The sequence below is a fragment of the Siphateles boraxobius genome, unplaced genomic scaffold, assembly GCF_051911475.1.
Source record: "Siphateles boraxobius isolate OS27281-9 unplaced genomic scaffold, OSU_SipBor_1 18, whole genome shotgun sequence".
Classification (NCBI taxonomy): domain Eukaryota; kingdom Metazoa; phylum Chordata; class Actinopteri; order Cypriniformes; family Leuciscidae; genus Siphateles; species Siphateles boraxobius.
Genome location: NW_027508788.1, coordinates 9202955 through 9489679, shown reverse-complemented (window position 1 = coordinate 9489679; position 286725 = coordinate 9202955). Strand labels below are relative to the sequence as shown.

Genomic DNA, 286725 nt, shown 5'->3' with positions numbered 1-286725 from the left:
TGAAAGAATTGAGATTCATGGCATAAAGTCCTGAAACATGCAGACTGCCAAGGATTAATCAAAAAAAGCCCAGAGTTTCTTACACTTTCTACATTTTAATCTTTTCAGATATAACTGAACCTAAAGGTTATAAAGTCTGCTTTCTATTTCAGTCTTGGATTTTTTACTAAATTCGTGCAACACACTACACATTCCCACTTCCGATATGCTTTGATAGGAATTTAGGATGCATGACAAGCAAATTCAAGAACAAAATAGTATTGAGTAAAGTACATGTACACTACATAAAATCCAAGGGCTTTCCATCAAAGGACAAGATCATTCTGATTCTCTCTAGGTTGTGCAATATTAAACCACAAATCAAATGGCAGTCACATTATTACAGCTCTTTGCTGCCCCATTGTGGCCATTATGTAACAATTCAATTTAATATTCCAAACTAGTAGGCATTTTATGGAGCCCAGATATATATTTTCGGTAGACCTTTAAATTGCTTGACTCTGGCTTTAAATTATGAAGCACAATAAAGATATAGAATTTATAAAACTGCCCAGTAGCACTCTTGTTGCCTACCTTTGATACCTTCGCCTGTAGATGATAGTAATTCCACTTTAGATTTTAGCTGTTTACTGCAGTCACTAAATCTGCGAAATATGCTCATGTAGCCTACAGTGGGTTTAAATAATAATTTAAATCTTCAAATTTGTTTCTTCAAAGTAATGTCTTTCTCCATATATAGCGCAGTAACGATGTTGCCACATGCAATCTGTTACTTTTATCGGCGTTTGTCAGGATGGACCACCAATCACATTCGTTTGTTTCTGTTATTTCAGGCGATTTTCTAGTGTATGTCATCATGTATCGGTCCCTGTAATATGTTGACTAAAATATGAATGTACAAATAATAACATGGCCAATGTCTTCAGCACCCTTTCGCCCTCTAGAGGAATATAAAGGCTTGTCTCAAAGTAAATAGTGACATTCGGAACCACACGCGTGCGCGCGCTCCGCACTGCAGTCTTTACAGCAGCCTTTACACGCTGGGACAAGCCTAACATGGTATAGGCTAAATTAATTAAACAGAACCTCATTGCAAGGACAGTCATAACAGGATTTGGAGAGTGCCGTTTTAAGGTAAGGTAAAATAATTGTACACTTGGTAGAAGCCTAAACTGTAAGGTATGTCTCTTGTAGTTGTCAAATGTTTTCACTCTCTTCATAAGTGGTTGTCAACAACAGGCTGTATATATTTAACCACCAACTATATAAACATAATGAGTGGAAGGATTTCTTCCCCTGATTTTCATTTCCAGTTCAGTTTTTACATTACATCTGCTTCTAAATAATTACATTTTGGGGGGTAGATATGATAATAAATAAATAAATATATAAATAATAAATATGTGGCTGCTACGATTGATTAAAGCAATAAACTTTGGATTTAGACTGTTGTAAAATTAGGAATAGTGAATTTGATGTGATGTAGTAGCAGTAATCCATATATATATATATAATTTTTTTTTGAGTGACAGTTCTGTCCTGGATGGAGCAAATTTGTGCCACGGGAATCGCTGCTCGTTTGAGGAGTGAATGGGATCGAAATGAGGGATTTGGTCAGAACCATATGGCCCTGAAGTTTTTGGGCCAAGATTTTGAATACTTGCGTGACCGCTGCCTTCAGAGTGGATGTCTATTTGAGGATGAAACATTCCCGGCCCAGCAGTCTTCTTTAGGATTCAAAGAGCTGGGCCCTGGCTCTGCCAAAACCAAAGCTGTTCGTTGGATGAGGCCGACGGTGAGAATATTAGAACAAACTGGAAGTCTGTAGTATGGGCCAGTATTTCAACTATAGCAAGATCAAAAACCTAATATAGACATTAGCATACATAAATTATGCAAAGTCTTTGCTCACATACTGGGTTTAATATTCTAAAGCACTTTTTACTTGCAAAATACAGTAAAAAGATAACACTGGTTGATCAGCTAACCAACTATTTATCTTTCAATAAGCAGAGATGTTCCAGTCATTTGTATGCCCTGTCTGACCCATAGGTCTTCTCTATGTACCCCAGGATTTCTGCACACATCCACACTTTATCGTAGATGGGGCCACTCGCACAGATATCTGCCAAGGAGCTCTAGGTAAAACAAACATCTACTAAAACAGAATAAAATCAATGAAGCACTCAAAAACATGGCATGGTTGCTTTCCTGCCAGTTAACTCACAAGAAAGTGCATGTTTTTGCCAGTGATAATGTTGCTGCTGCAGCAATGAAGCATGTTTCCCATCTGTTTCTCTACACTTGTTTTTTTTTTTTTTTCAATATATTGATTGTAGGAGATTGTTGGCTGCTGGCAGCCATTGCGTGCCTCACCCTCAACGAACCCTTGCTGCATCGGGTCGTGCCTCATGGCCAGAGCTTCCATCAACAATATGCTGGAATCTTTCACTTCCAGGTACTGAGCAGTGTACATTCAGATTTTACGTTTTTGGTTTTTTTTAATATATTTTTTATTTTGTAGTTCTAATTCTACTTTTATAAATGTCTAATTTTTATATATATATATATATATATATATATATATATATATAATTACAATTATATATGACCAGCCAAATTGCTCTTTTAATTACGATTAAAATTGAATTATAATTTACAATTACCTATAAAAGAGAGACATCATTTAGAGGTAATCTATACACTTAGTCACACAAGAAAATGAATATTTTACAAATTATTTAAGTAAATACATTTAGAACCCGTTAATCTTTTGACACATTTCCCGAGCCGTGGTTTTTGTAAAAAATCCCAAGCATTTCCTTCCTTCCAATGCAGCGTGTAAACTGATCTGTTCCCCTTCCATTTGATTCTCCATAGCTCAGCAGATCTACTTTAAGCCACAGTCCCTAAACCTCAGCTCACCCTGTCTGCTGCAGTCACTATATATACAAGCCTCACCCAGAAAATGAAATGGCCAGATCTCTCACTCCCCTCTGCCAAATTCCCCTTCTGTTGTCCAGCCAGGAGCCGTTTAGGCTCAGTCACTCAGTGAATGCTTGTAATGTTGAGCATTAGTGCTGCAGAGAGACTTGGAGTACAGCCAGCAGCACATACTGTACTGATATTTACATAGACAGAAAAATGAACAAAGATGTTATTTATCTTTTTTTTTTTTAAACAAATTTTTAATAATATACACTACCAGATTCTTCTGCTCACCAAGGCTGCATTTATTTGATAAAAAAATACAGTAAAACACTAATACTGTGAAATATTACTACAATTTTATAATTATTTTAAAATGTAATTTATTCTGTGATGGCAAAGCTGAATTTTCAGCATCATTACTCCAGTCCTCAGTATCACATGATCCTGCTGAAATCATTCTAAGGATTTCAGGATTCTTTGATGAATGGAAAGTTTAAAAGAACAGCATAAAAGAAATAGAAATCTTTTGTAAAATTATAAATGTCTTTACTTTCACTTTTGATCAATGTAATGTGTCCTTGCTGAATAAAAGTGTTGATTTCTTACACAAAAAATCATACTGAGCTTAAAAATGTTAATTGTGTGTGTGTGTGTGTGTGTGTGTGTGTGTGTGTGTGTGTGTGTGTGTGTGTGTGTGTGTGTGTGTGTGTGTGTGTGTGTGTGTGTGTGTGTGTGTGTGTGTGTGTGTGTGTGTGTGTGTGTGTGTGTAAAGGAGTGTTCCACAGGTGCATGTGCAATAATTGTTCATGGATCAATGAACAAACATGAATAACTTAGCTTAAACCCTTTCCAATAATGATCTGCAAAACTTATTTGGATTTTACAAAATCAAATTTAAAAAACAGTATCCTAAAAAGGTGACTTTTATATTTATATATATGACAGGCCTGATAGCGAGGATAGTGATAGTGATAGTGATCTGGGACATTTGACACATTGTGTGAATGCCAAAAATATAATACACCCATCCCCCCATTGTTTGCACTGGCTAATGCTGCATTCATGTCATGTCAGTATTATCATAATTACGTGTTCCTGACTAGTAAAAAACATTCACGTCTTCGTCCAATTCGTATTTACAAGTTGAAAAGTTGCAAAATCACTAATTGTCATCAATGTCAGACATGGATGCATTTAGGCATTGTGAACATTTCCACAGAAACAGATCTAAGAGGATGTCAAAGCTTCAGAGTTGACTTTGATTCCTTTTTGGCATTCTTTTAATTATAATAATTGTGACATGATGCGAGTGCAGCATTAAACCCAATGTGTTTTCTACTGGGTTTTCTAGTTTTGGCAGTTTGGGGACTGGGTGGAAGTGGTGATTGACGACCGGCTGCCTGTCAGAGATGGGAAGCTACTTTTCGTCCACTCAGCCGAGGGAGCAGAGTTCTGGAGCGCCCTGGTGGAGAAGGCTTATGCAAAGTAAGGCCTCAGTCATACGCTTTCACAGGTAGACTTGTTTGGTTGTGTAATGCGTTTGTTGTTATGAATGTGACAGGTTGAACGGCTGCTACGAGGCTCTTTCCGGAGGCTCCACGTCTGAGGGGTTTGAGGACTTCACCGGTGGAGTGACAGAGATGTATGAGCTGAAAAAAGCTCCACCTAACCTCTTCAGCATCATCAGAAGAGCTGTGGAGAGAGGATCCCTGATGGGCTGCTCGATAGATGTTAGTGCTCAGGAACACGATAACCATTAGCCAATCAGTCTGTAATATCTGGAGAAGTCCGTGTCTTGAACATAGGTGAATTCAGGTTGGGAAACTTTTTCCCAGTCATCTCTATGGCACAACGTGTCCCAATCAACCTGAATTAAAATACATAAAAGACATAAAATATTAGTCCCTCTCGAGCTTTTTATAGCCCTTCAAATAAATATAATTCATTCATATAATATAGTATAATATAAAACTTTTTAATGACTGTCATCGGAGAGAAATGCTTTTGATGGTGTAATTCCAGCATCTACCAGCAGAGGCCATGCTAACCTAACTTTAGATTCTCATATTTAGATTGTTGGGTCAATATCACCATAGAGTGCCTTTCAACCCTCACAATACTCACACATTTTGATTTTAATTTACCATTCGCTTTATGTCCTGTCATAATAGTAGACACTCAAATACTATAATAAATATATTATCTGAGCTCCCAGAATTTTTTTTTTTAATTATGGCCCATTTTTAGAGCATAAACCATAGAAATATCCACCCTGTCGTGAACATATAAATTACTGTTAAATATGTTTTCATTGCATTATTAAGATACAAATGATACTTTCTGAAAGGTATGATGCCCCTTTCCTAAACAGGGTTATTTGTTTGCTTTAAAATTATAAATACATAAAAGATTTTATGTAAATCATGTGTTTTGAAAGAAACTCATACAATTCGCACATGTATTTTTTCTTATTTGGAGAAATATTTGATTATTTGGATGCAGTTTTTTGTTTGCATGTTATTGCCCCCTCAACTAGCACAATGGATTATAAAGGTATGATCAAATTATTATTTTAAATATTATTTAAAAATACCAAGGTGACAGGGTGGACGAGCCCACGACAGGGTGGACAGGCACACGATGGAGTGGACACATAAAGCAGAACACAAAAAGCATGACAAAATATGACAATGAAACATTTATTCAACTTAAAAAAATAAATATATAATTACATTCTCAATCACATTGATATAACTGAGAATTTAGAATGGCCTCTCTGGTTGAGATGAAAAAGGCAGGGAGTTCAAAAACCTGCCCGTCTTTTCAGCAAAACGTAAACATAATATAAGGAAAATTATAATAACAAAACATTACAAGGCAAGTACATTAAATGTAACAATTAGTTTTTTTATTTGTGGCAAAGAAATATTGTAGTAAATAAGTTCTGTCAATTTGTAACATTTACAACAGGTGGATCAACTTGCCCCAAACTGGTATTGCCGGGCACTTTCTGCCGCAATTTCTGCCTGTACTCAGAACCATGTCCTGAGAACAGCAATGATTTTATGTTTTTTTATATAACAAAATATTATAAATATTAAATTGCAATATTAACTACAAATGAATGCTATGTCCACCCTGTCATGTGTATGTCCACCCCATCGAGTCTAAGTGACCGACAGGGTGGACATTTTGAGCTTCAATTAGCATATTAGCTTACAACAAACTGTGACTAGGTAAATAGCTAGTCTGGTTGTTGAAGAGAATTTGGTATATTAAAACGTACATATTTGGAAATTATTGTATATGAATCACTTCCAGTATATTTTATGCCGACAGGGTGGACATGTTAAGCTTTGGCAAAACAAGTAAACTCATATGAAGAAAATTTGTTAGTTGTACAATCAGCAGCTACTCGCCTCAGCAGTTGAAGAATTTCCCACCACTATAGAGATACAAAAATCTGTTGTCCTGATGTTACTAATGGGAATGGCCTATTCTTAAAGGGGCAGATTCCACAATACGACAGGGTGGACAACCATTTAAGGGAATTGGACAAACTCTTCTTTTTTATTAAATAAAAATATTATTTTTATTATAAACTGATCAATACACTCTATTTGAGTAATATCTTATTAAACAAAATATTAATAGGAAAAAATAAATAAAAAAATATGATGAGCAGTGCCTGGGACATAGCAAAATAACATACATCCTCTTATACAAAGCTATAGAAAATCTTGAAAATGTATCTAAAGAGCCAAATAATGCTACTGCTATGAATAAAACAACTTAGCCGTATATAACACACCCTTTCATAGTCATTTGTATGTTAAGTTATAATGGAAAATTAGTTATTTATGTTCAGGACACCAAAACGCACCCTACAGTGATATTGACCCTGTTATTAAAAATTTCAATTTTATTTTATTTTCACTTTCAGATTACAAGTTTCTTTGACATGGAGGCTATCACCTTTAAAAAGCTAGTGAAAGGTCACGCCTACTCCATTACTGGAGTGGAGGAGGTGAGTGTTGGATTTTGATTGACAAGAAACTCAACCAATCACAGACAACTCATCATTGGCAGATGTAAATCTGTTGGCCTTGGCCAGGTGGAGTACAGAAGAAACCCCACAAAGCTGTTGCGCATCAGAAACCCTTGGGGAGAAGTGGAGTGGATGGGGCCATGGAGTGATGAGTGAGAAGAATGATGTGAAGAGGGAAAAGTAGTCCTAAAATAATAATGAATAATGTCAGAAAGCTTTGCTGAATACTATCACCATCTGTCAATTCAGGTCAAAGGAATGGCGTGAAATCGACCCATCTGTAAGGTCCCGTCTGCACAACTGCCAAGAGGATGGAGAATTCTGGTACATGTTTCTTAAAGTATTTTTTTAATCAATGGAATCTGTTCCTCACTTGCATATTACTTTTTAAATAGTTAAACAGGAATAATTAATTGCTCAATATTTATGGCACCATTACAGCAATTTTACTGTCAAATACAACTTAAACTCAACAAGGACATCATAGTGTCATGATGGTCCCCTTGTGTCATTCCAAACCTTGACTTTCTCTCTTCTGTGAAACACAATAGAAGATATTTTGAAGAATGTTTAAACGTTTTGTCCATATAATGAAAGTCAATGGGGACTAAAACAACATTGACCCCACTGACTTTCATTGTTTGGACGAAAAAAGCACACAAACATTTTTTTCAATGTCTTCTGAATTATCATTTTAAGCTTTAATTATTGTTCACTGCCACACACACAGGATGTCGTTCAGTGACTTCATGCGAGAGTTCAGCAGACTAGAGATCTGTAACTTGACAGCGGATGCGCTACAGAGCAGCGAGGTGAAGAAGTGGAACACATCCCTGTATCCTGGTGAATGGAGAAGAGGAAGCACTGCTGGAGGCTGCAGGAATTATCCAGGCATGTTTCTACGAAAGGAAAGGATGCTTGTGAGCTGACATGAGTGACAGTGCTCTAACATTAAAGTCTATTTCTCTCTACACAGCAACATTTTGGATCAATCCCCAGTTTAAAATAGTCTTGAAGGAACCAGATATTCAAAATCAAGATGAATGCACTTTCCTAGTGGCCCTGATGCAGAAGAATCGCAGAAAGCTACGTCGGGAGGGCAAAGACATGGAGACGATTGGATTTGCTATTTATGAGGTAGAAAACTCATTTGATATGGGCATAAGTAGCTAAATAGATTTGATTAATTGCTGAAGAATCAATCAGCTTTAAGATGCTTTTTGTGTATCAGGAATACTCTTGTGTCGTTAAATATATTTCCATGTTATAGAGGAGACTGGGGCAAGTTGTCACACGTGCTTTACCTCTATAGTACTAACTATAAGGCTTTAATTTATGTTTTGTAGAGAAAGTCAACCTTAAAAAAAAATAAACCCATGCCTGAGAAATATTTACTGGCATAAAAAGTGTGACAACTAGCCCCACTGTTCCCTATATTACATTACTGGACGTAACAATTATTATAGGTTGCTAAAAAAGTGATTCCAATTATAAAGAAAAACTGAAAGCTGCATTCTTAATTATAATTGTTTCTAAACTTTATTTGTGCATCTTACAGGTCCCTAAAGAGGTACGAGATCAGCATTGTTTAACATAGGTAAACCATTTGTTATCAGTGCCTAAACTGCAGATTGATTAGTTTAGATAGCGTAACGCTGAGAGATCCTGCACATGGTCCGGTAGCTGATGATATGTGTGTAGTGATATGAATCTCCTGCCCTTGTCAGTATCTGGGCAGGATGGGTGTGCATCTGAAGCGGGATTTTTTCCTCACCCACACGTCCAGCGCCCGCTCCGAGCTCTACATCAACCTTCGAGAGGTGAGCTCGCGCTTCTGCCTGCCAGCAGGAGAATATATCATCGTCCCCTCCACCTTTGAGCCCCAGAAAGAAGGAGACTTTGTGCTGAGGGTCTTTTCAGAAAAGGCTGCTGACTCCCAGTGAGTGACCATTTGAGAAAAAAAAATTTCATGTAATATTTTTTTTTCCAAAAGAAGCAATAATATACCGTATATTCAGTTTCAGAATGGTTATAAAATAACAGAATTTGTTTAATATAATATTTTTAATAGAGCAGTAATAAATATTTGAAATGGTTAGAAATACTTATAATTAAACATCAATGGTGCCTTCGCACACATGCAAGTCTCACATGCTGTTTGCACTGATGCACCTCACACCATGACAGATGCTGATGAAAGTATGGACTGTCCCTTACTTCTTTGGGCCTGAGAACTCAATGTCCGTTTTCCCCAAAACAAGCTGAAATGTGGACTCATCTGACCACAGCACACATTTCCACTGTCTTTTGGACCATCTAAGATGAGCTCGGGCCCAGAGAACTCAGTGGCATCTCTGCAATGAATTGATGTATAGCTTTGTCCTTGCGTAATAGAGATTCGAGTCGCATTTCTTATTGCAGACTTACTCTTTACTTGACCGCTTTAAGCGACAACAGCTTTTTAAAGTTGTCCTGTGATTATATTTAACACAGTAACATGATGGTTTCTCATGCAATTCCATCTGAGGGCTTGAAGGTCACACACATTTAATAGAAATTTCCTGCCTTGCATTTCACAGAAGTTTCCCTGAATCTTTTCACAATATAATTGTTTGACAATTTTGTCATGAAATTTGGCACAAAGTGGCGAGCCTTGACCCATCTTTCTTGTGGATGGTTCTGAGATCATATAAAATGTAGTTCTTTCACTATAGGGAGCTAGATGATGAAATTTCAGCAGATGTACCGGAGGAGGTGAGTTTCCCTGTGAAATGTTTTTAACAATACTGCACATAGATGAATACTGGGAAGTTTCGCTGCTAATGAATGTGTTGTTTCTATAACAGCCTGCACTCCAGGAGAGTGACATTGACGCAGGCTTTAAGGCACTTTTTGCAAAGTTGGCAGGGCCGGTAAGACAGCAGGAGGTGATGTTAATGGGTTCCTGTTATGCCCAATAGCTTCATTGACTTGCTCAATTTGTTCTACAGGAAATGGAGATCAATGTGTCCAAACTCCAGATGATTCTGAACAGGGTGGTTGGCAAACGTGAGTGTGCTAATGGACACGTAATGCATATTTCAGTTTTCACAATTAGTTCTGTGCTAATTGACAACATGTCACATATGCTGTGAAGAAAGCCAAGGTCATATTTAACCTAGTCTATTCCCTGAAAGGATGCAACTGAAGTATAAAATGACCTTATTTCTGGTTCTTCTTACAGATAAAGATATAAAAACTGACGGATTTGGAAAAGAGGCCTGTCGAGCCATGATAAATCTTATGGATGTATCCTTTAAAGACTCCATATTTATGAATATTAGCATTTGCGGACCACGCATGTGAAGGCATGTGAATAGTGTGCATTAAAGTCTCGGAACAAACCTTGACCTGCTATAAAGACAACTGGTGTTGGAAAGCTGGGACTGACAGACTTCCATGTGCTCTGGGAGAAGATCAAACGATATCTTGTCAGTGGTTACATTTTATGTTTACTTTATGGTGTATGTCTGTATGAAGTATTATACATTAACATTCAAAAGTTTAGGGTTGGAAAATGTAAAATAATAATAATAATAATACTTTTATTAAAAGCCCCCTGTGGTGAAAATCAAGTTGTTAATGTTGTCTATGTGGTGTTGTCTTTAAGACAAACCATGTGCAAATTCATAAATCAACACCATTGATGAGTATTTTCACCTTAAAACAGCAGTGAACAAAAAAAAAATAGTCTCAAACTACGAATTCTTACGTCACAAACTACTTTGTAACCAATCCAGTCAACGTGTGGGCCGGCTTTTGCATTTCATTAACTGCTGCAAAGCAATGGAGTCTCAGTCTGTTGATAATAAAAATCAAAATGATGTATATTACATGTTATGAGGAACTATAGGCCTGCAGTATGAAAAATCGAAATGATGTATATTACTGTTATTGTTATATGAACTATAAAAAAATGTTTTTTAAAATCTTACCGTCCCCAAACTTTTGAATGGTAGTGTAGATCTTAACAGTACCTTTTCTTTTCTTCAATAAATCCTTAGGCTGTGTTTAGGAAGTTTGACTTGGATAAGTCTGGCACAATGAGCTCTTATGAAATGCGTCTGGCATTAGAATCAGCAGGTATCTGCCACATGCAACACTTTTTAAAGTGTGTTTTTTTTTTAAGTCTATAATTACTGTGGTAAATTATGTTTATGATGACTTTTTGGATTTTATGCTTCAATAAGGCTTCAAGTTAACCAACAACCTGTTCCAGCTGATAATCCTGCGCTATGCAAAGGCAGACCTCAATGTGGACTTCGACAACTTTGTGGCCTGTCTGATACGCCTGGAGACTATGTTCAGTAAGTGTGCCAAGTAGAAAACTCAATTTTTTAAAGATCATTTTCACAGTGCAATTACTGTAACCCATCAAAATTCAGTAGGACTAGATGTATAGAGAGTTCCCATTTATTCCAACAGAAACTTTTAAAACAATGGACACTGATGAAGATGGTTTGGTATCCTTCAGCTTCTCCCAGGTTGGTCTAACCTGGTTATTAGTAATGAGAACTTACATGAGAACAAATGAGAAAAGCAAATGTCCCTCTGTGGCTCAGTAATATATGTTTGCAACATTTCTCTCCCTCTTGTTTTTTCCCTGTCTTCTTATAGTGGATCACCCTCACTATGTTTGCTTAGATGGATGTTCCTTGTCCTCTCTGCTTCCTCAGTCCCAGATCTTCTTTACTGCATGGCTCATGCCTCATGCCTCAGTTGCTTTTATGAAGCGGGTGCCTGACCAGCAGTATATGGCAAAATGCACGATTTAGGAAAGGAAAGCAAGTATTGAGATGCAATAGCTAATAGTACAATATACTCAGAAAAAGCAGTGAACCTGATTTTCTGTTTACACTACTGTTCAAAGGTTTGAGGCCAACAAGGATAAATTAAATGGATCAAAAGTGACAGTAAAGAAATCTATTTCAGATAAATGCTGTTCTTCTGAACTATGGCTCATCAAAGAATCCTGAAAAACAATGTTTCCATAAAAATATTAGGCAGCATGTTTTCAACATTATAATAATAAATGTTTGAGTAATGGTGCTGAAAATTCAGCTTTGCCATCACAGGGATTGATTACATGTTGTAATATATTACAATAGAAAACAGTTAATTTAAATTGTAATAATATTTTACAATATAACTGTTTTTATTGTATTTTTGGTCAAATAATTGAAGCCTTGGTGAGCAGAAGAGACTTCTTTCAAAAACAACTTACCAACCCCACACTTTTGAATGGGAGTGTACAATAAAGTTAACAGGCATGCAAGAAATATTTAGGCAAAACTTAAAAGTATCTGAGCCAAAGAGAACGTTTGTACTTTAATATGCCAATGACTAGTCTGAGTAAAAAGTTTAGACTATAACTGTGAAATAGAGTGCAGCAGTTGGGTTTCAAGAAGTAAAAACTCCATTCGTTTTCTCCATAGGGAAATTGATTTATAACTTATAAAACTTTAAACAGCTTTAAGGCCTGTTCACACCAACAACGCTAACTATAAAGATAACTATATTAGCGTCCACACACCAGCAGATGATATCGTTCTGTTTTTTAGAAGCACGTGTTCGTCTGTCACTTTAAATGCTCGAGCTCATTACAGCAGGATGGATTCTGACTGGCTGTCAATGTTTTTATCGTTCATCAGCTGGATAAAATCGTTGTCAAACTGATTCCAACTATATCGTTTCTCTGTGCTGATATCGTTAGCTGTGGTGTGAACTCTGCTGTTCTTTAATCTTGAGAACGATTTTTATAACTATATCTTTATTGTTATTTTTATAGTTACCATCCTCGGTGTGAACGGGCCGTTAGCCTGCATTATACTTAGTTTTAAAATAATATTGTTTAACATCAGAATTTGTGATGAAAAACTACATTACCCATTATGCAGTACAGAACATTCCACCAGTGTCAAAACACCAAAAGATCAAATTAGTTCTGCCCAATCCCATGAAGCACTGCCAATTATGTCATCGAGTCGGTCTCCCTCCGCTCTCAAACTGTTGAAATATTTGTATATGTTCATATTTTGCATTACACTTAAAACATGTTGCTTATATATAAAATCAACATTTTTTAATTGAGCAGTCACATTTCTCCATTTTTAATTATGCTGTTTGCAATTTTTCATGGGATTGTAGGTCTTCCCATCACTGAAACTGGAAAGTGCAGTCTTCTACGTTTTTATTTTAGTTCGATTTTCAAATACCTTTTTGAAAAAGATTCAAATCAAAGTTTGTAATGTTATGATCCACCTTGTAGCTGGTTTTCTTGATTCATGGCTTAACACTTTAATGAAAACTTTTGTAAAAATCCCTATGGGAGAAATGAAAGGAAAACATAATTCTGAAAAAGTGGATGACACTGTTACCCTGTATAGAGGGAGAGAATGAATTGTCCTTTCGCTAAGCCCCACTCCATTAGGTTACTGATGCTCACTCAGACCATTTATTTGAAAAAGGGGAATAATTTTGTCTGTATCCTTTTTTGGTGCTGTGCCACTATTTATATTACCTGTAAACCCGGTTGGAATTCCATAGACATACAGAATAGATGAGCAAAAGCTTGTCTCATATGGTGATCAGCAACCTTTACTAAGCCAGGACTGGTCAGTAACGGGACTTAGCGAAGGGTCAGTCGTCAACAGCTCTAGCTGCCCTTTACATGAGATTCTCTCCTGTGACCTTTCACCCTTGTGCCTCTTCATGTGTGTGCTTTAAAAGTAGTATGCAATAGTTGTGTCCCAGATGAAAGACTGTGCACTTATACTCTATTTACTTATGCACTATGTACCCGACCATGTATTGTATGAATTTCATTTGGTTATTTTGTCATTCAACATTGAATTCTGATGCTCCTCTGATACGACAGTGGAGTGCAAGAAGTGTCAAACATTCTACACTTCGTTTTTTCGGTTACTTAAGTGCATCATCTGGGTATTTAAAGTGCTATCACACTATTTATACTACAAAACATCATAGAATAGTGCATAAGTATGTGAATTGGGACGCACTGAATCTTTTACTTACTGCCTTGAATGGTTTTGCAAGATTACCCCCATAAACTATAACACTGATTATGTAATGCTTCATTATATTACAACAAAAGTCAATAAAGCCTCATAATTGAGTTTGTGTGTGATCATTACATCAGGAATAATAAATTTGAATTTACATACAAATATACATGACTACCACAAATAAACATCAGAACAACTCTTACATCCAAACTATGGAGCACTTGGCCTCATGGCTGTCAATCAAACGCTCCAGTCACTAATCCATTAAAAGGTATTGCCTGTGAGGACACGCCTCCCTTAATCCTGATCTAAACTACAGGAAGCACCGGCTCTACGGCCAGCACAAGCTTCTCTTTACTCCTGTGACGTTTCAGGCCGCTCCCTGGAGAAGCCTTGCTGCTAACTGCTGCTGCTAGGAGCACAGCAAGAGATGAAGACGCCTGTGAAGCTCAGCTAGACGACACGACTCGCTCTCAGTTCAGTGCAAGTGCTTCACTCACAGGCATGTTGATGTGGGCGGTGAGGAGAGGAGCACTCTTTCCTTCTCTCAGCACAAACACCTGAAATCAGAAACGTAACAACAAACATCGGCTTATTTTCATGCATACAGTAATCAACATTTATGTTGTACATCATGGGACTGTAAGGGGCATCATGCTCCTATTTTTTTTAGGTGGCACCAGTGATAGAATGATTATTATTATTCCGTTTCAAGCAAATGTAGACATGAATAGATTAATTATGCCACAGCATTTTAGATAAACACAGTTTTACCTGCATTTTATACACACACTGCCATTCAAAAGTTTGGGATTGATAAGATTTTTTTATGTCTTTGAAAGTAGTCTCTATTAAAACCAAGGCTGCATTTATTTGATCAAAAATAAAGTAATATTGTGTGTGTGTGTGTGTATATATTATTACAATTTAAAATAACCATTTCTATTTAAATATATTAAATGTAATTTGTTCCTGTTAAAAAAACATTTCTTCAGAAATCCTTCTAATATGCTGATTTGGTGCAAAAAAATCATTTCGTATTATTATCAAAAAATTTGCATATTGTAATAAAGTTCATTATTTTCCATAATGTAATGATAAAAATTAAACTCATATATTTAAGATTCATTGCACACCAACTGAAATATTTCAGGTCTTTTATCGTTTTAAAACTGATGATTTTGGCATACAGCTCATGATAACCCAAAATTCCTATCTCAAAAAAATAGCATATCATGAAAAGGGTCTCTAAACGAGCTATTAACCTAATCATCTGAATCAACTAATTAACTCTAAACATCTGCAAAAGATTCCTGAGGCTTTTAAAAACTCCCTGCCTGTTTCATTACTCAAAACCGCAATCATGGGTAAGACTGCCGACCTGACTGCTGTCCAGAAGGCCATCATTGACACCCTCAAGCAAGAGGGTAAGACAGAGAAAGAAATTTCTGAACAACTAGGCTGTTCCCAGAGTGCTGTATCAAGGCACCTCAGTGGGAAGTCTGTGGGAAGGAAAAAGTGTGGCAAAAAACGCTGCACAATGAGAAGAGATGACCGGACCCTGAGGAAGATTGTGGAGAAGGACCGATTCCAGACCTTGGGGGACCTGCGGAAGCAGTGGACTGAGTCTGGAGTAGAAACATCCAGAGCCACCGTGCACAGGCGTGTGCAGGAAATGGGCTACAGGTGCCGCATTCCCCTGGTCAAGCCACTTTTGAACCAGAAACAGCGGCAGAAGCGCCTGACCTGGGCTACAGAGAAGCAGCACTGGACTGTTGCTCAGTGGTCCAAAGTACTTTTTTCGGATGAAAGCAAATTTTCCATGTCATTCAGAAATCAAGGTGCCAGAGTCTGGAGGAAGACTGGGGAGAAGGAAATGCCAAAATGCCTGAAGTCTAGTGTCAAGTACCCACAGTCAGTGATGGTCTGGGGTGCCATGTCAGCTGCTGGTGTTGGTCCAATGTGGTCTGGGGTGCCATGTCAGCTGCTGGTGTTGGTCCACTGTGTTTTATCAAGGGCAGGGTCAATGCAGCTAGCTATCAGGAGATTTTGGAGCACTTCATGCTTCCATCTGCTGAAAAGCTTTATGGAGATGAAGATTTCATTTTTCAGTGCCAAAACCACTGGTAAAGGGTTTACTGACCATGGTATTACTGGGCTCAATTGGCCTGCCAACTCTCCTGACCTGAACCCCATTGAGAATCTGTGGGATATTGTGAAGAGAAAGTTGAGAGACGCAAGACCCAACACTCTGGATGAGCTTAAGGCCGCTATCGAAGCATCCTGGGCCTCCATAACACCTCAGCAGTGCCACAGGCTGATTGCCTCCATGCCACGCCGCATTGAAGCAGTCATTTCTGCAAAAGGATTCCCGACCAAGTATTGAGTGCATAACTGAACATAATTATTGGAAGGTTGACTTTTTTTGTATTAAAAACACTTCTTTTATTGGTCGGATGAAATATGCTAATTTTTTGAGATAGGAATTTTGGGTTTTCATGAGCTGTATGCCAAAATAATCAGTATTAAAACAATAAAAGACCTGAAATATTTCAGTTGGTGTGCAATGAATCTAAAATATATGAAAGTTTAATTTTTATCATTACATTATGGAAAATAATGAGCTATCACAATATGCTAATTTTTTTAGAAGGACCTGTATTGTGCAATTTGCATATTTTTCTAGCCATTCAGAATATAAATGTTCTAACTGGGTTCAAGTCTTACTTTGATGATGTCAGAGATGCCTTTGTCACTCAAGCACTCCACAAAAGTGTCAATGGGGTAATTGAGTCCTGGAACCAGTAGGGGAATCTACAGACACACAACAATTCACTGTGAACATTAACAACTACACATAAAAAGTCAGCACTTATCAGGTAAGAATAGCGATCATGATACCGCTCAGCTGAGGTCACCTTGAAGAAGGCTGTCCTCATGCTGTACAAACTTTCATCATACAGAAAACTGATGGCCAGGTTCATGATCGGACGAGACGCTGCAGTGTTCTGGATGTTCAGAGTGAGCTTGAAGGATGGGCCCAGCCCTTGAACCTTGCAGGAAGAGAAAGCAGAAGTGGAGATCAGTATCAGTGATCCGGTTTCATCTTGTTCATGCCCTCAGTATTGCACAACTCACCACTGCGTTCATCTTGAGTGGCTCGGTCAGGCTCGCAGACATGGGCGCGAGGCTGGACTCCAGGGCTTTGACATAAGCTCGTGCTGCAGCTAGACGCAGCCTGCTTAGGTCCATCTGAAAAGCTCGGTGCATGGCTGCATAGAAAAAGCAACAAGAGGCTAATCAGGAAGAACAGAAAACCACACCATCACTTTTGGTTATTAAAATGACTAAATTATCTCAGTAGTTCTATTACTGTGTGAATGCTGCTTCACAGATGGTCCAATTGTAGCAATTCAGCAAACGGAAACAATCGGCTGACACGCGCAAAAAAAGGAAGTTTTGGTTTCAGTCGAAATGGTTTTGGAGAGCCATTGACCTGAACATTCACGTTTAATAACCTCTTCTTCAGTGGTATTTTTTCACTGTCTCAGCATCTATTTTGTTCGCACAACATGGATCAAATACAAAAGATAAACATGTCAGATGTGTGAGTGGACACTTTTTACCATGGCCAAAAATCATGCTACAATAGGCAATTTTTTGATATTGATAATAATAAGAAATGTTTCTTGAGTAGCAAATCAGCGTATTATAATGATTTCTGAAGGATCATGTGACACTGAAGACTGGAGTAATGATGCTGAAAATTCAGTTGTCATCACAAGAATATTACATTTTAAAATATATTACAATAAAAAAGTGAAGTGCAGCCTTGTTGAGCATAAGCATTTAAACATCTTAATTATTTTTGACCAGTATGTAATATACAATATGTACAATTTGTTCAAATTGGTTTAATTTATCATTTGAGAACACAACACCCTGAAGAGCAAACAAAGTTCAGTTACTCAGTGAAACTTGATTATCAAAACTAGACTTCCGGATTAAGTTTTCAGCTAGGAGAAAACTTTAGCATAGTCAGCATTTTTGATAATTTTCATAAAATTTTCAAGGCCAGCAGAATTTCTATTTGTATGAATAGCTAAACATGCAATAAATCAAAAGAACAGGGCCTCTACTTTAAGAAAGAAAAAAAATGTATTTTAGCTACATGTAATCTTTTATTATCAACACTTGAATGTGGCTTAAAAAAGAAACATTCTGAACAAAAAGTTGAAATAATTGATATATATATATATATTTTTTATTTTTATATATTTTTAAATCAAAGATTACGTCAGGATCGAATTCAGAACGATGATCAACTCAAATATAGATCACTTCCATCAACACTCCCAAAGCGTGCACAGTCCTATAGCTCGTCCTGGGTCGACATTTCATTCTGTAACGTTAGGCAGTTTTGATTTATATGTGGTTTAATGTTTGATGGTGACGTTATTCTACATGTGAATAAGCAATGCTTTTATCACGTGTTTCTGCTTTTTCGCCTGTGTTTTGATCCGGAGATTCCTTTTTAAAAAATGTGTAAAAGCGCCCCTTACCGTATAACAGTGAAAACATGGATTGCCAGAAATTTCAGTCAATGGTGGGAAAAGAGTTGATTTCGGTTTTGGTGTTTCTGTAAAAAATTCATTACGGCTCATCACTAACCAACTGCATTTTCACGTTCTCTCAAAGTCTGGTCCACATAGAGCTTGGTCTTCTTGGGCACGTTCAGGCGGATGCTCTGGGCTATTGGGGGTCCAGGGGCCGAGTCTCTGTCATCAAACACAGCCGTCCTCTTGAGGATCTTCACTATCAAACCTCCTCCTGGATCACAGACAGTTAAAAACATTTGAAATGCATTGTATCCAATCTTACAGTTTATCTACCATGTAACATCCGTTATTACCTTTGGTGGTCATTATCAGAGTGCCGTCTTCCCGTCCATAGCGCCCGAAACAAATACTTGTCACTACGTCCTGTAAGACAAAAATTAAAGTCTCTGATAATGATAACGAAAACAGGTACACTTCACACTTCAATATGATGCCATTGAGTTTTGAATTCATGACAGTTCTTACTGGTGTTTTGATGGTGCTGATCAGATTTTTGTCCCTGTACATGTGTACTTCACAGTTGGCCAGACCCACCAGTACAGCCTGGAATCCTCGTGTGGGGAGGTCCATCAGTGCCATGGTGGTAACAGGGGCTGGCAAATAAGCCGTCCACAGCTTTTTCCCCTACAAGAGAATTCATTACAAAGTTATCATTATAATTAAAGGAATTATTGTTATTGTGACAGACATGGATACATTTATCATACCTTTTGAGTGTAACCATGCAGCGTCTCATCGGTACATCCAACAACTACATTCTTTCCCATCCTCACCAGCCCTACTGGGTGAGAGGACAGCTCAATGCAGTACTTGGGCTTTGGGGAATCCCTTAAAGCAAAAAGAAAATGGCAGTGATTTATTGGCTTTTTTAACGTTATCAAAGGTTTATGCGAGCTTGCTTCCGACACGGAATAAAAAGGTAAAGGTAAATGACAAGTGTGACCTTTTTTCCTCGCAATTCCGAGAAAAAAAAAGGACGAATTGCGAGATACAAACTCACAGTTTTGACTTTTTTTCTCTTTTTATATCTTGCAATTCTTTCTTTTTTATTCCTCATGTGTATTTGGGGGTTGGGGGTCACACTTGTGAAATGTAAACTCTGAGAAAATAAGTCACTCAAAATTGTGAGATATAAACTCGGAATTCCGAGAAATAAATTCAAAATCGCGAGATATAAGCTCACAACTGCAAGGAAAAAGTCAGAATTGTAAAGTATAAAGTCAGAATTGCATAAAAATTTCAAGTCACAGTAACCTTTTTTGTTATTCCATGGTGGAAACAATCTTTCATACAAGTTACACTAAATGGACGGTCACACTACACTTTTCGTTTCACTGACTTCCATTCATATGTATGTGAATGCTGGATTCTGGAAACGCAAGCTCATGCGAAGAAGTTTCGCATTTCAATGCGTTCCAAAGTTCAGGTTTGGCGAGCTCTGACCAGTGAATCATGATCTTGGGGGACAGTGCTTCAAAAAGCCTCAAAGCCCTTATACATCTTTTTTCCTCTAATCACTGCTTTAGACCACACGTCTAACTGACCAAGTCACATGATTTCAGGAATGAGTCTTTGATCTGTCAAAATACATATGATACTTTAATGAAAACACATTTACAATGCATTTACATGTATTTAACCAGCAGACATCCTAATCATGTCCAGTTTTGAGTGCTTAGAGATTCATTTTGTAAAGCAATTGGTTCAACTGATTACAAGTTCTCAGTTCTCAAAATCCTCAGTTCTCATCTTGGACCGCAAAAAAGTTTAAATTCCCTCAATTACCTGCGTAGTATGTAGATATTGCCGTTGCGACAGGCCACAGTGATACGGAATTCCACATCAAACTGACCCGTCACGTCCATTAGGGTGGCTGTACTAGGCAGTGACATCTGAAAACACACAGGCAAACTCATAGTAAAGAGTTCATTCTTTTTAGGAAATCAGTTTATTTAGAACTACATGTAAAGTCATTTTAAACTAGTCACTGATATTCTTTTCTGAAGATACATTAAAAACCAGAAGCTAATTGCTGAATATACTTATGAAACAAATATGAATGTGCTGACCTTATAGAGAATGGTAAAGGCTTCTGGATCTAATATGTAAACATCACCGTTCTCTGTGCCAATCACTAGGCAGCTAACTGCATCCTCATCTGCCATGTTCTTCTTCAACGTCCCTATACAGGTAATGACAGTCTGAGACAAACAAAGAGACAAAAGCCATGTTAGTGCAATTGTTTTTGGCCATCTATGTGTGAGTGACTGTGTATATGTATTCCGATATTGGCACCTGTCTACGTATAGGCTGTTCTTTGTAAAGATGAACAAAACTCTCCATTTCCTGTGGCTCAAGCATGAGGAACCTGAATAAATCACACAAGAAAGGCAATTAATTAATGGATAAAAATAAATTAAGGATCTCAGTCCTTTATGTTGTTTCTGTATGCTGGTTGTACCATATGACTTTGACAAAGGTTTATATATTATATTAAATTTATAATTGTATTTGTATAAAGATTTAATATTTAATAATATTTTAACAAAACATTAACTTATTAAGGTTATTATTATTATAGTTTATATATATATATATATATATATATATATATATATATATATATATATATATATATATATATATATATATATATACACACACACACACACACACACACACACACACACACACACTATAATATAATTAATATACTACAATAATAACCTTAATAAGGTTATAATATTAACAGATATAATATTGGAACAGTTTTTACCGTAGCGATCTGACAGAGAGTGGAATTTCAGCTTTGTCCCTATTCAAGAGAAAACAATACAATTATCTACAGAACTCTAACTGTAAAATACACATGTATTGTATCAGGCTGTACTCTAAAAGCCATTACAACTGCAGTGTATTGGGTCTAAAACACTGAATATATACAGTAACTCACCTTAATCCTTCTAACATCTCTTTAAGGGTCATTGGATCAATCATGTCCTAAGAGTCAAAACACATCCAGTAATCATTACAGTAACTCACCTTAATCCTTCTAACATCTTTTTAAGTGTCATTGGATCAATCATGTCCTAAGAGTCAAAACATCCAGTAATTATTACAGTAAACATATGGCAGCCTCACACACGACATGATGTAGGGGTGTAACCCCTTTGTCCAGGCCAAATTCCCTCCAATGGCTCTTATCAATCATGGCCTCCTAATAATCCCCATCCACTTAATTGGCTTTATCACTCTCTCTCTCCTCTCCACCTATAGCTGGTGTGTATTGAGCGCACTAGTGCTGTTGACTGTGGCTGCCGTCGCATCATCCAAGTGGATGCTGCACACTGGTGGTGGTTGAGGAGAGACCCCATCATTTGATTGTAAAGCACTTTGGGTGTACAGTAGTACATAGTAAAGCACTATATAAATGCCTCATTCATTCACTCAATGCATAGAGCTGAATGTGTGATATGAACAGCTCACCTCCCTGGCCTGACTCCAGACGTCCTGCTCCAGAGGGTTCACCTCCAGACTAGGCAGCGTGAACTTGAAGTAGGGCCTCAGGTTCTTGTAGACGTATATGAAGGGACCAGAGGCCACAGCGATGGCCGGTGTTCGTGGCTCATGCAGGTCCATGAGGAAGGAGACCAGTCCAGTGGGCAAGTCCAGCAGGGTGCTCTCACTCAACAGACCAGTGCCACGGTACACCTTTAGCTTCATGTGACACACTCCCGTGCCAAGATCACCCACCACCAGCTGGTACACAGACAGCTCAAATCACTCTTTATTGCCAGTCTACTTCTCAATGATGGATTATTGCCATTGCATAAAGAGGTAACTTCTTATATTCTGAGAAAAAAACTTTACACTAGAGCCTACTTTTAAAATGACTTCTATTGATATAATATAATTTTGTTAAAATAATATACTTACTGAAAGTCATGTTTTCGTAATCGTAATGTTATTTACAATTAAATGAAAAATGCATTACAGTTTAAATGCAGTACATATTTATAAGTAATTTCATAATTATGTCTATTGCATATATATATATATATATATATATATATATATATATATATATTAAAGGGACAGTTCATCCAAACATTTTAATTAACCCATAATTTACTCATCCTCAAGTCATCCTAGGTGTATATGACTTTCTTCTTTCAGACAAACACAATCAGAGTTATATTAAAAAATATATCCTGGCTTTTCCAAGCATTATAATTGAGAGCGAATGATACCTTCGATTTTGCAGTCCAAAAAAACGTATCCATCCCTTGTAAAAGTAATTGATACGGCTCCAGCGAGTTAATAAAGGCTTTCTGAAGTGAGAAATAATTATAACTTTATAAACTATAATCACTGGCTTCCAGTAATGGCCGTACGCGTGTCGAGTTCCGGCAGAAGAGTGACCTCTGACCCGACTCATGACGTAGCGCAAGCTTAAGTGAGAATAGACGCCTCTCTTGGTTCAAACATAAAGGGCTGGGCAACATACTCAAGCTCCTCCAACATTTCACTTTAAAAATTCTCATTTAAGACTCCTAATTCGTGACTGGTGTTTTGCTCTATCCTCTGCTCTTCCACGTTCATCAATACGTCACTCGTCTGGTCAGATGTAACTCGACTCACGTACGGCTGTTACCGAAAGCCAGTGATTATAGTTTATAAAGTTATAAATTTGGATATTTTTCTTACAAAAACCCATCGCTTCGCTTCAGAAGAGCTTTATTAAAACGCTGAAGCCGTATGGATTACTTTTATAATGGATGCATGCGCTTCAAAATCTAAGGTCTAAGAGGTCCAAGGCCTAAAATCTAAGAGCCAGGATTTTTTTTTTAAATAACTGATTGTATTTGTCTGAAATAAGAAAGTCATATACACCTAGGATGGCTTGAGGGGGGAGTAATTTATGGGATCATTTAAATTTTTTGGTGAACCATAAGCGCACATCGTTCTCAAGGGACACAATGCCATAAACACATATTCTCACCTTATTCTCACCATCTCCATGCAAATCTGAAAGAGCTGTGGAAAAATAACAAGAAGAATGAGCTGGTGAGATTGGTAGTTGCAGGCTAAGCTGCTAAACTTGCAGATATGCAAGTTATTGTGAAAGTTTATGTGAATCAAGGGACTTACCAATGAAAGAGGAAAAGGTGTATAGATTGGCTACTGGGTCATAGTGGGCATCAAGCCATTTGGAGCTGGCCACTGAACTACAAGAGCACATTGAAAACTTACTACTTCCAACAGGCGAGCATCTTATTATAAAACCGTCGGTAATGTTACATCTGAATGTATTTCTATCCACTGGATTTGAAAACACTTTGAAAACACTATTTGAGCAAATCAGAGGTTTTAGCTGGCGAAAGAGGTGAAAACATAAGCTCAGCTCTACTGCTATTCTAAAGGATTGGCCATCATTTATTATATTTTAAGGAAATCCTAAACTATTCGAATATGCTATATCAACATGCTAATGCCAATCGAATTTTAACGCGCTATTTTATAGAGAAGGGATCATAAATACGCATATAACTACTCACGTGTCTTTCAGCTCCTGGGAAACAGAGGACATGACAGTTTTGCTATTCTCAAATGCTTTTTATTAACCTAGGCAGTGAACTCAAACTGCTTCGATTGTCTGCTGTAATCCTCAGATCGGCTTTGCTCGTTCCTATAGCAACCACTTCAGCGGAAGAGCTTAAAGTCGCTACATTAAAATGCTTCCTCCGGGAAATGTTCGTTGTAATAATTAGTTCCGAATAAAAAACAACAACATTATATTAGCACATTTACATTATAAACTTTTATAAATATTTAAAAATGTCTACATGTTTAAAAACTTTTTTTGTGATTTAAAAAAATATATTATCTCGCAATGAACATTAAATTATTATATTGCATCCAAAACAATGAAGTCATGTAAAATAAAGTTTCAGGCTTTATTTTGTCTGGAGGGCACGTTTACGTGATTACGATGTTCTAAAAACGTAAAAGATTTTCCTTTGCGTTTTTTGTTTGTTTTGGGTTTTTTTTTTGCGTACAGGCGACAACATTGTCAAAACTATCCCACTTGGATCCGCAAAAACAATTAAAAACACTGTATTATCACGGCGTTATTTTTTAGTCAAAAGTTATGAGCGTGTAAGACATGCTCACGAGCACATTATGTTATTTCACACGCGCAAAAATGAACCTTCAGCTGGGATGATAAAAGTACTCGCGCACAAATTCAACAACCGAGAGGTGTACAGGTAACTGCGAGCGAGCGCCCGGTGGTTAACGTTAACTCCGCTTGTACAGCGGGCTTTTTGCTCCCTCGAGTCTACATGACTTTTGACAATTTGGGGGCGGAACGCCAAACAAATTTCATATTAAATTGCTACATTGTCAAACACACAGCCCCCATCATATATCAATATCACTTACGCCTCCATCTTCAGGTGTCGTCGCCATTCCGTCCACTGTGCAGTGTTAACTGAACGACTGAACTCTTGCTTCCTGTAATGAGAGCTGTCAATCAAGGTACAAGGATGTCTCTGTGGTTGTGATTACGATGAAAGTGACCAATCATAAGAGGGTCAGTGCCCTCCTTGGTTTCCGCCCCCAAATTGTCAAAAGTCATGTAGACTCGAGGGAACAGAAGTTCAAGGCATGGGAGGATATTCTTTCAGGAAAAAATTATACAACATTTTCTTTTACATACCTCAAACCATCATGTGCAAGTTTTCGTCGGACTGTCCGTAACGACACACCGATACATCGTTTCTTCTGCTGGTACATCAAACGACTGGTGTTGTTCAAGAATGCTTGGAAGTACAATAGCGAGACGGCTGCTACAGTCCGAGGGACTCAGTCGTTGAATGACACTCTGAGCCTCATCAAACATAACCCAAATCCTTCCATTTATTGTACAACCACAATTATCCGCTGCGTTTGCAACGTCTTCCCTCAACTGTGAAACTCTTCTCTATATATAAAATGATAATCGAGAGGATAATTTCTTCTGCAGAAATCAGCTAAAGACAACAAATCATCCGCAATCCCTCTGAAAACACATTCAGATTCACCTGCCATTTTTGCGTGCTCGCCTCGAACCCGCTTCAAACTCCCGCTAATGACGTATGGTCTCTCTAACTGTCCAATGACAGTGCGTGTTACATCTACAAGTAGGAGACAGGCGGAAGGTGATTGGTTGCTCCCACGTGTGTACTGTCCAATGGCATTTTTTAACTCGATTGACAAACCGACAAAGAAAAGCATTTGGCAAAAAGATAGAGAAATGGTTTGCCAAATGATTTAAAAAAAAAAAAGCGATTTAACATGTGCCTTTAAAATGATTTATTAAAGTACTTTTTATTGTTTTATTAATCTACGTTTAAAAACATGAATTAAATAAACAATTTTAAATGTCTATTTATTTATACATTTAAAATGTTTTTGTTTATTTATTGTTTTATGGTTTTATTGCAATACATTTAAAAACACGAATTAAATAAACAACTCTAAAAATGTCTATTAATTTGTCCATTTAAAATTGATTTATTTATAAACATTTTTATGTTTGAATTATTAAATTGATATATTGAATCTTCAATTTATTTTTGAGTGGCACTCCTGGTCCTCCATATGATTCATTCAATTCAATGTTAATTAACCACACTTGTTACTTGCACTGTATTATAATTTAAAACTCAAAATGACAAAAACAACATAGGTTAAATCAATATGTTATTGCTTTTTATTATTAGCCTACACAATGCTTTTATTGTGTCATATTTCTTACAAATTGCCACAAAGTTCAAAGTAGGAAAGAACAATAGAAATGTTTATTTAACTGAGAGGCATTCACAACATATCTGAACTACTGTTAAAAATAATGTTCACAAGAATGTAAGAGGGGTTCCCAGTGTGCCATTTCCTAGGTAGACTTCAAGGAATGAGCGTACTTCTGCACTGAACAAACTTGTATGGTAATCTCTGGATTGTGCATCAGACGAGGCGCTTGGGTTGCGCGCGCACAGATCCTTCACTCCCCAGCTTATGATACCAACCTGTCCAAGATTATTCAGATATTAAAACAAACATCTCTTAAAATAGACATGAATAGCTATTAAGTCTTCAGAATAGTATGCAGGTGATTTGAAATAGTTCAGTATTCTGTAAAAAGGAATCAACAAACATGAAAAATGATTCAAAATCTCACCTGGACCATTCGATTACCAGGAACCACAAAAGTGGCCCCTCCAGAGTCACCTGTTGATGACATGCACAACATTAAGAGCCTATATCTTTTAGCAGATTCAATTTACTAAGGATACGGAGTTGTTATATGAAATTTTGATGATTCTAGCAACACCAAAAATGGTAGATTAGAGCCAAATAGTATGCACTCTTGCAAAAATCAAACGTACCTTTGCAGGCAATATCATCTCTAGTAGGTTCAATACCACCGCTGCACAGAAAATTATCTGTAACGATATCTTCAGCATTTCTCGCAGTAATTCCCTCAGCTTTTTTGGCATCTTCAACACAAGCATCCCGCTGAAAAAAAAGGACAAATTAATTGAATTGTTGAGGTAAGCATGCATTTAATTTAACTATTGCTAAGTCCATTCCCTTTTGGGATCCACCAAAAAAACAATCAAGCCCTGTATAAACTTAATGAAACCACAATTGAATACAAATATAAGGAGAACAATCAAAGGATAACCCGGTTTTCAGCATAAACACATCATTACCCATTTCCCCTGCTTGATTTTGATAAACTTCTTCTCAATCCTTTTCTTCCTGTCAGTCATGAAAGCAGCATTCACAGTGTCTGCACTCATTATCACTTCCTCTGTAAAAGCAGTTCAAATGTAAATAAAACATATGTTGTATTTTAGCAATGTTACAAGATATAGGCTACACATATTTTCCACTTCCACAATGTGTTTAAACTATAAATTGTGGAAGTGCAATGAGACTGTTATATATTTACTATATTTATACACACACATGCTGGGTTATTTTTAACCCAAATGCGGTACAGCCAGTTGGGTCATTTTCTTTTATTTTTTACCCAGCGTTGGTTTGCCAAATAACTCAGAAATGGTTGTTTTTTAACCCAGCATATTTTTAGACTAGAGTATCCACAAAACTAATATGCATCTAGCGTTTCTGACACATCTGTTGAAACTCACGATGTTTTCTGCACGTTCCTTCTCTATCTGAAAGTCTCAGAGCTCCACTGGTTTCCTTGGTGCATGGGATGCAGATTGGCCTGCACAGACATGCACAATATGTCATTCATTCATTACACTATTTTAACACTTTTTAGTAGCGTAAAATGAAGCATGAGCTGCATTCCTCACCGAAGATTGAGATCCATAATTACTGGTTTCTCCAATTGAATAAGAGCAACGTCAAATTCATAATATTCGGGTATTCCCATGTCCTTTTTTGCTTTGAGGTTATAGCGAGGATGAGGTATGTACTGCTTCACTTTTATTCCTATAAGAATAAAGGAAACACCACTGATGAGATTTACACTATTTTACATATTCTAAATGATATGGTTGAAGACCAAACATTACCTCGGATATTTGAACCAATATCAACAGTTATCCTATCATGTGTGTCACCAAAATTGAAGCAGTGAGCCGCTGTCAAGATAAAGGTTGAGGTGACTAGTGACCCCATGCATTTAGAGATTTTTCCATTGCTGCGCTGCAAAATCATCAGAGAATGGATGTTTTAATTCCAAAAAAACTTAGTTCATAGAACTAGTGTGGTGATGCTAAGCTATTTATTTAAATGGCTTTTTGAATAAGAAATAAGACTACGAGATAGGGATACCCACAGTCACACTGATCTTTGCCAACCAGGGGTATTGACCGCGTTCATGGGAGCCATCATCGTAATCTCTGTAAAGTCCACATAATGCTACACTGGTGCCCTCATCTGTTAAAGGAGAGGCAAGGAGGACAGGAGAAACTTATATATTAGATAATTATATATTCATTTATAAATATTGATATCAACATATATATTAATTATACATATTGACTGTGCTTTGAAATGTATACGGAGGACAATAATTATTTTAAATTTATATTTCTACTATGTTCCTAAATGGAAAAGACACATAATGAAGTACCAATCATGTTGTCAAATGTCTCCTTCAAATTTTCCAAGTTCTTAAGCTTGAAGAAAAACTTCTCATTTCCCCGATCAGTCTTCAAATCATTAATGTCCTCAGCATGAACTTCATCTCCCATCCCAAACACATACAGATCTGTACGACACACGAAAAAAACAAAAAACAAATAATAAACAATAGAACTGAGTTATTAAACATAAGTGAGATGTATTTGAAGAGCGACTTTTTTGTTAATGTTCTATAGTTTAATCTCAAATATCATTCATGTTCTTCCTCACCAAGTTTGTCCTCTCGTGAAGGATTACTTTGTATCACAAGATTCTTGATCTGGTCCACCGGTATTTTTGGGCTACCACCCATGTTGGCCTGACCTAAAGAAAAAATAAATATAGAGCTTTTGTTAATTAACTTTTTTAATGATTTGTGATAATTTAATTGTTTTTTACATTAAGAACTAAAGACACTTTAACAGTTTCAGTGGTAACCACCAAGTATAAATATTGTCATCAATACCATCAGTGAACATTATGATGATATGCTGGGTCTGCATGAAGTCTTCTTTATTGTTCACCTGTTCTATTTTCATACTCTCTAAAATGTTCTTATAGGCCTGGGCAATATTAGTTCCTGTTCGATCACCTTTACCTGTTATTCACAAAAACATCAGGATATTAAAACATACGTCCTTAAAGACTCTCAGACTGTCCAACAAAAACAAATGCATTTTAACTTTTGCTATACTGAAACAAAACACTTACTATCATATTTATAATCCTCCAGTCTCTTAAGGATTTGTTCCAGGTTATTTCCTTGCCCGCTCTTGAAGTCCCTCATTGAGACTATCCGGTTAACGTCTGTGGCAAAAATCAGGATCTCATAGTTTGGGGAGACCTCGTAATAACTGATCTGTCAGTAATTAATAGGATAGGATAGCATAGTATCAAATCTTTATTATTTTCATGCGTAGTTACATTAAAAATATAACACATTACATTAATGTGTGCACTAATGGTGCACAAGTATACTAATGGGACATAAATAGCCAGAAATATCAGAGAAGGAAATCAGTCAGTTGAAATGGTTTATCAACACACTGTTTATTTCATATACCTTTTCTATGAGTGTTTTGATGACCTCTTTTGCCTTTTCGAACTCATCTTCCACTATGCTGTCAGATACATCCAGGGCAATGTAGATATCAAGTTTTCCACCCCCCTGCACTTGTATTTTCTTCCCGTACTGATCTGACACAGGAAACAGGTTTCATTCAAAAAAGTTGTGGTGACAAAAAAAGTAAATGTTGTCTTGCAGGGTAGGAAGGCAGCGTGAGTTGCACAAGACTACCTGTTTCTTCATGTTGTTTAGATAGCTCTAGATTTGACTTTAGAGAACTGCTGAAACCCTCTGAGGCTTCCTCTGGGGTGTCGTATGTGAAACCAGCTGTATTTACACAACAACAACATTAGCAAAGCTGAACTTTCAGTAAAATTAGTGCAATGTACTTTGAACAGGAAGGAGGACATACCGTAACATTCTGGCTCTGTTCCAGACCACTGGCCATCGTCCTGACAGACTCGCTCTTTGGAACCAACCAGAGTCAATGTACTGTCACAGCGGTACGTGACTTTGTCGTCAATGTTAAAACTGTTGCCATATTTTGTAGAGCCAGCGGGAATGCCGGGATCAGGACAGTGATCAGCTGTTTGAAAAGAGGAACAGATAATGAAAGATATTAAGGACCAATGTTTATTGAATCTGTAGGGCATTCATGAACCAGGAAACTGTTGAATTTACTGCTTTTTTATTGCATTATACAGCACAGAGAGACTTCTCACTCACAGTTTCTTCCACAGACTGCTGTGCTTCCACTCCACTTCCCATTCAACTGGCAAACACGAGTCCCTGAGCCACGGAATATGTAGCCTGAGTGACATGAGTAGTGGATTGTGTCGTTCACGTAATACCTTGGCGAATATGGATACACCTCTCCATTTTCAAAACCACTAAGATTAGGACATGTGACTCCTGAGACAAAAGGAATGATTTTGTGAGTAGGCTTGAAATGAAAAATGTGGCTATGTTTTCAGTTATGAATAAAAGGTAAGATCATGTTTGTCTCATAATGTGTTGCTTACTATTGCACTTTGGGGGTTTCTTTTCTGGCATCGGGTTCCATCTTCCCTTGTTACAGCGACGGATTGTAACGGTTGGGTAATAGCCTTCTGAACAGCTGTATCTTACAAGGCTCCCATCACTTGAGAGAGAAAAACTGCCTCCTTTAATACTGAGATTTTTATCAGAGCACAGATCAGAGGATCGAGCACCTATGGGGAATATCAGATGGGAAACAAAGGGTTTTAGGTAAGAAATCACTGTAAAGAACACTAAACACTAGTCTGACCCTTCACTAAGGCTGTATAGTTTAGAATTCTGGGTCCCAAACCTTCTTTTGAAGTAAAATTACCGTAATATTATTTTACGCTTTATCAAATTAAAGTTGTGCTTTTTAAGCTCAAATCATAAAATATTATGCTTTTGAGAGTTCAAGAAATCTATGTGTCTAAATGTTACAATCAATTATTTATAGACTCATTTTGGACTATTGCTTTGGACTATAGACTACAGACTATTAAATGTAAAATTAAGAATCAATTAGCTGTTTAATTCATCTCTTGATGTGTTTATAGGAAACATTCCCTCAAATCAGCATTTCAGTTAAACAGCAAAACATAACTTTTAAATAGAGAAAAAACCCTTGTGGTTCTGATGGTTAAAGCCAAGGCGAGATGACCTACCGGTTATGAGAGGACACAGTATTGCAAGCATGAACAAATTTAGCCATGGTTCACGGTCCATGATGTTCTCGTCAGGTTCACAAAGCAAGTAAAACCAAAACCGAGGAAGGACACATATTTATAGAGTGAAGAGGAAGTGACTGTGGACATAAACTAATTTGTCAAACACTTTGTCAAAGTCAAATTTACTTTAGAATTATAAAGAAAAGAAAACTGTGGGAAAGTTACCAAAAATTATCCTGAAAAAATATTTATTTTTCCTTATAAAAACTACAGAAGCAAAGTGTGGCTAATGGGTGTTGGCTGAAAACTTAGTTCAACTCAACATAAGTGTTGCTTGTTGCATAAGTTTTTGATCTGGTCCACCGGTATTTTTGGGCTACCACCCATGTTGGCCTGACCTAAAGACAAAATAAATATAGAGCTTTTGTTAATTAACTTTTTTAATGATTTGTGATAATTTAATTGTTTTTTACATTAAGAACTAAAGACACTTTAACAGTTTCAGTGGTAACCACCAAGTATAAATATTGTCATCAATACCATCAGTGAACATTATGACGATATGCTGGGTCTGCATGAAGTCTTCTTTATTGTTCACCTGTTCTATTTTCATACTCTCTAAAATGTTCTTATAGGCCTGGGCAATATTAGTTCCTGTTCGATCACCTTTACCTGTTATTCACAAAAACATCAGGATATTAAAACATACGTCCTTAAAGACTCTCAGACTGTCCAACGCTGAACAAATGCATTTTAACTTTTGCTATACTGAAACAAAACACTTACTATCATATTTATAATCCTCCAGTCTCTTAAGGATTTGTTCCAGGTTATTTCCTTGCCCGCTCTTGAAGTCCCTCATTGAGACTATCCGGTTAACGTCTGTGGCAAAAATCAGGATCTCATAGTTTGGGGAGACCTCGTAATAACTGATCTGTCAGTAATTAACATAGGATCAAATCTTTATTATGTTCATGCGTAGTTACATTAAAAATATAACACATTTCTATTTATTCAATTATCAACAATCATTATGTAATTTCTGTTAGAAATAGAAAAAAATTCCACTCCAGAAGCCAAAAACCAATAATTGTGAAATTTGCCTATTTTTGTGATATCAGCTTAAAGTTTTGAACCAAAATTGGTTAGACATATGGCTTTCGTTTTGTAGCAATTTTACAGTTAAATTTATTTAGTAAAATATATGTTTTGTATAAAATAAAAAATGTTTAGTACAGTACATTTCTTTTACAGTAAATTTAAACTTCTATAACTTTTTTACACTTTCATTCTGCTGATTGTCTTTTAAAAGATACCAACCTAATGTCACGATTAGCCACGCACTCCCTGGGTGATCACGGACTACATTTCCCTTCATGCACCTCACTGGACTGATTACACCATACACCTGCACTGCGCTGATTACACACACACACCTGCATCTCATTCACACACACCCACACACACATATAAACCACTTCCACGCAACACACCGGTGTGAAGTCTTGACTTTCCTGGCTGTCATTACTGAGCATTTCTTCCTGTGTATTTATTATTACCTTGACCTTGGACTGTGTATCCCGTTTCTGCCCGCCTGACTTGGATTGCTCACTGGACCTTGCTTCTCGCTGCCTACCCTGACCATTGCCTGTTATCTGGTTTGTCTCTGCCTTGTCTCCGTTGCCATGTTTGCCTTTGTTAATTCCTGCCCGTTTGTAAAAGCTGTGAATGGATCCCCTTGAGTCTGCTGATTCATTACACCTAAGGTCTGTATTCCAAAGCATTCATGAATTACAACTATTTATGTCTGGATAGTGCATTTTCATGTCTATGCTCAAAAAGGGCACATGGATGACATCGGTTGGAATTAAAGGAATGGGGAAAATGTAGAACAATGAAAGGGAAAAAAAGAAATGGGGTTTTGGATTAGATTTTAAATTGGACTTATTCAATTAGTGAACCAACATTGCATGTGTCAAGGCTTTTTTTTGCTTTTGGTTTGCAGGAAGGGAGAGTAGAAGCACTGTCTATTTACAGCAGTCACTTTTATTAACCAAAAAATACAATGGAGACCAGGAGAGAGCAGGAAATGCAGAAGAGAAAGGAACAAAAAAACAACTGAAAAATGAGGGCTATTTATACTCAGGCTAATTAGGGAGGAAACAAGAGCTAACAAAGGGAAGAGAAGATACAAACTGGTACTTTACACGACAACGCTGTAGCTACTAAAAACAAGTTATTCCTTTGTGTTTTTCACGTACAGATGATTGTCAAAATGATACCTGTTCACACGAATCTGTGAAAACACTATTTTTGTTTTTTTTGTAGTTTACATCGAGATGATAATGTTAATATTTCTGAGGTAGATAGTTATTCTTGTCTTCATGGTAATATTTACAATATAGAACTTTTAAATCCACACTATGTTTAAAAATGTCTCTGAAGTAAAGGGTCCTTACAGAAAACGTTTGATACTGTTAACCATAAACTATTGACAAAATTACAACATTACGGATTAAGGGGTCAGACATATAAATGGCTTGAAAGCTACTTAAGTAATAGAAGACAATATGTTCAATTTAAAAACCATAACTCTGACTGTAAAACTTATGCGGAATTCCCCAGGGTTCTGTAATTGGCCCTAAACTTTTTATATTATTTATTGATATATTTGAGACTTCAAAAGATATGAGTTTTTTTGTTGTTTGCTGATGAGACAACTGTGTTTAAGTCCGGTACAGGTTTAAATGAATTAATGGCCATTATTGAAAGGGAAATGACAGAATTAAGAAGTGGTTTGATTGTAACAAATTGTTTTTAAATTGGGGTAAGACTAATTATATGGTTTTTGGAAATGAGGTAAAAAAAACAATGTACAATTAGATGAGGATGTAAATATTGAATGTGTTCCAGAAATCACATTTTGGGGGTGTATCCTAGACCGCAAACTTAGCTGGAAGGCTCATATAGAGCATATCAAAGGTGAAATTAGTAAAAAATATTGGTATTCTTTATAACGTTAAATACACACTGGATGAAGTTTCATTACAGCTTCTATACTTGACCTTAATTGTTCTACACTCAAAAAAATTACTCTTTAAACTAACTTAATTCAATTATGGACAGTGGTTCCACACAAGCAAATTTATTTTGTATTAATGTTAATGAATTTTTTTTAATCTATGTAAGCTCCTTGTGTTTTGACAACTCAACTGAGTCCAAACAAATCAATGGAATTGCTTCCCTGTAACTTAAATCGGTTAGGTTTAGTGAACATGCTTTAGTTTATTTAAAACTACACAGAAAAATAAATGTGCGATCTATATGATTTCTCAAATGAATTACTTGACTACAGCTAGCTAATAATAGCACTTATTAACATACTAAGAGCTAAGATGTATATGCTCTTTCAGCAACAATAGCAAACCTATTTGAATAAAGTCCACATCCTAACCAAATGCTCTACTCTTCTCTACAATGGTAACCCACTGTAGTTTAAATGGTTCTAATAATTGCAATGTAATTGAACATTAAACACAATTACACACAATAAAGTCTTCCCCTTTCCTCATTTTCTAAAACACACATAAAATAACACTTCATTTCAACATTTATTTTGTCTTAATTCAGCTATATGCAAAGCATGCTGGGAACTAACAAGCACCGCCCAGTTTCAGTTAATGCAACACAAATCATTCATGTAATCCAACACAAACGGATTAAGTAAACTTTAATTTAACATTTAAGCAGATTGAACACAATCAAATTAAGTTTTTGTTTATCGCGAAATTAAAACCTTTAAATTAGTTTAACGATTGATAATTAAGTAAAGTGGAAAATTATACAGGTTAAGTTAATTAAACGCAATACAATGGTGTTTTGGTGGTAAAAGAAATATATGTGTGTTACTTTAACAAAACATAATATTTGGGTAAAAAGAACAGTGCCACAAAACCATTTTTTTAACATGCTGTACCGGAGTGTGGGGTAATGCATGCACCAGTTATACAGATATCGCTTTCTTCTGAAGTAAGAACAGCCTAAGAATTGTGACTAACCAAGGTTTACGAGACCACACAAAGTGTTTATAAAACTGCAGACTTTGTGCAATTCAATAAATGTATAAAAATAGGCCTACTTGAAAAATACGAAGGAAGTGAAGCATAACCAATGTTTGATTAAATTGGAAACTGCCAATTATTTAGATGAAGTAGTACTGTACCTCGACATAAGGAAAAACAAAAAGAAAGGAAAAAACGACGAGCCATCTGTTCTATGTTAGCTCAGATTATTGAAAAAGGGGCATTAAATTATTGAAAAAAGGGGCATTAAATTATAAGACTATTTCTTATGCTCCTATTCAGTATTGAATGTTATTAGTTTTTTGTTGTTAATGTGATTTATTATTGTCTGTAATAACATCATGACTGAATAAAGAATTTGAACTATTGTGTTTCCTTCCACATTCGTTTATTTGAGCAAAACCAGGATCTCCACTGTTACTATAGTTGTATCACATAAGTCAACATTTTATAAGAGAAAATAACTGGATTTGACTATTTTAAAACAAATAATTTTTAAAAGCAAAATATTAACATTCAATGTGCTGTTAGTATTGTCTCTTTGGTATACTGATATAGGCCTACAATTTTTTTTTTTGTGTGTAATTGTTGCATTATGAAATTTTGCACCACCAAAATTACTATGACGAAACCCTGAAAAAACCCTTACGCTTTGTTGCAATCAAACAGTTTCCTGACAATTTTAGCACTAACCAAGAATTTGACAATTTCTGTGAAAGTCTAAATTTGTGACATTTTGGTGACGTTTATGAGTACAAAGAAAAGGGAACAGGTCTTTTTTTATTCTTATTATACAAACCTCCATTTTATGGTTATTTTTTTCCTGCATATACTGTTTTGTCCAATTTAATTGTGCATGATTTTAATGTTTATAATTTTTCAATAGAATACACAAATTTCACAATCATATTCCAGTCTAATTGACACTGCTAATCTGGTGTCTGTGAGGAGACTGTCAAATTCATACTTTATACTTGTACCAAATATCTATCCTATTCATTTACAAAATAAGCATGTGTATGCTGTTATTATAGGGTGATATCAGCTAAATTGGTAAATCGTTTGGGACAATAATACAATACCATATATACCTTTTCCATGTGATTTATGATTAATAATGACTGTTTTTGTGTTGAAATTATGTAATAAATATAATTATTTAGGCCCTACATTTCTTGAAACATCAGCTGTGCCAACTTTTTTTGCATGAGCAGTTTCAGGTAAAATGGGGCAGTCAAACTGCAGTGGAAAACAGTAATTTATCCTCAATTTTAAAACACAATTGCTTTTCCAGCCACATAACATTTGAACTACATTAAACAAACATTCATATGTGCCATCAAAAAAAAAAACATTTTGGGTGCAAACCCACATATTCAAATGTGCAATTAAAAAAGTCAATTTTGGAACAGCATAGATCAGTGAACGTGTGTGTGTGTGTGAGAGAGAACGAACAGATGATGGCCCATTTTACCTCAGTGCTTGCTAACACAGAAACCGAAAATTCTCAGGACGGCAGCATTTGTCCAAATTTTAATCTTGACCGTTCTAATTCATCAGAAACGGGGATTAAAACAGGGCTTTACGTGTAAAATACCGAACTTGTCCTTTAAGGTAAACTGGGCCGTCAAGAAAAACATCACTTTTTCAAAAAATATGTTCATATACCAAACTAACAACATTTCTGATTGATGCCACACTGGTTGTAATTACATTTGCAGTGCAAAATTTCTGCACCATTGGTATCATAAAACAAAATTGCAAAAAAAATGACACTCCTCTGCTTGCCATTGGTTGGCCATACAGATAGCCTTGCACAAACATAGACATAAAATTAATAGAATAACACATGAAAGACTTGATGATAAACTGGATTCGTTTTTATTTGACTTATAGAAATTTAATATATCAATGAAAATGTATCAGTGTTTAAACAAATTGGACTCACACAGTTTCAGTGAGCTAAAACATTCAGAAGAACGTTAGAGGGTTGCCTATTGTGTCATTTCCTAGGTGTTCTTTAAGGAATGATAGAATATCCGCACTGAAAAGATTTGTATGGTAATCTCTGGTGTGTGCTTGGGAAACGGGGTTCGGGTTTTTTGTGCAGATGTCCTTCACTCCCCAGCTTACGACACCAACCTATCAAAATTTTACAGATATTAAAAAAGGCTCATATTTCTCAGCTTCTCTCAAATTAATATTTAGATTCACCATAAACAAATTCCAAATGGAAGAAAACATCCCTATGGCTTTATATATATGCGTGTATGTGTGTGAGAGTTTACTCTCTGCTCTTCAAAACTTGCCGTCTCTTCTTTGGACCCTGCAGCTAATGAAATAACATAACGGTTCTACCATTTAAACGTATTTCTTACTTATACATAACTAACTTAAACTTCATATGAAATAATCCATGATGAAATGTGTGCAATATCTGAACAAAACAAAGCAATTTGAATTATTCTGTTCATACATCAACTCTGTTCATACCGTCCAATCACAAGGACTCACCACCCACTGACCATAAATGGTAACATTACTTCCTTTGAAGGACTTGTGGAAGGGCCCTTCATGAAGGTGTTCACTTTCGTTTGGCAAGCGCCTATTTAATGACCATTTTATACGAGAATTCACAGCCACATCACCGAAACTGTTTTCAACAGGAAATGGAAATCTCACCTGAATCAGTCGAGCTTTTTTATTTATGTAAGTGGCCCCACCAGATTCACCTATTACAAAATGACATGCAGACACAAGGAACTATATAAGAATTATATCAATTAATTTCAGATCTCTGATTAAAATGTTTTCAACCAACATTATGACATAAGTGGTAGATTAGAGCCAAATATAAGCTGGCTCACAATGGCAAAAATCAAACATACCTTTGCAGGAAACATCATCTGTTTGTGGTTCATTACCACCACTGCACAGAAAATTGTCTGTAACCACATCTCTTGCGTTTGTCACGTTGATTCCTTCTGCTTTTTTTGCATCTTCAACACAAGCATCTCGCTAAAGAATAAGTACACCAAGAAGTGTTCTTTGATTTTTGTGGATGAAATGTTTATATACATATTTCAAATAATATGTTTTCTGTAGCATATGCATATAATTAATGTTAAATGGCTAAATGAAATTCAAGTGCTAGCAAATGATTGTGCTGTATACATGAACGCTGTATGTGACATTTAGGCCCCATAAAATCAAAGTTAAAGTTTTGTTGCTTTCTTATACTCATAATGCACTGGAGAATTTTTTTAAAGAGGAACTTTTTAAATTACACATCAGATTAGAAATAAAAAAATAAAATAATTACATATTTCCCACGCTTGATCTTGATGTTTCTTATTTTTTTTGGTACATGAGTTTTGAGTTCCATTTTGGACGTAAAAGAAGCTTCCACAAGTTCGTTGCTCATTAGTAATTCCTCTGTAACACAAGCAAAATGTATGACATTTTATGTTTGGTTTGTTTCATTGTATAAGCAGCGGCACATGTTTAATATATCTACATTTAATTAATCTTTCACACTTTTTGATAGGATTCTAATATGCATGCAGCATGTGTGACAGATGTCTTATCTGGTACCCTACCATGTCTTCTGCACGTCCCTTCACTGTCTGAAAGTTTCAGGGCTCCATTGGTTTCTTTGGTGCAGGGGATGCAGATAGGTCTGTACAGAGATACACGTGATGTTATTTAATTAATTCAGCCTTTTTTTATTATTCTTAATAAAGTTACATCAAGTTACATACTCCTCACCGTAGATTAGCACTCATCGTAACAGCTTTTTTCAGCTGTATAAGAGCTACATCAAATTCATAATATTCCTTTATTTTCAAATGCTGTTTTGCTGTGATGTTATATTTAGGATGACATATGTATTTTTCCACTTTTACATCTGCAAAAGGACAAGTAAACTTCATTGATAAGATTTATGCTGTAACACTTTTTTCTTCATTAATCATCTGACAATACGGGTGTATCAGTCCAGGACATAACATTACCTTCTTTCAGGTCTTTTTCCAGAAGAACTTGTATCTTATCAGGTGTGTCTCCGTGTTTGAAGCAATGAGCTGCTGTCAAGATGTATCTTGAGGTCACTAATGATCCCATACAGTTTGAACCTTGTGGAGGACGCTACATGAAGAGCAGAGAAGATAGATGTTGTCATGCTTCATCTCTATTGCCATAGAACTTGCATGTCTATTTTGCCTCTTCTTGTGTGTGTGTGTTTTTTTTTGTTTTTTTTTTTTAAATGAGCAAAGTATTATACACATGAATCTATCTATCAAAAAGGTTATGCTTACAACAACATTAATCTGTGCCAACCAGGGAAATGCACTCCGTTTAGTATGGTCATAGTTTTGATGAAGCCCACACAATCCTACACTGGTGCTCTCATCTGTGCAAGGAAGCAGGTACATAGGAACAATCATTCATTACATGATAAGAACTAGAGGTTCCTTAAGTCAATGCTTAAAGCATTAGTTCTCTAGTCTGTCAACATTCATTAAGATCCATGTAGTTCAAAACCTGTATGACTAAGTAGAAATTTTGAAGAAAATCCCATTGTCCATTCCACATATTCAAACTAATGCATTACAAATACACGAGAATTAATTACATTTTCCGTCGCTGATGTCGAACCTGCTATGACACATCTAAAGGCACCATGTTTGAATTGAACAGAAGCAGGAAGGAAATTTATATCTATAAATCTCTAAATATAATATCTAAAAATGTATATCTATATTAAATATAAATTATATACAGTACCAATCATGCTGTCAAACGTTTCCTGCACCTTGTCCAAGTCTGGAAGCATAAAGAAATATTGTTCTTGGTCCCTCAGTGACACCAAGCCATTCACGTCGTCTTTATTTACATCCTCTCCAACTCCAAATACATAAAGATCTGGAAAGAGAGGACACATTCGTATCAATAAGAAATCAATAATAAAGTCTTATAAATCAATATGTGCAGTTTTTGCTCTCCCTGATGATAATGCTTGTAAATGAAAGACAAATTTGAAAAATACTAGTCCTAAATATTTTATTTCATAATAATGATTAAAAAAATTCATTGCTTACCAAGTTTTTTCTCTCGCTTTAGATCATTTTTGGTGATGAGATGTTTGATCTTGTTCACTTTAGGTATAGGATTCCCCCCCATGTTTGCTTGACCTATGAAGGAGGAGATCAATTTTGATAAATTACTGTGAATATTTGCTTCAAAGTTGATCTCTAATTTATGGCAAAATGCCTGTCGGGTTTTCAAGTTTTATGGGGACTTTCCATAGACATAATGATTTTTATACTGTAACTGTATATTACATCCCTTAACCATAACCCTAAACAACCCTAACAGAAAACTTTATGCATTTTTACATTTTCAAAAAACACAATTTAGTGTGATTTATAGGTTGTTTTTTTCCTCATGGGGACCAAAAAAATGCATTATGCACATACATACATGTGTGTTGACATAGTTCGATTAGTAAATGCAAATTATGAATGGAATAGATGTAAATACCATCAGTGAACACAATGATGATGTGTTGGGTCTCAAGGAAGGTCGTTTTATTTATGAGCTCCTCCATTATCATGCTCTCATAAATGTCTGAATAGAGTTTGGCGATATTGGTACCTGTGCGTTCACCTTTATCTGTCACAAAAACACCAAAAACAAATATTACAATCGGCAAGTTAATGAGAAACTTTTTTATAAAAAGTTTCTCACTAACTAAATAATTCTAAAAGCAAGTGATAACATTAAATCTAAAAATGTAAAGATTTAAAAATAAAAATGAATCTAAATTAGAACATGAATTGGGATTTTGTTTAAAAAGGTTATATGATTTGTTTAATTTTTACTCTACATTGGACAGCAATGAACAAATATCCTTAAGTTAGTCTAGACTGTAATATATATATATATATATATATATATATATATATATATATATATATATATATATATTTACACACACACATACACACAAGTCTACCAAAATTTTCCAGACACCTTGCTATCCTCACTTACATAAATGAACTCTAACAAATTTCTGTACCCCTAAATGTACTATTTTGGCATGGCACATTTTTCTGTAATTATCATCTCTAAATCTGACTGTATCAATGTATACAATAAGACTCATGTAGGCCTATGTAATGTATGTATGACAATAAGAGCCGTACTTACCTTCATATTTAAAATTGTCCAGATCCTCAAAAACCTTTGTTAGCTTATCTGCATCTTTAATACTTTTAAAGTTCCTCATAGAGATTATCCGGTGAACGTCTGTAGCAAACATCAGGATCTCATAGTTTGGGGAGACCTGGTAATAACTAATCTTTTGGGAAATAGCAATAAGATTTCAGAGTTGGAAGCAACATCTGTCGGTTATCCAATCAAAATGCTGTATTTAAATGTGGTTATGTTAGCATTAATGATAGCATTAACAAATAGCAAGATGTTGATGATAGCATTAAAGGATTAGTTCACTTTTTAAAAAAACTTTTGCTGATAATTTACTCACCCCCATGTCATCCAAGATGTCCATGTCTTTCTTTCTTCAGTCGAAAAGAAATTAAGGTTTTTGATGAAAACATTCCGGGCTTTTTCTCCATATAATGGACTTAATGGGGTACCAAACGGTCCAAGGTCCAAATGACAGTTTCAGTGCAGCTTCAAATGGCTTTAAATGATACCAGACGATGCATAAGAGTCTTATCTTGCGAAACGATCGGTCATTTCAAAAATAAATAAAAAAGTTCAAGTTTTATAAGCACAAATGCTCGCCTTGCTCTGTTCTGTGATGTAGGTTCGCGACTCTCCTGTTCGAACTCGTTCATCAAAATGAACAAATCTTTTTTCGAGTCATTTCGTTCATTCAACCAAAGAAATGACTCGAAAAAAGATTTTCGTCTGTTGTCATTTAAAGCCATTTGAAGCTGCACTGAAACTGTCATTTGGACCTTGGACCGTTTGGTACCCCATGAAGTCCATTATATGGAGAAAAATCCTAGAATGTTTTCATCAAAAACCTTAATTTCTTTTCGACTGAAGAAAGAAATACATGGACATCTTGGATGACATGGGGCTGAGTAAATTATAAGCAAAAGTTTTTTTAAAAAGTGAACTAATCCTTTAACACATAAAGAACTCAAGTCCACATGAAACGACATATGCATTTTGCTTCCATAATGTGAAACAGGATTTTCATTAAGATCATATTCTGTGTTCGACTTGATTTCATCCTGCGGTAATTGCTTGAATTGTGAACCGGTGTTGTGCCGAATTTCGACCCCCTGCCAAATTATTACCCCCCTCGTTGAAGTCAGTACCTGATTGCCTAATCCTAACCCCACCCCTAATCCTAACCCCTCCCCCACAAGTAATCCTAAACCTACCAATGCTAGGGGGATTTGGCGGGGGTCAAAATTCGGCACAACACCGGGACCAGAGCGCAATGCAAGTATACTGTGGATTGTGGGGGACTAACACCCCTCTCGAGAGTGTAGCCTTTCAAATATACTCCATTTAATAGTGTTTAATATTTGCGCCGTCTATGGGGGAACGCTGAAACAAACTATTTTGGGGTGGCGACTGAAAATTAGAAGGATTTGAGCTACGATCTTACGAGGTTGAGCAGACGGGGGTGGAAAGTGCGAGCTGGCTGGGACTGAATCTGCGGTGCGGCTCTGGCTTGCTGAGGGCCTGCTGTGGCGGCCTGACGCTGCATGGAGGAAGGCCTGTTCCTACACGGGAAGAGGGCAGCATTGCCTGAGACGTGAGCTTGGTGCTCGACCAGGCTTATTGTCCATTTCGGAGCCAAATATAGAAAACTACAAGTATAGGTCTCTGCAGGAGGTCTCTAGGTGTTACTAGATCAGTGGGCAAGGCCATAAAGAGAGGGGTATTTTCGACCGCGTTACCTGATTTGCCCACGTGACAGTGTGGGTCGGCTTTAGGGGTGGGGTCGGGTGTAGGGCATAATTTACATTGCATGATTTATATACACACACCAGTTTGAAAACTCCCCCAAATTTAGAAACACCCACTTTTGTTTCGCAGAGACCCCATACTCGAAAATGTCAAGGAACATAGGTGTGTGTTTGCTATAGGTCTCCTCTCATGCTGATTTGCGTTCCGAAGATTAACCAAAGTGTTACGGGTTGGACCGACATGAGTGTGAGCAATCAACAACATAATTTTCATTTTTGGGTGAACTAACCCTTTAAGGCTCATATTGGAGGCTTACGACAAGGATGTGAGGTTAAAAGTTCACTATTGACAGCAGCACAATCGTAATGCTTCCTTTTCAAATATCGGTATTTTTACTGATGAATTTTTACATAATACATGCAGAACCTTTAACATCAAAATTAACAGCAATTAAATGACTGCTTTTAGAAAGATTTAAGAATGCTTCGTTATCTACATCAGTAGCCTAAAATATAAGTCTTACAATTTTATTACATCATCGGGGACATACCTTGTCTATAAGCAGTTTAATGGTATTTTTTGCCTTGTCAAAATCTTCCTTTTCAATGCTGTCAGATGCATCCACAGCAATGTAGATATCAAGTTTTCCACCCTGATCCAAAGTTATTTTCTTCCCCTGCTGATCTGAAGACAGAAGGAACAAGGCACGTTATGGATTCACATTCATTTCTTTTTCTGAGCACGGCAATTATTAATGACGATGAAAAAACGTGTGCATTTGTGTAAAAATATGATTAAGGCTTTAAACCACACAAATGTACCTTCTCCTTCATACTGTTGAGAAACTGCTAGATTGGACTTTAGAGCACTGCTAAATGCTTCTGACGCTTCCTCTGGGGTGTCGTATGTGAAATGTCCTGCACAATATTTACACAACAACATTATAGGTGCATTATCCAGAAAAGCCACATTTCAAAAGCAAAATCTCTTATTTTTGAGAACACAAGTCCATACAAGTTACATCATTTCGGAACTGCGATTTAGCGATCAGAAGACTCACCGTAGCATTGCGGCTCTGTCCCCGACCACTGGCCACCATCCTGACAGACTCGCTCTTTGGAACCAATCAAGGTCAATTTACTGTCACAGCTGTACGTGACTTTGTCGTCAATGTTAAACATGTGGCCTGTTCGACTGCTACCAGGGGGAACTCCGGGATCAGGACAGTGATCAGCTGTGATTAAGTAACAAAGAGAAAAATTGAAGTGAAGATCTTTGGACCTCCATTTGATCTAGGCAGATTCATGGAGAGGAATTTCTGATGAAATTTGATATGATTGTGATGAAATTTCTGCTGAAACTGTGTTGTACTCACATGACATCAGATAAAAATGCAACAGAATGCAATACATATCACACATCAGTGCAAAATGTTTTTAAGCTAAACTCAAGGACTCTGATATATGGAGAGATATTATACCAGGAACTAAATTATCATTTTTATATCCGATAGTTCATGGAAACTGCTGAAAATAATGGCAATCACTCACAGTCACGTCCACAGATTGGTGTGGTTCCATTCCACTTCCCATTTGGCTTGCAAACACGGACCGCCGAGCCACGGAACTTGTAATCAGAATGACATGAGTAGGTGGTTGTGTCATTCACATAGTACCTGTCTTTATATGGGGTCACCTCTCCATTCTCCAAAACACGAGGATTGGGACATGTGACCTCTAGAATAAAAGCACAAATAAACACATACTGTAGAAGAGATGTTTTAAACAGCGTCTGATTTAAAATAAATAAATAAATAATACATAACTCTGCTTCAAAATAGTCCAGCATTTATTCATGATATAATGACTCAAAATCACGGTGACCAAATGGGTGAATGTGATTTCACCATGTACAACATGTTCCTTGATTGACATGTTTTGTGATCCTGCACAACATTCCTGTCCAAAAATGTAGTCTTAATATTAACCCTAACGTATCCCTCCAATCTGATTGGTTGATTGGAATGTTGTTCGAGGATCAACAAAGCTGTTGATCTGATCAAGGCACATGTTTTACTTGGTGAAATCACGTTCAACCATGAATGTCTTGTTTCTTACTTTTGCACTCTGGGGTTTTTCTGGAACTAGTCCAAAGCCCATTTTTACAAAGACGTGACTGAACCGATGGGTAATATCCATCCGGACAGATGTATCTTAGAGTACTCCCATCTGAATAGTTATTTGAAAGAACAAAGCTCCCTCCAACAATGTTTAGCTTCTCCTCAGGACATGATCCGTGTATTTTGGATATGGAGGATGGAGCACCTAGAAACAATCAGATCATTGGAGGAGGTCACAAGGAAAATAACTTTTGTTGTGGTTTCATTTCCAGAGAAAATGCATATATATATCCAAGACAAAATACAAATTTAGATGAGAATTATTTGTGAGCTGTCTATCATAAAGTCTTTAAAAGTACCTTAATTTTTTATATAATTCCTTTCATGCTAAAAGACGTTTTGCCTCTAAATTTCAGAATGTATTTATCTTGATTAAGCAAAAAGACTTACCTGCAATAAGAGGAAATATCATTGCAAGCATTAACCAATTCAACCGCTGCTCACACTCCATGCTGTTTATTCCAGTTCTTCAGCTGATATAAAAAAACTGAAGTAAATGGACCAGGGGACATCTTTTTATAGTGGGGTCAGCAATAGGATTCTATTTACATTCAGTAGTCAATGTTTAACCTTAAGTCAAAGAAAGCAAATCAATTTCCCGGCACACAGAACAAAATAATAACCGTCATCAATGCATCATTATATATTAAAAATCACAAAAAACAAAACAATTATGTTCATCTCCAACTATCATGGATTCTATTTGCAATTTTTCATCAAATATACAGATGTAGAAAAAAGCACATTTGTTTGGGGAATACTGCATATTTTTAGAGTTAAACACCACAATCATTTGTATTTCTTGGGACCAGAGAGCAGCTCAAACTCAAGGGGTCATTTGAGAACACTACTTTTTTAAACGGCTTGCCTCATACATTAACACCAGCTTAATGCATGAATATTAATTAGATAAATTCATAGCATATTATCAAAGAACTAAAGGTATGACGGGACATTGTTTGGTAGAGATGGAGGGAAAATACTTTAGTTCTGTTGTCAGGCCTATATGACAAACTTGTGCAAAACACTTTCATTTTGAGACAGAACACGATTTTTATTCTAAACTAATAATTAAATCATTTTGTAGAAACTATGGGCAATAGATTAATCTTTGGAACGAAATACATTTGTTATTGACTTTGCTGGTAATAATAAACGTGGCCTATTTTCTGGCTCTTGATTTCAAGAGAACAAGAAAGACTAACAAAGGAGAAAGAAAGGAATGTCATGATGAATCTGTGTTTCTGTAGAATTTTGATATGGTTTTACTTTTTTTACTTTTCTGTTTCCTTGTTTGCATTTGTTACCATAGTTGTTTGTGGTTTGATTGGGTTTTGACGATTTGTTTTAGTTTGTATATTATAGTCCTAATTTTCAGTTCTTTGTCTGATCTTGTTGATTGTTCCGTTTCTAGATTTCTTGAAAAAGTGTAATTTTGAGGGGATTTTTTTTAAAATAAAATTTGACTGATTGATTGCATATCCATATCTAAGCTCTTTTAATTCCATGTTTGTATTCTAACACTGAAGATGTAAAAAATTAGTAGGCCAAGCCTTATGGGACAGAGAAATAAAGCCTCTTAAAGCTACAAAGGTACAATGACTGTCAATTTTTGTCTGATGAAGGTAACTGTATTCTAAATACCCACAATTTAAAGAATGGTTGTTCCTGGCATCTAAAGTTGGACCGCTCATACTATCTTTGTCAGGTGGGTGGGGAGGTGTTGCTGGTGGGATGGACCCCTACTTATAAGCTATTGCTTCTTGAGAGTCCATTTTTCACAATAGAATACAATTGTTTTTCCTGACCAGTTGTTGGGCAGGTTACTTTAACTATGGTGTACTATAGTAGTAGCTGTAGCTGGAATTGTAATGTGTTTTGTACTGCATAATTTATACTGTTTTGTAAATGTACTGAGTAACTGAGTAACTACTTTCAATTGCTTTACACCCTTGGCAAGATATGGACTGAAATGACATCGAACCGGGGTGCAGCCAAAGATTTCTTTTTTCCATTTTCTCGAGTCTCGGGTTGACGCTGGCTATTAGTTCCTGCAGATTTTGTCTGACATGCTGCATCTTATTTGTTTGTAACTTGAGTTACTTAAAGTGTGATGTCAGTTATATTACCATATTTAGTGTGGGTAATGTGTTATAGTTCTTGGTTGCTGAATAAGTCATATATTTTGTAACTTGTTACTTCTGTAATATGCTACCCCCAGCAACTGCTTCTGATTTAGCAACAAATGCAATGAGCGGTATTGTAAAAATAAAAAATAAATAAAAAAAGCTTTGAAGCTTTTCTCATTGTTTGAAGCATCAGGAGTTTTGAAAACAGTGCCGTCTTGTGGCAGGCTAATTTAGGCTAGTAGGCATACACCCCAAGTGCGCAAAGCCTGATAACATTAAATGTGTTCAGTTTTCTGAGAATATAACTCACATATTGAAGCGTTGCAATTAATTCAATGTAATAATAATAATAACACTACCATGTATGAATTAACGAATATTGAATAATAATGTCTTTTCGAAATCCATATTTCACAGCACTTTTCAAATTTACATAGCCTTAAGCTTTTTCCAATATAAAAATGATCAATATGTAGGCTATTTACAGTAGTATAAACACCATTGTGGACAGGGGCGGAGCCAGACAATAGAAACATTTGGGGCTTAGATTTTTTCCCCATTTACGTCAGCTAAATGCCCTATTTTTCAGGCTGTTTGAGATTAGAATGCCTAAAATCTATACACTATCTGGGAAAAGTATGATAGTTAGGCCTACTCAGTAAAAAAAAAAAAAAAAAAAAAAAAAAAAAAAAATTCACCCCGTAGAGCCTACAACCTATTTTGTATTTAATTTTTCTCCAGCTGTAGTGAATCCAAAACACCAAAAATGTTAAGGATGACTCATTTCCCCCCCTGCCAACTTAAAAGAGGCAACCATTATCTGACTATTTTTAAGTTAGCCTACATAGGTAAAACACAGTATTATCTAGTGGCGTGTAAAACCTATAACAGCCCTTTAGACTGCAGGGCCAAAACGCTAGCCTGGTTCTACCAGACTCTCGTACATTTCATTTGTACAGAGAGTCTGGCACCGCTCCATTAACAAGCGTTAACTTTCTTTTAGGCGGGTATTCTATTGAAGTCTAAAACTATTACTAAAAGTCACTCTATCTGCCATAACCAATCGCTGACGTTTGGTCGTGACATATGTCTTTTCCCGAACCCCGTGGGAGGATGGCCATAAACACAAAACTAAGCAAAGATTGTTCTTGCTCCGGCTTTAACTTCTTGATATTCGCAGCGTTGCCACAACGGACCGAATGGCTTCGCTCGCATCTTTCTTATTTTGAACTACAACTCAAAATAACGCACGAGTCGACATCAACGTCATCGTTCTCAGCCACTCCCTCTGTTCGCTGATTGGCCCGGTAAAAAGTTGATCGGAAAAACCAAAAGGCTTGTTCGACTTGAACCGGCGCTGCGCAGACCGATCGGTTGATGACATCAAAGTACCGCGAGAGCGATTCAAAAGCATAAGGAGCCGTCTGCTCTCTAATCGCTCTCGCGGTACTTTGATGCCATCAACCGATCGGTCTGTGCAGCGCCGGTTCAAGTCGAACAAGCCTAAAGTCTACAGCGCAATCCCAGACGTAGTACTGAAGGAAAATGAAATTGAGCGGAAGTGCGTAGGAGGGCGGAGCCAGGCTACCAAAACGACACCATAACTCGCTGATAATAATTTAAGTCTTGTGTGCAATAACAGTTCCAAAGACCTGTGTCTTATTATTAAATATGAATACTTTTTGTTCAGAATTGCTGCATTAAATATAGATGATATTGTGTAAAATGTTACAGTAAAATAATGATGTGTTGTCCAAAAAGCTTACATATAAAATTGTGGACAGTGATATTCATTTAATTAGCAATACTCTGCTGCTACCATTTATTCATTATTACTGTTCACCATAACAATTCCTTTAATTATGTAAATACTAATACGTTTATTACATTATTACAGGCGCCTCAAAAAAATGTAATATTGTGGAAAAGGTCATTGTGCTGCACCGCCAGAAAAAAAAAAAACAGATTAAATTCTCAGGAAAGTAAGTACATTTGAAGCACTTGTCCGTGGTTCGTCTGACGCTGCTTCTGAATCTCTCTCCGGCCGGTGAGGTTTACTGTTAGTGTTCAGTATAAAAAAACTTTATAATGTATGAAGGTAAAATGATGACATAAAGAATCGCATGCACAGGGTAAGATTTGTGAAAGAGTAGGCTAAATAAGATTGCAAGCGTAAAATAAATTTGCATGCGCAAGAGAAGATTTGTAAAGGTGTAAATCGCCCTTCAAGTGTAAGAAAAGAATATTTGCAGCATATAACTTATTCGTAAGTGTAATTCATGTATTTTGAAGCTGCAGCTTCATGCAAACGCAGAATAAATAGGATCTGTATTCTTCAGACTTCGCTTACACTTTTGGCACGGTTTTAGGCACAAATGCGGCCAAAAGCACTGCAAGCCTGTGAACAGCAATTTACAAGCGAAAACAACAGAGGCAGGAACTGCAAAACAGATGAATTGCGTAAAATCAAACCTTGTGTAAAAATAATAAACTGTTACAAATGTCTAAATGACTTCTTGTGTGCATGGAGTTAAAAAGTTCCCGAAATAACCCGATTTGTACAGTTGCGTCTTTCTTTTTCCTGCGCTTACAGTTTTGGCACACGATTCTCTAACTGAGTTTTGCAAGCGCGAAGAGGAGGGCGGTTCCACCTTCTTCATGTAGCCAATCAGATGAGCTTCTCGCTGACACTCGATTTACTCTGATCTGATTGGTTCAATAAACACGCCAGTCACCAGAACACATCTTTATCTTCATTTGGCTCAGAAAGGTTCTCATTGCCAAAATGGTAGGCTACTTTTAATGCACACATACATGTTGAATAAATAAACGAACAAATAAATAAATAAATAAATAAATATGATTTCTTAATAAGCTGTGCACCAGGCTGACTGACACTCATTGAATTTTGAGCTGGTTTTAATATTATTGGATTGAAATTTTATACATTATATAATCTGTTACACCACTGAGCTGATGTTAAACTTTACAATCAAAACATTTAATGCCCATTCTTTATGTAATAATACCATTCTGATGCAGTGTTTTTCACATCATGTCTCTGTTCATGGTATTTAACATTCAATTATATATTTTGAAATATTGTCTTGCACTGTCAATATTGATTCTGATTACTTTCATGTGACTGATCAAACTATTATATGTAGTTAGTATGACTAACAAAATGCTTTCTCTGTGTCCAGATTTGACTGTAATGAAAAACTGATACTAAATCACGATGAACTCAACTTTGACAAAAAGTAACTAATTATTTTTGAATAAAAACCCCGAACCAGGGAATACACAGCATAGATGTTTTTATATAGGGCTATACAGCCATCTAGTGATAACACGGTGGAATTGCAGGTGATAAATGGTGCATAATTTAGAGATGATCTTAAAATACATGTTAAAGGGGAAAAAATATTATTATAACTAATTTTAGTAAAATAATAATACTATTTCTGGAATCCCCATGATCAGTAGACAGGTGAAATTATGCATGCAGTAGGGCAGATACTAGGCCTACATTCAGCAGCATCAAGATTACAAACTAATATGACCTGATGAGGAAGAGGATGATGATGAGCAGGATACATGCACTGGATACACAGAAATTTTCTTTCTTAACACACCAGCTCGAAATTCAGTTTTGCCTCATATAGTCAGCCTAATGGTGCACAGCCTATTTAGAAATCATGATTTATTTATTTATTTGTTTATTTATTTATTATTAGTATCAGTTTTTCATTACAGTCAAATCTGGACACAGAGAAAGCATTTTGTTAGTCATACTAGCTACATGTAATAGTTTGATCAGTCACACGAAAGTAATCAGAATCAATATTGACAGTGCAAGACAATATTTCAAAATATATAATTGAATGTTAAATACCATGAACAGAGACATGATGTGAAAAACACTGCATCAGAATGGTATTATTACATAAAGAATGGGCATTAAATGTTTTGATTGTAAAGTTTAACATCAGCTCAGTGGTGTAACAGATTATATAATGTATAAAATTTCAATCCAATAATATTAAACCAGCTCGAAATTCAATATGAATGTCAGTCAGCCTGGTGCACAGCTTATTAAGAAATCATATTTATTTATTTATTTATTTGTTCGTTTATTTATTCAACATGTATGTGTGCATTAAAAGTAGCCTACCATTTTGGCAATGAGAACCTTTCTGAGCCAAATGAATATAAAGATGTGTTCTGGTGACTGGCGTGTTTATTGAACCAATCAGATCAGAGTAAATCGAGTGTCAGCGAGAAGCTCATCTGATTGGCTACATGTAGAAGGTGGACCCGCCCTCCTCTTCGCGCTTGCAAAACTCAGTTAGTGAGAGAATCGTGTGCCAAAACTGTAAGCGCAGGAAAAAGAAAGAGCAACTGTACAAATCGGGTTATTTCGGGAACTTTTTTACTCCATGCACACAAGAAGTCATTTAGACATTTGCAACAGTTTATTTTTTACACAAAGTTTGATTTTACGCAATTCATCTGTTTTGCAGTTCCTGCCTCTGTTGTTTTCGCTTGTAAATTGCTGTTCACAGGCTTGCAGTGCTTTTGGCCGCATTTGTGCGCAAAAACCGTGCCAAAAGTGTAAGCGAAGTCTGAAGAATACAGATCCTATTTATTTTGCGTTAACATGAAACTGCAGCTTCAAAATACATGAATTACACTTACGAATAACAGTTAAATGCTGCAAATATTTTTTTCTTACACTTGAAGGGCGATTTACACCTTTACAAATCTTCTCTTGCGCATGCAAATTTATTTTAACTTGCAATCTTATTTACTCTTTCACAAATCTTACCCTGTGCATGCGATTCTTTATGTCATCATTTTACCTTCATAATAATGTCCATAATAACTTCAGCCGGTTAGCCAGTAAGCTCGCTACGACGCCGGTGAAACATACAACAGCGGCCAGCCCCTGATGACAACGGCGAAGAAGAAGATTTACATTCTTCTTCGTTAGTTTTTATTGGCAGTTGGCAAACAAGCTGAGTGATGCGCGATGCATTACCGTCCGCCACCACGCACGGTAATAGAGCTTTTGTTTCATTTTTTTTGCCGCTCCAGTCAGAAATACTGAGAGGAAAGAAACAAAGTTGAAGTTATTTTAAAAAACCTAAAAGATTCGGGGCTTTTGACAAAACATTTTGGGCTTAAGCCAAATTAGCCCCCCCCCCTGCTCCGCCCCTGGGCGTTATCAAATGATAGCCTATCGGTCTGAGGACAGAAAAAGGCGGTATTTATTTAAAATAATAAATGTTATAACTTACCCCCGCTTGTTTTGAGGAGAGACGACGTGTGTCTAACGACTCTGTGAGTATTTATTTTAATATAGGCCTATTGAATATTCTGTTTTTAAAATAATTTAAATGAAAGCATCGAATTTTAGAATAATATATTCTATTTCAGTGCAGTCACTGAAACAATATTTATTTATACCAGCAGTATGATTGTACGGATGTAGAAGGGAGCAGGTATTGTTTGGGCATAGCATAAGTTGTATACTGTATGCTTTCAGATTTTGAGTGATGGCTGATTCACGTTTAGGATACTATGTTGGATACTTTTAGTATCTTTGACAAAATTGAAAAGATTTGTGATTATCGTAAGTTAATATCGTGACGAGGAAGTGAAATTATGCTGTAGGCTAACTTTTAGTGTATATTTTATTTGACATAAATTATTTTATTTATAAAACTCAATAAGTCAATAAATTAAACAAGAACTAGACATTAATACTGATCAACGTTACGATAGTTTAAGTAGTTCGTCGTTGAAGCTGAACTTGACACGGTTTTCCAAGTTGACAAAGAAAGAAAACGTGGGAAAAGTCTGATGATGACATCATTCGGGAAAGACGTTTCCCGCGTTTCTTTCTTGTGTTTCAGGTGGTGAAGTTCGAGTTTCGTAATAATTTAAACAAGTTCACTGGTGGGCCTCAGCCACAGGATGACTTTAAACTATTTAATTATATAAAAAAATTAATGAATCAAAGAACACGCTGAGACTTAAACATCAAGATGTAAACTGAAATCAATTTCTTTCCCTCTCAGTAATTTTAATTGAATTAGAATTCTAGATTATTCTAGAATCACAAAACAAACCATGGTTAATTAAATGTATTTTATCAACATTAACAGTTTCTGTTAATAAAAAATTTGAAAACAAGCAGTGCTTGCAAAATGAGAGCAGAAATACCTGAGGAAATAGCCCCTGGTATCTACTTCACCCACAACTCCTGTAGATGTCAATACAGTAACATAAAATCAGTGCTATATGGTTGTGTATTGATGTCACTAACTTGATCATGATCTAACAACAAAAATATAACTTTTTCTTTTTTTCTTTTCTTTTTTCTCTCAGAACATTTCAAAATGAGGATTTGTAAGGGGACTTCAGATAAGCAGTGAGTGGAGTTCTGATGCCGATGTCAGCTGATTTAGGGAACAGAAAATCAGTTGGCATCATGGCCATGCTGAATTATTCAGAAAAAAATAATAAGATGTTAAAGGGATAGTTCACCCAAAAATGAAAATTCTGTCAGTATTTACTCACCCTCATGTTGTTCCAACCCCGTAAGACCTTCGTTCATCTTCGGAACACAAATTAAGATATTTTTGATGAAATCTGAGAGCTGGATCACTCCTCCATACTCCTCCATAGGCATCTTGAGGGATTGAACTTGCCGGCCTCGAAAACTTATCAAAGACATCGTTAAAATAGTCCAAGTGACTACAGTGGCTCAATCTTAAGTTTATCAAGCGACGAGAATACTTTTTGTGCGCAAAAAAAAAAAAAATAACGACTTTATTTCAACTATTCATTTCCTTCTCTCTGACTCTCTCGAGTCAGGTTACTAGTTTAACAGCATAAGCTTCTGTTGTTGAACGTCACACGCATCACACACATGACCAGCGTCGGCCAATAGTGAGCCTACGTGTGCCGTAGCTCTACGCAATTACACTAGTTTAACTGACTAGAGGCCCAAAGAGAAGGAAATGAATAATTGAAATAATTAAGTCGTTATTTATGTTTGTTTTTGCGCACAAAAAGTATTCTCGTCGTTTGATAAACTTAAGATTGAGCCACTGTAGTCACTTGGACTATTTTAACAATGTCTTTAATAACTTTTCGAGGCCGGCAAGTTTCAATCCCTCAAGAAGCCTATGGAGGAGTGATCCAGCTCTCAGATTTCATCAAAAATATCTTAATTCGTGTTCTGAAGATGAACGAAGGTCTTACGGGGTTGGAACAACATGAGGGTGAGTAAATACTGACAGAATTTTCATTTTGGGGTGAACTATCCCTTTAACTTTCATCCATTTTGTTTAGTTTATGACATAATGTTAGCATAAATGTCTCTCTAATCTTGACAGTGGCCTTGTGGCTGTTATCTTTTTCTTGTTGGGAATGGGAACTCTGCTTCCATGGAACTTCTTCATAACTGCAATGAATGTAAGACAGACATACTTTTACTGATTAATACTTTAGGTTATCTTTAAATGTCATGTACTCATACTCCATTCTCTTCTGTTTGCAGTATTTCACTGACCGTTTGAGAAATGGTACAGTTTCTTCACAGTCAGACCCGTATATGTTTGATAACATGAGTGTGCTGTTAGCCCAGCTTCCCTTGCTGCTATTCACACTTCTCAACTCCTTTCTATACCAGCAGTGAGTACTTGGTTCAGTCAAGCAAAGTTCATTTTGTTTACTTTTGCAAGTCATAGTGTTGTATAGGTACAGAGGTATATATGGGTCATATTATAATCATGAGTTATTTTGTTCTCGTTTGCTTATGTAGCATTGCGGAGAAGATGCGGATTGCGGGTAGCATGGTCTTCATATTACTTCTTTTCATTCTCACGGCCATTTTAGTAAAAGTTAAGATGGACCAGGACCACTTCTTTTCCATTACCATGGCAACAATCTGGTTTATTAACAGTATGTTTCTTATGCCTTACATCTACAGTATTTTCACATTTCCCTTTTTACTTCATATTGAATAGAATATTAGAATATATCCACTCCACTTCTACTTCAACACCTTTCAGTGAGTGAATCAGTTAGGCAAATCTAACTCCTCTCGTTGTTATTGCACTTTTTTCTCTCTCAGTGTTTGGGGCCATTCTGCAAGGTAGTCTGTTTGGTCTGGTCAGTAAACTACCCCCGAGATTCAGCTCCCTGTTTATGAGTGGACAGGCGGTGGCAGGAATCTTCTCGGGTCTTGCCATGCTGTTATCAAATATCTGTAAGTACCTGCATACTCCTTACAAATTGAATGATAAAAATCATATTCTTCTAAATAAGAGGATAATGTACATCCAGCTGGTTGTTATTGAAAAATAAACCCAGACAGGGCGATCAGGTCTTGTCTCACCCTGAAAGTGTTGATTTTGTGATGACAACAGTGTGTGTGTGTGTGTCCATGGTTTGCAGTGTGTGTGTTCACTAATCCTAATGTGTGTGGATTAAAGGGATAGTTCACCCAAAAATGAAAATTCTGTCAGTATTTACTCACCCTCATGTTGTTCCAACCCCGTAAGACCTTCGTTCATCTTCAGAACACGAATTAAGATATTTTTGATTAGAGACGCACCGATTACAATTTTCTAGGCCGATTCCGATTTCCGATTTTTCATGAGTTTGGCCTGCCGATACCGATTTTAGCCAATTCCGATTTCATTTTTTCTAACCACTTTACAGCAAACACAAATATTTATTTTCTATCTTTACTTTAATATAACATTTTACATAGAAGATTTTTTGAACAAATTAAATAAAATAGAACTATATAAATTATTACTCCTGGTGTGGGAAATTCACACATATCTAGTGCAGTGTTATGGTATGGAAGAACCATTTTCTTTTCCATATATTTAACTAAAAAAAAAGTGATATATTTATTACTTATTTAGGAAACTAAACTTCTGTATGAAAACAGGTAATGGAAATAAAATAATATATAAAAATAAAATAAATATAGCCTTGCAGTATAAAGATGTTTCTCAAAACATTCACACACACAGGCCTATTGCAATCACTTGTAGCCTACATCAATGGCAAGTTTTATTTTGCAAACAGTTGTTCTCTCGTCTGCCACATGTCCAGCCAGGATAAACAATCACTTTAACTGAGCGTGAGCAGCGCAGCAAAAATAGACTCTGCGCCGAAACCCCGCTTCACTGCTGCTCACGCGACGCTCCTGCTCGACGCTCACGCGCTGCTCCTGCTCCCGGTGTGAATGCACTCATTGATTAACATGCACGCCGGGAGGGGGGGGGGGGGCGGGAGGGGGGGGGGGGGGGGGGGGGGGAGACCGCACTTGCTCACACTTGCGGTGTGAAACGGCCGTAATTCACAAGGTTTCCTATATGTGTGCATGTGTGATGCTGATGTTTCCCGATGTAAATCATGCGGCGCCCGAGTGCATTTGACCGGCAAAAAAATCGGAATATGTCAGACTGACCGGCCGGTCATGGCCGATCACGTAAAAAATCGTCCGATTCCGATCAATCGGTGCATTTCTATTTTTGATGAAATCTGAGAGCTGGATCACTACTCCAAAGGCTTCTAAGGGACATGCATCACACACATGACCAGCGTCGGCCAATAGTGAGCCTACCTGTGACCTACAACACAGAAGCACTACGCTATTACACTGCGTGAACTCACTCGAGGCCAACAGAGAAGGAAATAAATAGTTGAAATAAAGTCGTTATTTTTGTTTGTTTTTTTGCGCACAAAAAGTATTCTCGCCGCTTGATAAACTCAAGATTGAGCCACTGTTGTCACTTGGCCTATTTTAATGGTGTATTTAATAACTTTTCGGGGCCGGCAAGTTGCAATCCCTTAGAAGCCTTTGGAGGAGTGATCCATATTAAATCCTCTTCATGCCTCCTTTAGTTAAAACTGACTCTGAGAGTTCTGCCCTTGGATATTTCATTACCCCCTGTGCCGCCACTCTACTTACTCTGTGCTGCTATCTCATACTTCCGCATCTGGTAGGTGCCTTAGGCCATCATCATTTCTTTTTACTTGTCACTTAACCGTTGAGGGTCAACAACACAGATAAAAGCATTTACTGCTCATTAAAAAATTGCTCTAAAATATGAAAATAGTACATTAACGATATTCTGATTATTTGTTATTTTAAATAAATGAAATTCCTTGTCATATTTCAGAGATTTGCCCAACTTTATTTGGAAAATGTGTCCCCTAAAACTGCAGAAGAGCCACCAGCAGATAGATCTGGTATGTCATATTGCATATTTTTCCAGTGTTTGGACAAAATACAGCAAAGACAATCACTGTTGGTTCTTCTAAATCCAGAATTTTTGTTGCTACAGAGATGGATAAAATGAAATTAGATGATGCTGACAATGGATTTAATATCATTGGTGAAACTGAAGCATGTAAAAAGCTGAATGAGCTCAAACAAGAACCCGGGGAGAAGTTAACTGTGCCACAGGTCTTCAAAAAGGTATACACGTATTTTGTTATTATAAGCACCATCCTCGTTTCAAACCTCAGGAAAAATGTAGTACATTTATTTTAAGAAAATAGTAAATATCTGGATTTATTTTATGAACTTAATTTTTGTAGATATGGGTCATGGCATTTTGTGTGACATGCGTGTTTGCCGTCACACTGTCCGTTTTCCCAGCAATTACAGTAAATACAAAATCTTCTGGCTTATTTGAAGGTGAGTCTACAAAAGATTATAATTATCCATTATGCTTTTCAAAGCACTTTAATTTATATAATTTTTAATCTTACAGAGAACATCTTTATACCTTTGTGTTCATTCATTGTCTTCAATGTGATGGACTGGATAGGCAGAAGTCTCACCTCTCGTCTTCAGTGGGTGAGTCTCATCAGATCCTGTATCAACACAATACAGTGCTATGATAATGATTACCAATGGAAATTATTTTTTATCTAACATCAAATTTTTCTTTTCCCAAATTTCCCAGCCTCCGATGAAGAGTAATTTATTCCCTCTTTTCGTGGTGTTACGGGTAGTTTTCATTCCTGCCCTCATGCTCTGCAACGTTCAGCCTCGCTTCTATCTTCCAGTCTTTTTCAATCATGACATGGCTTATATTATCTCCATGTCTTTGTTTGCCATCACAAGTGGATATTTTGCCTGCCTCTCCATGAGCTATGCTCCACAGTAAGTACTCTTAAAGATAACACAAAAATCTTTTTTCAAGATTCAAAATCAACTGGGTTAAGTAAATCGTACATTTATTCTGTAATGTCACTATTCCTGGTATTCTCAGCCCATTGACCCACATAACATACTGACAAACCCATTGCCCCACATAACATATCTCAGATCACCCACAAACTCTTCTGTTTATTGTTTATCTAGGCTGGTGAGGCCTAAAGATGCAGAGACAGCAGGGGCTCTGATGACCTTCTTCCTGGCTTTGGGACTCTCTCTGGGTGCCGCTCTCTCCTTTGGCCTTAAAAAAATGATTTAGGGAAAATCTCATAAGTTGACACTGGTATCTCATTACTCACAAACATAATCATGTTTCGAGTGAGAACTGTCTTGAGGCCTTTGTATATTTATTTTTCCTCGCTCTATTCAGGTATACTCTGGACTGTGTAGATCTATTTGAAGATCTCATGAAGGAAAGGAGAAACAAATTTAGATACCATAGATGTTCTAAACTTTTATCTTAATCTTATGGGGTATTTATGTTCTTTCCTTTCTCTTTTACATTTCCATGGGATGTTTTTTTAAGGGAAATATTTCACTTTTAACATGTTTTATGAATTGTATTTTTATTATTATATATATTTTTTTTTTTATAATTTCATTTAAATCTTTAAAGTTGTATCTTGGTGCAGCTATTTACCTTATATATTTTGTACACTTTTTTATTTGTTTGTGTGTGTTTTTTAAAAATAAAATATTAAAATATAAACGCTTCATGGGATTAGTCTCTTTGACCTCTCAGTAACAGCTGAAGCCCTGCATAGAAATAATTTAAAAAAAGATTAGATTTGCTGGTGCCTTATGTGGAATTTTGTGGGCTTTGCATGAATTGTCAGTTATTACATACGGAGCAACATTACTATTATATTCTATGCATAATGGAAAACTACTAACATTAGCACTCAAGACCAATGAAATACACTAAGCATATATTATTGATGTTTTCATTTAGTTCAGATACATACATATATATATATATAGTGCTGTCAAATTGATTAATTGTATCTAACGTAAGTATATATGTGCATATATATATAGAGATTTATTAAATTTATATATCCGTGTCTGTAAATAAATATACAGATATATACACACATATAAATAAAAACTTTTGTCAGATTAATCGATTTGATAGCAATTAATATATATATATATATATATATTAAACAACAAAATACACAGAATTAGATATTCTTTAGGATCTTTTATTTTTCTTCCTCCAAAATGTAAGCCATTTGAATGAAGGGAGAGCAGATGTCTCTTATTAACTGTCAATGTGAAGAATGATGTTCTGACAGGTTTTTGTACTCTTCAATCCCTACTGGCGTGTGAAAACTTTTCACCGCATATTGGACAGACAACTAACAAGGATCAAACAGCAATTGATGGTGTTCCTGATGGTGGATATCAACTGGTGACGCACAGGACCAAATCATTGCGACAAGGCCATCCATTACATCTGACATTGTTCTTGGAGTTAGATGTTTAAGGGTTTCATGAATTTAGGGGAAGGGTATACTATAGGTGGTGGATGTGACCAAGGGCTCTACAAGTCACTCTCTCCATACAGGGCACTGGAGAAGGAGATATAATCAAGGGAGCCTGGGGGAGCATCGCCGCCCATATACTTGGTCATGCGGCTGATACAGTATTCGGCTTGTTCTGGGGGCAGCTCCCTTCTCAGCTCCTCCACTGTAATGTATGCCTGCAGAATGTAGTAAAAAATGGATGCTTAGACAACAGGAGCGATAATTAGCAGCAATTAGCAGAAGCACACCAGTTCTTTTGGTGGTTCTTAGTTTGGAATTACCTTGTCAGAAGCTAGTATCTTGAAGGAGGCCACAACTTGTTCAGCAGTGTCAGTCTCTGCTGTCTCCCTGGTCATGAAGTCAATAAAGGCCTGGAAGGTGACAACTCCTGTGTTGTTAGGGTCCACCAGAGTCATAATGCGTGCAAATTCAACTTCACCCTAAAAAAAATGGGGGGGGGGGGGGGGGTTTATATGAGAAATAATTCCTTAAAAGTGTGTGTGTTAGTCATATTTTGACCAAAAATGCCCTCACCAGATCATAACCCATAGAAATCAGGCAGGCACGGAAGTCATCAGGATCCATCATGCCATTCCTCTTCTGCAAATACAAAAAATTGAGGTGCTCATTCTACAATTTGGACAGTGTTGCACAACTTTGTGTATTCTAAGAAGAAACCAAAAGACTCCATGTATTGCAAACCCGGTCAAAGTGGTTGAATGAGGCCCTGAACTCATTCAGCTGCTCCTGGCTGATGCCCTTGGCGTCACGGGTCAGGATCTGGTTCTCAATCTCATTAATTGTGCGGGCAATAGTGGTGAGGAGCTGCTCCCATCCCACGCGGACATGCTGAAATGTACATAATATGGAACATGTCTTGTAGGTAAGGTGAGATTAAAGGAACTTGATGGAAATGGACGTCTATCTTAAACACCTTAGCTAATGACACTTGAAACTTCAAAGAGGAAATACATTTCAGAATGAATAGAAAATAGCTGGTCGTCAGTACCTCCATAGTGTAGTTGGTGTGCTTATTGTCAAAGATCAGTCCCTCCTGGCTGAGCTGGTGGTCTCCCTCCAGTTTGTCAATATTGGATTTGTAATTAATGATGTTCTGTTCATATGTTTTCAGATTGCTCATCTGTTCCTCAAGGGAACCGGAAATGTCAATTGACACATGGCTGATCTCCTGTTGAGCATGAGGAACATTATTTCAGATTTTTCTGGAATTTTTTAATTTTAATTATGTAATATGTAACTACTTTAAATGCGAGTAAGGTGTATGGTGCAACACCTCCATCTTGGTCTGAATCCAGGGTCCAATGATATTGGCCTGACCAGCAAACTGGCGCCTCAGCCTCTCATTGGACTGTTGCCTGGCCACTTCCTCTTGCAACACCTGGTCACGCATTGGGACTAATTGCTTCACCTGTTGTTCAGAAGGAAGCAATATTTCTCAGTGGGAAAGCTGAAAAGGAGCTTAAAGGACTCCAAATATTGAACCATTTTTATTGCTGATTATTCTGAAATTGTAAAATATAGATTGCAAAGTACTCACAGCTTCCCATTTGTTGCTAATATCCTGTTGAGAGAGGACAGTGTAGGGATTCTCACCCACTATCTTGATCCCGTACGTCTGAGCTATCTTCAGGATCTCATTATGAATCCCCATGATGGCCAAGCGCTCCTTATCAGCTTCTGGTAGGGTGGCCTTGAATTGGTCATGGGCTGTGATCAAACTCTGAGTTATATAAAAGCAGGAAAGAACAAAATGATGTTAAGACATTGTGCTTAAATAGTCAATGAAAAGAAGGTGGAAAAAGGGGATCATTAGAGAAGTTAAGTGAGTTTTAAGGGAACTACAAAAATGTCCTAGGCCCAAGACCTATTGAGAAGATACTGAGGCTCAGTTACACAATGTTATTTAGGAAGATAAGCATTCCTTCAAGTATTTAGCATTTTTCTTTCACCTGAATCTCCTCAATACTGTGCACAATGAACATGTCCTGCAGATCTTCCATAGCTCCATCCATCCAGTTGTTGAAGGGCGCAGCCCTCTTGGAAAACTCCAGATACAACTGGTCAATTGTTTCCCAAAGTTTTTCCACACGCTATGGCAAAGCAAAGAGAAAGATTACAGCAAGCCCACACACTTTATGCACTGTAAATATCACATTTTATTCATACTCTTTATTGCCTAAACATCCAAACAAATCTTAATGTTTCTGGAAGTAGAATTTAGATTGGTGTTTACCCCATTCTCAATTCAAGAAATAGACAATTGGGGAACAGTTTTATCATATACATGTACCTCCAGTGATTCTCTCCTTTTCTGGGTCAGGGTGCCCAGGTTGTCCCACTGGTCACAGATGCCCTGGCATCGTGCATTGATGGTGGCAGCATCATAAAAGTCCAGTTCACTAAAGAACAGCGTATTTTATCCTTAAAGTACTATCCTTATTTCAAGAGGCCTGAGGTGGATCTATCTTACTTGAGCTCCTGTGCAATGGCAGCGATCTGTTCCACTCTGTCCTGGTGAGCAGCCAGGTCGCTCTCAAAGGCCTCGTGTTTCCTCATCAGAGCACGGATCTCCATCAGAGAGGCTGACTCGTAGTCCTTCTGAGACAGCAGCTCCACCTTTCCTGTGTAGAGTATTACATAACGAAATGAGAAGGAATATGTCAGTTGTCAAAGTAGAGTTTAAATGGCTGACTAAAAGTTGTGCTTAATACCTGTAGTCCATGATTCATGCAAGGTAGACTTCTGCTTAAACTTTTCAGCCAGGTGGTCCAGTCTCTCTAGACGACGGATTTCTGTGAGCAGCCACTCCTCATAACCTTTCTCTACCTGCTCCAGACCCTTCCAGGCATTGGCAATGTCCTGCAGAAGGGGACAACAGGTTGAATATACTTTCAACTCTGTAGGGTACTTGAAAGCCAAGTTCATTTACCCCCATATACATGTGTTAAGAAAAATGGAGTAACACATACTGAAACCATTTTGCCCTCAGAGGGCATGAAAGCAGGCCTGTTGCTGAGCCTCAGCTTGGTCTGCAGGGTGTTGAAGTTTATCTCCAGCTGACACTTCTCCTGAACTTTGGGTGGCTTATGCACACGACGATAATCCCTGAAATCCTCCAGCTTCTGTTGCATGGCATGCATGGTCTGCTCGGCCACACGGTTTTCCAACCAGGGGATGGTCCTTTGGATCCACACAAGAAGCTGAGGAAAAAAATTTAAGTGTATGTTTAAGTGGGTTGAAGAAGAATCCTTGGGGAGAACCAAGACTCAGCAAGACTAGCCGGCACATGTTTTTAGAAATTAACAAAACATTGTACATTTAATAGAGAATTTGAGTGTTCTCACCTCACTAGCCAGTTTCTCGTATTCTTCCATCAGCTTCTCGTTTTCCTGATTCACAGCCAATACTTTGCAAATCCTGTTAGCTGCTGTCTCAGCCTGGAGGACAGTGTGACTGATTACAAAGGGAAAATAAGGTGGGCAATTACATTCTAAAAGGAGCGACTCTCCTTCCTATACAGATGTTCATCTCCAGAAGAACTCCCATACCTGCTCTGCACCAGCAAACGCATGGTAGAAACATGACACATAGGTCATGATGGCCTTCTCATCAGGTTTCGGAGTGTTCACAATATCTGATATGGAGACAAACAAACTATTTGGGAAACCATTTTATTTTTACATTTTGAAAAATGAAATCACATGATTCTCCAAGAGGTCGTACCATCTGCATCAAGCATTTTAGGGATGTCAAGGTATTTCTCTGCTACCTCAAAAGCAGTGTTGAGGTTGCCAATGGGGTCATCCTGCAATGGCAGGCAAAGCCAAGAAGAAACTCAATGAAGAATTAATAGATAAACAAAATAAACTTTTTCCACACTCCTCAAATGAACTTTGCAAGAAAAGACAGTTAATCATTAACCATCATGGCAACATTTTCATACTCATTTTACATCATAACCACCATTTTTAGATGTGACGCATGCCATTTTGTAATCCATTTCGGATTTTTTTTTAGATAAATTTAGTTCTTTACAAAAACGTACGGTGTCAGATGGTAATACCATGGCACTTTGATATCTACCATGATTTATAGTTATACCATGACTACCATATTCACGTACAATGCTGCACCAAAATACTTAAAAGAATTTCATGGAATAAAAAAGACAAACCAAATTAGAAATTTTTCTCCACTCTAAATAAGTTATATTTAGATACATTTAAATAATTATTTTAGAGTAAAATTCAGCTACTTTTTTAAAAAGCAATTAACACTGCATTCACAGCCCAAGAGACAACGTTAGTTACAAACAGGTCAAAGATGACAGATATAGAGTGAGTGAAAAGGTGAGTTTGAAACAGCAGATGAATGGACATATAGCTAATGAACAAAGAAGAAGACAGAGATGCATGATGAGAATGACTGAAAGGGGGTGATGGCACCTTGCGCAGTTTGGCGTAATCGATGAGGTCAGGTCTGTGTCTGTGGATGAGGGCACAGAGAGCGAGGCCATCCTTCCAACTGAGACACAGACCACAAGCAAAGGAGGAAAACATGGAGAAAGAACAAGAAAAGAGTCATGGGAATGATTAACAAAATTATAAGTGTTGTGCAGAGGTGCTCCGTGAGAGTTTAGAAGCATGATGGTAATGAGAAGATGAGTTTTAACAGAGATAATGCACACATGTGCGCACTAACAAGAGCTGTAATCGGTTAAACGGTGTATGAGATAGTGAAAATAAGCCAACATGCTGTTCTCTTCAATGGTCAACAGGAGTAAAGCAGAAATCACCTGATGTGGAAGTTCTGCACGTTAACATTCCTGTAGGGGGCAGTCTTTCTCTGACACCACAGCAGCAAGCCCTCCTTAGCAGAAGTCTCTGTGAGGAGCAGGTCAGTAGATCATTTTCACTTACTACACAAAATAAGGATGTTAAACCCTTGACCTTACCCTTCAACATTTTATTTTAAAGATATACTCGGTTGACCTTTCGTTTATATGAGTAAATTCAAGCAATTTGCTCCTAAAATGGAATTCACCTCTGGATTCACAAACGCTTCGTAAACCTCAGATTTGACAGTTAAACGTGTATGTTAATGAAATCCAGTCATTTCAGGATAATCTCCTTCCATGAATTACAACTAGTCTCTTCTGGACTCCTCTCTCAGATTTGACTCCAGTATATTGCAGAAATATAAAAGAGACTTATTTGCCAACATGCCTACAAAAATTACTGTGGCAAGTAGGGCAGGGTAGAGAGCCATGGTGTGGCCGGTGGTGCACGTGTTAATGAGGGTCATCTGCACACCACACCATTCTTGAGATGCGCAGATCTGTCACGTGTCTGTCCTGTCTTGTATAGCACTTGGGTGTCTTTGTTATGTTGGGCCATGTGCTCTCGTTATTGTTTGATCCCTCCCCCTTGTTACCTGATTAGTGTTTGAGTTCTTCCACCTGTTCCCTCTTGATTTGTTCCCTTTTTAAGCCTCCTCTTGTTTGCAGTCTTTGTCGGATCGTTGTCATATGTTTTCCCAGTTTCCGTGTGATGGTCTTCCTGTTCAGAGTCAGTGTTTGTTCTTCAAGTTCAGTTTTGTTTAATGTCTCATTTATTGTGTTTTCCCCCTTGTGGGTTTTTGCTTTGTGTTTTGTTTTCTTTTGTTAATAAATCATCCGTTGCTGCACTTGAGTCCTCCTCTCCACTTTTTGTAACTGTAACGTGACAAGATCATGTTTTCCTTCCTCTATTCCATGCATTTATGTGTAGTTGTGTGCAGGTGTAAATTTACTAATACTAAGCCAAATACTAATCACTTCTAAAACGGCACTGGTAACTATAAATACGTACTTTTGTGTAAAGCTTCATCTATGCCACTTGGTGTCAATAAAAGTTCAAAGTGACTTTCAAACCAACCAGTGTGACAAACAAAATGAGTGGGCCTTTAAATAAACAAGAGCGCAGAGGTGCTAATGTGTCAGATGTTTGGAGTCTCTCACCCTCCACTGAAATGTCCTGGATTGCAAAGCGTAGGATGATGGTCCAGATCATCCCAAGGGTCATTTTCACATTGCCATCCACAATCTCTGCAAGTCAGAACAGACAGAAAAAAACTGTTTCACTTGACAGAAGAGTAAAGTTATGGAAATGGCCAAGAATAGAGGGGCTTAAGGTGACGATATTAGAGAATCTGAAGGAGATCAAGTTTTTATCCTTACCTTCAGCACCGATGGAAACCAGCTTGACTCCCTTGCTGCTGATATAGTCCAGGGCCTTGTTTACGTTGGCGATCTTGTGAAAACGCATTTTGCCTTTGTCTGGTTTAGGGAGTCTCTCACCTGATACCACACACACGAATCAATTCATCAGAACATGTATATTCCTTTGCTTCATGCAAGGGTATTAATAGGGGAAGTGCAAAGTAACAATATATTTACATTAGCTACGTTTGGGAATATGAAAAATTTATATGCATTTACAAAGGTCAGAAAAAAATCCAATAGGAAAATAATATAAAAATAGGAGGAAATCCACACATAACTGCAAAAATTTTTGTTGTAGGGTCTACTCTAGAAAGTCTTTAGAATTCAAGCTTATACTATATTTATCGATATTTTTGTATTTATAATAGCATTTAATTAATATACTTAATATTTTTATTTAATGTGTTTATGACACTTAACCTTGCAAATGACATGTGCAACACTGTTCACTGTAATTTCCCACCGTCCCCGTCAATGATCCAGAAGGGGATCAAAGTTAATTTACCCAGAGGTGCTACAGTATACTTATTTAATGTCCAGATTGTTTCACGGGTGCATGAACAGAACACTGATATGGGACACTGAGCACGTATAATCAACAGATCAAGTGAGACGCTTACCTGAGATAACCTCCAGCAGCAACATGAGTTTGAGTCCATTCCTGAAGTCTTCCTCAATGTTCTCGATCTGTGTCCCTGCCTTACGCAGGTGAGAGTTGCACCAGGCAGTGAAGGTCTGAGGGGATAAAAATACAATATAGGTCATATAGAAATTCAGCATGACATCCTTTTTCTTGAAATAATTTGAAACAACAAAAAATATAGAAAATGGCTGTAAAACGCATAAGAGCAGACCTAGGCTTACAATAGAATATCAAAACAAAATAAAATGCTACTATGAAGCCATTTGTCCCCACATTTAAAATATCTGTGGTGGCATTTTTTGTTTTGGTGGCATTTTTGCCTTGAGCAAAGGCTAATTTCTGACTCTGACCTACACATAGAGTTGGATCTATAAGCAGCGTTGACTGTATATGCCTCACTGGGATCCCCAGTGTAAGAGAGAAGGGGAAAGAGAGTGAATAAGGTGACTGAAGAATGCCAAGGACCAACGTAATTTGATGTAAGGCTGGAAGTGGAGACTCTTTTGCAGCAGGTGGCCACCCTTCAAATCACCCCTCCTCTGCCAAAGATCACCAAAATTAGCCTGTGCCCCGTGGGAGGGGGAGGTGAAGAGGAGGAAGAGGAAAGGGGAGTGAAGGAAGCTATATCGGGGAGCCATGAGACACCAGCAGACAGCTGAAAGCACAGCATTCCTGGAACAGACGCTCAAAACACTACAGCGAAAGAAAATGCTTGGTGTTCCACAGTGCTGGGCCTATTTATTTTATATAACATACTCATAAAACATTCAATTATTATCAAAAGCATTAAACTTTGCTGAGTGTTGTTTTAAATTGAAGTTGAAAAGACTGGATGATATAACATGGATTTGGAGAAATGAAAAGGGGCAATAATTTTAGTGGCCACCCAAGTATGTGCACCAGGAATATTAAACATTTTTCTTGGACGTCCTTGAACTCACAACATTGCGAATTAGAGAATAAATATTTAGTCAAGCAACAGGTTGGTCGTACAGAAATAACTTGGCATGTCAGTAATGGTTTCATTGCGTTTTCACAGGCTTATATCTTTAGCAGTGATGATTTATCCACTCTAAGTCAAACATTTTCAAACTCTGCATGTACTCCTTTTGACACTATTTTTCATATATAAAGCAGTCAGCTTTGATTAATAGCTTTTAAATAGCTTCAGATCTGAGTATTAATAAAAGAGACATCTGAACTAAGAAACTGAGACTAGATGGTGCAAACTAACTAAAATAGCCTGAAAAAATATAAAGCACAGACTGAAACTGATTTTTTCCCCTGAATCTTCTTGTTCTGAGGTTCTTGTTCTAATTTCTGATACTGTACTATGATGACCACAGCAAATACAGTCTCTATCACTGAGCCGTAATTTTAGCCTTGCGATCCAATGGCACTCCAGTTACATCATCATTTCAACCATGCATGCATCTGTGCAAAAGCTTTGCATTTAGGAGTCAGCTGACTGCAGCCTCGCTGCTATCATGACAGGGCATTGTTTAAAGTTAAGACAGCACAATTCACCCATCGACACATGCACAAACAGATATTTAGAATATATTCTACGTTATTGTATATTTTTATAAATTAAAGGACCACATCATATTCGGATTCTTTATCCGTGTATTATTTTAACATTTAATGTTTTAATAAACAAAACATTTGTATATTTGGCGATATTGATCCAGTCACAGGTAAGTATATACCCTTAAAAAAGGTGGATTATTGCAAATATTAGTTACAATTTATTTTAAGGTGTCCATGTTACAGTGTAATGATATACATTTAAGAACTGAGTAATAATAATTAACTACATGCATTTACTTCAGGATTAGGGTGTGCTTTAGGGTTAGTCGCATGCAATTATGCATAACTTACAGTAACTATATAATAATAATGATAGTAACGACATGTGTAACAAGGAAACTAAAAAAATTAACATTTAATATCCAAATATTTTACCCAATAAAGACCTTTACACCTAAGCCTTATAGTCTTGTTTTTATTAGGGGAAACAGCTGATAACAGGTTTCAATCTACAGATGATTTTTACTCATATTTTTAATTAGATTTTATTTATACATTTTCTTTATTCACTTTAATTTTAGTTTAATAATTTTGTGTGTGTGTGGGGGGGGGGGGGGGGTTATTAGTAGTTTTAGTTCATTTTAATTTATTTAGTTTTAGTTATTTTTGTACTTCATGTTAAACTAAACAAAAAGAGATACACATTTTTGCCTGGTCAACTAGCTGAAATAACTAGCTTTTTTAAAAATAGTTTTAGTTAGATAATACCCAGCTGTAAAGGTATAACGCCACTGCAAGCGACACTAACAAAAATACCTATATGTTTCCTTACGTTTTGACCAGGATGTCACATCATAATTACTGACAGAAACATTAGAGGGAATAAATGTGGTTGTGAGAAATTGTAGGGTAGACACATTCAGGTGAAAGGGCTGAACGTATAGGATTCTGGGTAACATGATATTTACAGTTTGAAGGCCTGGCATTTAAAGCTATAACCTAGCTATGGCATTGCATTTGACTTTTGTGTGAACTGCAAAAGCAGAATAAGCTATATAAATTCATTGTAGCACCTTTCGTTAACTTTAAGGTGGAATAAAACCTACAGAAGACACCTAAAGTGAAAATCATAACTCGAGTGGGAAGGGGATTGACAAACAGAAACTTGTGACTTGCGACCAATTATTATTATTGTCCTATTATATGTTCCACCCTCTTTTATTGTTCTCATTTAAACGGCCATGAAAGTCAAATCCAGCCTGAAATAAATTTACCTGTCTGACCTGGTCTCCAGTAAACTACCCCTTTCCCACCCCCATGCGAAATTTCATTAGGTAGTTTATAGAAGCTCCCCTACAAGGACACCTCTTCTGGAATAGCAACTGCCATTCGATCGTACTCATGAGTTTCTTCACCCCACCCCCACACCATTTCCCACCTCTACCGTATGCCTGAAGAATGTGCACACCTATCTGAAACCTTCAGGTTCTGTCGCATTAGGGTTCATCAATGCAATGGGGGGAAAAAATAAAACATTTCCTCTGACTTGTTTGATTTGCAGATCTCATAAAAAGATGGACAAAATACGCATTTAATTTTATGAAATATGCATACCTGTGCATTAGTACTAAAAGAGTAAAAAGTGCTTTCAGTGCAATACTTTGAAACCATAGAAGTGTCCATATAATGTCCATTAAACCCTCATGTTGGAGAACTCAGTGACATTTTTCATGTAGCTGATGCAGGTAACTGGATGAGGCCTGGACTACATGCACCATGGCTCAAACTGATGACTTTTCAGGCAAGGAGAGTAGAAAGGTTCTGGGACATAACATAGAAATTTATTTAAGAAAATAAAATAAATAAACAACAATATTCAGCACGTCTCAGAATCTCTTGGCCTCCCATGTAGGATTGGACACATTAAAATTATGCAACAGATGAGTTCTTTTCATCTAATAAACTAGTCCTAACAGGTGACAAAGGGACCAAGAAAAACATAAGGATGCTTAGGGCTAAAAATAAATTCACTGAAGCAGGAAGACTTACAGAAATAACAAACCAAAGTAAAAGGAATCCTGTGATATCAGCATCGAGTCAAGCTTTGTAAAGAGAATTGTGCAGCGTGATAGTTCTGCATTGACAGAATTGCTCACATTTAAGTGCAAAAAAAATTTGTGTTCAAGCTTTATATAGATCCCCTTCAGCTTCCACAACGTGATCGCTAGGCTAGGCTACCAGGAGTGCAAATAAAAATACATCAACAGTATGACAAAAACAGAGAATGCTACTCCAAAAACCAAAACCATTATCACCCTATACAGTGAACATACAAAATTACACATTTTCATTGGGAAATTTCATTCTATAAGTATTTGGAATAGCAAGCAAACACACACACACACACACAAAGTAAGCATATCTTTTGAAATGGTTCACTTTGGGTTTTTACCTGAATTATTTTTTAAGCATTAAAGGCGGTATAATGTGTGTGTGTGTGTGTGTGTGTGTGTGTGTGTGTGTGTGTGTGTGTGTGTGTGTGTGTGTGTGTGTTTTTTTGAGCTGGGAGAACTTTTATGTCTCAATTTCATCTGATGCAAACATAATTGATAATAGTAGCTAGTTTTAATTGGCTGGCTTAAACTACATTACACAATAGGGTTGCAAAACTCTGCATGAAAAACAAACTATACAATTTAATTTGACTTCCTGAGGTTGATGATCATTTGTTTAAAGGTTAATAAGAATCACCAGGATATGTTCATGGAAAGTGCCAGTTTCTTAGACCAAGTTGACATACCAATCTGAAACTCACAAAACTATAAATGTGAGTTTCAGTTTGCTAGTGAGTGCACTCAGCAAGTAAGAAAGGTGTATGCTTCCAACGAGATGTAAATAAATCTGCAGTGTAGTCATTTAAATCCTTGCTTATTAATAAACACAAATCAACATGTAGCCTATACTGCAGGTCATATATTTACAATCAACAGACGATATTAACAAACTGGAACCCTTGGATTAATGGGTTAAGGGAACAGAACGGGGCCAGTATTTTTAGTTGTAGAATCTATTTGCAGCTCTGTGCTGCCACTTCCTCCATTTTGAACACCGACTCTCCTCTCTAACGGTTGCCTCATCAGTTCAGCTGTTACTGTCACTTTGGTGTTGTCGTCTAATACAATGTAACTGCAGAACAGTGCTCTAAAATGCAATTAGTCTACTTAATTTCTGCTCAAAGCAATTAACAGGCAAATAAAAGATTCTCAATTCTTGTGAAGTAAAACGATTTCACATACAAATATCATACATGTGATTTGATTTATTGATTTTTGTTATATATTTGAGTAACTAGTGACAGTACATAAATGAAAAATTTCTGGTTTCATTTAAATAAATTGAAGTCAAACAAAAATATCCAATCATTCGAGTTGCTTAAGTCAACGAGGTTACAGCTGATTGGTCCGTGTTACAAAGCGGTATACGCCGTGCAGATAAGACGATACCAGTTCAGTGCAGACACAGGCGAGTGGAATGCAAAGAGATTTCATTAAATCTTTTGACCTTACAAAATATCTTTCAGTCCATAAGGTAGGCCTGCTAAAACACGTATGAATCTTTTATATAGTATATTATCTTATTCTGGTTGTAGCCTACACCAATTCACTTTACGTAAACCTTTCTAAAAAAAATCAAAAAGTGAGTTTTGACCTTCCTCTGCTGTTTCTCCCAGGCCGGGTCCAGTAACAGGTCTCGATCCCAGTCGTTTTCTTGGGTCATGTATTCCTCAGTCGTAGTCATCATGTAAGAACTATATTGCACTTGCGTTTCAATCGCTGTCATTTTGCCGTCTTTCCTGGGGTGCTTAGTATCCCCTCAACCTACACAACCTAATTATTTACCTCTTAATTCAACATACACGCCCTGTGCCGTACAATCGGAGTCCCGTGAGGGTTTGGAGAAAAGACAGACCCTGCTCCCACCGGCCGATGAGCTGACAGCTGCTGCCCAAACTCTACAAGTAACGGCGCCCAATATGAGTGACTGACTGCTGCAGTATTTGGTCACAACTTCATTTCATAAAAGGTGATGGGCGGGATTTAAGAACGGTACAGAATGAAAAGAGTTAACTTCGATTATTGAGTTAAGTAAACAAAAGCACGTTCCTAAACTAAAATCATACGACATACAGATTCAAGCAAATTTGGTTTATTGCTTGTAAGGTCTCACGCACAAGCAAAAGTTACTGTGCCGTTTAGATGGCTATGCATTTAGATTTGACAAAATCTCAATACATAAATTGAATGAAAATAAACAAAACAAAAAATAAACGAATGAATAAAACAAGACCATAAATATGCTTTAAGCATCGTTTATTGAACTTTACAAGAAGAAAATACAAAGATAAATGGCACTAAAGCCAGTTTGCAAATAAAAAACGTTAGGATTCAGATTCAGACATTAAGACAATTACATAGACCACAATGAAAGTTGCCCATTCAGACCTAGAAAAAAGGATCAATGATACTTGAACTTCCCTGAATCACTGAATATTTCAGTTCTGGATTATCTACAATCATAGTTTATCCACAAATAATGCTCCACTGCCCAGCTTTTCAAAGCACCTTTAATTCAATCAGAGGTGAAGCTTTAAGTCAGAGGGTTGTGAAAGACACTAAATCAATGTATCATATCAATATATATCAGCTGTAAAGTGTTCTAAAATTTGAACGAAAGATTTGAGGTTAAAGCCTTTTTGATAATTAAAGGAATGCACAAACTGTGATTTTGAAAAACTGTTGATTTCAGATAGGAAAGAGTTTTGTATGAAGTGACAGACTGAATAGGCTTACCTTAAACAAGGGCTTTCAAATACCCACAAAATACATTTCTGACAAATTTGCAGCAGATGGTCCCCATGTTAAAGGGATAGTTCACCCAAAAACGAAATTTCTGTCGTTAATTACTCACCCTCATGTCGTTCCAAACCCGTAAAACCTTTGTTCATCTTCAGAACACAAATTAAGATATTTTTGATGAAATCCGAGCGGTTTCTGAACCAGCCACATGCAGCAACGTCATTGAAACCTTTAAGGCCCAGAAAGGTAGTAAAGACATCGTTAAAATAGTCCACATGACTACAGTGTTTCAACCTTAATATTATGCAGCGACGAGAACTTTGTGCGCAAAAAACAAACAAAAATAATGACTTTATTCAACAATTACTTCACTTCCGTGTCAGTCTCCTACGTAGTTAATAGTGCAGCGCTTTGTTCTACGTCAGAACGCTGGCTCATTATTGGCCGAAGCTGTTCACGTAAGCACCACAACGCATGCATGTGATGCTGACGCACGAGCTGGCAAATAATGAGCCGGCGTTCTTACATAGAACCCAGAAGTACTGCACTGAACAATGTTGAAGAGAAGAAATTGTTGAATAAAGTCATTATTTTTGTTTGTTTTTTAGGTTGAAGCACTGTAGTCAAAAGGACCATTTTAACTGTCTTTGAAACTTTCAAGGCCCATAAAGGTTGTAATGACGTTGCTGCCTATGGCTGGTTCAGAAGCCTCTCGGATTTCATCAAAAATATCTTAATTTGTGTTCTGAAGATAAATTAAGGGTCTTAAGGATTTGGAACAAAATGAGGGCGAGTAATTATTGACAGAAATTTCATTTTTGGGTTAACTAAACCTTAAAGAGTTAATTTTGCTTATTCAAATCTGTATGTGGAAAACATTCAAAATCATGCACAGTTTTTACCCTGAGACAACTGAAAAAATTTGTTGTTTTCTTTTATGAGCAATTTGCAGAAGATATCTGAATCAATAACCCTTCTCTTAGAGTTAAAAATAAAATCAGTGTGTTGCAGTGGGATCTTGTGAGGCTGAAATGGTGGTAGTAGACAAACTTGAGGTGGATGTGAGCTGGACGCATTGGTTACTCACCTACGAGATCATTTCCCTACTTTTGGACAGCTCTGCACCCTTCTTAAGTATTCAAATACAGTTGGAGCGCCTCATCTCGCCAACTGGAAGTGCTTCAAAAAGACTACATGCCAGAGAACAAGCCAAGGCAAATGTCAGCCATTCTTCCCTCTAACTGCTTGAGAAAACACTTGGAAATTTATTTCCAGCTCGACTTGAAAGCATACTCACAGAAAACAAACCTCAAAGGCACTAAAACCTTTTATCATGAGAATTGGAGATATTCTACCAATTGAGTTTCAGACAAAATACCAAACCATGAGCATTTTGGGGAAGCTAAAGGAGCTGATCCTACTGCTCCAGGTTTAAAGAAAAAACAACAATTCCCCCACAATAGGCACTGATCCAACCACATAGCAGAAAATATGTGCCATCCCCATTGTGTTGACTGTACTGTCAGTATAAACTGATGTGGGTCTGTTCTGAGCCTCTCTAGTAGGCGTGTTAGAATCATGGGGAAGTGTATAATCGAGATGCAGGCGTGGTTGGGGGCAAATGGCTTTACCTTAGTGGGGAGCACGTCCGAGGCATTGTGGGGTGCTAATTCTCTTCCCCCGTCATGCTCAACTTGGCGTCCTGAGGCCTGGGAGCCATTTTAGCTGTAGTTAGCGAAAAGGGAAAATGTGGCTGGAACAGCAGTAATAACAACAAGAGACATACACTATTTATAATAATACAAAACAAACAATTTACTGTGTAGAATTATTTGTGTGGAGTCCTGGTGTGCTGCAAAAAGCTACACCACCACCACCTTTCCATCTCCATTCTATCATACATCAAATTGAGAACATTAACACTACAGTGTTTTGTTTTTTTTTTGCCTGTGAAGTGTAATCAAAGAGATGAATGTAGAGTGGTGAGATTATGGGTTATGTGTGCTAAGTGAGATTTGTGTGTGTACCCCACCATATTTCTTTGGAATGAAAGACTGAAGACTGCCTGAGGGGCATTCTAGGAAAAGAGGACATACATAACAGAATTAAACAAACCATTACTTTTATCATAGCTTCCAATTTCAATCATTCACTTTTATTGTGTCTGAAGGGAAGCTACTCAACTGTCAATTCTCAATCTGTATCACGGAACCAAGAATTTTAGCAAAAAATCTATTGCAGATAGTATGAGTTCTTGGGTAGATTCCCTTCATACTTTACAAAAGTTTGACACTTCTAGCTAGTTACATGGACTTTAACCTGGATGAATTATTCACACACTTTCAGTTTATAATGTTATAACATGTATGTTTAATTGAATTGCCTAAAATGCTCAAACTGGGACAGCACATTTTTTTTTCCTTAAGAACAAAAATACAATTGTATGAAGCACTTCACTGTTTTTTCACTCTTATAACCAATTGCCTTAACTATATGTCAGGCCTGAACAAGTTTATCACCCCCCCCCCCCCCTAAATAACTAAGTGTTTCCACCCCAAAACCCCTGAAATAACTTCAAATGATTCGAATAATAAAGAGACTATAATAAATGTGAACAAAAATGGTCAGAGAAACATAATAGAAATTGCATGGGGCTATTTTCAAAGGAAACAAGAACGTAAAAACCTCATTCTCTTTTAAAGACATTTGAGGGGTTACCACCCGTACTAGTAAGTCAATACTCCCAAGTATTCTGTCCATGTAAGAGAACGATGCAAGGCCAGAGATGGCAGTCGTTTGCTCTTTAAATCCTGCAAAACATGCATAATTGCTACTGGCAGGCTATAGAACCAGCTGTTTGCTATTTAGCAACAACGACATCTCGTAACTCATTCAGAGTCAATATAGGTATCCAAATGGAAAACATTTAGAACATTGAATATGCCTATTGAGCAACAAATTAAAGGTGTCCCTTTGCAGTTAATCTGTTCTTACCTCTCTTTCGCGACAGGCAATTTTAATATCAGTTTTATTGTAGTCGAACTGGGCAGGCGTAACCATCTGCACTAGAGAGGCAGTGGTTAGAGCATTTAAGTACAGATTTGTGGATTAGTTTGGTACGGATTTACCTAAATATATCCATATGCACCACCCTTACTCAAATAGGACTATACAACATAAGTATGATGTGCATGTGATTGTGGTGCTCATGTAAGCTAAGGGATCAGCCAAACTGTTAACATTGTGTTCTCACTCACACACACACACAGGTCCTCTTTATATTCTATCGAAACTATGCTGTCTTCCTAGTCGGTGTGAAATTTAACATCAGTCTAAGCCAAATACAATATACTGAAAACAATTTGGATTAAGATATTTGACCGAGACTTGCTCCTCCTTTGCTGAACCATGAATTTAATAAAACTGTACCTTAGATGACGTACTTGGTTTTACAAAAGTCTGTATACAAAAAAAAAATTTTTTTTACAAGGCACAGTCATTTGACTTCAGAGAATGTTAGACCCGACACAACGGTCAAAGGGTATTTTATCTATAAAATTGACAGCTAATGTAATTCTGAGCACTTCGAAAAAATAAGGGGGGGGGGGGGGGCTGGGGGGGCGAGAGGAGCTCAGAATCAAAATGACCTTGTAAACTTCTACATTCTGTACATAATGACATTTGACATTATGCAGGGGATAGATAACTGCGAAACTAAAATAATTCAATTTATCCCTTTCCTCCAGTTTACTTTGTCATGTAGGACCAAAACTGACGCACGCACACATTTTCACAGCCATACACGTGTGCACACACTCATGTAATGGGGGCTATCGATATGGGGACTCAGATGTGTGTTGGTGAGAGTAATCAGGATGGCGTAGGAGGGGCTCCTTGTGTGCTGAAGTTGGCTCATACACTCTCGGTGAAGCTGTGGTGCCAGGTGCGGCCATCTGTTGCAGATCCATTGGGCCTGGAGGCACCATTGGCATCGGAGGAGGTGGCGGCGGAGGCGGCGGATAGCTGTACTGGTACTGCTGGTACTGTTGGTACTGCTGGTATTGTTGGTACTGCTGGAACTGCTGGTACTGCTGGTAGTACTCTGCATAGCACCTGGTATGGAAAAATAAAAAATAAATATTGTATATAATATATATATATATATATAAATAAAATATATTATGCATCATTATGTAGCAAAACATTTAGAATGCCTTTACCTTGCAATTGGGTCTCCATTTTTAACTGCAGGTAATTCTGGACCACCAGGTGGTGTTGGGAGCAGAGCCCGTCGTTTGGGTCGTGTCTGGGAGAACGGCTGGGGAACGGGGTCAGGCAGTAACGGGGTCGAACGCCGTATTGGACTTCGGTCTCGGTCTGATTTGGTCACAGCCTGCTGTTCGGCCAAAACTTGCTGTCCCTGCTCAAAGAATCGTGCCCGAGCGGCTTCAAACATGGCTTGGGGGTCAGGCTCTGTGCCTCCCATGGTCCCATAAGCTGGACTGGCACTGTACAGAGAGGAATTTGCTCCGTAGGCAGGGTTAATTGCGGTAGCGCCCGGAGGAGCTTCTCCTTCAGTGGGGTAGCCATTCCTAGTCTGGCTTGTCGTTGAGCTGAGCACCTGGTCTGCGACAGCACTGTAGACTTGACTTGCCAGGGCCCCGTACACCGCGGCACTGACAGGTTTGCCATCAACCCTGGAAGTGGTCAAGTCTTTCAGAGCTGCAAACGTCGGGTCAGTGCTCGCAGTGTTGTAGAAAGAGTTGTGGACACTCTGCTGCACCTGAAGAGGAAGCCCAGCAGCGGCGGCAGCAGCTGCGGCTAAGACAGCAGCCTGACTCTGGTGGTGCTCCATGGGAGGCCTGTTGATTGGACATTCTCCTGCAAAGTGGCCATGCGCACCACAGCTGGCACAAGGGACCTTGTTTGTGGTCTGCTGTACCTTTGAGAGCTCCACTGCGAGCGGACGTCCCATAAATGAGGTCCCGTGAAGACCCTCAATGGCTTGATCTGCATCCTCTTTGCGCTCCATGTGCACAAAGGCGTAGCCTGTTAAAGAGGAGAGCTTTGCTGCAAGAGAATAAGTTGTAATGTCATATAATGCCAATATTTATGCACTGATACAAAGCAGGTGTATTATAAACACACTTACTCTTTACTTTGTCACAATCAAGAACTTTGCCGTAAGCTGAGAAGAGCTCATACAGGTCTTCAACTGAACAAGAAGCACACAGGTTCCCCACAAATACTTTGGTGGAATTGAGGGGCCTCCCTTTGGATTCCTCAACTACAAGGCTCCGGCCACGGTACTCTCGACCATTCAGATCACGGATGGCACGGTCAGCAGCCCCTTCTCCCTGCAGATGGACAAAGGCAAACTGCCTCAGTACAGTTAAGTGCACCACTTCTCCATAAGGGGCAAAAAGTGCTATTAGGTCATCTTGTGTGGTTTCCAAATCCAGATTCCCAACAAAGAGCTTCACTGCGTTGCTGTCGTCCATTTCACCCCAGAATACCTAGAAATAGGGAACAAGCCTTATTTCTTACTTTTTGGCGGCAAGAACCAATTCATACTAAAACTAAACGGCTCTGAAATTTGAGGAGGGCTTATCAAATGTAAATATAACCGGTTCAGCTGGGGAAAAAACAGAGCACTGAGACACCTAAAATCAAATTACGCACGTTTTTCCACTCCACTGGTCTACTTTACCATTGTTTTTTTGTAAATGTGGTAAGTGTTTGGCCTTTGTGCTTAAAATTGTTTACTTTAAATTATTTGACTAAGTTCAAAAAGTTTTAACATTAAAAACCGCGTCTCTAGTCGTGGTTTATTTTTCCACTGACCTGGGTTTCGCATTTTTAAACGCAAAAACGCGTTTTGTGTGAAAAGACCCATATAATAGTTCGTCTCGCCACTCGTATGGGGTGATAGACGCAAGAGAAAAAGGCAAAATGCAAAATTCTCCGACCATTACGGTTATAAAATATAAAACATTAGCTCGCCAGATGCGGGGACGCGCTGCTAATCTGAGCTGCGCAGTAACTTAGCTTCTAGAAAGCGCTGAGCTCACCGAGTTTAGCTAATGACAACTGGCGGTGATTTACACACAGAGTGTTAGCCAGCTGACTTTAAACAGCTTCCTCGAAACATTCGCATCTGCCAGACCCATAAGACGCGCCATTTGTGTTCATATAAGCCTTAAAGGAATTTTAAAAATCGCATAAATAGCACGCGCGTAGTTTGCTAGCCACGAGCTAGCTTGTTAGCAGCCATAAACAAGGAAATACAAAAATGAACGCTCATCATACTCACTGTTAACACAATTCAGGGGAAGCGGGAACAAATACGACCAAAAGCTAATGAATAGAGTCGAAGCGCTAAGTTATCAACACGACAAAAATGTTTTGTCGACCCTTTCTCTTACCGAACGCGGTGAACAGACTTCATATCCGTTTCCCGACTGTTTGACGGTGTGACAGTCGTCCTGTCCGTGCAAGTGCAAATAATAGGTGGAAGGATCCGGAATTTGTCATTATAAAGTAGGCTATACTTAAATAGGGAACGTTCACAATTTCATAGGGAAGAACGTTGTTTTCCAAGTATTAGAAATAACGTGCATGGAATGCACAAAGAGAAACAGAATGGCAGTCAGATCCATAAATATATAAAGTCCCCATAAAACATGGAAACCCAACGTGTGTGTTTGTGTTTTCTTTTTGTTTTGGTATATCTGTTCATCAAACTGTTATACCCTATATATTTCAATATGCAATTGATTATTTTAATGCTTATTTATTATAATCTGACTAGCAATATTAAAAGACGAACTAGTCCAGGTTTCAGCTGAAAAGTCATTATGACGACGCTGTATTAATTTCAAAGAGGAAATGTGGAAGCTGACATCTACTATGTATTTTATTATTGTTATCAATTTTAAAGAGGGAATGTGGAAGACATAGGTATATGATTATTGTTATTATTAATTTCAAATTGGGAATGTGGACTTGGGGCAATAAATTATATGATTATATTTCTCTCTCTTTGTGTTCGTATTATAGGGCGTCACAGCAACACATGCGCATGCCCAGGTATGAAACACGACTTGTCATGTACGAGAACGCGCTCGCCTGGAAAACATGTGTACGAGTCGAGAAGACGAAATAGACAGTGTGAATCACAGTTTCACACAGACTCCTGTTGGTATCTTTTTAAACGTGTGAATTGTGGAATAACAAGCAAAACCCACCTAATTATATATTCCCGGACTTTCCACATTTCCAAAAGTAATTCAGAGCATTTCATGGATCTGACGGAAAAGTCACGAAGTTGTGTAGTTTGTTCTTTTTGAATAGCAGCGACTGATGAACAGAGGTAAGTGGCTCTTCTCTATCTCTTTTAAATATGGTCGTTATGACTAAAGTGTTTTAGTGACAGGTTATATTTACAGTACAGTAAAAACAACCCTTTTCTTAGAGAGAACTTATATTGAGGAAGTTCGCGCTTAGTCACAAAAGTGTAAGATGTTGATTATTATTTTTAAATAATGAAGATTGTACTGTGTTTAATAAAGACTTTTCACTGATATTGACAAAGATTCGCGTTGTCAAGATTTATATATTGCATTCTCCTATTATACACGTATCAGTGTTTGTTCTTTTTTTAATAGCTACCAATCTCTATATAAACACACACACACACACACACACACACACACACACACACACACACACACACACACACACACACACACACACACACACACACACACACATGTATATGCCTGTGTAACCCTGTGTGTGTGTATGTTCGTATATATATATATATATATATATATATATATATATATGCACATATATACATATATACCGGTATGTCAAATTATATTGTTTCAGTATGTTTCTTTTATAACATATATTTGACTTATACGTGTTTACGTATACGTATTTATGAATCCCATTACTCTGGCTATACTGTATACAGTACATTTTTAAATAAAAAGACATATCCTCTGTCATTCCCTTTAGTGCTGTATCCAGTTAAAGCTCCTGAAAATATCTTTTTCAGGCAACAATTAAAAAACCTCAGCCTGCATTACAGAACAGAGATAATAGCAGCTCTTTCCCAGTGCATACTTAAAGGCTTCCTTCTCACCAGTCTGGACTTGCTCTGCTCATGCCCAGACACCAATAAATGAGGCAGCAATCATTTCAGAGCTCAGGCAGACAGGACTACAGTTTTCCCGCCCTTATTTATCCATTAAAACTGAATTCACCATTGGAATGGTTAAGGACATAGAAGAATGTTGAAGGAGAGATGTTGGCATAAGGTGTTTGGCATACTCTCTTATTATTTGTTCATCTTTTTTTTTTTTTTTTAAAAAACTAGTTTTTCCAAATCAAAAGTAGTGTGGCCTAACCAGGAATACACGGTGTTGTCATGCGACAACATAACAATAAAAAAGGACAATATTAAGACATAATTGGACAGATAAATGACATTTTGAAACGTGGAGAAAAAGATGAGGTACGTTAAGCAGTCTTATTACGAATCCGGTCCTAAAAGCACGAAGATGTTAGCTCGTCGATTAAAGAAACAACAGGCATTAAATACAGTCTATAAAATTCAGGATCCTACGACAAAACAGTTAGTATATGAGCCAGAAAAGATTGAAATTATTTTTGAGAATTATTGCAAGTCATTATATTCCCAACCCCCAGCTGCAAATATAGGTAGAATGAAAACGTTTTTAAACACCCTAGATCTACCCTCGATTGGTTCAACACAGAACAAATTTTTCACTGCACTAATCACAATGGAAGAAGAAGAGAGACATGTACAAGATGTTTAGGGAAGAATTGGAACCAATCTTACTAAGAACATTTAATCAGACCCTCAAAGAAGTGAGACTCCCTCCATCATGGAGAGAGGCGGTCATAACAATAATCCCGAAAGAAGGTAAAGATTAAGAATACTGCGATTCGTATAGACCAATCTCTATTTTGAATGTGGACTATAACTAAACTATTCACCTCGATTATTTGTAAAAGGTTTGAAACTTTTCTACCTGATCTAATTGATGAAGATCAAACTGGTTTTATTAAGAACCGGCAAACACACGATAACATTAGGAGAACATTACATGTTATAGAGAATATTAAAAAGAACCATGAATGTGCTGTTATTCTGAGTCTTGATGCAGAAAAGGCATTTGATAGTGTCAATTGGGCCTTTATGTACCAAGTGCTTGAAAGATTTGGATTTAACGAAATTCAGTACAGTGTATTAGAACAATTTATTCAGAACCAATAGCCAGAATCAAAGTTAATGGTCATTTGAAAGCCACTTTCAATCTAAGTAGGGGTACAAAACAGGGCTGTTGTTTGAGCCCCACTCTTTTTGCCCTTTATACTGAGCCTTTGGCTCAAGCAGTAATGCAAAGTGAGGAATTGGGTGGGATAAGAATTGGAGATGACCACCATGTAATTGGGTTGTTTGCTGATGATGTTATTATTTATCTCAAGGAGCCTGAAACTGCTCTCCCAGTACTTATGGACCTACTGGAAGATTATGGGAAACTATCTGGATATAAATTAAATGTCTCAAAAACTCAGGTTCTATCATTTAATAATTCCCCATCACATCTAATTAGACAAAAATAAAACCTAAAATGGGATGCAAAGCACATCAAGTACCTGGGGGTAATTCTAACAAAAGAATATTCAGAACTCTATTGTAATAATTATAATAAGGACATCCAAAGAGACATTGAGAGATGGTCGACTCTACCTATGGAATTCAGCTCGCGAATAGAGGTCGTGAAAATGAATGTTGTCCCGAGATTGCTGTATCTTTTCCAAGCTCTATCAGTAACGATCCCTAAGTTTCAGTTCAGGGCTTGGGACAGGATGATTTCAAGATTTATCTGGGAGGGGAAAAAACATCGAATAAGATAATGTTACAGCTAGCAAAAGACAAAAGTGGACTAGCCCTACCAAATTTACTGGAATATTTTTACGCTGCACAAATTAGACCATGCGTATGCCTGTGTAACCCTAGCTATATATCGAAATGGAAAGATATAGAACTCGCAAACCAGAGTTTACCTATACAGTTCCTTTTAGGTGATAAAGAAAAAATGTTGGAATCAAAAAAGAATCTAGATCAAATATCAGTTATTACGCTTGATATTTGTTTTAAACTAGTTGAGCAGTATAACCTAAAAAATCAGATAAAATTGTTAAGATGGGTGGCATTTGATCCTAATTTTAAACCAGGGCTCCTTGATGCAGGATTCAGGAGATGGTAAAGGTCTGACTGCTTTGTGCACCTTTGTTACACATGGAAATTTTTAAAGTTTTGCTGAATTGAAAGAAAATTATGATTTTGGAAAAAATTATTTCTATCGGTATTTACAAATACGGGACAATTTTTAAAGGGAGTTTAAAAAATTGGGTAGTACGGAACCGAATACGTTGGTAGATTTGATAGCTAATTCCTATACAAAGAATAATCCCAGAACAATAAAAATAATAAAAAACACATCTAGCTATATTAAGCAGAAATGGGAAAGAGAATTAGGGGAAGAAATTCCAAATGAAGAATGGTATCTTGCTTGCAAAACACAACATACCTATTCACAGAGATGGAAAGAGTTCGCATGATAAATTTAGTGCGTTATTTCATTACCCCCAAAAATAAAAGTAAACAATTATGCTGGAGGATATGTGGGATACTGATGTTGATCATCTTCATGTATTCTGGAGTTGCCCAAAAATATTACCTTTCTGGGACATGGTTTTGAAGTAAATCCGAAAGATTTTAGGTTATAAAATACCAAGAAATTTCAACACATTGTATCTGGGAAACACCACACACTTAGTGTTGAGAGGAGATGTGTATCTTGTTAATATATTAAGTGTAGCATGTAAGAAGAGTATTATGAGGCATTGGTATAAGCCGGACATCCCCTAACTAGAAGTTAGGAAAAATTGAAATTGAATTGCTAAGAAATTGTTAAAGAAATATATAATATGGAAGAATTGACTTTTATTTTGATACTTTTTTGAGACTTTTTTCTAAAATACTGGAAGAAATGGATTGAGTATTGTAATGTAAACAGTCAATGATTAAATGTAAAACTATACTTGCTCCAGAACAGAATTTCTTAATGTTGAATCCTTGAAAAAACATCAATAAAAATACAGTAAAAAAATCAGGACAATATTAATTTGTTTATTAAACATCCCATATTTAGATTTTTTTATTAATTAAAAAAAATAAAACGTTTTATACGTTTTGTTTAGGTCAATGGACTAACCCAAAGAAAATGTTTTTTGACTCATGACTTAAAAACTTGATAATTTGCTAAATCTATGTTTTGCAAATATCAACTTTTTGAGTCATGAATTAAAAATCTTTATTTTCTTTTTTAAGTAATAATTAAAGCTGTAGTCCATAGTTTTTCCTCTTTGTCGCCATCTCTGTTCGAAATCTGCAATTGCAGTTATTCGCGGAATTATCAACTTTACGTGGGTTGTGCCTCGACACAGCGCGGATGAATCCAATGTTTTGAGGAGAATGTGTGGATACAGTAATTGTGTATCAAATTACACTCTTATTGCCCCATAAGCAGACTTGTTAAAATATTATTATTATAAAGTATTATTAGAGGCATATCCCAGTTGGCCTTTTGTCCTACTAAATTAATCTACAACATTCTGGGGGAATTTTTAATATATCACTCTTTTAATATAGTTTTTACCCATATGTTCTTTATCTTCCATGTAACATCAAAATTATAATAATACTTATAATATAATGTATACCTATACATTCATGCATTTTGGCAGACTTTTATCAAAAAGCCACTTACATTCACTTGCATTCAAAGCGTTTAGACTACATTTTATCAGTTCTTCTCAGTTGAGCCTAGTTTATAGAATTAAGTTTTAGAAAAGGTATCTGGCCTTTCCTAAATTTTAACAGTGGAGGCGTGTGTGTCCGTGGGTAGGAATGCCCAGTGGAATATGTAAGCCTCTGTTGCCATAGCAGCCATTGGCTCTTGCCAAAAAGTATTGGCCCACACAGAGTCAACCTGCTACCCAACCTCACTCAACTAGTGACAAGTTACTTTACGAGTCAGCATTAGATACTAAAGAGTGTTCATTATATAAGATGTATCAGTGAAAAAAGAAAGTTTTCAAATAATGCATCCACTCCTGTATTTTTTTATTTGTATTTTTTAAATAGAACTGATTCCCGTCATGATAAACATGACCTTTTCCCGCCTTTATTACACTAATACTTATCGAAAATGTGATTCTCAGTTCCTCTTCACCTTGCATCACATTAGGTATAAATGATGCTTCTGTTGTTTCGTCTTTAGGAACAATGCAAGTGTTTTTTGAATGGTCTGTGTGAATGCAGAACAAAAACGGTAGAGATGTGGTATTAGTCAGACTGTGACACACCGTTCTCACATGGCCGGGAGAAAAACAGAGTCAGCGAGGGAGTTTCCCATAGCCATTGAAAAGCAACGTTCGGAAGGAATAAGTAGGCACATGATTGTGTGACAATAGCCATTCTAGGAAAAACAGTGGCAAAATGTATGAGAAACACACATGAGAAAAAACTAAGATGTGTACATGAATAATTTACTGTAAGACAGGTCTAAGTCACTGACTTACAGACATCCTCCAAAACTGGTCAGAACTTCCTTTTTTTGCCAATTGCCAATGAGAACATTCACAAAGAGGAGAAACAATGATTCATTGTCAAAGGAGTTGAGATCTCGCTGTCGTTCAGAAGATGCAGGGTGACCCCGTGTACGACTATCCTGACTCTCGGCCCGTGGGGGACAGACGGGCTTGTCCACAGAGAGGATCCCTGAGGATCATCAGTGTACTGGACCGGCTCTTGCTGACACACCCTGTGTGGCTCCAGCTCTCCGGGAACTCGGCTACAGCTCTACACATCCTGCGGCGTGAGCCCCCTGGGGTGAGCAAGCACATTCCAAACAACACCTGCTGTGAAAAGAGACATTTAGCCTACAATCAAACTTTAACAACATTCTTGGAAACTTTTGTTACCTTGCAGACGTTCCTGGTGCGCAAGTCCAGTACATCACAGAAGAAAATGCTGTGCGTCCGGCTGGCCGATGACAGCACGCCGTCCTTCATTAAACAGGTTGTCATTCAAGAAGAGGACTCAGGTGAGTTTGTTAATAAATTACTCTTGTCATTTTGAATACATTTTAAGCAAGTAAGCAGCGAGTTGGCCATACTATTCTGTTTATTTTATGTCAACATTAGTTATCGACTTTTGGTGACTAAACCATTTTTCCTTTTTATTAACAGCCTTCTCTTTGGAAAGCTCAGCTATCAGTTTCCCAGATCTGTGCAGACTCGTTGCCTTCTACTGTGTCAGTCGGTATGGATTAGTATTTACTATATTCTATCTACAACAACAGTAAGGCACTCCCTAAATATGGTATTTTTATTCCATTACTGTGGATCTGTATTTTAGGGATGTGCTTCCTTTCACTCTGGAGCTGCCTGAAGCAATAGCCAAGGCTTCCTCACACAAACAGTTGGAGTCAATCTCTCATATGGGTGTGGGTAGGTACAACTTTGATTATCTGTTGAAATGAATTGAAGGTTTAAAAGGCGCTTTCTGTCGGGCATTTTATGATGCTCATACAACAATACCAGAATTATAGGTAGAGCATAGGTTCTTATAGATTTTATTTTTGTATTGTACAAAAAAAAAAGTGGTGGCAAAAGTTTTGGGTCAGTTTTAATTAAATTAATACTTTTATTCAGCGAAGATGAAGACGAGTAAAAAGTATGATATTTGTCTTTCAAATGTAGTGAAGTTAAAGTAAAACTTTTCCAGAAAAAATAATACTCAAAAAGTGTACTTAAGAACAGTACTCAAGTAAATGTACTTTGTTATTGTCCACCTCTGCTCAAACGATTTTAGAGTTCATAGGTCAGCTAATCTGCATGATAAAAAATGTTCATCATAATCTCGATGCCTTTCTGTATTCCACAGAGTTCTGGAGTTCCCAGTTAAATGTCCGAGGTCCTCGTAATGAACCTCCTGCCGCTGACAAACTCTTGCCCCCAACTCAATGCCCAGAAGACTGCTCAACGCCCATCAACCCAAACCCCACCCCATTCCAGGAGCTTTGCCCAATCCAAACACGGAGTCCCTGTGAGCTGAATTACGGGGGAGGCAAAGGTTTATGTTTCGTCAACCCCCTCTTCCTACAAGACTACCCTGGTCGCAACGCCATTCGAAGACGTCATCATTTCAAAACCAGCATAAAGGTTCGAGTCTCTACTGAAAATTCCAGCCCCCTGTCACCACCTGTCACCCCACCACCTCCACCACCGTTACTGGCCAAAGCCAAATGCAAAGCAAGATTAAAAGCTTTAAAACAGATGACCCCACCTGTTGCAGTTCAGGCTGGTGAGGAAGCTATCAAGAAGACTGAGCAGGAAGCCACAGAGTATATGCAACCTTGTGTAGTGTCTCAGAAGAAGACCATGGTCACCCCTACTCTTTCACCCACTGCTGAAGAAGACGACTATCAGATGCCCAAGGCTCTTCAGAAGGTAGAGACATTTCAGCACTGATTTTACGGGATATTTTAGTTTAGTTCGTGTTTTCTTGACTGTCTATTTGCGCTTTTAGGCCCAGATGAAAATCCTGGAGCAGAAAGGACAGGAAGAAGAGGAGGAAGAGCTTGTTCTGGAACAGCGCCACGCTCCGTCCCTTAGTGAGCTGGACAGCAGCAGTTCGCTTAGCAGCCTCGACGAGACTGAGGAGAGTCCCGAGCGTCCTCCCCTCATGCGAGGAACTAGCAACCCAGTTATGTCACCTCCCAGGAAGTCCATGTCCGCCCTACGCAAGATGAGTGCCGCCTTCATATCCTTTTTCGCCCCAGAGAAGCGAGTGGCGCGGATGGTGGAGGACCTGTCTCGGGATCGCCGCATGGCGTTTGGCGCTCTGGTTCAGGACTTCCTGAGGCAGCAGAGAGAGGCACTGAAGCCCAAGTGCTTGAACTCTCCTGTACAGCTACTGCAGGATTTGCGTCTCTTCATGAGTCAGGCCAAAGCGTTTCTTCTGGAGTGTGGAGAGCTTGAACCTCCAATAGAAACTCTTCTGACTGAGAACGAGAAAGGTATTTAAATCCGTTTGATGTAATGTAATAATGTTGTCAGTATCATTTAAACGAGTTAAATGGTGAAATACCACTTTATTTTCCTGTGTGCAGACCAAGCGCTGGAGAAAGCCATGTTCCGCTGTGTGCTGAAGCCTCTGAAGCCTCAGATTGATGCGGCTCTTCGGACCCTGCACAAACAAGATGGTTCCTTCCAGAGAATGACGGACAACTTGCAAAGAGCCAAAGGAGCCTCACCGCAGAAGCTCTTTGGGGTTCAGGTGGGCGTTCCTGACGCCCAGGGCATTGAGAAAATTAAGCACAAGTTGACTCTAATGCAGCGGGCTTACTCACCCATTGACAAAGTGCTGCTACTCCTGCAGATCTGCAAACTCATTTACAAAGCCATGAAAAGCAAAGCAGGTAATGAAGTTCTTAAATAGCATTGCTTTTTTTTATACATGTAGATGTATTTGTGCAGATACACGACCATTCAAAAGTTTGGGGTCAGTAAGATATTTTTTAAAGTCCCCCTTTAGTCAATTTTATCCCTTAAAACGTATCTTTGATCACCAAAATTACATATTTAAACTTATTTTCCTTTAAAATAGCTTGAATGTAACTACACTGTTGCCTCATTCAGTATACGCGGTTCTATGAATATGCAAATTAGCCCCGCCTCCACTCACACCAGCTCAAGAGATCCACTCACTGACGATCATATGTTGATGTGATTGGTTATATGGTAGTTTGTGATGTCGGAAACACCAGGGATTTTAAGCCACGGTCTTTGGTTCACTGGTACAATGGTGTTGACTTATGAATTTGCACATGGCTTGTTTTAAAGCATATTAAAAACACCACACATAGGCATATAAACAACATTTAAAAGCTGGATTTCCACCACAGGGGGACTTCAAATGTTTTTGAAAGAAGTCTCTAATGCTCACCAGGGCTGCATTTATTTGATCAAAAATACAATAAAAACAGTAATATTTGTGAAATATTGTTAACATTTAAAAGAGTTTTCTATTTTACTATATTTTAAAATGTAGTTTATTCCTGTGATGGCAAAGCTGAATTTTCAGCATCATTACTCCAGTCTTCAGTGTCACATGATCATTCAGAAATCATTCTAAAATGCTGATTTGCTGCTCAAGAAACATTTCTTATTATCATCAATGTTGAAAACAGTTGTGCTGCCAAGTTTTTTTGTGGAACCCATGCTAAATTTGTTCAGGATTCTCCAATAGAATGGGATTTATTTGGAATAGAAATCTTTTGCAAGATTATAAATGTCTTTACTGTCACTATTGATAAATGGAGTCCTTGCTATCTGTATTTCTAAAAAAAAACAGGTCAGGAATTTGGAGCAGATGACTTCCTGCCCGCTCTATCCTATGTGATGGTCCTGTGCAATATGCCAGAGATCTCTTTGGAGGTGGAGTATATGATGGAGCTTTTGGAAAGCTCTTGGCTTACAGGAGAAGGTATGGATAAATGCTTTGGAATCTTTAGCTAATTACTATTATTTATTTTCATTATTATTAATAATTATTATTATTGTCTTGAAGGGGGTTACTATCTGACAAGTCTCTATGCCAGTCTGAGTCTGATTCAGAGTCAGCCAGATGATGTGCCACCCAACGGCCTCACAACCCAGGCCAGAGAGTCTCTGAAAGAATGGAGTCGGCGTCGGAGCAACGAAACCACAAATCAGAAAGACAACAAATTGCCCCAGGTCAGATATACTGGTTGAATAAAGCAAAGTACGTCATCACTTGCTGAATCGTGCAAGAAATAAAAGTTTATATTAAAAGTAGCAACAAAAAACAAGAGCTCTATGTGTTGTTTTTATGCCACAGAGATTTATAAAGGTGCTGTTTCAAGATGATGACCGTAGCATAGTGAAAACTCTAATGTGGAAGACTGCGCTCGACGGTGAGGCTATGGCTAATCTCTGTGCTTTGAAGTTTGGGGTGGACCGGCCGGAGGATTACAGCCTGTACTGGAGGAAAGACGGGGAGATAACACCTCTCCCGTCCAACGCCCAGGTTCAAGACCTGCAGAGCATGGGCGCGAGTGGGGTTCCCCTTATTTACCAGGTGACCAATCAGGCTGAAAGTTCCCAGAAGCTGAACAGAGGCAGCGCAGTCGATCTCACAGAGGAGACTTCATAATATAGGGCTTTTTTTTAATGCTACAAGTAGGTCATTGCAAATTTATTGGTTATTTATTGGCATCTATGGTTCCATGAAGAACCTTCAACACAAACTGAACCTTTTCATTGCACAAAATATTTTTTATAGTAAAAAGGTTCTTTAAATTATTAAAATATTCTTCACACTAAGAAAAAAAATAATTATTTGAAGTACAGTTGACTAAAAGGTTCTGTGGGAATTGATCTTCTATGGTATTGCAGCCAAATCCCTCTTTTGAAACTTACATTTTTAAGAGTGCAAGATGTAAAATCAGCCTATTTTTGTATCCATTACTGGTAATTATAGATAGTCTTCAGTTGGTCTTCAGTTGGTGTTCTGTGAGATGTCATTGGGCTAAATTATAAGGCATTTCCTCTTGTTATATTATTTAGAATTTTCTTATAGGTTGGTTATTAATGACTTGATTGATTGTCCCGACTTTCAGTTTTCAATTCCCTTTTTGTCTTTTCTAATGTAAAAACTGTGTGGGTAATTAACCAGTTATGGAAATTTCTCATTTATGAGATGGTCAGTATTGAGTTACTGGATATTATCTTATTGTTCACCTTGTATCATGATAATATTTATATGAAATGCATTGTACAAATGTTTTGGTATTTTGAAAGTAAACAACAATACAATATCTTCGGAAATAATTAGTTTTATTTGGTAGGGACTGTTGATTTTCACAGTCCACACTGAACACTTTGAGGAACCGAACAGCCTGTTAACCAATGAACAACTTATATTCTTAAGAATGAATCCAACCATTTCTCCTAGATATCAGTGAATCAGAAAATTAACTCTACACTAGATATGATCTGTAGTTAGCGCAGAGTATGTTTCCATTTTAATGTAAGTGGAGAAAGTGTGTTGTGATTACATAAGTCCATCCTCACACAGCAAGTTCACTCTTGTCAGTGCTTTCACATGCCTATGTGGGAAGCGTGGGCTGTGGTTGGATTCGAAGCAGGAACAGAAATTTCTAATTAAAACTCTTATCAGAATTGGCTTTGTTTAGAAGTGAATAGACAAAAAAGAAAGAAAAATAGTGGGAAGGTAAAGAACTTGGGGTTATGTTCCTGTGTTTAAGTGCGGTTCTTCCTTCCTCCTACATGTGAATGGTTTTAGAATCATTACCAGTCCCTTCCTTGTGCACTCTGCAGCCTTTTTTGTTCATTTCCGAAAGTTGCTGTGACTCAGTGTGGTCCAATACTCGTTTGAGAGGACTTCCACAGCACTGTGTCCTCTCAGCACCAGCAGGTGGAATCCGTGCGGGTCATTTCCAGCAGCTGGGCCTCTACCTCTTCAGCATCGTCTGGGAAGCGTTCAACGAAGGACTGGATGAGCCCTTCAGCGCTGCCTTCATACTCAACCAGCTTCACAGCGTCATCTACAACACAAACAGCAGCACATAATTCCATTTGTGTATATGTGTATCTGTGTTTCTGTCACTGATCATACAACAATGGTAATTTAGCTGAAGGGAGGATTCTAAACACAAACCTTTGAAGAAGGTGTTAGCCTGGACAAACATCTTACGAGCTTCCTTACGGAGCAAAACCGTCTCTCTGAGGCGCAGGAAATCGTGGGTGCCGTCAGCAGTTACAGCAGAGTAGCCTTCATACAGGGCCCTTCCTCCCTCCACATCGGCTGTCGCCTTGTGCACCTTTACAAAAAAAGCAAATCATTATGGAAGCTTGTTTCTGTTCCATCAAGCCGCAGTCACACTAGACTTTGAGCACGCGAAAATTCTACGGACACGGCAACGGTCGTGAAATGACGTCACATTCTGCAGCGTCTGTTTTGATAAAAACGTAAATTCAACATATAACAAATGATAATGAATCCAGAAGGTAAAAATGTTCAATCTTCTCCACTTTACTGCAAAAAATGTGTACTTTTAATTCCCGCCGTCTTCTCGTGATATGAATTCGAAGGACAGAGTTCACCAAACTTGAACTTTGCAACGCACCGAAATGCCAAACTTTTTCACATGAGCTTTTACATGAGTCTCCAGCATTCATATGCGTATGAATGGAAGTCAATGGAAGTCAATGTGAACATCCCTTCAGTTCAGAGTAAAAAAAAATAAAAAATTCAAAAACTAATTTTAACAATTTTGAGAAAAATAAAAAGTCACAGTGAAATACTTCACATTAAAAAAATAAATTATCAATAAAGCTTTACATTTTATTTCAGCTAGTTGTATTTCTCATTTTTGTTTAGTTTCACTTGAAGTACTTAAATTACTAAACCTGAAATAAATTAATAAAACCATATAGGCATATTAAAAAAACAACCATTCGCATGCCTTATATTCATGTATATAAACAGTCGTTTAAGCTTATGATAGGAAAAATATCAAACTGCAATGGAAAACGCGACAATTGGAGCGAAGAGACAGTCATTCTTACCTTTATAGTTCGAAAAGTTCACTCAGAAAAAACTTGATATTACAGTCAGCAATGTGTAATATGAGGATGCGCAATACTAGGGCCTTTATGTAAACGTCTCACGTGCCGCGTTTGACAAGTCAGTAACACTGACACCGCAAATATGCAAATAAGGACTTTAACCCAGGGTTTAGGAATGTGCCATGTGAAACAGCAGTTTATAAATACCCAGGATTAATTGTTAACCCCAGGTAAACACACAAGTGTGAAACATGAATAAAGATAACCCAGGATCCCATTTACCTGGGGTTTAGAATGACCCAGGGTTAACTATTTCAAACGTGAAAAGCCCTAAAGATAGTAAGTATATATATAGGGATGGGTATCGTTAAGGTTTTAACGGTATTACTACTCTTACCGATACTGCTTATTGATCCGGTACTTTAACGGTATTCTTATCGGTTCTTTTTTTTTTTTAAGAATTAAGGACATAATTAACATTGCTTTATATTTTGAAATGTAAAATATCTATTTGTTATGCAGCAGTGTGCAGGCTTTTTTGTTTTGTATGCATAAGATAGGATACGATAAGCAAAAACGAGTACAAACACAATTTCAAAAAAAGAATACAATTAAACAAAGATACAAATTATATACCGGTACACAGTGCTTTAATTTCAGGTCTACTAACATTACTTTTCAAGTAAGTGTTTCTGTCTGAAAAGCAATCTAATTAATTTAGTAATCAAATGTAAAATAATGCTAGTCTATCATAGATAGATTAATACTTATTAAAGCTAATGTTATTCATTCAAGAGCTGTGAGTGATTTACTCTGCCTTTTGTTGTTTGATTCGCATTAATGGCTCAATCGTCAGCAGGTTTATTAGACTGCTGCCCCTTTAAGACTGAGTGCAGATCTAATAGGTGACTGATGCACTATCATTTTCTCCCAACTATTTATGTCCATTTAAGACATAAACTGTGTTTAAGTGAATCTCAGAGCTGGTCATTTTTATATTTTATGTATATTTGATAGTTTAGACCCTAGATGTCTGAGCACACGAAGCCCGAAATTAAGTATACTTTTCTTGTCTCGTTGCAGTCTGTTTCAGAGCACGCGCGCCTTGTGAACAGCGTCTCTTGCGCAGATCTGTGTGCTTTTAATAGCTCTTTTTATGATCAAACACGTCCACAATTTAGCAACAGTAGAGCCTGCATTTTACAACAATCACCGATCGTGCTGATTCTGACGGTACGTTTGGTTTTCAGGAAGAAATTACAGCGTTATTTAGATTTTATTTCTAAATAACTCACTAAAATGCAATGTCATGTGGTCATACTACTGTTGGAAACGTTTTCTATTGCATAATGTATTCTTTTTCACATACTAATTTTAATAACAGGTGGGCTAGTGTACGCAGTGCAGTATAATTTATGGTAGCAGAACGCTAGTTCCGTTTGAACAGTAAACTGGTTGTACCTGCAGTTTACAGAGGAACCTCTGGATGGCGCTCCTGCCCACTGTGTTGATCTTGCTGCGGTCGAGTGTTATGACAGCGTCTGGTCGTCCATCTGTCCCCGTGCACTCCTTCAGACCAACCAGTCCCTCTCCAGCCTCCAGCAGAACCCGCAAAATCACAAACCGGGCCTGCATGTGTGCCTATGAGAGCGAGGACAATGTCAAGACGAGAAGATAATCAAGCAAAAGAGTAATGATTTCTGGATAGGCACACATCTAAATCTAACCTGTCTCCAGCTCTTGCTCTCTTGCGTGTAGAACTCCAGGCCTAGCAGGCCAGCACGCACCATGGTCAGCCAGTTCACGTACACCACCTCTTCTGCATCCTCCCCTTCATGCCCGAAAATACTGCCACACAAATTGCTCAGTATTCATGTCTGAGTGAATCCACACAGAAATGACTGAAGGATTCAGTGACTCACCTGAGCACCTGTTTGTTGAGACACAGGTAGAGTCCTACACACTCAGCCCGACACTCCTCATAGGATGAGGCGATGGTGGAGAACTTGCTGTCCCATGTCTCGCTGCCCTTGTACCAGCTCGAGATCTGAAAGCCGAAAAGGTCCATTTTATGACTGTGATTGGCCGTGCAGGGTTCATAAAGAGGGTAAAGCACAGTTGAATCCAGTAATGAACAGGATGACAAGGTAACCAACTCACCAGTTCCCCTGTTTCTGGATTACGTACAGCAGTTTCATCAAAGTTGAATTTTCCCTTATCATCCTGTTTCAATACAAACACATAAGATGAAGAAACTGAAACATTTGCATTTATGAAATGTGTTCTGGGTTTAAAACAACTATGTTCTATTGAGAGTTTAAGCTCCAAGCAGACGCTCTGCTAAAAAGACAATTTATACAACTTCATAGCTAAACAGAAGAATTAGAGCAAGTGGTTCTATGAAGAAAAAAAAGAAGGGGAAAAAAGTATGTACCGTATGGAGAACTATATATGCCACTCAAATATATATATATACACACCAGCGTTTAAAAGTTTGGGATCAATAAAATTTTTAAATGATGTGAAAGATGTCTATTTATTAATATTGTGAAATTTTACAATTTAAAATAAGTTTTCTATTTGAATATATTTTAAAATGTACTTTATTCCTGTTATGGCAAAGCTAAAATAAAGTGATCCTTCAAAAATCGAAGGTTGAAAACAGTTTAAGTGCTGCTTAATATTTTTTTGGAAACAGTGATATTTTTTTTTTTCAGGATTCTTTGATTAATAGAAAGTTCAAAAGAACCACATTTATTGGTAAAACTTTACAATAAGGTTCTATTAGTTAAGGTTATTTATTGCATTAATATTACCTGACAATGAGCAATACAGTAGTTACAGTACTTCATCTTTGTTAACATTAGTTAATAAAAAAAAATACAACTGTTCTTTGTTAGTTCATGTTAGGGTAGTTTATTAACTTATGTTAACAGATAAAACTTTGATTTTAGTCTTAGTTAAAAATTTGGCCGTAAAATTTTTAGATTAACATTAATTAAGATTAACAAATGCTTTAGAACTATTTTTCATTGTTAGTTCATGTAACTGTTGAAGTTAGCTAATTATATATATGTATGTATGTATGTGTATATATATCCCACAAGTCACAGCAACATGTAGATTTGCTTGTGTTTCTCTACCTGAACAAAGAGCTTCCCACTGCCATGACCCAGCAGCTCATGAAGGCCAACCTGCACCTCAAAAGAAGGCCCTTTCCATTTTATGTACAGGTCCTACAGGCATAAAGCCACAGAGGAAGAAAAATGACCACTCTGAACCTCTACTGCAACATGTTTGATTCGTTAGACTATGGCCTGGTTTCACAGAAAGGGCAGTGACATATTTTAAGATATGTCAGTGCAAATAGCTTTCAGTTAAAACAGCTCAAACATGCATTTTAGTCTGGGACTAGGTTTAAGCCTTGTCTGTGAAACCGGGGGTATGGGTGCCCAATCCTTATCCTGGAGATCTACCTACCCGCAGAGTTCAGACCTAACCCTGATCAAACACACGTGTCTGTAATTATCAAGTGCTCCTGAGGATTTTAATTAGCTGTTTCAGTTGTGTTTGATCAGGGTTGGAGCTGACCTTTGCAGGAAGGTAGATCTCCAGGAACAGGATTGGGCACCCCTGCATTACAACCTTACAGACAGCCGTCATCAGCCTTACCTTGTCATTCTCCTCAAGAAAGGTGAGCTTGTCTTTCTGCGTGGCATACGCAACAGCCAGCACATTCCCAAGGGAAACGTTCTTGAAACCTTCTGTCTGTCTGATGTCGTCATCTACAGACAGATAAATGGTTAAAACTTCTCATAATACATGTATCAATCAAATTTGACTGCATATGGAAAAATCCATGTCAGTTCAGAGGACTCACAGTTTGGAATGTTGATTCCTGCAGGGATGCCGCTGCCGGCGAAGGTGAGTACATCCAGAGAGGTGAAGTCTGGCTTGAGGAAGCTGTCCTTCTCAAAGGCTGGAGGCCAAGGCAGCTCCGGAAGCAAGACCTCGGCCGAGCTCACCAACTGAGCAAAGCGAGCACTCATGGCCTTGTTCACCACGGCAACAAAACCTGTTGGGCAAGATGGTAAGTGCGAACGAGAGACATTTTTACGTGTGTTTTTTAATAAATTAATGGATCTGGACAAGACATGACCAAAAATATTTGATCTTACCTTCAAATTCACCTCTTGAGCCAAATGGATCTCTGTAGCTCTCAATAAAGCCAATGTAACTGATAAAAAATAAATTAAATAAAAAGGTTTGTAATAGAAATTCCAAATGGGAAAGAACAATAAGTCTAGCTCAACATGAAATCAAACATTTAAGCCTATATCAATAGCCCGTGGTCTATTTCACAGAGTTGGTTTCTGTGGCAATCCAGGTAAGTTTGAGTTAACTTTGCACAAACTCTGTTTTTGGGGGGTTCAAAATGATGTATTAGTTTTTAGCTGTGTTCCTCACCATGTTAACTAATGCTACAAGGCTAAAATGCTCAAAGCATGTATTATTCTGAGTAAGAGATCCCAAACCAAAACTGAACCAATCAGCTGTGAGCAAAGGCATTAATATAATGCAGTAAACTCACTCCTCCTATATCTCTTGCTCCAAATGAAAGCACTACACAGTAAAATAATTTTAAGAGACAAAAATCACGAGGATTTCATCTGAGCCAATGAGCAATCCTAGCACATGGCCCTTTCCCAATCCTGTCCCCCCCACAGGTCTGTTAAAAATGAGTCAGACACCTCTCCACAATAGGTCCTTTGTCTTTGATCCAAAAGCGGGACCCTTCTTTATGGGCTTCCACTGAACCATAGGTGAAACTGCGGATATACTCCTCCAGCATCTTCTTCTGGTTCTCATTGGCTGCATGAGCCTGAGACAAAAAACACAAAACAACAACAACAGCTTTACTCATGCTTCAAATGGTCATGCTGTTCATTTCACATCCAAAAGTATCATTGATTCAGTGTTTTTCTCAGGTTGAATGTTGCCATACCTTGGCTTTTTCCAAGTTCTGACACACTTTCTCCATAAGAAAGGAATAATCGCCCCTCTTAACAGAGAATACAGCATCCTCAAATTCATATCTACCACAAAAAGTTTCACCACCCTTCTCAGCATCACAGCAGTCTGCAGATGGGAGGGAAAAAAAAGAGAAAATAGTGGAGAACAGGAAAAAACTCAAATGCAATGAAAATTAATATACAACAACACAGCATATAAACTGGATTTAAATTGGTCTGTATACTCACCCGCCTTCTCAGCAGATGCCAAACGCACCTCATAGCACCGCTTCCCATCTATTTCAGTCTTGAACAGACGAGTGTTGTAGGCACTCAGTTTCTACAAGGACAGAGTACTCCTAACGTAAGCGAATATTTAGGTAACCTAGTTCATTCATGCTGTCAGTGAGGATATAACAAGATCAAGTTACATCTGGTTCAGTTGGTTAAATTAGCTATCAGGAGCAATCAATGAACAATACTTTTACTTTTTTTCTATGAATTTAGATTAGTTCATTTATGAACTCAAGATAATTGTTAATTCATGTTTTTCATTACACATTAACAGATGTTAATTTATACAACCTGAAATGGTAAACATATTAATATTTGTAGAAATTTACCTGAATTACTAAATGCTGTTGAAGTATAGTTCATTGTTAGCTCACGTAACCCAATGCATTAAACAATGTTGATGAAATTAACCTTATTGTAAATATAATATTGTAATGCCAGTGTGCGTGTTCCCTGGTTTCAAAATTAAGGACTTCAAAAACGTATCAAATGTTTTCAATGATAACAAAAGCCGGAATTTAAGAAAAATATGTACAAATATTTATAAATCGTTACAAATATGGAACATAATTTCTGTTAATAAGTTAAGAAACATTTAATATTATATACGTGTCTGTGGCGAGAAGGACGATTAAAGGCCGGTTGCGTGATTGCTGATGAGCACCATCTGCACGGCGCACCGGCCTCGTATCTCTCACGGAGGAGCAGAAGCATAAAAGGAGGAGCGACGACAGCGAAGAGAGGCCAGGCCTGGATTTATGTTGTGTTGGTTATGTTTTATTATGTGATAGCAGACGTCCGTGAGGGGCTGCTGTCTTTTACTTTCATTTTGTATTTGTTTTATTTAATTATTAAATTCTTTAAATGTTTTCCGGTTCCCGCCTCCTCCTTCCCATAACATCTGAACTGCGTTACAGTGAAATACACTATATTAATTCATATTACTCCGAGGAACAATACAGCTGTTAGGAATGTGCGATGCTTCCGGTGTCACTTTTTTCCAGTAATTTTAACTGTACAAAAACAGTCTGTTATGCGGCTTGATGTTGGAAAGTGGTGTTTGTTGTCATAATTTAATCTATTATGGTAATTATAAACAGTAGTTTGTACCTCAAATTGTTTTAACATTTCATCAGTCTTCTAGTTATCTACCTATAACAGCTAATGAATAGGAAGTTTCACATATTCACAGAAAATATCTTCCACATTTCAAAACAAAGTTGATACCTTGGAGTCAAGAAATTTCTGGGCAAACTCTGCATCTTCTAAGCAGCAGTTCCCTGAGAAGTAAGTTGTGATCCCCTAGAAGAGAATAGTAATGAATAGTAAAACATCAATCTGAGACTAAGCTGTAAAAAAAAGACGTTTTTCCTCTTTTACCTTGTCTCCCAGACCGAGCTGTTTCAGCTTGTCTTCTAGGGAGTAGAGAGGCTCAGAGCAGCAGCCCCACAGCGCCTCTATTTCCCCGGGGCTCTCCTCAAACACCAGGCTCTCCCACACAAGAGCCTTGAACTTCTCCTGCATATAAAAAAGGCATGGTTATCAAATACTAAAACTGATAGGATGTTGCATACAAAGTATGACAGATTACACATGGGACATATTAAGTAGGGTGTTTCACCTTTGGTAGGTTGGGGATGAATTTGGTGTCCCCAAAGGACTTGTAGTTCCCCATGTTTGCATAAATCCCAGCAGCATATACGAGGAAAGCCTAGAATGAGATAGAACTTTGTTACGACAATGAACACAGAGAAGATGTTAACTTTGGTGTTCGTAACAGGTCATTTCACCTGATATTCCTCTGCGCTCAGTCCAGCTGCAGTCGCCACTGCCTTCAGCTGCAGTGGCGTCTGTGCTCGGAACAATTTTTGCAGCAGTGCGTAGATGTTGGCAGACTCAGGAGACGTCTGGATCAGCACGGCCAGGCCACCGTACCAGGACGCTCGAGAGAGGTAGTGTGCATACAATTGCTCTTTGGGAGACAGCAGCCTGAAAGCCTCCCGGCAATCAAGAGCAGAGATCCCGATGTCATTTGGGAGGTAATACTGAGAGTCCACCATTTCAAACTTTAGGCAGCTTGTTCCCTCTCCACTGAAAATTCACAAAAGCATGAAGGAGTCACTAATTAAATTCCTACTATGCAAAAGAACAAAATTACCTGGTTATTATTGGGGATTCATCATAGCTTCACATCCTGAACTTGCTCCGTCTCTCTCACACACACAGCTAATATCAGCCATTGGGCTGCCAACTTTTGAGTTTAGCTTAAGACCCTTTCACACAATCAGGTTAATATATGGTGCAATGACTTGTAGCCTACTGTTTGTATTAGTGCCTGACACAAATTTCACGATTTCAATTCATAAGCTTGCGATTTGATTCCGATCTTGATTCATTTGGCTAAATATCAGTTAACGTTACAGTAGCTAGGCCTACATACATGTTCATTTTTCTCAAGGGGAAAAAAATCTAAAAATCTCTTAGCTACTGATGTAAACATACAGAGAGCCCAGTCAGCTGGTATTATTATAACAGGATAAAATTAGCAACTCAAATTAATATAATGCGTTTTTTATAATTATGTTATAATATGTTTTAATGATACGAGTAAAAATATAATAAATATGCAATATAGTGCATATATTTAGCAAAATTATCCTCTCTATAGTTAATTTTTCTAGCTAAATAACGTGCTATGATCATTAAATGGCTTTCCTGAGGTAACGTTAACGTAAATGTAACGTTACGTGTGACATTGTTCTCCAGCTGTTTTATTGACCCCTTTCCACGGTTGAAACACTGATTGATCGATTACCTGAGACGTGATACATTTCGGTAAGTTGTACTGTATCTTTCAACATTTCTTCTAATGTTCATTCGTGTTTATTTACTATTAAGTTAACTAGAAGTAAAGAGGAAAATATGATCAGTTCACGTGCCGCCCGCTTGAACTGAGGCGATACAGCGATCTGTCACGTCACATTTAAGAGCGCCAAAACGGATTTATTATTTTAATTTCGTAATAAATTTGACATAATTTGAAAGCTGAGACTTTGTTTCATATCAAAAGTAACCTGGTCTGTCTCGTCTCTCGGTGAGAGGATGAGACTTGCCTTGACAGTCCTGAGTAACGTCGGTAGATACTTTTGGATAACTTATGTAACGTTAAATCTGTAGACATACACAGCCGAAAGATTGGCTTTACGGTTGAAAGGTGAATCAGGATTGACATGCTGAGTTTCTCTTTCACTTCTGGGACTTTACTGATCAGCTAGTACCGTTAGCACACTTGATAGTGCAGGAAATTAGACAATGAAATCCCGCAAATCTGTGCCATACAAAACAATATGAAATAATTTTCTCTACAAGTTTCCTATGATCTACAATAGCGAACATACACTTTCTCTTTAAACAATACCCCATTTATTAATAACAGCATGTAACACAAGTTCTACCTGAATTCTGCGTTCACTCCTGTCAAAATGAGCACCAGCGAGTGTCCGTCCGAATCTACTTCCGCTACTCATTCAATGAAATGATCCGCCCCTCAGCCAATCAGACGACGGGTAAGATAAGTGACTGGCGTGAGATCCAATAGGAACAGCAGGTGAAAAAGAGGTCTCGAGTGATTGAAAATGAAGGCAACTGTAGAAGGGGATTATTTTTTATGTTTATCGTAATGTAATAATATATTATTATAGAAATGTATTTATTTATTTATTTGTTTGTTTGTTTGATTGTTTAAAATATTTCGCGTAACAGTGGATTCAGTCTTATCTATTTATTAATTTTTAAACTGATGTGTTTATCACTTAAGTGCTCAAGAGGAATTCATTTCCCAGCACTCTAAAATAAACTTTCTGTCAACAGGAAATTGTCCATCTGCATTGTCTAAACAGCATCTTGACCGCCCGGGATCATTTATTTGTGTATTGTGCTGTGGTTTCCTTTCTTGACAGTCGCTGCCAGGTGAGAATAATTATACTTTTAGGTATAAAATAATGCAGGTGGATGAAATATTCCAGCCCAAATAGAGTTAATAAAATAGTAATACATAGTATAATAAAATAGATAAAACTAGTGAAATATATCAATCAATCAATCAATCAATCAATTCATACTTAAAACCTGTAAAATTACTAATGAAGTTAATTTATGAGTCATATTTTTTTTTTCAAATCTGAAATATTTCTGTTCCCCTTACTATTCTCATAGAATGTTATCATAAAAATGAAGCATAATTCCCAAACATTAAAATCAGCCCAGTGTTTATTCCGGCCATGGGAGATTTGCGCACTTCTAAGGGTGGCTATGGAGCTCATTGAGGAATCTAGACATCAACAGGATCCCAGTGGTGCCAGATGAGAAGATAGTAACCTCTTGTTTTGAACGGGTCAAGCACCTGCTGATGAACCGTCATCAGCTACAATACACAATTCAATAGCCACTTCAAAACACTCAGCTTTTCTCTTTTGTCAGGTTTTAATAGAGGTGTAATGCCAAATGCTCAAATGTTAATAAAATTTAATATATAATAATAGAAATAATAATTTCTGTTAATTGTGATAATGTAGATGTCCTTTAACATTATAAGTAGATTAAAAATACTTTTTTAGGTAGTGTTGTTAGTAAAAAACACAATAAAAGTAGTTGGTTAGCAGAACTGACATGCATATGTGCTTATTTAATAAGTAGCAGAATGCATTATCTCAGTGAACAAAGCTGTGGTTTAGAGCAAGCCAATCACAGAGAGCAAATGTCAATAAATCACATAGATCTAACAGGTTACTGGGGCGGCACAGCGCTTGTTGCCTGTATGTTCATTCTACTAACTAGACGGGAAGGAGAACAGAGCAAATCAGGCACTATTTTGCACAATTTATAGTTTAACTTGGTATTTGTTTACAGATGCCTGTGATTCCATCTTGGTTCTAATATTTGCTTTGACCAGAACATGCTTCAAGTTAGATGCATACATCTGCATTTCAGAGATAAAGTAATGTGCATGGAAAAGTATCAAAGGACCAACATGAAAATGAAGAGTTCATCTGCAGTGATATCAACAATGAAATGTATCCTTACAGATATGTTTGGGCAACAGACAATGGACTACTATTACAAGCCCAAACTCAAACATGGTTTTCAGCGATCCATGTGGAGAGTGTTTAACTTGAAGGTAATGTTTCAAGCATTTGAACAACTTTGTTAGTTTTCGGATTTGATTTGAGTGTTAAAATTACTCAGTGGCCCTTTTGCATGATTGGAGATTTTACTAGTTGTACAATGTGTCGTATTTATTAATACCATATGTTTTAAAGAATGTTAATAGATTATTTTAAGTGTTTTCTTTTTATTTTAATGTTAAAATATCTACTAAGACCCCTAAATGTGTGTTTGTGCTTTGTTTGTATAACTGGATTATGTAACCGTGAGTGCCACCACATCTTGACACTGTCTGTATTTATATTATAGTGTCAATTATGTCTTTATCTTAGCTAACTGCCAGCAAACAGGAAATAAGGATTTTTCTTATATATTGCTTATAATTAATGTATGCAATCCTTTTTAAACTGGTAGTAGTTTTCCTAGAATAATGAGTGGCCGTTATTCCAAAACCAAATCTACAAGATCTGAGTTCTCAGAAAAGTAAAAAACCATCTTGTTTTGACAGATATAAACCTATTGGTGATTAATGGCCAACTGTCACATGGAACATGAAGGGAGGGTCTTCTACAGAGAAAATGGGTATAAACACAAGTATGTCCAGAGATTACAAACAGTGAGTATGACCACATGCCACCTGGTAACATGGCTGACATGAGCACATTATCACTCGAGTCATCTTAAGTTATTAAAATGACCTCAAAGCATTTGGAAACGGTTAGGAATCCACTTAGAGAAGAATACCATGGAAAAGCTAGAAGAAAGCAAATGTTCATTGAGCCGAAGAAAAGAGGGTGAGTACAAAAACTAATCTTAATCCATGATAGTCACATGCAAATACAAAAGATTTTGTATACAACAAATATTGATTATAAACACTGTGGATTTAGAGTCTGCTGTATTCAAGCTGCATTTACAAATATTTGTATGTGTTTTTTTGTTTTGTTTTGTTTTGTAATAGTGCCAATGCATTCATTAGAACTAACCTTAGGAATTGGGACAAGACGTACACACTAAAAATATTTCTGTTTTATTTTTAACTGATTTATCTCCAAAAAAATAAAAATGCTTTAAATGGGAAGGAAACAAACATTTTAAATAAACTAAATGTAGTCATAGACTTTCTGGTAACATGCAAATGATTTTCAATTTCCATCAGTTATCGTGCATCTTTTTCAAATAAATGAAATATTCAGATAATACCCAAACAACAAATCAGCCAGGCACTATGCAAACGTTTTGTTTGCAAAGAAGTTTGAAAAGTTTAACAGATGAATTTGGACAATTATTTGCATGCCACTTGATAGTCAATATACTTAAAAGTGCCCTTTTCCTTAAATTTTAAGAATGTTTTCATTCTTCTTATTAAAATAAATTAAATGAAAATGAAAATAAATTTAAAAAAGACATTTTTATCCAAAATGACTTAGGAGCAAAAGCAGTCGTTACAGAGCCAACACTATTCGTAGTATACAATGTCAGTCTTGTTAGAAAGCTAGATTGCAGGAAACAAGCTTTAGCAGAGAAAAGATGCAGATAAGGAAATAATTGTATAAATAAATAATAAAGAAATCAATTTTATAAATTCACAGTGAGTTTCATATTACACCAGCAAATATCAGCAATTGTTTACCAATTATTTTTACCTTTATTTATTTACATTTTCAGCCACAAAAAAAAAGCGCATGTAAAAGCATGTGCACACGGGGACGCATTATCAGAAGGCATTGCATTGTATCAGAAGCTGCAGGCTACTACGCTTAGCAGTGATAAGACCAAGTGACGCAGTCATGACGTCTCTTTTTCTATCAGTAACGGTGTTGCCCTCTGTCTTCAGTGAAAATGATGATTCTAGTGTATGTTCCCTTTTCTGAATGATGCTAGTTGAGAATCGGGTCAACAGCAGCATGCTCATACAACTAAAACAATATAATCTAAAATGTTTGCATGTTTATGTTAAAAAGCTTCATCATATCTATTGTGGTTGTTCAAATTCACCATAACTTTAAATACAGGGTCTGCACAGAATTGAGAAAAACATGTTCTCGCTTGGCGGCACGGAGCAGAAGGAAGAAGGAGAGTCAGCTGTTCGAGGAGTTAACTGCTCTTCTGCCTCTAGACCCGAATATGGACGGACAGCGGGACAAAGCTTCAGTCATACGTCTCACAATCGCTTACCTTCACCTGAGGGGTCTTCTGAACACACCAGACAACTGTACACAGTCCTCTCCTCCTTCACCAGGTAGAAAGAAAAGGGCTTGAAAGTAGAACACGGGTTGAAAGAAAGCAAGTTTTCTAAAGGCCATTGTGATTGTAGGAGTATCGGCTAAATCTCATGAGAGGGAGTTGCTAGATTCTGCCCTCGGAGGGTTTGTGGTTTTGTTGTCTTTGAAAGGCAAGGTCATCTTCACCACTCAGGGCGTAACTACACACACTGGAATTAACCAGGTGATGACACTAAAACTAAATGAATTGCATGAACTTGGAATGACTTTACTGGCATCTTTATTAAATCCCAAACGTTTCTTTTGTGTCTTTCAGATGGATTGGATCGGAAGGAGTTTGTTTGAGTTCTTGCATCCGTCTGATCAAATGGAGGTCAATGACATCCTCACGAGACTGCTGGGTGAGCACTTCTTGCTGGAAAGACCAGTTTTGACCATAAATTTCCATGCTGGTCTAGGCTGGTTTATCGCAGTGCCGTTGATTTGATGCTAATATTTCAGGAAACCAAGGAAAGCAGGAATGTGAAGTGCTCCTCAGAATAAAAAGTGTGATGAATCAGAAGCTGACTCCTTGGAAAGTAAGAAAGGCTTCCTTCCATTGTTTGCAAAAGTAAAAAGACCACATTGTTTTCACATATTGCCGGCAGCTATCACCCTGTATAGCCCAAGGCTTATGTCCCACTCAGGCAAAGCTGGGTTGAGCCTGGTCGGTTCCTGGATGGGAGACCTCCTGGAAAAAACTTGGTTGCTGCTGGAAAAGGTGTTAGTGAGGCCAGCAGGGGTGCTCAATTCTAACGCCTCAGAATAGGGATGGGGACATAATACTGTCAACAAAAAAAAAAGCACCATGCTTTGGATGAGACGTTAAACCGAGGTCCTGACTCTCTGGTCATTCAAAATCTCAGAATGTCCTTTGAAGAAGAGAAGGGGTTTAACCCCGGCATCTTGGACAAATTTGCCCATTGGCCTATATCCATCATCATGGCCTCCTAATCATTCCTATTTAGTCTGATTGGCTTCATTACTCTGTCTCCTCTCCACCAATAAGCTGGTGTGTTGTGGGCGTTCTGGCGCAATATGGCTGCCGTGACCGTGGCATCATCCAGGTGGATGAGGAGATTCCCCCCTTCCATATGTAAAGTGCTTTGAGTAGAAAAGCGCTATATAAATGTAATGAATTAAATGTAATGAATCTTTGCTTTTGTCTGAAGATTATTCACTGTACTGGAAAGAAAAAGACGTTGGCTACACTTGGATCCAGTTGCCTAGTTCTTCAGTGCAGGGTTCTGCCCATGCAGGAGATCACTGAACTGGATGCAGCGCTGAATACAAGTACGTTTATTAGCGTACACAGCCCAGACATGAAGTTCACCTACTGCCACTCAAGGTACAACCTTCTGCATGCAGCTTTCAAGTGCAAAAAGCTAACTGCTTTGATCCTCTTTAGGCCGTCTTTATATTTGAAGCTCTTTTTTGGCTCAGGGTTGTGAAGTTGACTGGCTTTCGAGACACGGAGTTGTTGGGTCAATCCGTGTACCAGTGCTATCATCCATATGACTGCCAGCAAATCCGCAAGGCACACATTTGCTGTGAGAGAGATATCTTGTCATCTGTTTTCAGCTTTGTATGCTTAATTCAATTTGTTTTATTATTAAATGTGTTAAATAATGCAAAATTAAAAATGCCATATTTTATGTGTTAAAGTAAGCTGTCCTTAAAGGGATCGTTCACACAAAATTGAAAATTCACTCAACCTCATCTTGTTCTAAACCTATTTCACCCTGTTATTTCAGAGATATTTTATTTATTTGTTTGTTTATTATATTTTATTTTTTCAGAACCACTTGAAACCCAACACCTCAGGCCATAGGCAGCGAAACATGGATGGCCATTTTATTTTATTTTATATTTTAAACTCTTTTCTATTAGAGAAAGAACTTCATGCATTTTTCAAATGACATGAGAATGTGTAAATGATGACAAAAGTTTTCTTTTTTCTCTCTGTCTTTAATAATGTTCAAATATCTGTCCGTAACAGTGCTCTCCACGGGTCAGGTGTCGACTGGGAAATATCGGCTGCTGCACAGGCACGGTGGATATGTTTGGGCAGAGACAGACGCGTCAGTGGTGTGCAACAGCTGTACTGGTGTGCCAGAGTGTGTCGTCTGCATCAATTACATTCTTAGGTGAGAAAATTGCCAGTAGCAATGTTAAGGACATTGATTAGTTAAATTCCCAGGAAATACACATACTGGCCCTCATTTATCATTCTTGCGTAGAAACGGGCGTATATGTTGGCGTAAGATTATGCTTACACTCCTCTCACCGCCTGATTTATGAAGCTGTGCGTACCTTTGAAATCCAGGTGTACGCAATACCTGCCCTTGATAAATGCCGCGGCTGAAAACGATCGTCATTAGAATAACACGCCCCTATATATTCAAGTATCCGCTTCCCCCACACCCTCATTTTACGCCATGGACACACGGAAGACGGCAAAGAGGAGACACTTCTCTGGAGATCGAGACAATCACCATCATGAAAAATTATTATTAAATCAAACAACAATATTGTTGATGATAAATTCAAAGTTAATTGTATTTTTTTTTTTCAAAACGCTATAAATCCATCCATTTTTTGTCTAAAAAAACAACAACAAGAGAACATGCAACATATAATCAGGGACTCATACTATAAATTAATATGAATTAAATAAGTGCAACTGCATGAAATAAATAAAAGCCAAACTAAATAAATAGTAAAATAAATTAAATAGTAAAAATAAAATAAATATTTCCAATGTCACGTTCCAATGTTGTCCACCACATAAAACAAATAATTTAAAAATAACACACAGATACAGTCCTTGAATACAACAATGTTAAAAATACATTCAAATCATTTAGTAACACATTTAGTCTTATAGTAATTCGTGCCGAACTTAGAAAAAAGTAATGATAACAATATTCAGGCCTACTATTAGGCTACGTGTTGTAGCCATTAACTAAGTGCATTTAGTTTCATATTTGTTAAAAAATAATAATGTTATTTTTTCCCCATCTATGCTGATTATGAAAAGTGAACATAGACTAAGATAGGATGCGCAATATATCGGGAGACATGCTCAGACATGATTTTGGCCACTTAATTAAGTTTTGTTTTGTAGAAAGCCTTTCTTTAAAGTGAATTTCGTTTTGTATAAATTGTATCTTAATTTTTATATTTTTTTCATCAACCAATTGCCTGGATTTAATAAATAAGAAGCAAATAGCAGACAATATAATCATGAGTCATGACATGGAGGCGCGGGCGCGGTCCCTTGCATTGCACGTGAACTGGAGTGCTTCTCATCACAAATTAACCGAAACTCAGTATATGCCTCACAGACATGAGAAATATATCTATAAAGAAAGCTTGAAATGTCTTTAAACGAAACAATTATAAACGAAAAGAAATAGGCTACTCTCTCTATAGGTGCGTTCACTACGGAGATGGTGATCATCAATTTCATCTTTGCAGACACAACACTAGTTTATTAATAGAAATAAAATACAAATTTATTTTTAAAAAAGGCGTTTATCGCGTTTTGGAAAAGAGCTCCTCATATCTTTTAGTTTGTCAGTGCGTTTTGTGGTGTTAGGAATTGTTTTTCTGCGCATTTCCGCACTAACTCAAAACGTGCGTACATGTACACCACCTCCTGACCTGGCGTAGGATTTGAGCGTGCCGTACGCCAACGTCAATATTGATAAATATCAAAGTCACAGTGGTTTTGGGTGTACGCCAGGTGTACGCTGGAAATTTGGTGTACGCACTTTTGATAAATGAGGGCCACTGAAACTATACCTTAAATGTATTGCAAGTTACTGTGGGGACGTTTATACAACAACTATGTATAATGTTTATTGCGTACTATCCCCGTTGTCAAAACTATCCCCGTTCACATGGCTCTGTGAAAATGATTAAAAACACTGTGTTATGCATGCCAGGCCTGTAGCTGGCGCACGTAATATTTATGTGCATGATGTCACCTTTTTCACAAATACGTTTTTTTGTAGTTTACACGGAGACAATAAAGGTATCGTTTCAAAAACCTGCGCTTGCACCATTGTCGCGTATGAACGGCCAAAACGCATAAACGTTTTCCATTTTTAGTTGAAAACAGCTAGAAGACACTTTTATCCCAAGGGGCCGTTTACACGACACAGTTTTCAACTTAAAACCGAAGACTTTTTATACGTTTTGGCTGTTCATCTACAAGACAATGGTGTTTTGCAGGCCTGAAAATGAAAACTCGAAAATGAATAATGCAGCAATTTTTGTCGTTTTTGAGGATCCTTGTAAAGGGGGATAGTTTTGACAACGGTGTCCTCTGTACGTTAAAAACACAAAGGAAAAAGTTTTTATTAAATTGTTGCCGTGTAAATGTGCCCTAAATGTGTAAAAGGCTGAAGTTATGTTGTTTTATTTTTGAAAAAATGTATTTGTTCGCTTCATACTATTGTAGTGGAGTGGAGCAGCCCGATTTAGAATTTTTACTGGAGCAGACAGAACAAGTTCTGAAGCCAAAGGATTCACTTTACCCAGAATCCCATCCTGCGCCTTTTACACAGTCTGCAACACAGCAGGAAGGCCTTAGAACCTATTCATCTGAGCACAGTATTCCTACAATACTCCTAAAGCAAAGAGGTAAAATTAACAGATATTAAAATATCACAGGATATGATCTTATTGAATATAGTTTTAATGATGATGAATTGTCTTTTTGCTCAGAGAGTGACCTGCAGGAAGTTCAGGGCTGCAGAGAGATCACACATAATACAGAAGAGTGCTGCAATTTCAATTGCGTGAGTACCCGTAATGTTCAGTGTCATCAGATGTTCATACCATAGTATTTTGATATATACACAATGGTACTGAATTATTACTGTACTCGTAGACCAAACATATTTATACTACTGTTCCAAAGATTGGTGTTGGTAAGATTTTTTTTAATGTTGCATAAAGGCTGAATTTATTTGATCAAAAATACATTAAATTTTATTGTGAAATATTATTACAATTTAATATATATATTTATTTTAATGTATTTTAAAATATAATGTGTTCGTGTGATGGCAAAGCTGGATTTTCAGCATCATTAGTCCAGTCTTCAGTGTCACGTGATCCTTCAGAAATCATTCTAATAATCATTCTAATATTTTTGTGGAAACCGTGATTTTTTTTTTTCAGGATTCTTTGATGAATACAAAGTTTAAAACAATGCCATTTATTTTAAGTATAACCTTTTTGTAACATTAAAATTTTTTACTGTCACTTTTTATCAGAGGTGGGCAAAGTACACAACTTCCTTATTTGAGTGAAAGTACAGATACTGGTCAAATATTACTCCGTTACAAGTAAAAGTTGTAAAGACCGATTTTTACTTAAGTAAAAGGACAGAAGTACTCGTACCAGTACTTAAGTACCAGAAGTAAAAAGTAAATGTCAATGCATTGTTTTATTATTGTTGCATGTAATACAGTACCGTATGCCTATGAATCTATGCCTGCCTACCTACCCTCATATCAAAATCAAATTTATTTCTAGAACACAGTTCCAGTAGTGGGATTGAATGTGAGATTGAATAAGTGCACTCAATAATGTCCACAATGGTTCCGGACACTGTCCCCTCAAATAGTGCCCTATTTAAAGTTTTAAATGGTGCACATTGGCTTTTAGTATGAATGTTAGCCTTACTGTTATCTATAAGCTAGTGTGCTCCAAAACAAATGACCAAACCCAACGTTGAAAATGAAAATCGGGTTGATGTCAGAATCCAACGTCGTTAGGGTTCTGACGTCAAACCGACTTTTATTTCCAACCAAAATCCAACGTCTTTCTGATGATGGATGTTGACGTCACTCTGATGTAAGACTGGAAGAACTGGAAGATAGACCAGCTCTCTGAGAGAACAAAGCAAATTAACATTTGAATTTCTCTCTTGTGCACCATTCGAGACGCAAGACTCTAGGGGTGTAACAATATATCGTGTTACAATATATCGCAATACAAAAATGCAACAATATGTATCGCGGATAGTGACAATATGTATTGTAGATAGTTCCCCCACAAAAAATCACGTTTTCAAAGTTTTACTGTCAGTACTACATTAAAGTACTATAAATAATGTTGAATATAATGTATAATAATGCAATGGGGGAATATTTGTGGGTCCTGAAAAAGTAAAAAGTGGCCTATACATTATTTTAAATATATCTAGTCAGTAAAAGAGTGAAAGAATATTAGTCTAAAATAATTCATTTTTTTCAGCTTCAGAATCATGAGTATTTTTATTCTGGTGTCTCTATAATTGTCCTGTGCTTTGGGTTTCCAGCACCAAGTCCAAGCCTATTCATTTACACCCCAATGTAACATCAAATTTAGGAACAGTTAATTTTTTGTTAACCTTTTATCATATGTCTTGGAGTATCGCAATAATTTTGTATCGTGAGTTCAGTATCGTGATATGTATCGAATCGTGACATGAGGGTATCGTTACACTCCTACAAGACTCACCTAAGCAATCCTAATCTACATCTTTTCCCTTGACCCCCCATTCTCCCCCCACTCCTTCTCCCTCATGCTGAGATCACCTGTAATTCACCCAATAATCTATATAGTTTAACGTGAATAATTATCATACAGTATCACACATGTTTGATATCATTTGAAATGTCTCAGTGCGACTGGTACAAAGGTCTCATTCTCAAAGAAGTAAACCAGAAGGTAATAAGGTATTTAAAGGTGCAGTGTGTGACTTTTAGCGACATCTAGCGGTTCGGTTGCGAGTTTACACTGAGGGCTCAGCCCACCTCTCACCCCTCCCTTTCGAAGAAGCTACGGTGGCTAAAACGGGACAAACATCGTCGTCTGAGACGGCAGACAATAGCCAGAGTAAACCAAGTTTCTGTACCACAGTCCATTATAAACCACATCATGGATAAAGTTTACAAAGCCATAGTCAGGTGAGGATCAAGGGTCTTAATACGTAATATAATAATAGTAATTAGTTGATTGTCTCACGAACGTAACCAGCACATTTCTCCCCACATAGCAAACCCATAATATAGCGAGGGAGAAGAACCACATGAAACTATGCAACTATATATTTTTTCTAACAGGGTAGTAAAAGTTTAGCTGGCTAATATGAGCTGTTACTGTGGCTGAGCTGGTTAAAGCGTTAAGCCTTGTTTATATTGGACGCGTCCGCATGAGCCCAAAGGTGCGCGCGGCAAAAATGACGTGATTGTAACAGCACGCACGCCTCCGCATCCCCTAGACACCATTTACTACACACAATAGGCTTTTTTTCTCTGATTTTGGAAACTCGATCAACTTAAAATGCTTCCAAGATCGACGGGTTGGTGATTCCTGTAACTGTTTTACCGTCAATGACAAGAGTACTAATCAGCTGTCTCACGAACGTAACCAGCACATTTATCCCCACATAGCAGAGCCATAACACAGCGAGGAAGAAGAATTAAGTTACATGAAACAATCCAACTACATATTTTACACCACTCACAAGGGAAAAGCCACTACTCACGGTGTTTATGGCTAGCTTCTAGCTTTCTGCGGCTTCCCTTTCAAGGTAGTGACGAAACGCGCTCCATAACGCTGTTTGTTCGCTGTCGGCTACGGTAGAAACATGACGTCACAATATGTCGGCCTTCATAGAAGGGGATTCCCGCGCCTATGTAGACATAAATGCCTCATTCTAAGGTAATAAAAACATTAAGGTTTATTAAGTAAGTTCTTTATACACCACTGAACACATAGTTATGGATGTCATATTGCATTTCTGTTAATAGATACTCAACATTTTTACACATTGCACCTTTAAGAGTTTAGAAATAATTCACATACATAGGAGTGTGTCTTCAAGGCATATGGCCTCATGTTCTCAGAAGGTGTTAACTTGATCAAATTCCCATTGTTAGCAAATGGTTTCCTCATGTAAATCAACTTCTGCCCCCAGTAAGTCTGGGACTGTGATTAATGTGAATTCCCACTGTGAACTCATGTTTACATATGAAATGAGGTCAGTCCATATAATGAAATGCAACTAGAGCTCAGGGGGTTTTCTCGAACCAGATTAGCCAAATTGCATAATCAGTTCAAAGATAATAGATACAAACATCAAATGCTCTAGAATAAAGAGAGAAGATGCAATGCCTTGAGATTATAAAAACGACATGATGCGAAGTGTTTTGGTGCACTTTGCATCATGTCGTTTTTTAATATGTCAAGGTCTCTTCTTCTCTCTTGACAATAGTGGTGGTAACCAGAGGGCACTCCACCCCGGACTATTGTCATTCCCTAATGAAACTACATTTCCCATAACTCTCTGTCTGGACTCATCATTCCTGATTGCATCCACTTGTGTCTCATTACCATGTTTAACTCACCCTATAATAGCCTGGTTTTAACATTCATTCCCTGCGAAGTAACATTGCACCTGAGCGTTTCCACTGTTTTCCATGCTTCCGTTATCTGCCTGCGTCCTGGTTTTCCCATTCCTGTCTCACCCTCTGGATTTGTTAGTCATTGTTTGGACTGATTGATTACCCTGTGCGTTTGACCACTTCCTGTTATACAGTTTATGATCTTGGATTTTCCATTTTAAAAACTGAATTTGGATTCTCAACTTTCGTGTCTCGGAGCAGTTCGTTTCACTGTCAACCTCTGCTTTTGATCAATTAAATGCATCTATGCTGAACAACATTTCTAAATTCTTAAAAAACAACAAAAATACTGACCACACATTTTTAAACGGTAATGTACATATTGTGAAAACTTTCCTATTTGTTGTGCTTTACTTTAGGATCTGTGTGAGTTAGACTTGGACAGTCTGGCTCCATACATACCCATGCACGGAGAGGACTTCCTGCTAACTCCCATTTTAGACGGGACGGTGGACAGCGAACTAAATGTGTGTGGACCATCATTCAACAGTCCACATCAAAAACTGGACCCTCTGTTGCAGAATTCAGAGGGAACAGTCTTTCTAACTACGAAGCGCCTGACACATACCCAACAAAGTGTCAGTCATTATTTTCTAACAAACAAGTAGGTCTAATAAGAAAGGTCATCTTCTCGTGTACAATAATGCTCTTTATGCATTTTGGAATCTACTAATAAAATGTATATTTCCTTTGTCATAGGATCACGGATACTAACCTGATAACAGCCAAGCAGTTGAATGAAAGCTTAGATCTTGTGAACAGAATTTCAAAGGTACCGTCACTGTGCTCATGTGCATGCAAATCCCCTTTATATTAGTTAGTTCCAGTCCTTCAATTTGATTGGTGGATTCATTCAGCACAGAAGAGATGCTCAGCCATTGATTATGCTTAGACTTAATTTGGAACTATTTTCATAAATTGACTAGTAAAAATATTTAATAAGTCTAAAATTTAAACTAAAAATCACTCAATTAATACAAATTGAATGAACAATCAATTGTTCATTCAACTGTTTTATAAAAGTATGAGATCATATTTAATATTCCATATTGCATTTGATTTTTGGAATTGAATATTTTGAGTTTAAACAACCCTGAAAATACATTCAAAAGAAGTAATTGGATGAATTTTTTCATTCAGGTTTATAATTGTAGACAGCATAATTATCAACTATTCTCGACTGAAAACAAGACATATTGTTGGAGAGAAGATGCACTGAAAGTTTCACAACAACCCAACAGAACATACTGGAACATTGGTAAGATGGCTTCCAGACTTCAATAAAACAATAGTTTCTCAATTTATATTACACATTTAGCATTTTCCGCATTTCCACTAGATGGATCAATACCGAGGCCATGTCGCAGAGGCCTGAATCCACTTGGATCAAAGTTCAGATCGCTTCTGGAGAATCCAGTGTGTCAATCACAGAACAGAAAACACTATGCTGAAGTAAAAACAGACCCAGCAACTTTGACTCTACCTATTTTGAGCGGGTGGGAGTGTGAGGTCAATGCTCCTCTTGACCCCACATCATATTTGCTCCAAGGGACAGAAATTATAGCTTTTCTGGACCAAGTGGCTTCAAGAGTACCTTGGTGCTGATAAAAAGCAAAATATAAGGCTTATGATGACAACATTTGCCAGTAATAAACACCAACAAGCATTGCCTTAGTGCACATTACTAAAACCTGAGTAATGGGAGTAACGTTTTGGAGCAAAGCTTGGAGTTGGCCAAAAGTTATGTCCAGCCTAAGAACATTTACATTTTAATGTTATTTAATAAGTGTAACCGATTTTGTAAGTATATTGCATAGTTGTGCTTGAAGCCAATGTTTTATTTATGATTACGCAATGAAACATGCCAAATTGTATGGACATCATTTAGAACACATGCAAAAAAGTACTATTAATATTAAATATTAATGACTGATTATGTTGTATATTCAATGTAAGCTTTTTGTTTTTCTGTGCACTTTTTTTTGCATAGTAAAATAAAACCTGTAGCTGTAACTTTTTTTTCCAAATAATTTTGTCAGATAAATACCTCAACCAAGTTTAGTGTTTTGTTCTTCCCTCATATTTAAAAACAAAATATTTTCTTTATATTTTGATGGTTTATTCAAACTTGTAGGGTCGTTAAAAACATATCACTTTTGGCCTCTTCTGTAATTATGGTCTTGCCTTTTCTACCATTGCTGTGTTGCATTTCAACATATTCTAGAAACCTTTATGAATAAATAAGAACTTATTGTTTGTGCTTTCACAAAACGAGTGAAACATCGAGTGAAGAGATCCACCTATGGGAAGGGGATCTGCACCTGACCTCTGCAAAGCATCCAATTGCACCAAGTCTGGCTAGACAAACAGAAGCGCGCAGCCAATGCCTGGTAAGGCCCCGCCCCCTTACCTTAGGGCATATAATGCCTGCAAGCGCTTTTGTTCTCCAGTAAATATATTCGCTTCTCGTGTGGCAAGCAGGGCAAAGCTGGTGGGTCTCTCCGCTCGATGTTTCAGAGAAACAGGGTTACGACAGAAACCTATTGTTCCATTTCATCATCGCGTGTTCGAGATCCAGCTATGGGAGAGACATGGACAGCTCCCCGATTGCCCAGTACACTCACAGTGAGGTTCTGAGGACGGTTGCCCCAGGGAGGCGGTGCCTGACATGTCCCATAATCATTAATCTGCAATCCTGACGCACACACATAACGCAGGGAAGGGCCAAGATGGCCCCACACTTAAAACAGAATGTGCTACCGAGATTCTGGTGACATCCAGCCAGTAGTAACACACAAAGGAATGAGGAGAAGCCCAGCTGGCAGCAGAGCAGATGTCTTGCAGTGACACTCCCCTAAACAAAGCCCAAGACACGGCTAAGCCCCTCGTGGAATGAGCTCTGATGTCCCCTGGGGGCTGCACTCCCTGTGATTCATATGCCAAAGCTATAGCATCCACAAGCCAATGTGAAAGGCGTTGCTTAGATATGGGACTCCCTCTGTGAGGGGACGCCCATGAAATAAAGGCCATATATGTCTGTAAGGCACGGACAGGGCAGAGAGCATTCAGCTTCTGATCCTCCGTAGAAGAAAAAGGTGGAGGGTGAAAAGCGGACAGCTCTAACACCTCCGATGTGAACGCATGGAAGCATTTAGGCATGAAAGCTGGATTAGGCTTACGGGAAACCTCATCTCCAGTAAGGGAGAATTTAGTGCACGAGGAATGAACCAAGAGTGCATGTAGCTCACTGACACGTTTAGCTGAAGCCAAGGCCAAGAGCAAAGCCGTCTTGAAAGACAGCAGTTTTAGGGAAATACTTCCCAGAGGCTCAAAAGGATATTGAGACAGAGCCTCCAGCACCATGGAGAGGTCCCATTCAGGAACAGTTCTCCTGATGACTGAAAAAGAGCGACGGGCACCCTTTATAAATCTGCGGATTAGAGAGTGCTGCCCAACTGTTGTGCCCTCAAAGCCCACATGACAGGCAGAAATCGCAGTCAAGTAGACCTTAATTGTGTTAAAAGACCTCCCTATTTCCATGAGATTTTGAAGGAAAAACAAAATATCAGGAACAGAGCACTGATATGATGTGAGACCACGGGGTGACCAACCCTTCCATGAAAGACCCTCTGGGGCAGCAGGAGGGCTAGGCAAACGCGCAGGGGGCACCCGGGCGTGAGGCCCCCTTCCTGGTTAGGCATAACTTGAAGGCCTCATCGTTGCTTGCATCAATGCAGGAGCACCCGAAATGCCCCTTTTCTCGCTGTCAGCTTGACCCGACAGGTTAAGCCAGAGTGCATAGTCTGTTTTCCCACAACAGAAAATGCCATATGAAAATGACAAAAGATGTCATCTTCGGGGAATGCAGGATTGGGCTGGTCAGGACAGTTGAGGGACGTTGCGCCCCGGGAAGCCCCCAGTATCATATCGTCATCACCGTGTCGCCCATCCGAGTCAGAAAGGCCAAGCTCGACGCAGTGTGTTGTGGCAACTCTCAGACAGCGGCGCAGGAGTTTCTTCGGCTGCATAAGGCAATGGCTGCAATACACAGAGTTCTCCAAAGCCTCTTCTTGCATGCTTGAGGCCCAAGCAGAACGGGTGAAGGTATTTCGCGGTGATCAGCGCACCACACGCGGCTGGGCAGGCAAGTGATAGGTTGTCTCCGAGAGAAGCGGAAGATTTGGAAAGCGACATAACGCGGAATAACGGAGAGAAATCCGTGGATGGCCGCCGTGGAAAAGGGGAGCGTGGGCGGCTCAGGATGCAAACACTGCTAAACTGTCTGAATAAAAAGACCGTCACGTCCGGCGGTGGCTGATCTAGCGATATGTCCTACTGAAGACACTCAAGTGAGTGGTGTAAAATCCAACCGAACTGTGTACGTGCAGTGATCGCAAGAAGCAAATGTCAACTGGAGAACAGCAGCGCTTGCAGGCGTTATATGCCCTCAGGTAAGGGGGTGGCCTGGCATTGGCTGCACGCTTCTGTCTGTCTAGCCAGACTTTGTGCAACTGGATGCTTCTGCAGAGGTCAGGTACGGATGCCCTTCCCATAGGTGGATCTCGAACACGAGTGGATGAAAGAGAACACGCTAATGAACAGCTTAGACTAGGTGGAAATATTTGTATTATTGCCCAAGAGGCTTCATTTTTGTCATTTTTATCAGGTAAGGGAATTAATGTGTGTAGACCTTGGTCTAAAACTCAATAGTATTAGCGTAATTTATGTAAACTCATAGGTCATACTGATCCACATCAATAGTTGGCAATGCAGCATTTAACACCACTGTAGTATCAGTTATTAAAATACACAAAGAACAGCAATAGCTAAGAACTACTGGCACTACACTTATGTTATAATACATCTTTTTATCCCACTTTATATTGTGTCCTTATATTTAAATTAATAATTTAATGCAATGCACTTATTGGTAAATGCATGTTTTTTCATTGTAATTACATTTTTTAAAAACCTGCATATAATTACTTATGTAATTACATCTATAATTAGATTGTTGAGCCTTCCCTTACACCAAACTGGTCCTTAACCTTACCCGATTCACACATTATTAGCAGCTAAAGTGTTTTGAAATACAACATGGACTCAATAAGTAGATTGTACTTATTTTTACAAACTCTACAAAACAAACAAAATGCTTGTAATACATGAATAATATTAGATCAGTTTAAATCGCAACAGTTTTTAATGAAGAAAGAATAATAAAGCAGTCTACAGGAAATTGTCTGCATCACGAAATTAATCGAGGGATTTTTACACGACAATGTCTGTATATACATGCGACTATTCATTTAAGAGACTGTTAAAACGAGTACATTTTCTTTGAGAAATCTTCTGTGAAAGGCCTGTTCTAAGGTTCCAGAATCTAGATTTACTTTGTTATGGTGTTCCTGTGAAAAGAGGAAGATAAAACCAATTAACAACCAGAACATAGATAGAATGGAACAGAAATGGTGAATGAATACGTACGCATTCATGCTCTTCCCACTGCCACTCAGCACAATGTAAGGAGTTTTCTGGGACTTCTGCTTTTCCTGCAGAAGAGCGACGGTTCCCAGAGGAGTATCACTGCTGCTCATCTTCTTCAGCAGCTGCAGAAACAATGGGGAAAAACCCTTAATAGTATGACAAGACAGATGGTGGTACATACACACCAAAAAAGACCCACATGAATTAAAGCCACCATGAAATCAAAATTGACAATTCCTGTTTTTTTTTCCCTCACATGAGATTGCAGCAATAGTAAACGACAACGATCTAAGGACAAGTCCTGCCCTCCATTTTTTTTGTTCATGAAAAAAAAACATTAATATCACAATAGGAAAGAAAAAACTAATTGCAACTTCCATTTCATGCGGAGTTTAATGGTGCTGCATGTTCTAATATGCCTGGCGATGTGAAGAAAACATACCGCCTCTTCCTCAAGCTTTTTCATTCTCCGTTCAGTCTTCATCTTGCCAGAACCCTTCCCGTGGAAGCGATGGGACAGCTGTCTGAAAGCCTGGAGGACGACACATGAAGCTGAGCTCTCGTAGCAGTGATATCTAATAATGTGATGGGTGAAGAACCACACATGCACAAACCTCTTTAGGTGTCAGCTTGCGACCAGATTCATCAACATACTCAATCTTGACATCAGGCTTGTAGTGATCCTTTTCCTTAAAATCCTGAGTGAAGCCTCTGTATTCCTCCCTCCTGCTGTACTTGTCATCAATATTCCTGCAGTAGAATGAAAAGGAAATAGGCTTGGCTTTTTTTCTGTCTTTTTTTTAAAAATAAGAATCACTGGGGAAAGTATTTCTAAATCTACTCACATCTTGTCTTCGATGCAGTAATTATCGTTTGCCAGAACTGGTTTTGGGTTTTTGACACGAGCCACCTTCAGCATCTGTGTGTCCAACAGCCCTGAAAGGGTTAAATAAATATACATTTTTAATAAATCAGACATTATTAACCATTCTATCTAGTTCAAAATCAGATTTGGTTCATCTCTCACCTTTGTTTTTGCACAGAAGCAGAGCAGCAGAGAGACCAGAGTTTACAATAGGCTCTTCATCCAGAATAGTTGTGGATGCCGTTGAGAACTATAACAGAAAAGATGATGTTAAAGAAAAGGTTTCACGTTCCAACAGAATTGCAGTCAAGGAGGCGAGCGGAAGACTCACATCTGCCGTGACTTTCTCCTCGTCCAGATTGACAGTGCTCCAGCCCACGTTGTCATCCATATCAGAGTCTGATTGTTCACCACCTTCTTTCTCAACATCCTTTTCAAAGTCCTGTTGCCCAAACAAATCAAAATGATCAAGACCTGTAGGTGAAGAAACACATCACAAGAGGGAAGGGTTGGGATGGTTTGTACCATAATATCCTCTTGGTCCTCTCGGTTGCCTGACAGCCCGTAGGTTGGGATGTCTCCAAGAGTACGACAAAATTCAGAGGTGGCATTGAAGACAATGTTGTTCCTTTTGTCTGGGTCATTGTCGTCATCTTCTGCCGTCTCCATTTGCTTCATGTGCTCAGCCACCTGAAAACACCACGTACAGAAGAAACTTTTGAATAAACGTTTTATTGTTAATTATTAAAAATACATATTTAAAAACAAAAGTAGTGTTTAGTTACATTTCACTTTTGCAGTTTCACTGACTTGATTAATAGTATTATATAAAGTAAAGGGGGGGGGGGTTCAACAGGGAATTGCATGAAAAAAGCAATTCCTTTTTTAAAGTAAGTTTACTTTTAAAAAGAGGGATAAACAGTCAAAGATTTCAGAATGGGTGAAATTCTGTAAAATTGTTGCGGCTAAATGGTAGTGAATAAAGGGCCAGATTTACTAACAGCTTGCTAGCGCAAACCCTCTTTTGGCGTTAAAAACTACAGTCAGGATTTACTAAAGACGTGCAGGGAAAAATTAGCACTGAAAGGCGTGGGCGTTTATTTTTCTGGCTGACCCTATTGCATATGCATTTGTAGAAGTTTCCCTTTCAGATTCAAAATTTATGGAAGGAGAGTAGAGCTGGACGATATGGCCAAATTATATATTACGATATATTTCTTAATTTCAGTCGATATGATATAATTCCGATATCGATATGAACAATATAAAAGCCTCAGAAAAACTGCCAAAAACGCCCACAACAGATGTCTGTACATACAAATTTCTGAAAAATGGATTTGCCAAGTCTATGAAACCTGCTGGAGTCTTTTGGTACTGCACCATAACAAACTACATGAACCAATGAAATAACCCATCATAACAATAACATTCTCTTCTCAATACCTGCTACAAGACTATGAAAGCATATGGGTAGCAATATTCAATTTGAAATGTAATATGCAAAATGACAATGCAATATGTAAAATGGCAATGCATTTCTGTTTTTAAATTTCAATTTGCCATTCCATTTTTGCAACGTTTGGTGCAAAATTAAAATTCAATTATATAATTTACTTTTGCCATTTAATACACTAGTTTTAATATGCCAATTGAATACATATTTTAACGTTTTAAAGTAGAAAAATTAAAATGTATTACAGATATGATTAGATATGTTTAACATGTTCAAGCAAAAACTATAACAAAATGATAATTTAAATGTTATTTTTCTTAATTGCATTTACACTCACAGTTAAGACACTTGCGATTGCATTTTCATTAAATGTCCCGCAATGAATGTAGCAAAATTCAATGCATTTCGAGCCGATCATGCCCCCTCCTGCCCTCTCAATCACTGCGTGAAGTTTCGGTATCTTAGATATTACAATCAAATAGGGATGGGAATTGATAAGATTTTATCAATATCAATGCCACTAACGATTCTGCTTATCGATCCGATTCTTTAACGATTCTCTTATCGATTCCTGATAGCACTGTGTGGGAAAAAGTAGTCTTTTTCGGGGGGGGAAACAAGTCGTTTTAATGCTTACACTTGACTAAGCAAACTGTACTTTTTATGTAATTTCTGTAATAAATGGAACCTTATTGTAAAGTGTTACCGATTAGTTATACACCGATTAAACGTCCCGTGAGTTCAGTGTTGGAAAGATCAGTTGTTTTAACCATTCATTAAAACGAATCGGTTCAAATGAGTCATTAGTTCGCGAATTGGACGTGTCATTATCGGACGTGTGCGCGTTGTGTGATTATCCCGCCAGTTGGGACATCCCACAAGATGTGTGTCATCACAGAAAACATTTCATCAATGGATCGTTTTTTTTTCGTTTATTTGAAGTGTGATTATGTCAGCTGAATGTGCGGAAGACTTTTCAGAGAAGATAAGGCAACGTATTTTAGTACAATTCACACCCAGCGGCAATTCAGGAAAAACAAATCTCCGAATGCTCCACATAAAACTTTAGTCTCCCTACCTTACCATCGTGTCGTTTATTTTGATTAATATGTGCGAAGGAGAGAGGAAGACAGCGCTTAGTTTTGAGACTGTGAAGCCTACTTTCGCCTTGCTCCGAAGAGAGAGAGTGCGTGCGCGCGACCGGGGCTCTCTCTCTCTCTCTCTCTCTCTGCTCGATCAGTTTAACATGCGCCCTGTCACAAGCGCAGCGGTTCATCTACATTACCAGAGAGAGACAATTTTACTCACTGATCAAATAAGACTTTGCAGGACAAAGATTATCTTTGGACGCGGTGCTATGGTGCTTGATAAAGGACAAAAGGGACAGTTGTGAGTTCACGGTCTGTACATACTATGGCTGACTCAGAGCAGGAGCATCGATAAGAGGACTCGTTAACGTCGAGGGCATACAATATCGATGGATCGTAAAATTTAGAACCGGTTCTCGAGTGGAACCGGTTTTCGATTCCCATCCCTACAATCAAATGTATTGGTCATTGGTCACTCAGCATCCCCACATGCTCCAAATTCACGCAAAAAGTCTCGTTTGTTTGTGGTTCCTTTGTGCCGGTTAAAGTTGTGTTTGTGCTGCTTCTATCGGGTCGGGTGGGAACAGGTTTGATGTGTTCCCTCTGCTAGTCGGCAGTCACTCTCCGGCACATTTTAAAGCACACTGAAACACCACTGAATTTATACCACTGAATTAGTCTTTCCTCTCTTATCAACTATTTCGTCTGCTTTCTCCTCACTTGTGGAAGCTCGTTCAGTCACATTTGTATTGCGGGCAGGGGCGCTCATTCTGTAGCTGAAACTTGCCGCGTTGGAGATCAGCCTACTGTGCTGAGCACTGGCTGCGTGTCTGTGGTGTACATCATCACGAAAGTAGCCAATTGTGTTCTGCTCTTTCTGACGGCTGCACGCCTAACGTCAGTTATATTGAAATATCAAAAATGTGTTTAAAAATCATATCACCGTTATCAACAAAAAAAAAATATCGCAATATATATTGATATTGAATTATTGTCCAGCCCAAGAGGAGAGTATTTAAATGAATGATGCAAGGCGATTTACTAAGGTGCGTGCTAGTCAATTTACTGGTATTTGTGCCATTATTAAATGCCCAAAAAAGCATGTCTTAAACCAGATGCTAATTTGTGCAGCTCTTGATTGATTGTGTTGGTCATTATGGAAATGATCCAGCTGCGTCTGTGTTCTTTCATTTGAGTGCCGTCATTAGATCACACGTAGAACTTTCCACTCCCATCTGTGCTTTTATGGGTTTGCACTCTCACGCTAATTTGCTCTGTTTAGTAAATCTGGCCCCAAGTGTGTGTCTCGTGCAGGTCAGCTGTGAGAATCTGCCACTGATTCAACAATATCTGTTAGACAGGAGGTTTCACTGCATTTTAACTCAACCACTGCCATAAAAAACATGGGCTTGGGGTTGTAAAAACGGACTCATTTGAATAATTACAAAAAATGTGGATTTTTCTCTGCATTGCAGACGAATTGCTTCAGAACTGAATAGTGCTGACCCTCTCTCCTGAGTCTTTGAGCATCTGTTTTTGCCTGAGTTTCCTCTGTTTCTCAAGTTGTTTCTGGAGCTCCTGCTCGGCTTCATCCTCTTCAAATGCTGTAGGCTCTGGAGAGACAAAGTCCTCTGGGAAAGACAAGGAGAAAGAGTGAGTGCAGAGAATACCGGTGAAATTCATTTGAATTTCAAAGGGAAACCCCACAGACAGAAAAAGAGTCATTCAAAAGTTCTGTTACCTTCATCACTAATTTCCATGTCGGCCATTCTAATGTCATCCGACTGTTGGAGGACATCCCTGGGCTTGCTGCTGGTTTCCAAAGCAACATATCCAGGCTCCGCCCCCTCCTCCTCATCTTGCCTTCTACCTCGACCTCGAGACCTGAGTGCCAGAATCAGTTTTGGGTTGAAATAACAGTGGTTTCGCTGTAGTATTCAACAGCAAGCAAGTGAAGGCTTTACCTGGAGCCAAAATCTGTGCTTCGAGTGTCGTCAATCAATAGGTCACCAGCCCTCTCCTTCTTTCTGATTTTCTTGACTTTCCGTTTGGTCTTCTTAAAGCCAACCTGAAGTGACACAACGCAGAACAGTCAGTCAAGAATGACATCAAACTTAAAACAGAGTGCCCTTAAACGCATTTCTCACCATTTCCTGTGGCGTGTAGTATTCAGTGGCGAGGCTGAGAGAGGGCATGTCCAGAGACTGGGCCTGATTGTGCAGGTTTTCTCTGATGGCCTGCAGCTCTCGCTCTCTCTCACCCCCGACGAAACCTCCAGAACTCAGCCTGAAACTCTTCTTCTTCTCTCCCTCGATCTCCTCATCGTACTTGGACAGCACGGACTTTGGCTTGAGCTGGAAAGAATTAAAGATGACATAAGAATATTACGTTTCAGAAAGACAGAAGCGCACAGTGCTATCAGCCAATAACAGTGGTATTTTAATAGTGGAGTTTTTTTGCTCATTGCCTCAACTTTTACATTATAAAGTCAAGTGCTAATGTGTTACCAGTAGACATGTGCCGGTATTCGGTAATGCGATAAATCGCGGTAATGAATATGCACGATATTGTTATCGCGGGGACTTTGAAATACCGTAAAAAATAATAGATCCGAATTTAGATTTTTAGATCGCGCATCAGCTTATTTTCCATCAACCGCTTAAAAAAACAATGCGTATATGCTGCGCAAAACACATGTGCACTTTGATGTAAACAATCCCCACATCACATGTATAAGCACTGTGAATGCAGTGTGCACTCTAGTCTAATGTAAACAATCCTCACATGGAAAAGAAGCACGGCGGAAGGAGGAACGCTGCCGACTATTTATCCCCCGCATGGCTGCCAACTCTCACGCATTCAGCAGCTTGAGACTCACGCAATTGACACTTTCACACGGTCTCGCGCCACACATCCATTTTCTCACGCAGAGAAAAATCGCGGAGCAAAGAGGACACTGACACCGACAGACTAGACAGAGCAGGTTACTTTTGATATGAAAAAAATATCAGCTCTCAGGTTTTATAACGAAATTCAGACAATAAATACTGTTTTGGTGCTTGTAAATGACGTGACAGATCGCGCGCCTCAGTTCAAGTAAACAGATCATCTGTTACTTTTTATTAAAGATACAGTACAACCCGACGAAAGGTATACGTACTTTCGATCAATCAGTGTTTTTCAACCACGGAAAGAGGTCAATAACACTGCAGGAGAACAATTATGTCACAGAACGTTACATTTACCTCAGGAAAGCCATTTAATGTTAGTTGACTATAAGAAAATAGCTATAGAGAGGAGTATTTTGCTAAATATGTGCACTATATTACATATTTTAATATATGTTTACTTGTCATTATATAATTGTTATTATAATGAAAATTACGGCATATTACATTTTTATATTTATATTATTATTATATTTATATTGTATGCATTATATTTAATTTCTCTCTGTATGTTTACAGCATTATGTGAGATATATTTTTTCTTGCGAAAAAATTAAATGCAGGCTATCTACTGTAGCCTACCTAATATTTATCCAAATGAGTCAATATTGAATCAAGATTGAAATTAAATCCAAGAATTTAATTGAAATCATGAAAATTGTGTTAAGCAATAATACAAACAGTAGCCTCAGTAACTGTACCATGTAAACATTATAACATGTTGTCACTAAAAAATAAAATTAATGTTTTGACAATCACAATTACACATTGTGATGCAAGTTTTTTTTAGATACCCCCAATCCGTCTGTTTCTCTTGTGCAATTAAAATATCGTGATAATACCGTATACCGTGATAAAAGCTCAATCAATTAATCGCAGCATGAAAATTTGATACCGGCACATGCCTAGTTACCAGGTCAGATTCTTTAAGGGTGTCACACAAATCACACTTTGTTTCATTGCCTGGTCCGGAACAGAGTTCAATTGCTCAATTTTATTTTTTTGAACCTTTGTTTTTGTTTCCAAAGCATCAGCATATAATGGCACTTGTGTCTATCTGTCGCAAATGTATTGCAAAAATTGTTTTAGAATGATTGCATTTGTTTCAGCAGGTCACCGTATTTTCACATGAAGCGTACCCGACCACCCTTTTTATGTGACCTCTGGTTAGGGATGAGTCGCGATCTTCGAATAGTCGAACTGCGTTCGAAATTCGATCATGAAATTGGTTTTTCGAATATCGTTATATTTTCGCGCAAGTCCAATGTGTCATAATTGACGGCGCGCCAACTGTCACAGATCGCGCAGCAGGGTATTTTCCTGTCGGGGACACAAGGTGTCACTAACATGAATGAAACCCCCTACTGCGCGATCTAGGATACCAGTGTTTTATAGTGTAAACAAACAACAGAAGAAGAGCACCGTGACCGTTAACTCTGCGCCCAACAGAGGTGGGTAGTAACCTTTACTGTCTATGGTAGTAACCGTCTACAAAGTAGGCTAAATCGGTTCGCCAATCAGTTTGAATGGTCTGTTCAGTTTCCTGCACACACTGAATCCACTGATGCCCTTTCAATTCACACTCGGAGTCGTAACAGGAAGATTTAAGAACATCAAGAGCGTTGGATGAAGTGGCCGTGGGCCTACAGTTTAGTCTAGTGAAAGCAAATCTGCAAATGAATCATATTTTTGCCAGCGATGAAGATCTAGTTGAACATCTTCGTATGATGTCTGTGAATGAATGATTCCACAGGACGATACATTCGAGTTCATTTCATTCAGGTGATACATTTTACAGCCAAACAGATTATTACGCGACGATAGCACTACTACAAGTATGATGACATTATCGGGTTTTTTAACATATTAATTTATAGGCTACATTAAATAAGCTACCATTGTCCACAGTTTATGAAATGAACACCCGCCATCCCGCGGTAATGTGTGTGTATTACGCAGTGGCATCACACGAATAGTTTTGATTGAAACTAATTTGTTTAAAAAGTAGGCTATTGCAGTAACAAGGCAGGTTCGCATAAAATCATTATGACATTATTTTTTTATCTAACGAGTATCTTGTTTGGCGATGCAAAAACGGACTGTCGTGCTTATTGTTTTTTTCTTCTATGTTAACTATGTTAAAAAAAACGACGAAAACATGTTACTTGTTCAATTAATAAACAGTTTGTTTGATGACAAATCGCTAAAGATGAAATTGGCCTCTCTTTCTGTCATTGTGAGTTCACATCCCTACCTCTGGTACGGATCACAGGTGCGCAATCGAGTTCGTAAAACAGCGCTCACATCATCTGAACAACCGAACTCTGACGTCAATTGAACCCATGTGCGCACAAAAAGTTCTAGTCAGAAACCACCCTTAATATTTTAATGCATCTAGCGAATTTGAAATGTCAAAGTTAACAGGTGATCTTACAACGAGCATGTCATCCACACTCTCCTCTTCTTCATAAGGTTTATAATCTGGCTTCTTTTTCTTCAGCTCCACATTTTTCTCTGCTCTCTCTTTGTCCACCAGACCCACATTCACCAGCACGTCCTCCTTCTCCTCCAGAACACCTGTGAAAATCACCCACACAGAGAAACCGTGAGTGTGCGTGTAGGTGCTGTCAGTGATTTAGCAGATGCTTATTCATCTACAGCAGCAATTCCCAAACTGTGGTCCGCGGACCACTAGTGGTCCGTGGAAAGGCAAAATAAAATATAAAATTATTTTTTTACCTTCATTTTACCATGAAATTCCCATAAAAAAAAAAAAGTAAGAATAATATGTAAGCCTATATTGATATAAAATTTTAATTGAATTGTCAAGTTATTGTGTGAATACTAAAATAGGCTAGTGGCGCTCGACCGTGACGTTCAAGTTCAGTGCCGTTAGAACCACAACATGGATCGGTGGATAGCAACAGGTTCTTCATCAGGGCTCTCAAGTGTCACACATTGAGCGTGACAGTCACTCATTTCGGTCTTTTGTCACGCACTCTCGCCACACATTGTATTTCTCACGCAGAAAAACTATTTATAATATATTTAATATGCCGCCGCGCCCCAAATTTCTCTGGCCGTGCCGCTCTAACTATGGAACCGTCAGGAATCAAGCACGTCTCCCCTGGTGTTGTTAGTCAAGCTACACAATAACCTATCAGAAAATAGCACGATTGTATCTGGGTAAGATTTAACGCAACAACCAATGAAAAAAATAATTAAAATTGTCATGAAACAACCCCATCTACCCCCCCCCCCCCATCCTGATTATGCCCTCGAGTGCTTGAGTAAATAAATAAATAAAATATGTTTTAACAATCCTGTTGTACTGATGTGATGACCAGTTATAGTGTTAGTGCTAGTAAGCCTATTTAGAGGTGCAGATTGATTCAGGTAGGACTGTGTGTAGACATATTTTATTATGTGTATTATGAGGTGGTCCGCGAAAATTCTTGATTACAAATAGTGGTCCACACACACAAAAAGTTTGAGAACCCCTGATCTACAGCAACAGAACTTTTACCCACCCTCACCATCATCATGTTGGCTTACCTTTGTCTTGTAGAGTTAAGACAACCGTTTCTCCCTCTCTGAAAGAGTCCATCTTGTGTTGAACCTTGAGCCCTTTGAGATGGCGTGAGCCGTAGGAGTCCTGGTTAGTAAAACAGCTCAACTGAATTAATACATAAATGGATATGCAATACTAATATATATATATATATATATATATATATATATATATATAAATAAAAGAAACCTTTTCATCAACAACAGTTACATGATCAAAGCTAGTTCCTTTCACTGCTGATTAAGGTCCCAGGTGACTTAAAATTATTTAAAATAAGTTTAATAAGTTAAATAAATATTAAAATAAACAGTTAAAGATATTTCTCATTTTAATTCACGCCCTCAACAAACATCACATTTATTTAGGAGACCAGGATTCCCACTATCTTGGAAAACTTGTATTTGAGGATTTCTAAACATGGAAAAGCCATGTACATTAATGAAATCTTCATGTAAAAAAATGAGTATGATAATTTTCTAATTATGCCAATCTTTGAAATATTTTATTGGGTAGAAACTACTATCTGTGAGTAAAAATTAAATATAATAAGCAACTCATTGGAGCTTCTGGAATGATCTAAAATTACATTTATTTTATATAATATTTATATATTATCATATGACTTTAATAACCAGCAAGTCTGAAAATCAGTAGATTTTTCATTACATCAGAAGTAACAAATATTTTAGGGGGCCTTTAAAATGTCTTGGGGCACTTGGAGTTGAGAACAGCTGGATAAAAGCCTGACTGGGGAACAGCAAGAAAGTGTCAATAAGCTCACACACCCTCTTTTCCTGCGCAAACTCCTGCTCGACCAGATTGCTCACACCGAACTCTTCATCCATCTCCTCGAGGAGTTTGGCCTGTTAAGAGAGGGATTACACAGAAGACAAAATAAAAACACAGATAAAGGAAAAGAGAGACAAAGCTAGCCATCTAGTTGTCTCCACAACGGTCTGTTCTCACCCTCTTCTCCGCCAACTCCTTCTCCTTGGCTAGTTTGCGACTCCTCTCTACCCAGGCTGCCGTGTCGTCCAGCCACGGTTCCTCATCGCCAAGCGCCTTCACTTTCCTGAAAATAAAACAAACGGACGGATATTAGTACAATTTAGCATTTGATTTAGTTTGAATATAGAATTTCAATATTGAATGTTTTATTATCCATTGCAGGTGGCAACAATATCCTACCCCAGTTTCTTATTGAGCAGACGCTTCTCTTTGAGAGCAGCCAGTTTCTCTCTAATCTCAGCCTGCTGTTTGATATGGACAGGATTAATGGTCTCAGCCACGAGGGGCTCCTCCTTGGTTCCAGTCTCTGAGGAACAGTCAAACAATCGTAGATTTAGAAGAAATGCTGCAAATAAGATTGCATTCAAAGCAATGCGTATAATAAAGGCTCTTTTGCCCAAGGCTGCATTCATTTGCAGAAACCCCCCCCAGCAGAAACAGTAATATTATTACAACTTAAAATAACTTTTTTCTATCCTAATATTTTAAAATATAATTTATCCCTGTGATTATAAAGCAGAGTTGTCAGCATCTTTACTCCAGTCTTCAGGGTCACATGATCCTTCAAGAATAATTCTGATTTGCAGCTCAGGAAACATTCGCCAAAGGAGTTTCGACAAAACTCGTTATAATCAATGGCGCTGTCTGCACAGCACAATGAATCTCTTCTTTACATCACGCTTGAATGGTAGTTATGATAAAAGCATTTGTGAGAGTATAGAAATCAAGTTGCATTGACAAGATCAACGGCTACAATGCTCATGACTGCAATCTGTCATGCGACGAGAGTAGATCTAAATATAAAGCTATAATCAATGCCCAATTAGTTAATCTCAACAGCTATAATAGTAAAAACATAGTAAAAAATGTCAAGAGATTTCCACATGTAAAACTTATTTAATATGCAAAGATGTTAGCTAATCATAGCAGTGGGCGTTTACACTGAAGTCTTACATCAGGCACGTCCCTTCAAACAGCATTCAAATCAGGGTAGAAAATGGCCTTTTATTTCTAAATTAGGAAAAATTATGTAAATCATACTAAGATTATAAGTACAACTCAGGAAATATTAAGGAAGAAACGCAGTTCATGACCCCTTTAATGAATCATTGCTAAATAAGTTTCTTTTTGTTTTGTTTTTAAATAGAATCTTACTGCCCCCAAAATGTAAAAAGTAGTGTAGAAAACAGCACTTTGATGTAACATGACCATCAAATTCTTACCTTTCTTGTTTTCATTGAGATCAAGCGGTTTTAAACCTAGTTTGGCCCTCAGTTTACTGCAAAACAAAAGAGTAATAGCATTTTGTAATATATACATTACATATATATCATGCATATATTTAAATTATTTATACCTTCCCCTCCCATAATTACAAATGGAAGTATGCTACAAAACATACTTGGTCTCTTCAATGCTGAGCGAAGCATCACCACCAGCAGATTTGGGACCTGGTTCTGCAACACAAGATGTTGACATACATGAATACAGTACAATGTCAAGGCCTTAACGATTATTGCATACCATAAATGTAGGAGGACAAAGAAATGTATGGGCTACCATGGTGAATTTTATTAAGAAATGAGGATAAGATGAAGGTTGCCCGGTTTCCCAGACTGAAATGCATGTTTGAGCTGTTTTTACTGAAAGCAACTTGCACCGACATATCTTTAAATATGCCAGTGCCATTGTTTTGTCTGAAGAAGCACACCAGTAATGTTTTTTTTTCCTGAGGCACGTTTATAACTCTACTTAAATGTCCTAATTGAACAGGCCTTACTCTGGCTTAATCTAAGCCCGGTCTGTGAAACCGGACCTATAAACTATAAGGCTCAAACATGCCGTCTACATTTTGATGACAGTGTAGCAGAACACCAAGTCAACACAGTTTTACTGTAGTAATTGTGGTAGTTTGTCAGAAACTACGGGCTGGAGAGGATGACTGACCGCTCTTGTCCTCGAAAGCAGGATCAAGCTTCTCTTTCTTGACTCGTGGCTCTGCATTGCTCTTCTCTGCTTTACCGCTTCTGTCTCTCTCTGTTCCCCGGCTGCTCCTCTCCCTGGATCGGGATCTCTTTCTCTTCTCTCGCTCTCGGTCCTTCTCCTTGTCTCGATCCTTGTGACGGTGTTTCTTGTGCTCACGGTGCCGATCCTCAGGATCCCGGTCTTTCTCCTTTTCTTTGTGTTTCTTTGATGAACCCATTTCGGTTCTGTTTACGGACTAAATGTGCTATATGCGTCTCTATAATGAACCTCTAGTCGATTCTAATACGCCAAAGAGGTAACTATTTACCTAATATCAACAGTACAAAGACATCGTAGTATCAGGTCCAGATTCTATTATCGGGTTTTAACGCATTATTTCGCATTTACTTTTATTGAAAAATGTAAACACCAAACAAACACGACTATCACTAACGCAATCGTATGATGAACGCTGTGCTGCTCTGACAACTTCCGGGTTAAATGGACTAAGAGGGTGTCACAGCGCCACCTACTAGTGTGGAAGCTTTTGGTTTGTACAACGCAGTCTTTTATAGTAGCCTATTCCACACAGTTTCTTCAGTAAAAAAACATTTTATGCAGTCTATGGCAGAAACTCATTTAAATGGTATGAGAATAATATTATGAGAAAGTATAGTAGGCCTAATACGTTTTTTGAAACATGTAAATCTAATAATTGGCAAAATTCTAAATTAATAATGGGCTTTTAAACCGTTCAATAAAGTCAAATAGGCTAGGCTATTTGTAAAATACTATGCCTATTATACTATAAAATGCTTTCAATTTATTAATGGTAGATGAGCTTGAAGAGAAAGATTTTTTAGTTCAGCACTTTTCACAATAAATATTCTACAAAAGCATGTTTACAGAAAATAGTACCTCACACCCCTATTGAGCAAGTTCAGGTGAGAAGAAACTCCACACAAAAATACAAATTATTTTTGAAAGAAAAGAGAGATAAACACAGAAATATATGATTTGTATGCAAAGAATTCTAATAAATTCTAAACTTTCTATCCATCTATCTGTCTGTTTGTCTGTCTATCTTTCACTGCTGTCAAGTTTGTCCTTCTCAAAAAATTAGCATATTGTGATAAAGTTCATTATTTTCCATAATGTAATGATAAAAATTAAACTTTCATATATTTTAGATTCATTGCACACCAACTGAAATATTTCTGGTCTTTTATTGTTTTAATACTGATGATTTTGGCATACAGCTCATGAAAACCCAAAATTCCTATCTCAAAAATTAGCATATTTTCATCCGACCAATAAAATAAGTGTTTTTAATACAAAAAAAGTCAACCTTCAAATAATTATGTTCAGTTATGCAATCAATACTTGGTCGGGAATCCTTTTGCAGAAATGACTGCTTCAATGCGGCGTGGCATGGAGGCAATCAGCCTGTGGCACTGCTGAGGTGTTATGGAGGCCCAGGATGCTTCGATAGCGGCCTTAAGCTCATCCAGAGTGTTGGGTCTTGCGTCTCTCAACTTTCTGTTCACAATATCCCACAGATTCTCTATGGGGTTCAGGTCAGGAGAGTTGGCAGCCCAATTGAGCACAGTAATACCATGGTCAGTAAACCACTTACCAGTGGTTTTGGCACTGTGAGCAGGTGCCAGGTCGTAAAATGAATCTAAAATATATGAAAGTTAAATTTTATCATTACATTATGGAAAATAATGAACTTTATCACAATATGCTAATTTTTTGAGAAGGACCTATGTGTGTATACATGTGTGAATTCTAAATTATATGTGTGTCTGGCTATCTCTGTCAAATCAATTAATTGTGATTAATCAATTCTAAAATAAAAGTTTGTTTATATAATACAGCCTATGTGTGTTATACATATAATCTCACACACACTCACACACACACGCGCACACACACACACACACACAGAATTTCTTAGGTGAAAAAAACAGTTTAACTAATAGAGGTTATCATCTTTTACTTCAATCTCTGTCTTTACTTGAGTAAGAATATACAAGCTTCTTTTGGCATTATTACTAACAAACATTTGGAGGATGAAGGTGACTTTCTGATCAAACAAAAATGAAGAGAGCCAATTCCACTATTAATAATAAACATACATTGACAGTGAACCATTCGAGGCAAATGAATACACAGATTATAACAATAAGTGAAACAAACATAATGAAATTCTGAGATCAAAAAATGCTCTTACCATTCAATTGAATGAATCGGATCAATGCACAAACATTTAAAGTATACTTTATTGTTAAAGTAAGCCTAAATTCTATGACCAATCGAACAAATCATTGTTCATTATTGTCATTCATTATTTCCCATTATTGTGTTTTGTTGATGTAATTCAGTATGCCTCCAACAACACCAGGCTATAATTGGGCCCACAAGGCCTAAACCAGATGACAATGTCTGTAGGGTGTTCAGGCATCCAGATTATTTTGCCTCTCCAAAACAGAGTCCAGATACTCCATTTCCACATTGAGAATTCTTACAAAACAAAGGAAAATTACATTTATTATGTAAAACTTAAACAGAGCAAAAAATATAGATTCCGAGTGTAAAAATATAGTCAAAAAATTTTCTAAAAAAAAATCTCTGAAACATTTCAAATAAAATAGTAAAGCTTTCGTTTTGTTTTTAACAAAGCAGTTCCATAGCTTTTTAATTAAATACAAAGCAGATTTATGTTCATAACAGTTTTTGATTTGCTCCATTATGAGATCCTAATTGGATCACAAACCTCTAATCTTAAAAATAACAAAATAACAAAAGACTCCTTAATTGTCCACTATACTCATTCTTCCCATAAAACAGGAGCCATTCCACAAGAACCCTCTCTTGTTTAGTCAACCATTGTGACTTCCAATGCCATTTTTAGCTTGTCTGCTGTCATGTCATCCTAATTTGATCTTCTCATAATGACCACTGCACACACAGCCCAACATCAGAGAAAAACAAGGGCCTTTTTATGCAAATTAACACACCCAATTGGCATGAAAATACCTTGTGGTGAAAACAAAAATAACTTTGAAGTCTGGGTCCATGCTGCATCATTTACCTTCATTTGAATTTATGAACAAGCTGCCCTGCTTTACACTAACACTCCTGAGGAGGAACCAGCAGCTCTTTCCACAGAGTTAACATTTCTTTTGGGGTGCGTTTATGCACTAGGAGAACATTATGATATGCACAAGGCTTTTCACGCAGATCAGCTGGAAGGTCGAAGGTGAGGAAACCCGAATGATGAATGGGGGATACGCCGAGCCTGTGAAGGCACATTCCTAAGTAAACATCATCAATGGGAAACAAGCTGACCCGACGTGAGACCTCTTGCAGACGCATGGCCAAAGCACCAGTGTAAACCACCCCTCCACCTCCTGCATACGCAGGATACGTTCCCTTATAGAAGCTTTCGGGTATGTAATATTTAGTTTGAGGCTGCCGATTGGGCCAGGCATTGGCAATAACATCCCCTACAATGAAATCGTCCCATCCTTTTGTTTTATTTTGAAGTGTTTTTTGAACTCCAACAGGGTCTAAGTAGTCAAGCAGAGCCTTAGTCCTAACGAACACATCATCATCTCCCTTGAAAATGAAGTGGACATGAGGACAGTGTTGTGAAAACCAATCCCAGAAGAGGACATCCTTCAGGGTGAGGTTGAAGAAAGTGTCTTTGAAATCCCACTGCAGGATGTCCTTATGGGTGCTGCTTTCCAACTTCAATAAGGCACTCAGGTCCGGATGAGGCCCTGTCTCTGTGTCCTGCCTCCCAAGCAAGAAGACAGTGCGTATGAACCAGCCTCTTCCTCCGCCGTCGCCTTGGATCCGGCCGCTCCTTCCCCATGTCTCTCGGATGGCCTGTCTGTTCTCAAAATTTCCAACTTGTGACTTAATCGCCATCAGAAGGAACAGCGTTTCAGAGTCCTGCCCGAAAAACAGGTTGGGTTGGTCCACGAGGATAGCGTAACGCCTACAGTTCATGGACAGGACAAAATCCTTCATTTGTTCAGGAAGGGTGTTAAAATCGGGCAGGTGAGACGCCCAAGTCTTGCGTTGTTCACAAGTACCAGCTTTTCCAATCTCTTGGGGTTGTATTGCATCAAAGCTTGGACCTTTGTACCTTGTGCTGTTAACTCTCAATATGGGGTTGTTTTCTCTGTCCCAAATGTGCTGGAGGCGGTTCCACAGTGCCCCGTCCTCAAGTCTGAGATTCCAGAAAGGCCGAACTGGATGGGATGCAAGAGCTCCCGAGTTTGCAGAGGCTCCGGTGGCAATAAAATGGAGGGGCAGCTGTGGTAGAGGAGGGGAGTAGGAGACGGCTACAAATATGGACACCATGATGTAGATCAACAGGTGACTTACCATCACACAAGGCAAGAGACACAGACATAGGATCTTTCCTTTACGCCTGGAGCGTGCCATTGACTGGAAGAGAATGGAAAACATTGAGAAGTAGTGTAAATGGATATTTAATACACCCCATCAAATTTCAGTGAATTACAGATGAGAAATCTCAGACAGGCCAAGCTGTTTTTATTAGAGGAAAATACTAGGGCTTCTGCCACTAGGAGGAAGTCTCTGAAGAAATACGTCTCCATGGTTTTTCCTCTTGAGACTCGTTATGTGCGCCTGACCAGGCAACATCCATAGCATCCTACCGCCCATGATATTTACATCATGTACTTTAAGACCACAACATTTACTCTACATCTGGAAAAGCCTTGCTTACAGCACTATTTAATTTATCTTCCCTTGGGCAACTGAAGCACACTAATCTGCGGATGGCAAAAAATATCCAGTTTTCAGTTCTTTTCTTTTACCAGGAAATTATTTCTACAGAGAAAACTATGTCCCACAACATTTTGGGATTTTATAATATTTCAGACATACTTGGTACAGCTGTAATCAGAAAATGCATGATAAATTTACTCAATACATTAGTAATAATACATAACACAATAATTAAATAAAAAACAAACTTTTAAGAATATGTTCACCTTTTTAGCTGCAATTACATATTCAACTGTGAGATAACTGAAAGATAATTTATCATCTTACAAAAATCCTCTGTAATACTATTGATAAGTCATTCACAATACCTTCAGATTAGAGGTTCAGTTGCTCTGATGGTTGTAGCAAACGTCTGTCAGTTATCTAGAATTTTCTCCCCATGCAGTTCCCATTCTTTCTTGACAAGTCATCAGAGGTCCCCGGTGTCTTTCCATGCTGGTTGTGTCGTCAGGAATGCATAAATATTAAATTGGCCTTTTCTTGTGCAAACATTATATCCTTGTTCTGTTGGTGGGGTGTTAAAATAAACCATAGAGCAGGATTGCCTCTTAATGTCTTCACAGGTGCAGATACTAAATGAGAACATTTGCATGCCACAGGTGATTTGTGGTGACAGATAAGCCACACCCACCAATGTTACATGTAAAGCCTTTTTGCATAATCCCTGCTTTATACCCAGGCCTTCTGATTTGTAAAACGCCTGGATTGAGATATTACATGTCAGTTTCAGCAGAAATGTTGAGCTTACAGTGTGTTTTTGCTTGCTCAGTGATGCTTCCTATATGCTAAACCTAAAAAAGGTGTTGCTGGGCATGGGCAACATGTTTGATGACTCCAGAGAGATTTAGAGAAACGTGCCTTGAATCACAAAGTCTGAATTCTTCCTTATCGGAGGTATACAAAGTTATCATTATGTAATAATGATTAAGTCATTTTTCCAAGCAAAGCAAAGAATATAGAATTTAGAAACATCACATGAGAGATAGCTTTTGGCCTGAATATCAGCATGACTGTTATTCAGCTGCAGGTTATCACATAATTCAAAACAACACCACGATTGGAATTTGGATTTTATAGAACTGTTCAATAAACAGGAAGACAATGCAGAGTGACACAATATTGCTTGCTATTTACTTGTCTGTTTTTACTCCTCCAACAAAAATAGTTTCAAACAAAGCAGAATAAACAATTTTGGATCCCCGTACAACACACATTAGTATTGTTTGTTTCTGAATCAATCAGTGATTTAAACGATTCCCTTAAGTGAACGATTCACTGACTCACTCAAAGAATTCAAAGTAGCATACTCTATCTGTGCCAATGATATGGGAGAAATATTGAGAGTAGTAATAAGCTATTCCGAATTCAGTCACAGTCACTTTAGTTTCTCAAAGAATCAATGTTTTTGAACAAATCATTGAGAAAGATTCACTGAAAAGTCTCCACCACTGATTAACAGACTATCAGTCTGTCTTTTGGATTGTATGGCCAGCAAGCACTTGGCAAGTTTACCTTGCTTTAGATTCTAGCAACACCGTTGCATTCCAATGTGTCGGGCACACAATTCATTACCAAGCGCAACTATGTGCACTGGTCAAGGACTCACAAATGCTTTCTTACTTGTGTTAAGTATGTGTCTGGCTTATATATGCACTCTTGGAATAACCCTCAGCTAATCAAATTGAACTGGAGCTAGCTGTTGAACAGTTATCATTGTCTAATTATTATATAGAACTTGCAGTAAAATCAAATGCAATTATTTTATTACTCTACATTCATGTCCTCAAGACCAGGCTACACAATTGAGTCATCAAGTTTCACCAATATTACATGGGGATTTTGGGGACACGGATCAGCAGCGTTGCCTTGAGCATTCTTATGTTGGCCTCTCACATGTGCACACGATTCCACACACACTCTAAAAGCCTTTGCCCCAGTTTCTTTCCTCATCCCTCTCAGGCACATTACCATTTCAGCTTTGTTCTATCATCTTGACGTTAACACTGAAGTGGCCTGCAAGTAGGCACAGACAGGAGGGATTCCTATAGGAGTAGATTAGATTGCGACAAGGACGCCGCCAAAAAGCCAAAGCAAACCGAGTCCAAAGAGCTCTCTCCCGGACAGAGCAGCACCTAGGTTTCACTTTGATATGATAGGTGTCCTGTATTAGACCATGCTGACTATTGATCTAAGCCCTTGGGGTGCCAATTCACAGCGCAGTCGCACAACACAGCAGCTAACAATTATGTAACTGGTGGGCTACACTGCTGATTTGTCAATGGTAATCTGACAGCTCATTGACTATACTGTAAGAACCAATAATTTCCAAACCAACATCCCTGGTTCTGAATGAACTGGTCATGGTTAGGGTGGGCTTATGGGAGTGTTTGACTAATGCAACAAGATACCATATTTGTTTCGTGTCACAAGCAATATAAAAAAAGAAACACTGCAGCATTGCCAATTTGTTGTAAAAAAATTTATTTCAACAAATCATTTTAGCTTTGCAAGAACATCATATCGATGAATAATTCTATAACAAGCCGATCTTTTTTTTTTTTTTAGAGGTACGTTATTCTCATAGTCATTACCGGCAAGGATCAGCCTAACACTTTTAATCGTTTTTGCTTCACAACAGTATCACAGTCTCTCACAGTAAAGTTTTAAACAGGAAAAAGGATGAAGCCCCATCATTTGTCAGTGATAAAAACTGAAGTACACACAAGTATATGGTCAAACCAACACAGGCTGCCATGTCCGTCTTCTCTCTGAAGCAGCGCGGGCACTCAATTCTCACAGGGGAGAACGGCTGAGTCAGTAGGAAGGGGAGAGAAGACTGGAAGGTCAGTTTGGAGCAACATGCATTCAAAGTACATCAAAGTACAACCCTTGAGGGATCTCTATAAACCTCTATCCAAAGAGTCATAAAATTGCCATGATCAAACAAAAATGAACATGTGAAAATATAACATCTTCAATGAGCAATTTAGCAGTTTAGTTTAGGTAAGAAAATCTGCAGGTAAAGTTAAAGTAACAGAGTATGACAACATCATATCGCCGGGGAACAAGGTAAGACACTGATAACTGAGCAGTTCAAACATGTTTTATCCTAGAGGGCACTTCTTTTTGTCAATATTAAAGACGCCAACCTTCAATTCAATATTTGGCACAAAAATTAGATAATAATAATAACAATAGTAATAATAATAATTTAAAAAAAGAACAAGCATTACATACATGAATAAAGTCACAGAAATAATCAATTCACAAATTTACAACATGTCCAAACTAATTTCACATAAAACTTTACATTTAGTTCATTTCTATGTGCAAACCATATATTGTATATAAGATTATTCAACACAGGAAACACTGGTCATATGTAGTATCCAGTTTCAACGCTTTGCACACATTTTATAAACAAATTCAGCTTTCGTACACTGAGATTCTCAAGATGTGGACAGCCAACAGCAATTCACCCAATCTATGATGTCCAGTGCTATTCATTCAGTATTGCCAGGTGATTCTGGTATTTGTTTCTACAGTGAAAGGTATGATTGAGTGAACAAAGAGGTAAAATTTCCACTAATGTCTGGAAGAGCAAATCTAGGTTAAAGAAGGCATACAGCAGTGGCTCATGGCATTGACAAATGCAAGCTAACAGCGAAGCTTGAGTTGTGCCAATGGACATTTAACAGGCCTGAGGTTGGGATTCTTGATAGAAATGGTAGGAAAGTTGAACTCACATTACTCTCGTGTCTCAACATGTCTAGCACACAGCAAACATACACAGATTCACTTCTTGTGTCCACACATACATACACTTTTACGCAAACAGATATAACACAGAGCAAAACAAATCCAAAACATTTACAATACTTCCAAGTGCTTAATTTTCTTTCCATTGATAGGTGCTACATTGACTCGGAAGACGGTTATTTTACCAAAAGGCATCCCTGGCGTTACTTTATCACTTATAATACACTTTATACATTTACTCATGTGAGGATGGGGTGGGGGGATCTGGCAGTTTTTTTGAAATGGTAAATTAAATGTAACAAGAAATAATGAAAGAGGATGGTACCTGATGCCAGATACCAAATGGTCTGTTTAGCAATGAAAATAGTCACTAGATAATTTCGCCAGGGCATGTACTGTAAACTGTGTGTTAAATTTCTGTGTTGAATTCCTCCATGTCATTTCAATTCAATATGCTGTGTCATATGGTCAATTCAAACCAAATTCAAACTCAGGAACTAAAGGGATACCGATTCTTAAATTAAATTTTTTTGCCTAATCCTGCCTCTTAGATTACAATTAGTCTGATTTATCAGCACTCTGTCAACTCACTGACACCTATTTATTAGGTGTTGCTTACCTAATCGTTTCCTCTGGGCATAATCAAGCTACAGTGTCAGACAAAAACACTGTCAGCAGAAACAGACAGAATAAAACAGTCAGCGTGTCACGGTATGACAAATACAAGCAGCAGCTGACCCTTAAATAACAAAGCAATGGCACCGAACTGCTCGTTCATAACAGCTATCTTAAGCCGGGTTCAGACTATATGATTTTGGGCATGATTTGGCCTGCTGAGTCAAATTTTGTGAATCCTAAAATATTCCTCTCATCAGAACCTCATCATGCAATTACTTTGACAACAAACAATCAACACTTGCTCCACACACATCTTCGTTTCTTCCGGTTTTCTTTAAAAAAAAGCCATGATTAATACTAACACTAGAGATTGTTTGCTAGTCACCATTTCTATCATGTAAATGCAGCTCATGTCACTGAACGTGTCACGGATTGATGATGTAAAACTCTGGAGGAGTCTTTTTGTGTACATCCGTTTTAACACGTCTTGACTGCCGTACAGTTTAACATTAATTACAGCTGAGATCCTACTGTGTGACATGGCTTTACAGCTGGAATTATATTCGTACAGTCTAACAAGCAACAGTCAGAAAGGACTATTATAAATCGTACAGTGTGCACCCGGCTTTAGATGGATCAGACAGATTTTGGGGCCATTTCTGTGGTCGTGTACCTATAGAAGACACCTATACATGTCTTTACTGAAGGTACTATAGGGGGTTTTGAACTGGAGCATATTTGAACTGAAATGCAAAATAGTATCCTTTGTCAAGCACTGCTGGGCAGAGTAAATTAATGGAGACACAGCAGTGGTGTGTGAAGGCCCAATGGCTCAGTGAGGCAGATAAGAGCTCAGAGATGGCAGACAAACTCCTCGCTTGTCAAGACTGATGAGAATAGGCTTCAGGGACCAAGGCTGAGAACTTGACAGCATGCAGGAAGAAGAATGTGTTTCACAGTGAACTGAGTGAACCAAGTCTTTTTCACAGAATGTATTCCAATAACAATGCATAGTCTCTAAGAGAACATAGAGAAAGAAAAACGAAGGTAGGAAAATTAAGGAAAAATTCAAATGGAGGAAAGGGCTCTTGTTTCCTTTGTGGTACGTAATACAAAACCAGATTGTTTGCCTACAGTCCTGAGAACACTAAAATCTGATCATGGTCAAATTAGGCAGGGTGTTTAAAAATAGTGCCGGCTAAGGATAAGGGTGTTCATTTTTCTTATGCCTTGAACTGAATACCAAATGACAGAAAGCACAGTTTTAGCTACATCTGCACACTATCGTCGTGGTACTTTGCTGATTATGCATAAACTAAAAAATATCTACTTGTCACCTTGATGTGCAATTCTGAAATGCAAATTCAAACCATACTGAAGAGAGAGAACTATTATGATGACTTGGCCCAATCCAGTCACAGTAATTTTGCACAGCAATCAACAGTGTAGATATCCCTTATTAAAAATGTAAAATAGGTTTTGCGTTCGATTCAACATGATCTTTCTCCTCATAATTTCAAAACACCATTTGCAGCAAAAACAACAACAAAAAAACACAGCAATAAGACATAGAAAGCACAAAAATCAAATTAAATGTGATTTTTGGGTTTTATCTGCTATTATAGTGGCTGGTTCATGTCCCATGAAAAATGTCCATTAGTGAAACAATGTCAGAGCGAAAAATAAATTAAATCAGTTCCACTTCCACATCAACATCAGTCTCTATTGCACACCTCCCACACAAAGACACTAAGATGAAGGATTCAAGAAGTAAAATCAAGTAACAAAAATAGCAGTATTGAAAAAATATCAAAGGCAAAATGTCACTGGAGAAATTTATAAATAGTTGGCATACAGCTAACGCAAAAGTAACCCAAAAAAGCACTTTCAAATGAGCTCCTAAATCAAAAATAATCTGTCTAGAAAAGTTCTGTGCACAGTGGGAAAGGAGTTTGAAGTTTGCTACAGCTCTTGGGTCATGAATGTGACGCACATCACAGTTCTGAGAGTCTCAACACATTGAATATTTGTCAGTGCTTGACTGCCATAGAGTACTTTGATTGCATTTATTTCCCCCCAATTAATCTTATATAACTTTTGTATTTAACCAAACTTGATAATAGTAATACAATAATAACTTAAGTGAATTTAGTTATTTTGAATTAAAACTTGGCACATCATTAACAGAGTATAAGGGTGGTTAGGTCAAATATCCATTTGCCAAATAATATAAGTGCTATTTATATTTAAAAGAGCGGAGGTACTTCAATTAAAACAGACCAAATACTCTTTTTCTCTATTTCTTTTAAACTGCTTTCATCTTCTGGTTATTTATATCATCTCAACTATTTGCTTTTGTTAAACAGCTTTAATCAAACCCTCATTTTCTATCCAGTCATTTCTCTCCATTAATTCCATCTTCTATTTATCTCCTTCTCTCCTCTTGTTTTCTTTTTTCTTTCTTGGTCCACCCTATTAAACTTGTGTTTCCAGGCCACTCAGTTTGGGGGTGAGGATGCGAGGTGTTACCCCAGAGTTGAGGTCTCTCTCAAACTCTAGCAGCTGGCCCATGAAGTTGAGGTTGGGGGATACTATTGGTCTACGACCCCGCACATATTTATAGGCATCAGTCATGGTCATGAGGGTGTGCTTCATCAGGTAAGCAATGACAATAGTCGCAGAGCGGGACACGCCTGCTTGGCAGTGCACAAGAACGCCCCGCCCACACTGGTGCGCTTCCTCTGAAGAAAAAAAAAAAAAAAAGATGTGACACACATCAAAAACAACACAAACCAAAAATATTGAGGACTCTTCCTGCACTACACAGATTGGTCCAAAAAAATGCTCTCCTGCCAGAATGCCAGAATGTCCTGTCCCCGTAATACCACCTGCCATTCTTCACTAAAGGCTATAAGGCTATTTAAAAAGAAAGGGACAATTCGAGCCAGACCTCCTGCTTCAATAAGAAAGTCTTCACAGGACAGAAAACTGCATTTGACAAGCCATTTCACGGGGTCTGTAAATGTTTAAACTATAAAAGAGTTGACAAGTTATCTTACCGATAAACTCAAAAACCTCTTCAAAGTACTGTCGCAGGTTCTGCTTGCTGTTGTCAGTGGCAGGGAGCCTTTTGTAACGCACCAAGCCTGTGTCCAGGTGGTAGAGGGGAAGATGGGTTGTGACATTGACCACGAAACCAATTTTGAGACGAAGCAGTAGATTCAAATCCTCTGCATCTCTCTCGTTACCCAGGAAAAGGAAAGGGAGGATGGGGCTGATCACAGCCTTCTCCACATCTGGAGTCATCACACTCTCCTCAGACAGTGACGCTGGGAGGGAGGAGGAAAGAGGGAGGGAAAGGTGCACTGGCAAAAACAAAACAAATCAATACTGTTGCTTACATTTGTTTTCTTATATTGTTAAATAATTTACTCTATGTGATCCTCTTAGAGAGGTGTGCTGGTATGCTGGAAAAGGATTTTAATGTTTTTAGATTATTTTCAGTCATTTAAATATGGCACGGAGTATAATGTCATCAAGCCCGTATGTAAGAAGAAATCCATCCTCCTTATCTTTCCTGTTTGAAGTCTCATCCCCCCCCCCCCCATAGAATGGCTATTATTCTCTAGTTCTTTCAACTTAATTTTTGACTTTCAATAAGACATACAATAGACGATAAAACCTTATGAAATCTATGAAAAAGATTTAAATTTAGAAAGGGTTTAATCAAAATAACATTTTGATTGAACTTGTGTTACATTACAAAAGCATCATGGGTTATGTCACTCTGGCGATCTTTTGAAGCTAAACTAACGAGGATTATGCACCCCACAGATTAACTGAACTATCATTTTAATTTGAATACTATCAGTGCACAAAGTCGTACAGCCTAATGGAAGATGAGAAAATGAAATCAAGGTCAGCACATTCAAGTGGGATTATCAATGTGAAGAGATTGTGGTCATCTCTCTGAGTGGTCAATCATCAAAAACACATTATAAAGATGTCACTCAACCTGCTGTGTACTTGCAGATTAGCATCTTTACCTCGTCCATTTCCCTCATCTTGTTCTCTGTTGAGTGAGTTGAGGACCAAGTGGAGCGACTGTGCAGAAGGTAAGGTGTGTCCCCCTTCCCTCTCTCTCTGTTTGGGTTTGGGCTTAATAAGTGTGCTAGGAGCAGAGGGTGGGGGAGAGAAGGATGGAGGGGAATTTGGAGAAGGAGATCGTAGGGATGGGGATTGTGGAAGCACTTCGTCATCAAACCCATTGCCATCCTCCATGCAAGCATCTGCTCCTTTGTTCCATAGCCTCTTGAGGGAATCTCTGCCCTGGTCCCCACTATTCCCTGTTCCAATAAAGTCCAAAACCGCCATCTTGCCTTGCTGGAGCCTACGTCGCCCTGCCTGATCTGTCAACTGGGAGCGAGTGAACTCCATAAGGTTCCGGCAGTCAAGGATTACAGGATTTCCGCCATTGCCACTATTTTGGTTTTGGCCCATGCAAGTCCTTCCTGGTCCCATGCTAATCCCTGCATTATGGTGGATAGGTTGGGTTTTAGAGCGAGTCATCTTCTTTGCTAACTCCTCGGGCCAGATTGTGCGTACACTGTAATCGTCATCATCAGGCTGGTATTCCTCCATGGTATGTGCTCCAATATTACGGCCCATGTTGGGAGGATTCCCTCTGTGTGGGTTAAAGGTCACTACAATAGGGTCACTACTGCAGTAGCTGCATGTGGAGCTGCCAGTTTGGCTTGCTTTGGGATTGCACCCACTGACACAACTCTGGAGTGCTCGAAGAGGTGCAGATGAGGACAGAGGAGTACAGGGTAAGCAACCACCAACCAGCTTCTTACGGAAAGCAGCAGGGCTCTCAAAACCTCCAGCTTCCCCAGAACAGGATGCACAACCTAAAGGTCTGAGCAGCCCTGTTCGACAGTCAGAGACAGTGCTGTTTGAAGAGGAGGTGTTGGTGGTGGAACCAGTTGACAGACACCCTCCTAAAGTCTTCAATCCCATGGTTTCGCCACCTCCGTTGGCAGCACTTGTTCCTTGGGCGTGGGAAAACGAAGAGGAGGAGCTTGTACTACGACCGTAGTAGCCAGCAGAGTTACCTCTCCCTCTTCTACAACGAACCAACCTCCAACAGCCACAAGGGTGGGAAAAGTCAATAGTACATGTGTGGTCTGGACTGGGGAAGCCTCCTCGGGAGGAAGTAGGAGAGAGAGGCAAAGCGTGAAGAATTTGGGGACGATGCTCTCTAGTGCGTGAGGGACGGGGTTGACTAATGTGCTGGTAGGAGGAAGGGGCTCGGGAAGGGAGTGAGGGAGGAACAGCAGGGTAGTGAGGGCTTAGGATGGCAGCATGGGGTAATGGGGCTGAACTGTGTTGACGGGATAGGTTGTGGGCTTGGGGCAGTTGGTGGCCGGGTCCCAGTTTGGAGTTTTCTTTGTTTCCTAAAGATGATATGTCCCTCTCACTATGCAATGAGTAGCTGGCAGTTGCAGAACAAGACTTTGATGACAAATCTCTCTCTCTGGTTGGCTTGGATTTTGACTGCTGTCTTTGGGCAGGTACGAATTCCAAGATCCCTCCAGGAGAGACTGTAAGTTGGTTTGGATGATGGATACTGTGCTGAGTCCTGTTCTGACTCTGATGATGGTTCTGGTGTTTCTCCACTGACTCGGAAGACTTTCCTTTGCATTTCCTTTCACCTTGCCCTGAATCCAAGTGCAGGGACACCCGTTTAGTCCTGTTCCCCTTGATGTTTCCACTTCGGGTAAGACTACTGCTGCGGCCTTTGTCTATGTAAGATCCTCCTCTTCCACCTTGGTCTAAAGACACTTTAATGTCAATGGTATGAGTGTGCTTGTGAGGTCTGGGACCTAAAGTTACAATCCCATTGCTGTGACAATGGCTAGCATTGTGCCCGCTGCCCTCAAAGGGATCACCTCGTTCTCCTTTATCTCTCTGAACATGGGATGATTGCCTGCGATTGCATTCCAGAGACAAGTAGTTGGAACTTGGATAGGAACGGGATGGTTGGAGTTGGGGTTGTGGTAAGTGGGGTGGGGGCTCGTTGTGATTAGCTGGGCGGTGGGAGGAAGACTGTGATGTGGCTGGTGGGGAGGCCACGCGCAATGCCAAACTTTTGGGGCGCTGAATAACCACTATACGCTCGTCAAGAGGGAGCGGAGGCATCTGGGGCTGAGCAAAGCTGCGTGGTTAGAAAGCAGAGAGAAAAAAGGCAAATTAATCAGTGCTCATTTACTTACTTGTGTAATTAGAAATGAATAATAAATTAGAAATGTGCACATATACGACATACATTATGTGAGTACTGTGCATACAGTTAATATTAGTCACAGCACACAGAATTACATCAACAATTGTGATGAGGTAAGCACAGAAGACAGTCTTCTGTTAGTCATTCACAACCTTCCTTATAATTAAACACTGTGAAACAATAAAGAACAGCACACAGGGTACATCACAGACTTGTCAGTAAGACAAATCCTAATGTAACAGAAAAATCTTTCTGACCCATTACCTTTGTTAAAATAAATGTAAGGGGTATACATCTATCAAAAGGCATAGAATAATCATTACAAGCACATAAGCAAACCATGTAAAGATTTGTATAAATTGGGTAGCTTTGTAATGATGTCACATCAGGGAATTATTGACAAAATTTGATTCTTGGATTCTTGGAGAATTCTTGGTTATCATTGTCTTGCAACATATCGACTTTGTCTACTTGACTGTTAAAGAGAGGTCATTTTTTTGCTAGAGATTATTAAGGCATTTAAAGAGTTTATCTTGGAAGACATCCTTTATAGTAAAACATGTAATGGAATGTAAATGGAATAATGTTATAATTTGTAATGGAATGTTAATGGAAAAATGTTAGAATTTGTCTAATAAAAGAGATATAATCTGATGGCTGCACTAATCACCCATCCACAGAGCAGAGTAGATCAGCTCATTATTCTAAATAATGACAGTTTGAAACATTAGTATTAGACATTATAGAATGTCAATGGAAAGACAATGAAAAGGTAAAAGGAATAGATAAGCTATTAATGAACATTTAGTCATCATTTACTCACCCTCCAAACCCATAAACCTTTCTCTCTTCAGTGGTGCACAAAATAAGAAAATGTGTTTTGCTCAAGAAATTGCAATAAATGAAGACTGAATAATGACTTAATTTTTTGTTTGACTTGGAATATAGTGTACAAGTTATATTAAAGATTTAGTTCACCCAAAAGTGAAAATTCTTTCATCATTTACCCTTATGACGATCTAAACCCATAAGACTTTCATTCATCTTCGGAACACAAATTAAGCTATTTTTAATGAAATCTGAGAGATTTCTGTCCCTCCATTGACAGCTATGCAACTACCACTTTATGCTTCAAAAAGTCCATAAAGAGATCATAAAACTAATCCATATGATTTATATTGCTTTATATGATGAACAGATTTAAATTAAGTTTTTATTCACATAAACATTCATCAACACACGCATCAGTTAGAGTAAACGGAAACTGAAGCATGTTTGCTTGACATGTGAGAACCAATGAGGTTCATTTGTGTTCTCTTGTGTTACGCAACAAGTTAGAGTTTCCACAAGAACCGATGAGGTTTGTTCTCACACATCAAGTATGTTCAGTTGAGCTTCTGTTTATGTTCGATGATCAATGTTTATATGTGAATAAATGCCTAAATTCCTTTTGTTTATCATATAAACCAATCGAGTCTCTCCATAAAATTCGGACTAAACCTCTCAATTCATATAGATTAGTTTTACGATGTCTTTCTGAACATTTTGAAGTGTCAAGCATCAGAAAGCTCTCAGATTTAATCAAAAATGTCTTTATTTATGTTTTGAAGATGAACGAAAGTCTTGTTTGGAATGACATGAGGGTGATTATGATGACAGAATTTTAATTTTTGGGAGAACTAACCCTTTAACAATTTTTATAATGGTTCTGCATTCTTTATGACGAAGAAAAGCTTCAGTATTTCTACATAGTAATTGCACGAAAAAGAACATGGAAAATAGGCTTCATGTTTGTGTTCCATGGAAAAAAAGAAAGTAATATGGGTTTGGAACAACAAGAGAATGAGCAAATAATAACAGAATTTTCATTTTTATTCCTTAAAGAATAAAGTACCAAAGGATGAAAACAGAGGAGAGAACGAAAAAAAGTGTGTGTGCGTATGTTTAAAAGAGAATATAAAGCAGTACAGAGAGGACAGTTACAGGATGAGACATGGCTGGATTGACCTCATGTAGGAGGGAAGCATGCACAACAGCACTTCAGACATATACCCCAACACAACAGCTACACACACACACACACACACACACACACACACACACACACACACACACACACACACACACACACACACACACACACACACACACACACACACACACACACACACACACACACAGAGTGACCCGAGGACAGAGCCAGCACACCATGCTCTTATTTCCACATGCATACATTCACGCACAGAGCTTGGTGATGGTATCCTCATCCTCTTTGCTTTTTTCAGTCTTGCCTTTTGTAGCCTGTGGTGGTGAAGGGGGGTGGGTGGTTACATTGACCCAGATTTGTCATATTGCAAGTCAACATCACTCCAATCACTTTAACTCACTACTAAACACCTTATCACCAATATTTCACACACAAACCACGTGTAATGTTTTTTTTTTTGCAATGGATCACGTACAGCAGCACACGCTTGGGCATCAGCATATGCTTCAGAGATGTACAGTATTAGCATAGCATCGAGGAGCTCAGGTACTGACTGACCACCAACACAGCTACAAACAATGATCAGATTTCACTGATATCACCACAAAGAACAGTGTGTGGTTCGTATAAATACAGTAATGTTGGGGCAAAATGATAACTGAACCATGAAAACAAAACATGTAGGCTACAGCTGACATACAGCAAGAAAGAAAAAATAAAGCTCATCATGGCCAATGGCCATTGCTGATTTTGTCCCCACCACATTATAAAATTGTGTTTGACAGGGAATAATACTGATATAGAGAAATAGGAAGTTTCAGTTTTATGATATATAATGACAAACAGCTTACTGAATTTGTTATTTTTATTTTATTTTATTTTATTAAGGCGATTTAAATCTAAGAGCCCCTAATACTCAAAGCAGGAATGTTACCACTCGATCAACAAGTTATATTTAAATATTCATCTGCTGTTCATATATCCAGTGACCTACACCTGTCACCTCTTGTGACAAGTGTCAGTGAAGGAGTTACTTATGTTAATATATTACATTTTTCACTTTAATTGGTCAAATAGAATAATCACTCACCAATGTGTAGCTTACTGAGAATTTTGAAGTTTTGTCAAATATACGATTTTATTGTCAAACCTGTGATATTTAAAATGATCTGTGCATAACCTAGGCTAATTATGATTCATGAGCTAAGTCTTCGTCATTTCGTGACCCCATAACCAGCCTTTTCAAACAAAGTAAAGGCCACATAACCAACACAAGCATTTCAATCATTTTATGCTACTCATACCATAGGCCTATTCACGTCATTAATGTACTGTATTTAGCATCTACATTTACACGCAGGCGTACATTAACATGAATAATTTCCAGGCATGTTTTACATTCAAGTCAACAGTCTGCGACAGATGCATGGGCTTGCTCTTTGCCTAATGAAATGAGTGCATTGTTTTAAGCAATTATAAAAATTGTGGGAAAAGGTTAACAGGATAAGAATGTGAAATCCAGTGGAATGATTTCGCGCATCGTCAAACGTCATTACGTTCACTGCTCCTGGATTTCAAGTTACTCTCACTGGAAAGCGAGATCAGTCACAGTAATCAGGAGCCTTTGTTTCTAACGTTTCTACAACTGACCAAGCATAATTGCGATTAATGCGACGTCTGAACAAACGCTTACATAGATGATTCACAAAAAGAAGAAGGATTACCAACACAATGATATATAGGCCTAAACTAGTCAATGAAAGAGAAAACAAGAGCGTCCGCTACATATTTGCAACTGTATTGAGTATTGACTGTCACTTGTTAGGCCATGCTGATGCAGGCACGCAAATCGGATGCGCTTTTACTGTAGCCCGGTGTCTCTTCGCCATTTAAGCTCAGTTTCACCACCATTTCAATATGAGTGCTAAGAGAAATTATGCTAATTATATTTCAAATGTAAGCTATTTGCATTAGCTACAATTTGAGCGTTTTGCGTAGTTTTTTTTGTTGCGTTTCTTTATGCTCCAAAACATTAACTATTTTTATTATAATGAATGTTTAAAATAAACAATAGATGCAATACATATCGCACTTACTCACTAGGCGACATTTTGTTGAAAATTAAATATTAAGTAGCGATTTAAAGCTATCATGAAACAGAGATACGTGAAGGCCTCACAAATAAAACGAGGAGGAGAAATTACTTACGTTATAATCTGTACATCCGCTGTATCGTCATTATTTGTGATAAATTAGATCCTTGTGTTTCTCCGCGTGACAATACCGCTTCAGTGCCGCGAGGCATTTACATAGCTGCGGTTATCTATGGACTGCCTTAATGTACGGGTTAAACTTTAAAAATCCAGTGATGTCCATCAGTATATGACATTCAGGCAGCTTATCCTTATACTGTTCAACACGTTTGACTTCATCAGTGTGGACAATTAACACAATAACAATGTGTACGCCAGCGCAATGCAATGTGCGCTTCTGTGTGCATGAGACAGCGCGCTATGTGGGGGGCGGGGTTTCTGTGTAGATGACATCATCCTAGACCAATGACAAACAAATTGTGACGAATTGCTGCCCAAATAACGTAGCTGCAGCAAAACATTTTTTTAAAACAAGATTGACAGGCTTTTTAAAATAAGTTTGAAATTTCAAAATGGCAAAAAGCAAGCTGATCATTCTGGGCCCTGGGCCCACAGAGCGAGCATAAAATGTCATAATAATTTATGACAGAAACAGAATAATTTATGACAGAAACTCTGATGCAGAGGTGGACAGTAACAAAGTACATTTACTTGAGTGGGCTACTGTACTTAACTAAACTTTTTATCTGTAAAAAGTATCTGTACTTGAGTAGCCTATTATTTTTTCTGGAACCTTTTACTTTAACTTCACTACATTTGAAAGGCAAATATCATACTTTTTACTCCACTACATTTCTGTCAAGGTCATTGAGTAGAACGTTGTAAGTAAGGCCAGTCAGGGGATGATTTTGGTAGCAGAGGTTTCATTTTGGTTGGAAATAAAAGTCGGGTTGACGTCAGAACTCGACTGATGTTCATTTCTGACGTCAACCCGATTTTCATTTTCAACCACAATACAACATCTTTCCAACGTAAGAAATTGACGTCAATCTGATGTTGGATTCTGACATCAACCTGATTTTCATTTTCAACGTTGGGTTTGGTCTTCTAAATGAGAATTTTGTCATTGTTTTGGAGCACACTAGCTTATATATAACAGTATATTAAAAGCTAAAAAACTTTTCACAGAGACTTTAAATAAGGTAATATTTGAGAGAAAAGCCATTTGGGTGTCTGATTCCATTATGAACGTTATTGAGTGCACTTACTCAATCTCACATTCAATCCCACTACTGGAACTGTGTTCTAGAAATAGATTTGATATTGATATGAGGGTATGGGGCGATTTTGGACACAACTAATATCTGATTAACGTGAATATTTTTACTACTCTTCTCGACTATGTCATCCTTTTTTTTTACCTTGTAGGATGTTACAATGGGGTCCCTGATGTGAGGCATAGAGCTAAGCAACAAAATAATAAGATTCGTGGCAAAAAAATATGTATGTAATGTAATGTATAACTTGTCTTGAATTTTATCGCTAACCGTCTGACAAACAGTAAAAAAATATTGAATACAATCAGACTTCAGAACAGCTTTAATCTGCAGACAATGCTTAAGACTGCTAAATAGCATACTGAAGTCACCTTTAGTAAACACTTTACACTGATGAATGATCAAATAACATTTTCATAGACTGTTTACCTGGCTTGCACATAGGATGCATTGTATTGTACATTCAACTTTTTTATTTTATTTCATTGACTTCCTCTGGAGCTTTAAGAAACAATAGTTGCCCGCATTTACTATGCATTTTGTTTGCAATTGTTGTGCATTTGACTTTAATTGAAAGGATTGGGAAAATAATTGTTAGAAAAGTTAATAGATTCACCTGCTACTTATTTCCTAAAGTGATATGGGTTATGAAAAGTCTTTTTCATAAATCACAAAGTTTTAAGCAAAATTCGTCTTCCTGTCGAAATTAAAGAAACTATGACTTAATGACAGGACTTTTTCACTGTTTTAGTGAGATTTGTTTAGGGCGTTTCAATGCTCTTTTTCCTGATACACAATTCCCAATTCCCTCCCCATATGTCAAATGAGAATGATCTGCAACTTGGCAATAATCCCAAAAAGCCTTGTGTTTCCTTTTTTATTAGATCCCTTTAAAGGTACACTGTAAAACCTGATGAGTTAGTTCAACTCAAACCGTTTGAGGAAACCGATTGCCTTAAATCATTTAAGTTTATTAACTCAAAAAATTTAAGCATAAAAAATATTTGCTTTGTGTCCAAGTAACTCAATAACTTATTGTTAAGATTACTTGGGTAAATAAAGTTAATAGTACTAATTCCATTCAGTTAATATAACTTAAATCTATGAAGTACACTGTTAACCTGAATAAGTTGGTAGAACTCAAAACACTTTTATTAGTATAAACTTAGTTAGCTTTAAAGAGCTAATCTGCTACTGTAATAAATGCTAACATATTAACAATAGTAGGTTATTCAGAAGCACTTGTTGTATGAGTGCAACAATATAAAGGGATTATTTCCTCTCAAATCAAGCTGCATGCACCACTTGTCACCATGATGGTAACTATCCTAAAGCCAACATTAACAGAAATTCTTCTAAATTAGCATAACAAAACATTAATCACTACTAAATCTCACACTTAACATTAATCTTACACAAAAAACCCATTATATTACACTTAATTTTAGCATTTACTCTCCCTTTCGAGTACCATCGGCAAAGCATGCTGGGAAATAGATATCCCAGCGGTTTCAGTTAAACTCAAGTTCATCTAAATTAAAATAAATAATTTCATAAAACTCAAAACAATGAAACAGTTCAGTTTACTTAAAATACATCAGTTCTGTGAACTTGAAAGAAAAAGAAAGTGCTAAATACTCATAAAAATTCATTTGACTGAACTAATTCGTTTAATTTAAGTTTGTCCTACTCAAACCAATTAATTATTTTGAGCGTTAGGGTTTACAGTGAACTTTAGAGAGGCTAGCAATAGCAAGCTAGCTTTGAAAGCATAAGATCCAACCCTCCCTTCAGACTGTCTCCAAAACCACTCCTCCTCCAAAACAAATGAGTCTGCAAAGTGTTAAATTACCTGTCTCAAAGCACATAACATTACAACAATAATGAACGTAACGTAGAGTTTTGACTTGTACCCCCTGCGAATTCATTTTGGTGTTAATAGTGTTGCCAAAGAAACGCATAATTCAGAGTCTGATGACGTGAACAAGAGTAGAACATGGGCTGCATTTATATAGCGCTTTCACAGACCCAATGGCCACCAAAGTGCTTTGCATATTTGCCTCACATTCACCCATTCACCGACAGCGGTGTCAGCCATGCAAGGCACCATCCAGCTCGTCGGGAGCAGCAGGGTCTTGCTCATGAACACCTCGACACTTGGTCAGGTGGAAACGGGGATCGAACGACCAACCTTTCGGTTTGTAGACAACCTACATGAATCACTGAACCACTGCCACCCCTAGAACGTCAAAGGATGCCATCTCTTAAAGGGATAGTTCACCCAAAAATGAAAATTCTGTCAGTATTTACTCACCCTCATGTTGTTCCAACCCCGTAAAACCTTCGTTCATCTTCAGAACACGACTTAAAGGTTGTATCAGTGATTTCAGGCCCAAAAATAAATGTCTAACCTTTCCTAATGATCCGCTAGCTGCCCGCCCCATAAGCATGCCGTCAAAAAACCTCGTCTCTGTAGGCAGCCTAGGCTCTGCGATCTGCACACAAAAACAAATGGGACAACCACCACTCAAAACCAAAATAGGGGCGGGTGTTGTGAGGTTTTGCGCTCGTGCACGGCTGGACGCGAAATCGGAGCAACACCCGCCCCTGTCAGTGATTGGTTGGAACACTGTTTATTTTGGTTTTGAGTGGTGGTTGTACCCATTTGTTTTTGTGTGCAGATCGCAGAGCCTAGGCTGCCTACAGAGACGCGGTTTTTGGACGGCATGCTTATGGGGCGGGCAGCTAGCGGATCGTTAGGAAAGATTAGACATTTATTTTTGGGCCAGAAATCACTGATACAACCTTTAAGAAATTTTTGATGAAATCTGAGAGCTGGATCACTCCTCCATACTCCTCCATAGGCTTCTTGAGGGATTGAACTTGCCGGCCCCGAAAAGTTATTACAGACATCGTTAAAATAGTCCAAGTGACTACAGTGGCTCAATCTTAAGTTTATCAAACGACGAGAATACTTTTTGTGCGCAAAAAAACAAAAATAACGACTTTATTTCAACTATTGATTTCCTTCTCTGTGGGCTTCGAGTCAGTTCACTAGTGTAAAAGCGTAGAGCTTCTGTTGTTGTACGTCACACGCATCACAAACATGACCAGCGTCGGCCAATAGTGAGCCTTCGTGTGACGTAGCTCTACGCTATCACACTAAGTTAACTGACTAGAGGCCAACAGAGAAGGAAATGAATAGTTGAAATAAAGTCGTTATTTTTGTTTGTTTTTGCGCACAAAAAGTATTCTCGTCGCTTGATAAACTTAAGATTGAGCCACTGTAGTCACTTGGACTATTTTAACGATGTCTTTAATAACTTTTAGAGGCCGGCAAGTTCCATCCTTTTGAAGCCTATGGTGGAGTATGGAGGAGTGATCCAGCTCTCAGATTACATCAAAAATATCTTAATTCGTGTTCTGAAGATGAACAAAGGTCTTACGGGGTTGGAACAACATGAGGGTGAGTAAATACTGACAGAATTTTCATTTTTGGGTGAACTATCCCTTTAAAAGCAGCATAAGCTGGTTGTTTTGGTTTAGGAGGAACTGTAAAAGTTGGCTGTTGTTTGTTTGCGGCGCTCTGTGACAGTCTGTCTACAGCTCTGCATAGCTTCATGGAACGCACTGATGATGTGTGATGTCTGGGTATGGAAATACATGTTGACATCCTATCATTGTATTTGGACCAAATGTAATAACTGGATGAACATTTTTTGGTCCTGAGACTTCCACATAAAATAATGTATATAAATATATATATATTTAGACCACTTATATTATTGATTGCTATCAGGATGTGAAGAGAGTTGCAACCAGTATAATAAAAAGTGTTTCTGAAAAACAATACCTTTAAAGTCACCACAAAATCAAAATCATCAATTCTTTATCCTTATGGAATATTGCAGTGTTTATTACAAACGATTTATTAGTGCACATCATTAATTTTTAAAGTACATGTGTCCTCGTAAACTTTAATCAAAATATCTTCCCCTCCCTCTTGCAGTAAAATCTCTTCTCTGTTTACTGATGCTAGGGTCGGGCAACCTGTCACTCACATTAGATAAAAGCAATAGCAAACCACAACAATCCAAATAATGATGGACAAAATCAAGTCTTGTCCTACATTTTTTCTAGTTCGAGAAGGTGTTTCAATGAGATATACGTCACAATAGTGAAGAAAAGACTATTGCAATTTTCACTTCATGCCGACTTTAAAGGTGCACTGTATAGAAATGTATACTGGCAGTTATATACTGTTGGTGCAAAATTACAAATGCAAACACTGGATGACACAGTAGAAATAGAAATAATCTATCCACAGGTGCATATGTCCATTTATTCATTGATCTAACATGGCAGCCACTACTAAGGAACCCATCCTATAAAACAGCTTATGGGCACTTATCTGGAGTCTTCATTTTATGTGAGCGCATCTGTAACAAGGTATAATGTTCAGGGAAGAAGGAGGCGGGAACCGGCGAACGTTCAACATAACTTTAATCATAAAATAAACAAACAACAAAATGAAAATAAAGCGGCAGCCCTTCACGGACAACTGACAATTTTAGGCCTGGTCCTCTCTCATCCTTCACTGTAGCCACTCCTACTTTCATCCTTCCGCTGCTTCTCCGTCAGACTCGAGACCGGTGTGGTGCACAGGTGACTCATTAGCACTCGCACCACAAGCCTCGCTCCGTTCACAAGGCTCTCGACTATCATTTCTAACAATGTTGGTTTTTCATGTTTTACGGGGACATTGATAGAAATAATGACGTTTATGCTGTACAAACTGTATATTCTATCACCTAACCCTACCCCTACCCCTACCCCTAAACGCAACCCTTACAGAAAATTCTGTATGTTTACATTTAAAAGATACATCACTTTTTTGATTCATAAGCTGTTTTTCCTCATCGGAACCAAAACTAATATTTTGACCCCATTATGTAGGGTTTAACAGGACCACACACACACACACACACACACACACACACACACACACACACACACACACACACACACACACACACACACACACACTTCAGAGTTTGTTCTGATTCTTTCATTAACCTAACAAAAAACAACTGACATATATGTCCTAAAACGTTGCTATAATAAAAAACGTTTTTTTTTTTTTTTTTTTTGCTTGTCGAATATACATATTATACTTTAATTTGAAAACTATGGATGAATGAAAGACTTTTATTATAAAGCTCGGTGTGAGTGAGGCAAAGGAAGTCGACCCACAGACTGGTTTCACATTTCTCTTGAACGCAAACAACACTGGCGTCCGGGCGCTGCTGCGGTACCAGTCGTGACCGCCCGACTGCTCAGCTTTTCACGGCTCACAGATGTAATTCGTCGCGTACCACGGACTGGAACCGACCAATTCACACCCATTCACAACCGGGCCACGGTTAGGACATATTCTGCACAATCATACTGTCAAAATATCAGCGACTTTTTCGAAGTCACTCGGCCAGCTAACGCGCGTTAGCAGGTTAGATGTGATTTTCAGAGGCGCAGAGAGCCAGTATAGGAGCAGCTCCGCGATGTTTTTGTGCTTGGATCGTTAGTTTGTCACATTGAGACGATATCAATTGTTTGATTTGGTTTTGAAATGGACGTGTTGACACCTGTATGACGGATCATTGCTCGGAGTAACGCTGATCTGAGCGCTGCTGAGTTGGCTAACTTAACTGGAAGAAGCAGCTCAATAACTTGCCCTACTAAAGTTGTTGTGTGTTCTAAGTGGGACTTCCATGTCTTTCCTCGGGCTTGTGAAGAGGAAAACAGGACTTAAGTTTTGACATTACAGATGCACAACAATATACAGCCGAACATTTATAGTTAGGGATACATTAAGGACCCTTTTGCCACCCGGCCTAATAAACTTGTGAGTCCTCGGACTCGATTTTGCACATTTGTGCTGGGAACAATATTGTTGTATTTCATTAGCTGACGGGTTCAAATTAATCTGACTATGTTTCAATGCTGTAATTCCCACGAAATCTCACTAGTTTAATTTCAGAAAATCACACAGGAAGTTGACATTCAATGCGGACACTCGCCGATAGGGTTTGTCGAAAGTTTTAAGTGAAATTCGTCTTCCTGTCGAAATTGACTATGACTTAATGACAGGACTTTTTTACTAATCTGTGCTGATTTGGGGGTCTCACACCGAGCTCAGGATCTCTTTACAAGTTGGACTTTGGACACTTCTCATCGTGCTGTGCCGATGCCACATTTGATTGAATTGTGAGAGCTGTGAACACGTTCAGTTTCAGAAAATACTGTCAAATTCAACCTCAGAATATGTCGACGAGGACACCACTGTTACCCATGATTGACCACTCCACTGGCCAGGTGAGTCCCATCTGTTTTCAAAAACATGGAAGACTATCGACCCATACACTGGTTAAGTTTTGTTCGTTTAAACATTACTTGCTTTGTATAACAAGCTTTGGTTTTCTTTCATTACTATATTGTCATGTCAGATTTTGGCCTGGTTAGCTAGAATAAAACACAGGAGCTTATGATTATCTAGTTTAACTATCAGCACTGGGAAAAACCTCTTTAGCGGCTTATTTTTGACTGGAAAACGACGTATTAAGAAAATGTTTTTTTTTATTATTATTGTTGTACAGACAGGAAACGCTCTTGACCAATAGTTTATATCTTTACCACAAATAGAAGAGACTTGTTTTAAAATGTCATGAGTTCAGTCTAGATATTATTTTGATATGTTGTTATGAATTTTTCTGTTAGTGTTTGAGAAGATATAGGCTAAATCACCAGTTTACTTTTCTTACTCGCATTGCAAGTTCAGTGGTTGGGAATTCAGTGTAAATTCCGTGTAGCCTATGTGTATTTGCCTTGTTCTGCTTTGTACTTGAAGTTAAATTTATTTGTATAGCTCTTTGCTGAATACACATCGTTTCAATGCAGATTTTTAAAGAAAATTTTGATAATATACAGTAGTATACATTTTGCAACAATATAAACAATCAAACAGTTGAGATTTGCTATATAGGCTAGTTTATTTTGCTTTACACAGGTCACTGAAGTTTGCCAAGTAAGACTTGTTCCTGGATTAACATATTTAGTTGATCCTGCAACATAAAATGTAGTCCCACCCCTAAATTTAACCCTACCCATAAAATCAGAGGGAAATGATGTAGAAGCACCTAACATTTGGTTTAAGCGTACTCTTGACATAAACTGTAAACTTATCCATCAAATCTGATTGGTTGATTGGAATGTTTTTCCATGATCAACACCCTTTACTCAAAGTACTCTATGTATGTGGATGAAGTTGGATGTACGCATGTATCTAACTTTATATAGAGAGCTGTGCACTGTGCAGTAATGTATTTGACATTTTGTGATGATATAAACAATCAAACAGGTGAGATTTGCTATAAAGTATATTTTGCATATGTGGATGACAATAACAGTTGGATATACTTATAGTAGTTGTAGGTTGGAGTTATAACTACTTTATAAAGACATTTTTGGGTGAAGTTGGGTCAGTAGTTTTTAAAATGATGTGTTTGTTGGCGGAGGATTTGGTGCGCAACATCCTGCAACAACACTGACAAATATCTAATCTTAAAATGTGTGGTCAGTACCCCCTCTCCCTCTACACAGATTAGCCTACGCGTGAGCACGAATGTTAAAGAAAGTAAAAAGTGAGCGTGCATTTAAAAGCGATTTAAATACACCGCATATTGATAGCTGCTCCCTGATGCGTGCAAATTATAGGCCTATATACACAAAGTAAGGTCGTAAATTTAAAAGCGAAAGTTAAAAGCTAGCATGAATTCAGAAGAGAACCCCCCTGTGTTATTGGTAATATTGGTGTTGTCACAAGTTTATACTAAATATATATTAGTGGTGTATTTTAAACTGAGCTCACAGATCTTGAAACCTGAAATGGTTTGAATGGTCTTAAACCCATGGAAGGAACACTAATAGCTTGTTTCTGAGGGCAGTTTTAACCAAAAAGACTGATCCTCTTTCAGTGACTCACTGGCAGAATTGTACCAACTGTAAGCAGCTTGCAGTTGAAATCTCATGGGACTGAGTTGAAGTCAGTTTGAGTGTAAGGTTTGTTTATAGTGGAGATGAAATGTTTGCCGAAATGTGTGTCTTGCTAATTCATACCCAATCGTCCTGTGATTTGCAGTCTGAAAAGGTTGGTCAGCACTTTTCCCTCAAGAACCTTTCTTGTGGTTTGGGGGAATCAAGTATAATCTGTTTGGCCTGCATGTAGTGTAATGATTTTAATCATCTCAGGCTGCTCTCCGTGTAAATTTTTTTTTTAGGTCAGATAAAGACTTATTTTATTTACTCCTGAAGCAATGCTAGGAGTTGTGGCTCTGTTTATCTGGGCAAGATTTGTGACCCGCAGCCCTGTCATCTGGACTGGCATTTCCAGTTGGGCATGGTTTGGGGAGTGTCACTGGAGATGTGTTTTTATTTTGTATGTTTAGTTAATTTGATTGCACAATGTGTTTTTTCAAGCCTTACTTGACCAGATACTTGTGAGTCTAGAAGGTTATGGGAGAAAATAACAATTTTGTGTAATATTTCCTACAAAACAATCATGATTTTGAATTGTCATCCTTCACAGGCCTCAACACTAAGGATTTTTTCTACTGGCCCAGTCCGGCCAGAGGTTAAATTTTTTACTTGCCCTGCCAAAATGTTTATGGACTCCAACAGAAAAAAGTAATTAATAAATAATCGAGGCTTGAAATTCGGCATGGGTTATGGGTATTACGCATATTTTGAATCATTCCCGCTGGCCTTGCTCTTATGATGCGGGAAACTCCCTCAAACATTCATTCCCTTTATCATGTGGGTTGTATTAATGAATCCACACAGATTATAAGATCAAATCAGTCATTTTAAAACTTTCTGCAAGACGCAATTTCACAAACCGCTTAAGTGATTTAGCGGTGCTGCGTCTTCTCTCTTTCTCAAAATGGGTTGCACAAGGCAAGCGTCAAGTGCGCTGCACGCCGCAAAACCAGACTCTCGTTTCGGAGTCAAGACAGTTGGCTGAATTCTCACTTGCACAATTGGGCCAATGTTGCATCATCATTGATGTTTATCGTTTGCACGTCTTTTTAAATCTTACCAATTTAAACATTCAAGCGATTTTTGATTTTAAACTTCAGTACTCCCTTGCTCTCTGAGCGATGATTTTCTCTGTGCACAATACATAAAGCCGCAACCTCGTAAACACAGTCGGTTATGTCTTAAACATAAACTGTTGAGAAATGCATGTAATGAAAACGGTATAATGGATCTGTGCAATAGCTCTTAAAGTGAAAGCAGCCTAATGTGTTTGTCATTAATTCTGATAAAACAATTAAAGATTGCTTAGATTAATTGTTAGAATCAGGATTAATAATAGTATTTAATTTATACAGGACTAAAAGACTATCCAGTGTTATTTTTACATTTAATTACTTTATTCAGTTTCTGTAGTATTTCTGAATACTAGTGTTAGACCTACGAAAAAAACGTTTCTCTTTATTTCTCTCAATTTAATTTGTACATTTATACTACTGTATTTATTTACGTTTTTCAATTTAATTCAAAGATTGAAATCAAGCTTCATTGGGTTGTGTAAACACTTGAGCAACAAAATTACCCCATTGTAAAAACACAAGTGAGCAAACATTTAGGTGAGGTAAATTAAAAAAATTTCTGGAAATGCACCCCCCCCCATAAGAATCTCCTAAGGGGAGAATCCCCCCCCAATTCAGGCCTGCCTTGTTAGTGTTTTAGATCCAACTACTAGTTTAACTAAACTATGCCTTTTATGTAGGGGTTAAGTACAGAAATAGAAATCAAATGTAAAATATCACTGCATAGTCTTTATTAGCCCTTATTACATTTATTCGCGCGATGTGAGACATCTTACGCATAATGTGAGACATGACGTTCTGAGTGCCGCCTCTCTCAGCCCGCGAATACTCTTTCACATCTCCCTGAGCTTGAACGGACATATACACACAAAATTGTCAAAATGCCAGTCTCGTGGTGTACCGAACTGAGAGACCTCAGGTACTTTTGCGTCTGCTTGCGCTCGAATATATAAGTTGGCAAGGCTTAAAAATTCGCAATTTATCAACTTCCGTGAAGATGCAGCACTGGCTGAACACCGATCTAACACCGATCGGGCAAGTGACAGTTCCATTAACTGGCCCCAGTCTCTTTCACGGTGGCACCGAGTGGCATCGGGGAGTCCTTATTGTCGAGCCCTGCTTCAGTAGTTTTAGTCTCAGTAGTCTGCTTTGCCACTGAAAAACAAAAACAAATTCTCATTTGAGTTTAAGTTAAAATGTTTTTCAGTCATGTGCTGTAGCAGATCACCTGTAGTTTGAGCTTGACTCGGGCATCTCAGTCTCTCTAAGTCTGAAGCGATGTAGCATTTCACCAATGGGGGATGTTCAGCTGCCGTCTATTTGTGTACTGGCTGCTACCTCCCTCCTCTTGAAATAGTCATGTTGTGATAAAAATACTGATAAATGACAAGCTGGCTCAAACCCCTCCTTAATTTCCCCCTCCCCCTTGTGCCAGTCTACCCTGCTGTTTTCCCCAGCGTCTTAGACAGTTGCCCTCATTCGGAGCCTCTGCTTCTCCTTGACCTTCTAATGCATGGAGCGCCAATTATGAACATGGTTGTGAGCTGTCGCTCAGTAAAATGTCTTCTTTTGGGTCTGCGTTGTGTCTTCGGGGTTGTTTTCATATCCTAGTCAGATATTAGTCATTCACGCGGACTTGAGTGTCTTCCTTCAAGCCTTTGTAATTAAAAACCGGCAATTCAATAGGATGTGTGCGCCATGTGTAGCTGCTCTTTAACCAATGGGACCTTCCTGACACTACCGTGACAAAGTTGCCTCCCAGACAACTTGTTTGGTTCTGTTTACATATAGGGGAGAGTGGGGTAAGATGTGCCACTTTTTACTGATGTTGTCTTCTAGGGAAGAGAAGGAGAAATTTCAGGATGTTTGCTATCATCTGAAATTAGATTAACACGTCTGTAGTGTAGGGCAACTCTAAGATGTGTTGTACATGGGTTAATTAAATAATTTTTCAATATGTTAGCAATTTACGTTTAATAAAATTGAGCACGAATGAGGAAGAAAAAACAAAACAAAAATATGCTAGGTCCCGCCCTAGGACATACTGTCGTGAAATACTAGCCTATTAGTTGAGCTATTGGCAATGCTAACCCCAAAGCTTAACACATTACCCCACTTTTAACATGTGATAAATAAATATATTTTTTACATTCATAGCTTTATTATTTCTTATATAATTTTTTTATTGTAAACAGTAAATGCATATAAATGGTGAATTGCTGTATAAAAAAAATATAGATTTTGCTTTTCAACTGCCATGTAGAATGTATGTGATTACCTCTTTATTTACAAGTAACACAAACACTTTTCCTTGTGTGTGTGTGTGAGATGTCAACTGCAGGGCTCTATTAGAAGAGAGGCCGAAGGCTGAGGTGAGCATACAATGAAAAGAACATTTTGAGCAAGAGATCTCCATAGCAACATGAAACTTCAGAGTTACGCCATGAAGGTGAATGCAGTTGAATCTTAGCAACACTACTGTGACACCTCAGTCATTTTCTGAAATAATGTTTTTTAGTTGGTTTTTATGCGTTACATACTGTGCCAATAAAACAAACCCCTTCTGAACGTTTGTCAGCTCTGACGTCTGTGTTAGGCCCTCGGTAACTAGGCAATAAACGTCAGTGGTGACAAACGCTGAAACTAATCTTGCTTAGAACACCCTCAGATTGTTCATTGAGGAATCGGAGAACTCCAACCGGTTTGACTGATGATATAATGAGGAGTCTTAAGTCTTGATGAACTATAAGTCTAGTAGTGGAATGGCTCAAATGAAGGGTTGTGTATTGTAGATGTGGAGCTGGATCATCTGGTTGGTTTTCCCACTGGTGCTAGGTTAAAGACAATAAAGGTGTTGGGCAAAACTGGTTTTTCTAGGAGACAGGTAGAGCTAGTTAATTTGTAGCAGAGTGGAAACACATAGTTTGTATGCTGCCTTCTTTCTTTGGTTATAAAGATGATTTTAATTGATAAGCGTCTGTCCATTTCTTAGGGTTTGATTTGTCTTTGAATGAGCAGGATTCCTGGCCTATTCTGTGGCAGAAATAATGAGTGTTTTATAGACATTTATTAATGGGTGTGGCACTGAACTGAACTGATTTTGGCAGATGTTGTTATGAAATCACGGCAGAACTCTGTTTTTGTTTTGTTATAACTTTTACCATTTACTTTCTTCCAGAGACCCAATAAAAAGGGACGGACCATGCACATAGACCGTGTGTCATGGATGCAGGTTGTTTCAGCTCAGTTGAGACAACAAATTGAAATCGATTTGAGGCTGTAAATGTGTGTTCGAGTCCAAGATTTTATCTTGTACAAATTATTGGGAGAGTCGTGCATTGATCTTTGACACAAAACAATTACTAGACTCATGGCTGACTCACAAAAAATGTCCTGTATTACATTGTGATCATGTTTGGAGAGTCTTGAAAGTTTGTGTCCAGAAGAGATTTGTAAAACCTCATCACACATGACAGAAATATATTACCCTGATCTCATAACATGCTAAATTTAATCTTGATGTAAGAAGTTTACTGTAATGTGAAAATTAGTCATAAACGGTTTAAAAATAATTAGCAGTAGTTTGAGTAAAATTAGTAAGTCAATCATGTCAATTAGATAAAAATAAGACAAAATTAAAGTGACCGGTTGCCTAGTTTTAACTATAGTTTTATTGGACATTTTTTCCAGTTATAAAAGGTATACTTTTATACACTGCTAAAAAAATAGAGAGTAAAATAAGAACATTTCTAATGATCTTAGAGGCCTATTCTCTGATTAATTTTTTAAAATAAATTTTATTTAATGTATGCTCTTCAATTATTCTAAATTCCAATATTTAAATAAAGTCCTGTAAGTTGGTATGATAAACATTTTATACTGATTAGAATTCTACTTTAATTTCCTTAGGTTTAGTTTTTGTCTAATTTTTTTTCTCATTTTATTATTATTTGTCTGTAGAGTAAAGCTTAAGTCATAATTTGTTGCCAACCTAATTCTCCAGTGGTATTTACCGTAATGATTAATATAATTAATTCAATGTTCTGATTATAGTTTTGTTGAATGCTAATCCCTGAAATAATTGAGTCTAACATCCACTTTTTTTTACAGTAAGCTCTTTAATCTCTTCAATTCCTTTAAAATGTAGTCCCTCTTCTACATAAGTAAGGCTGCAATGACATCATTCATCTAGCGTTCTTGTATATTTGACTCATTGCTAGTGGATCAGATTAACTGGAGAAACCTTCAGAAGGGCTCAGTCTGCAGTTTGTCTTCCTCCAATCCGTTCCATTGTCTTGTTTCCCAGCTGTCCGGGCATGTCAGCTTTCGTTTCCAGAGGGCTTCTTGAAGCCTTGTCTTGCTCCACCAGCCACTCCTCCTGACAAACCCAGACACGTCGCTTCCTGTGTATGACCTGGAACCCAAATCATTTTGGCTTTTTCTTCTCTCCTCTCTCTCTCACTCTCCTCTATTACTGTACTTCCGGGAATTAGCTTGACTTCCTGTTATGCCGCAGTGTGTGAGGAAGCTGCTTTTCCCAGCTCGGTCCCCCAGAGTGATCAGCATGTGGATCTTATTTTAGGCAGAGACCTCCTGGCCCCTGATGTCCTCCTCAGGGTTATTCGTCTACTGCTATCAACGCTGGTTTTTTTGTTTTGAAACCAGCCTGGAGTATCTGTCCTCGGTTCTGTCATGAGCCCTTAGATTAAACTCTTTGCAGAAGGTATTTTTATGGACCCAGAAGCTAAAAACTAGAGGTACATTGTTCTGATGACTGAATTAAATTAGTATAGACACTGAAATTAAATTACAGGTGGTTAATATTAACTAGAACAGGTGGGTTATAGTAGTGCTGGGCGGTTTGACCAAAAATTGATATCACGTTTTTTTTTTTCAAAATTATGCCGGTTTCCGGTTTATGCCGTTTTTTTTTTTTCATAAATAGTCAGGTGTTCAATGCATTTTCTACTGGTTGAGAGAGGTATTACTGCAGTAAATTGACTTAGGATGGTCTATTTTACTGTCATTAGTGAATATTGTAGAATAATTCTACTACACTAGTAATACAGGTTTGCATGGCCCCAGAAAATTATGCTGTTGTTTACAAATAAGAGCCATTCATGATTCTAATGAAGTGAGGAATCAGAATGCAAAGACAATTGCAGTCAAAATACAGAACTTTTATTTTAAACAACACAATTAGAACAACTTGGAATACTTTTGCTAGTTCAAGTACAAGTCCAGGAACATTAGGTGCATTCAAGTAAATATAAAAAGAAAACTTAAACTTGTCTTGCATTGCTTTTGAGGTCTATAAAAAAAAATAGTAAAAAAAAATTATGCAACTTGCATTAGTTATCCTTCAAAAGTATTGCTTCGAAACCAGAACAAACAAAATAAATATAAAGTGCAACTTGGCACACAGGATTATCCTGTATAATGGATGTTCGTGTTGCCGCCTTTGGCGAGAATTTTAGCCCGACAGCACTTACATAAAATGGTTGTTTGGTCGACGTCGGATTTTTGGAAACCAAAAAACCTCCAAACAACAGACCCGGTTCCTCTTTTTGGCACAAGTTGTTCTTCTGTGTCATGTTGTACTAATTCTTCAGCATCCATCGTCCATGTAAAGTAACGGAGCACTGCTGTTTGTTTACCCTCACTCGTCGCTGCTTAGAAGTGCAACATTGTGATGGGTCCGTCGGAAACAGTGTCGCGCAGCGTAACGTTTGTTCCGAACGTTGTCTAATTAAATACACCAGTATGGCGGTTTATTCAAAATCAATATCGTGACGAAATATAAACCGGTTTTCGGTTTGAACCGGTTTACCGCCCAGCACTAGTTTATAGTATAAATTCTTGTGCCATTTGTTTTTGTTATGTGCATGTATGTAAGACCTTTACAATCTCGTGTCAGTGTGCGTACAAGCTCGGACAGCATGTTATGTGACCCAGAAAGAGTTATAGCCAAGTGTTTGCATGTCCTGTCATTCTGTGAGGATTTTTTCATAGATGTATGCACTGTTTTATGTTGTATTTGGACATTCATCTAGATTATTTGCCGAAAGTTGTGGCATTTTTTAAAATATTTTATATATGTTTCAAGGCATGAACAAATTCGAAAACATTACAGAGACACATTTTATGACTTTGGCCGTTCGCATAGGACATGTTCTTTGCACTATTATTTGGTCAATATTTGTTGCTTTTTTCCAGCATCTCGAATTTTTTAGTACGTTATTTGAAGTAAAAAGTGGTTAATCTCTGAAAATATCTCTTGAGACCCTTCATTTTATTTCACTTTGTTGGGCTCTTTCTATCTGTTTTTGAATCCTTTGTGTTGCATGTGTGTTGACTTTGTTGTTAGGTCTAGGCTTTTTTCTCTTAGGTGTTATATTTATTGTGGTGTGCAGAAAGATTTCTGTTTGACTTCTGTTGGTTTTCCCTTGCTGCATCTGTGTTGAAGCGATATAGATTTGGTTAGGTGATGTATGTGTAAATCAGTGTCTGAGCAGCAATGCTGCTGTACTGAAAGTCATAGCTCTGTGTTTGTGTGTGCATTGAGTGTTAATCTCACTGCAGACCCTTACAGTACATCAGCTCATTGTGACGTTCACTCGCTGCAGTATCAGTACACTTCCCTTTTGTCAGGAAGAGGAGGCAAACTTGTTTGTGTGAAGGTGATTGTCTATAACTGGGTGAATCGCACAAAAAAAATTTCTGGGTCATATTTCACACTGAAATGAAGAAAAATCTTACAAAATAATCTTACAATATATAGAATAGCCTAGATATTTTTGTATGCACACATATTTACACACACACACACACACACACACACACACACACACACACACACACACACACACACACACACACACACACACACACTTTGACTTCTGCACTCAAAATTATTCAACCTCCTGAATATAATCCCTCACAACAGCACAAATCTGCAAAACCGGTGATGTCTCAAGCACACCTGATACAACTGATCAAGGGCTTCATTAGTTGCACCAGGTTTGCTTGAGCTAGAACACATGAAATACCTGAACAGGCCAGGTTTGTTGAGTTTCATGTTTGACTGAATGTTACAAACAAGTCAAAAGATTGGTCTGAGAAGTTGACGATTCCACATTACTTAATTTTCTTGATTAAGCATGCAGTTTATTTACTTAATAATTTTAAGGCAACTGATCACTATTTACAGTGTAGCAAAGGCACTTTTCCTAGAGACACCGTTGGAAGCATAATTCGCAGGTTCAAAGTTTAACCCTTTCGCACGTACGATCACACCGGTGTGATCATTCTTGGCTGGTCCCTGGAGCGTACGATCACACCGGTATGATTAGAACGGTCAGTCCATCACGTGATCAACTGTTAAATTCAAACGTGCTTTTGCGCGTTGACTGGCGCTGAGCCAGAGTCGGACGCACTTAGTGCTGTCATATATCACAACTATTGAGTGTTTTCAACCACATAATGTCTGAAACCTAAAATAAACACTTAAATACACATAAGTACAAGCAAAACAATGATTTTGAGTTTGTAAAATACACACTGACGTCTTTGGAAGCGGCAATAATAATCCTTTCCATTATAATAAGACGACACTTTCATTCATATCAGATACACATTGTGTAACTAGCTTTACATTTTACCCTATTCTTCTCCCAGTTCACCGGCCACTTACTTTCATGTATTTCATGAGAAGTAGAGGAATTGACGTGTTGTAAATCCAACAGATTCGATTCTCTGAACTGTGAAACAAACTAACATGGCGCCGCCCATTGCGCATACAGCTCAAATAACGCGATCGTTATAACGGTGTTTAAACAACAAAACACATCCACTTGCACATATTTGACAATCGGAATATCATTGTTTCATGCTATAGCTAATACATTTGTGTATATTTTTAATAAAAAAGGAAAAAATACATAAAAGCAGATTCAGCGCTCTGTTGTGGTTGCGCTGTGTCACGTGACAAGCAATGACGCGTCACCATGGAAACATTAAAGTGACAAGTTCTAAATAACGGTCGCCTTGAAAAACTCACGCTGGGGGGTCAGTTAGAATATTTTAAACTTACTTGTGAAAGGGTTAAGGAACATTGGTTACACTACCTGGATGGAGCAGAAAAAGGAAGCTATCAACGGTTGCAACCAGTTTCTGAGGCAGGTTCAGAAAAACCCTTGAGTGACTGCAAAAGACGACTTGGGTGGCCACAGGCACTGAGGGTTCAGCTTGCATAATAAGGTGCGTACTAAACGCATGTCAGATCTCCAAAACGTACACCACTACTGACCCAAAAGCACAAGAAAAGTTGGCTCCAATTTGCTCAAAGTCATATAATTGAGCCACAGAAGTTTTTGGATACTGTTCAGTGGAGCGATGAAACAAAACTGGAACTTTTCAGACATATGAATTAGCGGTATGTCTGGAGGAAGAAGAATGAAGCTTATTGTGAAAATAACACTTGTCGACTGTGAAGCATGCGGGTGGCTCGGTGATGCTCTGGGGCTGCTTTGCATCCTCTGGCACTGGAAACCTGCAGTGTGTGGAAGGCAGGATGGTTTCATTGAAGTATCAAGAAATGAAAACCAAAAATGAAAATTCTGTCAGTATTTACTCAACCTCATGTTGTTCCAACCCCGTAAGACTTTCGTTCATCTTCAGAACACAATTGAAGATATTTTGATGAAATTTGAGAGCTCGCTCACACCTTCATAGACTTTAATTTAATTTTGCCGGCCCAGAAATGTTATTAAAAACATCTTTAAAATAGTCCAAGTGACTACAGTGGCTCAACCTTAAGTTTATCAAGCGACGAGAATTCTTTTTGTGCGCAAAAAACCCCCAAAAATAACAACTTTATTAAACTATTCATTTTCTTCTGTTTTGGCCTCTGACGTGAGTTGACGAGAGCACCACGACGCATGCCCGAGAACTGAGAAGGTGACTCAAAGACTATCTTTGTTGTTTTTTCTGCCTGTGTAGCGTTCTACTATTTACACCATATAATGGAGTTTTTTTGTCTGTGTTATGAGCATTGTGTATTCCTTATAACCCCTGAGTGACTCGCCACCAGTGATGGGTGTGTTTAGCAGAAGTGAATTCTTCTGGCTCTACGAGGGTGTTATCGGGAAGATGCGTCAAAACTAAATCACAGACCTCATCCGGTGCTTTTTTATGTGACTTGAAATTAAGTTTCTTTAGATGTTTGCCATCCATAGACAAAGGGCACCCTTAGCACACTGACGTACGGACACAAGCCAGACTTCAGGGACAGACTAATATAAACGTGGTGGCAGTAACTGTGTTTTGAAATTGTGCGATGATAGACAATAGAGTATCTGTTTGAATTGATGTACTCACCTCATTGGTCAACAGCCTGTCCTCAAAATCCAGCTCTAATGTGAGCTCATACACAGGGACAGGCCACAATTGATGCTCTGTTCACCAATCAACGCAGAAAGAACCAAAAGTACCTCACACCAGTCAAGAGAAATTCCCATGGTCCAAAACTATTCTCTCACTCACTCATCAGTTTCCTCTTCTTTTTTTCCCCTTGACTGCTGTCTGTCCTGTGTGACCTCTCTCTCTTTTGTTATCTCTGCTGGTCATGCACTGAAATGAAAATGCCTGAAACTGAAAATACTGGTCTGAAAACCAAACTGAAATGTATTCATTTTAAATTAGCCTTTGTTTGGAATAACGGAAGTTCTTTAATTTTAATTGAATTTATTTTGTTGGAGCCTAGATGTTATTGTAGTCAGTAGTCAACAATAAGAAACGGTCCGATTGCCCGAGGCCAGTGTGAAAGACGCTTGAGACAAGTCTTGTCAAATAAATCAGTTCAAGCGCATGAACACACAAACGAATACTCATTTCTGTATATGGCTGGGTGATAAAACGATAATGATAATTATTGCAATATTGACTATTTTTCACACACCGAAAGCGGTCACACAGATGGCCTAAGATGGCGTCTAAGATATTACAATAAATAATTTTTTTTAAACATAATATATTAGAAAACTGTTATTTTAAATTGTAATAATATTTGACAGTATTACTGAATTTTCTTTCTCTGTTTTAGAGTATTTTTTCTGTATCAAACAAATACAGCTTTGGTGAGCATAAGAGACTTCTTTCAAAAGCATTAATAAATCTTACTGACCCCAAACTTTTGAGCAGTAGTATAGATCATTGCTCAGAATGGTCTGTGATATTTGTACAGAAATGTATATCAGATGTTTCTCTTGTATGAGAGAGAGAATTCATCTTATGTGCTACATAAGATAGACTTGTATGCTTTGTGCAGTCATTGGATTATGTTAATAACCAAAAGATTGAACAAAGTAGGTTAAGTTTGCCATTTGTACTTTAAAACAGCTTGAAAATGCAAAAATAAACTGAATATGCAGTCACATTTAAATATTGACTGCAATCTGCTTCTTTAGGCTTTTAGACATTGTGGTTGTCTGAAGAGGTGTTTAAACAACTGTTGGACACGACCTCTCTCCCAACTATATATCATCCATCAACAGCTGCTGTCTACTTGACTAAACCTGAACAATTTAATCAGCTTTTTTTAAGATTAGAAGCTGTTATTGAATGTCAAAGGGTTTTCGGTTCTCATTTTTGGCCAAATTTTTCTGCACGTTTTCTCTCAGGCAAAAACCAAAAAGGATTTCTGATGAAATTGTGGTGCATCCCTAATCTCTGCTCTCTTTCACAGTCTCTTCCTTTTTCTACTTCACTCTTCATCTCTGCCTCTCTCTGCATGTCTGCTTGGTGCGAGAATCAGATGGTGACTGGCGACAGTCCTATCGAATCAGAATCGCTTGAGCTCCGATAAGGATATTAAATAAAGCAGTGCTCTGTAAACCTCCCATCTGTGCGTTTAAGTTCAACTTTCATAACCGTTCCCAGGTGAAGAACTGTGGTCTGGAATAGTAAAAAAAAAAAAAAACCCCGGCCTAAACAATTTTCTTCCTCTCTCTCCCTTTGCAGTCTTACTCCGACTCAAAGCCCGGAGGGCGCTGCATCATGCCCCTCTCCACAACAGACGAGCAGCCCCACATCGGCTGCTACAGGCTCCTGAAAACCATCGGCAAAGGCAACTTCGCCAAGGTCAAACTGGCCAAGCATGTCCTCACTGGCAGAGAGGTGAGGATTAAGTTTGAGTTTAACCCCCATAGAAAAATATGACAAGGCAAAAGCCGTTGGCTGTTTAATTGGTATGTTATTTTTTAGATGAGTGGAATGTCTTTGAATCATTTGTCTGATCTCCAAAATGCAGATGATGATTGATGATAAACATGCAACTCATTTGTTAGCTCAAATCTGACACCTAAGTAACAGCCGCAGCCTGTTGTAGAATGTAGAAATGGCAATATTTCCTAATAACATTAAATTGTATTATTGTTGGTATCGGTTATTGCACACAGGTTATCGGGTTTAATTTGCAAACACTGTAAAATATTTGAATTTAAAACACTTAATTACACAACTTGGAAAAAGTGAAGAAATCCTATAAAATACGTTTTCTGACATTTATTTTGATAAAGTCTGCATGTAATAGAAAATCACCCTTTTTTCTAAGTGCATATTATTGATCTTATTGTGATTCCATCCGTACATGTTTTAAAAAAAAGACATTTTTTATTGAAATATCATGACTCAACAGTCTTCTCTTTGGTTACCTATGCCAGACTTCTCCAATAGTTGTCTTCTTAAACTCTGCTTACAATCAACTGCAAGCTCACATTTACATCTGTCGCCATCCAATCAACTACCAGCAAATTGACCCCCGCCCCCGCTACTTGAAAAAGTCCCTGCCCAATGTTTTTTTTTTCAACAATTAAAGTGCAAGCTGCAAATTACCATTACACACAACACAATGAGGTTTTGTAAGCTCATTGTAAATTACACAAATACTTACATATCCTCTGACAGCTATAATTTAATGCACAGCAATTCGCTTATACAGTATATGTGTGAACACACTGTTGCATCTTTTATAACTTTTGAGACTTATTTTGCTGTATTTTCATAAGCCGTTTGATCAGTTAAAGGGCCGAAAAGACCGGTTTCAAGCACATTGCGGATGAATCACGTTTGTGTCGAAGAATCAGGATCTATTGAAGAGAACTTATGCGAAGCAGAAACTCTTACAAAGGAATAACAAACACTTGTTTTTGATCCATTAATGCATCTCTAACTTACTGTAAGCGATTCACTGGTTTGAAGCGCCTGTCAGAGGAAATCAATGTGTGCTGTCATGGATAATTAGGATAAGGACACGCAGTCTCATGAATAATTATGAGACACCGAGTCATCATCAATATACTACAGTACACGAAAGACATATTTAAACCTGGAAGTTGAAAATAGCACAAAAAGGTTTAAAACTAACTAGTTTTCTCCTACAGTCAACACTGACGGATGGTAACATTTACTTATATGATGTTAAACACATAACTGTTCAAATCTCAGAAAATTTGGTTTAGGGTTTTATGTCCCTTTAAATGTCTCTGAATCCTCCACTAGCTGTTCTTTGGTGCATGATACAGGACCCTTTACATCCGGCTTGTTTTTGGATCCCCTTGCCTGCTAATATGGGACTGCATGGTGTCTGAGACACCGATAACGCACTTGATAGAGAAGAGGGGGACAAAGATAAAAACTGGGTTTGCGTGTGTGCACTCGCCGCAGGAGCGGCGTGCTGTAATCTCAATGTGCCGTGAATTGTTTCCTGATGATGTGAGATTGTGATCTGTATAAATGCAGACCAAAGCTGATGTGTGCCTTCCTCCTCAAGGCTTTTCCTTGTGCTTGTCCTAACTGAACTCTTTACCCTCTCGATCAGGTGGCGGTGAAAATCATAGACAAGACTCAGCTCAATTCCTCCAGTCTTCAAAAGGTGAGTGTGACCCTTCCTCAAGGTTAATGAGGTCAGAATTTAATTTCAGAAGTTTACTGGAAAACTTGTTTTGTTTTTTAACACTCCCACCCCTGTTAAGTTGTCTCTTTTCCTGTTGCCTTGTGACTTTCAAAGCGCAAAGCCTTGTCTCTGTAGGGCCCAAGCAGATAATTATAGGAAATTAGGCTCAAATACTTCCTGAAGTAAAGGGTTGGTTGGTTTTGGAGAGGGGGAGGGGGGGGGGGGGGATTAGTTCGGTGGTGAGGGGTTCTTAACCACATCTTACTCATGTGCTCAAGCTTGAAATATTTATGCTCTGTGAAGGACACACACATCATCTGTTTGCAGCACATTGACATCTTCTGTCTCCTTTTTCAGCTATTTCGGGAAGTGAGGATCATGAAGGTCTTGAATCACCCAAATATCGGTGAGCTTAACTGACAGACAAATCGCCCTTAAGTCTCTCAGCTTGAGTCTCCAGTTTTCCGGTTTTGGCAGTACCCACTGTTTTTTTTTCTCCCTTTTTTGGATCATTAATCCTTGTCGAAATGTCAGTGTTTTTCTGTGCAACTGGATTTGGTGAGCGTAAAACCTCTTGGGAATAACCCAAATCAAAACGATTTTTACTCTTCATTCAGAATGCTGAATATTGAATATATAATAAAGCAAAACAAATTGTCTATTCGAGTTGAACCTTTCTTAAATTCCTTTTTTCCCTCTTCTGTCCTCATGTAGTGAAGTTATTTGAAGTGATTGAGACTGAGAAGACACTCTACCTGGTGATGGAATATGCCAGCGGAGGTCAGAGCTCTCCCGAACCCATTTTAACCTCTTTTTTTTTACATCCTGTAAACATCCTGTTACATCCTGTACTGTTTTTTTTCTCTCGTACGCACTTTGAATTTTCAACTGTTATGTAAATGCCTCTAGTTACTGTAGACAGGATTTGGCTCTCAGTCTATAGTTCTGATCACTGTCCCCATTAAATACCCAAATTTACCAGGGAACTATATCTTCATTCTTCAAATTTCAGAGCCAGACCCGGATTAAAAAGCGCTGCTGTTCATCGCAGTTCAGTGATTTAGGCAGTGTGACTTGAAGTGTAAAAATTAATGCATCTATGCGTGAGATTCTTTAAAAGCCTTCTGTAATGGATCTAAATCAAATCTAACTGGGATGTTAACAACATTTAATTAATTTGCACTTTCTATGGCACAGTTTAAGTATAAAATATATACAGGTCCTTCTCAAAAAATTAGCATATTGTGATAAAGTTAATTATTTTCCATAATGTAATGATAAAAATTAAAGTTTCATATATTTTAGATTCATGGCACACCAACTGAAATATTTCAGGTCTTTAATTGTTTTAATACTGATGATTTTGGCATACAGCTCATGAAAACCCAAAATTCCTATCTCAAAAAATTAGCATATCATGAAAAGATTCTCTAAACGAGCTATTAACCTAATAATCTGAATCAACTAATTAACTCTAAACACCTGCAAAAGATTCCTGAGGCTTTTAAAAACTCCCAGCCTGTTTCATTACTCAACACCGCAATCATGAGTAAGACTGCTGACCTGACTGCTGTCCAGAAGGCCATCATTGACACCCTCAAGCAAGAGGGTAAGACACAGAAAGAAATTTCTGAACAAATAGGCTGTTCCCAGAGTGCTGTATCAAGGCACCTCAGTGGAAAGTCTGTGGGAAGGAAAAGTGTGGCAAAAAACGCTGCACAATGAGAAGAGGTGACCGGACCCTGAGGAAGATTGTGGAGAAGGACCGATTCCAGACCTTGGGGGACCTGCGGAAGCAGTGGACTGAGTCTGGAGTAGAAACATCCAGAGCCACCGTGCACAGGCGTGTGCAGGAAATGGGCTACAGGTGCCGCATTCCCCAGGTCAAGCCCGTTTTGAACCAGAAACAGCGGCAGAAGCGCCTGACCTGGGCTACAGAGAAGCAGCACTGGACTGTTGCTCAGTGGTCCAAAGTACTTTTTTCGGATGAGAGCAAATTTTGCATGTCATTCGGAAATCAAGGTGCCAGAGTCTGGAGGAAGACTGGGGAGAAGGAAATGCCAAAATGCCTGAAGTCCAGTGTCAAGTACCCACAGTCAGTGATGGTCTGGGGTGCCATGTCAGCTGCTGGTGTTGGTCCACTGTGTTTTATCAAGGGCAGGGTCAATGCAGCTAGCTATCAGGAGATTTTGGAGCACTTCATGCTTCCATCTGATTTCATTTTTCAGCACGACCTGGCACCTGCTCACAGTGCCAAAACCACTGGTAAGTAGTTTACTGACCATGGTATTACTGTGCTCAATTGGCCTGCCAACTCTCCTGACCTGAACCCTTATAGAGAATCTGTGGGATATTGTGAAGAGAAAGTTGAGAGACGCAAGACCCAACACTCTGGATGAGCTTAAGGCCGTTATCGAAGCATCCTGGGCCTCCATAACACCTCAGCAGTGCCACAGGCTGATTGCCTCCATGCCACGCCGCATTGAAGCAGTCATTTCTGCAAAAGGATTCCCGACCAAGTATTGTGTGCATAACTGAACATAATTATTGGAAGGTTGACTTTTTTTATTTATTAAAAGCACTTATTTTATTGGTCAGATGAAATATGCTAATTTTTGAGATAGGAATTTTGGGTTTTCATGAGCTGTATGCCAAAATCATCAGTATTAAAACATTAAAAGACCTGAAATATTTCAGTTGGTGTGCAATGAATCTAAAATATATGAAAGTTTAATTTTTATCATTACATTATGGAAAATAATTAACTTTATCACAATATGCTAATTTTTTTAAAAGGACCTGTATATATATATATATATTTTACAAACATTAAGATCACCAGATGACAGCTGCAAAAACATCCCACTGCAGACACATCATTCCTTAGGAAACACTGGCACCCACATATTCAACTTTTTACGTCATGCAAACAAATTTTAGATCCCAACACGTACATGTCATGAATTATCAATATTGAATTAATGACTGGTTTAATTTAATCAGCCACCTATTTGTTTCCCAAGGTATCAAATTTATAGTAAAGTACCAGCGGCTTTAAATGCACCAAAGCCAGACCCTAGCTTAGCTTCCCAATTTGTGAATGTTTCTTTTCTAAACGTGACTTGTTCCTCTTCTTGGTTTGCAGGTGAGGTGTTTGATTACCTCGTAGCCCACGGCAGAATGAAAGAGAAAGAGGCCCGAGCCAAATTTAGACAGGTGAGAGGCTGTGCATGTATTTTTTTATTTTATTCACTCAATTGTGCATATTTAATATATAGCTGTTGCATGAATACAAAGTACCATAGGAGCTGTAAACACATCAGTGGTGTTTGGGTTTATCTGAATTTAAAGAATCTTTTTCAATTTTTTTAATTTAACACCGTTCACTTGATGTTATGGTTGGTCCGATCACGAGTAGACAGTCTTCAGTATTGTTGTTTAAAATCATCAAACAAATGGTTTTAGCTGTCGGTTTGTGACAGCTATTGTATTTGATTTAAGTTCCGTTTTTTATGTGTGTGCGGGCAGATTGTGTCAGCAGTGCAGTACTGTCACCAGAAGTGCATTGTCCACAGAGACCTCAAGGTACACAAGATACATTTTCACACTCTATTTTATGTCTTTACCTCTGCCTTTGTGAGTTTTGTCTTCTTTACTGATGCAAGTTGGTTTCATCTCTAAATACATAATCGTTAAAGATCCTCCCTTGCTTACAGGCAGAAAACCTGCTCCTGGATGCAGACATGAATATAAAAATTGCAGATTTTGGCTTTAGTAACGAGTTCACACTGGGCAACAAGCTGGATACTTTTTGTGGCAGCCCTCCATATGCTGCACCCGAGCTCTTTCAGGGGAAGAAGTACGACGGGCCGGAGGTGGATGTCTGGAGTCTTGGGGTCATACTGTATACACTGGTCAGTGGTTCTTTGCCGTTCGATGGACAGAACCTAAAGGTGAGCACAGAGAAATGGGAGTAAAGGGCAACAACTTTGCATTATATTCTGAATATTTGTGTTCTGGTGTTCTTAGGAGCTGCGAGAACGCGTTTTGAGGGGCAAGTACAGGATTCCCTTCTATATGTCGACCGACTGTGAGAACTTACTGAAGAAATTCCTCATACTCAACCCAACCAAGAGAGGGAGCCTTGAGGTTTGTACAGGCGTAAATACTTATGCAATCTTGTGTCTTAACTTTTAACTATTTGTGTAGAGTCTGGTCTGCATTGCAGCTTATTCTGAGCAAAAATATTTTTTTGTGTTTCTTAGGGATTGATTTTTTTATTAAAATAGATTTTGTATAGGTTTTATTGTTTTACCCTTGCCCGAGGGGGGCAAAGTATGACCCGCTGAACACTTTCATCTGGCTCGTGAGGGAGTCACGCAAAAAAATATTACATTTGAGTAACTGTTTGGGTTCAGAATTACTAATTTGATAGCCTGGATGCCAGCCGAACTTAGCCCCGCCCACAACATTTGAGGATGGGAAGTTCGGTCTGGACTTGATCCGTTGTGAAGCAAGTATGCGCGAACCAAAGCTGTTCGGACCAATCAAATTGTCAGGGCAGGCTTTATAAGATGATGGACAGATGATCAACCGTAACGTAATTATCCACGTCACCAAAGAGCGTTTGGGTTGAATTCGTTTACAACAAACAATGACTCCCGCTGGATAATTCAGATTTGTAGATTCAGCCATCTGTTAGCTTCTGTTATAGAAGATGTAGACAGCGCATTCATTTTAAAAGAGGAACAGGGAACTGCGATCAAGGCATTTGTCGATACAATTGAGTGCAGAGGCATTTTTCTTTCCTGATTCGGTTGAAACACGCCCCATAATCACAGCCGAATGGAGCAGTATCAGACTCGCATTCTGACTAGAATCTGAGTATGATGACGTCAGGCTACTAATTTGATGCAATACAAGCGAACGCCACAGTATAGCATGCAGTACACTTAGGCGGGCCTACTACTACTGTAGAATTATTAGAAAGAACTCTGTAACTCTGACGTTAACCCTTTCACGTGTAAGTTTCAAATATTCTAACTGACCCCCGAGTGGGTTTTTCAAGTCAACCGTTATTTTAGAAGGTTCCCCCTTAATGTTTCCATGGCGACACTTCACGCTTGTCACGTGATACACCGCAGCCACAATAACACTGTATGATAGATGTATCGCTTTTATATTGTTTTTTTTATATTGTTAACCTTTTATGAATATTCTTGATCTATAACGTGAGATGGGTGCCGCCATGTTTGTTTGCACTGCAGTTCAGAGAGTCCTGTCTGTCGGATTTACAATACGAAAATTCATCAGTTTCTCCCAAAAAACATGTAAGAAAGTGCCTGGTGAACTAGGAGAAGAATAGAGTAAACTTTGTTACTTACACTGTTTATCTGATATGAATAAAACACGCCGACAAATTATATTTGAATATATTGCTCTTGCTGCTTTCATAGACATCAGTGTGTATTTTACAAAGTCCAAATGTATTGTTTTACTAGTGCTTGTGTGTATTTAAATGTCTGAAACCTAAATTAAACATTTGTTTTTGAAAACTATGCAAATACTTGTGATATAGGCCTATGACAAGCGCTGAGCGCGTCCGTCTCTGGCTCAGCGACAGCCACTGCGCGAACGCACAGTTGAATCTGCATTTTAAATTCCATATTTGGGACCGTACTCTCAGGGGTACAGAAATAAAAATCCCGTATATGGGACCATACCGCTTAATTTAGTGAAAATGAATGTGGCGATAAAAAGAAAAGGGTTTTCAGCGAAGAAAGGACAGCAAAATACTTCCTCCACAGTATCGGGACAGAAGGCGTTATGTCTAATATACCGAGATATTATTGCGTTTTATTTGGATGGACATGTGCATGAACAAACCTTTTCAGTCACGAACTACAACAAATCCCACCGTAGATCAAATATAACAAATAGCCACTTGTCAGCTATCCTGAAGATCTCTACATCAGAGATCACTCCCGACTTTGACACCCTTGCAAGGAGAGGGGACCAGGCTCATTGCTCACATTAACACTTTAATAACCATGTCTTGGAAAGACAGACAAATACTAAGGTTCACCCTCAGTTTTATTCAGACAGTTTTATGATGGTTGATATGTAAATAGTAATAGCAGTGCACATGAGATTATATCTGTTGTAAATTTGACTCAATAATAGAAATGAAATAAGAATTGTTGTTAAATGTAAAACATATTTCTGTCAGATAATGTGTTTTCCATCCATACCTCCAGTGTAAATAAAAGTTATTTTATCATGGATTTAGTATGCGGCCCTTCAATTGGTTAGCAAAACTTGATGTGGCCCTCTGGTCTAGAAAGTTTGCCCACCTCTGCCCTAGACTTTCAATCTTAAAATATGAAAATCTATAAAAAATTAATTACTTTGTTTAAAACTAATAAACAAAATGTAAAATAATAAACCATTACCAAATGAGACATGACAAAGAAAAGTTCTTGAACAGAATATTTTAATATCATGCACAATTTCCAATCAGATTGTAACTTTGTCCATATGTGAAAACTTTGTGAAAATAATTAAATCTAAAAAATAAAAAATGACACATTGTATATACATAAAATACTGTTTATGAACGAGCCTTTTAAATCTAGTATGTAAGATTAAATACCTATGAACCTCTGAAACTGTGGTAAATCCAGTTGCTCTTGTGCAGCTACCTGGTAAACACAATGGACTGATTTAAACCTTAATTCCTGGAAATTACATAAAAGCCAGCCGATCAGTTCTGGTGTTTTTAGCCAGCTTTTGCTATTTTTGTGTGCAATATGCATCAGACTGTTCATGAAGGGTCTGTGGGCGTATATTCTGAGACTTAGACTCTGCAACTGTTTGCAGATTGATATGTTTTTGATTGAGTAATTTAGCGTTTCAGCACTGTGATGAGATTTTGAAGTGCTACCCTCAGTTGACTATCTGTGCATCCCCTTCATAAATGCCAACTCTTTTTGCATTACGTTACTCCCCACCTAATATGATGTCTTCACTTTTGTACCCTTTCTTTCTGCTTGCACTCAGCAGCAGATCATGAAGGACCGATGGATGAACGTGGGCCATGAGGATGAAGAGATGAAGCCCTACATCGAACCCCAACCTGACTACAAGGACCCTAAGAGGACAGGTCAGCACTCCATCAGTCCAGCGGGTTGGAAGAGAGGTGGGGCAGACGTGGCCCGGGGCTTTGGTGGTGGGTGGGATTTGAGACCAAGATGGGTTATGATTGGGTAATAAATCTTGGTGATGGGACTGGATCTAAATTCCTTACAGCAGCTCATCTGAGCATCTTTATTTGTGAGTTAAAGCAACGATTGATGATTTTCCTGCTTTCTAACGCTTTCAAATTTCCTGTTTTCTCGTCTATTTATGGTTTGTGTTTGAAAATGGTTTGCATGATTATTGTTTATTTTGATAGTATATATTTTTTTTAAACAATACATTTAGTTGTTTTACTTATATTTATAATATACTTATAAAATTTGGTATTAAAAAAATCTTGCATCATTTGTACTCCAGACATAAATGATACCCTAAATTTTAATGCATTTCTAAGCAGTCATAGTTTTTTGACTAGTGGATTGCATTTTTGAAGGAATCTCAGCCATGTATAGTGACCAGAATATTGGGACATGGTTGATGGGCTCTTATGGCTTTATCCAGTAATAAATCACCCACCCAAATTTCCAACTTCGAATGCACATCGTGATAAGAAGTTATGCTTGAGGAAAAATATATATTATAAAACTAATTCAGCATGTTGTGAAACTTGTAAGGTGTTTTTTCCTACTTATTTAACCCTTTGGTCTGTTTCCTTAGATATTATGCTACGAATGGGATACACTTTAGAGGAGATACAAGACTCCCTTATCAACCAAAAATACAATGATGTCATGGCAACTTACTTATTACTGGACTATAGGAATTCAGAGGTATTTTACTCTAAATATCTTATGTATATCTGTGTTTTGCATGTAATTTGTAGGGTGGTAATTGTTTAAAATATTTGTTTGTTTTTTGTCTGTTTTGTTCTGTTCTTTTGTGTTTGTTTTGTATTTGTTTTGTCTCTGATTGGTTCTTTTTTTCTTAGTTCAGTTATGTTTGTTTTGTCTATTTTATGTACTAAAACTGCTATATTAAGCCAATGATGCAGAGAATTTCTGTAATTAAAATAGGCACCTTACGATTCATATTAGAGCATGCAGATTTTTGATATATTGTGAATCACGATTCTTCTGTTTAATTCCAATTCTGAATAGACTAAAGAAACTAAACAAAACAGCCTAAAAATGCAGCTCTTCATATATATGATTTTATTTTAGAGGCTTCGTTAAACATGAGATAAACCATGGAACAGACATGTGAACTAAATTGTATTGTTCCTGTTTTTTAATGGCAATTGTTATTAACCTTTATATTCTAACTATGCAGATTTGAAGCGATGAGCACATAAATGTTAAATGCTTGTTGTCTTGATACCCTTTTTTATCTCTCCCTCCTAGCTGGATGAACTATCAATAAAGCACCGCCTAAGCACTGACCTCACAAACAACGCCCATTCACCCTCTCAGAAGGGACAACGCAGCACCTCCAATCAGAAGTCCCGTAGATCCACAGACCAAAGTAAGCATCATTCCGCTGGTCATTAGCCACAATAAACACTGGCTCACTTGGTTTGTAGATCTCAAAGCATTTTCTCTTTCTACCACAGGCTCCTCTGTTTCCACCAAGCGACCTCAGGGCGACAGTAAGCACATCGCCAGCTCAAGCAGCTCCAGTAAAGTCCCTCCCAGCCCGCTGATCTCCGGAGACCATAAGAAAACTCCTACCCCTTCCACTGTGAGTACAGAGCCCCGTGAGGAGCTGATGACTGATAGGCAACCGGGTTGTGAGCTCACGTCACTGATTTCTCTGTCTGTTCTCCTTTTGCCGTATAGAACAGCATCCTATCCTCAGGCACCAGCCGCAGCAGGAACTCTCCAATCACTGAGAGGGCCACTCTGGGTGTACAGAACGGCAAGGACAGGTACTGCCACATTCCTCTATATGCACAGTCTTCCTTTCCAGTCACAGATCACATGGAAGAGCCTATCAAACTCATTTCTGCAAAGTGGACTGGTGTTAAAAGTAGTGTATGCGCATATGTGTATATTTAGACTTGGAAAGCTTCTCTGCTCTCGACTCATTCTGTCAGGCTGTTGCCCTGCTGCCAGCATGGGAAACATAATCCTGTTATGCACACACATACATTCACACATTGACAATTGCACACATTTGAGCGCAGCACGAAGCTGAAATCTGTTCAGCTAGATTTGCGACGCCTTCGGGAACTTAGAATTAGTCCAAAGATTAAAAGAGTAATGATTAGAAAAGCTTGACAGCTTGGTTTCCTTTTTAATACAATAAGTTGAAAATAACCTGGAATGTTATTTTAATGTTTATCGGTGGCATGCTAGTCATTAGCACAGGCAATAATTTTGACTCGTCATTCAAGGAAACTCTTACACTTATACACTTAAAATGAATCAATGCATACAATATCTCAATAATAAGTGTATAACCATAACTCTTATGTTAATAGCTTTGTGGCCACTATTATTTTTTCGTTGTTAAAGGAACACTCCACCGTTTTTTGAAACAGGGCTTATTCACCATCTCCCCTACATTAAGATAGGTGGGCAAAAGCATTTTTTGTCTCCGTGCAGGCATTTTCTTAGTTTGGCAGCGCCGACGCTAGCTTAGCTTAGCATAATGAATGGAATCCTACGTTGTCAGGTAGCATGTAGTGAGTAAAAGTGATAAAAAACAAACAAAAAAACGAATTACTTCTTGTGGCCTGCGTATTCACAACGAGTACAAATAGCAATTCAGATTAAGACTAGGCGATTTCCTAGGCAGATATTGACTTGGGACTATATTAGGGTGAATCACAGGCGAAGCACTGCTACTTGGGTGCAGAGATATCACGCAACACCTGAAATCCCCCAACTTCTGTCAACATACCGGCTTGAATATTAGCTGGCTATTTTTCCGACAGTAGACATAGTGAATGGCGATGGACATGGGGGATTTTGTGCGAGACGAAGAGGGTGACTTCTCAGACAGTAAAGATCCAGAACCATATCTACAAACCAGAGTTTTCAGAAGAGGTGCTGCGTGATTTGGGAATAGAATACAAGGAGGAGGAGGTTGCGATCGCTCAACAGACAGAGGTCGTGAGGATGAGAGACAATTTTTTCACCGGTAACGATAACAGCAGATTTTTTTTTCAGTCATGCTGTTCATGCTAAACAGGTTAAACTCAACATGAGGTTATAAAATATGAGGCATTTTAAACCATACTCTAAATTATGTACAGCTTCTCAGCATCTATCTTACAACTGAATAAAGACACAGATTCATGTAAGGAAGAGTAATAAAAGACAACTTACATGTGCACTTTTTTCTGCCTGTACTTTGAAAATGGATGGGACGGCCGTATCCTTCAGACGTAGTACCTTCTTTCTGGTCCTATATAACGTTAGCATTTTTCCAACATAGTCCTCCGGTGCAAAATGGCCTTCGCAAACACGATACTGGCTAATTTTGTAGTGAGCTGTTGAAGTACAGATATCCAGCTAGCCATCGATTTCTCAGTTCCACATTCGGTGGAATTCTGTAAAACATTACATTCGTGTATGTCCTTTGCTCGTTCTCACAACCTTTTGCTATGCAGGTAATTACCATGTTTGCTGTAACTTCTCAAACTAAACATAATCCAAAAGCGAAGATACTCGGTGCAGGTCAGTTCAAGCCGGTATGTTGACAGAAGTTGGGGGATTTCAGGTGTTGCGTGATATGACTGCGCCCAAGTAGCAGTGCTTCGCCTGTGATTCACCCTAATATAGTCCCAAGTCAATTCTGCCTAGGAAATCGCCTAGTCTTAATCTGAATTGCTATTTGTACTTGTTGTGAATACGCAGGCCACAAGAAGTAATTAGGTTTTTTTTTCGTTTTTTTTCTATCACTTTTACTCATGACATACTACCTGAAAACGTAGGATTCCATTCATTATGCTAAGCTAAGTTAGCGTCGGCGCTGCCAAACTAAGAAAATGCCTGCACTGAGACACAAATGCTTTTGCCCATCTATCTTAATGTAGGGGAGACGGTGAATAAGCCCTATTTCAAAAAAGTGTTCCTTTTAAGTATCTTGTGCTCACTAAGACTTTTATTAATCAAAAATACACTAAAACATTGTTAATAATTTCTTAGTAGTTTAAAATGAACTACTTTCTGCAATTTATTCCAGTTATGGCAAAGCTGAATTTTCAGCATCATTACTCCAGTCTTTAATGTTAAGCGATCCTTCAGAAATCATTCTAATATGCTGATTTGTTTCACAAGAAACATTTATTATCAAAATTTCAAACAGTTGTGCTGCTTAATATTTTTGTAGAAAACCTTGATACATTTTTCTTAAGATTTCGTTGAATAGAAAATTCAGAAGAACAGCATTTATTTGAAATGGAGTTTTTTTTATAACTGATGCTTGATCAATTTATAAATAAATTATTGATAATAATAGTACTTTACTACTATTTAAAAAAAAAAAAAAAAAATTATAAATCTTACTGACGCCAAGCTTAAACTGTAGTATGTTAGCATAAGACTCTGGTGTCTTAGAATCTCTTACAGACCCTGCTTGTCTAAAGTTGCATCCTTATATCATTCAATCCATAATATAACCAACTAACTGGTCTGTTAACTTTCTCTCAGTAAACACAAGTTTTGCTCCTCCCACCGGAATTATGTTTATAACTAGATTTCCATCCACCTAGAAAAATTATTTGGATAACTGTACAGTTCAAGCAGACAATGTAAGTGCTTTTTACAAAAATATAAGCTGCACATAAGCTTCTCTTAAACCCTCTGGGCAGCATGCCAACTATTGTAATTCCATTAGTTAATTTTTACACACTCAGGGACAAGTGAGAATTGTTGTCTGTGGTAATCAAAAGAGTGCCACAGATGCTGTCGATAAAGCCTGTGTTGTAAACCACCACTCTCTAATGGTTCCTATAAAGGTTCCCATAAACATCTACTGTGGTGAATTCCATCAGTCAGAGCACTCAGATTAGAGATGTATTTTACCAAATTGATAAGACTTTTTCAGACTTTTTTAATAGCATTTTATTATGTTCATATCCATCAGATTAGCAGATTGAAAAAAGAAAACCACTTATTACTCTGAATTTATTGACTACATGCTTTGAATTTATTGACCGCTTGTGTACAGAACTACTATTGAATTATGTTAAAGTCATGGTTCCCACAGTAATGTAAAACCCAGAAATACTGAAAAATTTTAAAATTGATGTTTACATTCCAATAATGGAGTAGAGTAGAGAAAAAAATCATTAAATTTATTGAAAATTCTTAGAAATGTCTATAGTGAATTTTTTATTTATTTATTTATGCTCTGCTCTGAAATATTACATTGCCTAGATTGAGTAGGAACCCTGTAAAATGTAACTTTAAATAAAGTAGTGTGTTCAATTGCTTTTTTCACCTTGTATTGGTACGTCGACCACTGAATTTCATTGCAAATACTGAGACACACTGGGGTACTACCACTGATAGGTATGTAGTCAATCTCATCCCTTAATCTGGAATTAGAGATTTTTGCCTGACCCAAATAATCAGGTTACCGAGAGAAGAGATGTGGGAAACCGAAAACAGCAGCCTTGTTATATGGATGTTTAATTTAGCTTGAGGTGACAAGCGGCAGCACAGTCAGAATGCTGACGCGGAAAGACTTTTATGTGTGCGCAAGGTCAGTTGCAGAGAAGCGAGTAAAAATACGTAAATTGCGTTTATGTGAGTAGCTTTTGAAAACACATCATGCCCATGAGGCTTGTACTGTTAGACACTTCTGATCATCATCACTGCATTTCATTTCAAATTCTCACTCGATGAACCGAGACAGAGCGAGCTTTCCAGTGATAATGCAAGTTTGATCCAACTTTGACTAGGTTTGATCTGTATAGATCTAAAAATAGACTAAAACAGAGCCCAAACCTGCATTATCGCAACGCAGTGTTTTATTTTTATCTCCTGGTGTGTGTGCTTTGGTCTAATTCCATCACTTTCTCAACCCTCATCCCATCTTTGCTGAATCTGCTTTATAACCTCACCCAAACCTCCCTCCACTCTGTACGTGGGGATGTTCGTACGTGGGGGCTGTTATTCATCTTTCCCCCAGCCTGAACACTCCAGGGTCCCGCGCCTCCACCGCCTCAGCGGCCGCGGTGCTCGCTGCCTCATCCCGCACCCGCCACCACAAGTCCTTGTCCACCTCCGCCCACCCCAGCCCCCCAGACCTCCATGCACATCGCCCCAGGCAAGTGGCAGCCAAAAACTATTCCGAAGGGGGATTCGACTTCAAGAACTAGTGACGAGTAAAGTCATGTGAATTATTGTTAATTTTTTTTTTTGAGTTTTGGAATACATGAGATCCACAGACTGAATTCGTCAAGCAAAGAAATGGGAAGGCCCTGAAATTTTTTTTTTTTTTTAACACGGTCTACTTTTCTCTCACTCGTCCACAATAATACAACCGTCTCACTCGCCATCCCACTTTCCCCTCCATGTAAACACACGTTGTCTACGTCACATATCTGCCAGCTCATTCCTTTCTAACCCATAATTCACATGCATGCTTTAACTAGATGTCTGTCTTTTCATGCAAGATCCTCCTTCACTTATGCATGTATTGTCGCATTGCTTGGTGTCATACTGTAGTCTTTTAGGTCTACTGCCCCAGCCTTCTCCACCCCTTCTTTTCTGCAGACAAACTAGACAGTGCACTAATATCCTCTAAAACCGGTCTCACTGCATGTTCCATTTTGGAACTGTCACAGACCGTTGCATGCATGCTAAAAGAGTTTTGTCTTCCTGCGTAAAGAGTTTTTTGTTGTTGTTTGGGTCTTGTTATTTGTTGGTATTAGCTGCATGATAACTATTAAGGGCGATGTGTGATTTTTTTTCTGTGCTAAAATACTTGTTCCCAGTTTAATGTGGATGGACTAAGTTGAGCATTTGTAGATTTTCTTCAAATTTTAAATACCGTTGTACTCTAAAGACATGGGATTTATTGATATAAAAATTCTGTTCAATACCGATAAGAACTGTTGTTGAACTACCTTTGGAAATGGAAATCTTTTAAAACATAAATGTCTTTAGTCACTTTTGATAAATTTGAATGCAAGTTTTCATTCATTAAAAAAATATATTATTGACCCCAAACTTTGATCTGTAGTGTTTTAAGATGCTACAAGTACATTTTTTTAATCAAAACATTGTAAATGTACATTATTAAAAAAAAAAAATCCTTTTGAAATTTTCTGAAGATTAAAATTTAACTGTTATTAAATTCAAATTGTTTAAGTTTAACTTTAAGGGAGCATTGGATTACTATGTAATCTAAATGTAAAAATAGATCAATTGAGCTGCACAGTCAAATATCTTGTATTGGCTGATATTGTGTATAATATTGACAATATAGGTGGAATTATACTTGGATTTCTCACGCATGTGCATGCTTGGATTTTATTCCATCACATTTTAAAACCAATCTCAAATTAAATGTTGGTTCATTTTCACAAGGATAATTTGTTTGTCATCAGTGCATTAGCAGAAAGAGCTACAGTTGTTAGCATAATGAAATGGCCCGTTTGTTCTTTTAGTGCCTGATTATTGAAGCTGCTTTTTGACAATAAGTGGCTTAAACTTACTGTTAACCTTAACGTGTTTTAATGGATGCTAAAATGGAGTTGAATAAAGTATTAACCGATTCTCTTTTCACCTTTGCAAACTTCTTTGTAAAAAAACAGTACAGCCAACCAGAGAGCACCAGTTGTGTCCCCCTCAGCTCAGAACATTTCCTCAATGGCTGACCGTACCAACTTCCCCAGAGGGGTGACTAGCAGAAGCACTTTCCACGCTGGCCAGCAAAGAGCCACACGAGACCAGCAAGCCTCAGCGTACAATGACCCCTCTGCCTCCCCCTCCCTTTCCCATGGCAACAGCCAGGTGCGCCGTCCCGGGACTGGTATCTTCAGCAAGTTTACTTCCAAATTTGTACGCAGGTGAGTTTATGATCGGTCCACATGACGACACTGTTACTTGCAATTGCGAAATATTGAGTTCAGCAATACACTTGCACACGTTCTCATTACTCTCACCAGTGCTCCCCTCTTTCAGGACGAAATGGTTTGGACTGGCACTATTTTTTTTATCACTATGATCATGAATTCTGAAACAAAGGGCTGCTGGAGCAGAGATCGTTTTAAGTGTGAGAGATGCTAACTGATGGATAACTAACATTAAATCCAGGGTTCCCACAATCAGGGAATACCTAGAAATATCAGGGAACTATTTCCATGCCTGGAAAAGTCATGGAGTTTCACTACATCTTATTCTGTTTTTGTAGTTGTAATGAGCATAGTTTGTATGCTAATTTAATTGCCTAAACAATTTATATATATATATATATATATATATATATATATAAATACTTTTTAATCTTTATCTGGTAATCAGAAATTATTTGGAAAGTCCTCGAAATACATTGGCCAAAATGTGTGGGAACCCTGCAAACCTGACCCTGATCTAACATCCATCATTCATGCAATGCATTTACAATTCACAATTTCTTCAGCGATCCTAAATGCCCCTGTTGCAACTTAATAAATTGTAATTCCCATTCTTTAATCTGACTTTAAACACCGATGCCCTTTTTATTGCCACTCAGCTAACACTAAAGCTCAGAAGAACCTTTTTAATTGGCTGATAGATGAAAAGTTTTTAAAAAGTTATTTATGAAACCAAACAGGAAGTTTTCAATTGAGAGCTTTTTCAATGGTTCATGCACATGTAAGAAACACTTTATTTTCCCTTTTTTCTCTTAATTTTTTTTTGTAGAAATCTCTCATTCAGATTTCCCAGAAGGTAGGCAATAACGCTACCCTTACATTTTCTTAAGACAATGTCTTTTTCCTGTGCTCTATATTCCTTCTGTGATGTCTTGTCAACATTTTTTATTGTTCCTTATGCATATCTTTTTATATAATTTTTTTACTAATGCTCTGCGTTTTGCCTGACTCACTCCTCCGCCAGCCCTCTTTTCTTCCTCGTCTTACCTCGATGAATAACACATCCCTCTTTTATTTGCATTACATCCCGTTCCTCTCTCATATGAACTCATGGAGTCTGGTCATGTACATTGTTCCGCAGATCTTGTGAATGATCCTGTGCCCTCGTCTGTACTGTCATCATGCAACATGGCTACACTCCTACAATGCAGTTAAATGACAGTGTGATACACTATCCAAGTTTGCCAGGTGTTTGTAGATTTTCAAATTAGACAATTGGACAAGGACTAAAGCCTTAACTTATTTGATTTTGATGCTCAGTTAATTTAATGGTTCTTACACATCTACTTAAAATGCTCAAATGTACATCTATATCTACATCTACAGTGCGTAGGTAAAAAATTGTATGCTTGCCAATGCTGTCTAAATTTAATGTGATGAAAGAGAAAGACTGGGCGCTGCTATAAATGGACAAAACACATCTTTCTATTGCAATGTCCAAAACAAACAAACAAACAGTGTGACAATTGATGTCTGATTCATGAACAGATGACTCATGAACTTATTCATTTGAATTAATCTGTCAAAGACTGGTGCATTAAAATCGACTCGGCTGTTCTTGACTTAGTGAAAAGCAAGTTGTTTTGTTATGTCCAACTCAAAATGAAAAGAGAACTGTTATTTAAATAGGTTGCTTAAACGCTAGCTAGCTCACCCTCATGTCGTTCCAAACCCATAACGACTGAAGTTCATCTTCAAACACAAATTAAAGATATTTTTAATGAAACTTGAAAGATTTCAATTGAGCTATTTAGCGATTGAGCAATTTCATATCCGTGTTACCCTCGATTTCCGGTTTTACTTCCTTAGAAACCATGGAAACACCAAAGATGCTTTAATATATTGTGTTTTACTAGACTGGTGAGCACCTGTTTGGATAACTATGTCAAGTGGCTAACATAGCGTAATCAGAAAAAGCTTTATTTGTAGTAACAGTAATACACCATTTTCTCTGCCATGCAATACTTTTTAAAAATTAACTGCATGCCATTTAGCAACACAAGTCATCCAGCTTTTATTAATATTATATTTTAATATCGATCTGGCTTACTACAGTGTCTCATACCAGCCACCAAGCTAATGCAGAGAGTACTTTCAACACATTCAAATATATTTTTGTCTGATTGTTTTGACCACGTAAAACAGCGCTGCGTTACCCCACAATTTTAATTCGTCAAATAAAGTGACCTGTATGAATAGTAATTCAGCACTTGCAGCTGTTTTAGTAGAATGAAATAAAATGTGCATTTTAGTGATTTAAATGTAACAAAGTTCAAGTTCAGGGAAGAAGGTGAAAATTAAACAGAACTTTAATCGTAAAATAAACACCGCAAAAGGAGCAAGAGTGGCATATTAGCATGATAAAAAAACGGCAAAGTAAAATGTCCCAGGCTCTCGGCCCTGCCCCGCTTCATAGCGTTAATAAAACTTTAATACATTAGTCCTCCTATGAACATGATTTCTGCCTGAGTTATGTCGGTGAAGATGACAACTCCCAAGATCCCACACTCATTCACGATGTCATCAAGCTACGGCTTTGTTATCTTTTTGAAAAAGCGACCTCTAGCGGAGAAACTTACGTACTGTGTCTTTAATAATACTTTTATTATTGTATTATTAAAGTGTTGTTGTTAAAGGTATAATGCAATATTACAGTGCTTAGGTAAGTGGACCAAGAATTGTTAAATTCCTTTTTCTTATCCATTTTGTACACCCCTCAGACAGATATTTAAACAGAAATATTTGAAGTACTAGGCACCAAATTCGTTTTGATTTATATTCTGTTGATGGGAACTAAACACTCACCCAATGCTTGACATTTGATTTTGAATAGGTTGGGTAAGTTCATGGTTTGCAGAGAGCCTGGCAGGGTAAATAGAGGACGACAGTCGTGTTTTCATGGTGAGGGTTGTATAGGGTGACTCCTGCTTCTCTCCTCTTACGGTCTACTGCTTATTCTTATATGGCTGCACTAAAACAGACGTGCTGCTTTTGTCCCTTCGTTCTCGTGCTGCGCTGTTTTGGAGGTGGCTGGTCTCCCCGTCCGACTTTATCTATCAACACACACCTCCCTGAAGTCATTTGTTCAGCTGTACGAAACGCACATGAGTAGACAAAATTATTGGGCTATGATTTACATAAAATGTCAGCCCCAGATACTAATTTTTACAGTTCATCTTTGACAGACTCTGAATCTCTGAATCTTGCAGTTGGGTTTTAATAAACATTTTTCATTTTCCTTTGGGGTTTTCTTTTAAATTATGCTCTTACATAAGCAGACTTCAGAATGCACACAAAGGAAATACGAACTTGCACTTTAACAGTTTTTGTAACATCAGATATTCTCTCCATTTTGAATATGGATATGTATATCCTTATGTTGGTCTACTTGCTCTTGTCTGCTCATTTGTGCACTTTTATGCTGATACAGTATTGCTTATGCGAGTGTGTGTTGATCCTAAGGTTCAGAGTTTAAAAGGAAAATTTTGTGCAGAAGTTGGTGAAGGGACTGTAAAAATATGCTTTATGGCTTTTGCAAAAAAAAGTTGTCATTTTACGGATTGAAACAGGATATTGATGATAAGTTATTGATAATGAAATCTACATAAACAGGACTAATACTTAGCTAGCACCAATAAGAACTTGAATTGAGGGACTAAACTTGTTGGTTTTCTTTGAGGAGTCCGTATGAGGGAGAGGGTCGAGATGAGGCCAGCAGGTGAGGACAACAACTAATACAAATTTTAAAGTGTACTGCTCAAATCACTGAATCATTACTTAATGAGACTTTAAAAAAAAAAGAATGATTCACATTCCGTGGAGTCATTTAAAGATTAAAATGTTTTTGTTTTTTTTTGTTTTTTTTAAATAATTGGATGACTTTCAACTTGACACAATCAAATGTACACCACTGTTCAAAGGTTTAGAGTCGGTACGATTTTTTTCAATGCTTTTGATGCAATTCTAATTCTAAATAGATCTAAATCTAATTCTCACCAAGGCTGCATTTATTTAATCAAAAACAGTTAACCTGTAATATTATGAAATGTTTTAACAATTTAAAACAGTAAAATACTTTCTATTTTATTATGTTTTAAAACGTAATTTATTCAGATGGCAAAACTGAATTTAGAGCAGCCATTACTCTAGTCTTAAGTGTCACGTGATTATTCAGAAATCATTCGCTGATTATTCAGAAATCATTCAATATGCGGATTTGCTGCTCAAGAAACATTTCTTATTCTCAATGTTGAAAGTTTTAATAGTTTTGTGGAAACCGTGATTTTGTTTTTAAGGATTCTTTGGTGAATAGAAAATATTTCTACTTAAAATAAACTGTTCTATTGAACTTTCTAACATAATAAATGTCTTTGTCAGCTTTGAAAAATTTAATTTATCCTTGCTAGATAAAAGTATAAAAATCTTACTGACACCAAACTTTTTTTTTAATATACAAACAAGAATTCAAGAATTTGAAAATAGGTCAACGCTTCTACCCATGTAGTGTTTTATTATATCTACACAAGTTTTTTCTTTTTACTCCCTCAAGCACCTTACAGATGTCCGATTAGTTAGTGGATGACTTTATTTTGACTGCATTGTAGTCTTCCACCATGGGATGTTGGTGTTTTGTGTTGATTTGTAAAAACATTTCATCATGTTGTTTTAAAAATGTTAATGTGTTGAAACAGAAGATCTATTATGTAGATGTTACAGCTTGAATCAACCAAGCTTTTTCTGTCTGTTATCATTTGCATTTCCTTGTCTTTCTCGTGTTCACCTTCATTTTCCTGTTTGTGCCTCTCTCAACATCGTTCTCAACAAAGACCCATGTTGAGCCCAGCAGACAAGATGGAGAAAGGTACCCAGGGACTGCCCGGCAACGAAAACAGGGACTCCTTTTCTTCCTCTTCTCCAGCGTCCAGCACACCCTCATCCACCCAGGCCTCCAAGGACACCAAGCCACGATCCCTTCGCTTCACCTGGAGCATGAAGACCACCTCCTCCATGGAGCCCAATGAAATGATGAAGGAGATCCGGAAAGTTCTGGACTCAAACAGCTGCGAGTACGAGTTGCGCGAGCGCTTCATGCTCCTCTGCGTTTCGGGCAACCCTGCACACGACGACTTCGTCCAGTGGGAGATGGAGGTGTGCAAGCTACCTCGCCTCTCTCTCAACGGGGTACGCTTCAAGAGGATCTCCGGATCATCCATCGCCTTCAAGAACATCGCTTCGAAGATTGCCAATGAGCTAAAACTGTGAGGAAGTCGATCGTTTTTGTGTGAAAAGATCTTGAGGAACGGCTGGAGCCCATATTTTAGGTATGAGGAGACACTGTGAGGAAAATCATTGGAGTTGTGAGCTCTACGGCAGCAATGAAGAGTCTCGAGGCTGTAAAGGTGTAAGAAGTTCATGGGGGACATTTGTGCATATAGACATTTTTCAAGGGGTTTATTTTATGGGGGAGGTGTTCTGTCTTGGTTTGGGTTTTCTGTTCCTTTCTCACCCTCCTCAAATACTTTGTTGTCATCTTTATTTTTGGCAATTTCGTTCAAATGTTGTGGTTTTTCTTGGACCTCACAATTGTCGTCAGCTCAGAAAGAGTTAAGAGAGGGCGAGAAGAGGTTGCCGTTAATAAACTGGAATTATTTGCCAGTGAATCTTTTTTTTTCTTCTTCTTCTACAAATGCAAACCAGCTACTGTCATGGAAAGCTGTAGCTAACTCCCCCCAATACCCTGGTCCTTATTCCTTGTTCATCCCCAAACACAAACAATGGTAAACTTAACCACATTACTTGATCTTACTTCCAATTCCAGGTTAGCTGTGATGAGCAGAGATGGAGAGATTGGTTGTTTTATGCTCTGAATGTACAACAAAACAATCGAGACCCAAATGGCTAGGCACATTCAGTAGAGCCATAATTTGAATTTTCATATTCACTCATGCTCTGATTGGTTCTGATCTAGCCAATAGTGTGGTTGCTAATCTGTAATTTCTGCCCCATTTCTACATCACAGTACAGTGTCTTATTTGAGCTGAAATGGAAGTGTTGACTTGAACCCTCGGTGCACTGGAGGTGAATCACCTCTTAGCGCACTATGCCCAGACAATTAGCTTTTTGTTGTTTGTTTTGTTTTTTTCCTCTATTGCAGGGGTTATATATCTGAAACTAATTAAGGGCCAATTAAGTAATTATTGGTGGATTGTAGTGTAATTAAGACTTGCTGGTTGGATCCAATCTGCTGCACTGGAATAAGTCTGTGTTTCGTTACCTTTCTCTGGAGAAGATAATTATTAATATTATTATATGAATAAACCAGACATTGGATGATTTGTGTTCAACTGTTTATGAACAATATTTTTATTTTAGTGTATTGTTTGTATTTTATTTTTGTTTCACCTTCAAACAACATTTGAAATATGCTTTTGTTCTTTAATTGATTTAAAGAGCGTGCAATACAAATAAAACTATTTACTTTCTAAAACATTCCACCTGAGAGCACTTGGAAACTAACTAGTCTCTAATTTAAGTGGCACTTTTTTTGTAGGGTAACACTTTCATTAATATTTAACATTATACTGTTGCTTAACAGATAATTAGTTAGTTTACTTTTAGTATCAGATGTTATTTATCTGATTATCTTTACATTTTAAATTAACTATGTTAATTACAGATGCTAAAACATAATAGCCTTAACGGTTATTCTTTGTTTATGATACTGTTCCAAATATCACCTTTTGCCCATTTCATTTGTTGAAAAACGTTTCTTCACAAAAAAGACTATTCTTAACCCAGCAGCAGATTTAATCCATATTTGTAAATTGTTTAGTCTCTCTTATTAATGGAATGCTGATCCTATCTGATATGCAGTAATCTTTATAGATGATTGAATGAACGGATATATAAAATGTGAAAATGACAGTGCTCTAAGGGGATAGAAAAGTAGCAACGTTTTATGATAAATCTGTAAAAAATGAGGTCTTGATTACCAAAGTTATGGGCGATGTTAAAATAATTGGGATTTTGTTTGTAAACTGATTTGAGCAATCCGAGGAGGGAAAGAACGTGACACCGGATGCAGTACATGACATGTGATCGTGATGTCCGTTCCGTGAAACGAATCGTTATTCCGAGTCGGATAAGAAAACGTACGATCCGTTCACGGATCTCACTGAATCGGCCCGAGCGTTTTTCGATTAAAGGGGCGAAAGGTAAGTTACTCAACTCCAGTGGCCGAATAGCAGAAATTTGACAAATAAAATGTAGCCTACTGAGACTAATATCAAATGTTTACGGCTTAAGTAAACATCATTGGGTCAACCAATCAATGACATGAAGTGCATATTGTTGTGTCAAAGTGCATTATTTTTATTTAAAATAATGTGATAAATTCATGACATATCACTTTATTCTAAAATGCCTATTTAGTTTGAATTAATTTTTAGAACATTTAAATAATACATATTTTATATTTTGTTATCTTAAAACCCCCAAACGTCAGGTGATGGAACTGTCTGAACAAATGAACAGACTACTAAACTACTACTAAAAATGGTGTCTTAATATATATTTTAAACTAATTATTATAGCATCATTTTAAGTTTGAAACCTTTCATAAAAAACATTTGATAAAGATCAGTAGCGCTATGATCGTTGTAAAACGTCTGTCCATCAGATTAGTATAGGCCTATTCTTGAATGTAAGGGTGGCACAACTGCAAACATGGTTCTTTTATTATTAATTGACAAGGTAATAACAGTAAACGTGTGATCCTGAGTGGAAAGTTTTGTAGATCTCTGTCAAATACTGGTAAAACTGCTCGTGTCAAGTATGGGTGTTGGTACACTTCCCATGTCATGTGGTGGGCCTACAACTACAGTATAGCTATACCACCTGACATAAAAAGTCAAAAAATAAATGTAACTACTTTGAAACGTTAACTGAAACTTGTTTAAACACATTGTTCATGACTCAAAAATATGCATTACATCAGTTTTGAAAATATGTAAAAAAATAATAATAATTTGTTAAGCTTTATTTGTCGTTTCAACGTTGTACAGCACGTAATGGATCACGCAGATATGTCAGGGAGTATGTAATGTCATATTACGTAAAATAGTAATTGAATCATTTTGAGAGAGTTTTTTTAAATGAACTGTTCGAAAGAACCGGTTCGCTGAGATGAGTCGGACTTCCTTTCACTAACTGGGGTCAATCGGTAGGAGGCGCTAACTCTAGACGCCTCACCGCGGATCTGACCCTCCCCCAACCTCAAACGAGGCACTGACTCCGTCATCACACATTATCAGTGAGCTAGCTCATGTCTTCGGTATAGTTGTGCGTTGAAGGTGAGTTTTAAAGATTACACTTCTTAATAGAGACTTAAAATGGGTTTCCTTGATAATTTCACTCGTCGAGTGTGTAAGAAGTAAGACAAGATCGTTTAAATGACCATAATTCAGAAAATGTATTCACTCCGTTGTCCGATATGCTCTCCTATCCTGAGCGTCATCCTCATGTGAACCGAGAATATCGTAATTTAATCGCACTGATTTATTTTACAATGTGAGATTATTTTGTCTGCGGTTTATTTTACAATGTGAGATTATTTTGTCTGCGGTTGTTACTGGGTAGTAATGACTATTATAGTCTTGCCTCGACGGACGTTTGCAGTTAACGTTACTTCCTTAGTCTGGTGCTATAACTTACTAGCGTTAGCACGATAGCTTGATTGAGATAGAGTGGATCCGTTTGACTAAATAAGAGGTTGAAGATGCAATGTTTTCATCGGCCATTCAGTCAAATTCACGTTGACCACATAATCAAGATAAAAGTAGAGCGTGAACCGTGTTTGAAATCGACTAATTTTATACGTTAAAGCCTGAAAGTGAAACCGTTTTGCCCATATTACGCACGCTCTAAAATACTTGGTTCTGATTGGTCAGTCGTGTTAAGCTATTCAGCGGTAAAATAATTTTGTAGCGTGGCACCTAAACTATAATTTAGCACAGAGCTATGTAGTAATTATGCAAATGTTTATATGATTTAACTTCATGTTCTTTCACTACTTAATTTACTCAGTAGCTGTGTGATTATAAGCGTGATAATATACAGGCAACCAGTCATCGCAAATTGCATTGTGCTGATGTTCTTTGTAGTTTTTACTCTACATGGAAAAACAATTCATTTACTCTCAAATTAACATTACTTATCTATGCATTTAACATCCATGTAATAAATGGGATGACTAAGGAAGAATTAGAATCGTTATTGTAAAAAAATCCATTGTTATAATTATTCATATATATAAACCTTAACAGAATTGGTAGGTATATAATAGCTCGATTTGTATTCCTATGATTCTAGTGTGTGAGGCCATTAATTGTTAATAAATACCAATGGAAAAATGCTTGCTGGGAGCAGGGACGTAGTGGTCTCGTTGTGGTCTCGCACACGTCAGAGACGTGCATTTCTAATTTTTGCTTGAACTAAAGTTATTGTTACTGTAGTTTTTTTTTGTGCCTGTTTGTGACTTTGTTTTTTGTCTTAATAGGAACTTCATTGTTTGAGACCTTGTACGTGCAAATCAACCAAAGACTGATTCCAAAACACACTGCTGTTCTTCCTGTCCAAAATGGTGAAGATATTTGTTGGCAATGTAGCTTCAGCGACCACCGAAGACGAGCTCCGTGCTTTGTTCGAGAAGTATGGCCCTGTCTCTGACTGTGATATTCTGAAAAACTATGGCTTCGTGCACATGGATGAGGAAGAGGCGGCGCAAAAGGCCGTCTCTGCTTTGCACAAGCACGAGGTCAATGGCTCTCGCATCACCGTCGAGTATGCCACCACCAAGGTACGCAATGCCACCAAGATCTACGTGGGCAATGTTCCCGAAGGCGTCACCGCCGGCAAAATCAAGGAGCTCTTCCAGCCGTTTGGCAAGGTTGTGGAGTGCGATATCGTGAAGAATTACGCATTCGTTCACATGCAGAGGGAAAGCGAGGCTCTGGAGGCCATTTCAGAGCTTAACCATTCCAAATTGGAGGGCCAAAAGATCTTTGTGTCCCTCTCACGCAGTAACCCATCCAGAAATGGCCGAGAGGAGGACTATTATCCTCATCCCCCCCCGCATCACTATCCACCTCACCCACACCATCATCCTCACTTTCTCCCCCCACGCCCGCCGCCCCGTGACTACTATCCGCCTCGTGGCCGACTTCCACCACCTCCTCTCCCACCGCCGCCGCCCCGCGCCTACTACGAGCGCGATGTGTATGAGAGGGGCCCTCGCCACGACCCGTACGCTGCCCCATCCCCGCGTTTTTACGAACGGGATCCATATGAACGGCGCCTTCCGCCCCCTCAGCGACCAGTCACACCACCTCTCGCCGGGCGCTACTACCGTGAGCGCAGCCCTCTCGGCGGTCGCCGCTCTCTCCTGCCTCCGCCTCCCCCTCCACCCTCTTCTGCCGGCTTCGCCCGCGGTTTTGCCCGCAATGGCGCTAGCTCAGCACCCCCTCCCCCTTCCGCCGCTCCTTCCTCCCACTATCATCGCTATTCTCTTGGCTCAGGCTTTGATAAGGATGATTATTTGGAGGACAAGTACAGCAATGGCTTCAGCCGTAGCTACTAAGCATTGAAGTTTGTCCGTCCCTTTTTTATTATCGAGGAGCCAAGTAATCTAAGAGGGGCGTAACTTCAGGGAGTTAAGGGTGAATTTTTGTAATATTCTGTGATCGTTGTAGCTATTTTAGATAACGGGTTAATCAGCTAATACTGTACTCATTTAACTAATAGATTTACATCCGCCTGATGAAGGAACGGCAAATAGGAAGTTAAATACACCTGTTTCAGAGTTTTATAGCATGTTATGTTGTACTATATTTGCCAGCCATATCGGTTTGAGTATTTTCTTAAAATTTTTTTTTTGGCATATCACATTTTTAGTTCATTTTACTCTGGCATGCACTAAATACAAAATATTGCTTGAATATATATATATATATTTTTGCATTGATATTTCAACATGCATAGCCTACCCAACAGGAAATTGGTCGTATTAAATGTTTACCCGTTGTTTTTTTCTGTTTAGTATTTAGGAATATTCAAGTGTTGTCATTGTCTTTGCATGTGTCGGGGAAGTTAATTTGGAGATATTTTAAATTTTCATCATCGGTCTTCGTAACTAAATTATATTAATTCTGTTTTTTTTTTTTTTGTGGAATTTCTTCTCTGGACTACCTTTATGTTGGCAAATTAACTTGCTATGTTGCTAAGTAGAAGCGATGCTGAATGTAAGTGAGACCAGTGGGAAGGAACAGAGAGGAAATGGGTAAAGAGGTGGTTGTGGGCGGAGCTGTATGCTAACTGACTGATCAACCAATCACATCCTACCGGCTAACCGAGCACATCGCATCCACCAGCCGCTCAACTTTCGGATCCGCCACCGCATCCTAGGAACATCGGTCAAAGGAAACGAACGACCGACCAGCCGCCGACCGCCTAATAAATTAAAAACAACGCTGAATCAATTCTACACTGTATTTCGAGATCACGTTGTATTAGACAAATAGCTGATTTGCCGACTCCGCAGACTCAGAGAAAGTTTTTAAAGATTAGAGACTTATTTTGGCATCACATTATAATGGACGTGCTTGTGATTGAAAATATTACTGAATTCTCAACATTGTTTCCTGTCCTACTTGTACTACTGCTGTTTGCCTGTTGTTAGCGTACACTTCTGTTTAAAATGTACGTTTGTAAAAAGCCTGTTTTCTCGACTGTTTATCCGAAACCGCTCTCTTTATACTGTCCACTCGAGCAGGTTCGAAACTTATGCTTTTTTTGATTTAACCCTATGAATACATTCATGTTCTACCAGTCGCTGTCATCTTGCCGCCTGAATAAAATTTCGACTGACTTAGACGCAACGCTTTTCATGTCACTCGTTTTTAATTGAGTCTCTTTAATTTCTACCTCATGTCTCACTCGGTCACGTTATCATTCGTATAATACAAATGTCCTGTGAGTTGATCTCTAATGGGTGAAATAAAGTGCCTAATAGATTCGTATTAAAACTGCACTTTCCGCTTGAACCCTTCATACAAAAGGCCAAAGGCATTAATTTAAACCTCAGTAAATTCTAGTCTTTTGTTCAAAAATGACCCCTGTGGTTCACTACTCTGTTTTGAATAACTTGAAGCTTTGTGTGGTTCATCAGGATGGGTGAGTTAAAAGATAAGGTAAGTAGTATTTCAAGCTGGATTGTTTGGACTTTTGTTCTCCTTGTCATGTTGCACGTTATTGAATGTATTCATGTGCTAGCAGAGCCTGTTTGACTTTTTTTTTTTTTTTCATTGATTATATTATTATAAACAGTCATTGTCTGTCCATGAAACACTTTGTTCTGATAGTCGGTGCAGGTGATGTCCGTCAAGTGGCTTTAAAGTGTTTATATATATATATATATATATATATATATATATATATATATATATATATTCAGCTCTATCCAGAGGAGGAACAGTTTTACATGCTTCTATGGTTATTTTAAAACAAAATGCATTGCACCATACATGCCTCATGTGAAGTTGAAATACTCCAGTCAGCAGCTTAAAACCTATTAAACAAGTGTCTCTAATGGGAATGATAAACAAAACCTCCATTATTAGTTTACTCATCTTTTACCGTTAGATTTAGTGCAAATAAGCAACTTTCAAGTCCTCAGTTTTATTAGTTGCCTGTTATTCAGCATGATGACCAAAATGAGGTTATATGAACTAATGAACAGATTCCAAAAAAGAAAACAATTCAAGATTTTAAGGTAATAAAACGGTTAAATATAATTTAAAGCAAAAGAAAACTCAATATGAACACATCTATGAAGACATTAGGGTAATAATTTGTGTGCAAGTTTGTGATTTAATATTGGAATAATTGGGTACTGAACTTGATCATTTGTAAAAGATTTTGACTGATTTTGAATATTTAAATGAGTTATGTAGAATAAAGAAAATGCTTATTTTTATTTAAATTGAAATATGGTTTTACTGTCTAGATTTTTATAAAAAAAAGAATTTTCCAACAAAAACAACAATCTTTGGCCCCTTTACTTTCCTATACAGTTTTTAAAAAAAATAATGATTTGACTGCCATTCATCAGTAGGTCTGCATAAATTCCAAACTTCTAAATTACTTAGACCTGAAATTATGCAGTGCTTTAGAGTTTAACTGCTAGTGCTTTGCGAGACTATAACCACCTGTTTATAACAAGGGTAGTAGTCAAAATAATCTGCAACTGAACACCTGTATTAACCATTAATCAGAGTGTTGTTGTGCAGGGTTGTAATATATGATGGCTATAAGGTTAAAAAAAGTAACATTTTTCCTGGAAATGTATAGCGCACATTGTACTGTTTCCGGAAAACGACCCATATAAAACCTAACAAGGTTATTTAATTCTGATGATGATGATCATGCAGACAATAGAGAGTGAATCATTGGGTTTGAGTAGGATATCCTGTGACAGCAGATCATATGTGCACTTGTGAGAGTTTATGACTAGTGGGTCTGGTCTGTTTGTATAACACAAAAGAGCACTAGTTAAGAAGTAACTTGAGTTCAGAACTATGTAAAGTCTATAAACGAAATTCTGAGAAGAACGCAAAGCTATCCAAAAGGAAATGCTGATTTATCCCTTCATTGTTTGTCAATTTCACTTTCAGTTTCGCTGTGAGACGGCTTTCACAATCTTTGTAGTGTAAATTTGAGTGCAATAAATACAGTGTGTAGTAGCTTTTATGCAGATAACTGATTAAATGTTTAGTATTTTTTATTTAATGCTTTTTGGGAATATCTGTTGGTGAATAAAGGCTGCATGGTGGTTATTTAATCATTTTCTTGTGTCGTGTTTGCCTCATTGCACAGCTTCTTTCTGCAGTTCTGCAATCATCTCTGACCCCAGTTTCTACAAAAGAATAACTAACCATTCAAATTACCAAAAAATGCCCGAAAATGAACCCTGCACAGTAAACCCCATTCAGGAAACTGCTCCAGTGAATGTATGATGTCACGTGGTGTAGGAGCACGCGGATCCTTTGGCGATTTGGCGCGCTTTCTGTTTGAATTTGAACAGCGTTCTGACATTCAGACAGACATCTGCTTTACGTGCGTGAGTATAAACTTCGAAAACTTAAAACACAAAAATACATATGTACACCAATATACAAAACTAATTGGTCGCATTTCTAAGATTCTGATTATATTACTTTTACATATGATCCGTTGTAAATTTTGTATTACTAGTAAGCAACTAATGGGGCTGCTGCAGTAGGTCTTTATGGTAGGCTAATATCTTCGTTAGTTGCAATCTTAGCATAATGTTAAGATTATTTGGTTGGTTATTTATCTTCATGACTATAAGCAACATAGTCAGTCTCTAAAGGTTAGCAAATTTCAACGCTCACGTAAACTCAAAACTCTTAAGCAAGCCGAAGATCTTGGGAATAAATCTAACGTTACCTCAGAATGTTGGCATGACATGAAAAATCACCCATCTATTTTTCTAAATGTATGTTAGAGTTCATCCTTGCATTTTTTTGGCCTTGTAATTTCCATTTATCTATCTATCTTTCTTTGAAACAAGACTGAAGTTTGTTTCCACCACAGAATAAAAAATTAAAGTACTTCTTATCTCACAATAACTGACTTTTCCCCCTCACAGTTGCAAGGTAAATAAATTGTGAGTTAAAATTGTGAGATGTAAAGTCAGAATTACTTTTATAAACTTGAAATTGCGAGTTTATATGAATTCTGACTTTCTCGCTATTGTGAGTTTATATCTCGCAAATCTGTTTTTTCTTCTTCACAGAAATGCATGATATAAACTCACAATTCTGTCTGTTTTCCTCAGAATTGAACTTTATAAATCGCAATTACAACTTTATATATCACAATTCTGAGAAAAGTCAGAATCGCGAGATATAAAGTTGCAATTGCGATATATAAAGTTCAATTCTGAAGAAAAAAGACAGAATTGTGGGTTTATATCATGCATTTCTGAGGAGAAAAAAACAGAATTGCTTTATTTTATATTCAGTGACAGAAACAAGTTTCCATAATCTCTGGTGACATAGGCCTACAGTGCTGGTCAGAATTATTTGCTCCCTTGGTAAATATGATCAAAGATCGCTGTAAAAAAATAAATCTAGCCTACATTGTTAATTCTTTTGATATTTTATTAAAAAATTCCTTTCATTGAAGTAAAATAATTGAAAGTGGGGAGGAAATCACATTAAGAAATACATGTTTTTCTCCAAAACACGTTGGGAACAATCATTTGCCCCCTTTTATTAAAAGTACTATTTACAACCTCCTTTTTCCAAGATAACAGCTCTGAGTCTTCTCCTATAATGCCTGATGAGTTTGGAGAACACCTGACAAGAGATCAGAGACCATTCCTCCAGAAAATCTCCAGATCCTTTAGATTCCCAGATCCATGTTGGCGCCGTTTCTCTTCAGTTCAGCCCACTCATTTTCTATAGGGTTCAGGTCTGGGACTAGGATGGCCATTGCAGATGCTTGGTTTTGTGCTCAGTGACACATTTTTGTTTTGGATAACTGTCCTGTTGGAATATTCATATCAAAGTTTATAAGATTTGTAGCATTTTTCAAGATTTTTTTTGATCTATTGGTATTTTATTGAATCCATGTATGCCAGAAAATTAGGCCCACAGCGTTAAAGATACAGCAGAGTACTTCATTTTACACAGATTCTGTATGGAGGAATGGTCTCTGATCTCTTGTCAGGTGTTCTCCAAACTCATCAGGCATTAAAGGAGAAGACCGAGAGCTGTTATCTTGGAAAAAGGAGGTTGCGAAAAGTATTTAATTAAAGGGGGCAAATAATTGTTCCCAATATGTTTTGGAGAAAAACATTTATTTCATTATGTGACCCCCACCTTCCCACAAACACACACTTTCAGTTATTTTACTTCAATAAAAGGTTCGATTTTTGATGCTTCTTTTTTAATAAAATACCAAAAGGATAAACAATGCAGATTTATTTTTTACAGCCATCTTTGATCATATTTACCAAGGGGGCAAATAATTCTGACCAGCACTGTATGCTGGATTTCTCCAGATAGTCCACCAATACCCAGCCCCTTTCTTACTGTGCATTCACACCGCCGCCAGCGAGAGCGTCTAAGTGGCCGGAAGTCATTCATTTTCAATGAGAGCTGGAGGCGAGCTCCGGTGAGGGCGGCGCGCCTTGGACGGTGAGAGCGGCGAGGAGAGTTGAAATTTGGTCAACTTTATGGTAACGAGCTATAACGCGGTTCGGCGGCAACGAATCGGAATGTAGAAGTTCTCCGTTTGAGAGGATTCCAGAGAACGCAGTCCTGTAAACTTTGGTTCCGACCACGTTAGTTCCCAAGCAAAATAGAGGAGAGGTTGATCATTTGAATTGGATAAGAAGGCGCGCAACACTATTTATAGGCAAGATTTTCACGCTAATACACTTTTTTTTCCGGTGGCAATGTAAATTAGAATAGAACTTAACCATGAACACAAAAGCCACACCACACACACATGGCTTTTAATTGGTTTAATTCGTTAGCAAACATGTCACTATAATTGTTAAGTTCTTTCCATCGATCAATTTTCTGCAAAAATAACGATCGACATGCTTGTTTGCTTTGTGGCCCCTTTAAATTAAGTTTTAAAAAAGACCAAGCATTCGATCTAGGTCAGAGCATTAGGCGGCGGTGTGAACGCACAGTTACAATCAACTGCATGCTCCCATGCTGATCTCCCTCCATCTAATAACCAAATGGACAGAATTAATTTGTTGTCCTACAATCTTTTCAATAATCCGTTTCGCTCGGATGCTCATCACAATACAGAAGAAAAGATGTGTCACTGTTTTTTCTACATTGTGACTTTAGTCTTGTGTTGACCATCTAGACAAAAAAACTTGCCAAATTTCTTTAAATAAACACTATTTTCACTGTTTTCAGGGCTGAATTATTGCAATAATATAATAATGATGGTACCGTCAGTAACACTGATGTCAGGAGTACAGATGCCACTTTTGGGTTTGGGCACATACAAGCTACAGGACCTTGAGCGGCTGAAAAGAGCTGTCAGCTCTGCACTTGAAGCAGGATACCGAGCCTTTGACACAGCTGCTGTCTATGGAAATGAGGCACATCTAGGGCAATTCCTCAAAGAGCTGTTGCCCATGTATGGTCTAAGCCGTGAAGATGTGTTCATCATCAGCAAGCTTGCCCCATTAGACCATGGGCCGAGGGCAAAGGAAGGCTGCCTGAGGAGTCTGAAGCAACTAGACTGTGAATACATCGACCTCTATCTGGTGCACTGGCCTGGGATGGAGGGTCTTAACCCAGGGGATTCCCGCCATTCAGAGTATCGGGCGCAGAGCTGGGCAACCCTAGAGGAGTTCTATGCCAGTGGGCAATTTAAGGCCATAGGGATTTCAAACTACACCTCAAAGCACATTAGGGAGCTGGTCATGAGTTGTCGCGTGCCCCCAGCGGTCCTTCAGATAGAGTGTCAGCCGAAGCTGATCCAGAGGGAATTGAGGGATTTATGTATGGAGACAGGCATTCACTTCCAGGCCTACTCTTCTCTGGGTAAAGGAGCTCTCCTTAGCGAGCATGAGGTAGTGGATATAGCGAGGAGCTGTGGTCGGACCCCTGCCCAGGTACTCCTGAGGTGGGCAGTGCAGCAAGGCATCTCAGTTCTGCCTCGGTCCTCGCAGCCGAGCAGAGTGCAGGAGAATGCACAGGTGTTTGACTTCCAGTTAAGTGAGATGGATATAATGAGGCTGGATGCCCTAAATTGTGGAACAAGGTTTTGTAAACGTGACTCTAGCAAAATAACTTAAGCTCTGATTTGACAATTTCCTGAATAAGAAATGTTAAAAAAAAATAAAGATCATCATTGTAAATAGTCAATGACATGATGCTTTTTGTAGTAGAAAAAAAAACACATTAAAGATGGTATTTATACAGGCTACGACTTGGATACACCAATGATGAGCATGTTTTTATTTTGGAAACAAAATATATATATATTTTTATTATTCAAAGTCAAAAAGGTATGGGTGATACAACTGGATGTAGTATATGTAGGTGATATAATTGACCTTTTTGCTTTGATGCAAACTTAGTTCAGGCTGTATGTGGTTTGAGTTACTACATTTTTTTTTTTTTAATTAATGATATTTGGGGGGGAAAATTTACTTTAAGGAACATTAAGCTGTATAGTGTCACATGTATTCAAGGTGTATGGAAACATTTTGGTTACACCAAATTAGTTATTTAAACATACACTTTTCTTGAAAATGTGAGAAGTTTTTCAAAACCATATGAAACCAAGAATACAAAGAATACATTTCTACAACTTGGAACAGTTTAAAACTGGATCTTTCCTTTTTGACCCAAACACATAACACTACCTTCAGCCAGGAAATCTTTTATTTTAATCACAAAATTATAAATAAAAAAAAGATAAAAACTTGATTGTTTTAAAAAGTATTTAAACAGTTCATCCGTTTACTCAATTTATGTAAACAGCTATAAATATGTACAAGGATCTTAAAAAAAGGAATGAAGCACATAAAGCACAGCAAGACTGATAGTACAGAAATAGCACTTGTGTTGTCCATCTGCATATGTTGGCTTCCCCAGAAACTGAATGTTGTTTAACATACAAGACCAGCAGATGGAATATAAAGGAAAAAATCAAATAGAGACAACAGAAAATTTACAGTCAAGAAATATGTACATGAAAGGCAGTGATGAATTGAAAAGCTATGAAAGTATCAATTAAATAAATTGTTCAGTTTTCCTGGTGACATATCCACGTATATATTCATCATAAAAGATGGCAGAACAACTGATTTGATCCACTCTTACTAGTTATTCACCACAATGGTTTGGCATTAACAAACAAACAAACCTGAGATGTAGCATATATCAACAAATGAACTGAATTAACTTTACCCGTATTATTGTTACCGTCACTAACCTTACAACTTTATCTGGTGTCACAGTCCTTGAAATATATTTACATTTTGCAAGCAACCGCTCCAGCCTTTAGTACAACAAAAACGCACATCTATATATCAATCTATAAAATACATCATAGAACACATTTCTTTGCCAAATATGAACTTAATACATATCAATAAATAGTTTTAAATAGAGGTTTTATTTTTTAAATCAACACATAGAAAGATTGTCCAATGAATTGTAATATTTTAGGAGAGATTGTCCCTTTTGAGATTGTCAAATTGAATTAACACTGACAATTCCTTTCATTAAACGTACGTTATTGCAGTGGTAAAATGTGATAAAGCACTTTTACCATTTTCTCAGATTGGTTTTGCAGTAGCTTGAGCACATGTATTACAAAAAGGCCATGATGGTGATCAGACTAGCCTTCATCTGAGAGCAGCTCTCGGGGTAACTGTTATTAAGAGTGTAAAGCCATGTTAAAGCATGACTACTTCATTCTCTGCCCTCCTCTTCTTTGGAACTCCAGAGGAATGAGAACCATCCTCTGTAGGTCTGTTTCTGGCTGTTCACTCTTTTGACATCCTAGAAACAACAAAACAATTTCACATAATTTAACAAAAATAGGATTTCACATATTTAAGGCCTCTAGCTGACAACCTATCAAATATAAATGCATTCAGTGTACCATATAGCTGGCTCACCCCTTTGTCAAGCCACGTGTCAAATTCATCACTCATTCTCCTCAGCTGTCGTCCGTACTTCTTTGCTTTCCACAGCGCAGCAGGAGCAGATTGAGAACGACCTCTGAATGGAAGTCCATCTCCGACTCCTCCATTCTCCTCCGCCGATGCTCCATCCTGGGGCTCTGCATCCTGCCAGCGGCTGACTGTATACACCTGAGACTCTGAATAGAGCCGCACACGCCCTGAAAAAGCATGTGATCACATGATAAGATCATTTTTTGTTCAATCTAGGTCAATATATGACGCATTTCCTGATACTTAATGGTGAGTGTGATAGCCTGAAGTTCTCACCTCGAGGAGAAATGTTTGGCAAGGTTTGATCCTGATGTTGTCCATGGTTCTTGATTGTCTCTTCCAGATGTGATTGCTTTTTGCCATCCAAGGCGCTGGAATCATCTTGATGGTCATGCAATGTGTTATCCATTGTGAGAGCTGGTGAACATTGAGTAGTAGGATATTAATATTGGAATTTCAAGGTGTTAAAACAATGAATTACCTAATACTTATTGTATTACATGAAGAACATTTAGTAACTCAATGATTAAACGAATTTCTTGACATTAAGATTAACATTCACTGGTTTTCTTAAATACATACCTGTGGATCTGGACGAATTCCAGAACAATAGATCTGAATGTGTTCGTCACACCGGGACTCAGTTGGTAGTGGCACTAGATGTTAATTCCGTTTTATCTCCGGTACGATTACGAGTAGCTTCTCCAGTTCTCAACATATATTGATTGCCTCATGGCATGTGACACACCCAAACAACAACAACAATAGCTGTACTTGCTACTTATATAAGTTTCATAATTCTAAGGTTAAGTCAAGCTCCTCTGAAAACGTCGTCGGCCAAAAATAATGGAAAAAATATCCCGTTTTTCGTGACATTTAGTCGGAGTGATTGTCTTCTCGCCCCAAGTAGTAGCGTGCCAAATTTCCAGTCCGGCTGTTGTTGTCGCTACAGTGTGTATGATGATCTCATTTCGGCTCCGATATTGTTGTTGTCCGTCGTCGTTTACAGTAGTGCTCCGCTCTAAGCCAATCAGACGGCGTTCGCCCTCTTTGATCAGCCAATCACAGCCCGCTGCTAGGGTGTTTTGGGCGCTCTCTGATGCAACGTCACTGTTGCGATAGGGGTTCGCGAGCCTTTGCTGTCCCATGACTTGTTTACCTCATACGCGCCCCAGTCTCGCGGAAGCGTGGGAAGATATCTATCGTGAGCTTGAGGACGCAGTCGCGAGAGAATTTGCAAAAGAAACGCACCGTTTAACTTTATTTGCATATAGTGCCATTAGAAAAAACTGAGTGATTTTACAGGTGCAGCTCTCAGTCCAATATCAGTCACGGGGAGTTTATGCCTTGCTCAAATGAAGAATAATTTATTATGGAGAGTTTTCGACGTATCTATGTTTGGCCTTTACGTTGAATGGTTTGCATACTGATATAATGCTAATAAAATTCGTAGCTAAGAGAACATATTTTGCTATTTCTGTTCAAGAACTGTGGTCATATATTGTGCATCATCTCAGTTCGAACTGTAGATGGCAGGAGAGACCTGTGTTGTTGAGTCATTGGAAGAAGTTGGTTATTTCTTTGCTTACATGACTCATGCCTGCAGAGCAACGAAATATATAGGTTATTTTACCTGTTACTGTGTAGATTACTGCAGATATTTTCATATAATTTTTGCTAGGTCTACAACACAGCATGTCTGTTCTTTGTACATGCAGTTCTCCTTTTCAAATGTGTAAAAACTATATGTAATTTAGCCATACCAACTGAATTTAGAGATGCAACCATTGCACTAAACTTGAAAAAAAAAGAAAAAGATAATGTTGTGCTGGTAAAGAATTAGATAGAAACATAGTTCCTCATTGACAGCATCATGGAGACACACGGGTACAGCAGAGTAAATAAAAGGTCCTTCCACTGATTATTTTATTGTTTATACTGTTAGGTTTTTTCATTGTTGTGACCCTGCTGTAGAAATAATAAAATACAACCATCTTAAACCAGGTTTGCTGGCCTTAGGAGACCAAGTGTAGCGTTAGTTCTGGCAGGTCACGTTAGCCAGGCTCGCATCAGCTGACTTTCCGCTGATCCACGTCTACCTATAGGAATACGACGCCTATCACTGTATACATATTTAAGCTCCTTCAGTATTATCAGCCGCTATCGCGTTTCTCAGGAGCTGATTACCCTTCTCCATCCCCAGCTCCTCCTCTCGTCAAGTCAGGATTTGGTATTCTAATTCCCCTTTGAATCAGACTAAATTCTTGAATTATGTTGTAAATTAAAATGTTGACATTAATGATATCTGCGATACATTCATATTGGTTCTGTTTACCCTAAGGGGGGTCATTGCTGCTCTCCCTGCTCTTATCCATGCTAGGCTGCATGGATACACAGCGAGTTCTTGCCCAGAACAGAACCTTACTGCCAATCCTTGTATGCTTATGGTCAATCGTATTTGACGAGAGTGGTCCTGACAGAACTGGCCATTCTGTTCAATTGGTGGCTTCAAAAGTTCTAAAATCAGCCAAGAGGGGGGTTGAGAGACTGTCTAAGACCAGCAAACCAGTTTAGGCTGGTTTAAAGGGATAGTTCACCCAAAATTTAAAATTAGACCATGATTGACTCACCCTGAAGTCATCCTAGGTGTATTTGACATTCACGTTGTGCGACAAGTTCAAGTGTTACTCTTTTGGCGTAAATTGATGCGTATGGCCGTCTCCTGGAAGCTAGTTTTTTTAGTCGATAAAGTTTTAAATATGGATATTTTTCTTACAAGAACCCATCGCTTCGCTTAAGAAGACCTTTATTAACCCCCCAGATCCATGTTGAGCACTCTAAACATGAATAGATGCGCTTTAATGGACTTCCAAAGACAAACAGCCATTCACTCTCATTATCAAGCCTCGAAGAGCCAAGACATTTTTTAATATAACTCCGATTGTATTCGTCTGAAAGAAGAATGTCATATACACCTAGGATGGCTTCAGTGTGAGAAAATCATGGGCTAATTTTAATTTTTGGGTCAACTATCCCTTTAAAATGTTTTTGGTGGGCCCTTCAACAGGCCAATATTGGTGCACAACCAAGAGGGACTTTGCCTTCAGATGACTGGGTTTTCTATTAAGGAGTAGGCCTGGTTCTTCATCCTAATCATTCTTTAATATAGAGAGGATATTTTTCCATAAAACATTATGAATTGAAAATAACATTGAGAAAATGTACTAGATGCTAACTTTTTATTACACCTGACGAGATTCAATAAAACTGCTGTTCACCTTTGAACCGCTATTATTGTTTGCTAAGTGTCATTCATTATTGAATCACGTGTCATCAGTAGAGGGGTCAGAGGGTAGCCTACAGCGTTGATTCAAATTAAATGAAGCCCCTCTGATATGCACGTGTTTTTACATTCTAGCCAAGATAATTAGCATATCTAATATGTCTGTCTGTGCTACATCGGTGTCAATTTGATGAATTATCGTCCGGTGTTGGCTCGCCATGCCTGCCAGCGACACTCTGGCAAACCTGCACGCGCTGTGTAGGAAAATGTCACCTCCCCTCTTTCTGCAGTCCACGCGCTGCTGAAAAAAAGACCGCTTTTCGCTTTTCTGCAGAAAACCATACGCAGAATTCCATTGCCATATTACCTTTTCCAACAAACTCCGCCCGTCTCCTCCATCCTCATGGCGATGCTGATGCTGATGCGAGCGAATAGTTAACATCTTCTCATTCACTCCCTCTGGCGCCACACGTCCATGTGCGGCTCTGATCATTCTTCTCTTTTTCTCTCTCGCTTTCCCCCCATATGTAAAATATAGTCTTCGCTTTTTTAAAAAACCCTATTTTTTAGAAGTCTTTTTATTTTTTACTCCTAAAATGCCATTGCTGGAAGCATGCGTTTGATCTTTTTCTATTGTGTTTGGAATTATGTGAATGGGCTGCAGTTGGTGGTCGAATATCTTTCGTCGATCACTTTTTAATTCGAATTGAGCGTCTCATCTTGAACGTAGTTCCTCGATTCTACAACTTGACTGGATTGTGCATGTTTATGTTAGTTGTTTGTAGCCTATTGTTTGAACTGTCAAATCAAGAAGAGCACCGCTCTACAGCGCGCGCGCATCACCGCTGGTCCATGGAGACATGAGTCGCGCGCACCGAGCTCATTCACTGTGAATTAAACCGAACTACAGCAAGTCAACTACGAGTGTCCACCGGAATCCACACACCGTCTTTGTAAGTACGAATTTACTCACCACACCACATTACAATGCAACTAATACTCTGTAGGTTTAATACACAAAGAAAGCGAACTGATTGCAACAAATGAGTAATAAACGTGCATCCTCCACCATGTTGTCAGGTTACTTGATGTCAGAATGAAATAGACGATTCTATGAAACGAAACTCCCACGTTTAAATATCTCATATTTATTCAAGACTACATAGACATTTCCAATTCCAACCTGCGTATTTTTTTTTTCAGGTACAAAGTTGCGTGTCATATTTCACAGCCCATACAGGAGCTACCCAACAAAATGAACCTCTGTTAACGTACATTTGTCTGTCAGAGCAGGTAAGATTGACTTTTCTCATGTACTAAACTGGTTCAATTGAGTTACTATTATCTGCGTAGAACATAGTTTTCATACTGGCTGTGAATACTTAGCAGGCACAGTTCTCATGGAAACGCTCTCCGACTCTCACTACAGAGGCAGCCCACCTGTTTCAGATAAACATAGAATATGATATGCCAGTATGCTGTGGTATGTAGGGAAGCCCTCAGCTCCCACATGCATTGACTGAGATCAAAAAATTATATACCCATGTGGGGTAGAAATGAGACATATAAATGTATGTCCCCCCCCCCTCTACAATGGTCAGGTTTATTTATCTCCCATAGTGTTTAAGTGATGAGTAAGAAACCTCTGGCTGGTTTTGGAATGTTTTTCCTCTTTTTTTGTACATCAGTGTGCTGTTTTTTTGTTTTGAAGTATTCAACTTAAAGGGATAATTCACTCAAAAATGAAAACTCTGTCATCTTTTACTTATCCTCATATTGTTTCAAACCTCTATGATTTTCTTTCTTCTGCAGAACAGAGATAAAAGATATGTTAGTTTTTTTTACTCCATTGACTTTCATTGAATGGACAAAAACATTCTTCAAAATTTCTTGTTTTGTGTTCAGAATGAAGAAAGTCATGCAAGTTTTGGTTAGTAAATGATGACAGTATTTTTATTTTTGGGTGAAGTATCCTTTTTACATAGAAGCTAATATAACAGATGGTCATTTTGACAAACAGAGGATTTGATACACATTTGATAGACCTGCTTTTATGACACACAAAATGCCATTACGTTCTCATAAGGGAAATCAATTATGCCTTTAATTTCCTTTGTTATATAATTATACTGCAACAAAACAGACTGAAGGCAAATGATACTCCTGCAGCTTGTGTTTCAGATCAGTTCTGTCCCTTTTTTTTACTTGATGTGAAATAGTCTGAAATATGTATTTTGTGCCAGAATCTTAGTGTGTCAATAGCAATGCCTGTGGTACAAACATCATGCGATCATTACAGCTATATATATCATGGTTTTTTTTTTGCTGAAGGCTTGATTTAGCTTCAGTCTGGTCTGGCTGAATCTCATAGTTGTAAACCGCTATGTGTTCTCCTGTTGTAGCTCTTGGTTTCAATGGCATTATTTCCTTTCCCCTAATGCCTGGAACCATTACTCACAGCTTGAGCTAATCTTAATGTTTCTGGCAAACTGAAAATAATCCTACTCTTGCTAAAGGCGGAATTCAGAAAGTGGTTTGTTTCCACTGCTGCTGCTCCTTTCATTATGTGGCGTTTCTGAATATTTGTACATCCTTTTGCTCTGAAAGCTCCGGGAGACGTGAATTATGTTGGCCAAGGTTTTAAAACCCGTTTTTGTTGCAAGCATGAGTTTCCATTAGATTGTAAAGCCTGCAAGTCTGTCCAGAGAGCTCCATATGTAGCACAAGAATTATGTGTATAACTGTCTGCAAGAAAATTGGATGTTTAAACCTTTTTTTTTTGTGCAGGCTTAAAGTTCTGTTCTAAATCTGAGGTTCTTTTGGTGCACTTGTGTTTATGTCTACCGGTCGTCTAGGTTTTATCCCTTAGTATCACCCTCCTCATTGAGAATCCAAAGCCTCCAAATGGCGTTCTCCTCGCTTCCACTTGCAGCTGAACCACCATTATTAAAGTTTAGCTAGGGGCCCATCACTAAAGCCTTCATATTTCATCCCCAGTCCACAACTAGTCTGCCCTTACAAATGATTAGCACTGTAGTATCCAGCCAAGTGAACCATTAAAATATCTTGCCCTTCTCATGTCTATGCGCAATTGAGGTAAACAAGCCCTGTCAAGCTGTGTTATAGATACTATAATATAAATATTATATTATATAAATATAAATATTAGATATTGTTGTCTGTAGCTTTTTCCTCAGTCCTTTTAGAGCAGGAGTGTCCAATCCTGCTCCTGGATGGCCACTGTTCTGCAGAGTTTAGTTACAACCCCAATAGAGTGCCGAAGTTATGACGTCACTTTGTAGGACAACTCGGAAGTTAGCGGCGCATGGGTTCCCTCGATCGAAAAGCTATGCATTTTCCCCATAGACTTTTGGAAAATCGCAAAAAATAAGATCTGTGTTCAACAAAGAGTTGTGACCCTTACACGTTTTGTCTATCAAGATAATATTTACAAGTTAATCCAAAATGTATACATTTTTAAGCCTATATAAAGTTTTAAAAACCAAAAGCAGACACAATAAAGTTAAAAAAAAACACAAGGAGGTTATAACTGGTGTGTTTTATGTCATAGATCAAAACGTGAAAATATTTAGAGGCTTTGTTAACCACAGACCTTATATCAGGCGATTTAGCAAAAACCCATTCAAAAAACCCATAGACTTTAGGGCGAGGGAACCGGAAGTGCTAAAATGCTAACTCACATCCGCGTTTTGGCCTACAAAGTTACGTCATAACTTCGGCACTCTATTAAATACACCTGAACCAGCTAATCAAGAGCTGTGTCTGAAATCACACCCTATACCTTCATTCACTATTCTTTACATTAGTCCACTATTATATTTGAGGGAGTGAATAAAAACGAGTGAGTGAATCCGGACACTGTGTGTGCCAGAAGGGCTGCCGCATTTGCATAGTTTGTGCTTGCTGTTTAATAATTATTTGAAACTTTGCAAACTGGCAGATGCAGTCATGGAAACTATGTATAAACCTTAATTAAACAATTCAATAATCAATTAAAAAGGAATTTATACTGTATGGTATTATGCATTGGACCAGTGGTTTGGAAAATAGATGGATGAATGATTCAGCTGCGGCCACCATCTTCTGGTCAGACACGTAATTCATTCGGTGCTCGACTCTCACAGTGCATTATAGGTATTCTCTAGCCCGTTGAGCGTTCATTGGTTGTACACTCGTTATTGCATTGCATTGTGAGATTGAATGATTGTACTCGATAATGTCCACTATGTTTTCGGACACCATTACAAATGACTGTGCAATCAAATAGTGCCCTATTTAAGGGTATAGGGAGCGATTTTGGACACAGCTCTAGAAACTTCCAGGGCAAGCTGGAGCTAAACTCTGCAGGACAGTGGCCCTCCAGGAGCAGGTTTGGACACCTCTGTTTACACCTGGTATTAAAGGTTTAGTTCAACCAAAAATTAAAATTCTGTCATTAATTACTCACCCTCATGTTGTTCAAAACCCATAAGAACTTTGTTCATCTTCGTGGCACAAATTAAGATATTTTTGAAGAAATCGGAGAGCTCTCTGACCCCTCCATAGACTGCAATTTAATTACCACTTTCAAGGCCCAGAAAGGTAGTAAAGAAATCGTTAAAATGGTCCTTGTGACTACAGTGGTTCAACCTTAATTTTATGAAGCGACGAGAAAACTTTCGACCACTTCCAGAGGTAGTCAAAAACACATTTGACCGGATTGCTATTTTGGTGTAGACGCTTATTTTTTTTATTTTGGTGAACGCGTTCAAACAGCCGCAAAAGACCGCCTCTCCTCCGCCTACTGACTTAATGCGTAAATATCATGGGAAACGCACTAGCCAGATGGCATTTAAACATTGTCGACTGAAGACCCAAGTTTAGTTTGAAGATGAAAAACGTACCAAGCACAATGTTCTCTCACCATTCCTGATTTCGGCTTGGTCATGAGGCTGTCAGAGCAGAAATGAAAGCTGCTGCTCTCCATATGTTCTTCCGTCATCTCCTGGCGCGTTCATATATAAATTGCGTGAGGTAATTTTGTGAATTAGATCTAAAAATCTGAAAAAGCCCATACATTTACCCCCCATAGGCCCTCCCCTCGAATAAATCAGGATTTCTTCGACAGAAGAAGTGGTTGAAGTGACAGAAGTGGTTGAAAGTGGACAATATTAAAACACCAGGTGTAAACAAGGATGGTCTCCCTCGTCTTCTTGTGACCCGATCGATCAAAACAAAAATCTTAATACCAGGTGTAAACAGGGCCTTAGAGTGAGAATCATTTGTTTGCCTAAAATCAGTATAAAATGTAGTGAGCTACATCACAAGGGGACTATGCTAGATACAGGTGTAAATGTGTTTTAAAATGTTTTGAGCTTGTTCATTTTGACCATTTCCAGTCAAAAAAGCATTCAACTTCCATAGCTTTCGTAGAGTATAGTTTAACTTAAGAGTGCTTTTTTTACACACTTAAGTAATGTAATTTCATAATTACTTCTATTGTTTTTGAGATATGGATAAAGTGTTCTGCCAAATTTACTGATATGCATATATGGTAAACTAAAGTAAACTTAAATGTCATTTCAATCGAAACTTTTATGTTATTTAAATATATTCTCATTTACACATTTGTAATGTTGGAATTGTTGGAATGAAGTTGGAATTTAGTACATTTAAAAGTATATTAGTATATTAGTACATTTAAAATATATTAACTTTAATGTAATATCGAATAACGCTACAGTTAAATTATAATCAAGTACTTTACATGAGCTTTAGTATGTTAGTCAACACATCAAAAGAGGCACTTCTTTAAAGCATGACAAGATTAATGCATACTGATTCAAGTTTAAAGTAAACCGTTTCATTTGACATTATTACAAAGCTCTCTTAATACAAAGTTGCATAATTAAGATGGTTATCTTTTGGAACAACATTCACATCACGTGCCTACGATGCCCTAAAATAATTTCTCTGTAGCCATATTACCTCACCGGGTTATTTGGCCATATGGCAGGTTGATTACGGAGTTGTGCGTCCCTTCCAATGAATGCATAATATGTTACTTTCACTATTCAGGAATGCCTCTTCATAGCAAGACTCATGCCATGATCAAAAGAAACGTCTGAAGACCCCATAGAAGGAGTTGATACCAAAGAAGCTACAAAAAGTAAAAACATTGCTAAGCATCTGTCTCCAGTTAGAAAATGTGTACCTGAAGATTACAGAACACCATTCACATAGTAAAATTACTACAGCAACAATCCTCAAAGAGGTTGCAAAAAACAATATGGCAAGAATGAATGAGTACACCCATGTTTCTGCTCAGATTGTATACATCTTTCACCTTTGTTAAAGAAAGAAGGAGCTGCATTGGACACAGGGAGGTAACTTGGGACAAAAATCAAGGAGAAATCCACAGCTCTCCTAAAGAACACTCTTGCCTGTCCTAAATTTGCCAAAATGTTTGGCAAAAGCAAAATACTTCCAACAAAAGCACCTCGTCACATTACATTGGCTGAACCAAATGGGACTTCTAGCTTTAAGATTCGGGCAGCATGTAATTAGGAAATTTATTTAAAACTGGGAATAACAGGGAGTCTGTTAATGCCGAGAAACTTGAACCACAGAAAGTGGATTAGGCGTATATAAGGTTTAAATTAAAGCTGAAGTGTATAATTTCTACTCCGCTAATTGGACAAAAAAAATATATATTCCCTGTCTTTTATTGTTCACCAAACAGGTAGTCCCATCCTAAACTTGCACCCATGGACCAATCAGGGCTTTCAAGAAAACAGATTGCAACTCTGTTTGGTGCATAAATTACACACTTCACTACATTGTTCAACTCACATTTTAGAATAAATGAATGTAGGTCTACTACTAATTATTAAAGGCATATTTATTTATGTATTTATTTATTTTTTACATATTTTATTTTAATACAGGTACATTATACATTTATCTACTTTATATGCATGCTAATACTTTACAGAAAGCTACATTATATAAATAAAATATAATGCAACATCATTTTATATTATATATTTATATTAATGTATATGCTTTTTCTCACCAGCTGTTTTATATTTATTATATATTTTATTTTTAATATATATTTATATACTTAATATTAAATAAATAATATAATATAATTCAAGAATTTTTATTTAAATTAATTTAAATGCTCATATCACCTCTGTAGTTGGTTGTAATGGTGTTTATATATTCCCATCAAATTGGTGATATGATCAGCCTTATACAATATATATCAAGACCTCCATTACTATTAATAATTGCTGTTTGTAAGTGTCTCTGCTAATGTAGCCAGATAATTGTGGATGTGAGTAAAATGCCTTTGATCTACCTCTTTGTTTTCAAGGTGCCAGCCCTCATCCAGGAACTTCAATTTAGATTTAATATCAGCACGCTGTTTTGCTTGTAGCATTTGTGACGCAGGGAATGGGGTTTGTAGGGTGTCTCTGCAAAGACACTGATGATAACTTCTCATAGGTTTCTGCTAACTATTTGCATTTTGAAGTTGCTTCATGAGGCTTATCCTCTCTCTATCCTTTCTCTCCTGCTTCCCCTTTTCCTTCCTTCCTTCCCTCATTCTGTTTATAATCATGATTCTGAATGCATCTTTTAAGCAAACCTACTTTCGGTTGCTTGACTGTGACGTTTGTGTTTGTACATCATGTAGCCTAATGAATGCTAAAACTGGGTAATTAAATAATAATATTGATCAAATACAGTTTGACTCATTGGGACTTTGGGAGTTACCCAAAACAAACATTCCAGAGAGCACTCCTATAATTGTGGACTAGTTATTGTGCCCCATGCATCAAAGACTCACTAGCCAATTGGATTTTACAAATACAATCAAATACATGACTTTCTTTTTGCTCCTCTAGTGTTAACACTATTTATATCTACTGCATTTGCCCTTTTATTATTCAGCTTTTAGAGTCTTTAAATACCTTAATAACCTGTTATATTCATGCTGGCCAGTTTTACAGCCATAATTTCATTAAATGGTAAAAATAAATATTCCTGTATGGTTAGAATAGTTGTTTTTACAGTTACACGCATATTACAAAGTATTATATACAATATGCTTTGCAATATGCGACAATGGCAAATTGTAAGAAGATCTGGTGCTGTAGTCGCTGTCCGGGGTTCTGAATCTACATTAAAAGGTTTCTTCAACCACAAATGAAAATTCTCTCAATAATTACTCACCCTTATGTTGATCCAAACCCGTAAGACTTTTGTTCATCTTCGGAACACAAATGAAGATCTTTTTAATGAAATTTGAGAACTTTTGAAAAGTAGGCCAGAAAGCTCCCATATTTCATTAAAAAGATCTTAATTTTCTGTTCCGAAGATGAACGAATGTCTTACGGGTTTGGAACAACATGAAGGTGAGAAATTAATGACAGAATTTCTGTGTGAACTAATCCTTTAAAATGGTGAAATGATTCGGAAACAATTCTCGTTAGAATTAGTTTATGTTGCTCAAGAGTAAAAACAAGTTTTTCAAAGGAAATTCTTCCAGATTTGCCAATGTTTTGGGTTTGCTCTTCTGTATTGAAGGTTGTGTTAGGTTATTTGGTCTCAAAGCTTTTTGGGGCTTTGTGTAACTGTTACAACAGGCTGATGGGGATCAGATGAATGATAGGTAAATACCTCATATGAGACACGTCAGTCAAAATACTGGCTGCAAACCCTGGATTTTACACTGGGTCGTAGGAACAAGGGAATTGAGGAGCTCAATGATTCCTACCTCCAGATTAATGAGTGCAAATTAAATCTGAATTCTTCAAAGAATATGCACTGTGATATTGTTTTCTATCACTTCATTTTCATTCTATCCTCCCCTTTCCGGATGGAATACGGGGCTTTTGTGCTCCCCTGTCTATTCCACAGCATGAATGTAAATTAGGAGGTGGAACAGGTTTTGCACCCTTTTTCTTTTCCTCTTTCATGGACAGTGGTGCTGGAATTATTGGAAAATTTTCACACTTGACTTGACAACTTCAGTGAGTTTTTAACAGTTTACTCACAGTTCCTGATAACCACTTTTATCTTTTATTTAAAAGACTTTTCGTCTTTTATTTAGAAACGATTTGTTTTGGACAAACTCTGTCCAGTGTAGATGTGCATGTTTTAAAAAATTAATAAAAACACCACTGGTGTGAAATCAGATTCTAAATCCCCTAAAAAATCCCCACCACTAATGCACAGACTGACTGTCTGTCTGGAACAAACAGACAAACGGCATCATACAAACAGTGAAAAGTCCCAGTGCTGCTGGACTAAATATCACACCCCCTGACCAATCAAATTTGAGAACTGTTGTATATAAAACAAATCACTACAGATGAGAAAATGCCAGTCTGTCTTAACACATTAGCAAATTCTTCCTGACTACAACGTATCTGAAAATAGAGCCAGTCGAAATGCTTGGCCATGTGTAAATGAGCTCATACTGGCTCTAGTGATGTGTAATTGCACAATTAAACTAATACACTAAAAGAAAAAAAAGTGAACCAGATCCAGACTGTGATTGTTATCATCGGGACATTCGGAAGCAAACGGTGGCATGTCGTTCTATGTATGCGTATGTGTATGAATGATTGATTGTGAATGGAGAGAGGGTCGCCTTGTGGGGTCTTGTGGGTATACAGCCACATCTACACTGTCACACCATGAGACAAGCAGAGAGGGTGCCTGGGGCAAATGTCACTATGTGGAAAGGAGCTAAGACTGGAGGAATAAAGAGACACAGGCATTATTTTTGGCTGGCAAGTGCCATATGTTGCCTTTTGAGGGTCCACAGTAGGCGACCTTTCCAGAGTGCCCATGGTTGAAATGAGAAAGATGACAGGTGCAGGAAATTGGTTTTAACGAGAATGAAATATTCACCCAGCAGAAAATGGCATCCACAGGAACTGGCTCTGAGGCGATAGATTGGTCATGCAAGACCAACTTGAGGAAGACATTGATTTGCCAATGGCTCATCAATAGCAATAATACATGACAACATTGACCATTTATTGCGTTGTTGATGGATCTGTCTCTGAATACTGAATAGACTAAGGCAGACACGTCATTAAAGATCTTTCATCTGGCCCACCTTAACATTTAACGCGTTTCGCCTGAAGGGGTTGAAGCTTGGCTGGTTAGCATTGGACCAGTTAGCCTCTGCTGTCAGATGCTATACACACCATCTGGACCCAAAATGCATCCTTTCCCATTGACTGACATTTGAAAGTAGCAAAATAAGCATATAAATCACAGATATGTCTTCCTTTTATTTCAAGGGCTGTTAAAATTGTTACATTCCCTTTTTTACATCGCTTTCACATCACAGTTTATTTTGTTTGGATTTTTATGTTATTATATTTATATTGTTTATTTTCTTAGTTTACTTCAGTTTTCACTTGATCATTGTTAGGTTCCTGAGATTTCAAGTTTCAGTTCATTTAGTTTTCATTGCAGTTTTTGAAAACGAAAATCGCACTGTGACGTCATTCTCCTGCGGCTCAGTCACATGACATTTACAGCTCAGGTGATTGGCTTAACAATGTCTGGTCATGTGCTCATGTGCAAAGATGGCAGATTGCATATCAGGCGTGTCTTCCCTAGCCACGCAGCTGTTACTGAGATAAATGACAACTGTAAAAAATGTCTTTCTCCAGGTAATTTAAGCCTCATTTGTCTCACCAATAGCAAACAGTTATGCTATAAAGCATATTTGCTTTTAACCGCACTATACCATTAACCAAATATCTATACTGTTCCACACCGAGGTCCACCGTCAGTCATTCTCACAAACCCTACAGAGCTCCTGCTTACTCTGCTACAGCTCTGCTTATTATGTATTTAAAGCACTGGATGACTCCCTGCTGGTTTAGGCCCGTCGACTTCCCTCCTGTCAAAGCCACCAGGAGAGAGATAAATGCTTTATGGACAGCGAGAGGCTACTTGAACCACTGCGATCTGGATAAACCTGCAGCGCAAAAAGGTCCGCTCAGACATTTGTCGTGTTTATTTGACTGTCCATCGTTAAGATTACAGAGGGCGTGTGAGCAATGTTGCACGTTTCATGAATATTGATGCGTACGTGGACAGACGGGCGGCGTATCGAGAGAGCGCTACATGACAGTTGTTAATATGCATGGATATGTGGGAGGGAGAATCTTCATGTTTTTTTTGCAGTACACAGGAGGCTGACCCATTTAAATGGCAGATTCGACGCGTGTGGTACCTCACAATAGGGTGAGATAGCAAGAAAACGACTAGACTATGTCAAGGAAAAGGAAACGTGGGCACTGAGAAACTGATGAGATCTGTTTCCAGCAAACATATGGAGAATGATTGCATATGCTATAAAATTAGACTTCATAATATGCAAGGAGTGGTAGAGCTGTGGGGTTTGCATGATTATGTAAATGTTGTGTGTTTTTGTGAGAATATGTGCACTTTTTGTCTTGTATAATCGTGTTATTTCATAATTACAGCCCTCTGTGCGTTTTTTAAGTGTTTGTATACTGAAGTTGTTTCTTTCATTAGCGCCATAAGTTCCTTGACTGCACTGCCCACCCTCCCCCATCTCTGCCCTGCAGTATGAGAAGCTTCAAAGCTTGAGATTTCACTAAGATCTCTATCCATCTGTCTCACATTGTCACTTCCTCATTTTCTCTCTCTATCCTTTCTGCTTCCTCTTCTTTATGTCCTATTTTCCATTCTTCTCATCTCACTACACACCTCATTTAAAAAGCAACATGTTCTTTGATTATAGAGATGTTCGTAGAATGAAAGAAGGTGGTGTTTGAATCAGTCCACAGACAGTCAATGAATCTCTGTGTGAAGTGATGCTTATGAAGTAGCAACATTCTTAACCAAATGACTCAACTGGATTAATTTTTGCTAATCTTGCTCATTCAGTGTTTAAATTGAGAAACTGAACTGTCTTTCAGACTCTTTAAGATATATTTGTGACGGTTGTGAAGGAAGCATAAATCTTAACAGAAGCCATAATAGAAAAATTAAAACAGAAATTGAATTTTTTTTCTATCTGTCTGTATATCTATCTAACGGTCGGTCTGTCTATATGTTTATCTATCGGCCGATCTGTCGGTCAGTCAGTCTGTCTGTCAATATCTATCTATCTATCTATCTATCTATCTATCTATCTATCTATCTATCTATCTATCTATCATCGGGTGTTCGGTTGGCCTATTTATCTATAGAAAATTACAGTTACAAAACTTTATGAATTTCTTTGAATTTCAACTTCTACTTATATTAAAATTAAAATAAAATGTTCCTTCCCATTTGCAACCTTTCTAACTTTAATTAACAGGAATCGAACAGGAATTTAATCAATCTTTTTTTTATTGATATTGTTGATGTTACATAATTGTGCATTATTAGTTTCTACACTACAGGTTGCCTCCACAGATTTTTTCTTTATGAAATCCTGCTGTTAGCTTATGCCATTATTGTCCATAGGAGTCCTTCTCATTTTATCCTGAAGAGATAAGAAAGATTATGTGGGAATACAGGATGTCCACGTTCCGCCCTCAGCCAGTCGAACGAGCACTCGCTTAATGATGAAATGTGGCACCGGTGACATTAAAACATCCTTAGAAAAGACTGCCTTAATTTCCCGCCGGTTATGACATGCCCTGTTGAAGGAGCGTGAAAGGGCCTGCAACATAGAGGAGAAAAGGAACAGATGAAAGAGGAGAGCATGGAAATGAAAGACTATCACAGGCCTGATCGCGGAGTCACGGGAGGTAATGATGACGAACAAATGATGGTTGTGTTGTTAAACATCGAGCTGACCTGCTGCTTTTCTCAGTTTGTTTCCTAATTGGGTCTGGTGCGCTAGTGAGACACAGATTCCCCATGCTGTGGCCGTGTGTGTGTCATGCTCTCTCACACATCTCTGAAGTGCAACATGACCGCCTGCCACCACTGGCCCTAATTGATCATCATTGTTATGTCTTTGTTATGGCTGCACATACTGCCATTTGCGAATTTGGCATTTTAGAGAAAACACATTCTTTCTTAAGTATGTGGCTCTGCAGCTTTACATCACTTCAGAAAAGATTTAATTCCAGCTGGATAAAGCTCCAAACTGCTCTGCACATTGATTTACAGGTCTGAATGTGGCGCCACAATGATTCTTCGAGCAGCTGTCCTCAGTGACACTGTGTTTAATATAAGCTTGGCCCTGCCTCAGATCCACTACTGTTAAACTGTCCATTTGTGCACTCAAATCGGAGGATTTTGGGGGGAGATTCCTGTAAGGAAGCTAAATTAAGATGGAGGGATGTCTGGTAAATATTGACTGCTGTGGAAGGAAAAGGAGGAGGATGGAGGGACAAATATTGACAAAACTGTTAATAATCGTCACAGACTGAGAAATCTTTATTGGTGAATATCACCTGAAACCTGCCAACAACATGTCCTGATCATAAAATCACAAGGAATAAACAGGACATTATTTTTTTCTTCAAGAAACAGAAGCCCATTTTAGGTCCTTTAAGATGTTTTGCATTGTGATGAGTTGATTCTTAATGAAATTGTTATACTCGTCTCAACTTCTAAACATTCTTTCATCAGATGAGCCATCACAAATTTTTTTTATAAGTATATGACTTGTCTTTTTACATGTGAAATACTAATTAAATGGTGGGCTAGAGGCAGGTGAAATATGGAATGATTAATGAGAAAACTTTGAGAATCATGTGGGCTTAGATATGCAGATATCTAGGGTGAGTGGATAGTAAATCCATCAGTATGAAAGTATTGACATTGCTTGATTTGAGACTAGATAGAAAGGGGTTTCCCTCCTGTTCTACCTTAACCAATACTGTATTCAAACTTTTTGCCTCTGTTATTCCTTTTCGTCTGTCTTCTTCCTCCTTTCCATTCTGACACTCCAGCTTTGTTACCTGTCAGTCTGTCTACCATCTTCTCCTATTCCAACTAAACAGTCCTTCTCTTTATAGTTTTTTTTCTCTCTACACCCTTCACCTCAGGAGACTGAAGATGTCTCCTCTCCCTCAAAGTTAAAGACCGCTTTTACTCTCTGGGCAAAGGGACTAAAGCATTCATATTTTACCATCGCTAAAAGCCTTAAGCGAGATTAAGGATTTAACAGTCTGCTAAAATCACTCAGCATATTTCAAACAACTCTATCTGTTACATAAATTTGATCTTTTTTAAATGTGTGCTGTTTTGTCTTAGTAGAGGCACTATTACAGTTAGGCCTAGCTGGGGGATTTGTGTTGTTTTATGAAACCTCTTATAGTTGACTTTGATATGCCTTATTTTACAGGATTGTACAACATAAAACTGTTCTCCGTGAACATCGTTCTAAACTCAGGGGTGCAGAGAGGAAGGGCTGGATGATTAATCGAAAAATAATCGAAACCGAAATTCAGAGCCTATAACCGACGTAATTTTACCATGTCGGTTATTTCGGTTTTTAAATCCTATTAATATTTCCGCCCACTGTGTGTTAATGTACTTTCCCCTTAAAATATATAACCGCGTGTGTAGCCTATTCACGTAACTCCGCCCCGTCCAGTCTGCGACATTGAAGCAACATGAGCCCCTTTCACACAGCGCGTTGATGCCGGGAAATTGCCAGAACAAACACCTTCTGTGTGAACGCAAACACGACCCTGGATTGATGCCAGGTTGGGGACATAGTAACATTGCCGTGTTCAGTTCCGGAACGAGCGCTGTGTGAACAAAAGCCATAATCAATGCCGTGTCGTAATGATGGCACTAAGCCGGGATCGTTCGCCAGCGTGAAACGGTTCGTAATGCGCTAGTTTATGATCGAATCAGAGAAAAAAAATGCACAAGCGTGGTTTCTCGAGAGAAATCGCAGCTCATAAGCAAACTATAGACGCCGCTGGGACATGTCACGTGTCTTTGCGGGTTGTGTGTGTCTGTGAACGCACTCTCTTGATTCCGGAAAATCACTGGCAGTGTGAATGAACCTATTTTCCGGAATCTCTGTGTGAAAGGGAACTCAGTCAAACACTGAGGCAACTCAGCAATAGGAGCCGCTTGTACCAAAGAAACACGCGAAAAAAGAGAGAGACTGACAAACGCCCAGCAACACGTGCCTCCACTCCACAAAGCAGGTTTCCATAACACAAGCATTTACAAATGCTACACAATATGAAAAGGATTAGTTTTTTTAGTTTTATACAAGTTATATTTTACTTTTAAGATGGTAATATTTACAATGATTTATTTTGTTTACAAAAAGAACTATTTTCTACATTTTTAGGAAACTTTCTTTTTACATTAAAACTTAATTACTTTTTTATAAGACTTTGTATTTCAAGCATTGTATGCTTTGTTTGATTCAATTGTTTGAAATATTTTATAAGTAAGCATTAAAAGCTATCTGTGTGTTTCCTTATTTTAGAATCACAAGGATAGGATTATGCATTCTTTAATTAAAAAAAATAACCGTGAACATATTTACAGTATACGCCTTGCCAGTGACACATGAGAAAGAATTTTTTTTAAATAATCGTTCAATAATAGTAATCGAGGTAACTTGTTCGATTAATCGCGATTATGATTTTAGCCAAAATCGTCCAGCCCAAGGAAGTGGCGCAAATCGAAAGATCCTACTGACCTTGGTCTTTATCAATCCCTCCTCTCTTCCTTCTCTGCTAATATCTCTACTGCTAAAATTACTTATTATCACAACAAAATTAACAATTCTTACTCTCGCATGCTTTTCAAAACCTTCTCTCTTCTCAACCCTCCTCCTCCATCAGTCCTAACAGCTGACGATTTTGCCACATTCTTCACAAATAAAACAACCACCATCAGCGGCCAATTTACCAATCCACAAACTGACACACACATCTTTCCAGATAACACACATTCTACCCTCCTTCTCTCTGCTTTCAGAGGCAGAAGTCTCCAAACTCCTTCTTTCAAATCGCCATACTACCTGTCCGCTTGATCCTATTCCCACTAATCTACTTCAAGCCATTTCTTCCTCAGTTGTACTCGTACTCAAGCACATCATACACACCCTCTTCACACGGGTACTTTTCCAACAGCATTTAAGCAGGCTCAGGTAACCCCACTGCTTAAGAAACCCACTCTAAATCCAGCACATCTGGAAAATTACAGACCGGTATCCCTTCTTCCATTCGTCGCAAAAACCCTTGAACAAGTTGTTTTCAACCAGATCTCTTCCTTTCTTACACAGAACAAACTCCTGGACAACAATCAGTCTGGTTTCAAAAGCGGACACTCAACTGAGTCTGCCCTGCTCTCAGTAATTGAAACTCTGAGACTGGCAAGAGCAGCTTTCAAATCCTCAGTTCTTATCCTGCTGGATCTGTCTGCTGCCTTTGACACAGTTAACCACCAGATCCTCCTGTCAATCCTAAAGATAAAGGGCATCTCGGGAACAGCACTCCAATGGTTCAAGTCTTACCTCTCAGGTAGGTCCTTTAGGGTGTCGTGGAGGGGTGAGGTGTCTTAGACCCAACATCTAGCTACTGGGGTGCCTCAGGGCTCAGTGCTTGGACCACTTCTCTTCTCCATCTACATGACATCACTAGGATCTGTGATTCAGAAACATGGCTTTTCCTATCACTGCTATGCTGATGACACATAGCTCTACCTCTCATTCCAGCCTGATGATCAGACGGTAGCTGCTCGCATCTCAGACTCCCTGACAGACATTTCTGTCTGAATCACTCCATCACAACTTCACCATTCAGCTAGGCTCGTCATCCATAACTCCATCAAGGTCAGCCAGGAACCTTGGGGTTGTAATTGATGCTCAATTGAACTTCACAGAGCACACTGCTAGAACTGCCCGGTCCTGCAGATTTGCCTTGTACAACATTAGGAGGATCAGGCCCTTCCTTTCAGAGCATGCTACACACCTCCTTGTCCAAGCGCTTGTTCTATCTAGAATGGACTATTGTAATTCTCTCCTGGCTGGTCTTCCAGCTTGCTCTGTCAAACCTCTACAACTGATCCAAAATGCTGCAGCTAGAGTGGTCTTTAACGAGCCGAAGAGGGCACACGTCACTAACAAAATTGCACTGGTTGCCAGTTGCCGCTCGCATTCAACTCTCTGACGTTTGCCTGCAGAACAACCACTGGCTCTGCTCCCTTTTACCTAAACTTGTTACTTCAGACTTATGTGCCATCCAGAACTTGCGCTCTGGAAGCGAATGTCATCTTGTGGTGTCATCTCAAAGAGGCACAAAATTTCTTTCTCGGCCCTTTGTCTTGACTGTTCTCTGCTGGTGGAATGATCTGCCTAACTCAACCAGAACTTCTGAGTCCGTAGCCATTTTTTTAATAGTATTAATTAGGTTAAACTCTTAATTAACTTCCTTTAACTCTTTCCCTGCCATTGATGGGATTTTCCGTCATTAATGACACAACGGTTCCTCGCCATTGACAGGGATTTTCAGACAATCCTTGTAATATAAGCATTTCCTTAAAGGGGTCATATAATGGTACATGCACTTTTACAAGTTGATTGTAATGAAATGTGTGTTGGCAGTGCCTGTACACAACCATCATATAATGATAAAAATCCATCCAGTGTTTTTGTTTTTATCTCATATGTTTTCCCCTGCCTTAAATTGAGCCATTCGTTTTTGTGACGTCAATAAAACGGACGCCCCTCCCACGATTGATAATTGATCAGCGTTTCAACACAGACCCGCCCTGAGCGAGCTGTCATTGTAGTCCGCCATTGTTGATACACTGGAGCAGAATGGCGTCTAAGCGATTGTGGTGTTCTGTACTTGGGTGTAATTATAAACACAGCAGTCATTTTAATGTTCCTAAATTCGAACCGCTGAAGACGCAGTGGCTGAGTTTTATTTTTGAAGGGAATATTCCCAACGATCAACGTAAATGCTTTTATGTTTGTGCTAATAATTTCTCACCAGACTGCTTTATAAACGAACGTCAGTGTAAATCTGGTTTCGCTAAGAAGCTGGTCCTGAAAACAGAATCGGTACCAACTATTCGTGTTCCTGCTGCACCTCCAGAAGAAGTGAGTGTAACGTTTTATTAACCTTTAAATATTAATCTTTGCAAATCGTTTGCACGCTGAATGCGGCTAATGTGTACATTCAGGGTATATTACGGCAGGTTTTCTATGTAACGTTATGACGTTCTCAATATAATTAATAATCCCACGTTTATAACGAACAACGAGTTATGGTTAATGTTTCAGCACTGACAGTTGTACCTAACACTGAGATAACGTTACGCATCACTGACAAGCCTACATTTACCAAAAAAAAAAGTTTTCAACATCAATCTGTCAACCAACTAACCTATACATCAGTAAACAAATAGCGTCTGCATCTCACTACTCTTAAGTTACTCTGCCAGTACATAAGTTACAAAAATAGATCAAAGTGACATTACGTTAACCAACCATTCAGAAACGTCCTGTTCGAGCCTTAATTGTCGAACTTCTTCGGGGCGTCATCTTGTTCCGGGTCCGACTCCGGTTCAAATTGGTATGGTAGAACAGATGTTTCCTCAGAGACTCCCGCTGCCATTCTTGTTGCAAAATATACCCTCAACTGTTGTCAAGGCAACACACTACGTGCACGTTGTCAAAACGCCCCAAAGAACAGAGGGGCGGAGAGAGCAAAGCTCATTATCATTTTAAGGCATATGCACTGAAACGGCGTGCTGAAAACAGAGCTGTTTTTGACCCTAAAGATTAAACTTGTACAAAAATGGCATTATATGACCCCTTTAAGTAGAAGACAGAAGTGACAGAACCCTGGAAAATAAACAAAATATTCTGGGGGCAATTAAAGTTTAGTGAAAATGATCAAAAATGTTGGCAGTGGGTGGCAACTTTAAAAAAAATGCTGGCAGGGAAATGTCATTTATTAATTTTAAATACTGGCAGAGTTCATTTATAAATATACTGTTGTTCAATGGTAAAAAAAGATGGGTCTCGGTCCGCTCCCAAAACAAACTCATGTGCGGTTAGAATTATATATGAACGCAACATGGACCAAAGACATGTAGACAAACCGTCTGGAATGGTCTGGACCTTTTTTTAGGTCCAGACCAAACGAACCAAGCAAACCGATCTACAAGTGTGAACACACCCTTAGTCATAATGAGTCATCATTTGTCTAAACCTACTGATTCACTAATTAAGGCACTGGATAATTTACACAACTGATTTGTTCAAACACACTGATTCATTTAGGGACTAATAATGTGACTGTTGTTATAACTGAGACGTTGAATCATTTACACAATCAATATGTTCAACTGCACTACAGTGTGTAGCCTAGAGACATGACAGTTGTTTCTGCTATTTTGAATGATTTTCGTTGGTGGACCAAATATAGACAATGTAACTACAACTACTGTGTCTGAAATGTCAGTCACACAATATTAACTTCTTGTGTATTGAATTATTGTATAAAAAGCAATATCACACTTGATATCATACAAGTGATCAAAATATCAGTGATTACCTGTAACTGAATCCCAGCAGTGTTGACATTCAGTACAGTAGTCTTGCACATGTCATATTGATAAACCATAAGCTGAAAGACCCTGATGAGCTTATTTAATCATTTATAACTGTCCACAAGTGTGACATAGTGTGTTCATAGTGCGTGTGCAGATAGTGTCTGGGCAGCCATCTGGAGAGCTGTCTTTTTATTATGGGAATTGGCCACAGCTAGATTCACAGGTGGAATGAATCCCCAGTAGACTGCGCACAGCAGATCATAAAAGCCAGAAAGCTAAACACTGCATTTTTAGATAAGACTGGGCTTTCATCCTGACAGATGTTTTTGGAAATGATTTAGACTGTTGCATTTACATTAGGTGTTTTTTTTTTGTTGCAATGTATTTTTTAATGATCATCCGATTTGTGTCTGTTTTTGTAAGTCTGCAAAAGAATCAGAAACTTATTCTGTAGACCAGTGCTACTCTTAACTGGCTGACCAGCATAACCAACACTCTTGCGACAACTTGTAATAATTCAAGAAATGACACTGTATTGTACGACTTGAATTGGGGGAAAATGTGAAACTTTAAAAAAAAAAAGAAATCCTATGACAATCATGGTCAGGTTTAGGATGTACGTTCTACAGCCCAGCTTGTATGACTTCAACTTATTTTATTCAAAATAAGCGTACCAATTATTACAAGTTTCCACGAGACCAGGCTGGAATAGCCATGCTGTTCACAAACAAAACTATGATCAGTATGCTTTTTCTCATAAATCCGGCTGACCAGGAAAGTTTGGGGACCGGCACCCAAAACAAAACATACTTTGAAACTAGAAATCTGATTAAATGATGCAATCTTTTGAGGCATCAGAAGCCATACATTATCATGCTATCGTAATCCATGTGTGCTCTTTTGCTCGGAGTGTGCATGAATCCTCTAGGCTGTCAACAGTAGCTCATACTGGGTTATGTGTTCCTTATCCTCAGGCTTGCTCATATAACTGAGGGCTTTGTAGTGGTGCTTACTGCTCCTTCTGCCTTGTGGCCCGCGCTAGCTATGCTGCTGTGGTGTGAATGCTCTGCATATGCCAATTAATGCAATCAGCCTCTTGATTGATGTGTCCATCAATTGTAGATCCCTGTAACGCTCTGCCTGCAGGATGGTATACACTGCCATGCAGTGCTCTGTTCTGTTCTGCCTCTCACATTTGCTTGCTTGTATGCTCTCTCATGGGAAATTAATAAGATACAGTCCAAATGGTGTGCGAGATAAGGCCCCACTCTTGATAGGCGCCGTTGGCTGAAAGCTCATGCTAAGGACTCAGGAAACAGCCTCAGTTCTATTTATAGGCCTGGCATCGTGTGTGGCAATAGTGGGGGAGCGTGCTTGATGCCAAGTGCATGATTTGTGCCCAGGGAAGTGTATAAGGGGTAAGGTTGGTGAACACGCTAATGTCATCAAAGCGTTAAGGCAGTTCTGAGACGTTTCAGATAATGTTTGAGTGTAAGTGTCAGGGCTGACAAATTATTAAAAATGTCAGTTGAATGTGTCATATGACAATGAATAAATCTTAGTTAATCACATATAGCAATATTTGTTGAGAAAAGCCTTAAATGAAGATAAATCAATTATGTTACAATATTGTGGTAGAGGAATGCATTAAACAGATATTGCATATAGTGGCTTTAGAACTCTCATATTATGTATTTATCTTAAAATATTATATTATTTGTCTTATTTCCATAATAGACTCAGGGGCCAGGCACACAGTGCAGATTCTGTCTGTGCTTATTTTTTAAATTGTTGGATATGTAAACAAACTCTAAATGGACATCTTTTGGTTGTTTCGTTTTAATTTGTTTCAATCTGTTTTTACAGCTTGATCTCATTTGTATTCATAGGTATTTGAATTAAATGTCTATATTTTTGTATGTTTGGATATGCTCTGAACATAAAATATGGATGTATTGGCAGCACATGAAGTGTATTTACATATGCATAGCTTTAGAAATGTAAACACCTTTTGTGTATATTATATTTGCATTTTGAATATATTTGTGTCGTAAGATTTTACACTGGCATTCAAAAGTTTGAGGTTGTTAAGATTTTATAATGTTTTTGAAAGAAGTCAAAAAGGATTTATCTACACTGCATTTATTTTGATTAAAAAAACAGTAAAAACAGTATTATTGCGAAATATTACAATTTAAAATTATTGTTTTATATTTCAATATATTTGTGATTTATGCACGTGCCCGGGGGCATGATTAATTCCGTTCATTTTTTAATCTTTCATTAAATTAACTTGTGTTAAATAGACAGCCTTAGTTTGAGCCGTGCATGTCTGTATCATGTGCATATCTGCATTTTCAAAGGGCCAATGTGGGGTCTGACCTTCCTCACATATAAACAAAGATTATCCTGTCACATTATCCTATGTCACATTAATGACCTGGTTGTGACCTAGACTTTGCGTGACAACCCAGACATCATCACACATCCTCTTAGCGGAAGATGATCTCATATATCTCCAAGCAGCCAGAGATACAAATGTGTGACTTAAGCCTTGTTGATACTTTTGCCTACTCCACACCACAAACCTCTGCTGACTGCGCGGTCTCCTCCCCTAACGGGCAAGGCATTTATACTTGATGCCGCTCACAGTTGTACTATTCTTTGAAGCGACAGGGGGCAAACTCGGAGTAATTGTCCTCTAAACCATCAGAAAGTAGCTGTAAGAAGTAATGTACACACGTGACAATGTTTGTTTTTATTGCTGTTCTCCAAACCCACGCTACCAAAATAACCAAATAAGAAATTAGTTAATCTTGAGATTATTCTTTGTGACATTAAAACAAAATATATGTCAGGGTAGGACTCAACATGGAGAAGTGAACGGCTTTTTAATGATAATAAAATAAAACAAAACACACACAAACTACCCCGAGGGGGAAAACTAGACGGACTGGACTGGACTGGACTGTAGATGGTGTACATACGAACACGATTGGCACAGGACTGCAAACACAAGGAGAATAAATAGAGAGCAAACAAGGCAGGTAACAAGCGAGGACAGGTGGGGCAAATGAATCAATAATCAGGTAACAAGATGGGCTGGGTTAGACAATAGACATGAGAGCACATGGCAAGGAAACACAAGGAAACATAAATTACAAGCCATGTGCTCACACCAAATATGACTAAAACACAAGCACATGGCCAGTGAAAACAATCACAAGCCATGTGCTCACACAAAACGAGACATGAACACGCAGCTAATGAGAACTCATTACCTACGTCATCAAACAAAACATATTGCATTCATTTAATGCAAATTTTAAATCATAAAGGAGGAGCGACGACATTGATGATCGAGAGAGGAACAGGCCTGTATTTTAGTTGAGTTTTGGTTTTTGTATTTGTGTTTTATTTTAGTCAGGAGTCGTCCGCGAGGGGCTGCTGGCCGTTATGTTTATTTTGGGTAAGCCAGCAGTCGTCCGCGAGGGGCTGCTGGCGGTATTTTAGTTTGTTTGTTTTATTTTAATAAAGTATGTTTAAATGTTCGCCGGTTCCCGCCTCCTTCCCTGAACATTGCTACACAGTCAAACTAACAGTAGGAAAACAATATGCAAGTGCTATGACCCTTCTCAGTTTAATCTAACGCAGTACTGTACATGATTTTTATTATTATATTTTTTTAATGAATAGAATAGAAGAGAAGAGAAAGTGGCAAGCGCTGAGCCCTGAGGCACCCCAGTAGCTAGATGTTGGGTTTTAGACACCTCACCCCTCCACGACACCCCACGTTCATGTATTTTATTGTTTGCAAGGTGTCATTGAGTTTCTTGAAAGGCCCCCATAAATAAAATGAATGTAAACATAAACTGCTTGATACACAAAACACACATGGACAGAAGAGCGTACGGCCCAAGCGAATTCGAAATCGCACACGCATACAACAAGACGGGGCATGGACATTCATGCTCGTTGTCGTGCGCTCACAACAAAAGACTAAACACACGGAGCATGAATGTCCAAATCCCGAGACAGAACCGAAACCAAACTAGACAGAAGTGCCAGGATCCAAACACCATGCCCCGCACACAAGACAATTGACATGGACAGACAACAAGACAAGACAGTAGTGTCAGGGCTCTGTCACAAAACCAAGAATAAACTAGACAGAAGTGACAGAACCCTGACAATATATGGATATAAGAACATGTGTATAAAACAACAATCTCTCAATATGAGGTTGTGCATCTTCGGAAGAAGAGCCCCGCGCAAAGTTACAAAAATGCTGTGCACACCACCACACAAAATGGGTTCTCAGATACTGAACGTGCAACAGGTGTTGCTACATCACGCTAACGTAATTTTTGTCGTGCGCACCGTCAAATGCCTTTTTGTCAATTAAGCAGTCAGTTTTTTGCTTATATATGTCTTAATGTGTGGAAGGGTCTATATATGATCATTGAAGTGGTGGCCTTGATCATTGCATGAGAGAAAGAGCACATGCGAGAAAGCAGAAAATAGTCAAAGCAGACCAGATTTAAATCGTGAAAAAATCTAAACGTTCATTAAAAATATCATTGTGAATTTTTTGATATATTAGGCCAACAACATTTATTTTATATTTACCTTGGAAACTGATTATTCACACTATTCACTTGTGACTCTCATCTACTAAACTAAAAGACTGAGTGAGCAAAATGGATGAGATCTGATTTCTACATTAAATTTGGAAATGTTGTGTTTTTGTAATGTTTTCCTTTCTTGTAATAATCAAGAAAATGCGTTGCAAACACATCCAAAACAGATGTGTACAGTTTGTCAGGAATATTCATATTGTTTATAAAGTTGGCTAGCTTGTGCTCTCTAAGACGTACACTCTCTAAGAGTTCACCATGACGCAAGCTGACTTGTGCTGTCAGAAACTCTGTTTGCAACACAGCAAACCTCATTCTCCCTGCATGATCCTGAACTATATCTGTGTTTCAGGAGATGCTTGAATCATTAAAACTTTTATTAATATGTCACATTTAGATACACTTAACAGGTCCTTTTTTAAACTATCATTCTCGCCGAAAGTGAATAATCTGTTTCTTTTGTGTTTCAGAGGTTTATTGATTGTCGACTCTGCGACTGGTGGACACAGTTACTACTACACTTCCACCATGCTTCATTTGCGCCTTCCGTCAACTCCTTGGCTTTCCTCTCTCATCCTCCTGATCTTCCTCGCGGGCCTCACTCATATCTCTCAGGCCAGTGGTGACACATCCCACAGCAGCACAGGAAACTGTTCAGGGGAAGACAGCTGCTCTGAGGGCGTCGTCTTGCCGGTGTGGAATCCCCAGAACCCCTCAGTGGGCGACAAGGTGGCACGTGCCATTGTCTACTTTGTGGCCCTCATCTACATGTTCTTAGGCATGTCCATCATCGCAGACCGGTTCATGTCATCCATCGAGGTGATTACGTCTCAAGAGAAAGAGATAACAATCAAGAAACCCAACGGCGAGACCACCACAGCAACCGTGCGCATCTGGAATGAGACCGTGTCCAACTTGACCCTCATGGCTTTGGGATCGTCGGCACCTGAGATCTTGTTATCCGTGATTGAGGTCTGCGGACACAAGTTTGAGGCTGGTAACCTGGGCCCGAGCACAATTGTGGGCAGCGCTGCCTTCAACATGTTCATCATCATCGCCATCTGTGTTTACGTGGTCCCAGACGGTGAGGTGCGAAAAATCAAGCACTTGAGGGTCTTCTTTGTGACGGCAGCCTGGAGCATTTTCGCCTACATTTGGCTGTACTTGATCCTGTCTGTCTTCTCTCCTGGTGTGGTGGAAGTCTGGGAGGCCGTCCTTACGTTTCTTTTCTTTCCGATCTGTGTGCTTCAGGCCTGGATTGCAGACCGTCGCTTGCTCTTTTACAAATACGTCCACAAGCGCTACCGCGCTGACAAGAACCGTGGCATCATCATTGAGACAGAGGGTGACGGCATGTTCAGCAAGATGGATATGGAGATGGACGGTCAAGGTGCCAATTCCCACCACAAGGAGTCACTTGATGGCATGCTGGCTGGTGTGGAGGAAGGAGGTGGTGGAGGGGAGGAAGAGGAGGCCAGGAGGGAGATGGCTCGTACGCTGAAGGATCTCAAGCAGAGACACCCGGAGAAGGACATGGAGCAGCTGATTGAGATGGCAAACTATCAAGTGCTGGTGCAACAGCAGAAGAGTCGAGCTTTCTATCGCATCCAGGCCACTCGCATGATGATCGGAGCGGGCAACATTCTGAAGAAACATGCTGCAGACCAGGCCAGGAAGGTGGTGAGCTGCCATGAGGCTAATCCCCAGGAAGAGGACCCTCACACCATCTACCTGGAGTTTGAGCCCTTCCATTATCAATGCTTTGAGAACTGTGGCTCCTTAAAGCTCTCCGTGACCCGACATGGTGGAGACAGTGGCTGCACTGTTAAGGTAATGATTCCACTGTCTATACACAACAGTACTGTGATTATATTGCTGTTATTGTACTTTAATTATATGGATGTGATATAATTTTGAGGCCAGAAACCTACACGAGTCCCAGCAGCGAGGATGTACTCTCAGAGCTATTTTAAATAATTACAGCACTTAGGAGACAAGCAATTTAATGACACTATTTTAACAGACTTCAGATTAGCTCATTTTATTATATAAACCTTTCAACTGTGAAGTTCAAGTTATATTCAATTATTTTACGTGATTTTGATTAGAGGTCAAAATATAATATAATATTGATATTAACAACACATAATAATTATAAATAAAAATAATTATGATTATTTTATTTTATCTGACTAATAATAACAACATTTATTATTATTATTAAATATAATAACACAACATAATTATAAAAATGTATGTCATGTTGCTATTATTATGTGATGATTAATAATAAGACTCACTGGATTATTACAATTAATGGCAAAAGGAATGTTAACTGATATTTCCTGCTGATACAATACAGCTAAAGATATAAATAACTGGCTTAAAATCTTTTTTTATTGTTATTTGTGGAATTTAATTATCACACATCCTCTCTTAAAAGTTAAATTTTAACAGACTGTATGAGAATTATTGTTACTCTCTGTATATTGTCACTCTTCTGAATATAAAAAAATATAGCTGAATGACAACTGTTCCTGTATCTAGGTTGACTATCGCACAGAGGATGGCACTGCTAACGCAGGATCAGACTATGAATTCGCTGAGGGCACTCTGGTCTTTAAACCGGGTGAGACGGTGAAGGAGCTGACAGTCGGCGTGATTGACGATGACATATTCGAGGAAGATGAGCATTTCTACGTAAATCTCAGCAACCCTCGAGTTGTCCACCGTGCCGAGGTCTCCATCCTTGACCCTAATGCGGTGTCTCATGGCAACAGCATTACAGGGTCCAGCCACGTTCCTCCCAAAGCTGCCTTGGGTAACGCGCACACTGCAACGGTGACCATTTACGATGATGACCACGCGGGTATCTTTACGTTCGAGAACAATGCCACACGAGTGAGTGAAAGCGTGGGCATCATGCAGGTAAAGGTGCACAGAACATCTGGAGCGAGGGGGAAGGTGGCAGTACCTTTCCACACTACAGAGGGTACCGCCAAAGCTGGAGAAGACTATGAAGAGGTAGCTGGCAAACTGGAGTTCCTCAATGATGAGACCATGTAAGTTAATATTTTTCAGGACTTACAACTCTGAATATGTTTTACTAATAATTTATCTAGTGTGCACAGGAGGATTTCAAGTAGACAAGATGCTCTTTGTCACTGCCAACACTGATCGAACCAGATGTTTGCGGAGAGTGTATGTTTGTGTCCTCGTATAGGGAAGACTGAATCAAGTCATCCTTGTCAGCTCATGGCTGCATCCAAATTTGCATACTTCTAATCACTAGAGATTGGAATGCACAAACTTTTAAGTATTTTTAAGACAGAACATTATATCTTGGACAAACTACATCTTAAAATTGTGTTTTGGCATTCAATAGTGAAATACAGGTGAAAAGTCACCTTAGAGGAGACAGTAGCCTAAATGAGCAGTGATGCCCACCCATTATATTCACAACTAGGGATGCTAAAGATTAATAAAAGGTTGATTAATTGTAGATAATAATTTAAATAATTTAAAGAAAATTTACGATTTAGCATCATTAGAGTGCGTAAAACACGTGCAGCAGGCACATAAAGGAAATATGAAGCGAGTGCACCGTAGGTACGTATTCTAAATATATTAATGTCTTCAAACCATGCAATAGATTAGGTAGGTTAACGTTTATTTAAAAACATAAATAAACAAGGGTCCAAAAAACCCTATAAACAAGTTATTTTACTGAACATATGAACTACTTCTGTAAACACCACAATAAAAGTGACTTAGAATAAATGACAAGTAGGCTAATATTATCCTGGTTGAAGAGTGATGATCAAGATATCAAGACCTATCAAACTGAGCAATCAAATCAATCCAAGCACACTGTTAAACAATGTAAAACAAGCTTTAAAACAGTGTCCGATTGGAGCATACCTCCAGCTTGTCAGTAGCATGTCATGTCACTGTCAGTATTATGTTGTGTCTTGTGTTCATTTCATTTCTGTGTGTTGGTTTCATGTGCTTCAGTATTGATTACCTGCTAGTTAGTCTCCTTGGTTACTGATTACGTTCAGCTGTCTGTCGTTAAGTTTCCTGTGTTTAGTCAATCATCATCATCTGTATCACCTGCGTTCCGTTTATCAGTGTCATCTGTGTTTGCATCTAAGTTCCGTCTGTTCAGTCAGTCTTTGTCTGATTGCTGTTGTGCATAGTGTGTGTTGCTGCAACCCCCCGTGACAGAAGATTGGACCAGAAATTGAAAAGATGGGTGTTCTCCTCACCCTTTTAAATCCCGCTAATCGACTGGTAACCTGTTCCCAGGACGGCAGCCAGATCGAAGTATATGCTGAAAAGTTTCTGGAAATCTCTCAAGAGGTAAACTGGGCAGATGACGTCCTCAAGACAATTGTTTGGTATAGACTTGACGAACATCTGCACCAGCAAGCTCCAGCGGCTACGATCCTGGGTACACTCGCTCAGTACCTGGATCATGTGCTGTGGTTGAGTGGTTTAGCCTTCACCGTGGGTGAGGCTGATGATGACGACATCGCCGCTCAACCACAAACACCAGCCATCTTCATTGCCACATTGACAGAACCTGTTCCTGCACCGTCTTCGTCAGTCCCAGTCTGCCCCTCAGAGCCCGCTCCAGTACGATCTCCAGAGATAATCCTTCGTCCCAGCCCAGAGTGTCTCTGCAAGACTGAGAGACTTTCTGCAACAGATCCAGTGATGATGCCCATGCCCGCCACCGAGTCTGAACCCGAGCCAGCGCCTGCCGCGGACCATGAGCTTGAGACACCTCCATTCCCGGAGTCCGAGCCAGCCACACAGTTCACCCCGGAGCCTGAACAGGTCGACGCACCCGTCCCAAAGCTGGAGTCAATCGACAGATCCAGCCAGAAGTCAGGTCCGGTGAGACAGTTTACTAATGAGCCAGTTGAGGAGCTCTGGCTCATCAACTGTACCATAGAGTTCATCCCTCTCCAGCCTACCACATTCTCTATCATGCATGATGCGATCCCACCCAATATCTTGCCCACCCCATTGTCACCATCTCCACCGATTCCATCATATTCCCTGGACTTATCTACCCCACTGGTGTCTCATAGCTCCTCAACTCTGCCCTCGCTACTGATTCCCGCCAGCTTGTTGGCTCCACCTCTCTTTCGACAGCAGCTCAGCTCTGTGATACGGATCCCCATGCAACACCTTCTCCAGGCCGCCTTGGCTCCTCCCTCTGCCAGTTCCGCCTTGGTGTTCCTCTCTGCTCTCCCCTCCTGTCCATCTTCAGACTCCCCTCATCCTCCAACAAAACCTTCTCCCTCCACAGTTGGACTTTTGCATTCGGCACGAGGTCACGCCTCGCGGGAGGGGGGGAAGTATTGTCAGTGTGTCTTGTGTTACTGATTACGTTCAGTTGTCTGTCATTAAGTTTCCTGTGTTTAGTGCAGTGTTTCTCAACCCTGCTCCTGATGGACCACCAACACATGCACATGGGGATATATCTGATAATGAGCTGATCAGTTTAATCAGGTGTGTTTAATCACTCACCATTGCACTCTGTATGAAACTGTACAATGGCCCTCCCTCTCTCTCAGAAGAAAATTTCATCTATTGATTTTTATTGGCAAAGCACTAATGGGTAAATTACCCATTTACATTTCAAATTTACTTACTTACCAAAACAGAATTTACAGAACAAGGTCGTCAAAAAAAATATTATTAATTATTCCATCAACAAAAACAGAATTAGGTAAAAAAGCTTTTTCATCATATGCACAAAATGTCTGGAATGAACTCCAAAACACCTTAAATTTAGAATCACTTCCATCTATTCATATTTTTAAAAACCTTTTAAAGTCAACTTTGACTGAACGGTGTAATTGTTTTTAACTAGGTACCCTTTAAATTATATGTTTGTATTTACTTAAGTTAAACAAAATGTCCTGTTTGTATATGTATAGTCTATCTATAGAGATTTGTTGTGTAGTATGTAATTTTTTTGTCCTGTCTTTTTTTTAATGTTTTTTTCTTTGCAACTTTTTGGCCGCCTATCTTGGCCAGGACTCCCTGGGAGAAGAGTTACTGTAACTCAATGGGACTATTCCTGGTTAAATAAAGGTTAAATAAAATTAAAATAAAATTAATTAGGGAGACAAATAAAACGTGCAGTGTTGGGGGTCCTTCAGGAGCAGGGTTGAGAAACACTTTAGTCAATCATCATCTGTATCACATGTGTTGCGTTTATCAGTGTCATCTGTTTTTGCATTTAAGTTCCGTCTGTTTAGTCAGTCTTTGTCCGATTCTCCGTTGTGTATAGTTTGTGTTGCTGCCAGTTCTGCTATCATTTATCATTAAACCTTCGTGTTGGAAATATAGCCTCATCTCCCTCTGCCTTCCTGCAACCACCCATGACAGTCACTCTGTGATCTACGCATTATCTTGTTTTTGGGCTTGTTTGAGACTCTAAGTAACAGTATGCGATCTACGTTTACTAATGTTTTGCGAAGTTACAAACAAAAGCGTGGCACAAATTGTGTATACATACTGTTCACATGTGCATCAGCAACACTTTTTGACACCTTTCAACAATATGTGCCAAGTCATCTGTTATGTACCAAAAATTTACAGATCACTTTTTCATGTAATGCAGTTTTTTCTTTTTCACGTTATGAAAATGGAGCACTTCTAATGTCAGCAAACTTATAGGCACTTGTTAAGTGATGGTCATGTTTCCATATTCACTGTAAAGCCATGCTTCTAATCTAAGCTTTAAAGCAACAACTATTTTGTGTCGGTCGTTAATCGATTAATTGATCGTTAATTTAAACAATGATCGATTATGGGAATTTATGTAAATCGACATCCCTATTCACAACAGCAAATCAACCTAAAGGGATCAAACTGTTGAAAATTTTAAATATTGTAATAGCAACGTGGAGTTGGCGTTTTTATCACTCAAGCGAGTGAGGTATTTTATTTAACATATAAATTGCCATATGTAATATTCTAAGAGTTCATTGTAAATCATTATCTATTGTGAAGGGCACTTTCATTCAGAAGTCAAGACGCGTTAAAAACGGATGCACGCAAGAAAACTTGTCCGGAGTTCAATCTAGCCTCTAGCTCTAGTTCGGTGATGTGACCTGCGTTACACACAGGATAGTAATGGTGGCTACAAAGAAATCTCTAATGTTAATTTTGGTCACAGCTAGTCTTGAAAAACAAAGACAATTTGATGGTCGTCTTAGGATAAGCCACACTGCAGGACTGTGAGTCAAATCTTCTGACACTGCCAGAATTTCGTCTGAGATAAAAAAAATTATTGCAACGGTCATGAATCGGGTGTCGGGGAACAGGTCAAACTAACGTTCAAAGACTTCCGATTTTAGCCTAGGATCAGAGGATTCTTTTAGGATTTGCTAAATTTGACTCAGACGGCCAAATCGCAGCCAAAGTTTGCACCCGTGTAAGGCTTTACAGTGTAAGGCTCGTCGCCTTCCATTTTTGCGCTTGTTCTTGTTGCGCGTTCTCAAACTGGCAACCAGGGTGAGCATAGAGAAGGGGGCGGGAGAAACAACCCTCTCCAATGTTTTGAAATTGGACTGCAGTACCCATTTCAACCTCTAGCTGACAATATTACATACTGCACCTTTAATGGTGTTTTATTAACACAGAAATTATGTAAACATTAAATGAAACTGGAACATTTTCATTAATAACCCAAACTTTGGGGACTATGGCTCCTCATTTCAAGTCCATCACAGTGTCAATGAAAAATGCTAAATGGAATGCAGACCATATCTTAACATTTTATTTGTAGATTGCATGCACATCCGTGTTTGACTGTTTCTACATGGTAGTTAAAGTAAAATGGACCCTGTTGACCTGGTATGATCACAGTATGCATGGATTACAGGCCCCGAGACTAAAAAAGGAACACAAATAGATAAGAGCAAGGCAGAAAGAAATCTATAAGCCTCACATGAAAACAGATGAACAAGGGATAAAGTTGAAGAGATGTGTGAAGTCTGGAAGAAAGCCAGAGAGGAGGAGATTGAGAATGATAGAGCTGCTGAGTTTTCTCTCAATCCTGAAAATCGATACTGACCTGCACATCAAGCCCACTGCGCTGCCTCAGATCTAAGGTGAGCAGTTCAACTGTAGAAAAGAACATGCTGGCAGCAGAGAGAGGGAGGCAGTTGTTGTAAACCGCTTGTCAGGTTATAAGTAAACAGCTTAAATAGTCGTTGGGGTGAATGGGGCATTGTGAGTCATGGATGGACTGCGTTGACATTAGACAAAAGCTCATGCATTCCAAGATGGAGAATTTCCAATCATAATAAGCGGCATGCCAAACTGACATATTCACTGAATGCAACTTCCAAAAAAAGTGTAAGACAGGATAAAATGGTGGTATATTTATTGTGAAAGGGAACTGGATTCCAGACATGTTTTTTCTTCTTCTTCTTCTTCTTCTTTTTTTACTTACAAAGGATAGCTTTTTTTCTAAGAACAACTCACATTTCAAAGATACAAATAATTTTGGATCCACATAGATCCATAATTTGTTGATTTGATAAAGCCGCAGGGACCTACACGGGGGAGGGTACAACTAGCTGCACAAAAATAATATTTTTTATATATATATGGGAGTTTACAGCAGTGACAACTGAATTCAATAAACAAACTCACACACCTGTACATTTTCAGGACTCAAAACCGAACTTGTTGACGAAAAAGTCAACTTCTGTATAATGTCTAATAGAGTGCTGCAGGCAGGTGTGACGTCAGAACCCAGAAAACTAATTTGCCACTGGTTCCTTTGAGATTTTCCTATGTGGTTTAATAATTGTTTTTTTATTTATGTGTATAATAAAGCCTGTGGTAAACATAAGTTGAAATACGTTGACCGTAATGTTGTAGCCCAGGGGCATCTGGTTATTCTAATTAGAGGATAATAGTCTGCTTTACGTGTCATTTTAATACAATTATTTCCTATAAACAGGGGATAAATTGGCTTGAATGGCAACCAAATGCACCCCTATTTCTGATAAACAGGTTTCAAAACCCAGGATTGCTCAAGGCAAAACCAAGAATCATAACACCCCATTTCCAAATTAACTGCTGCTCTACTTGTTAAGGGTGCCAGTAATATTTTCCAGGCCATTGAAGGACTCTTTGTACTTAAAAAATGTCAGCTCAAGTGTCAAAATTTCACAGATTTCTTTTGTTTTGTTTTTTGTTCACTGAAAACCACTGTGTTGATGGCCTTTTTTTTAACACTTTCCAGAAAGAAGTGTGTATTCTATGCTTTTTGCCCAAATCTGAACATTAGATTGATATATCATCATGCTTCCGTTATTATCTATTATTATTATTATGCATGCTAAATTATCTCGCCATAGACACAAAGTGAGTCAGGACTGCCGCTGGTGCTCCCTCCAAAACAATATGTTCATGACGCACCTGATTCCTCTGGTTTGTAAGATTGGACTGGGAACAATATGACATGATGGAAGTTGAGCACAATGAATGAGAAATGAGAGAAGGGATGGATAGAAGCTTCGATCGAAGTTATTAGTTGAAAAGTGAGAGAGCACAAAATGAAGAGAGGCCAAATGATGTTCAAGGCATCATGGGATGTACAGAATTAAACCATGATGTGATGATAAAGCAGCTATAATTCACAGAGGAGAAAGAGATAAAAACGAGAAAGAGAGGAGGTGAGAGGCAGGTGCGCGGGCGGAAGGGAAGGTAGAATGAGGGTGATTTGTTTGAACAGTTCACTCATACTGTTCAGTATGTTGGGCAACTAGAGAGGGTTACAGAAGTCAAGCACCGTGTGGGAGTGTGTGTGTTTTTTACATGAAATGTGTCATACTGAAAGTGTTGTCTATCATGGAAAGATCTGACCTGTGTGAGTGTATGTTGATTCTGAAGAGTGTGTGTGAGTATTTTTGGAGGTGGGTGAATGACCGTGTACTGCATACGAACTTTTGCATGTGTTCGGAGTTGGAATATGAGAACCAGAATCGGAAAAAAACTGGGACCAAATGATTTTCAAGATAACTAGGGATGCAACAATATTAAAATTGATTAAACTGATCATTATTAATTATATTATAGTATATACGTATGTCAACCAAAGTTTCACTTCAACCTTGATTAAACCTATCAATTTTACCTTAAATGTAGAACAGTAACAAATAACATTATTTTAATAAAAAAAATAGAATTAAAGAATATTGTTCGTTTATACAGCAAAATGTGCATTTGTATCCTTATGTGAACAGAAAGTCAGCAAAGACTGATCTATTTCACTCGTATGTACGTCACAATCCAGAAGAAAGGATCTGTCACTATATGGTACACCTTGACTTGAAAATATTGTTGTGCATTTGCAGCCATTTTAGTTGCAGTCTGTAACCCTGCATGGCCAATAACCGATAAATGGTCTATCAAAGTTCTATACTATTTTGTGTAAATGAATGTAAAATAAAATGCTCAATCATTAATGTAACTTTTAAGAAACCAGAATCGCTCAGAATCAGAACGAGAGTCATTAAATTCCTTGCAATTCCCATCCCTAGATGAGTGTGATCACTCATGAGAGCATGTTGGAGGTGGTGTGGAATTGTGTATTGTGGGTCTGTGTGGGTGGATGAGTGAATCTCACTGTAGATATGAGTCTCTTAGTTTGTACATATATATTTCGGTTGCCTGCGTTCATGCTCAAAGCTTGTTTGCACACGTGTGGGCAAAAAAATGCATGTGAGCGTCTGTTTTTAGCGGCTTTGAATTTCATCTATTGCTTTTTTGTTTGCTTTGAATTGGTTTATATTTGTATGTTTGCATTTGTGTGCATTTGCGTATGGATATGAGTGTGTTTGTCAGTGGATTTCTGCTGACCAGACAGCTGAACCGCCTCTGCCTAACAGCACAGAAGCTTAGCTCTTATTCCCACTCCAGTCATAATTCCTTAGAGCTGACACCTGTCAGGAGACCGGGGGATTCTTGGTACATGTGTGTGTTTGAGAGATTGTAAAGGGCTCCAGCGTTTCAAGCTGCTAATGAGGATCAGTAAGGACTGGGCTGAAATTCAAGGGTGCATTTTGGTGTGTATTCATTCCCATTAGAGAAGAATGACATTAGAGAGAATTTTAAACACTCCCAGAAACCTTAGCAGCGATTGCAGGATGATCAGTTCACCCTCTCCCCTGCACCCACTGTATGTTTATGTGACTGCTTGTGTTATTTTCCTGTTTGTTCTTCTATTCTCAAAAGAAGATGAGAATCCATGCCAAAGAAAATTGAGTTGAAGCGGTATGAAGTGGGCTATGAGTGCGCTTATGTAAGCGTTGCTCTCAGAACAAGCTGAAAACATGTACGCTGCAGAGGCTTACATGATGATCTGCATGAGTAAAGAAAAGAGCGAATCGATATGAGCGGGATCTGTCAGCTCTGAGAGTTTGTGGGGTGTGACGAATCGATAGTGACCCAGCCTCCTGACACAAACAATCTGCGTGCTAAACATTCCCACTGATTTAAACATGTGGGAAAGCCTTAGGACTATACTTAAAAACACATTCTGTAATGTTTCTTCATCCTAACAGATTGACTGCTAAATCTTTTTATGAATAATATAGATTTTTATTTATTTATTTTAGTTCATTTTAATAATAGTTCAGAAAATGCTTAAAGACCAAAACACCCCAAAATGAATATCCTTCCCAACTTTATTTGTTCTGTTGAACAAATAAGAAGATATTTATCTGAATGTCCAAGCTGCTCTTTTCATTTAATGAAAGTGAAGGGTCGCAAGCAAAAAGGAGTGTGTCCAGATTGTGGTATTAATGGTGGGTCACACCCTTTAATATGGCTTTATTTGAGTGGCTCTCTAGTGCACCCCTTTTTATCTCAAAGTATCCAAACTTCATACACTTACAGATCTCATTGGGCCAGACAACTTTCGCACACCAACCCAACAGGAAGTCGGCTATTATGGGTTGTTTGAAAAACGCATGCATTTGGAATTTGACATACTTCTCCCAGGGGATTCATCTGATTGCCACCGAACTCGGTCAGCATGAAGCCAAGACATTGAGGATGCTAAATTGCGAGCGGATTTCTGATATTTCGAACGGTTTGGCCGTGGCGAGGCAACAAATGTATGTCAAAAAAAGAAAACAGAAAGTGTGTTATAACTTCTGCATATATTGACTGATTTTGATGAAACTTCAGCTGTATGTTTGTTGTAAGAAGCCGATCACATGGATGTGACTTTTGTGAGTCATTACGCCACCAACTGGCAGCAGGAAGTGTGTCACTTTCAAAATGCTTTGGAACTACTTGCAAATTTTGCTAAATTTGAGTTTGCAAGTGTCTGTTTGCATGAATACGCATACTTGGACATTTTCTGTATGCAAGAGAGAATTCATACAGGTTTAGAATGACATGAGTGTAAATGGCAACATTTTTGGGTTAACTATCCCTTTGAGATTTCTATATGTGGTTGAACAGAATATTTCTATATGTGGTTGAACATGAAGTGCATGCATGCTCACTTGCAAGAACATGCATCAGGTTTAATAATTGACTATGTCTGTTGCCATTGGATGAAGCATGCAAGCTTTTTATCTGAAAGCTCAACTGGAGACAAAGCATCTTTGTGTAATTCTTTTCTTAAGATGGGGAAATAGAGAATAAATGGAGCAAATCTTTTCTCTAGATAGCGACAGCACTGATTAGCATTTTGCTGCTTGTTTTCTTGTTGAAAAACAAGTTCTTGTACCACTTCATCAACCTCTCTTCTCTTCACAAACACATACAAATTGGTGAAGCCCTGCCAAGCTCATCATGTTTGAATGTTTCTGCTAATGCTGCCACCATAAGCTATGGCTTTAAATTCACTCTAATTCAGAAAGCCTTCAGGCGCAGCAATTCACCATCAGATTAGTGCATCTACATGAAATTATATCCCTTTAATACTGTAATGTCTTGTTATTCACCTTAAATTTTTCACTTAAAATATTTAATATGCAATCAGAGACTGGATTTTTAATGGAAACTGGCCATCAGCACAGGGAAGCCAATAAGATGAACATTTATTCAAGTCTTCTGTGGTTCCATAGATCATAGGAGACATATTTGAGGAGTGTGCAAAGTGCAAGAAATGTCAGCTTCAAAGTATTGCATAGCAACATTAGCATAAAAATGAATTACAATATAGCGATTATTATTAGGGGAACCAATTCCAGTACTTTCATTAGATCCCTATTTCAGCTCATCTTAAAGAGTCACACTAAGTATTTTCCTCCAGTTATTCACCCCTACCCCTTTCTGTCATGCTTCCCATAGCATATTTTCATCACTCCATCCATCTCCATGGGTATCAGAAAGTGAACGAGAGAGCTGTTTAATTTCACACTGCCTCTACAAATAGACTAGGATATAAACAAAGCGAGAAGCAGATCAATGGAAATGGAGAGCCGAGGTGAATGAATATTTGAGAATGAATGTGTTGTTCAGAATGATCACTGTTGAAGGTGAACAATATTTTAAAGATGTGTTAAAATCATGTTCGCTCTCACAAAATGCCAGTCATATTGGTAGCCTAAAAGTTTATTTCCCCCTATGGAGGCTGCCATGTTGAGATCGCATGACCTGGTTAACAGTGTGTTGTGTCTTCGCTGTTAAAAGCGGTAGATGGAATTGTAAAAATTATTAGTGTGTCTTATTATCACCAAGGCTGCATTTATTTGATCAAAAATACAATAAAAGCTGTAATACTGTGAAATGCTACTGCAATTTAAAATAACTGTTTTCTATTTTAATCTATTTGAAAATATATTTTTTTCCTGTGATGACAAAGCTGAATTTTCAGCATCAGTCTTCAGAGTGTCACATGATTCTTCAGAAATCATTCTAATATGCTGATTTGATGCTTAAGAAACATTTCTTATTATTATGAATGTTGAAATGTGCTATTTAATATTTTAGTGGAAACCTTGATAGATTTTTTCAAAGTTTAAAATAAAGCATTTATTTGGAATATAAATCTTTTGTAACATTATAAATGTCTTCACTTTGACAGATCAATTAATGTGACTTTAGATCAATTAATGTATCCTTGCTAAATAAAAGTATTCATCTCTTTCTTTCTTCTTTTTAAAAAAAACCTCTTACTGACCTCAAACTTTTGAACGATAGTGCATATGTGTGGCGTGAAATAGCTGTTGATGCTCACATGTTCATGTTTCATGAGTCCAGTTTCCTTTCTTATGTATCTACTGTATTTTTTGTGAAAGGCCAAAAATAAAAGGAAGGAATCTGAATTCTATGAATCTGTTTGTGTGTGTGACCATAAGATAACACTGGTAGAGACGCCCTTAACCCCACAGTTTCCTGTGAAAAGAGAGAGAGAGTTAGTGATCAAAGAAGTGAGATCCAGTGATTAAGCCCAGCTGCTCTTGTGTCCCCTCAAAACCCTGAGTTAGCGCTCCACACATATGGAGTCTCTTCCGCCACCTCTCCCGAAACATTACGGCTGTCATTTTCACCCTTGTTCACACCCGAGTGACCATCTGATGTTCTGGATATTTACTATGACATCAGTTTGGTTTGAGGACTGTTCATCTGAAACTATACGTGTAACTGCGAACAAAGCACTTTGATTGGCTGGATGGTTTATATGATGGTGGTATCTTGTTGAGGAAAATGACTCATTTTAAGTAATGACCACATTCCAGCTGGCAATGCCATCATGCCTGCCTTTGAATCTTTCTTCTCTTCCTCCCTTTCTCTGCCTTCCCCCTCCTATCTCCATCCATCATTCCCACCAACCCCAACTCTGAATTATGAATTATAAACGGCATGGCACAATTATGATATCCATGCCAGTACTTTGAAGATGGGGGCAGAACAATGCAGCGAGAGCTTAGTTTATATTTTAATTTATCAGGGGGATGGCGTAAGTGTTTCAGATTTAACGTTATCATCCTTCTGTTTTCCTCTCTCTATTTTTTGAAATGAAGATAATCGTATGGCTTACCTCAATTGGCCTATTACTTTTACGAGTCTTATTTTAGATTTGAAGCCGAGCAAATTTCCCAGACATAAATATCATTTGATTTTGCAGTACTTTGAAGCACTATTATCTTATGAAATCAAGCTTATAGATTTGAGCATGTTCATTTTTTGTAGGGAAAGTTTAAAATGTATTTAGCAATCATAAAATAATTATTTCTGACATAATTATTCATAATCAGCCATTTTACAGAAATAGTGTTTAAAGAAGAACATTTTAGTGGAAAGATATTGATAATTCTCACTTATCGCTCTTTGAGGTCGCATACAGTCTAGCCACAAAAGTGCTAATATTTCAACACACGTAAAGCTAAAATCGGATCTGAAAATAGTGCATATGCACATGATTGAAACTCTATGTAGCCCCTGTACTACTTTCCATTAGAAATGAATGAATAGCGCTCTGTCGTTTGTTGGAGTAAAAAGGTGTATTATTGACATGCATTATAGAGTGTTCTGAATATGAGTGTGTGGATTTCCTTATATAAAAGTGGGATGGTCTGTTCAAGCAGTGCTTCTGAAATGTAAGTGCTGTAAATGTTTATTTAGCAGCCATCTGACCTCTGTAAGACCACTGTCTTCCTCATCAGTGTGAATGTGGTTCTGCTGCAAGTTTGTATCTATAAAAACTGATATTTCTATTTTCTAAACTCTAGCATTCTGCATGTGGAATGTGGTGAAATGTTTGGGAGCTAGAAATGGCCCCACTCCTCAAACACACTTGTCGTACTCTCTCAATTTATCCAAGTCTTCTACTTCATCTTCTTACGTGAGGTTTTAATTTTTTACCTCTTCTTTGCCGTTCGTCATCGCCAGATTTGTCTCACAGACATTTTTAATGCCAGCTCTGTGTATCCGGACCGTTTCTTTATGACTGCATGCCTGTGAGTTGAAATTTAAAATTAATTATTTAAAAACCAAGAGACATGCCAGTTTCTCTCTTTCTCTCTCTCTGTCTCTCTCTCTCTCTCTCTCTCTCTCTCTCTCTCCCTTGTTCTTTTTTTCTGGGCATGATCCTATTATGTGTGCGAGCAAAGAGAATGACATTCAACCAAGCTGGAAATGGATTTGTGCTTTTTGTCAGTCAAAGCTTTGCGTGTGTGTGTCCGTGTCAGTGTGCAGATAGAAATAGACATCCTCCCACGGGTCATTAGGGAGAGAAAGAGAGAGGGAACGTGACTACAGGGGAGCATTGGACAGACTGTGACACAGTAAATGAGACTTTGTAACCGTAGGGCATCTTTTTTGCTTACGTACTTCATCTTCCGCTCTTACCATATTTTACAGCACGCTTGTTTTCTATCTGGGTGTGGCTAAACTGCAGGCGTAAATTACCGTCCCACGCATTCGCATGTTCGCCCACAGCCTCGTAGCCCACTCTCGCTTCAAAACACAACCCTGAAACCCACGCATCTATTTAGTGCACAAAAATGCTTTTTGTGTCAGTGCGTTGGCTGGGCCTTTATGACACCACGGGTACGGGCCAATGTGTGAAACAGAGTCACACTGTTGTGTATCCTTCGCTCTTCGGCGCAGTTGTTTATCCAGCATTATTTGTTTTTCCCTGATGGCAGCCCTCCATGTGCGCATAAACCTGCGGTGCAGAAATGAAATGCGGTGCGGTGTGCTGTGATGCGGTTCACAGAAGCTTGTAATGAGCGACTGGGGACTAGCGTCCGTCTCAGGCCACTGGTGCTGCTTTTTAGCTGCAAAGACAGACAGGCACTGAAACATAAGACACAAATACTTTAATTAGGTTAATACCTCTCAGCTGGGAGCCATAGTGCTGTTATGTTATGGAATGCTTTTGTACACAAATACAGTCGATTATTACCGTATTTGACAAAATGTTGTTTTTTGCATTTTTTTATGCATTTAGCAAACAGTCTTATTAAAAAATTGACTGAGGGGTGTTTTTACAAAACACATTCTTGAATAGGGTGAACAGAAGTGCAGTCGCAAGTTTTCTTTATGCAGACTGTTAGGGTAGTTTGGGTTTTCGTTAGATTGCTATAAATAAACATTTTAAATGGACAATGCTGTATTTTGGCTTTTGCTATCACAAGAAACCAGCACGCCATTTGTAGACATAAGGAACAAGAGTGAATTGGCATTTAATTTGTCAATTTGCTGCTCAAGAAACATTTCTTATTAATATCAATGTTGAAAACAGTTGTGTTGTTTTTGTGAAAACAGTAATTATTTTTATATGATTCTTTGATGAATAGAAAGTTCAAAATAACAGCATTTAGTCGAAAAGAAGAAATTTTGTAAGATTGTAAATATTCTCACTTTTAATCTTGATGAAGTTAATCCATCCTTGCTGAATAAAAGTATTAATAAAAAAAATGTATACATATATCTTACTAACCCCAAACTTTTGAATGGAAGTCCAAATACTATATAATAATCTCAGAGTATATACCTTCCAGTTTAATGCATAATAAATCTGGTCACCAGAGCACCAGTTTTAAAACATTCCATCAACATTAAAAACTGCACATTTTCAAAGCACGTCTGTGTTTTGTTCCATTCTTCTCTGCTGTGTCTTGTCGAATGCAAGAACATGTCATGTGTCAAATATAGACTATTCCATCGCATATCATCTTTATTTCATCACAGGTTCTTTTGAGCCTGTCAGCATGAACTTTGAAGCTTCTGTTCTTCCAGGCCACTATGATGCAGGAACATTTTCAGGAGGCAAGAAAGCAAGGAAGAGATTAAGGCAGATTCATGCTGAAGCCGAAACAGAATGAATCTCTTGCTAACGTGCAGCATGTATTTACATACAATCCACCAATAAAGCGCAATTCTGTGGTGAGACTGCCCGGTGAAAATAGATTTGCCCGCCTCATGCGGTTATTTATATAGCTGTCCCCATTTCCAGCATCTTATAGAATCTTAGACACCATAATGTGGCCTTACTCATGCACAGATGCGTGTGATTTACATTTTCCTGTAATACTAGGCAAGAAGGAAAACAATGATAGATGGATAGACATTAACTCTTGCAACTACCCCACCTCCTTTCTTTTTTATATTCATGTTCTTTCTGTGCCCCGTCTGGCTTTCGCCCACATGGTTTAAGTTAAACAATTAGGGATTACAGGAGTATATGATTCCAGTGAAAGCGAGAGAACTGTGCTAAAATTAATTACATTCTTCATCTTATCATATCTCAGATCTCTCTCTCACACACACTCCTCCTGTAATTATGCGTCTTGTCTCTGTAACTGAGATGATCCCTAAAGCCCCTCTCTATCTCTCTCTCTCTATCTCTCTCTCTCTCTCTCTCTCTCTCTCTTTGTCTTTTCCCACGTTTACTACTTCTCTCTTATGTCTTAGTAAGCAGCATGCAATATTATTATACAATACGTTCTCAAACGTTCTTTATGCTACTTTAAAACCAAATGATGAAAAGGGATCTATTCTTCTGCAACCATTTCAATGGGTTTTAGACCCAAATATCATTAAAAAGAATTTCCTTTTTCTTTCTCACTGACATGTGGTAATTATATTGAATTGTTGTATATTCACCCCATGTCTAGAACTTGTGTTCACTCAGTGTAGACAATTTAACACAAATAAAAACAACAGTTATTGGCTGGAAAGTAGTTTTTTGGTCACACTTTAGTTTAGTGTCCAATTCTCACTATTAACTAACTATTAACTACGACTTTTGCCTCAATAAACTCCTAATTACTACTTATTAATAGTAAGTCAGTTACTAGTAGAAGGGATGTAGAATATGGTCATGCAGAATAAGGCATTAATATGTGCTTTATAAGCATTAATAAAGCCAATATTCTAGTAATATGCATGCTAATAAGCAATTAGTTAATAGTGAGAATTGGACCCTATACTAAAGTGTTACCTTTTTTGTTTGCTTTATTTTGTATACTATTATTAGTTATCTGGTCATATTACTTTACACATTAAATTATTTTTTAAATATTTTAAGAGTTAGATTATTAGATTACTCAGTGCTCTTTTAAGAGCAGTATCTCTTTGGAAGCTTTCTCTTTAAGAGCATGTTGATGTGAGTTTCTGTGAGTGTGTAATGGCAGGGTTGTGTGTTTGTGCGTTAATATTTTATTGAGTTATTAAAAAAGTAAAACAACCTTTATTAATGTTACTGCTAGGTACCAAACTTAGACCACACTCACACAAACTCTCTGAGCTCTATTATCTAACCAGTTTTTCAGGGACTGTCTAGCATCCCAGAAGTATTTCCTCTATTATTATGAGCACTTATTTTTTACCATACCAACAGTATACCAACAGTAGAAAGTTTCAGGTTGTTTCAAATTTCTATCAAATAAACCAAATTTTTTTTTACTATGATTTCCACAAAAATATTAAGCAGCACAACTGTTTTCAACTTTGATAATAATAATGTTTCTTGACCAGCAAATTAGCATATTAGAATGATTTCTGAAGGATCATGGGACTCTGAAGACTGGAGTAATGATGCTGAATATTCAGCTTTGGCATCACAGGAATACATTACATTTTAAAATATGATAAAATAGAAAACGCCTCGGTTACGACTGTAGGTAAGAGGTAACGAGACGCTGCATCGATTGACACTAAGGGAACGCTTTGCATGTAAAATCGGTCCAATGGTGTGGCGGAACGTCAGAGGCGGGTGACGTCATGAACTAGGAAACTATAAAGCTTGCCCAAACAATGCAGCACTTGCTTCTTAAGGTCTGAGCAAGTTGCTTACAGGCACGTAGCCTCAACCACCCACTTGCTCCTTCTCTGCTTAGACGCTGGGGACCCTTTGTTAGGGGGCCCAAAACATACAAACAATTGTTCAGCTTTACGCCACAGGGCAGCTCTGTGGACATAGTGCCCTAGCTGGGGACAGCAGACTGTTCTTGTCCTGGTCCGAATCTTGAAAAGGAGTTGGACAGAAGGCCTGCAGTACTATAGATCTAGCCACATTAGTGGGGACCTGGGGAATATAGCCTGGTCTAGGATGAATGAATGCTTTAACAATGCCAGGCGCAAATTCTAAGCACGAGGGTATAACCGACAATGCCTGTAGATCTCTTATTCTTTTAAGAGATGAGTTGGCAAAGAGGAACAGATCTTTCAAAGTAAGAAATCTAGCTGGCACCTCCTCTAAAGGCTCAAAGGGAGCCTGGGAAACGCCTTGAAGGACAATGGCCTCATTGGCCTGCGCCCTCAGACGTCAGGACCTTTTCCCCACAGCCTTCTTAGAAATTATGACAGTCCTCAGATCCGTCTTACCCTTTGAAGACTGCGGTTGAGAGTGCTTTCCGTGTCCCCAGTCTTTTTGTGGGGAAGCACGGGAAACAACACTCTGCTTTTGTGTGGCACGGTGTGAGAAGCTGGCTTTTGATGTTTGGGGCTGCTCCCGCTCAGCTGCCCTGGAGACATGCGTGCGGCAGGGGAGGAGTTTCTGGAATGCAGCCGCCTGTTTAGCTGACTCCTGAAATCTCTTGACAGCCGAACGGTGACAGAGGTGCATCCATTAATAAGTTTCTATATTGCTCAGGTTGAGCCAGAGATGTCTCTCAGTGGCCACCAGGGCTGCCATAGAATGGCCGATAGTTTTAGCGGACTCCTTGGCGGCCCTGAGAGACAAATCTGTAGCCTGACACAGTTCGCAAAAAGCGTTCGGGCCAATACCCCTGACCTCATCAAGGGTCTCCTAACAATTCAGCCTGGTAAGCCTGCAGCAGTGACACAGTATGGAGGCAGGCTGCAGCCTGACCAGCAGCTGAATAACCCTTACCCACCAAAGCTGATGTTGTTCTAACTGGCTTGGTGGGTAATACCGGGGCCTTAAGGGAAGATGCTGATTCAGGGGAGAGATAGCTCGCGAGCATCTCTTCCACCTTTCGCATCTCCCCATAATCGGGCTCTTTATAGTTAGAGATAGAGGAAAAGTGTGATGTTTGTGGACTATAAACTCTATATGAAACTGGTTTATCCCACAATCTCCACACCTCGGAAAAACGTAAGGCCCAGGCGTTGAGATTGTGAACGAGAGGTCAGGAAGCATTCGTCTAGCTTGCTTTTTGAACGAACGTCCTGCTTATCAGCCGGCCAATCGATGCTTAATCTTTCAACCATTCTATTTACAACCTCAACAAGCTCCTCAAAAGCATGAGACTGAAGTGGCAAGTCCTCAGTATCTCCTGCTTCGACACTAACAACATCCAGTTCCTCGGAACTGGATAGCTGCAGTGTCGGTCTTTCAATCAGGGCGGAAGTAACCGCAGTGCGTGCTTCCAAACCCTGAGAGAAGGCACTGGATCTGTCAGGTGAAGGCAGAGATAAGGCTGGGCCCGTCTCTAACCTCGCTGACACATCCATTTGCGAACCCTAAGTCTGAAGCCTCCGCTGTGCCTCGGCAGTAGCGGGACCCGAGCCTTGGGGAACGCGAGCCTGAACGTCCTCGCAAAAGAACGCCAGGCGGGATCGGAGTGTCCGCATTGGAAGCACCTCGCAGTGCTCACAGCCAGTGCCCTCGAGTGCTGACTGTGCATGCTCCAGTCCTCACCCAAACATGCAACACACAGAACATGTGTGTCCCCACCCGTTAAATAGCACGGGCAGTGGTGCACACACAGTCTGAACTGCTGCTGCTTACTCGCCATAATATACTATATAATGTGACAATACAATACCAAATAGACGAGAGACAGTTTTACACAGAGCACTTGTGAAGACACAGAAGCTAGTACACCTTTGTTTGGGCAGGCTTTATAGTTTCCTGGTTCATGACGTCACCAGCCTCTGTCGGTCCGCCACACCATTAGACTGATTTAAGAAGACATCATCACACAAAGCGTTACATTAGCGTCAATTGACGCAGCGCAAGTTCCCTTGAAAGGGACAGTTATTTTAAACTGTAAAAATATTTCACAATATTATTGTTTTATTTTATGTTTGATTAAATAAATGAAGCATTTGTGAGCATAGGAGGCTTTTTTCAAAAAGTGTAGTGTAGATTTGGTTCCTGTTTTTGGTTATGGGTCACAACATTTTGCATCAGCTTGAATTTCAATATTCCATTTTTGTCAATAGAGCATGTTTGATTCCATCTTTCGCCCAAGTTACAGACTGCCAATACAAGGAGATTATTTGAGGTGAATGTGAACTGAAAAAGCAGAACTAAAAAAAGAAAGAAATCTCACCACTGACACTGAGATTTGTCTAACATAGAGAACTGTGGCCCTGAGGGACGTCTCTCTGTTTATATTTTGGTCTTTCTGATGGTGCTGCCTATAGGAGTGAATATCGTTATAGGCAGTGCTTAATTTGTAAATTATTCTAAAGAACAATTCTGCGCTGTGTGCTGTGAGCGACACTGACCATACAACTTTAGATTTCCCGTAACATACAATGACGCCACTAAACGGTGATGGCACAACTATAAGAGCATCATTCATAAGTTTCTGCACGACCAAACTCCCCAGTGTATTATTCTGTCACGTATTCTGTCTACATTGAGTCCAAATATCATTCAGTTGATCAGCGATATTCTCTCACCGACAACGTCATTGCCTCTTTCATTACGTTTAATTATAACTGATCTAACATCCATTGCTTGTGTCTCCCGCTATCCTGATTAGTATTAGAGTCATCCAGCAGGGGTGCAGTTCCATCTTCTCTGGATTCTTTTTTGATCAGAAACACCATCAGCTTTACTCACGAATATGAAAAATAAAAATATGCTTGACTGTCTTTTTGAAACTTTGCAGATATTAACATATTTTTATTAAAATAATTCATCAGGTATATACACTCTCTCCAAACGTTCCGCTGCTCACTGTGTGCAAAACAATAAGCAGTAAGCACCAACCAATGAGAGTGATTTTGAACTTAAAAAGAAAACTGATTGGTCTAAAATATATGTGTTGAGGGCCAATAGCAAAACATAACCTCCAAATACATCTGGATAAATTTGTGCTCGCTCAGTCTGACTGCACGTACTGACATGTACTTGCTAATGCCGGATAATTTAAAAACATAACACAAAAAAGCAAAATCTGGTTATAGGTAGAAACAGCTCTAACCATCTAAATAGGATACATTTTCCTCAAATTCCTCTCAAAAAGCTCCCTGTGAAAGAATTCACAGTGATGTTTAGCTGTGGTATGACTACAGCATCTTAGCCTCGAGGCCTAGACAGAAAAACCTGAGCCTTACAGTTGTTAGTGCTGCGCCAAGCTGCCTTAACAAAGACAGAATCCCTTGAGAACCTCTGAAATTCTCCATTTTGTTTCTCAGAGGTAAATCAACCATGCTGGTGTCGCACAGACATAATAAGCTCATCACAACACCGGTCACTTATATTCATTAAAGCAAGACTTTCCACTGCCTCCCCACAACAAAACCAAGGCCAAAAGCAAAACTAGTGTGGTGAAGATTAATCAGGGATGAACACAATCAATTGTTAATGAATGAGTGGAACAGATTACCTAATCAGACCTGTAGAGTGTTTGAAAACGAAAAACGGAGATGTAGCATGAGGGAAAAGGATGAAAACCTTCCATCATGACTTTCATTCCCTGTAATTGATAATTTCATGAGACCAGAGAGGCATGCTCTCATCAGCAGTGTGAACGTGAATGTTTCACAGATATGAGGGATAGGAAAGGAGAGATATGCATGCTAATATATAGCAGCTAGCATATGGAGCAGTGGCTAATCCAGCTGCGCTTCATTAAAGTGCACATCAAAGACATCGAACTGTGACACAAAGGATGAGGGGAAAAGGGGGATCAGAGAGAGAGAGACAGATAGAATTTCTCAAGGGTCTAGTCTCAAGGATCAGATCAGTCTAGTATTTATTAAAGCAGAAAGCCATGACACCCCAGCGCCTTTGTTAGGTGCTGACAAACATTTGCTGAGTGTGTTTTTTTTTGTGTAAAATCATTCATTTTTAACCTCTCATTAGTGTCTGGCACACTTTCTGAGCGGCTCTCGCTGTGCTGGCCCTGTTGAGAAATGAGTTCATAGAGCTTTGTGTTGTAAATTACCAGCAGAAAAATAATGGTGTTATGTATTTATGGTCACACTTGAAATGTGGCCAATGAGAAGCCATTTATCTCTACACAACATGCAATGTGGCATAGTCTCAGCCAATTTAGCCAATGTCAAGTTAAGGATTTTGAACCAATGAGATTTTGCAGTGGGTGGGACTAAGCAGCAAATTTCTGCACAAATTCATCTTGTTTTTAACATAAGTTCGGGTGCAGCCATTTGTAACTTGAATGTGTGAGGCTTCCGGTGTCATTCAATTTCAGTTATTTTAGCTGCACACAACAACAAAAAAACAGTATGTTATGCTGCTTGATGTTTGCCATCTGATGTTTATCATGTTATTTATATAAATTTATTCACGCAATTGTAATCACACTGGTTTTAGCACAAAATAGTTTTTGTTATTATTCTAGTAATTTATTTACCAATTTTCTAATAAATTGGAAGTCACGCATATTAACAGGAAATAGTTTACTTCTGTATTGAAAATTTTAATAGAAACCAAGGGATTGACAAATTCTTTTCATTCCTCTTAGCTTTTTACGACCAAAAAAAAAAAAAACTTTTCAGCTTCATCATATTATGTTGGACCACCCGCTTTGTGAGAGTGCTCACTGTCTACTGTATTTCATCTGTCGAATCCTAATGGGTTTACAGCGCAAGTCTACTGCCAGGCTCACTTTCAGGAGCTCCTCTATTTGCATCAAAAAGCAGTGCTTCAGTCCATGCTGGCCTTTGTCTCTTACACACAGACCAGAAAGTCTTCTCAACAGTGAGTAAGTAAGAAAGAAAATGGAGGAGAATTTATGAAGGAAGCGAAAAGGAAACTGATAAAGGTAGGGTGGGCAATTTGGGAGAGGCTAGCGATATCAAGCTTTGAAAGAATAAGACCACACCTCCTCCAAAACACATGAACTAGCACAGCCAGAGAAGAGTCTGCAAAGCATCACGAGACGAGAGACAGCAATAAATTGCCTCATGTCTCAAAGCACATAACATTACAAAACTAATGAATGTACTTAAAGAACTCTGACCTGTACCACCTGACTGCTGCAGACTCATTTCTGCGTTGATAGTGTTGCCATAGAAACTTGAACCAGAATGTCACGGGTTGCCATCTCTTAATCACGGTTACGCCAATCTGTTTGCTTAATTACTGTGAACATAGTATAAACTGGTTGTTTTGGTTCAGGAGGAACTGTAAAAGGTGGCTACTGTTTGTTTGCGGCGCTCGGTTACTGTCGTCTGTCTACAGCTCTGCATAGCATGAAATGCTGATGACGTGTGATGTCTGAGTATGGATGTATGGAAATATATATGTTGACAGTCAGGTAGGACATCCTATCATTGTATTTGAACTGAATTTTTTGGTTCCGAGATTTCCATAGCATATAAATGTTAATATTTTTTTTGTATTTTAAACCACTTTTATTATTGATTTCTATCAGGATGTGAAAAGTGTTTATGAAAAACATTGCCTACCCTACCTTTAATCTCCTATTGGTGTTAAAGGTGATTGAAGTACTGGAAACCCTGTTTTGTTATGTATTTGTGTGAGAAATTGAATTTTAAAAGGATTAGTTTATCTAAAAATCTTTTCTTTTTTTTTTCTGTGGAGCATGAAAGTAGAAATTTTGCTTCAATCCCCACGTGACTACATAACTAGCTTAACTGAAAGACTCAGATTTATATTTTGCGGGTGAACAGCATGGTTATCCTGGTTGGCCAGTACCAAACCAGCACTAACTAGGCTTTATCAGCATGAAGACTTGTGTGTGTTAGAGTTTGTGAGGACTGATGATGTTATGGGTGCTTGTGTTTCAGCCTGAAGCTAAACAGCAATCTGCTTTCATCCAGCATGTGTCCAGTGCAGCTGTCTGCCACCCCACAGGAGAAACCACTTCCTCTACAAGCCATTTAATCACCTCTACCTTATGGCATCTGTTCATCTGTCTGTTTGTCCTTAATCTCGATTTCTCTCAATAATTTTAGCTTCCATCTCTCTGCACTGCAAAAAATAAATTCCTTAAAACATGAGAAATTTACCAGAGAACCATAATTGTGTAAAGTAAGAAGATAATAAGAGAATATATCTTGAGTTAATTTATTAGTAATTTTTTTAAAATCTTTTCTAAAGCATTAACAAAAAGCGTAAAGGGATAGTTCACCCTAAAATTTAAATTCTGTCATTATTTACTCACCCTCAAGTTGTGCCAAACCTGTATGAGTTTCTTTCTTCATAGTATTTTTTTTCTACGATGGAAGTCAATTGGGTCCATTGACTGTCTGGTTACCAAAATTCTTCAAAATATCTTTTGTGTTCAGCAGAAGAAAGAAACTGATACAGGTTTGGAGCAACTTGAGGTTGAGTAAATGATGACAGAATTTTCATTTTGGGGTGAACTATCCCATTTATAGAACTGAAAAATTATACATTTCCCCACATATATCATTTTCTCTATTAATAATATTATTAATAGTAACATAATATTTAACAAAATTTAGTTTTATGTCAAACAAAACATTTTGTCTGTGTGTGTGTGTATGTATGTATGCATGTATAACATTCTGTCGTCATTTGGAGATTGGATTAGCAGATTATTCTGATTCAAACCAGTTTTGTGAACTGGATTAACTGACTCATTTCAAACATCTGATTCAAAAGAGTGATTTTCTCATGGATTACACCTCACTAATTCTCTCATGAAGCCTAATGCCAGAGTAAAAAAAAATCAAGGAATTACCAAGGTTATTTTCGTAAACGAAAACTTAAACTAAGACTAAAACTATTGGTCGAAAAACATTTTCGTAAACTGAAATAAAATTGAAATTTCAACATAATTGAAAACTAAAACGAAACGAAACTAACAACAGTTACTAAAACTAACTAAAATAAAATGATAATTATTGAAAATAAAGAATAGTTTTCGTAATTAATAAGCTCTCATCCTGTACTGGAAAATCAAGTTTCTCCATTGGACTGTGCCACTTTATTTTTCGATGTAAACACGCGCTAGACAGACATGTATGACCGTTCCGTTCGCGTTTTTTGCAGCGTCTCGCGTATGACACGGCGTTCTAAAACGCATCACTCAAGTTAAAATAAGTTCAACATTTAAAAGAGGCTTCTTATTCCACTGGCCGTGTCTCGCGTTTTTCTCTGCGGTCTTTAGTTTCCTTGTTAGAGTTGCCGCCTCCCAAAACGGAGGCCATGGTTCGAATGCCGTGTGGAGCCGGTCTAGTAGAACCGGTTACACGCAGTTGAAAGGTTTCAGATCTTCACCTTGTAAATGCAGCCTAATTAAAGTCATTAAAGGGATAGTTCACCCAAAAATGAAAATTCTGTCAGTATTTACTCACCCTCATGTTGTTCCAACCCCGTAAGACCTTCGTTCATCTTCGGAACACGAATTCAGATATTTTTGATGAAATCTGAGAGCTGGATCACTCCTCCATACTAGTCCATAGGCTTCTTCAGGGATTGAAACTTGCCAGCCACGAAAAGTCATTAAAGACATCGTTAAAATAGTCCAAGTGACTACAGTGGCTCAATCTTAAGTTTATCAAACGACGAGAATACTTTTTGTGCGCAAAAATAACCCCCCAAAAATAACAACTTTATTTCAACTATTAATTTCCTTCTCTCTGGGCCTCGAGTCAGTTCACTAGTGTAACAGCATAAGCTTCTGTTGTTGTACGTCACACGCATCACACACATGACCAACGTCGGCCAATAGTGAGCCTACGTTTGGCGTAGCTCTACGCAATCACACTACGTTAACTGACTCCAGGCCCATAGAGAAGGAAATTAATAGTTGAAAAAAGTCGTTATTTATGTTTGTTTTTGCGCACAAAAAGTATTCTCGTCGTTTGATTGAGCCACTGTAGTCACTTGGACTATTTTAAACGATGTCTTTAATTACTTTTTGGGGCTAGCAAGTTTCAATCCCTGAAGAAGCCTATGGACTAGTATGGAGGAGTGATCCAGCTCTCAGATTTCAGCAAAAATATCTTAATTCGTGTTCCGAAGATGAACGAAGGTCTTACGGGGTTGGAACAACATGAGGGTGAGTAAATACTGAAAGAATTTTCGTTTTTGGGTGAACTATCCCTTTAACATATAAAAAAGCACCAGTCAACGTCCAAATCCTTTACTTTAGAATGGCGAGCGACAAGAATTGCTTTCAAATTTCAAGATTTCAAATTACTACAGTTAGTTACTCCATTCTACCACAAGGAAAAGTGCGCATGTCTGCTTAGACCCTGACGTGGCGTTAAGCACTTTTCCATGTCAAAGACTGTTTTTTGAAATATGAACGTTGGCATGGATTTCATGAATTGTTGCATGAAGTTCAAATCTGTGCGTACACATTTTATAAATGAGGCCCGTAGTGCAGGTGTCCTATGGACCGCTTTTACGAAACCTGAAAGTCCCTATACATTGCATTTGCATGGAAAAAAGCAACCAAAACTGCTCCTTTTTTGCTCCTTATGGAACGGCATCACATAGAACTATCCCTGTAATGTGTTTTCCCTCTTCCTTTCCTTTATCTTTCTCCAGTTGCACTTGTGTCTCTCTTCATCTACATCTATCTGAACGCATGATAGAGCTTTTCCTTGTGTTTTATTCTGTCTCTTTCCTTCGCCCCAGTTTCATGAATTTGTGAAGCATTCTGTCTGTGTGAATGTGTGTGTATATATTTTTCAGAGAGAATGAAAGCGAGATTGATCTTCCTCATTTATGCTTACAGTGCTACCTTTGATAGTTTGGCTGCTTTATTTGCCCCTGCGTCTGTAACTTTCAGAACGTGAAGCATTAACGTTCAAGAAAACAGGCGCTGTTTTATCAGCCTCACCTTTCTATTTCTGTTTCTAAATCTAAGTCCTCCTCCCTTTTAACTTTGCCACCATCTCACTACTTCTCCCTCCTCCTCCCTGACTTCGTCTCTATCTTTGCCTAAGGCCTATACTTTTATCATTCCCCGCACTCTAGCTACCTGTTGCCATGCCAACCCCATAATTTAGTTCCTACACAATGCAGTGTGTACACCTGCCTAATGCGCTCGCCTTACTGTGTGAATGCATGAGAATCTTACCTGCGCCGCGCTGCTGAAGGTGCTTTTAATGACTCATTTAGAACCGAGCTTTTAATGCTCGCCCTGTCATCTCCGCAGCCCACTCTCGCTCCATAAAGACCCTCTTCAGCTTGAGAGAGCCCAGTGCATGGAGCGAATATTTTTATTGCAAACACTGTTAATGTGCTCACTTATTATTGAGTTGACACCATGTGTGTGGCTGTGTGTAAATTTGTGAATTTCACCCATGACAACTTCAGTGCTTGCTGAATGGCTGCAGTGTGTGTATGCATACCTGTTAGCATACGTACAGGCTGTGCATGTGAGTGTGAAGTGGATAGATTTTGGAAGTGAGCAGCTGTGTGAGTTTCAGACCGCATTAATGTCCCTTGTTGATTTTTTTGTTTATGCACATCTGTCTCTTTCTTTGGTGGGGAGTGTGTGCCTCAGTGAGTAATGAATCTAATTACAGCTGAGAGCTAGCATGTGGGGTTAAGTTACCTGGTCACAGAGATGACGCTACTGTGGATGCCTGGCATCATGGTTAATTGCTTCCTGCATTCCGTTATCCTCATCCGTCCTTATCCTGCTGTTTGCCTGGATCTTCTTATCTCCAACATCCAGGCCAAAGCAACCAGAATAAAAAACAGTTTAATCTCACAAGAACCATCTTTACACTTGATTGTATTATAATTGCAGCTGTAAACGCAGTGAAGTATTATTGAAACTACATCTGAATTGTTTCTGACCACTTTTTATTTTATGTGTACTGCCTTTCAAAGGTTTGGGGTCTGTAAAGAGTCCTTGCACACTGAGTCTGAAATTCTCGTCCAAAATTTCCGCATGTTAAAAAATAGATACAAGCTAACGTTGTGTCTATCACGTTTACACATTACCTCCAAAACTTTCGTCCGTCATGAAAAAATTCGGGTCGGGTTTAAATTTTCTGCGTTTTTAATTATTACTGTGTCTGTATATTATAATGATATAATATATTATTAATGGAGCTGTCAGTAATTTTTACATTTTACCACACTTTTTTTGATAAGGGGACATTGATAGGTTCAGTAGCACAAACTGGCAGATATTTATATTTTTTATATAAATAAATCATGATGCGACTGCTTATTTCCAACATGTCATATTTTTTTCTGTTCCTTGTATTTAATATTTTTGAGCGTATTGTATGACACTGCCACACACTATAGTGTAGACAAGATGTTTACAGGGTCATTGGGATGGAGAACTGCAGAGACAAAAATGGGGGATGGGATGTGCTAAGGCATGCACGTGTTACAAGCATGTAGGATAAACACGGTGGGCTAATTAATAAAGAACAAGTCCTAATGAATTTAATTACACACACGTCTGGCCAATGAAGGCTGCAAAGCACAGAGAAGTGGGCAGAGAGAAGATTAGTGCTAACATGTAATAGAGGGATTACAGTACAAAACAGCAGTGTGAACGTGTGTTTACACAGGAAATGCAGATATACCTGAGCATGCCTGACAAACCTTTGTCCCTTGCCTTTGTCATTATTCATGAGCTCTGTCCCGACCAAACAGTCTTGAGATCAGTTCACTTCTATTCCTTTATGTCCTCATATCCTGGATTAGACTGGATTACACGCAGGCAAAACATTTTTTTTAATTTTTTTATTTAAATTCAGTTTCAACACTGAATCTGCACAGTTTTGCAAAATAATGTCTAACTCAGCTGAGACATCTACAGTCTTAATATTTATGTGCCCTTTTATACTTTCTATAAGTGTCTAGGGGATTGTTCACCTTTTCATTCTGTTAACATTTACCAATTAAAATGTTGTCATTCCAAACCCAAATGCGATTGTTTTATGAAATTATGAAATTTCACTGACGAAAATGAAAAAGACTGACATGGTTTAAAGCTACTGTTATCCAATCTTGAACATTTGTAGATCAAGGGAATCAACATTTTTCTAGGGGGGCGCTCAGACCCTCAAGCAAGCTCAGTTTTTGGACCTCACTATTTCTAAAACCCTGCGTACAGCCATGGTTACCACAAAATTATATACTGTGGTGATTTGAGTGCCACCATCGTTTTTGCTAAATTAATTCAATTCTCCCCTTGCTGTTGTAAAGCTTTCCTGTAGACAGTGTTTATCAACCGTGTTCTAATTGCTAATAATGACAAATGGCGATTTGCCATGGCTAACCACCTGCTTCCTAAGCACAATAGCATTGTACCGCAGCCCCGTCTGCTTCATGTTTCTGCCTCTCTGAGGAAATCAGCTCTTCTGCTTTTGCGCTTCTCTATAATGCAGGAAACTCAAAAATGCACACTGCATAAAGTTTTCATTACCTTTTTTCAATAATTGTTCATTCAATGAATATTAGGGAATGTTACAAACACTGTTTGGGGTTCATGCATAAAAACAAGCAGAATGAATTTAGGTGTAAATCATTCATAAATCCATTACATCAATTGTTGCATTGAACTGAAAGCGACAATCTACATAAGAATGGTTTTACGAACGATTTACACAGAAAACCATTCTTCTTGTGTTTCATGAATGAGCCCCTTTCTTCCATTGCCTTTCCTCAATTCTTTCTCCAAGTCTTTGTCAATGGCTGATGCTGCATAGCTATACCAATGTTTCTTAATAATCTTAATAAACAATTTTAGGTAGTTTTTCCTGCCACTGTCAACTTTGACTTACTCACTAGCGCTTGTAACACACTTTATTTGTAAAGTTTCTTTGAGCCGTCAAAATTTTCTGTCTTTGTCTCACACAGGAAGATCCTGGAGGTGAAGGTCATTGATGATGAGGAGTATGAGAAGAACAAAACCTTCACCATCCACCTGGGGGAGCCGGTGCTGTTGGAGATCGGGCAGAAACACGGTCAGTGGATCTCCTTTTGACATCCATCTGCAGAGTTCTTATGGTTTTGTATTAGAATACAGATTGGGGTCTCTGTTTAATATTGTATTAATAGCTTTCACATCTATCCCTGAATAATTTAGGAACAGATTTGATTGAAAGGTTTCTTTGTGGGAATAGAGCGAATAATGGGAGACAGTAGACTGTGGTCTTATAATGAGTGATTGTTATAATGGGAGAGTAGGAACAGGCAGTAACTAGTCGCAGTGCAAACGGCCATGTTGAATCAATATCTCTAGTCTAGGCCATTTCTGCACGTTAATTATGTACTAACTGCTTTAATTTAATGTTTATCCCCATGTTCTTCAAATTGCTGTACTGTTACGGGATCCAATTCTGAATAAGCATTTTTTGATGATTTTTGACTTTCAGTCTCTTCAATGCTTCTCTAGAACACACCAAGTGATATGTTTGTTTCCAGCTTATACACTCAAAAAAATTATATGATATTTTGGCTTTAATTAATTTTATTTCGTCAACAGGTTCCACATAACTGGGTTACGTTAAACAAACATAATTTGTTAATGTTATTTCAACATCATGGAATTAAGTCATTTTAAGCGACCCAATTTAAGTAGTCTCAAAGTTAATTTTTAAAGGCTTCCTAACATGATTCAGGTATTTTATATATTCATTCATCCATTCATATTTCATTTATTTTAGTGACACATAATTGAATTGATAGACTATAGCTAGATATTTGCTAGCAGTAGCACATATTAGCATCTTAAATGCTAAGATTTACATGCTCCTTCAACCAAAACAGTAGAAAATAATTACATCAGTCCACAGTCAAACAAAATGCTCCACTCTTCTCCACAATGGTAACCCACTGTAATTTATATGGTTCTAATAATTCCAATGTAATTGAACATTTAACTCAATTACACACTATCAAGTCTTCCCCTTTTCTCAAAAAAAATCATAAAATAACAATTAATTTTAACATTTATTCTCTTAATTCAACCACATCCAAAGCATGCTGGGAACTAACAAGCGCCGCCCAGTTTCAGTTAATGCAACACAAATCAATCATGTAATCCAACACAAACGGATTAAGTAAACTTAAATTTTACATATATTTAATCAGATTGAACACAAACAAATTAAGTTAGGGCAAAATGCAGTTGGCGTCGCACCATATTTTTTACTTAACATAAATGGTTTGTATTTAGACAACACGTTAGGATTTTGTACCGTTAAGTTGAGACATAATTACGTGGACCTTAATAGAAAAAAACATTTCAAGTCAAAAAACACAATTATTATAAGTAAACTAAATATAAATATACTATGTAAAGCGCACAACCTTCCTCGTTCATTTTTTTGAGTGTATATAGTGCTACTACAACATGATACATTGCAACTGATTATAATAAACACAAAGGGAGGGATTCACTAAACAGTTGTGATGCATTTATATTGCAGTATTCTTGTTCACTATTCATCCACAATCTAGTTCAGTGGTTTTTTCACAATGCAGTCTGTGGACCACAGAAAATTTTAGATATTTATCTAAATATTTTTTTTCTTTTTAGGGCTTTCAAATGTAACTGAAATGAAATATGTAACGCAGTAATTTTTGAAAACATTTTAAACATTTGAATATTTATATTACAATATAAATATTAGATGACTTAAGACTTAAAATTGAAGTTTAAATAATAAAATGACTGGGGGCCGTATCATACACCAGGCGCGATGCAAGTGTTTTTTGCTAGTTTCAGCCCTACGCAATTATCATTTTCACATCCTGCGGCCTGTTGTTTAAATAGCAAATGCATTTGCACCCATGGGCATGCTGGTCTGAAAACGATAGACTGACTAAAGTCAATGGCGCATTACTTTTCTGTTTTTCTAGTAATATGCGCCTATAGGCAAGTCCACAATGCGCGTACACTCTGCTTACTACACACACAAATTAGCTAAAAATAAAAATAAAAGGATTACAATGTAAAAGATTAATATTGTGTACATAAAGATATGGGGGATCTGGCTTTTCCCATAGATGTTTTGATTTAACCTCGTGCACGAGCTGATCCATTTGTTCTCTGGAGAAGCGTTAAGGCTTTCCGCTTGCAAATTCCGTCATGTAAATAGCAACCCGCCATGGCGCGGGCCCAACTGGCTTTTAAAGGGAATGGGAGAAGAGACTCTGATTGGTTTATTGCACATTACGCCCAAAACACACCCATTACTCATTAAGAGAATAGGGACAACCCTTTTAGACCATGCACTGGGCGTGCAGACAATTTTTGTCACAGGTGCTTTTGACCTTTATAAGGTTAGATCGTTAAAATAGGGCCCTAAAGCTAATAAAAATTAAGACTTAAAAATAAAAATAAAAGCTCATTTAAAATATTAATAAAAATGCTAATAATATATTAATAATAATGATAAAACAGCACTGATTGACAGCCCTAGTTTGTAACAGTAAGAAATAAAAATCTAATCTGAATATAGTTTTTTGGGGCAAAAAAAATAATCACGGTCGGTTTCATTTTCATGAACTTTTAGTTTGTTTCTCTTCAGTAACCTGTTTCCTGTGATCCGTTTTTCCCAAAAGTTGTCAGTTTCTATGGACACTCATTCAATCAGCACACCTGTTGTTCATCATTTAGTATGTTATCGTTGTATTTTTAAGTTCCTCTTCATGTGCAGTTCATGGTTCAGTATTGTCGTGACTCGTGTGTTACACGCTGTCACGTTACCTGTTCATCACCTGTGGATTACTTGAGTTAGTTTTTTATAATAAATACCTTTGTTTAGGAACCTTTTGAATCTTTATCATCATCTGGACTAAATCATTTCACATTCATACAATTTATTTTGGCTTTAGTTTAGTAAAGGTTAATGATTTATTTTGGTAACTTGTACAGTCACATAACAAGTATGCCAGATCACTGCAGTCTGCTGCTGTTACGTAACACAGGAGAAAGATGAAATAGCAAAAACGCTTTATTAGAGGTAAGTATTAAATGTTTGGTCAGAGTCACAACACAGGGAATGTAACACAGCTGGAGAGGAACGGTGGATCGGGCGGAATCCAGCGCTGATGTGGAGTGATGCAGGGACCTCGGTGAACAACCAGTAGAGTGCTCCCAGTCCTGTGAAGATGATCCGTGAGTGAGGTGAATGTGGAAGTGCGAGGAAGTGCGAGGAACTCAAAGAAGAACGAAGACGAACAGGGAAATCCACAGGAGGCCAACAATACTCGGGAACAGGAACACACTGGGAGAACAACGATCTGACAACATTAGACACCAGTTACTGAACATATAAAGGGTAAAACAGATTGAAGCCAGCTGGCGCTGCTGATCATCGCTGATCAGTGACTGCGCCCACAATTACACGCACACACACACAACAGCACGCAAGACGAGAGAGACAATGAATTCATACACCGTGACAGCTGCATCCTCTATGGACTGCGAGATGGAAAAATGAGCATGAAAATTGTGTTTAAAACAGATTTTTTGGCCTCCTTTAGTGAAGTTCTACTGTTTCAGCTCTGTAATACATGTGCAAACTCTACACAGCTCAGTAGATGTTCAATGTGTCTTCTGCTGACAGGGGACTCTAATGATAACAAACCAGCAGTGGTGGCTGAGGAAGAGGAGGTGGCCAAGATGGGGTGCCCGAGTCTGGGAGAGCACACCAAACTGGAGGTGGTCATAGAGGAATCCTATGAGTTTAAGGTAAGTCCTGTCAATCAGGAAAAACAATACAGCAATCCTCTTCAATTTCTCACATTCAATTTATCTAAATCCGTACCTCCTCCTTCCCATGGTGACAGCCTCAATACTGGAGGTCACTGGGGTCAGGTAGCTCGGGGATTTAGAAGAGATTTGGGGTGGAAACACTGTGTTACTCCCTCTAAGATTATCCACAGCCCTCTGAATGCAAAACAAGCAAATGGCTAGGACAGTATGACAATGGAGAAAATGAAATTCAGAAGGGGTTGTGCATAGACGCCCACTGCCTCACTGAAATCAGTTTAGTTGAGACTTCTGTGCTCACTGGCCTACGAGACAAAGTCATATTAAATCTTGTCTACTACAAGGACCCATTTTTGTGAGTTTAGGTTTGATTGATCTTCTTGTTGTTGTATGTGTATTTGTGTCTTTTTGCAGAATACCGTCGACAAGCTAATAAAGAAGACTAACCTGGCGCTGGTGGTGGGCAGCAGTAGCTGGAGAGAACAGTTTGTAAGTGCTGTGACTGTTAGTGCAGGTCAGTGTCTCTCTGTGCTCATACATGCTCAAATAGAAGCCTGTGGACCACACAACTGATTTATATTCAATCAAATGATTTGTATAAAACCTTACCAGCAACAACCAATTTGTCTGTCCTCACCGAATGTGAATCTTCTGTGCGACGTGACTCAATCTCAGCCAAGCAGGAGATATTTAATGTTAAATGAACACTGTAAAAAACATTTTTTGAAGTTGTAAATAAAACAAAAATTATTGGATTAGATTATTTGTTTTATTGGATTAAATTATTATTGGATTATTATTTTAATTTTATCCTTCTTACGTAAAAAAATTCATATTTATTTCAGTGCTTGCTGTTTCTTTGATTCTTTGAGTTCTTATTTTTGAGTAAAAATTGTCTAAAAGTAAATCCTTAAAATTTTTTTCAGTATACAGTTATGTGGAGCGAGACACAAAATTGTCTTCAAAATCCGAAGTAATTCCCTAATTATTATACTTTGCTCCAGACTGCTGAGCGATTAATCAAATTTTATTTTCAATTATGATTTTGGCTTCCAACAATTATTAAAACAAAACAATTGAGATAAAAACATTATATTGTGCCGCATTGCGTTTCACAATAATGCTCTTGTTTTGTCTTTTGTTATAAATTTGGTGCACCCTTATAACCGGGTCCGTGTACTTTTTGCATCCATTCCTTTTTCCTTTTTTAACTAGTAATTGAAAAACAAAAAACATGCTTTCATCTTTATTCGTTTTAGACCGGTGAAAAATACATACATGTATGTTCACATACAAACTTATTTTCCTTATATACAATGCTTATTTAATTGAAAATCAAATAATTGACATACAACTTTTTTTCCACTTTACAAAAATGCAAAATTTGATTTCTGCATTTTATTTGAGTATTTCATGATATGGTCGATGTATTGTCCGGAGGGGTCTTCCAACCCGACTTTCTCTCGAATTCCCTTTGCTGCCAAATATCCGGTCATCAATTTACGACTGTTGGTTGGTCCTGCCTGTAGAGTGGTGAAACAAATTAACTGGAACACAATGGCCTTAGTTCAATTAGGACATGTAAGTAGCTTTTATAAACGTGCCTTAGAAAAAAAACACATTACTGGTGTGCATCTTGAGACAAAAGATCGCCTCGGTTACGTATGTAACCCTCGTTCCCTGAAGGGGGGAACGGAGACGTAGTCGACGTGTCGACTGATTGGGATCACGCTTAGGGAGCCTGTCATCTTCGAGTACTGTTAAAACGAGCCAATGCACATTGGCGTGCGAAACCTGCATCTCACTCTCCGCCTCACGGCGCGGGTATAATACGGAAGTGGATGCACGCACCAGTTGTTTTTCGCTGAGGAGCCGAGCGAAGGGAACGGGAACGAGGAACGTTCAGGGAACGAGGGTTACATACTTAACCAAGACGTTCCCTTTCAGTCGCTCACATTTGACATAGTCGACTGATTGGGATCCCAATTAAAACGCCACGAGTGCTGCTACATTCCAGTGCCTAGACAAAAGCCTTCTGATCCCCCCGCATTATTGAGGCGGAGACAGGATGGGGCTTGGGCCAGGGAAGACACTGCTGTTCCACAAGACCACTGGGAAAGCGTTCCCTTTCTTTGGAAGCGTTTGCGTTACTGCGTTACTGGGCAGTACAACATATGGAATGTCACTGAGATGGCTCCAGCCTATAACAGGAGGGAGACACACCGGACAGTAACGGCAGAGCGGGCTCTGCCAAGGGAAGACACGGGCTCGCTGCAGGGAACCGTACCATGGAAGAATACACAAATGGGATCACCGTAGGAATCACAACATATGGGATCCAGCCTAACACAGGTTCTGCGAAGCCATGTGAACCGGAATTATCCCGACAACGCTTTATCTGTATAGAGGTAAAGGTAAGGGAAGGAGGCCTTCACAGTGGAGAGACTAGTTGACACTTCAGGACTGCGTTGTCGTCGTGTCCAGGCGCAGGTCCTTCATCAGATCTGGATACGACCTGGATCCGGCGGACTGCGGTAAACCTTGGGATAAACAGAGAGACTAATATTAGCGTAGACGCCATCCTTCTTATGATGTAACAAGTAAATTAGGATTTATGGGAAGTGTTCCCAGTTCCTGCTCACCTAATCTATAAAGCCTAACATTGAATTATAGAAGTCTATAATGTGTTATGTGAATGCTAGGTCAAAGAGATTTTAGTCTAGATTTGAACTGCCAGAGTGTGTCTGCTTCCCGGACAATGTTAGGAAGACTGTTCCAAAGTTTTGGTGCTAAATAAGAAAAGGATCTACCGCCAGCAGTCGATTTTAATATTCTTGGTATTATCAACTGGCCGGAATATTGAGATCGCAATAGACGCGACGGACTATGCGTTAAGAGCTCGCTCAAATACTGGGGAGCTAAACCATTTAGTCCTTTGTAAGTAATCAGCAATATTTTATTTTTAATAGGGAGTCAATGCAGTTTTGACAGAACCAGGCTAATAACCAGGTCATACTTCCTGGTTCTGGTAAGAACTCTAGCTGCTGCATTTTGGAACCAGCTGTAGTTTGTTTATTAAGCATGCAGGGCAACCACCCATTATAGCATTACAATAATCTAGCTTTGATGTCACGAACACATGAAATAACTGTTCCGCATTTGTCATTGAGAGCATATGATGTAATTTAGATATATTTTTAAGATGGTTTTACAGATACTAGACCTAGGAATATAGGAATTTGCTCTTTTTTTTTACTCCGGGGAGCCAGTGGCGGAACAGTAACCATCTGAAGAGCTCATTCCCCCATTCCTGGGTGGCCTGTGTCAAGGATGCTTGGCCTTACGCTTGCCAACTGGACTGGCAGCGTCTGACACAGGCTGGGCGGCCTGTCTGCGGGTGGCTCCATGCTGAGACCTGGGTGGAGGCTGCTGCGTGGCCCAGCAGGAGCAGGAGTGGTGGCAGGGGGATGCCCTCGGTGACGAGCAGGTAGAGGAACTGCCACCGGCGGCAGGGTGGAGGCAGCAGCGGGCCACAAGGGCAGGATGTGCCGGATGGCCTCCGTCTGCGCTTGGGCGGCAGAGAACTGTTGGGCGTCGCCGAACAGCCCAACCTGGGAAATTTACTCAACCCTTTACTCAGGCATTTTCTGGCTAAGTAAGGTGCCGTCCACGACCTGGTAAGCTCTCCATGCACTTTGGGAAAGAAAGGCACTGGGGCGGCGAGCTGAGAACCAGCACCTTTTCAGCATAGCTGACATTTCTGGATCTGGCTCGGCAACGTTACACTCCCAAAGGGAGATAACGCAGACGAGTCATCATTTCCAGAGGTCAGCTACCCCTCCGATGCTGCAATCGGCATCCTATCCTCTGGAGGGGCCCCGAATGAAATGGCTGGTCGCTCCATTATAGAGGGACCTGCACGCTCAACGGCACTCACTTGTTTGCCCTCTAACCAACCATCAGCAAACACACAGAAATGATGCTGTTAAAACAGCAGTTGAGAGCTCAGAAGCTCATGATCACCGCTGCACTCGCGCTGAAGAACCACCAGCACTGGGAGAGTCTTCCAGAAGAACACAGACACTCGATCGTTGAAAACTTCAACACTCTTCAGAGACATCGACACAAAGAATAAGATATCGCAAAAGCATTTTTCCATATTAATTTGTGAATATTTTAAATGTTTAATAAAGGGGCAAAAAGTCATAAACAAAAATCTGGAAATACGTTAATATTTTTTTTTTTGTGCAGCATTTGGTGTGTACAGTTCAAATTCAAATTTTGGTGTTCAACTTTGCATTTTAAAAATACAACTACCGTTCATTTTTCGTTTTTCATGGGTTAAAAAAGGAAAAAGGAAGGGACACAAAAGTACACGGACCTAACAGTCTAATTTATTTTCAGACTTTTTATATATATATGTTATACTGACAAAAATATTTGCGATAACAAATTTTGCTATTATCGAGCAACCCTACTATATACTTTTGGTTACCTCCATAGGTGATGATGATGATGAGGAGAGCGGGGAGGAACGCTTGCCCTCATGCTTTGATTACATCATGCACTTCCTGACGGTTTTCTGGAAGGTTCTGTTTGCCTTCGTTCCACCCACCGAGTACTGGAACGGCTGGGCCTGCTTTATTGTCTCCATTACACTCATTGGGGCCCTAACTGCTCTTACTGGAGATCTGGCATCTCACTTTGGTTGTACAGTTGGCCTGAAGGACTCAGTCACAGCTGTGGTGTTTGTGGCCCTGGGCACATCTGTGCCTGGTGAGTGTTTATTTGTGTATCAGATGTCCTTCCAATAGCATGTAGCTGATTAGTAAGGGATAACGTACAGTCATCGGGTCATTATCAAAAAATAAAACCTGACAAACCTGAATGCCACGATTAACCATTGATTAAAGTATTACATACTGTACTATTAAAATGTTGTTACTGCTTCCAAAATCTTTTCTAATTTATATTTCCATAATAGCCCTAGTCAGCTTTTGTGCGAGTGCTGTGGTTTTTTAGACTTTTGAATAATGTGGACATGATTTGCTCTGGATCTACAAGAGATCTGTGTGTTTGTCTTAACATTAGCCACAATAGACTGGATGGAATGATTCTGCACATACTCAAGCTCTGTATGTCAAACCATCCTCAAGCTCCAACACACATAATGAAAAGATCCACTTGAAAGACAAATCTCAAATGAGATCTTTCATATCTCAGTTGTTTCTTCTAGACAGCAGTGAGATTAAAGGGATAGTTCACCAAAAAACTGTTTGGTTACCCATATTCTTCAAAATATATTTTGTGTTCAACAGAACAAAGAAACTCATACAGGTTTAGAACAACATATATCATAATATACACATTGTTATGGATAAGTGATTTTTTTTTAAACAAATACAAAATAAATAATGGCCGGTTTTTCAAAGTTATGCTAGAGCCTTGGTAGTCATAATTTGATGATATGTTTTATGAAGGTAAAATGATATTTAAAAAAATTGTTAATTAAGTTGCAAGTGTAAAAAAAAACTATATTTGCAATTTGACTAACACTTTAACAAATTGTTGGCATTATTTTACCTTAGATGTTGATTCAGTAACCGCTCTGATGGATTTACTGAGTTCATTTGGTAAAGCATTTAGTAAAACTGGTAACTCCTTGGTATGTGGGTCTTTTTGAATGATTAACTAAAATGAATAATTCATACGATTCTACATTCAAACTACACTCTTATGCAGCTTACTCCATAGATAGATGTGTTTTCTTGCCATTTGCTTTTCTGTGGACATTGAACACATCACATTTAAGTTAGACTGAAAAGTCAGATTCATAACTCAAATAAAACACTTTTTCATTCTCTTTTGTTAATGGTATATTGGTTTAACCTGTCTATTGCCCATCTTTACTGTCAGATATTTCTTTTAAGAAAAAGACACTTGTAATCTCATTTTTATCTAGAGTTTCAGAAGAGGTCAATAATTGTGCTCAGATTTTCCAAAATACCAAAGTCTACAATCAAAAGTCAGATATTTTAATATGAACTCAATCAAACATTTCTCATCAAGTTCTTCCCTGACCAAATTGCTAACATTATTTTTTATCGTTTATCATATATACTCTTAGTAGGTCAAAAATTATCTAATTTGTTTTTCTTTTTCTTTCTCATACGGGCTTTTTAGGAGAAAAATTCAAGAAAAAGTTGATACTTCAATTAAACATAATTGCAACCACCCTTCAGTCTGATTCCCATACCGGTTCTTGAAGGAACACCAATAGTAAACATTTTGGAGGTCTCTCTTATCTGACCCATTCATTTCAGGTCTTGAAGTCTCTACTGATGAGCTGAATCAGGTGTGTTAGGGAGTGTTTGAAATGTTTACTGTTGGTGTGTTTCCAGGAACTTGAGAAATACTGTCCTGAACTATGAAAGAGCAACGTCTTTCATTAAAATGGTCTTCTGGGGCTCTTCCAGTTCTCATCAACCTTGTTTCATTTTTCTCTCTCTGACCTTTCTTTTGCTCTCTCCAGACACATTTGCCAGCAAGGTGGCAGCCATCCAGGACCAATATGCCGATGCATCCATTGGAAATGTGACGGGTAGTAATGCTGTTAACGTCTTCCTGGGTATCGGAGTGGCGTGGACCATCGCTGCCGTGTACTGGAACAGTCAGGGCAAAAAATTTATGGTCCCGCCCGGGTCGCTGGCGTTCTCCGTCACCCTCTTCACCATCATGGCACTGCTGTGTGTTGTGACTCTACTGTACCGCCGCCGGCCCACTGTATCTGGGGGCGAGCTGGGGGGCCCGCGAACCGCCAAGCTGCTCACCGTGTTCCTTTTCTTCATGATGTGGCTCATTTACATCATGCTGTCCTCGCTGGAGGCTTACTGCCATGTGCCTGGTTTCTGAGAAAGATCATAAGAAAGATGTACTCCACTGTACAACCCCCATCATTCTTCCTCACTGCTTTTGTGTATATGAGAAGTCTAAAATTAGTGTTTACATCTGTTCTTACTGGTAATTATCATTGTTGAAATTGAACTTGCATCCTTTCGCTCATACTGATGTGAATATCTAGATGAGTGTCAGTGAAGGATGATAGAGGCTGTGTGGTTTCATGCACAGCTTCTCTTTATAGATGGATTTCTCTTACATGGTGTCTGTCACCACCTGGATATTCAGACAGCAACACTCTCCAGAATACTCTCCAGAGAGCCCCCTCAGCGCTTTATTGCTTCAGTGCTGGTTTTTTCCAAGGATGGTCCTTTTCGCCTCACTTCGATATTCTCTCAGAAATCCCTCTTCTATCATTTTTTGCTTCCCTCCCAGTCGCAGTCAATTGACTCATTCCCACTGCAGAGATTTGGGAATGCTTCACACCTCTACCTACCCTTAAGACATGAACACTCTGTTTCATCTGTCTTCTCCCGCCTGTTTCTGCAGCTCCACATAGACCTTCACACCACACTAGCACTTTTCATTTCTCACACAACTATAATTTCAGCTCAAGTGATGCAGCGAGGGCTGAGCCTTCCCAAACTGACTCTGCCCCACACACAATGATACCTACCTATACCTACTTTGACTTCGACCTCTCCCCCAATAATAATTCAACTTCCTGACTACTAACCTTGCCTCAGTGTTTTCTATACTGCAGATTTGTCATCACTGATCCCGCCTACCAATCCCCAATATCTCATCATCTTTTTCACCTCTGACCCTGCCCCATCACTACATACACCACACCCTATTCACTTCTGACTCCACCCACTACACTACCTGTGCAACACCGTTTTTATCTCTGGCCCCACCCCATTATTACCCCACCTCATGACCCTTCCCCCTACATGTGATATGCCCCACCCCCAAACTATCTATGCCACACCTTATTTACATATGACCCCTCTCCCAACACAACAAACAAACAGCTGCTTCACTCCTGACCCCTCCCCTACATTATCAAAACCACACATTTTTACCTCTCATCCTGACCCACACCACATTCTTTTCAACTTTGACTCTGCCCACACTTCTTTATCTGTGGCCCCAACCCAATATTATATAAACCACACTTTCTTTAGAAATCAGCCCACCCCTGACAGAACATGTCATGCCCTCTTAACATCTACTTTTTTATGTCAAATACTGGTGTTGTAAAGCTGGTGTTTTTATTTATTTGTATCATGCTACTGAAAGTTAATTATGAATTCAAGAGAAGGAAAAGCAGGAAGAAAAGAAAGATTTGTTTTTTATGCTTTTCTAGCTATTTTTGTTGAACGTGAACAAAACCAGAAGAGGTACACATTTTGCATGGCACAACATTAGTGGTAGAACTTGAATGGAGACCAAAAGAAATAGTTTAACGGTGACATTGACATAAGAACCAATGTGTTAGTGTTTATTCATGTGATATTTATTGATATTTATTATTATCAACTACGTATTATGTGGGGAAATATTGTAGGCTGTATGTGTATGAGAGCATGTATTCGAAAGGACGAGTGCAACAGATTAGACGAAATATATGAGTGTTGTGTGCTAATCTGTCAAACAATGTTCAAAGTCTTTGTATATGAATATGAGTGTCTTAACGTATGAAAGTGTTGAATTTCGTATGAATTTTGTGTCTGTCATAGCCACACTCAGGAGTTTCAGGCTCTCATCCTGTGAGCTTCGAAATCTTTTCCCATCATCCATTAATCTACAAATGGGTGCAGCTTCCATGACCATGTGGTACATTCGTTCTCATAATGTTGGTCCTAAATCATGCAGTGAGAGAGCAGACTGTCCTGTTGTGGCGAACTATGTTCTACAGCTTCACTGTGTCAAGCTTTTAAGCTCTATTCGCTATCAAAGGCATTGCGTCATGTGGTTGTGTGTGAACACAACATGGGTGCCTTGATATCAACAGTACAATGTCTCTAGGCCATACAGTAGGTCAGTCACTGAGTTTACACCGTAGTCAAGTGAAAATAGTGAGTTTATTTATTGTTCATGCACAGCATGAGCATTTTACCTGTGAAATGTGAGCCCCTCACCTTTGCCACATTAATCCAGAACCGTATCCAATTATCCAAGCGCTTACCTCTCCTGATAGCATTGCCGCTGCCTAATTTGTGTTTATGTGCATGGTTAATGTATAATAGATATAATTCCAGTTCAATTTCAGTTTGCTCTCTTTATTCAGTGTCCTCCATCTGCTCCTTAACTAATGAGACTTGGTTCATTTCCAGTTAGCCAGGAGTTAAACTAGCTTAGTTTAACTCTCTCTCTCTCTCTCTCTCTCTCTCTCTCTCTCTCTCTATCTCTCTCTCCATCTCTCTCTCCATCTCTCTCTCTATCTCTCTCTCTATCTCTCTCTATCTCTCTCTCTCTCTCTCTCTCTCTCTCTCTCTCTCTCTCTCTCTCTCTCTCTCTCTCTCTCTATCTATCTCTCTCTCTCTCATCCCATACTCCTTTTTGTTAATTGATACAGTGATTATGGGTTTCAGTTTGCAGATATTACATAATTGTTTACAAGGGTTTAATGTGTCCCCATTTTCTCAGCTATCAGCCATCTGCTTAGGTTGACCTGGGATACATGCTATAAGAAATGGAAAGTTATAGCTTTAGGAAATTCTGGTGTTGCTCCTTATTAAGGGCCCCAGTAGAGCAGAGCATCACTTTTTAATGCACTAAATAAAAGTCTTTTTAAAGAGCTTTCTGAAATATGTTAAGAGGGAGTCCCATTACCTGATTTATAATGATGCCAATGTACCACTTTAGAAGGGTGCTATCTGTTATGACGAGACCATTGGTTTAAAATAGGCTGGGCTGCTATAGCACTCCATTTTCGTGATAGATGGAACATAGAGGACCAACAAATCCACAGTCAGCCTCTATGAAAAAGTGCTCCACTCACTTTCTCATGCAATGCGTGACGCAACAGTGGGCGAAACAGATGTACATACGGTCCGCATTTATACCTACATATGTGTATTTATACATTCCAATGATACCAGATTAAAAAAAAGCACAGAGTGATGTATTTTTAGTGCTTCTTGTTGCTAGGTGATGTCTCAAAGAGTCATTGTCTTTCTGTTATTATGTTGTCTGGTGTCAGTGCTCTAGGGTGGGGGTTGGTTTGTAATTACTTTATAAGGTAACTCTCGTCTTTCTCCTTTTATCTGGCCGCACTGGGTACATTAACTTAAAAGTTCCACCCGTATTCAAGGGCAATTAAGAACCTTAAATTTCCCCTTAGAGTTTTGCCTCATATTAATATGAGTATTTTGCTTTGCGGAGAGCAGAGCAGTGATTGATTTTATTGAGGTCAAACGTAGCCGTCATAGTTGCATCAAACTATGGAGGATTATTGTGGTGAATCCCTGTTTAATGCTCAGTAGCCTGTGGATAACCTTGAAGGAAATTACCATGTGAGAGCATATCCCTCTGGAAAATCTTTTATGTGGACTGGGAAGGACCATTTTTTGAGGACTTAGCCTAAACCATTGTGACGGATGTATAGACACACACTTATAGTTCACTCAAAATTGAAAATTCTGTCATCATTTACTCGCCCTCATGTAGTTCCAAAACCTTTATGGCTTTCTCATGGAACACAAAATAAGAGTTTTTTTTGTTGTTTTTTTGTCAATACAATTGGAGTCAGTGGGAATCAAAATAACATTAAACCTCACTGACTTTCATTTCATGAAGAAGAAAAAAAAAGACTTTTTTTTGTGCTCAACAGAAGGTTTTTAAGGACATTAGGACAAGTAATTTTAATTGTTGTGTTTTTCTGTCCTTTTAAGTGTGTTTCCATGCTCGTCCACTGTTATTTGATCATAAATCATCACAACTTCCCCAAATACCCTGGCGTAAACAAAATGACCTTAATAACTAATACTCATAGTCCATCAAAGCATGCTCATTTGACTCTTGTATGTCAGAGTGCTTGTGTCGTGCGAGAGTCCCAGTGTCACATGTGCTCTCTTGTGATACTTCAATCTTAAAGTATGTCTTTTCTGTGTGTGCGCATTCGTCTCATAATATTGCATTTCTCTTCAATCACAAACATTGAAATATTTACAAAAGAAATTAATTGTGTTTGGTTTTGTATGTATTGCTATTTGATAAATTACTGTTTTAAAAGACTTTGTTTGTTTTTTAATAAAAAGCCAAGTGTTTGTTAGTTATATGACACTATTATTGTCTTGAGATATGTTCTGTACTGAGACAAATTTATATTTTGGGTAAAAAAAAAATCAAGTGCTGCATAGAGTACTTTATCATCATCATCATCATCATCACAACAACAAAATAATGTATGTTCTCAATGTTTTATCTAAAAGTGTGTGAGGGAGAAAGGGTGTGATTTTAATGTGAACTCACTAAAGCTGTAATGTGAAGGGAAACTACAGTATTTTGCCAAAAGATGGAGAATGAGTATCTGTTTGTAATGCGTAAAACTTTGTTTCTTATTTCATTTATTACTGAGTACATTAAAGTTGGAATTGTATATTACTAACAGTCTTTTTAACTCTTTATTAAAGGGGCTTTTGTTTTTTCTATAGCAAATGACAAAGAAATTGCAACACCTCTGCTAACATAATTGTCTATTTACTGACTTTTCTTGGCCTTTATATCAAACTAATTAGCTGTATAATCGAATATCTAACTGCAATGTAAAGTACAAAAATGAGCATTTAAGGATATTATTATGGGCTGTGTATGTTTAAGATAAATATGATTATGTAGATATTTTAAAGAAATGTAAACTTTATTTGCCCATACACAGTAAAAAAAATAACAAAATCTATTACTGGGGTGGTACCCTTTCAAAACGTACTAATATGTACCATTTACATAATAGGCACACTTTAGGTACATATTTAGTATGTTTCTTTAAGAAAGTACACATACAAAAAGTGTATCTTTATCCTGAGAATTTATAATGAAATTCAGTGCACACGAAACAACATTGGTCCCCATTTACTCTAACTGTATTTGTA

At 38.2% G+C, this 286725-nt stretch overlaps 19 protein-coding genes across 55 annotated transcripts; 8 read left to right on the top strand and 11 right to left on the bottom strand.

Moving 5' to 3' along the window:
- The first annotated feature begins 965 nt into the window (after positions 1–965).
- Positions 966–14153, top strand: LOC143741073 (calpain-1 catalytic subunit). Of its 5 annotated transcripts, XM_077233397.1 has the most exons (22): positions 978–1134; positions 1533–1795; positions 2073–2142; positions 2340–2458; positions 4283–4416; positions 4493–4661; positions 6875–6958; positions 7046–7131; positions 7229–7303; positions 7710–7870; positions 7956–8116; positions 8538–8549; positions 8707–8918; positions 9694–9733; positions 9826–9891; positions 9970–10027; positions 10203–10267; positions 10381–10449; positions 11023–11101; positions 11209–11325; positions 11444–11502; positions 11636–14153. In XM_077233397.1, the coding sequence occupies exons 2-22, from the start codon at positions 1544–1546 to the stop codon at positions 11660–11662; spliced, it is 2115 nt and encodes a 704-aa protein (XP_077089512.1). In that variant the 5' UTR covers positions 978–1134; positions 1533–1543; the 3' UTR covers positions 11663–14153. The 5 variants fall into 5 exon arrangements, with proteins under 5 accessions (XP_077089513.1, XP_077089512.1, XP_077089510.1 ...); XM_077233398.1 differs by lacking the exon at positions 8538–8549 and having other exon boundaries at positions 966–1134; XM_077233395.1 differs by having other exon boundaries at positions 11444–11718.
- bbs1 (Bardet-Biedl syndrome 1) lies at positions 12323–24380 on the bottom strand. The gene is made up of 17 exons (XM_077233400.1): positions 24221–24380; positions 23814–23890; positions 23665–23699; positions 22149–22421; positions 21616–21662; positions 21439–21477; positions 20958–21030; positions 20732–20863; positions 20448–20554; positions 19370–19490; positions 19128–19286; positions 18956–19025; positions 18715–18873; positions 17182–17315; positions 16962–17096; positions 16771–16857; positions 12323–14603 (listed from the first exon to the last, which is right to left on the bottom strand). The coding sequence occupies exons 1-17, from the start codon at positions 24250–24252 to the stop codon at positions 14517–14519; spliced, it is 1767 nt and encodes a 588-aa protein (XP_077089515.1). The 5' UTR covers positions 24253–24380; the 3' UTR covers positions 12323–14516.
- A 2015-nt stretch (positions 24381–26395) lies between these two features.
- LOC143741067 (complement factor B-like) lies at positions 26396–31751 on the bottom strand. The gene is made up of 18 exons (XM_077233357.1): positions 31617–31751; positions 30957–31145; positions 30661–30846; positions 30347–30520; positions 30166–30261; positions 29932–30065; positions 29580–29727; positions 29335–29466; positions 29100–29192; positions 28819–28956; positions 28522–28622; positions 28256–28388; positions 28034–28172; positions 27863–27942; positions 27419–27519; positions 27092–27221; positions 26884–26933; positions 26396–26731 (listed from the first exon to the last, which is right to left on the bottom strand). Exons 1-18 carry the CDS (start codon positions 31675–31677, stop codon positions 26561–26563), a joined length of 2256 nt encoding a protein of 751 aa, XP_077089472.1. The 5' UTR covers positions 31678–31751; the 3' UTR covers positions 26396–26560.
- Positions 31752–31937: 186 nt separating this feature from the next.
- On the bottom strand, positions 31938–32588 carry LOC143740675 (complement C2-like). Its single transcript, XM_077232681.1, has 3 exons — positions 32406–32588; positions 32160–32291; positions 31938–32017 (listed from the first exon to the last, which is right to left on the bottom strand). Exons 1-3 carry the CDS (start codon positions 32479–32481, stop codon positions 31938–31940), a joined length of 288 nt encoding a protein of 95 aa, XP_077088796.1. The 5' UTR covers positions 32482–32588.
- Positions 32589–37559: 4971 nt separating this feature from the next.
- cfb (complement factor B) lies at positions 37560–46382 on the bottom strand. Its single transcript, XM_077233356.1, has 18 exons — positions 46227–46382; positions 45775–45981; positions 45208–45393; positions 44718–44891; positions 44479–44574; positions 44208–44341; positions 41912–42062; positions 41243–41374; positions 40801–40893; positions 40487–40624; positions 40018–40112; positions 39715–39847; positions 39470–39608; positions 39301–39380; positions 39024–39136; positions 38590–38719; positions 38384–38433; positions 37560–37843 (listed from the first exon to the last, which is right to left on the bottom strand). Exons 1-18 carry the CDS (start codon positions 46285–46287, stop codon positions 37673–37675), a joined length of 2283 nt encoding a protein of 760 aa, XP_077089471.1. The 5' UTR covers positions 46288–46382; the 3' UTR covers positions 37560–37672.
- A 7951-nt stretch (positions 46383–54333) lies between these two features.
- Positions 54334–59883, top strand: slc29a2 (solute carrier family 29 member 2). Its single transcript, XM_077232714.1, has 12 exons — positions 54334–54401; positions 55372–55450; positions 55536–55669; positions 55800–55939; positions 56112–56246; positions 57902–57999; positions 58180–58249; positions 58345–58478; positions 58601–58700; positions 58777–58862; positions 58972–59171; positions 59373–59883. The coding sequence occupies exons 1-12, from the start codon at positions 54370–54372 to the stop codon at positions 59482–59484; spliced, it is 1320 nt and encodes a 439-aa protein (XP_077088829.1). The 5' UTR covers positions 54334–54369; the 3' UTR covers positions 59485–59883.
- Positions 59884–60414: 531 nt separating this feature from the next.
- actn3a (actinin alpha 3a) lies at positions 60415–73262 on the bottom strand. 2 transcript variants are annotated; one of them, XM_077233346.1, is made up of 21 exons: positions 72919–73260; positions 67658–67772; positions 66993–67112; positions 66774–66860; positions 65571–65658; positions 65221–65299; positions 64499–64580; positions 64324–64409; positions 64120–64212; positions 63745–63975; positions 63487–63634; positions 63246–63396; positions 63066–63174; positions 62725–62865; positions 62313–62495; positions 62049–62183; positions 61764–61943; positions 61457–61603; positions 61289–61354; positions 61036–61194; positions 60415–60930 (listed from the first exon to the last, which is right to left on the bottom strand). In XM_077233346.1, the coding sequence occupies exons 1-21, from the start codon at positions 73048–73050 to the stop codon at positions 60772–60774; spliced, it is 2691 nt and encodes an 896-aa protein (XP_077089461.1). In that variant the 5' UTR covers positions 73051–73260; the 3' UTR covers positions 60415–60771. The 2 variants fall into 2 exon arrangements, with proteins under 2 accessions (XP_077089461.1, XP_077089463.1); XM_077233348.1 differs by lacking the exon at positions 65221–65299 and having other exon boundaries at positions 72919–73262.
- Positions 73263–76171: 2909 nt separating this feature from the next.
- Positions 76172–80695, bottom strand: rbm14a (RNA binding motif protein 14a). Of its 2 annotated transcripts, none has more exons than XM_077233354.1 (4): positions 80492–80695; positions 79219–79582; positions 78287–79136; positions 76172–78179 (listed from the first exon to the last, which is right to left on the bottom strand). In XM_077233354.1, exons 2-4 carry the CDS (start codon positions 79565–79567, stop codon positions 77897–77899), a joined length of 1482 nt encoding a protein of 493 aa, XP_077089469.1. In that variant the 5' UTR covers positions 79568–79582; positions 80492–80695; the 3' UTR covers positions 76172–77896. The 2 variants fall into 2 exon arrangements, with proteins under 2 accessions (XP_077089469.1, XP_077089470.1); XM_077233355.1 differs by having other exon boundaries at positions 80380–80544.
- On the top strand, positions 79704–92077 carry rin1a (Ras and Rab interactor 1a). Of its 2 annotated transcripts, none has more exons than XM_077233349.1 (12): positions 79704–79797; positions 81126–81438; positions 86872–87063; positions 87163–87277; positions 87423–87495; positions 87592–87683; positions 88120–88685; positions 88765–89254; positions 89348–89656; positions 90592–90723; positions 90808–90974; positions 91099–92077. In XM_077233349.1, exons 3-12 carry the CDS (start codon positions 86875–86877, stop codon positions 91411–91413), a joined length of 2448 nt encoding a protein of 815 aa, XP_077089464.1. In that variant the 5' UTR covers positions 79704–79797; positions 81126–81438; positions 86872–86874; the 3' UTR covers positions 91414–92077. The 2 variants fall into 2 exon arrangements, with proteins under 2 accessions (XP_077089464.1, XP_077089465.1); XM_077233350.1 differs by having other exon boundaries at positions 79715–79797; positions 86875–87063.
- Positions 92078–92079: 2 nt separating this feature from the next.
- On the bottom strand, positions 92080–102699 carry dpp3 (dipeptidyl-peptidase 3). The gene is made up of 18 exons (XM_077233352.1): positions 102613–102699; positions 100948–101248; positions 100779–100868; positions 100538–100675; positions 100385–100459; positions 99113–99203; positions 98857–98990; positions 98603–98733; positions 98030–98088; positions 97732–97926; positions 97524–97636; positions 96995–97087; positions 96012–96074; positions 95774–95898; positions 95579–95699; positions 95313–95492; positions 92941–93103; positions 92080–92827 (listed from the first exon to the last, which is right to left on the bottom strand). Exons 2-18 carry the CDS (start codon positions 101215–101217, stop codon positions 92685–92687), a joined length of 2184 nt encoding a protein of 727 aa, XP_077089467.1. The 5' UTR covers positions 101218–101248; positions 102613–102699; the 3' UTR covers positions 92080–92684.
- Positions 102700–104896: 2197 nt separating this feature from the next.
- hif1al2 (hypoxia inducible factor 1 subunit alpha, like 2) lies at positions 104897–117323 on the top strand. The gene is made up of 14 exons (XM_077233353.1): positions 104897–105114; positions 106336–106562; positions 106638–106768; positions 106862–106946; positions 107047–107123; positions 107757–107932; positions 108028–108134; positions 108584–108731; positions 111053–111234; positions 111319–111392; positions 115412–115656; positions 115752–115824; positions 116193–116310; positions 116392–117323. The coding sequence occupies exons 1-14, from the start codon at positions 105014–105016 to the stop codon at positions 116655–116657; spliced, it is 2010 nt and encodes a 669-aa protein (XP_077089468.1). The 5' UTR covers positions 104897–105013; the 3' UTR covers positions 116658–117323.
- Positions 117324–120236: 2913 nt separating this feature from the next.
- On the bottom strand, positions 120237–133964 carry sart1 (spliceosome associated factor 1, recruiter of U4/U6.U5 tri-snRNP). Its single transcript, XM_077233351.1, has 20 exons — positions 133420–133964; positions 132875–132929; positions 132696–132751; positions 131653–131779; positions 131431–131536; positions 131250–131327; positions 130449–130548; positions 129328–129470; positions 126093–126299; positions 125910–126013; positions 125687–125829; positions 125452–125576; positions 121930–122094; positions 121736–121846; positions 121567–121654; positions 121385–121475; positions 121154–121289; positions 120982–121071; positions 120540–120661; positions 120237–120460 (listed from the first exon to the last, which is right to left on the bottom strand). Exons 1-20 carry the CDS (start codon positions 133673–133675, stop codon positions 120442–120444), a joined length of 2322 nt encoding a protein of 773 aa, XP_077089466.1. The 5' UTR covers positions 133676–133964; the 3' UTR covers positions 120237–120441.
- A 2565-nt stretch (positions 133965–136529) lies between these two features.
- On the bottom strand, positions 136530–137898 carry LOC143740720 (N-acetyllactosaminide beta-1,3-N-acetylglucosaminyltransferase 2). The gene has a single exon (XM_077232713.1). It carries the CDS (start codon positions 137896–137898, stop codon positions 136573–136575), a length of 1326 nt encoding a protein of 441 aa, XP_077088828.1. The 3' UTR covers positions 136530–136572.
- Positions 137899–140731: 2833 nt separating this feature from the next.
- On the bottom strand, positions 140732–153434 carry LOC143741058 (uncharacterized). Of its 2 annotated transcripts, XM_077233345.1 has the most exons (5): positions 153126–153434; positions 151174–151231; positions 146691–148861; positions 145704–146009; positions 140732–145385 (listed from the first exon to the last, which is right to left on the bottom strand). In XM_077233345.1, exons 3-5 carry the CDS (start codon positions 148843–148845, stop codon positions 145120–145122), a joined length of 2727 nt encoding a protein of 908 aa, XP_077089460.1. In that variant the 5' UTR covers positions 148846–148861; positions 151174–151231; positions 153126–153434; the 3' UTR covers positions 140732–145119. The 2 variants fall into 2 exon arrangements, with proteins under 2 accessions (XP_077089460.1, XP_077089459.1); XM_077233344.1 differs by lacking the exon at positions 151174–151231 and having other exon boundaries at positions 153126–153432.
- Positions 153435–159512: 6078 nt separating this feature from the next.
- On the top strand, positions 159513–198122 carry mark2a (MAP/microtubule affinity-regulating kinase 2a). 28 transcript variants are annotated; one of them, XM_077233317.1, is made up of 19 exons: positions 159541–160659; positions 174474–174629; positions 176332–176385; positions 176764–176812; positions 177121–177186; positions 179552–179622; positions 179935–179991; positions 180123–180359; positions 180436–180555; positions 183469–183604; positions 184261–184373; positions 184944–185064; positions 185153–185280; positions 185379–185467; positions 189685–189822; positions 191315–191569; positions 192405–192431; positions 195315–195353; positions 196462–198122. In XM_077233317.1, exons 1-19 carry the CDS (start codon positions 160609–160611, stop codon positions 196895–196897), a joined length of 2343 nt encoding a protein of 780 aa, XP_077089432.1. In that variant the 5' UTR covers positions 159541–160608; the 3' UTR covers positions 196898–198122. The 28 variants fall into 28 exon arrangements, with proteins under 28 accessions (XP_077089454.1, XP_077089451.1, XP_077089432.1 ...); XM_077233321.1 differs by having other exon boundaries at positions 159546–160659; positions 183469–183568; positions 195318–195353; XM_077233319.1 differs by having other exon boundaries at positions 159546–160659; positions 183469–183568.
- Positions 198123–199883: 1761 nt separating this feature from the next.
- Positions 199884–203568, top strand: LOC143741055 (uncharacterized). Its single transcript, XM_077233313.1, has 2 exons — positions 199884–199986; positions 201192–203568. The coding sequence occupies exon 2, from the start codon at positions 201273–201275 to the stop codon at positions 202269–202271; it is 999 nt and encodes a 332-aa protein (XP_077089428.1). The 5' UTR covers positions 199884–199986; positions 201192–201272; the 3' UTR covers positions 202272–203568.
- A 2088-nt stretch (positions 203569–205656) lies between these two features.
- Positions 205657–209663, top strand: LOC143741054 (putative oxidoreductase YtbE). 2 transcript variants are annotated; one of them, XM_077233310.1, is made up of 2 exons: positions 205657–205808; positions 208657–209663. In XM_077233310.1, exon 2 carries the CDS (start codon positions 208683–208685, stop codon positions 209544–209546), a length of 864 nt encoding a protein of 287 aa, XP_077089425.1. In that variant the 5' UTR covers positions 205657–205808; positions 208657–208682; the 3' UTR covers positions 209547–209663. The 2 variants fall into 2 exon arrangements, with proteins under 2 accessions (XP_077089425.1, XP_077089427.1); XM_077233312.1 differs by having other exon boundaries at positions 205795–205804.
- Positions 209664–210120: 457 nt separating this feature from the next.
- Positions 210121–215464, bottom strand: bada (BCL2 associated agonist of cell death a). Its single transcript, XM_077233306.1, has 4 exons — positions 212022–215464; positions 211716–211856; positions 211383–211606; positions 210121–211263 (listed from the first exon to the last, which is right to left on the bottom strand). Exons 2-4 carry the CDS (start codon positions 211846–211848, stop codon positions 211174–211176), a joined length of 447 nt encoding a protein of 148 aa, XP_077089421.1. The 5' UTR covers positions 211849–211856; positions 212022–215464; the 3' UTR covers positions 210121–211173.
- On the top strand, positions 215156–286237 carry slc8a4a (solute carrier family 8 member 4a). The gene is made up of 9 exons (XM_077233302.1): positions 215156–215675; positions 215926–216015; positions 239381–240740; positions 241458–241972; positions 270865–270971; positions 274584–274708; positions 275144–275243; positions 279233–279505; positions 281262–286237. The coding sequence occupies exons 3-9, from the start codon at positions 239439–239441 to the stop codon at positions 281639–281641; spliced, it is 2802 nt and encodes a 933-aa protein (XP_077089417.1). The 5' UTR covers positions 215156–215675; positions 215926–216015; positions 239381–239438; the 3' UTR covers positions 281642–286237.
- The last annotated feature ends 488 nt before the right edge of the window (positions 286238–286725 follow it).

Bases quoted from the DNA above. Each gene is read 5' to 3' on its own strand.
- LOC143740720 (XM_077232713.1), bottom strand. From the start codon at position 137,898: ATGGCACGCTCCAGGCGTAAAGGAAAGATCCTATGTCTGTGTCTCTTG.
- mark2a (XM_077233314.1), top strand. From the start codon at position 160,609: ATGTCGACGAGGACACCACTGTTACCCATGATTGACCACTCCACTGGC. The intron at 174,630-176,331 runs GTGAGGATTAAG...CCTCTCGATCAG, and splicing joins ATGTCCTCACTGGCAGAGAG to GTGGCGGTGAAAATCATAGA. The intron at 180,360-180,435 runs GTGAGCACAGAG...TGGTGTTCTTAG, and splicing joins TCGATGGACAGAACCTAAAG to GAGCTGCGAGAACGCGTTTT.
- sart1 (XM_077233351.1), bottom strand. From the start codon at position 133,675: ATGGGTTCATCAAAGAAACACAAAGAAAAGGAGAAAGACCGGGATCCT. The intron at 126,014-126,092 runs GTGAGAAATGCG...GTGTCACTTCAG, and splicing joins ACTACACGCCACAGGAAATG to GTTGGCTTTAAGAAGACCAA. The intron at 120,662-120,981 runs GTATGTTTTCTT...TTGTTTCTGCAG, and splicing joins AAAAGCTTGAGGAAGAGGCG to CTGCTGAAGAAGATGAGCAG.
- actn3a (XM_077233346.1), bottom strand. From the start codon at position 73,050: ATGACAGCGATTGAAACGCAAGTGCAATATAGTTCTTACATGATGACT. The intron at 64,213-64,323 runs GTATGGGAGTTC...ACTGTCCTCCAG, and splicing joins CGTTTGCTGGTGCAGAGCAG to GCTGAGACAGCAGCTAACAG. The intron at 61,355-61,456 runs GTTTGCAATACA...TTGTATTTGCAG, and splicing joins CATTCAACCACTTTGACCGG to AAGAGGAATGGCATGATGGA.
- LOC143741054 (XM_077233310.1), top strand. From the start codon at position 208,683: ATGATGGTACCGTCAGTAACACTGATGTCAGGAGTACAGATGCCACTT.
- hif1al2 (XM_077233353.1), top strand. From the start codon at position 105,014: ATGACCTCAAAGCATTTGGAAACGGTTAGGAATCCACTTAGAGAAGAA. The intron at 107,124-107,756 runs GTAAGAAAGGCT...TTTTGTCTGAAG, and splicing joins AGAAGCTGACTCCTTGGAAA to ATTATTCACTGTACTGGAAA. The intron at 115,825-116,192 runs GTACCGTCACTG...TTTTTCATTCAG, and splicing joins TTGTGAACAGAATTTCAAAG to GTTTATAATTGTAGACAGCA.
- bbs1 (XM_077233400.1), bottom strand. From the start codon at position 24,252: ATGTCCTCTGTTTCCCAGGAGCTGAAAGACAC. The intron at 20,555-20,731 runs GTCAGCACATTC...GTGTGTTTTCAG, and splicing joins CCTTTACCATTCTCTATAAG to ATGTCACTGCCTAGTACAGC. The intron at 17,316-18,714 runs GTTAGTGATGAG...TTTTCTATGCAG, and splicing joins AGAACGTGAAAATGCAGTTG to CCATGCACCGAGCTTTTCAG.
- LOC143741073 (XM_077233395.1), top strand. From the start codon at position 1,544: ATGGAGCAAATTTGTGCCACGGGAATCGCTGCTCGTTTGAGGAGTGAA. The intron at 4,417-4,492 runs GTAAGGCCTCAG...TGAATGTGACAG, and splicing joins GTGGAGAAGGCTTATGCAAA to GTTGAACGGCTGCTACGAGG. The intron at 7,132-7,228 runs GTGAGAAGAATG...CTGTCAATTCAG, and splicing joins ATGGGGCCATGGAGTGATGA to GTCAAAGGAATGGCGTGAAA.
- LOC143741067 (XM_077233357.1), bottom strand. From the start codon at position 31,677: ATGGACCGTGAACCATGGCTAAATTTGTTCATGCTTGCAATACTGTGT. The intron at 31,146-31,616 runs GTAGGTCATCTC...TATTCCCCATAG, and splicing joins ACTGTGTCCTCTCATAACCG to GTGCTCGATCCTCTGATCTG. The intron at 26,732-26,883 runs GTGAGATTTTGA...AATCTTGGACAG, and splicing joins CTGGTAATCGAATGGTCCAG to GTTGGTATCATAAGCTGGGG.
- rbm14a (XM_077233354.1), bottom strand. From the start codon at position 79,567: ATGGACGACAGCAACGCAGTGAAGCTCTTTGTTGGGAATCTGGATTTG. The intron at 79,137-79,218 runs GTAAGTGTGTTT...ATTCTCTTGCAG, and splicing joins TGATTGTGACAAAGTAAAGA to CAAAGCTCTCCTCTTTAACA. The intron at 78,180-78,286 runs GTAAAGGCATTC...TTTCCATACCAG, and splicing joins AATGGAGACCCAATTGCAAG to GTGCTATGCAGAGTACTACC.
- LOC143741055 (XM_077233313.1), top strand. From the start codon at position 201,273: ATGGTGAAGATATTTGTTGGCAATGTAGCTTCAGCGACCACCGAAGAC.
- cfb (XM_077233356.1), bottom strand. From the start codon at position 46,287: ATGGAGTGTGAGCAGCGGTTGAATTGGTTAATGCTTGCAATGATATTT. The intron at 44,575-44,717 runs GTGAGTCTTCTG...AATATTGTGCAG, and splicing joins GACAGAGCCGCAATGCTACG to GACATTTCACATACGACACC. The intron at 38,720-39,023 runs GTAATTATTTTA...CTTATTCTTTAG, and splicing joins AGATCAAGCGTGGGAAATAT to CGAGATGCTTGTGTTGAAGA.
- LOC143740675 (XM_077232681.1), bottom strand. From the start codon at position 32,481: ATGAGGGACTTCAAGAGCGGGCAAGGAAATAACCTGGAACAAATCCTT. The intron at 32,292-32,405 runs GTAAGTGTTTTG...TGTGAATAACAG, and splicing joins GGAGGATTATAAATATGATA to GTAAAGGTGATCGAACAGGA. The intron at 32,018-32,159 runs GTATTGATGACA...TTTTGTCTTTAG, and splicing joins CGTCATAATGTTCACTGATG to GTCAGGCCAACATGGGTGGT.
- slc29a2 (XM_077232714.1), top strand. From the start codon at position 54,370: ATGAGGATTTGTAAGGGGACTTCAGATAAGCA. The intron at 54,402-55,371 runs GTGAGTGGAGTT...TAATCTTGACAG, and splicing joins AAGGGGACTTCAGATAAGCA to TGGCCTTGTGGCTGTTATCT. The intron at 58,479-58,600 runs GTATACACGTAT...TAATTTTTGTAG, and splicing joins TGCCACAGGTCTTCAAAAAG to ATATGGGTCATGGCATTTTG.
- slc8a4a (XM_077233302.1), top strand. From the start codon at position 239,439: ATGCTTCATTTGCGCCTTCCGTCAACTCCTTGGCTTTCCTCTCTCATC. The intron at 240,741-241,457 runs GTAATGATTCCA...TCCTGTATCTAG, and splicing joins ACAGTGGCTGCACTGTTAAG to GTTGACTATCGCACAGAGGA. The intron at 274,709-275,143 runs GTAAGTCCTGTC...GTCTTTTTGCAG, and splicing joins AGGAATCCTATGAGTTTAAG to AATACCGTCGACAAGCTAAT.
- rin1a (XM_077233349.1), top strand. From the start codon at position 86,875: ATGCAGGGTGACCCCGTGTACGACTATCCTGACTCTCGGCCCGTGGGG. The intron at 87,278-87,422 runs GTGAGTTTGTTA...TTTTATTAACAG, and splicing joins CATTCAAGAAGAGGACTCAG to CCTTCTCTTTGGAAAGCTCA. The intron at 90,724-90,807 runs GTATGGATAAAT...ATTGTCTTGAAG, and splicing joins CTCTTGGCTTACAGGAGAAG to GGGGTTACTATCTGACAAGT.
- dpp3 (XM_077233352.1), bottom strand. From the start codon at position 101,217: ATGGTGGACTCTCAGTATTACCTCCCAAATGACATCGGGATCTCTGCT. The intron at 100,676-100,778 runs GTGAAACACCCT...TTTTATATGCAG, and splicing joins TCATCCCCAACCTACCAAAG to GAGAAGTTCAAGGCTCTTGT. The intron at 92,828-92,940 runs GTTTGTGTTTAG...TTTGTGTTGTAG, and splicing joins GGCTAACACCTTCTTCAAAG to ATGACGCTGTGAAGCTGGTT.
- LOC143741058 (XM_077233345.1), bottom strand. From the start codon at position 148,845: ATGCCTCCGCTCCCTCTTGACGAGCGTATAGTGGTTATTCAGCGCCCC. The intron at 146,010-146,690 runs GTAAAGATGCTA...TGTTTTTGCCAG, and splicing joins AGATGAGGGAAATGGACGAG to TGCACCTTTCCCTCCCTCTT. The intron at 145,386-145,703 runs GTAAGATAACTT...TTTTTTCTTCAG, and splicing joins AGAGGTTTTTGAGTTTATCG to AGGAAGCGCACCAGTGTGGG.
- bada (XM_077233306.1), bottom strand. From the start codon at position 211,848: ATGGATAACACATTGCATGACCATCAAGATGATTCCAGCGCCTTGGAT. The intron at 211,607-211,715 runs GTGAGAACTTCA...ATGCTTTTTCAG, and splicing joins GCCAAACATTTCTCCTCGAG to GGCGTGTGCGGCTCTATTCA. The intron at 211,264-211,382 runs GTGAGCCAGCTA...TGTTGTTTCTAG, and splicing joins ACACGTGGCTTGACAAAGGG to GATGTCAAAAGAGTGAACAG.